A 243793-nucleotide genomic window follows, 5' to 3' on the forward strand; every position below is an offset into this window, starting at 1 on the left:
GAATATACTAAAAAACATTGAACTGTACACTTTAAATGGGTGAATTGTGTGGTGTGGGAATTATATCTCAATGAAGCTGTTTTTTTTTTGTTGTTTGTTTCTTTTAAAAAACCATGAGCCATGACAGGCTTAAAGCAATGCTTTGGGCAATGCTAAACACACAGACACACATATACACCTTTCCTGCCTCCTCCCCTTACCAACTCCATCCCTGGCTCATGAAAGCAGGACAGATCTAGGCATCCACTAGGCTGGCCTGAATGGAAAGAACAGACTTTCTTCAGCAAGAGAGATTGAAAATAAAAAAAGGAAATTTGGATTATTATTGTTTCCATTTGTGAGAAAATCCATTGTTTACCTCAGTCACCACACACATTTCTTTTTTTTTTTTTTTTTTTACCACACACATTTCTTAAATGCTGAATGCAAGAGTCTGTGAGTCCCCTCAGAAACATGAGTGATAGACAAAGTCTCACCCTATACACCTTTGTTCACACGGCTGATTGAGCAAGTGGCAGTGTGTCATTTACCTCCAGGGATGGACAATAAAGGATTTCAAAATGTTGGAAGTATGTTTTGAGTTTTATGAGAGAAGCTAGCATGTGAGTAGGGAGGACTTCTACAGATGCCATAGAACTACCTGGGTATGTGGAATTCCCTGGTGGTCCAGTGGTTGGGACTTCGTGCTGTCACTGCCGAGGGCACGGGTTCAATCCCTGGTCAAGGAACTAAGACCCCGTAAGCCTCACAGGGCGGCCAAAATAAATAAATAAATAAAAAGAACTACCTGGGTATGAAATGAAGAAAGTTAAGGAAGCAAAAGGAATCCTCAATATTTGATCTGCGTTAAAGGAAGGTACAATGGCCCTGTTCCCCCCTCATCCTCTTTGCCCCCTTTGGGATCCTAATTCCAGAAATAAGGAAGGTTAGCTGCTTTGGGGTACAGGAGGGTTTGTTTGTGTGTGGGGGGTGGTGTTTATGATGGTGTGTGTGAATACATGTTAATTCTGCACTTACCACTTCTGTCACAGCCTGCCTCAGGGAGGGAATGAAAATCACAGACTGCTCAAAATGGTCAAGTTAGGATAATTTAAAAAAAAGAATTCCTTGAATATTGACTGGACATTTGATAAGGAATTAGTGTTAAACATTTTTAAGAAGTGATAATGGTATCATGATTATATTTTTGAAAGAGTCCTTGTCTTTCTGAGATATATACTGGAATATTTATGAGTAAATATTCATCAATGAAACAAATATTATATTATAAAATATAACAATATTATATTTTGGATTTGCTTCAAGAATTTAGACGAAGAGGAAGTAGGTGGGTGTAAAGGATGAAACAAGACCGGCCAGGAACCATTAATTCTTGAAGTGAGTGCAACAAGTGAAGGGGTTCATTATAATGTTCTGTCTACTTTTATAAATGGTTGATGTTTTCCATGACAAAAAGATAAAAAACTTAGAAAAAATAGATTTTCACAAACATTCAGAGCAAAAGTTCTAAAGATGCTGAAAAGGGGGCATTTAGTAGAAATGAAACACTTGCCAAAAGAGTATTCTAACATTACAACAAAAGAACAGTTGCCAAACATGAATGGTAATGCTACTTTATAATCAAGTTCAAGTGGATGACAGTGTTCTAGCAGTGTCTACCTCTGTCGCCCATTTAGAAGGGAGTTGACCCAAATAGGAAGTAGCCCCTCTGAGGCTAGTTGGGAGTAGCAGGCTGACGCCAGGCAGTGCAGAGAGCACTGGCCTGGCGGCCTCTTGGACTGCACATGCTGCCAATCCAAGAGGAGTTTCCCAGCTGACAGCAGGAAGAAGGGATTTAAGAAAAGAAGAAAAACAACCTTTTTTTAGGCTGGAAATTATTCTGTTTGTTTTTTTTTTCTTTGACAGGAAGGACAAGAATTAAAGTTAAATTCTTGCCTACCTCAACAGCATAAATGTCCTCCCTCATAACGTTTTTATTCCTTCACTTCACATTCATGCAATTTGACCTTTCTATAGTGTGACACACATTGGGATTTCAGCTCACTTGCATGAAACTGATGAGGGCCTTGTATTAACTGGAATTTTGCTACATTTTCTGTTCAAGAGAAATTTTAGACTACTAACCAAAAAAGGGTATAGGAGGGTTTGTTATTTTTCTCAAAGAAATTCTGTACATTTTTTTACACCTAATTTGCATCCACAGTTATAGTGTTTTATTTATAACTATACTGTAGATCGGGGTCTCTTTCTATCAATAGTTTGGGCTCTGAAGGCCCAATGGTCTCAGCTGCAGCCACTCAGCTCTGCCAGTATAGTAGCCTTGGACAATACGTGAACTAATGGGTATGGCTGGGTTCCAATAAAACTTGATTTACAAAAACAGGTGGCGGGCCAGATTTGACCTGCATGCCATTATTCACTGACCCCTGATAAACTTTATCAATAATGGGCCTGTATTAGTTTCCTATCACCACTGTAACAAATTACCACAAACATAATGACTTAAAACAATACAGATTTATTATATTACGGTTCTGGAGGTCAGAAGTCTGAAATGGGTCTCTCTGGGCTAACATCGAGGTAGTAGGAGGGCTGTGTTCCTTCTGGAGTCTCTGAAGGAGTGTCCTTTTCCTTGCCTTTTCCAGTTTCTTTAGGCTGCTGGCATTCCTTGGTTCATGGCCCCTTCCTCCATCTTCAAAGCCAGCAATGGCCATCAGTCTTTCTCACGTCACGTCACTCTAAAACTTCTCTCTTCCACATTTAAGGATCTTTGTGATTACATTGAGCCCACCTGGATAATCTAAAATAATCTCATTTTAAGGTCTGCTGATTAAGCTACCTTAATTCCATCTCAGTCTTAAGTCTCTTTTGCCATGTAACATAGTGTATTTACAGATTCTGGGAATTAGAACATGGACATCTTTGGGGGAGTCACTATTTTCTCTATCACAGGGCCTAATAGGAAATAACCCATCGACTAATCACACTCTGGTTAGGTTTTTGCTCATTCTTGGCAGTTGGCTCATGTCATTGGCAAGGATGAGTGTACATCAGCAGAGGAAGAGTAACACTTCCAGTTTTAAAAACAGGACAGCTAGTTCACTGTGCTACAGAGGACTGTGTGTGCATCAGTGTGTATCAGGGCACACTGGGGAAGCAGTATGGGACACAACTGAGAGCATGGGCTCTGGAGTACAGTGATTCACATCCCTGCTCCAGCACTTACGAGACCTTGAATCAATTACTTTCCTTTTCTGTGGCATCAATTTCCCCATGGATCAAATGGGCATAACACTTAATTGTGCATATTAAATGAGATTAAATGGGAAGCAACCAGTACAATGCCTAGCCTATAATTTAATGCTATTTCTGCAGAACAATGGGATTCTACTTTGAGTCGAACCTTGTCCCTTTGAACACAATAAACACTTGGAGAAAGCATGCTATGGCCTAATTCCCCTGCAAGGCCAATTTTGGTTCTGCCCCCACTATAGCATTATAATTGGGTCCTAATTATGAAGTCCAAAGCAACAATCAGGACTCCCCTTGTGGTGCAGTGGTTAAGAATCTGCCTGCCAATGCAGGGGATATGGGTTCGATCCCTGGTCTGGGAAGATCCCACATGCCGCAGAGCAACTAAGCCCGGGCGCCACAACTACTGAGCCTGTGCTGTAGAGCCCGTGCTCCGCAACAAAGAGAAGCCACTGCAATGAGAAGCCCACGCACTGCAAGGAAGAGTAGCCCCCGCTCTCTGCAACTAGAGGAAGCCCACGTACAACAGCGAAGACCCAACACAACCAAAAATAAATTTAAAAAAATAAAGCAACATTCACAGGGCCTCGAAATAGCACTATACATAAGCACCTAGTTAATTAAAACGTTCTCAGGGTGATAGTATCTCAAAATATTTACTCTCAAATTACTCGGGCAGATCATCCACTGGGGACACGGCTGAGGGCTTGCCAAGTACAGCATTCATCATACGTTAAAAATAGATGTCAGAAGGCCATTCAATAAATGCAGCAGCTTTTATAGTCTTAAATGACATTAAATTGGTTTAGCCAGGGTATAGGATAAAGCTTGTTCAAATATAACAGCAGAATTATTCTCATTTTGAGAGTCAATCATGAGACGTTTTCAATAAAGTTTCAGCTATTTTGGTGCATAATACATGGCCTCTGCCAGTAAGGTATTTGTAAAAATCTCATTGGCATCTCAGTTATTTGTGTTTTAGCATTTTACAGAACCTGAAAAAAAAAAAAGGCAAAATTAATTGCCCAAGGCTAGCAAAAAAACAAAAAAACTAATGGCAAACCAGAGAAATGTTGGCTTGCAAACTGGCCCCAGACACAGAGGGCAAGGAGAGACCTAAGAGAGGCAGCCTGCTCCAGATTGGTAGGTGGCAAGTTTAATAATAAGCAAGGGAACTTAACCTACAAGGCTTGTCTTGGGCAGCCACAAGACAAGTAGATCTCCACAGCTGCCCACCAGAATCTTAAGTTTATAGAGGACTTAACTGGACTTAGTCACGTACACAATTCAGATGGTCTCCTCACCACATGGCTATCTCAAGGCTGTATCCTTGGGGCAACTTCTGGGAGCGGGGAAGGCAAGTGGACCACACATTCCAAGGGCAGGGGAGGGAGGGAGGGACTTCCAGCTGCCCAGATCCAGCTGGAGGGTCAACCACCGGTCGCATCTTCTCAATTACCTCCCCCAGTAAGAGAGGAATCCTAAATCCCATTTTGATGCCCCGACCACTAACATACTCACTTGTAGCATTAAGTGAAAATAAATCATTCCCTCATGGAGAACTTCCATAATCTCAGGAGAAATATTGACATCGCATCTGAGTCATTTTTCTGTGATCTGTCTGAATGTCAAAATCTGAAGCCCTCCGAGCTGCTCCAGTTGCACACCTAGTTTGTTTTTATCCCGAACAGCAGCTGGAATGAAGAGATCATTCTCAAATGCAAACAATTTGAACATTCAGATGGTTTTCATGGCAGTTCATATAGAAAGGAATTTTTTTCTTTGAAGAAAATTATTCCAACTACTCATAGCTTTCTCCTTCCTCATCCCTAGGGCTTCCCATGTTTTTTGAATTCTCCACTTCAGAGTAAATCGTTAAACTGAAGCTGACTCATGTACCCCATGATTAACTGTAACTTCTTTTCCTTTCTTCCTTCAGATCCTTTCCACAATGTGAATATTTCCTGTGGCAGCTAGCCGAAATTCCTCAGCCAGCCAAACTAAGTGAAAGATGATGACCAATTTTTAGTAAGTGAAAGGTCTTTGAAAGTAATTTCAGGATCTCCAGTGAACTTGGAGATAGGCTACTGTCTAATTATATTTTTAAAAATCTGCTTATAATAGCAATAAAATATGGACAGGGCACGAATGGATAAAGTGGTTGTTGATTGCTTCACCTAGCTATTTAAATCAGCATCAATGGTTTTGATGATTTGTTTATCAAGATAGATTTATAAAATATAATCAAAAGTTATCTTATGTCCAAGGAATGTATGTAATTTAACCAGATTCCAAAAGTTAAGCCCTTGGAAGAACTGGCCACAGGCATAAAAGGATGTCATTTCCATGCTGTGAACGTTGAATTTGTTCCTTCTTCATATTTACCACTATCATTTCATAACCATATCTTTGTCTTGTTTCTCTTAACTGACACATGAATTTAGAAGTATGCAACTCTCACAAGAAAAACACATTTTTTAATGATAATGCCCGTTGGTAGTGAGAACACGAAATGAGCCCCAGACACTTCTGATGGAAACTAGAACAGCCTCTCTGCTTTTTGGCAATAGTGTATTAAAAGCCTTAAAACTGTGCATCATCTTTGATCCAGGTATTCCATTTCTTGAAATTTATTCTAATAAAACCATCAGCAAGGCATGGGAAAATGTATACTTTTGTACAAAGAGGTGGTTCATCACAGATTGTTTATAATATCAAAAACTAAAAATAGTCCATCCCCAAACAGTTAAATACATTATAACATGTTCATATCATGTGATACATCTACCCAATAAAAATTATATTTTAAAAGAATTTGGTAAAATGATTTAAGATATAGTATTGAGTTAAAAAATAAATTACACACAAAATGTACAGGTCCCATAACTGCAGGGAATGCGGGAGTGGGTCTTAGGCATTGGCAGAAGCCCAGTTACCAGAAACAGGACATAAAGTTGAGGCTAAACTAGCAGCCACGGTGACAGGCTGAGTCCAAGAGAGATAGGCCACATTTCCTTAAATCTCTCCTGAAGATGTCAGAATTGTTCTCATTATACTCCCGAATTCTCGTTCCATTCTTTTTTTCCCCCCTCTAAACTTATTTATTTATTTAGGCTGCATTGGGTCTTTGTTGCTGCGCACGGGCTTTCTCTGGTTGTGGTGAGCGGGGGCTACTCTTCCTTGCGGTGCGCAGGCTTCTCTTATTGCGGAGCACGGGCTCTAGGTGCGTGGGCTTCCGTAGTTGCGGCGCACGGGCTCAGTAGTTGTGGCTCACAGGCTCTAGAGCGCAGGCTCGGTAGTTGTGGTGCACGGGCTTAGTTGGTCCACCGCATGTGGGATCTTCCCGGACCGGGGCTCGAACGCATATCTCCTGCATTGGCAGGAGGATTCTTAACCACTGCACCACGAGGGAAGCCCTTATTCCATTCTTATGTAGGCCAATTTATCATCTCTTTAGTGCTTCCTTCCAACCTCTGGCTTCAGGGCTTCCCTGCCACCTGCATAAGCTTATCAAAGGCCTTTCTCAAACAAAGACATTTCCTTCTTTTAGAGAACTTGGGTACCAGATGGAAAATATATTTTTGCTTGCCCCACTGCACATAGATACCTTTTGTGTCAAAACCTGCTAGAAACCCCTTAGAATGGCTAAAATGAAAGACAATTCTAAGTTTTGACAAGGCTGTACAGCAATTAGAACTCTAATAAGCTGCTAGTGGGAGTATAGAATGATAAAACAGTTTGGAAAAGTGACAGTTTCAATAAATTTTAACACACATGTATCTTTTGACTCAGCAATTCCACTGCTAGATATTTATTCAAGAGAAATGAAAAAACATACGTTCCCGGAAAGATCTGTACAAGAATGATCATAGCAGCCTTAATCATAACGGCCCAAACTTAAAACAGCCAGAGAATGGATGAACAAATTGAGGTACATCTATACGATAAAATACTACTCAGTATTCATAACATGGGTGAGTATTACATTATGCTGAGTGGAAAACAGATGGACACAAGAGTACGTATTGAACAATTCTATTTCTATGAAATCCTAGACTAGGAAAACTCATCTATGGTTATAGGCATAAGAAAGTGAGGTAAGATCAATTTTCTATATCTTTTGCTGGGTGGTGGCTACATGGGTGAATATAATAGGAAAAAACTCGTTTAGCTATGCACTTACAAACTATGTATTTTATTATATGTAAATTGTATCTCAATTTTTATAATCAGAAAAAGAACCACCCCAAAATATAACCTGCTAGGACACATTTGGACCTTAAAACGAGTCTTTAACCCCCATAGGGGAAAAGGTGGGAATTAATTTTTGGGTTTTGCTGTGTACCAGGCTCCGTGTGAGACCCTTAACATAAAATAAACAGGCTTCCCCCTGAAATACTAGGTAATTCCAGGAATCGAATGCAGTTCTGTGACATTTCTTATCAGGCCCTTTCAAGAGTAAGCATTTCAGGCATTTTAATGGCAGATGGAACTTTTAAGGAATTTTCATTTCTAAGTGGACTAATAGTTTTCCCAGTAGTTTATCTTGAAAATGATGGTAATACCCATCCAATTTACTACTACAGTAAAGAAAGTATTTCTACATAAATACCTGATGAATTTTATTTGTCCCAACAAGATTATATTTGTCAGTTGAAGGGTGTAAATTGGGATTGAAATGCTAAATTTACATATGACAACTGTAAGTGTTCCACCAACTTGAAAGCACACCAAACAAAATAATAAATTTTCCTTTGAACCACAACAAATCTTTTAATAGAATTTTATTTCAAGAATATAACAATCCAGGAAAATTCCAGATGTTCATTTTAGAAAGCAAAAATGAAGAATAGAACAGGAATAATCCAGAAAACAGAAGTTGCTCTTTGGGAGACCAAAAAATGAAGTGTTCAGGCAAAGAAAAATGGATTTAGGTTTTCTTAAGAGATGAACAGGGCTTCCCTGGTGGCGCAGTGGATGAGAGTCCGCCTGCCAATTCAGGGGACACGGGTTCGTGCCCCGGTCCGGGAAGATCCCACATGCCGCGGAGCGGCTGGGCCCGTGAGCCTGTGCGTACGGAGCCTGTGCTCCGCAACGGGAGAGGCCACAACAGTGAGAGGCCCACATACCGCAAAAAAAAAAAAAAAAAAAAAAAAGATAAACAGAAGATGAAAGGCTGCTGGTGAATAGAATCTATTATCACTGTACTTGTTGACTACGCGGATATGACCCTTGGCTCTTTAAATTAGTGCAAAAAGACATTTGTGATTTCAAGGAATTTACTTTTTACTGTCATTCCATATTTATATGATATCTTTTGGAAAGAAATTAAAAATTCTTTACTCTCAGCTGCCAGTACTTCTCTTTTGTCCATAAAAGGAAGTCTAAACTTTAAGCTTGCTATTTGAAGTGTTTTATAATCTGACCCAGAGTTATCTAACCTTTACCTCCTACTGCTTTTCTACGCTTGCACTTTGGTCTAGCCAACCCTATTTACTTGATGACTCCAGAGTGACTTACTGATTCTCACCTCCAAATTTTGCTCATGCGATTATTCTTGGTAGGGTGGAAGCAGAAGGAGCGTGAATTAAGTTATCATTCCATACTCAGTTACTAATTAGCCATGTTATCCAGTCATTAGCCATGTCTGTAATCTTGCGCAGGTCTCTCGATCTTCCCTAACATCAATTTTCTTATCTCTAATATAAGAGTACTATTATCTACCTCTATTTTGATATTTTAGTACTCTATTTTGAATATTAAATGAGATGGCTGATGTGACTGACACATCATACATAATAAACACTACTTCCCTATCAGGTTTCATCCTCACTTCTGCCTAGAATTCATCGCCATCTTGATGCTTTCCTAAATTCTATCCTTCCTTCAGAGTCCAACTGAAGTCCCACATCTGGAAAGCTTGTCAAACCACCCTTTACCACTCAATTGGCCCTTAATACCTTACTGTCCCACATTGCTGAAAACTTCCCAAATTTGATGAAATACATGAATATAAATATCCAGGAAGTTCAAGAAATTTCAAGTAAAATGAACTTAAAGAGACCCACACCAAGGCTAATTAGAACCAAACTTTTGAAAGAGAAAGGAAGAATTTTGAAAGCAGCAAGAGAGAAGTGACTTGTCACATACAAGGGATCCTCAATAAGATTATAAGCAGGTATCACATCAGAAACTTTGGAGGCTAGAAGGCAGTAGGCCAATATATTCAAAACGCTGAAAGAAAAAACGATCAACCAAGAATCCTATACCTGGCAAAGCTTTCCTTCAAAAGTAGGGGAGAAATTAAGACATTTCCATGTAAACAAAAGCTGAGGGAGTTTGTTACTACTAGACTTGCCCTGCAAGAAATACTCAAGGGAGTCCGGCAGAGTGAAATGAAAGGATACCGTGTAGTAACTCAAAGCTGTATGAAGAAATAAAGATCTCAATAAAGAAAAATACATGGGCGATTATAAAATCTAGTATTATTGTAACAGTGGTTTCTAACTCCACTTTTTTTTAACATGATTTAAGAGACTAATACATTTAAGAAAAAACAACTATTGGTCTAAAAATTAGTATTATTGCACTTTGGTTTGTAACTCCAAATTTTGTTTTCTATATAATTTAAGAAAGTAATTCATTTAAAAGAATTATTAATTTATGTTTTGGGGCACACAATGTATAAAGATGTAATTTTGTGACATCAACAACAAAAAGGGGTGGAAACAGCTGTAAAGGAGCAGAGTATTTTAATGTTATTGAAGTTAAGCTGGTATAAGTTCAAATTAGAGTGTTATAACTTTAGGATGTTACATGCTATTCCCGTAGTAAGTATGAAAAGTACCTATAGAGTATACACAAAAGAAAATGAGAAAGGAATTTCAGCATTTCACTACCCCAGAAAATCAGCTAAACACAAAAGAAGACAGTAATGCAGGAAATGAGGGAGGAAAAATCTATAAGGCATATAGAAAACAAATAGCAAAATGATAGAAGTCAGTCCGTCTTTATTAGTAATTACTTAAATGTAAATAGATTAAACTCTCCAATCAAAAGATAGAGATTGGCAGAATGGATAAAAACACATGATCCAACTATACACTGTTTACAAGAGACTCACTTTAAATCCAAAACCACAACTTGAAAGTGAAAGGATGGAAAAAAATATTTCATGGAAATGGTAACCAAAGGAGAGCAAGGGTGGCTATACCAATATCAGATAAAACAGACTTTAAATCAAAGTTTACAAGAGACAAAGAAGGACATTATATATTAATAAAAGTTTCAATACAGGAAGAAGATATAATAATTATAAACACACACCTGATGACAGATCAACAAAATATATGAAGCAAAAACTGACAGAAATGAAGGGGGAAATAGACAGTTCTACAGTAATGGTTGGGGACTTCAATACCCCACTCACAATAATGGACAGAACAACCAGACAGATGGTGAATAAGGGAACAGAGGACGTAAAGAACACAATAAACAAACTAGATCTAAAAGACACATACGGGGGCTTCCCTGTTGGCGCAGTGGTTAAGAATCCGCCTGCCAATGCAGGGGGCACAGGTTCGAGCCCTGGTCCGGGAAGATCCCACATGCCGCGGAGCAACTAAACCCGTGCACCACAACTACTGAGCCTGCGCTCTAGAGCCCATGAGCCACAACTGCTGAGCCTGTGCTCTAGAGCCCGTGCGCCACAACTACTGAAGCCCGTGCGCCTAGAGCCCGTGCTCTGCAACAACAGAAGCCACTGCAATGAGAAGCCCGTGCACCACAACAAAGAGTAGCCCCCACTCACCACGACTAGAGAAAGCCCATGTGCAGCAATGAAGACCCAATGCAGCCAAAAATAAAATAAAAATTAAAAAAACAAAGACACATATGGAACATTGTACCCAACAACAGCAGCATACACATTCTTTCCCAATGAACATGGCATATTTTCAAGGATAGACCATATGTTAGGACACAAATTACGTTTCGGACTTCCCTGGTGGCGCAGTGGTTAAGAATCCGCCTGCCAATGCAGGGGACACGGGTTCGAGCCCTGGTCGGGGAAGATCCCACATGCCGTGGAGCAACTAAGCCCGTGCACCACAGCCACTGAGCCTGAGCTCTAGAGCCTGCAAGCCACAACTACTGAGCCCACGTGCCCTAGAGCCCGTGCGCCACAACAAGAGAAGCCACCGCAATGAGAAGCCTGCGCACCACAACAAAAAGCTGCCCCCGCTCACCACAACTAGAGAACGCCCGCGCGCAGCAACAAAGACCCAACACAGACAAAAAAACAAACAAAAAACCTAAAACAACAAAAAAACCAAATTACGTTTCAATAGATTTTTCAAAATAGATATCATATGAAGTATTTTCCCCAACTCCAATGGGATGAAGTTAGAAATCAGTAACAGAAGTAAAACTTGAAAATTCACAAGTTTGTGGATATTAAACACACTCTTAAACAAGCAGTGGAAGACAGAAGAAATCACAAGGGAAAATAGAAAATACTTAGACAAATGAAAACAGACACACAACATACCAAAATTAATAGAATGCAGCAAAAGCACTGCTAAGGGGAAATTTAATTAGAAATGCTTACATTAAAAAATAAGGTTTTGTGCTCACTTCAGCAGCACATATACTAAAAAAATAAGATAACAAATCAACAACTAGCTTTACAATTTAAAGAGCTAGAAAAAGAAAAAGAACAAACTAAATCCAAAGCCAGCAGAAGGAAAGACATAATGAAGATTAGAGCAGAGAAAAATGAAATAGGGAATAGAAAAACAATAGAGAAAATCAATGAAACCAAAAGTTGGTTCTTTGTAAAGACCAACAAAATTGACAAACCTTTAGATAGACAGACTAAGAAAAAAGATTGAAATTGGAAATGAAAATGGGGACATGTAGTACTGATTCTACAGAAATAAAAACGATTATGATTACTGTGAACAATCAAATGCCAATACATTTGATAATGTAGAAGAAATGGATAAATTCCTAGAAACAAAAAACCTACCAAGACTAAATCACCAGGAAATAGAAAATCTGAATAGACATAAAACTAGTAAGGAGATTGAATAAATAATTTAAAAATCTCCTGACAAAGAAAAGCCCTGGACCTGATGGCGTCACTGGTGAATCCTACCAAACATTTAAAGAAGAACTAATACCAGTCCTTCTCAAACTTTTCCAGGAAATTGAAGAGGAGCACACACTTCCTAGCTCATTCTATGAGGCTGGCATTACCCTGATACTAAAGCCAGACAAAGACACTACAGGAAAAGAAAACTATAGGCCAGTATCCCTTATGAACAGTGATGCAAAAATCCTCAACCAGGTACCAGCAAACTGAATAGAGCAGCATATTAAAAGGATTATACACCACGACCTGGTGGAATTTTTTCCTGGAATGCAAGAAATGGTTTAACATACAGAAACTGATTAATGTAATACACCACGTTAATAGAATGAAGGAAGAAAACCACATGATTATTTCAATTGATGCAGAAAAAGCAATTGACAGATTTCAGCATTTTCCATGATAAACATATTCAACAAACTAGGAATAGAAGGAAACTACATAACAAAAGCCATGCATGAAAAACCCACATCAAACACCATACTCAATGATGAAAGACTCAAAACTTTTCCTCTAAGATTAGAAACAAGACAAGGATGCCCGCTTTCACCACTTCTATTCAACATAGTACTGGAAGTTCTAGCCAGAGCAGTTAGGCAAGAAAAAGAAATCAAAGGCATCCAAGTTGGAATGGAAGAAGTAAAATTATCTCTGTTATCAGATAATATCTAATATGTAGAAAACACTAAAGATTCCACACACACACACACACACAAAAACCTGTTAGAACTAATAAATGAATTGAGCAAAGTAGCAGGATACAAAGTCAACACACAAAAATCAGTTGCATTTCTGTATGACAATTAAGGACCTGTCAACTTACTATCAGTCGAATCCACCAAGGTTTGCCGGGGGCGGGGGGAGGTGGTGAGAAGAAAAAAGAAGAGGAATAGGGCAAATTCGTACCATATATTTCATGTAAAATCACATCTAATTTTAAATATAAAATTAGCTCCTGTGTGGTCATTATTGAAGGTTAAGGTTATATAATCCAGAATCCTGGTATAATCCTGAACCACATGTGATTTTTCAGGATCACCATGAACTAGACCTAGCTCCACATGGGGATTTTTGTTTCCAGTCCCATTTCCCTCTCATATCCATGACAGAAATGGATGGCATGACAGATATGGCCATTCACTGCCCTGCAAGATTATTTCTATAAAGGTTTCTAGTAGGGTTAACTAACAATTGTTTTTGGAAGTCTTAGTTAGAGATTGCTGTCACTGTGTCTACCTTGTTAGAAGGGTCAAGTACCCAGAAATGGGTCCTTTGATCCTGCAAGTAAAGGCCACAGACTCTAGCATGGTGTGTATCAGATCAGCTCAGTTCCAGTTTCTGGACCTGACAAGATCATTACTCAAGAAAATGATTTTATATCTGACTTACAGTGATCCAGTGATTGGACCAAGATGGTAGGCTGAACCCACATGCCAGTCTCCCCCCTTCCATCCTCAAAGCTGTTGAAATGACAGAAAAGATACACGCACACAGTTTTAAAAATGATTAATGCATGTCAGTGCTAGAGAATAGGACTCTCTAATCTGAAAGATTTCAAGCAAATGAGACCAAATAGAAAGCAGAACACAAGAATAAATTAGATATTTTAGAAATGAAAATTTTGGTTGTTAGAATTTTCTGCCCTGCATTTCCTGGTTACTCATAAGAAGTCTTGATAGGGGAAATAAAGGGTCCCAAGCCCTATGTTCCAAGCAACAGGTACCTCGCAGTTAAAAGCACAGAGAATAGCTCTTTATAGATGAAGATAAAGATCAAGTAGAATCATTACCAAAGTTTGGATTTGGAAACTGGCAGTTCTGAAAGAATGAGGCAGGTCTGACCAATTTGCTAGCCCAGCGGGAAACAAGATGTTACTTGTATAGTGCTTGAGTGGTTAGCAAATCACACCTTCCTAGCAATGAAAAAAAATCATGAGATTCCATACAGTCCAAACAAGACTTAAATTATGACAAATGCCAAAACTATATTGGAAGCCTTGAGAGAACCACCTGACTTTTTCATACAGTTAGCAGTCCCTAGGCTTTTCAAGTCTTAGCTGGAAATACTAGAAACAGAATTTTTTCTGGTGTTTTGAAGTTTGCCTACCAAAATCACAGAGTGATTCTGGTGCTTAAAAAAAAAAAAAAAAGTTTAAATGTGATCCTGTAAAACAAAGCAGCGTGTGATGAAATGATTTTAAATCTAGTAGATTCATTATCTGCCTGCAATATTTGGCATGATTACAATAAAGCTGGCTTAAAATGCAGGATCTATAAGAGAAATATGGAATGGTCAGGATTCAGAATTATCTAATTTCTTAATGAAGAATAAAAGGGCAGTTAGTTGGTTGAGAAACAGCAGTTCCTTTGAATTACAAATTAACTCAATATTAGCTTATTGTGGTTTTAGTGTATTTAATATTTCATCACAGTAGGAAGTCTACCAGGCTTGAGACCGGAAATCCGAATTCTAATTTTGGATCTGTTGCTACATACCTCATGACTTTGGACAAATCAGTTAATCTCTCAGAGCCTCAGTTTCCTCATCTGTAATATGGACTGGGCTAAAATATTCTCAAAGGTTTCCAGCCCTAAAATACTGTCGTCCTGTTTCTCCCCTCGCCCCCAGCCCTTTTTTTTTTTTTTTTTTTCTGCGGTACGCGGGCCTCTCACTGTTGTGGCCTCTCCCGTTGCGGAGCACAGGCTCCGGACGCGCAGGCTCAGCAGCCATGGCTTACGGGCCCAGCCACTCCGCGGCACATGGGATCTTCCCGGACTGGGGCACGAACCCATGTCCCCTGCATCAGCAGGCGGACTCCCAACCACTGCGCCACTAGGGAAGCCCCTACCCCAGCCCTTTTTGATCCCCATACCTCCCTCCTCTATTTCAGGCTCCTTAAGCTACTCCTGCTGCCTGTACTTTCCCAACTGCCCAGGGTTATTCTCTGTGACATCTGCCCATCCAAGACAACAGCACCTGCCCCTGGTTTCTTCCTCGGGGACACTAATCAAAAATTACTCTCATGTGTCCCAGAGCCATGCTACCTATGGATGTAAAGGAGTGAAATAATTCTGAGGATTTGAGCTACCGTGGCCAGGTCAAGGTGGGGGAAGGATCGAGCTCTGCTGCCTATCCCGCACTGCCGTAAGCCTCCTCTTTGAGAATTGAAGCTTGTGTGCTTGCTTCCAACGAGGGTCTATCTGTAAGGAGGGTCCTGGTGGTTTGAGAGACTAGGGAAGGCGGATGCTTGCCTTGCTTTGAATAAAATCAAAGAGAAGGACTTTCCCAACATGCATAAAAATCATTCTATCCAGCCGCTTCAAATTTTAATTTACATTTATGGGAATGAGACAAAGTATATGCAAATGCATGTATGTACATAATTATCCATTATATAGAGTATTATAATACATAATTTATACATCTCTACTTACAAAAGCAACTAAACACACAACATAAGTGGTTTCTTTTTTATTTTTGCCTATGGGGGTCTCAGCCAAAACCCTTCTGTATTTGTCTAATTCCCTCTCTTAGCTTTCTTCTCCCCACTGGGGGCTGGGAAGGGAATTTGCTGGGCAGTGAAGACACCGAGACATTAAGAATAAAAATTACTTCATAATCCCGTATATTGTCCCTCCTCCCAATTCTCATGAGTTGGTGGGCAGATTTATTCTATAACCCTGCTGCCCCGACACCCACCCTGATGTGACCCTGACGCAAGGTTACAAAAGCACCATGTGTGACTTTCTCAAGCTCTCCTGAAACAAAAATCTCCCTCCAAATACCGAATTACCCTGAGTATCCCTCTCCTGGCTGGATTGACATGGTGGTAGCTCTTGAAAATGTAAATGTCAGTGTGTACTTGTGCACGTGTGTGTGTTTATCATACAGCCTGAGTGATTGCATCTTAAATGCATTTTTTTAAGATTTTTTTTTGATGTGGACCATTTTTAAACTCTTTACTGAATTTGTTACAATATCGCTTCTGTTGTATGTTTTGGTTTTTTGGCCGCAAGGCATGTGGGATCTTAGCTCCCCAACCAGGGATCACACCCGCACCCCCTGCATTGAAAGGCGAAGTCTTAACCCCTGGACCGCCAGGGAGGTGCCTGCATCTTTTCTTTGAACACACTTAAGTGAGAGATGTCTCTGGCATGTAGGCTAAAACTTGATTTTCCATTTTAACCAAAACCCTATCTTTCTCCTGTCAGTATCTTGGCCCACGTGGTGTTCTTGTCAAGACAGAAATACTGAGTCGGAGAAAAACCAAAATCAAGGAAATTCTGCGTCGTCTCCTTTGGAACTCTGCCTCCCAACCCCCACCCCCGTGTCCAGACATTGCCGCGGGCTTCCCAGTTACCACCCTTTTTTCCCGCCACATTTCATTAATAATTGTACAAGTCAAACAATAGCCAATCTGGGAATTATGCACAAGTTCAAATGCTGGAACACGTTACCCTGTGTCGCCTGCCAAATCACAGTAAAATTTGGATCAATGAAGGTGCTGAAAGATTTTTCAAGTTTGTCCTGCCTTTCTTCCTGCTTTTGGGGCGGACTTCTAAAAGGAACTGGAGTTAGTGGTTCTAAGAGCACGTCAACAACAGCAGCATGAAACCTGTCTCCTTGTGTCTGTTTTTCATAGCGAAACCAGAGTCTGAAACCCAGAATCTGGGGGCAGGGAAGAAAAAAGGGGAGTGAGGCACAGAGTACACACCCCCCGAGATAATTGCATCAGAGTGAAAGAATGAGCACCACACCCCGGGCAGTCAGCTTTCTGGGCTCATTTAATCATGCTCTGTACACCTGTGCTATGAGGGCAGCGCAGCTGCAAAGACAAACGCTGTTGGGCTGAGAGGCCAATGTTCCTGTTCCCTCCTAGATTTATCTACTTCCAAATGTCCAAGATTAGCTGCAGAATTTTTGAGGAATGAAGTAAAGCAGCAGCAGGACTGGGTCTGCTGTGTGCTCTTCCAGAGTCAGTCTCGGGGCCAAAGCTTGTCTTCCATGCTCCTCCAACCTGTGCTCGGGCTTCCAACTGCCCACAGGACCTCAGCAACCCGTGGCCGTGGTGTCCTTCAGATCCTTTGTGCATGGGGTGAACTGCATAGACAGGGGTCTCCAGTGGCCTCCAGAAGCGCCTTCAGAACTCAGATTCAGCCCCTAAAAACAGCATCAGCTCTGCCCATACCTCCTCCTCCTGGGTTTCCTTGCTTCCAGTACTCCCAGTAGATATTACTAAGAGGCGAGAACGTGAACAGCTGCAGGAAGCAGAACATCATTCATTTCTTCATGACTGATTTCCCTGGAAATCCTGGAGAAGAAAGAGAAAGCAAGTCGACTGAAGGATTGCTTTAGGCTGAAGTCGGATTCTCATGAGAGTTCAGTCAGGGAGACCTTAGCAGACAATCTCAAAGGCCAGTTCAGACCTGAAATGCTTCAATTCCTTGTCTTCACACCTGATTGGGGTTTGGATGTGGATTGGGAGCAGGATGTAATAAACCAGGGTCATGCTGGGCGCCGTATGCAGGTGATGGAGCCTGGCTGCTGAACTCCTTGGGTTCAAAGGACATGGTTGGTTGCTCGTCTCTCCAGAGACTACGTATACCTCACAGCTGGAGGCAAAGGCTCAGCATTTGAACAGGAATCCTGGGCTGGTTCTCAAACCTACCAGAAGGACCCAGCTGTCTCTTCTCTCTAGGGCAGTTAAACAGAAGAGGGCCTGGGGCTGGCCTGGAGCCTCTGAAAGCAACTACCGGCAGTATCCCCTTCCCTCATGGGAGTCCCCTTCGATCTTCACACTCACCTGTTATATCTAACACACTCTGTCTCTTCTTTCAGTGGCTTTTTCTCTCTACAATAGGAAAAGCATGACATTAGTGGGTAAGGACACAATGATGAAGAGAACATGAACTTTGTACCCAAAGACCTCAAAGTCCAGACAGTAACAACCACTCTAAAGTGTGACAAGCCTATAATGGGGGTATGAACAAAGTGCTGTGGGAGCAGAGGAGGAAAATTACTGACTTGATTTGGAAAAGACATCATAGCAAGTCCCTCTCTTCCTACAAGCTCCTACTTATCCTTTGAGATTAATTCACCTGTTACCTCCTCAGTCTCTTCTGCCCTCTATCACTTTCTGAGGCTCCCTCAGCCCTATGCAGAATGAATCCAACCATGGTCCCGCAGCACACCTTTTTTTTGGAAATAATGTCTATCGAGTTATTTGAGTAGGAGGAAATTTCTGCAAGCTAGTTGAAGTGGGAGTTGGGCCCACCAGACGCCTGATGCATGCTGGCTAAGGAGCCTCCTGAGAGAGAAGCTAATCTTGGACACAAAGAACTTGAGCCAGTGGGAAACCTTGGTCCAAGAGCCAAAGGATGGGAAGCAATCCTGAGTACAACGTGATGTCTGTCATTCAGATTTCCCTACCTCCAGACTCCCAGTGGAAACTCACAGCTTCAGGAGCTGGAAGGCCATAAATAGAAGCTAGAAGAGTTGCTTCAGTAAGAAGCTTTAAAGGATTCAGATATCAGCTGCATGCTTTGGAAGCCTTCTAACAGACTGAAACACAAAGGGGAGACAGGCATTCTCCCCTTCACTGGACCACAGCTCTGGAACCACAGGAGCTCTGATAAGCCTGGCTGACCAGCAGTGGCACCTGGCAAAGACCTCAATGCCTAGAGTAGAGAGACAAGCACCCCATGAGACAAGATAGCTCCGTGGGGTAGCGTTTGCCAAATTGTGGGGCCTGATGTATTCGTGGGTCATGAAATTAATTTGGTGGGTCATGACCAGCAGTTTTTTGATAGGCTAGAATAGGATGAAAAGCAGCGTAGTTCCTCACAAGTAGTAAGTTTTACCTAAGTAGGTATATATGTATATGCCAGTGTGTGTGCATGTGTGTGAGTATCTGCAGCTATGTCCTGGGTCATTATGTAAAATATACCTCTTCCTGTGGGCCATGGTTTAAATCACAAGGGTTTGTCTGTAGAGCAGAAGTGGTATCTAATAGAGTAGTTATCTTCTGTTTAAGTTCTTGAAGATTCCCAGCTGTAGTCAAGTAGGGCTTGCAAGGGTTCATTATGGTAGCCACTAGCACATGTGGCTATTTAAATTAATTCAAATTAAAAGTAAAGATTCCGTTCTTGAGTCATACCAGCCACATTTCAGGCACTCGATAGATACCTGTGGCTAGTGGCTACTGTATTGGACAGTGCATATGTAGAACACTTCCAACATCTCAGAAAGTTCTCTTGGACAGCACTGGGCTTGCTCTAAACCTAGTGGATCAGAATTCTCTGGGATGGGCATGGAAACCTATATATTTTTAAAGTTCTACAGTGATTGTGAACCGCAGTCAAGGTTGATACCATTCTTGACCCCAGGCAGCAGAAAATACAAATATGGAGCTTGAGAAAGAGGTTAAGCTGGCAATTTTAGATCTGGAAGCCATCAGCGTGTGGACGGTAGTTGAAGCAAAAGGAATGGATGAGCTCACTCCTGGAGATTGGAAAGCAAGAAAAGAGGACCAAGCACAAAACCCTAAGATGGAAGGAAGAAAAACTAATGAAGGAGCCTAAGAAGTGGAGGTCAGAGAACTAAGAGGGAACATTAGGAAGCATGTTTTTAAATGCAACCAACAGAATATCCTTGCTCACAATAAGGAACCTAATTATGTCATGTAACAGGAACTTCGGAACTAGCATGGACTCCAAGCATAGTACATTAGGGCTCCAACTTCACTTCTCTGTAACTTGTCCAGAACAGTGTTGGCTTCCTCCTCAGGCGGGAGGGAAAAAGGCTGCAGAAGTTCTCAAGGAAAACATTCGTTTTTCAAGAGAACAGAACCACCATGATTGGCTTAGACTAATCATATTTTGGTTTGAATGAATATTGAGGTGTCCCTGTGACCGTGACAAAAGAAAAGCAATAGAAATGAGTATCAGAAAAGCCAAGGAAGAAAGTAGGGTGCCGAGTAGAACCACAGTGCTGCCTTGAGGTCAGTGTATACCTCGCGCATAGTGGAACGGAATGATTTTTAATAAAGCATATTGTTTGGTGGTTGATCCACTTATCCAAGTGGAACCAGCTCAAAATTCTAGCAGGTCACTCAAAAGCAAGAGATCAGGAAGCAAAGAGGATCATAGTAAAAGAGGACAAGGAAAAAAGAAGGGAAGGTCAACAGCAAGGAGAATCAAAAAATGCCTTGAGTTGCCGTTAACAACATAGAAGGCATCCCCCACCATAGCCAAGAAAAAAAAGTTAAAATAAATCAGCCAGGGAACATATATTCCAAAGACACAGAATTAAGAGCAACTGTAACTTGGGACTTAACGGTAAATTTAAAGAACTTCAGTGTTTTGTTGTACTTAGTGTTGTCAAGGCAACCCCATAGCCTTGAGAACTTTGGCAAAGTGCCCCTTGGCCAATGGAGAAACCATCTCTCAGAGGCCTCAGTTGGCCGTTGCCTATTGTGCAGATCCGTTCCTTGATGCTATTCTCAGAACAAATTTTCCAGCAGATGCTAAGTCAATGAAAACACACTGAGAATTGTAAGATAATTCTTTTCTATCTCTTTTCACCTGTACTCAGTTGAGAATACCAGCTCATAGCCGAGGCGATATATGATGGAGGCCAGGGGCTCCTCCACACGTATTTCATAAAGTACCTGTGGTGCCAGTTTTAGCATTGCAGCTGTAAATAACAAGACCCTAGAGTCGTAGGAAGTGATCTCATCCTCTGACACACATCCAAAGTTTACAGAAGGCTAGTGTGTCCTTATGGATCATTCTGTTACTGATGTTGCTGAGCTCACCAAAGCTCACGTGGTCCAGCTTGATTTCCTTAGGGCTCCTCTGTACATGCTCCCCGCCCTTCTCCATCTGGGAACTGCATACACTGTTTCCCAGGGACCAAAACCTGAGAACCATGCACTAGGAAATTTGGTAAGAAGAGGGGGAGCCACATCATCTCCACTGACATAATCAGGTAGTTTCGTTGTTGGGGAAATTTGACAGCAAAGCACACGGGAGGCATGAATTGAGAAAATTCTCCTTCTTAAAATCTGTCAACAGCTTTTCATGGTCTTTGAAATAAGGATCAGATTTCTAACCTGGCTTCCAAAGCCCGCCGGGTCTGCCAGCCCCTCCAGCACATTGCATGCTGCTTCCACTTCTCGCTGTCCTCTATCCTCTGGTTCCTTTTGCCAGAAGAGGCCCAGTTCCCTCTGTTTGGAATCTTCTCTACCTCACACCCAGTCTTGGTTTTTTGTTTTGTTGTTGTCCGTGCCCCACGGCAGGCGGGATCCTAGTTCCTGGACCAGGGATCTAACCCCAGCCCCTGCAGTGGAAGCGTGGAGTCTTAGCCACTGGACCGCCACAGAAGTCCCACACCCAGTCTTCATCTAGTTTATTCTTAATAATTCTCAAGGGCTTCCCTGGTGGCGCAGTGGTTGAGAGTCCGCCTGCCGATGCAGGGGACACGGGTTCGTGCCCCGGTCCGGGAGGATCCCACGTGCCGCGGAGCGGCTGGGCCCGCGCGTCCGGAGCCTGTACTCCGCAACGGGAGAGGCCGCAGCAGTGAGAGGCCCGCGTACAGCAAAAAAATAATAATAATCCTCAAAAGCTTAACTCAAACATCACTTCCTCAGAGTAGCCTCCCTCCCTTCCCAGATTAGATTGGGGTTCTCCACTATACCCTTTCCTACTATCTGTATTTTTCTCGTAGGGCATTTACTCAATCGTGTGATTAGTTACCTTGTGCGTTAGCACACTCAAAGTACTATGAGTGTGGTGACCATGCCTGTCTTGTTCACTACCCTCAGCTCTCAGCCCAGACCTGGTACATAGTACCTCAATAAATATCTTGCTAAGCGAATAACCGTGGGAGTGAATTGCCATTCCTTATACTGTTAGCGCTAAGGCGGGGTGATCTGTTATATATTGAAATAGAGCAAAAGTTTTTTCTTAGCTATTTTCTATCCTATTTCTCCCCTTTGTTCAAACACTTTTTAATAACAGTTTTATTGAGATACAATTCACTTACCATACAATTCATCCATTTAAAGCGTACAATTCGGTGGCTTTTGGTATATTCACAGCTGTGCACCCAACACCACAAACAATTTTAGAACATTTTCCTCACCCCAGAAGGAAACCCTGTAGCATTAGCAGTCACTCCTCATTGTCTCTCAGCCCTATGCAACCATTAATCTACTTTCTGTCTCTATAGAGTTGCCTGTTTCGGACATTTTATATAAATGAAATCCTACTACATGTGGCCTTTTGATGACTGGCTTCTTCAGTTAGCATAATGTTTCAAGGTTGTAGTGCATACTGATACTTCAGTTCGTTTTTATCGTCAGATAATATTCCCTTCTATGGATTTACCACACTTTATTCATCAGTTGATGGACATTTGGGTTGTTGCCACTCCTTTTTTTTTTTTCCAATACATTTATTTATTTATTTATGCCTGCGTTGGGTATCTGTTGCTGTTCGTGGGCTTCTCATTGCAGTGGCTTCTCTTGTTGCGGAGCATGGGCTCTAGGTTCATGGGCTTCAGTAGTTGTGGCACATGGGCTCAGTAGTTGTGGCTCACGGGATTAGTTGCTCTGTGGCATGTGGGGTCTCCCAGGACCAGGGCTCAAACCCGTGTCCCCTGCATTGGCAGGCAGATTCTTAACCACTGCGCCACCAGGGAAGTCACGGTTGTTTCCACTCTTTAGCTATTATGAGTAATGCTCCTGTAAACATTGATATACAAGTTTCTGTGTGGACATATGTTCTTATTTCTCTTGGTGCATACGCAGGAGTAGAATTTCTGGGTCACATGGGAACACTATGTGTGACCTTTTGAGGAATTGTCAAACTGATTTCTAAAGCAGCAACACCATTTTACATTCCCACCAGAAGTATATGAAAGTTCCAATTGCACCATATCCTCAAAGAACTTGTTAAGATCTGACTTTTTGGTTATAGCCATCCTCATAGGTGTGAAGTGGTATCTTATTGAGGTTTTGATTTGCATTTCCTTGAAAGATAACGATGTTGAGCATCTTTTCATGTACTTATCGGCCATTTGTGTATATTCTTTGGAGAGATGTCTGTTCAGATCCTTTACCCAATTTTAATTGGGTTATTTTTTTATTGTTGAGTTGTAAGAGTTCTTTATGTATTCTAGATGCAAATCTCTTATCAGATATATGACTTGCAAAATTTTTTTCCCATTTTGTGGGTTGTCTTTTCACTGTCTTGATGCTGTTTTTTGAAAAACAAAAGTCCAATTTTGATGGGACCAAAATGATCTACCTTTCCGTTTGTTGCATGTGTCCTCACATGGTGAAAGGGACAAACTGGCTGTCTGTAGCCTGTTTTATAAGCGCACTAATCCTAGGCATGAGGGCTTTGCCTTCATGACCTAATTGTCTCCCAGAAGCCCCACTTCCTAATACCATCACCTTGGGCATTAGGTTTTCAACATATGAATTTGAAGGGACACACATACTCAGACCATAGCAGCTGTCATTCTATTTAGTCCCCTCTAATACGGGTCAGTTCCTCAGCATTTGTGTCTTAAGATGTTGACATTTTAAAAGAATACAGACCTTTTTCTTTTTTTTAATAGAATGTTCCTTAGATTACAGTTATACCTTCCCATCCAGGATACTATAAGTGTTGTGTCCTTCTCAGGGTATCACATCCATCTGATGTCCATCTGACCCTCATTTGTGATGTCACTTCTGATCTCATAGTTGAGGTTTTACCCAATCCTGTTTAGTTACTAATATTCTAAAATTTTAACATGCATCTTTCCTCTATTCTAACTGTATATCTTCAAGATTTTTCTCTGTCAATAATTTGATATTTCATCTTGTGTCAATTCTTGTTGTTTCTAAGTAATTTATTCAACTTCTAATAATATTGTTCTGGTCCTCAAATTGTTTCCTTAACTTTGACATCTCTCTTTTTAGCCACATCTGCTGTTTTAGCGTTTCATCTTGGTTTTTTGTTTTATTTTCATTTTCTCATTCTCAGTGTTGCCAGCTGTCTGGACCTTCTGTTTCCTTTGACATGTACGAGTGAATTTTTACCCTCTTCTAACTTACCTAAAAGTCATTTATCTTCCTCATATAGCTCGAGTTTGAGGTCTAAATATGGTATTCTATATACTTTTCTCTATACTGATGATAAGGTCATGGGGTAGAGGTAGATGGCTCAGCTGGAGTTAGGTACTCCCTTTGTTGGGGGACATGAATTCTCTTTAAATAATTTCTTCTGTGTTTTGCACTAAGAGTTCAGACCTTATGCTTGGAGACATAACCAATTTTTAACATGTTGTATCCTTAGGCTTGGAATTATGCCCCCAATTTATTTTAACATCTTTATTGGAGTATAATTGCTTTACAATGCTGTGTTAGTTTCTGCTGTACAACAAAGTGAATCAGCTATATGTATACATATATCCCCATATCCCCTCCCTCTTGCGTCTCCCTCCCACCCTCCCTATCGCACCCCTCTAGGTGGTCACAAAGCACCGAGCTGATCTCCCTGTGCAATTATGCCCCCAATTTTGTATGAATCCGTAGTAAATGGCACACTCAAGATTTTCTTTTTTTTATCTCTGATGAAACACAGGTCTTTTTGTTGATTTTTCCTAGGGTTTCTTACTTTCTTCATCAATTCACTTCTGTGTAAACTGAGAGTTACTGCTGAGAATTTGGGTTTTTGTCGATCACTGTATTCTCGCCCTGTACCACTTCAGGTGGTTGTCAGTGGAGGTGGGAGTGAGGTTAAGAGCAGTGGTGTGGTGGTAAATGTTTGGCAACTGGCTCTCAGAAATAAAAATCCCTGATGTATAGTGTATGCCCATTTCCATAGTATAAATACTCCCACCATAGCCAATTTCAAGCTACCAATATGACATTACTGAATGTGGAATTGGAACACATAGCATTGTATAGCATAGCACATTATACAGTATTTCCACCATATATAAAAGGTACGATAGATGCAAATACCCTCAAGAGCATAAGTAATAATAAAATGAAGTAAAATAATTAGGAAGTGATGTTTTTGAGTATTTGTGAACTTTGTTTTAAATATAATTTACTTAATTGTAAGTTTGTATCATTATATAATTTAATTTTTTTAATTGAAAAAAATTTTTAAAGCATTTATTTATTTATTTTTGACTGCTTTGGGTCTTCGTTGCTGCCTGCAGGCTTTCTCTAGGTGCGGCGAGTGGGGGCTACTCTTTGTTGTGGTGCGTGGGCTTCTCATTGAGGTGGCTTCTCTTGTTGTGGAGCACGGGCTCTAGGCACGCGGGCTTCAGTAGTTGTGGCTCATGGGTTCAGTAGTTGGGGCTCACGGGCTCTAGAGCACAGGCTCAGTAGTTGTGGCACGTAGGCTTAGTTGCTCCGCAGCATGTGGAATCTTCCTGGACCAGGGCTCGAATCCGTATTCCCTGCATTAGCAGGTGGATTCTTAACCACTGTGCCACCAGGGAAGTCCCATATTATTTAATTTTTAAAATTTGCTCTGTGAACTTGCTGCAGTACATCACTGAGCCAGAATAAGAGCCCCAATTATCCATTTCTTCCTCTGACCACCATTTCTTTCTTTTCCTTTTTTTTTTTTTTTTTTTGGACAGCAGGTAATACCTCTTTTCTTCTATGATTGATTGCTCTTGGTAAATTTTTGCTATTTTGAAAAAATCCCTTTTTGTTCATATTAACGGAAAGAGATTCTATGATTGGTTTCATCCTGCCACCTTACTCTAGCTCTCTCTCACTAAAAGTTTCTTTGGGTCGTTTTAGGTTTCATGTATTATTTAGAAGAAGATAATAGCATCTTAGACAGTAGCCATAAGTCTTCCTCTAAGTACAGACACTACTAACTAGAGTTGGAAGAACAGTAAGTAAGCACTCTTTTGAGGAAAGTTAACAAAGAAACAATTGTAGAACTACACAATTTCAGATAGATAATATTTGAGGATAATAATAGAAATAATTCACTTTGAAGAAAGACTGATGTTCCAACACATGGCACATAGCTGGCCTCTTATACATTCCTTTGAAAGGAGACTTCAAAGGATCAGGTTTCTTGAGAGGTGTTTCAATGTACCGAAGAACTTAAGGGAGTTGCTCAAATATATAATGTATTTCATGTATGTGTGAGTGTGTGTGCATGTGTGTGTATATACACATATATAATTTTTTCAAAATTTCATTTCCAGGCATTAAGGGCATTTTAAAATGATTCCTTATTAAATGATTTCTTACTGAAACAAATCGTAGAATTCTAGTCAATATTTCCAATAATGCAGTTCTTCTTAGCTCTGGCTGGACATTAAAATCACCTGGGGAGATTTTTAAAAACACAGATGCCAGGATCCTACTCCAAAAAATTCTGGTTCAGTTGGTCTAGGGTTGGGCCATGGCATTTAGTATGTTTGAAAAGCTCCGCAGGTGATTCTAATTGGCAGCCAGGGTTGAGAATCCCTGTCATCATGTAACATTTAGTGTCATACTAATACTCTGGAGAATCTATTAAAGTAAATATATTAACCCCCTAAGATGGATGGTAATGAATAGGAAAATTTGTAAAGTTCCTGAAGATGTTTAAAGAAAAACAAGATAATAATCACAATGTTGTCCAGGTCTTTTTTGCTTGTGCCTCCGAATGGTATATAATTTTTTTTTTTTTTTTTTTGCCCCGGACGCGCAGGCCCAGTGGCCATGGCTCAGGGGCGCAGCCGCTCCGCAGCATGTGGGATCCTCCTGGACCGGGGCACGAACCCGAGTCCCCTGCATCGGCAGGCGGACTCTCAACCACTGCACCACCAGGGAAGCCCCGAATGGTATATAATTTAAAACAACTATGCAATGATTTATGGAGCAAAAGTTTATTAAATGCAATAATACCTTGAAGCTGAAGAGTAAAAAATATTATGTTTTCAGTTTTTCTTTTGGGAGGTCAGGATTGTCCATGATTGGGATATCAGCGTGTCCAGTTATTCATCAGGCTGAGAAAGATACAATGAGCCTTCTGTAATAAAATCCCATTGATGTGTTTTAGTTAAGATGGGAGCCGTAATATATCTTTTCTGAGGAAACTATTTCTCAGGAGCACAAATTAAAATCATAAATAAGATCTCTAAAAGATTTAAGCAAATAAACTTCCCCCAAGGGATTGGCTACAAGGGAATTAATTAGGCTTATCAGATGCCATAATTATCTAATCACTGAAACAGGGTCCCTGAGGATCTCTTCTACTTTCTAGCTTACGTTTAATTATCGCATGTATTTAAAATAATATAGATCTTGGACTACCCTGGTGGCGCAGTGGTTAAGAATCCGCCTGCCAATGCAGGGGACATGGGTTTGAGCCCTGGTCCGGGAAGATCCCACGTGCTGCAGAGCACCTAAGCCCGTGCGCCACAACTACTGGGCCTGTGCTCTAGATCCCACGAGCCACGGCTCCTGAAGCCCATGTGCCACAACTACTGAAGCCCGCGTGCCTAGAGCTGGTGCTCTGCAGCAAGAGAAGCCACCACAATGAGAAGCCTGTGCACTGCAATGAAGAGTAGCCTCCTCTCACCACAACTAGAGAAAGCCCGTGTGCAACAACAAAGACCCAACGCAGCCAAAAAGAAAGAAATAAATTTATAAGAAAATAATAATATAGATCTTTTTCTCTACGAATTAGGACCTTTTCAGTTGCAAATAACAAATCCAATGAAACTAAAGTTAAGGAGAAAAGGAATTTATTGGTCAAATAACTGAAAAGTCCAGAGGCTGACTTCAGGCAGGGCTTGATTTAGGGGCTCAAACGATGTCATCAGAAATTGGCCTTGCTCTTTCCACCTCTCTCTGTTTTCCCTCTAAGTACACTCCATTCTCAGGTGACTGTCTCCTCATGGTAGCAAGATAGCTGCCAGTAGCTCTAGGCTTTCATACAACTGTTCAGCAACCCCAGCAGAACACCCCTCCATCCCAAGAACTCCAACAAAGACCATGGAACTGAATTGTATTGGCTCAGATTGGCCAGACTTTGGTCATGTGCCTTTTCTTAAACCAGTCCCCATATCCAATTGGGTGCATTACTCTCACTGGCCAGGCTTGTGTCACATGTCCATCCCTGGTTGGTACTGGAGTGGGGTCAGCTGTATCTGAATTACAGGGCTGAGGGTGGGGTACAGGGTGGTTACCCAAGGAGAGTCAGATTGTTATCAGAGGATTTGGGGATGGACGCTGAGCAAAGAAAAACAGGCTTGCCACAATTTAGGAAAACCATTTCAAATTAAATTTCCCTGCCTCTCTTTCCTCCAATTTCTCATTTACCTGTAGCCAGTGAGGTTTTATGGTATCTTAGAAATTATCTCATTTTTCAAAAGTCAAACATATTATCGTATAGCATTTTTGTATAGTGAATAAACCATCTTCTGATAAGAGTTAGGCACTTAAGTAATAAATGCTGTAAGGGTTGTGCTATTAGTAAACTTCAATATAGTATTACTTTTTTTTTTTTTTTTTGCTTCAACCAGCACTATAAGTTATTTGGTATGAGAAATGCAAGTTTTTAAAGAATAAAGTGACATGGCTGAAGACACTGCTCTCTAAACACTCTAGCCACAGAGACAAAAAAGCCCTATGTCCAAGTTTCCCTTGAACCCAAAGCAGATGTCTTGAGATTATTTTCAAACTAAGAGAACCCCTTCTGAATGAAGATATGAAAATATACTCCTTCAGGAACACCATCAGCTTCCACAGTTCTGAAGTGGACTGTTAGAAGTGAGTTAGTGACCAGTATTGAAAAAGTTCATGGTTTGTGTTTTGGTAACCCAGGTTGTCATGGCAACCAACTGGTTCTGCATAAAGCCTGAAGCCAGCGGACTTGTAATGGAATACATTCCTCCGATGAGTCAAAGCCTTGTTGAAAAGGAAGCAAGCACACAGTTATGGAAATAAATTATAAACTCCTATGAACTGCTCAGGGTTGAAATAAGCAACTTTTTTTGGAATCACATTTCCCCCTCTTCCTACATATTTGTGGTGATAAGTAACTTGGCAATGCTTCATTTCTGATGGGACTGCCCATCACATCTTTGAGGAGAGGCATAGTAACATGTGACCTGCCTACCTCACAAGGTTTCAGTGAGGATCAGTTGAGAAAGTGTGTGTCAAGGGCTGTGAAAACTTCAGTGGACTGCGCTAAATGACTAGTGCAGTGGATTAAGAGTCCTTAACATTCAAAAGTGGAAGTTGCAGATATTATTTTAACCCACCCCTGAGCCGTTAGAGGTTACTTCCTATGACACACATACCAATATTTTGTTCAGTCTAAAAGCCCGAATGATGAAACTTCCGCTGTTCCCCAGGCATCCTACTCCACCAGAGGGCCAGAAGTTTTTGCCAATAGAATGTAGTGTTTAATAGCTTGGACTTCGGGGTCAGACAGACGTGGATTCATATCCCAGCTCTGCTGCTTTGTAGTTACGTGAACCTGGGCATTTACTTCGTCTTCGCATCTCAGATTCTCATCTGTGAAATGGGGGTAATGGTAGCTACTTTATAGAGCCGTGAGGAAGATTCAGTACAATAATGTTAATAAAATCCTCTAGCAATTTCTGGCACAGAATAAGAGGTGAATAAATGTCAGATATTGTCATTAGCTTTATTCCCATTGGGGCATGACCATCTTTACTTTCTTGCTAATCCTTCGATTAGTTGCTACCATATTAAATTCATTTTCCTACTTGATCTAGTCTGTTGCTTTCAAATGCTACTTCAATACTTCCTGCTACTTTAATCCCCACCTTTTGTTATCTCTTTGATTAGGATAAACCACTGACTGGTTTATTTTCAAAAAGTAAATTCCATAATAAAGATTGTTAGCATTTGTAGATACTTATTATCCACTATTATTATTAGCTCTGTTGGGCCCAATTCACCACCATCTTCTTATAGGACCTCATGGGCTCAAAACTGAGAATGTTCTTAAAGTATCAGTAGGATAGCCCGCTTCTGACGGGCTGTATAGTAGGGGTTAGCTATGACAGCCACACCCTTCCTCGCACCCTCACCTGGCAGGGAGCTGGGCTTGGGTGGTCCACAAAGCCATGTTGCACAACTTTGGCCATGAGTTTCATCCGCTATTTATCCATCACTTGAACAACCTTGTTACATTCCTGCAGTCTGAGCCTATCTGAGCTCTTCATCATTTTAGTGTTGTCAGCCTGAGCAGACCAATTTCTGCTTCTAGGAATGTTCCTTTGAAGAGCAGAAATTTCAACATACTCTCAAGTGCTCTTCAAACTCCAGAATTGCTGAGGCCCTTGAGCTGATTCTTCTAACAGACTCAGCAGAATGGTATTTGGAGCTGCAAATTTGCATAGGTCAGTTTTTCCAAGAAACGTGGTCCTTCTTTTGGATAATTAATTTGGAGAGGTTGGCATTTCCTTCCACCTGGCCACATTTGTTTTCTCCATCTTCTTGGAGACTGACCTTAAAAGAGTTTCTCTGGGGGCTTCCCTGGTGGCGCAGTGGTTGGGAGTCTGCCTGCCAATGCAAGGGACACGGGTTCGTGCCCCGGTCCGGGAAGATCCCACACGTCGCGGAGCGGCTGGGCCCGTGAGCCATGGCCGCTGAGCCTGCGCATCTGGAGCCTGTGCTCCGCAACGGGAGAGGCCACAACAGTGAGAGGCCCGCGTACCACAAAAAAAAAAAATAAATAAAAATAAAAAATAGTTTCTCTGGGGGCTACCCTGGTAGCGCAGTGGTTGAGAGTCCGCCTGCCGACGCAGGGGACATGGGTTCGTGCCCCGGTCCGGGAGGATCACACATGCCGCGGAGCGGCTGGGCCCGTGAGCCATGGCCGCTGAGCCTGCGCGTCCGGAGCCTGTGCTCCGCAACGGGAGAGGCCACAACAGTGAGAGGCCCACGTACCGCAAAAAAAAAAAAAAAAAAAAGATAGTTTCTCTGTCTCCATCCTTTCAGCATTTTTGTCTATGCTCTCCCAGCTTCTTCATTAATTTTAATACCAGGGTGATTTTTCTTTGCCATAAAAGGCTTTTAGCTTCTTTAATAGCTCTTTGACTCTTTCTGAACCTGCTTCCCCAGCACAGAGTAAGGTTTAACAAAAGGGTTTTTTTGTTTGTTTGTTTTTAAAACAAGCACACCATGTCCCTTAGTGACAAACAGTGTAAGACACTCTTGGCCTCTTCTTTTACCAGCAAACGTCAGTAGTTGGGGGTGGCTAACAGTAGTCAATTCCCAGAACAGATTTTTTCCTCCTTACTCGAGGACACCTTGAGAACCTCATGTTCAAGCCAGAAGTATTTTGGGTGGAAAGGAGATAGGACATCTGATACCTTTGTGTCTGGTAAAATCCTTCCCACCTAGCACTAGATTCTCATCTCTTCTTTGCAGTTGCTAATGGTGAAGATGCTAGTTCTACTACCCTCTCCTTGGTCTGCACTCTGAACCCAGACCACTTTCTTTGGAGCTGGGCATCTCTTTAGTTAGAACCACAATCTGAAGAGAAAATGCTTTTGATTAGAGAAGCAATTTTTAAAAAAGACTCCATGTGCTCCAAAATGATTTTATTCCATCCGACCAACTAGCCTGGTTTCTATTTTGAAAAGTGTTGGTTGTAAACATAAAAATGCAATAAACTTGCCACTTTTAAAACACCACAAACTCTAAGGCAATAATATATATATTTTTAAAATGTGATTATTTTACTATAAGCCAGGCTGCTTTTTTGTTTTGTTTTGTTTTTTTAAATTAATTAATTAATTTTTGGCTGTGTTGGGTCTTCCTTGCTGCGCACAGGCTTTCTCTAGTTGCGGTGAGCGGGGGCTACTCTTCATTGCTGTGCGCGGGCTTCTCATTGTGGTGGCGTCTCTTGTTGCGTAGCACAGGCTCGAGGCACGCAGGCTTCAGTAGTTGTGGCACATGGGCTCAATAGTTGTGGCTCGTGGGCTCTAGAGCGCAGGTTCAGTGGTTGTGGTGCACGGGCTTAGTTGCTCTGCGGCATGTGGGATCTTCCCGGACCGGGGATTGAACCTGTGTCCCCAGCGTTGGCAGGCAGATTCTTAACCATTGCACCACTAGGGAAGTCCCAAGGCAATAATATTTAGTGAGTGATTTATATGATATTGGTAAACTAGGGGTACCTAACTTCATTGGAGTGTGGTTTTCATTTTATTTTATTATTATTTTTTAAAATATTTACTTATTTACTTTGCTGCGCCATGTCTTAGTTGCGGCACGCGGGATCTTCAGTCTTCGTTGCGGCATGCAGGATCTTTTAGTTGTGGCACGCGGGATCTTTAGTTGCAGCATGCAGGATCTAGTTCCCTGACCAGGGATTGAACCTGAGCCTCCCGCATTGGGAGCACAGAGTCTTAGCCGCTGGACCACCAGGGAAGTCCCTGGAGTGTGGTTTTTATTTATTTGTTTAATAAATTTATTTATTTGTCTATTATATTTTTGGCTGTGTTGGGTCTTCGTTGCTGCGCGTGGGCTTTTCTCTAGTTGCGGTGAGTGGGAGCTACTCTTTGTTGTAGTGCATGGGCTTCTCATTGCGGTGGCTTCTCTTGTTGTGGAGCACGGGCCCTAGGTGCTTGGGCTTCAGTAGTTGTGGCACGTGGGCTTCAGTAGTTGTGGCTCGTGGGCTCTAGAGCGCAGGCTCAGTAGTTGTGGCGCACAGGCTTAGTTGCTCCGCGGCACGTGGGATCTTCCCGGACCAGGGATGAAACCCATGTCCCCTGCATTGGCAGGCGGATTCTTAACCGCTGCGCCACCAGGGAAGTCCCTGGAGTGTGGTTTTTAAATTGCTAAGTTATGAAGATTATTTAGCTCTAATTTCCTTGCTAACAGAGCTGAAATTTTAACGCAGAGAAGGGTTTCTCAACCTTGGCACTATTGACATTTGGGGCTGGATCATTCCTTGTTGGGGAGGTTGTCCTGTGCACTGTGGGGTGTTTAGCAGTATCCGTGGTCTCTCTCCACTAGATGCCAGTAGATTCCTCACTCCAGTGGTAATAATCAAAAATGTCTTTAGACATTGCCAAGTGTCCCCCGGGGGGGCACAATCACCCCTGGTTGAGACCACTGATGTAGAAGACCTGGTGGAATAGTTTTTCCCTTGCTTGCTTTTCTGGACTATGAAAATCTTAGAGGCCAATGAAAGATGAGAACACATTAGGTCTTGGAATGTGCTATTTTGATTCTATTATTATAAAATCCTTACCTTTTCTCAATTGAGATTTTGAGAAAAACAAATTTCCAAATATAGCTACAATATATAAACATAGGCCCTTGGCACGTCTCACCTCTCTGCTAATGGGTCAACAAGAACAACATTTTTCATGAGGTTTTCCAAGAGTTTGCAGGGCCCCTCTCTGGCCTAGTTCACTGAGGGCCAGGGTAACACTATGCACAGGCTTATTAGTTGAAATAGCGAGGGGAAAAGGAGAGTAATGTTTCCTGTGTACTGTTTTCCTTTTTAAGGCAGAATATGCAGTAGTCTAATGAGTGGCCATATCCAAGTTGGTTTTGCAAATTAGCAAGTTGGGTCTTTGCTGTCCAGTACCTGCTTCCAGACTCATCACGATTTCCACAGACCCTAAAGTGAAAGGAAAATGGTGGCCTTCCAGGCATTCTCTCTGCTCTAATAACTGCTCCTCTCTTTGCTCCAGGGAAGCAAATGTGAATTAGAATCACCCGGAGAGCTCTCCACCCAACACAGACCCACAGAATATCTCACCCACTCCCCACACCAACAGGGTCCCAGCTGGAAACAGGAGGCACACTCAATTAGGAGTTGAGGAGAGTTTAAGGAAGGGACCCTTTGCAGAGATACGGTCAGGGTTTAGGGAAATCCCGAAGGAGAGCTCCGTACGGCAGGGCAAGTAACGGCAGGAAGCCGGTACCAGTCCTCACGCAGAAAGGGCAATGAAGAGAGCAGTAACCAGAGGTCGGCAGTGGGAGCAGCCATCTTGTGGGAGCTATTTCTTCCACCACACAAATCAGCAAGTCAGGTTGACCTGGAGAATAAATCCCCCAACTTCACTCTCCCCCACCCTCCAACTTCCCGCCACTACCTCCCTTTGGCTGAAGCCAACCAGAAAAGGGAGGGCGAGGGAGCCTCGCGATGTAGTCCACACGGGCATGGAGCAGGGTCGGGGTGGATGGAGGATGGATCTGGGGAGCAGACAGAAGATATCCAGCCTGCACTGCCATCACAAGGAACATCAGAAGCCCTTAGAGTGGGCAAAGTTGTCATTTGAAAGTTCTCCCCAGTAATTCCTCTATATCCCCTGGGGTTGAGATCAGCTGCCTTAAAGCGTGATGGGCCTTTTCAAAGCTCTCTAATCTCCTCCAGAGGGTTCCATTGCTGAACCACCTGGAAGTAGACCCAACTTCTACAATCACCATTGCATTCCCTGCCTTTTCCATTGTTCTGATTTCTACACAGATCTGCAGGAAATCATCTGCCAATCTGTTTTCTCCTCACTTTAGTGTTCGCAACCACTTAAACTCCATGTTGTAATCTTGTATAAAGCAAACATTTCATTTTGCACTGGAGGTCAAGAGTAGTCCTAGGGTGCTTCCAGGACAGGATTTGGGGAGTGAGCCTTTCCGAGTGAGAAGCGGGCTGGGCAATGCTAGGAGTTGGGGCTGGGTAGACAAAGCCAAGACTAATGCTTTCACTGTCCATCTGCTTCCTAGGAAAGTGCAGGCATCATTAGCATGTGAGCAAACTTCGTGTAAGCTTCTGGGGGTTCTTTTGTTTTTGTTTTGGCTTTTTTTTTTTTTTGACACACGCACAGTCACACCGTCTTCTGGAAAAGCTGCCATTTCACATTACTAGCACTGCAAAACTGTGAAACCCTAGAGAACAGGAGAATTCCACTTCATATACCCATCTTAATTTGAAAAGTGTCTCCCAAAGCATCTTCATTATTTAGAAATATCAGTGACAATGTGGTTTCTTGCCAGCTAGTAAGACAGTTTTACAGGGCATGATTTATTACCTAATTTAAATACATCAGTCTTTCCACATAGCAAAATAAGTAAATCTCACAGAGAAAATGGATGTGGGGAACTAGTGTTTGTATCATCAAAACACAATAGAGAAGAACAACGGGGAGGGGTGTATGAATCACCCTTTAGTTCGCACTTACATTTACAAAGGTACTTATTTTGTGATGGTTATACCTAGGTAACTCATTAGTGTCCATTCATAAGTAAAGCATTTATTTGATGTGCATATTTGAACTTTACAACTATTGTATTATGTGTAAAGCAAGAAGCCAAGTTTACCCAACTTCAACACCTTCAATTTTCAAAGAATTGGAACTAACAAGTATAGAGAGACCATGGAGATATTGCAGGTTCAGTTCCGGACCGCCACAGTAAAGCGAGTCACATGCAATTTTTAGTTTCCCCAGTGCATATAAAAGTTATGTATACACTACTGTAGTCTATTAAGTGTACAATAGCATTATGTCTAAAAAAAATAATGTACGTACCTTAATTAAAAACACGTAGACGAGACTCCTTCTGTTGTCCCTTCAAATGTCAGCAGATGATGACTCTTGACCTCTGGGATCAAGTGCTATGACATTTGCAGTCATTTTAAGTTTGGGATTTTCGACATCAGCCCTAGAGACATTTTATTTCTTCTGCACCACTGCCACTGTAAGGAAACAGGAAACAGCAATGCCCGAGTTCAGAAGGTGGATTCCCTCAGGTGCAGACAATAGAGGTTGGCGGGGGTGGGGTGGGGGGATCACACCCTTCAGTCAGTGGAGGACTTTCTCTAAACCTGAGTAAATCTCCAGTAATCACTATTATAAAGCTGATTATAATTTTCTTTCAATGGAAACAACCTAAACAACAACTAAATGCAATGCCTGACCGTAGATTGCATCCTGTGCTAGAGGGGAAAAATGCTATAAAAGACATTATTGGGTCAACTGACAAAACTGAAACGCAAATGGTAAATTAAATAAAAATATTGTATCAACATTAAATTTCCTGATGTCGATAACTGTACTATGGTTATTTAAGAGAATATTCTTTTTCTTAGGAAATGTACACTGAACGTTTCTCCAAGTTTAAAATGATTTCCAAATAAAGAAAAAAAATGTAAGGCATATTTAAGAAGTTCATAGAACCTCTGTGGGGTGGGGGAACTAGGAACATTGCCCAAACCACCAGTGGTGTGCTGCAGCCAAGAGCAGGCTACTTCTCAGACAGACCCTGCAGCTCCCACAGATGGTAGTGGGGACTGGGTGCCCAAAATTCAGCCACTGCTGCCTCCAAAGAAGGTGCCAGAAATTGGGTTCCTCATATCACCTGCTCCTACACATTACTGGCTTTCAGATCCAAGTCTTACCCAGGTGCATCTGGTCGGGGGAAAGTCACTGAACTTTGGGAAAGCAAATGTATGATTTCAATCTTTAAAGAGTCAGCATCCAGGGAGGAAGATTTCCAAACATAAGGTGGGTGTTCAAAAGATGCCAGGTGGCCACAGATTACACAGATGTCGCCAGGAGAAAAAAGTTATCCTCTAATGAGAATGACTTTTGTGGAGTCACCTAGCCTGTGTCTGAGGAGACTTCCTTGTGCTCATCTAGCCACTTCCTTACAGAAGCAGCTGCCTAAGGCTGGCCCTGACACAGCAGCCAGAAATGCAGAGAGAGCTGAATGAGACATCACTACATATCCACCAAAATGGCTAAAGCATAAAAGGAAGGCTGACATACTAAGTGATGCTAAAGATATGGAAGGACTCTCTCACCTCTCTCACACTGTTGGTGAGAGTGTAAACAGGTAAAACCACCATGGAAAAGCAGAATCTATGTACACTCTATGACTGAGCACTCCTAGTATCTAACCAACAGCAATGAGTTCTTACGTCCACCAGAAGACAAGCACAAAGTATTCGTGGCATCGTTATTCATAATAGCCCCAAACTGGAAACAACACAAGTGTCCATCAGTAGTAAAATGGGTAAGTATTGCAACATGTGCAAAATGGAATACTACACAGCCATCAGGAAAAGAACGGACTACTCTTACACACAATAATATGGATGAATCTAGCCAAGAATGTTGAGAAATAGCAGACACGAAAAAGCACCTGATCCCATTTGCACGACGTTCAAGGACAGATAGACAAATATACGACAAAGTGTTAGAACAGCAGTTAACGTGAGGGTGAGAGATACTGAGAAGGGGCATGAGGGAGCCTTTTAGGGTAACCGAAGTGTTCTTTCTGTTGATCTGGGTGGAGATGTTATGGCCTAAGATCTGTGCACTTTACTGTGTGGAAGTTACATCTCAAGTTTTGAAGAAAAAAAGGCTAGAAAAATAGAATCACAGATTTTTAGAGCTTTAAGAGACCTTTCCTATTAAAAAAAAAGAAAGAATCTGAGGTGTCACGCTATGATCTGTGCCGGGTTCAGCTGTCGACACCATTTTCCTGACTCTGCCTCACCCCTTTCCATCCCTTCAGGAAAGTAGCTTTTTGCAATTAAGCCCTAGGAAACTAGCTGAAAATGGGTGTATGGAACAGTCCTGCATATTTGCACAGTGCTTTGCCATTCACAAAGAATAGGGAACCTCATTTGATCGTTGAAACAACCTTGGCAGGCAGGCAGGGGTGAGCGTTCATCTTCATTACCGCATGAAAGATCTGGAGCTTAGAGAGGTTAAAAGGTCATTTAGACTCAATGCTTCTGACTCCTAATCTAATGCTTTTCAGTGGTGTTCATAAGTGCTGATTACTATACCATAACTAAATACAGCAAGTCATCCTGGATTGGATCCTGGGAAGAAAAAAATGCTATAAGGGACATTATTGAAAATTTTTTCCTGTAATTTTTATTGGCGTATAGTTGATTTACAGTGTTGTGTTAGTTTCAGGTGTACAGCAAAGTGAATCAGTTATACATATACGTATACATATATCCACTCTTTTTTAGATTCTTTTCCCATATAGGTCACTGCAGAGTATTGAGTAGAGTTCCCTGTGCTCTACAGTAGGTCCTTATTATCTATTTTATACATACTAGTGTGTATATGTCAACCCCATCTCCCAATTTATCCCTCCCCCCCACCCCCTGGCAACCATAAGTTTGTTTTAAATTTAGTGAAATTTGAATACAGACTATATGTAGAGAATAATATTGTATCCACTACTTTTAAATTTCTTGATTTTGATAATTATATTGTAGTTTTGTTTTGTTTTGTTTTGTTTTGCGGCACGCGGGCCTCTCACTGTTGTGGCCTCTCCCATTGCGGGGCACAGGCTCCAGAAGCGCAGGCTCAGCGGCCATGGCTCACGGGCCCAGCCGCTCCGCAGCATGTGGGATCTTCCCGGACGGGGGCACGAACCGGTGTCCCCTGCATCGGCAGGCAGACTCTCAACCACTGTGCCACCAGGGAAGCCCCTATATTGTAGTTTTATAAGAAAGTTTATAAGAAGTGCATGTGGAAGTACTCAGGGTGAAAGGTCATCAACTGGTCAACAGCATGTCTACAACTTACCCTCAGATGGTTTTTTAAAACTCATATCTATATATCTATATCTAGAGCGAGCACAAGGGTGTCAAAATGTTAACAACACGTGAATATGTTATAGGGAAGAACAAAATCTGACTGCATGTTGGATCTGTTTCTTTTACTTTAACCTTTGTTTCCCATTGCTTTCGTTCACTAAAAGGATACTGTCTATACATAATGGCTGCCTCAGGGAACCCTGTCCCTCTGCCTGAATGTTAAACCGAAGTGCCTTTGTTCAGGGAAGCATCCTGTCCCTGTCCACCTGTGAACGGCTGCAAAAAGAAGAAATTAACACATCCCCACCCCGAGGGTGGCCATTCCAGGAGATATTGCAAGACTTAGGGCCTTTTTACTTTACTTCCTCACCTCCTCCGCCTCTCTGTTCTATAAAAGAAACTGGCATCCAGTCCCTGATAAGATGGTTCTTTTGAGACACTAGTCCGCCATCTTCTCCCTCTGCCGGCTTTCTGAATAAAGTCATATTCCTTGCCTCAGCACCTCGTCTCCCAATTTATTGGCCTGTCGTGCGGCGAGCAGAGCGAGCTTGGACTCGGTAACAAATGTAGGTGAATGGTGTATAAGGATCTGTTGTACTGTTCTTGCAACTTTTCTGGAGAAATGAAAATTTTTTTCTAAATTAAAAAAATCTTTAAAAATTCAAGAAAAAAATATGTCTTTCAGGTAAAATCAAGTTGTGCCTTCTGTTGTGCACACCCCATTAAACCACGGTCATCTTGGGCAGTGCAGAAGAAAATGACAAAATTGCACCCCTAACAGATTTATTCGTTGCTTCATTTCATCACCACACAAGCAAAATAGCCTTTCTCTGATTAAGTTAGCATAGTCTATGGGACCTCCCTGGCGGTCCAGTGGTTAAGACTCCATGCTTCCAACGCAGGGGACACAGGTTCCATCCCTGGTCCAGGAACTGAGGTCCCACATGCCATGTGGTGCGGCCAAAAAAAAAAAAAAAAACATAGTCTAGTGAACTTAATAGAAGCACTTGCTTTGCTGGGCACAGATGTAGTTTTCGTAGAATACCTTAGAATATTCTATTATAAATCCTTGAGGGAGGGGAAGAGTCTACAGCCTCCTGATCCTTGCTGCATTTGTTGATGACTCAGGGAAATTGCAAGCCCTCGGTACACTCAGGGACACTGAATCCCAGGAACAGGGGCTCCATGACCCAAGTGTGTCTTGGCAGCTCCAGAACTGCTGAACTTGAAAGGGAGCTTGGACCCTGTCCAGTACAGGACAATGGCTGGTGACCATGAAGCAACTGCACAGCCTAGAGAAGCCTCAATAATTGAGGTCAAATTTCCCTCCACCCCGGGTGTCCAAAACTGAATTTAAGTAAATAATAAAATGATGTTTTTATATTTGAATTTTTGAACTGAGAGTCATTGCGATTACATTAAGTAACATGTATTACAACGGAAGCTATGCTAAGCGCGTTATAATGACTATCTCATTTTGTCCCCACAACACCTCTATGATTTGGGTAAAATCATTCCTATTTTACAAATAGGGAAACTGAAGTTTAGAGGGGTTAATGACTACTTGCCTGAGGTTACACAGCAAGTAATCGGTGGAGCCAGCTGAACCCCCAGCAGCCTGACTCCAGGGCCTAGGCTTTTAGCCCCTCCATCATGCTTCCAGGTGGCTATTCATTACCCATAAGGCCAGTCCATTGCCGGTAGCAATTCCCACTTTTAACTCCCAGCTTGCAGAATAGGGCCTGTGATTTATTAAAGGAAGATGACACTCTGTGGTGTAACAGAAATGTAAGAAGACTATTCCAGCCCAAGAGAGCACAAGAAAATCATTAATTCCATCCCTTTCAATAGGCAGCCCAACTCTCCACACTGCAGATGACTAAAAGAAGAGCTAATGTGCCCAGGAGGGTGAGACTCTACTGCTAAATGTCCTGGCTGGTTATGCCCTCCTCTCCTACAAAGAGTGGGGTGCTTCCAAACGACACTGGTGTTCTCCACTCCCCCCATGGATGTGTAACTTAGGTAAGCCTGTCAAAGTCACACATTGCACCTCATCCAGGGCCTGAAAAGAGCTGGTCCCCCCCTAGAGGCAATTTGTGAAACATAATTAGTTGCAGATTCCTTCTGGAGCTGCTTAAGCTCCTTGATGTCTCAGATGTGTGGTCAGGATGGAGCTCTCCTTGGCAGCTGAGGGTCCTTCCGCCTCCAGCTGGAGAGGAGGTCCAAAGACAGAAACCAAGGACATCACTCAGATTGAGTTTGGCCTTCCCAAGACTTGGTGGGGTGGACTCAGATGCATGAATGGGGCTTTGGGGAGTCTACCCTTCCAAGAGACCCAAACCACACAGATCACAGCAATCCATTGAAAGTAATGTCTTCCTGTTGAGCTGACGGAGCATTAGTGATAGTCTCCATTTGACTCAATGGCACGCTGGGTGGGGAACTGATGCGAAGGGCCTTTTCTCTCAGTAAAGGGGCAACACGATAAGCAAAGAACATGTCCAGTAACCGAATGGGAAGGTTTCCCCAAGATAACATTTGCTTTGTGTTCAGAGAATCACATAAGCTTTGATTCTGCTACTGTACTGTTTCTAATTATATTTATTATCTCTTATTATCAAATCACAAAACTAGTATGGATAACTGCTATCTATAAATTTAATTCTTCCCCAAACCCTAAGACATGGCTGTCATATATCCCATTTTGCAGATACGTAACCAAGTTAACGTAAGCCTGAAAGGATTTTAATTTTAATCAAGGTCAAATCAAACTTAGAAGCAGAGAACATCCAACAACATGGGTGAATGTCATAGATATTGAACCGAATGAAAGAAGCCAGATAAGAAAGAACACATACTATATGATTCCACTTATATGATGTTCAAGAACAGGCAATACTAATCTATGGTGACAGAAATCAGAACAGTGGTTACTTCTGGGAGGGTGGTATTGACCTGAAAGGAGTGTAAGGGAGCCTTCAGGGATGCTGGAAACATTCTAGATCTTGATTTCAGTGGCAGTTGTATACAAATGTACAAATTCATCTAGCTGTGCTTTTATGATTTGAGCACTTTACTATGTTTAAATTATCTCCCCAGAAGCGTTCACAATTTATGACAAAGGAGTCAAGAACATACAATGGAGAAAGTATAGTTTCTTCAATAAACGGTGTTGGGAAACCTGGACGGCCACATGCAAAAGAATGAAACTGGACTCCTTTCTTACACCGTACACAAAAGTCAACTCAAAATGGATTACAAACTTGGACGTAAGACCTGAAACCATAAAACTCCTAGAAGAGGGCTTCCCTGGTGGCGCAGTGGTTGAGAGTCCGCCTGCCGATGCAGGGGACACAGGTTCGTGCCCCGGTCCGAGAAGATCCCACGTGCCGCAGAGCGGCTGGGCCCGTGAGCCATGGCCTCTGAGCCTGTGCGTCCGGAGCCTGTGCTCTGCAACGGGAGAGGCCACAACGGTGAGAGGCCCACGTACCACAAAAACAAAAAACTCCTAGAAGAAAACGTGGGGGGTAAGCTCCTTGACATTGGTCTTGGAAATGAGTTTTTGCATCTGACACTAAAGGCAAAGGCAACGGGCTTCCCTGGTGGCACAGTGGTTAAGAATCCGCCTGCCAATGCAGGGGACACGGGTTCGAGCCCTGATCCGGGAAGATCCCACATGCCGTGGAGCAACTAAGCCCATGCGCCACAGCTACTGAGCCTGTGCTCTAGAGCCCGTGAGCCACAACTACTGAGGCCGAGTGCCACAACTACTGAAGCCTGCGTGCCTAGAGCCCATGCTCTGCAACAAGAGAAGCCACCCAATGAGAAGCCCGCGCACCACAACGAAGAGTAGCCCCCACTCTCCACAACTAGAGAAAGCCTGCCCAAAGCAACAAAGACCCAGTGCAGGAATGGGAGAAAATATTTGCAAATCATGTATCTGATAAAGGGTTAAGCAAAGCCCTGAACTGACAATCAGCCTTTATTTAGACAGCTGCAGGCAGATAGTTTTTATACCAGTTACCATAAAAATTCAGTTAATCCATACTTGTCCTGTTTGTTGACTTCATAACATTGCCCTTAAAAAGAAAAGAACAGGGCTTCCCTGGTGGCACAGTGGTTGAGAATCTGCCTGCCAATGCAGGGGACACGGGTTCGAGCCCTGGTCTGGGAAGATCCCACGTGCCGCGGAGCAACTGGGCCCGTGATCCACAATTACTGAGCCTGCGCGTGCGATGAAGAGTGGCCTCCGCTTGTCACAACTAGAGAAAGTCCTTGCACAGAAATGAAGACCCAACACAGCCATAAATAAATAAATTAATTAATTTAAAAAAATTTGTATCTTAATAAATGTTTTTAAAAAAAAAGAAAAGAACAAAATCCAAAAAGTTTTCTAAAGCCTTGAAAAGTTTGCTTTAGTGGTTCCCAAGACTGTTGACTTGTAGACTTGGAACTGTCAGTGTTTATTATAGGAAGTTACATTTGTTAGAATATTTGTTCACTTGAAATTGCAGCCTCTGATTTCTATGAATGATCTTATTCAACCTCCCTTGATCACCTAGATCACCATGACTGTGAACTAATGCTAAATAATCTAATCACTCCAAAAAAGACTGTGTATTCCATGGAATTAAGAACATAGTTAAAGGCATTTCTCCTTGAAAGGACATTTAGAAGGCAAATGAAGTGACCAAATATATTCTCCTAAAACACACAAATCTTGAAGCTGAGGGGTGAGATAATTACTCCTGGGTTGCATGATTACCAAATATGAGAAACAGGCTGGAGCTCAGGCCTTCTGGTTCCTGACCTCATCATCTTTCCACAGTCTTGTGGCTCCTTGGATTTTTAAAAAAATTTTTATTGAAATATATTTGATTTACAATGTTGTGTTAGTTTCAGATGTATAGCAAAGTGATTCATATATATATATATATATATATATATATATATATATATACACACACATATATATTCTTTTTTTTAATATTCTCTTCCATTATAGGTTATTACAAGATATTGAGTTTAGTTCCCTGTGCTATACAGTAGGTCCTTGTTGGTTATCTTTTTTATATATAGTAGCATGTATATTTTAATCGCAAACTCCTAATTTATCCCTCCCCCACTTCCCCTTCAATAACCATAAATTTGTTTTTGATGTCTGAGTGTATTTCTGTTTTTTAAATAGGTTCATTTGTATCATTTTTTTTAGATTCCACGTATCAGTGATGTCATATATTTGTCTTTCTCTGTCTGGCTTACTTAGTATGATAATCTCTAGGTCCATCCATGTTGCTGCAAATGGCATTATTTCATTCTTTTTAATGGCTGAGTAATATTCCGTTGTGTATATATACCACATCTTCTTTATCCATTCATCTGTCAATGGACATTTAGGTTGCTTTTATGTCCTGGCTATTGTAAATAGTGCTGCAGTGAACGTTGGTGTGTGTGTATCTTTTCAAATTATGGTTTTCTCCCGATATATGCCCAGGAGTGGGATTGCAGGATCATAGGTTTGCTCTATTCTTAGCTTTTTAAGGAACCTCCATACTGCTCTCCATAGTGGCTGTACCAATTTACATTCCCACCAACAGTGCAAGCGGGTTCCCTTTTCTCCACACCCTCTCCAGCGTTTATTATTTGTAGACTTTTTTGATGATGGCCATTCTGACCGGTGTGAGGTGATACCTCATTGTAGTTTTGAGTTGCATTTCTCTAATAACTAGCAAGGTTGAGAATCTTTTCATGTGCCTGTTGGCCATCTGTATGTCTTCTTTGGAGAAATGTCTATTTAGATCTTCTGTCCATTTTTTTGCTTGGGTGGTTTGTTTTTTTGATACTGAGCTGTATGAGCTGTTTGTATATTTTGGAGATTAAGCCCTTGTCAATCCCATCATTTGCAAATATTTCCCCCCATTCTGTAGGTTGTCATTTCGTTTTGTTTATGGTTTCCTTTGCTGTGCAAAAGCTTTTAAGTTTAATTAGGTCCCGTTTGTTTATTTTTGTTTTTATTTCCATTACTCTAGAAGATGGATGCCAAAAAACATTGCAGCGATTTCTGTCAAAGAGTGTTCTGCCTATGTTTTCCTCTAAGAGTTTTGTAGTATCTGATGTTACATTTAGGTCTTTAATCCTTTTTTTTTTTTTTTTTTTTTTTTTTTTTTTGCGGTATGCGGGCCTCTCACTGTTGTGGCCTCTCCCGTTGTGGAGCACAGGCTCCGGACGCGCAGGCTCAGCGGCCATGGCTCACGGGCCCAGCCGCTCCGCGGCATGTGGGATCCTCCCGGACCGGGGCACGAACCCGTGTCCCCTGCATCGCAGGCGGACTCTCAACCACTGCGCCACCAGGGAAGCCCTTTAATCCATTTTGAGTTTGTTTCTGTGTGTGGTGTTAGAGAATGTTCTAATTTCATTCTTTTACACACAGCTGTCCAGCTTTCCCAACACCACTTGCTGAAGAGACTATTTCTCTCCATTGTGTACTCTTGCCTCCTTTGTCATAGATTAATTGACCGTAAGTGCGTGGGTTTACCTTTGGGCTTTCTCTCCTGTTCCTTAGATCTATATGTCTGTTTTTGTGCCAGTACCATACTGTATTGATTACTGTAGCTAAATCTATTTTATATTTAAAATGCAAATGTGCATGGAAAAAAGGTCTGCTTCAGTGTAATAAAATTAGATATTAACAGAAAAGCATGTCCCTCCCCCAAAAAGTTTCTCATGTGGAAGTTTAAAAACACATTTTTCATAATTTCTTGGGTTATCCCACTCCACCCCTGCTCCTACCCAAGACCCCTCCTCTGCAGCATATGTCATTCTTCAGTGTGCCTTTGCAAATGCTGGTCCCTCTTACAGGAATAGCCTTTTCACTCCTCCCTACCTGATGAATTTCTATGGCTCCTTTCATATCTAGTACAATTATCACTTCCTCAGCAAGCCTTCTCCCAAGCACCTCAGGCGGAATTCAGTCCCTCAGCTGGGTTTCCTGGTACCTCTCTGGCTAGTTATTTATTTATGCTTGTCTCTCCACTGAGCTGTGAGCAGCTTGTCAAAGGCAGGGTCTGTGTCATGTTCACTTTTCTGTCTCTAGTGCCCAGCATATTGTAAGTAATCAATAACGTTTGTTGTATGAATAAAATAACTTCTTGAGCTGCCATGTTAACGAAGAATACAATCCTAAAAACAAAACCAAAAAACCACAGAATCCTAAGTATGCCCACTGTGGAGGGGCCATTATGAACTCTACACATCCGGGGGTACCAGAGCCATCTGGAGAAGCACCATCAGATCCTCAGGGTCCAAAACTCCTGCCCACTCCGTCCTGCTCTGTGATGGCAGGTCGTTAAAGGAAGGCTTTCAGTTTCTTAGAGTAGAGCTTCAATGGGCCACATCAATCTTTTCTTTTTCTAATATTGACCATCTCCCAAAGCCGACTTTGTATGAATTGAAATACCATGTTCCATCAAAAACTACTCTTCTTGGAGGGTGGACGATAGAAATAAGGGAGAAGGGCTAGGAGGAGAAAATCCCAGCCTTTCTTACAGAACACTTTCCCTACACCTAACGTCCTTGGAGATTAACAGGCTCTCATCTGAAGGTCCTTGCTAGGTTTCTTTGGGGTGTTTTTGAATAATTTTTATTGGAGTATACTTGTTTTACAGTGTTGTGTTAGTTTCTACTGTACAGCAAAGTGAATCAGTTATACATATACATATATCCCCTCTTTTTTGGATTTCCTTCCCATTTATGTCACCATAGTGCATTAAGTTCCCTGAGCTATACAGTAGGTTCTCATTAGTTATATACTTTATACATAGTATCAATAGTGTATATATGTCAATCCCAATCTCCCAATTCCTTCCCACCCGCGTTGCTAGGTTTTTGAAAGTAGGAGCTACTGACATTTCACAACTGCAATTTGTCTGAAGATTTACAGTCTCCCATGCCCACCTTCCTGGCATTCAGAAAGCTCAAATGATTCCCATTCTCTGTAGCCCATAAGGCAGAGGCCGGGAAGGTGTTCTGATAGGAAACTCAGTGCCAGACCCCTCTGGAGTCAGGAGCCACAATGAGGAAATCAACCCAGGTGGTTTTTTAAAGTTCACAAAGATGAGAAAGGGTTCAGAAAACATGACCTTCAAGAAAGGAAAAAAGAGAACCAGACAGGTGTCTTTGCATAACATCATTTCAAATGACTGTGGAAAAGCCTCTGAAATAAACAGGTGTTGAGTTAAATGTCTGAGTCTTAAATATACTAAATTATTTTATCAGTCAAGATCCCGGCAGAAAACAACATGCAAACCGGGTAAGTCAAGACATGTTTAATAAAGGGTTTATTCATAAAGGATTGGGGACGCTGGTGGTCCAGTGGTTAAGACTCCATGCTTCCACTGCAGGGGGCATGGATTTGATCCCTGTTCTGGGAACTAAGATCCCACATGCCACGTGGTGCAGCCAGAAAAAAAAAAAAGAAGAAAAAGAAAAAAAAAAAAGGATTGGGAAAGCATTACAGAATTCCACAGGGAGGAATTCCGCAGGGAGTACTTACACTGACCCCACTCAGCCTCCATCTCTTGCTAGTGTCGTCCACTGGTTGGGCCCAAGAGGAAGCCAGAGAGCAAGGAGGTATATGGATGTAATGCATGCAGGTCAACCTCCTCGGCCACGGGATGGGGAAGGATGGAGAAAGCAGAGAGTGGGAACTAGATAATCAGCACCGCAATGAACACACATCTACTGGGACTCAATTCCTCATCTCCTTCTGCCCAAACCACCTGCTGATTTCCTATACATCTTACAACCCTTTATTTGTGTTTGCTGGCCAGTTTCTGGGTGTCAGTGCCTTTCATGTGCTTTGACCATTTGATGGTATCTCCCTAAGCTTGTCGATTGTGATAACCATAGGCCAGCGTGGCTTGGATGAGGAAGTGACGTTGGAGCCGAGAGAAGAAGGTATCTGTGCAAAGATCTAGGGGAGACCGTTCTATGCAGAAGGAAACAACATGTGCAAAGTTCAAAAGTTCTGTCCCTCTGAGACGGATGGGAGTTTGGAATGCCTGGGGGACAGAAAATGCATCCCAAGGTCCGGAGCTGAATGCTTAGTTACTTGTCAATTATTGGAATGATCAGACCCTTTATCCCGCTCGTAGGCACATGGAGTCTATCATCGGATGGACCTGTTTCATTTGTGAAGTGCAAAGCTTGACTGGGATGTTTCCGGAGCTCACCTCCTACTCTAAGATGGCGTGACTCTTCACTCAGGCTAAAATTGTAACTATCACAAACTCCTTGGGGAATTTTCTTGCATTGTTGCCTCTGTGTGCATACATGGAATCAGTTAATCACTAAACATTAGTGACATTAGTTTGTTTGAAAAATACTCGGTGGGCCTCTACTGTGTGTTCACTACGGGCCCAGTGTGGCTGACACTGTCAGTGCACCAACAGTAATATCTTCGGCACTCACCATCCCCTTGCACACTGACGGCTTTCTCCTGCAAGCGCCTGGCACTCTCCCGCAGGGGCTCTCTCCTGCCCTGGGAGCACACCCAGCCTGTGTGCAAGGAAGGCCAGAATGGCACTGAGTTGTCCCAGGAGCAGCCCTGGGCCATGATGAATGAATGACAGTGGGAGGGTCAATTCCCCAGCTTCTTCCCCCTCAGGTGGGACAACTCTGAGGTGTGTCGCATACATTCTTCTAGAGCTTCTCAGGGGTGTGAAGGCCCAGCTGTCCACAGAGGTAGCCTACTCTTGCATTGGCTTCTCTCCATTCCCTGTCTCACCTCCTCACTGCCTGACTGGTGCTTCTCCCAAATAAATGACTTGCACTTGAACCTTATTCTCAGATCAACTTCTGAGGGAGCCCCACCTAAGACAGCCAGTTACAGCGGGCGACACCAAGGAGTGTAAATATTTCCCCAAGCATAAAGAGCTCACCATGTAGTTACTAGTCTTTTTTTTTTTTAAACTAAGGAATTACTGGGTTTTCTAAACTAAATTTATTTATTTATGGCTGCATGAGGTCTTTGTTGCTGCGTGGGCTTTCTTTAGTTGCGTCGAGCGAGGCCTACTCTTGGTTGTGGTGCACAGGCTTCTCATTGAGGCGGCTTCTCTTGTTGCAGAGCACGGGCTCTAGGCACACGGGCTTCAACGGTTGTGGCACATGGGCTTAGTTGGTCCACAGCATGTGGGATCTTCCCAGACCAGGGCTCAAACCTGTGTCCCCTGCATTGGCAGGCGGATTCTTAACTACTGCGCCATCAGAGAAGCCCTGTAGTTACTAGTTTCTAAAAGTAGACATTGGAATTCCCTGGCGGTCCAGTGGTTAGGACTCCGCCTTTCGCTGCCAGGACCCGGGTTCCATCCCTGGCCGGGGAACTAAGATCCCGGAAGTCACGTGGCATGGCCAAAAATAAAATAAAAGTAAACGTTAAAGCCTTGAAATACGACTTTTGATCTAGCAGTCCAACTTCTAAGAATACATCTTATGAAAATTATAGTTGGACAGAAACTTGGACACCAAAATGTTCATCTCTCCTCAAAGCATTGAAAATAATAGATAAAATGAGAAGATGTAAAGGTCCTCTGGTGGGGAAGTGAATAAATAAATAATGGTGTATCCATACAACAAAACTATGCAGTCATTACAAACCACGTTGGAGGGCTTCCCTGGTGGCGCAGTGATTGAGAATCTGCCTGCCAATGCAGGGGACACGGGTTCGAGCCCTGGTCTGGGAGGATCCCCCATGCTGTGGAGCAACTAGGCCCTTGAGCCACAACTACTGAGCCTGCGCGTCTGGAGCCTGTGCTCCGCAGCAAGAGAGGCCACGATAGTGAGAGGCCCGCGCGCCGCGATGAAGACTGGCCCCCTCTTGCCACAACTAGAGAAAGCCCTCGCACAGAAACGAAGACCCAACACAGCCAAAAATAAATTAATAAATTAATGAACTCCTACCCCCAACATCTTAAAAAAAAACAAAAACACGTTGTAGAATAATACTTAACAACAAGGACATGGTTCATGAGGCGCAATTTTAAAAGAGTTACAAAACAATATCTCCAGTACATACAATTTTTGTTAATATATGTGCACAGGAAACAAATCCTAGAAAGCTGAAACACCAGAGGGTTAACAGTTGCTAGCAGCTTCTTGTCTCTGAGTTTATCTATATTTCCCAAAGTTTCTATAAATAACATGTGCTTTCTTACATAGTCTAAGACAGCATTTTGCAGTCTCAGCCCTCTTGACATTTTGGGCTGAATCATTGTTGTGGGTACTGTCCTGTGACAACCAAAAGTTATCTCCAGAAATTGCCAAGTGTCTCCTGGGAGCAAAAGCGTTCCTGGTTGAGAACCACTGGTCTAAGAGAATCTCAGATCAGAAAACAATGGTGGTAGTTAATGACCACGAAGTGAAATAAGATTATTCAAAAGTTGTTTCAGATTTGCATGAGTTTTTTTTTTTTTTTCCATTTTGAAGAAACCAATGTCATGTCAGCATTTAACCTAAAGTAATACTTCTTCCAGAAGATGGGGCCACTTCCTCAAATGTGTAAAAGAACAGCAAGTAAGAGGTTCCATGGCATCATCTGTTCAGTTTCTAAGAAGTTTAGACTCTAAAAAGTTGAAGTTTTGCCAGCCTCATGGGATGTTCGTTTCCCATCTGTCCTGACACTGGACGAAGAACGTGAGATAAACAGAGCCCCCTGAAATGTTCTGTATCAAAGACTTCCTAAGTAGTATTATGTTCCGTGATTAACTGTGACTCTACGTATGGCCACAGATGCAACAATACAAGAAAGTTCCCCAAGGGGTTTATGATAGTTATGAGTTAGCCTGAGTGGAGAAGTTTCCATCAAGACATGCTAATTGAGCACCTACTGTGTGCCAAGCACTGTTCTAAGGATCTGAGGATACAGAGGGGAACACGATGCTCAAGATGCCGACCCTGGAGGGATCCCCCATTCTAGGGAGGGGGGAAGATGATAAACACGGGCACACCTATGCCAACAAGCTAATTCTGAGAAGAGAACTAGATCCTGTGGAAGAGAGTTGCTGGGTGGCAGGGAGGGGAGAGGGTGCCTTTACCTGGTGCAGCCTATCTGAGCGAGTGCAGAGGTGGTGGCATGTGTGCAGAGATCTGGGCCTAGATTGGTGAAAGCCCGCCTCCAACGCCCTGAGCTGGGAATGAGTTGGAGTATTTGAGGGACAGAATGGGAAGCAGCTGGACCAGAGCAAACAGAAGGTGAGGGAAATGGGGGGAGTGGGAGGCCAGGTCAGGTGACTCCTTTGGAGGTCTTCACGGGAAGTTTGGGTTGCACTTTAATTGGGAAGGTGCTGGAGGGTGGGAAGCAGGGGAGGGACAGGATCTGGTTTCTGCTTGGGGAAGACCTCCTTGAGCCCCAGCTGGGAATGAACCGGAGCAGGACGAGAGGAGCCCTGGGAGCTCTGCTGTTTGACCTCCGCGGGAGTCCAGGTGAGCCCAACCAGGTTGGAGGGGCGGAGGTGAAGCGCTTGGATTTGGAAGTTGATTCGGGAGAAGAGTTGGCAGCCTGTGTGGGCCTGGCAGCCCCGGTGCCCTGAGCCAGCTATGGGCGAGCAGAGGCCCAAGTGTGGAGCTGGGGGCTTGGCAAAGCACTTGGGCTGCTTGAAGCCGAAGCTCCAGGGAATGAAGCAGTGACTGATGACAGACAGCAAGCATGCCAGGGCCTTGTAAACCCATTTTTATTTTCAAATAGGCTAACAGCCAGGAGGTAGGGCATTTTGTAACTTCCCTGGGACTCAGAGCCAAGTGGCGCCAGGAGCTGCTGGCTGTGGAAGCAGCACAGAGCAGAGACCAAAACATGGCCAGCTTCGGGGGAGATCCTCATATTCTTTCTTGAAGAATCCCTATTCGACGGCTGATGCCTGAAAGTCCACCATTTGCGATGTCTTTTGGGTTTAGGTTTTTAGTTCAGGACAAAATGCAAATTCCCTTCCAAAGGCAAAGCAGAAGGCAGTGATGGAGACTGGCCCCTAAGGAGCAGTGTGACCATGAACTTCAGCGCTGTCAGAAGTCAGATGGGGGCTTCCCTGGTGGTGCAGTGGTTAAGAATCTGCCTGCCAATGCAGGGGACATGGGTTCGAGCCCTGGTCTGGGAAGAACCCACATGCTGCAGAGCAACTGGGCCCGTGAGCCACAACTACTGAGCCTGCACGTCTAGAGCCTGTGCTCCACAAGAGAGGCCGCGATAGTGAGAGGCCCACGCACCACGATGAAGAGTGGCCCCCGCTTGCCACAACTAGAGAAAGCCCTCACACGGAAACAAAGACCCAACACAGCCAAAAATAAATAAATTTATTAAAAAAGAAAAAGAAGTCAGATGGGACAGAAGATTTGTTCTGGGTTAGAAACAGCCTTAGGGCTGTGGCACTGAAAGTCCTGACGGTGATGGTGACGGCTGCATGAGCCGGTTTGGATGGGGTGAGGGGAGCTCAGAGAGGAGCAAGCTGTCATTAAGGCCTGAAAGAGTTGGCAGGAGGGCAGGAAGGCAAATATGGCCACATTTCCTGAGGCCACTCTGGATTTCTGTGTCTGATCGGCAGTTTGGAAGGCCCTTACCTCTTCCTCCCATGGGCTGCTGATCCGGCAGACTTGGGGCAAAGCAGGAAGTGCTCTCAGGAGGATGAATCCTGAGGGGACCCTAACAGGAAGCTTTCCCAAGCTCCTCTGGGTGAATAACGCCAACACTGAATTCAAAAACCAACTTCCAGAGTGTTTACATGACTGAAATAGTTTCGACAGCTATTGAAAACTCAATCAAAGCCATTTTGATAGGCTGTTAGCCTATTTAAAAATAAAGTTTTCTCACTGAATTTTATCCAAGTAATCTTTGCTGATTTTTCTTCTCTTTTAATTCACTAACTTAAAAAAAACTCTCACCCTTGGAAGGCATTAAAATGAACATCATTGTCATTTCTGTCTCAATTACATTTTCTTCTACATTTCACTCTACCTGTCCAACTGCAGGATAAAGAAGCCCTGGGAATAGAGCTCAAAGAATCTAGATTTTTATTCTATTTATGTTTTCTTCCCTCCTTGTTCCCTGGCCTCTCAGTTTGATTCAGTCTTTCATTTAATAAATATTTATTGAATTCCTATTACGCACCAGCTACTGTAGGAGAGGCTGGAAAGGTAGAAAAGTTAGATATTTGGTCTCTGCCCTTGAGGACCTACTAACGGTGGGAAGAAGGTACAAGTAATTAAAAAGCAAAAAACAAGCACTATAATTAAGATATGCCCAGAGCACTTGAAAAGATATGTACTAAATTTTTATTTACACTTTAATTTACGAAGTAAATAAATCCTATGTTTATTGTCACCTATGTCATAATCTTTTTTGCTTAAAAGACAAAAGAATTCCGTTCACCGGAAAGCCAATTTTATCTATTTGTTGTGTTAGCGTGCCATCTAGTGGAAAATGTCTGGAATTATAACGCCAGCTCTTTTTCTATTTCTTATGTTAGAGTACCATCGTGTGGAGTTTTAATGTAATTGCAGAATGAATTTTTATTTTTATGTTACAGCGCTACCCAGTGGCTTTATCGTGTATTTGCAGAGGATATACTTTTCTTATTACTCAGTTAAGAGTGTCAGCACGTAGAGTTTTAATGTAATTGCACACAGATATGTTCTTCTTCTTATTCTGGTTAGAATGTCACTGGGTGGAATTTTCCTGCAATTGCAGATAAATTTTTCATATTTCTCAGGTTAGAGTGCCACCGAGTGGAATTATCGTGCAATTGCAGAACATGTTTTTCTTACTGCAGGTATCTTCCGCTTTCTGAAAGTTATTCTTACACCACTTTGCTTTTATGAAAGACCTACATTAGTACATAATTTTCAGTAAGCAAAAGAAACCTGAAGAGGATTTTTGCTTTTACCCACACACACACAAAAAAGGCATTACTGACTGTACTAATGTTGGTCTTTTGTTAAAGTGGCATAACTCTAACTTTTAGAAAGCGGGGATTGTCTTTGCTTTTCCCCATTTCTGCTTACAAAATGTTTCATAGGAACTTTACCTTCAGATAGCGGGGTGAACCTGTAATAGGGAAAGAAATACGTGTTCTGCACTTACATGATAATTCCACCAGGTGGCACCCCAGAACGCCATCTGGTGGAAATGCCATGTAATTGCAGAACAGTTTTATTGCTGAAGTTAGGGTGCCGCCCAGTAGAATTTTCCTGCAATTGCAGAACAGATATGTTTTCAATTTCTCATGTTAAAGTGTTACCTGGCAGGATTATCCAGCAGCTGCAGGAAAAAAAAGTTTTTATATTCTTGTGAAAGAGTGCCACCTAGTGGAATTTGTTCTTTGTTACAAAGTAGAGCAGTGGTCCTCCAACTTGGCATCCGAATCACCTGGAGAACTTTTTAAAACAAAAATTTCATGTCCCCATGCTCAGAGTTTCTTATTCAGGAGATCTGGGATAGGGTGTGGGGATTTGCATTTCTAACAAGTTTCCCAGTTTATGTTGATGCTATTTATCTGGGACGGCACTTTGAGAACCACTGAAATACCCACTCCTTAAATGTTAGTTTCACACATAACTGGGATTTTTTTTTCCTGTATAATTTCTAGAATTGTTTCAGTTCTGAAGATCTGTAGGGATTGGAAACCTTTGCTCTCCTGAGTCTTTCCAAGGAACTCAGGATACCTGTTGACTAAATCTACCAGTTGCTTTTGATACCAGTTTTTGCAAACTTATCTAAGCCACTTTACAATGTGGGATGAATTCTGTTTGTTTTCTGTATCCCCCAATCCTAATAGAATAGGCTCTCCCTACATATCTGTTGGATGAATGAACGAATTTAGGCCTTCAGCATTGCCAGGTTGTTAGGATAAATGTGGCAGCTTCCCACAAGTGAAGTAGGAAGACAGTTTGTCAATTTCCTTCTCCACAACTTCACTATTATATTACAATGAAAGAAGCTGCAGACAGAAATCTGTCAAAATCATTTATTCGTATGCAGGCACAAATCCTGCCCTACAGCCTGTTCCTAGAAGCAGGCAAGGGCCTGCTCTGTTTTTTGTTTTTTTTGCGGTACGCGGGCCTCTCACCGCTGTGGCCTCTCGCATCGCGGAGCACGGGCTCCGGACGCGCAGGCTCAGCGGCCATGGCTCACGGGCCCAGCCGTTCCGCGGCATGTGGGATCCTCCCGGACCGGGGCACGAACCCGTGTCCCCTGCATCAGCAGGTGGACTCCCAACCACTGCACCACCAGGGAAGCCCCCTGCTCTGTTTTTTAGGCACTATAACAAGCTCCTTCCTGACGTGTTGATCCATGGCAGAGCCAATGAGACAACAGAGTCTCCGTAAGAGGCGAACACAGGACCGCTAGTCCAAAGGTGTTAGCCCTCTGGCTTGTCAGACGCTTATCCTCCGTTCATGCAAGGGGTGGGTTCCTCATCATTTTAGCTAATCACATGTTTTGAACACCACTCATTTCACCAATTAAAAAGTATTCCTTACACTTTTTAGGTGAATTATTAAGCTCTGGTGCAGATGGAGATAGGATATTTGCAGGTCCTCTAAAACATGGAATCCTTATCAGGGTCCTTTGAATGTTAATGACCTAACCTGCAGCGTGGCTCCCTGATTAGGGTGATTCACAGGTTAACTGACTGCCCCTCCGGTAGAGGAGACTAAAGTTAATTTACAGACACATTTATAGCACTTCATTTATGCAGAATTCTGTGAAAGTAAATAGCACACAGTATAAATCCAGGAAACCTGGGGTTTTCTTCATGCATTTATTCACTTGCTCTTTATTAAAAGTCTAACATATGGGATTTTAGGCTAAAAGTCAGGAATTCTGAGTTCTGGTCTCAGCTCTGCCACCAACTAGCTGTGTGATCTCAGACAAATTCCTTAACCTCTCTGGGCTTTAGTTTGTTCATTTGCGAACAAGAAACCTGAACTAGCCATTACTAAAGCTACCTCCAGCTCTACAATGTCATGATTCCATTCTTTCAGAATGGACGCATTTGCAATTCCAGTTACCCTCCAGCCTTTCTTGGCCTCAGTGAGGATTAAACCCTGATATCCCAAAGCATCCGTTGTATGTAATGAATTAACTTCTCTCTTATACTCCTAGAATAGGAGTCATGTCCTCTCTCTGGCAGAATGGAGAAGATAGTCACTCCCATCATGTTCTGTGTTCTGGGGTCCAGATGAGGAACCTGGGGTGAGAATGACTTGCAAAGTCCTCTAAAGGTCATCCAGCACAGAACACCCAATGGGGTGCCACAGATGAGCTACAGGGATGCCAAGATACCAATCTGCTTGCCTTCAGTGGAGGCTGGAAGTCCCGCGGAGGCCCAGGTTGGTGTAAGAGCCGCCTGGCCCATTGATTCCACCGAGCTGCATAAGCAGCACTGTTTTCTCCCTGTGGTGCGACATGAGAAGTGTGGTAATCACGTCTCTGTCACACGGCGCTCGGAAATGTGCAGGTTAGGCCACGGGAATCATGGTCCTGACCCTAAGTGATGCCCGGCGGAGATATAAAACAGAGGCTGCCAAGCTGCTGAGGGGGAGGGCGGGCAAGTCAAGGGGACCTCTCCTCGCTCCCCGGGGTGCCGTGTTCCCAATCTTTTCTCACTGTAGCAGACATCTGTCCTGTTTCTGTACAAAACGTGGTGGCTCAACACACCAAACCTTTATTACTTCCCAGTTTCTGTGGCTTAGGAATCCAGAAGCAGCTGAGCCGGGGGTTTGGGGCTCAGGGTCTCTGGTGAGACTGTGGGCTGGGCTGCAGTCATCTGAGACGGGAGGAGCCGTTCCCAGCTCCCTGGCTTGGCTGCGGGCTCCACGTGGCCTTCCCCACAGGGCTGCTCGCCTGCGGCAGCCAGCTTCTCCCAGAGCCACTGTGACCCAACAGACGGGAAAAAGCCTAGTGCCTTTATGACCCAGTCTCAGCCGTGACAGATCACGGCTTCCGCTGTGTGCTGACGGTCATACAGGCCAACCCTGGGCCAGTATGCAGGAGCAGGGCTCGAGAGTGTGGCTGCCAGGAGGCGGCGCCACTGGGCCAGCCTGGGGGCCACCGCACCTGCCTCTGCCCTCTGCAGACTCGGGTGCTGCAGCCGCCAGGGGAGCCACGTGCGCGTCACGGTCGAGAAGCACGCCCTGCCCACTAGGCGTGTACCATCCTCTTGCGGGGAGGGAAATCTTGTTGCCCGCTGCTTTCTCCAATTCCTCTTGCTTGCCCCTCTGTCAATATTCTTCTCTCCAGAGAAGTCACCACGTTCTCCCCTTTCCAGCCAGACCTCCCAACCCAGGCGCCCCTGTCCCCCACTTCTCTCTCTCTTCCTTTTTTTCTTATCTTCCCTCCACTTTCTTTTTCTTTCTCTTTCTCTCTTGTGTATTCATTTTCCAGAAAGCCCAGGAGGATTTAATTTTCGAAATGATTACCAGGAACGAGCCCCAGAAATGATGAAAACAAAAGTACTGTGGCCCTTTGAGACTCGAGTTCTTCTCTCTGAAAATACACTCTTCTTTTAGAGCAGAGGCCTCAAAGCTGCCAAGACGAGCAAAGAGCTTTTCCCAGTGAAATATTTTATTTAAGGCATGGAGGCTCATTCGGGGGAAATGCTGAGATGCGGGAAACTTGCGTCGCCGTGGCGAGTAAGCACAGCTGATTACGTTCCCCGCCCGCCTCCAGGAAAGGATTCACAGGCACCCTTCTACGAGGTAGTCCTCCACTGGGCTCTGTTGCCGTTAGAAAAGTGCAAAATTCCTTTAAATCCAGGCACTCTGGAAACTTCGCAAAGCTGAGACTGATAAGTACTGCTCAGGCACAGGATTGAAAGCAGAGTTTGAGCTGCTCCCCTATCAAGCCGCATCAGCATCACCTGGGAGCTCTTAGGAGGGGCAAAGTCGGCCCGGCCCAGGAGACCCGGATGTGAAACCCGGGGGGCGGGACTACCAAGTCTATTGCAAGGAGCCCGCGAGGGAGTTTGGCGTGCGCTGAATTGGTAGAAGCACTGGTTTGAGAAAAGCATGGGTCGCAAGTACACATTGGGACCCTGCCATTAATGGAGGGGAAAAGCGGGGAGACACCAGCAGGTAAGACATAAAAAATAATGGGATGTGACGTGCTTAACTTTTCTAGGTATGAAAAGATACATGGGGCTGGAGTTCCCTTGCCTCTGACCGCCCCCCCCCCCCGCCCCCGCTTTCTGCTCCATCCCCCCTGCTCAGGCACCAGCACAGTAACGGGAACCAGTCCAGGTTGAGCCTGGGGGGTTGGGGGAGGAAGGGGTTATTTCGTTACCACATTTTGGAGCCAACAAGCTTTTAAACCAGAGAGCCGCTGGCTGTGAAGCAATGCTCGAGTGCGCCACTAGGGGTCGCCAGCAAGTTGCCTATCACAGCCCAATGCCAGCTTCTTTTTTTTTTTTAGTAGATCTTTATTGGAGTATAATTGCTTCACAATACTGTGTTTCTGTTGTACACCAAAGTGAATCAGCCATATGCATACATATGTCCCCATATCCCCTCCCTCTTGAGCCTCCCTCCCACCCTCCCTATCCCACCCCTCTAGGTCTTTGCAAAGCACCGAGCTGATCTCCCTGTGCTATGCGGCTGCTTCCCGCTGGCTATTTTACATTCCGTAGTGTATATATGTTGATGCTACTCTCACTTCGCCCCAGCTTCCCCCTACCACCCCGTGTCGTCAAGTCCATTCTCTATGTCTGCATCTTTATTCCTGCCCTGCAACTAGGTTCATCAGTACCATTTTTTTAAATTTAGATTCCATATATATGCGTTAGCATATGGTATTTGTTTTTCTCTTTCTGACTTACTTCTCTCTGTATGACAGACTCCCTACAAATAACTCAATTTCGTTTCTTTTTATGGCTAATATTGCCTTGTATATATGTGCCACATCTTCTTTATCCATTCATCTGTTGATGGACACTTAGGTTGCTTCCGTGTCCTGACTGTTGTAAATAGTGCTGCAGTGAACATTGTGGTACATGACTCTTTTTGAATTATGGTTTTCTCAGGATGTATCTCAGGGGTTGCTGGGTAGTATGGTAGTTCTATTTTTAGTTTTTTAAGGAATCTCCATACTGTTCCCCATAGTGGCTGTATCAATTTACATTCCCACCAACAGTGCAAAAGGGTTCCCTTTTCTCCACACCCTCTCCAGCACTTATTGTTTGTAGATTTTTTGATGATGACCATTCTGACCGGTGTGAGGTGATGCCTCCTTGTAGTTTTGATTTGCATTTCTCTAATAATTAGTGATGCTGAGCATCTTTTCATGTGCCTCTTGGCCACCTGTACGTCTTCCTTGGTGAAATGTCTACTTAGGTCTTCCGCCCATTTTTTAACCGGATTGTTTGTTTTTTTGATATTGAGCTAGCTCCGTGAGCTGTTTGTATATTTTGGAGATTAATCCTTTGTCTGTTGTTTCATTTGCAAATATTTTCTCCTATTCTGAGGGTTGTCTTTTGGCCTTGTTTATGGTTTCCTTTGCTGTGCAAAAGCAAAGGGAAGCCCTCTATGAGTTTTTTATAGTGTTTCGTCTTACATTTAAGTGTGTAATCCATTTGGAGTTTACCTTTGTGTATGATGTTAGGTAATGTTCTAATTTCATTCTTTTACAATGCCAGCTTTTTATAACAAATAGTTTTAAACACACTCTTTAAAATCCTGAAATGCAATTCATAGATAATAGTACCTAACTACACACATAATTTTTAGATTTTTTTAAAGACTATAATATAACGCAGAAATAAAAGCAAAGTAATGTGTTACAAACTAAGATGTATGCTTGGACAACTACATTAGAGCCACAATGAAGTGGTTGGATGCTTGCACCTGAACGTAGAATCACTGTGACTGTGGCAGCTGCGGGTGTAGACTGAAGTGGGGTGTTAAATCACTCACTTGAATACCAGTAGCAGCACTGCCACTGGCGATACGAGTTTTCTGTAGTTGTAAACAAGTCTTGAAAAACCTGGAACAGAACAAATTATAGACACAGTCTTTCCTCGGTTTACTTACTAAATACCTATGTATTACTGGAAGATTCATTCAAAAGCTGTTTTTTATTTCTCTGTAGAATGGAGGTAGGATCTAGGTCCAGATATTATATACAGGTTTTAGATGCAGGATTTCACCTACATAAATGTCCAGAGGAACGTTTGAAAGTCATGTGAGAAATAGAAAATGTTTCCATCGCACAGGGTGTCGGGAATCTAAGTTCAAGGGTATTCCCCCCCATCATTGTGACAACAAACCCCCAGCCGCAGAAGTGCCCATGGTAAGCCATAGGGAGCAGCTCGGCTCCCGTTGAGAATCACTTTGAAGGGAGGAGCAAAGGCAAGAGAGGAGAGACTAAGGAAGGCACATCTAGGCTCAGGATGGGCCAAGGACCATAGCCGTGTGGCAGATGCAGCGACCTGGGGGCCCACTTGGGCAAGGGTGTGCACGAGCTCTGTTGGCAGTCAGTGTGCCAGGGAAACGGCATTCACTTTTTGTCCAAGTCTCCCTTTTTAGCCCCTCTACCACCACCCTTGGAGTCAACAAAATATTTAAACATCTGGAAATCCTTTCTAAAAATAGATATAATGTTCTCTTTGGGCCCCAGGGGGCTTCCTGAAAATGGATTTAACGCTTCCTAATGGGCAAAGAGTATTATGAATCACATCCCTGAAATGTTTGCATATTTTTGGACCCAGCAATTTCATCTCGAGAAATTTGTCCTAAAAAAAAAATAATAATTTGGATGAGGTGATAGCTACAAATATACTCAAGCATAGTTTATGATTGTAAAAATGGAAAACCATCTAATTGTGCAACAATGACGAATTAGTGGAATAAATTTTAGCTACAGTGGAATATTAGGAATTAAAAATCAGGTTGTTAAAAATATTTACTCACAAAAAAAAAATATTTACTCACCCGTGGGAAGGGGTTACAAACTATTAGGTACCTTCTGACCTCATTCCTATAAATTTTTTCAATGTGTAGCAAAAGTATATTGCTGGGGGGTGATATACTGACACTAACAGCACTTTGTGTGGCCTTGTATGGTTGTAGAATATTTTTATTTTTTTTGATTTTGATTTATCTGTAGTTTCCAGAATTTCTACATGGAACACGTTTCTTCTGTAATAAGAAAAATGCTAGTTATAAAATGATGAGAAAGTACTTTAAGAAAGAATCCTATTATAGCTATTTGGTAAAGTCCCTAATTGCCCCTCCCTTGTGTGTGGTAAATCCCGATTTTCGTTTCTTAAAGGTTGGCAAGTTTCTTAAGATTGGCAAGCTTTATCGATGGTTAAGCCAGTTGTGCAGACAGTTGGCGAGGCCTGGTGGATTTTTTTAAAATGAATTTTTATTGTTGGAGTATAGTTGATTTACAATGCTGGGTTAGTTTCTGCTGTACAGCATAGTGAATCAGTTATACATATATCCACTCGTGTTTTAGATTATTTTCCCACATAGGCCATTACAGAGTATTGACTAGTTCTGTGCTATACAGTAGGTTCTTAATAGTTATCTATTTTATATATGGTAGTGTGTGTATGTCGATCTCAGTCTCCCAATTTATCCCCCCTTCCCGCCTTGATAACCTTAAGTTTGTTTTCTACATCTGTGACTCTATTTCTGTTTTGTAAATAGGTTCATTTGTACCATGGTTTTACATTCCACATATAGGCGATATCATATGCTATTTGTCTTTCTCTGTCTGACTTACTTAACTCAGTATGACAATTTCTAGGTCCATCCATGTGGCTGCAAATGGCATTATTTTGTTCTTTTTTTTTTTTTTTTTTTTTTTTTGCGGTACGCAGGTCTCTCAGTGTTGTGGCCTCTCCCGTTGCGGAGCACAGGCTCTGGATGCGCAGGCTCAGCTGCCATGGCTCACGGGCCCAGCCGCTCCGCGGCATGTGGGATCTTCCCGGACCGGGGCACGAACCCGTGTCCCCTGCGTCGGCAGGCGGACTCTCAACCACTGTGCCACCAGGGAAGCCTCGTGGCCTCTCCCTTTTTTATGGTTGGGAAATATTCCATTGTATATATGTACCACATCTTCTTTATCCATTCTTCTGTCGATGGACATTTAGGTTGCTTCCATGTCCTGGCTATTGTAAATTGTACTGCAGTGAACATTGGGGTGCACGTATCTTTTCGAATTATGGTTTTCTCAGGGTATATGCCCTAGAGTGGGATTGCTGGATCATATGGTAGTGCTAGTTTTAGTTTTTTAAGGAACCTCCGTACTGTTCTCCATAGTGGCTGCACCAATTTCCATTCCCACCAACAGTGTAGCGGGGTACCCTTTTCTCCACATCCTCTCCAGCATTTGTTATTTGTAGAGTTTTTAATGATGGCCATTCTGACTGGTGTGAGGTGATACCGCATTGTAGTTTTGATTTGCATTTCTCTAATAATAAGTGGTATTGAGCATCTTTCCATGTGCCCCTTGGCCATCTGTATGTCTTCTTTGGAGAAGTGTCTATTTACATGTTCTACCCATTTCTTTTTTTTTTAAGATTTTTTTGATGAGGACCATTTTTAAAGTCTTAATTCAGTTTGTCACAGTATTGCTTCTGTTTTATGTTTTTGTTTTTTGGCTGCAAGGCATGTGGGATCTTAGCTCCCTGACCAGGCATCAGACCCCTCACCCCCTGCACTGGAAGGCGAAGTCTTAACCACTGGACCGCCAGGGAAGTCCCCCGCCCACTTTTTGTTCGGGTTGTTTGGTTTTTTTTTTTAAAAATTTGAGGCGCATGAGCTGTTTGTATTTTGGAGATTAATCCCTTGTCAGCTGCTTCATTTGCAAATATTTTCTCCCATTCTGTGGGTTGTTTTTTCATTTTGTTTATGGTTTCCTTTGCTGTACAAAAGCTTTTAAGTTTAATTAGATCTCATTTGAGGCCTGGTGGATTTTCATGAGTGGCAAACCTGACCCAGAAAGAAGCTTTGAGCTGCAGGATGAGTTCAAAGGCCGCAGAACACCCCGATCACACCTGCCATTGGACATCTGCCTTTGTTTAGCCGCGTTGTTCAATTAATGACCTTTGGCTAAGTGCTACACCGACAGGGGCTCTTTCTGTTTATGTAGTAGCTCTTGTTGGTGGCCCTAGACAGTAGTTAACTATTGACTATAAAGATAGCAGTCACCTCTTAAACCTGCTGAGTGCCCAACCAAATTCTAGTAATAGTGCTTGTTATGGGTCAGGCACTGTCCCGAGTGCTTGACAAATACGAATCTACATAAGCTTCATAACAGCCCAATGAGATGAATATTGTCATTCCATTCTTTTCAAAGATGAGCATGTCCAGGCACTGAGAGATTAGGCAACTTGCCTCATGTCACACAGCTAGTAAGTGGTTGAGTCAGAATTTGAGACCAGATAGATTCCAGAGTCCAGATGCTATGTTGCCTCTCCACAAGCCTATTATTAGGTTTCCAAAGGCTGCTTCTGTTTGGAAATCAGCCACAGAAAATGACTGACAATAACTTAAGGTCACAGTAATCAGCCACGGTCTGCATGATGGGAGAACAAGGCCAGACTTAGAAGAAGGTGCCCTGTGATGCAGTCTGTGGTTTAGTGAAAGCCAACCCAGGGCGACGCAACCACAGATGGAAGAAAAGGTTTGCCCTGCTCTTGTCAGGCCATGCAGAATAGATCAAAGGCAGCACCACAGTTGAACTGCAGATCTGGTGGTCCCAGCATTTCATGCTGAAATTCTCTTCACCTTGAGCACACCCACATTTCAGTAGGGAAGAGTTTAGAATCCTTTTTTTTTTTTTTTTTTTTTTTTTTACATTTCTACATTGGCTATTAGAACGAAATGATCATACCTACCATTATTCACACATCTTACCATGTTTCAGGAAACCCATGCTTCCAAGAAAACACTATGGCGCCTCTTTCAATGAATTTCCCTTGGGGTCCTGTCATGGGTAGGTACATCTTATCTTCCATATGTACAAAATGCAAAGCTAAAGTTAAAATCCTTCTTTGGCTTTTCACTGTTCTTAGGACAAATGTCTAAATCCTCAGTGAGCCTAAAACGAGCAGGATGATCTACTGTCAATCTTGTTTCCATTTCTCCAAAGCACCTTTGACCTGGGAGTGCGCAGATCACATCTGAAAGGCTTTTCCTCAGCCTTTCCGGATCACCCCCAGTCCTCCATAACACTCTTTATAATGTACATGTGCACTATGTGTGTAATTTATCCCTTCAATATCCGTCCCCTTCTCCCCCAGACCCTAACTCCATGACAGCCATCATGTCCCTGTCACCTACAACTCCAGTGTCTGCTTTACAGGTGTTCAATATGTATTGTGAAATGAATGAGTATTCATAAATATTTGCAATTGCCTGACATAAGCAAGCCCTTCTGTAGCTTCTATGCCCTGGAGCAAATACCAAAAGGTGAAACGTGGATTTTCTTAAAACAACTAGAGAGAATCGTTCGACATGTAATCCCTGATGTCTGGCATCTATACTGCTCTTTTTGTAAGGAGAAATTTTCAAACATCTGCAAGAGTAGAGGGAAGAGTCCAAGGAACCCCTGTTCAGGCACCACCAGGTTAAACAATTATCAGCTCGTGGGCCATCTTGTTTCCGCCAGTGTGGCCACCACTGTCACTGGTTTATTTTAAAGCTACTCCCAAGCGTCGTATCATCTCAACTGTAAAAACTTGCGTGTGTATCTGTGACTCTTTATAAAATTACTTTAATAACATTTGCATGCCTAAGCAATTCTTTAATATCATTACATCCAGTCAGTGTTGAAATTGTCCAAGTTGTCTGATAATGTTTTTTTCCAGTTGCTTTTTCTGGAATGCAGCCGGGATCCACAGGTTGCATTTGGCTGATAAGTCTCTAAGTCTCGTAACATGTGACAATTTCTGCATCCACTTACTTTTTCTTTTATCTTGCCATTTAAAGACACTAGGCCGGGCTTCCCTGGTGGCGCAGTGGTTAAAAGTCCGCCTGCCCATGCAGGGGATACGGGTTCGTGCCCGGGTCCGGGAAGATCCCACATGCCACGGAGTGGCTGGGCCCGTGAGCCATGGCCGCTGAGCCTGCGCGTCCGGAGCCTGTGCTCCGCAACGGGAGAGGCCACAACAGTGAGAAGCCCGCGTACCGCAAAAAAAAAAAAAAAAAAAAAAAAAAAAAAAAGACACTAGGCCATCTCTTCCGTAATACTTCTTGACTTTTTTGATTTTACAGATTCCATCCTGTAAGCTGGTAGGAAGCCTGAAGGCTTGATGGGATTCCAGTGTGGTAGGAGGCAAGAACATGCCTCAGGCGAGGAGGCACCTGAGCGTCTCTTGGGGCAGGAGCGTGGGCTGCTGGTTGACCAGATGTTCTCAATTTGATCCTACTTTATAAAGTTCCCCAATGGCTAGATCCATCATCTCCTTGAGGGTTGCAAGATGGGGATATTAAAACTCTAGGATTCCTTCTTAATTAGTGAAAACTTTTCTATAAAGAACTTTCCGGGGGTGGGGGTGGTGGTCGGGAAGGATGGGGAGAAGGGATAGTCAGGGAGTTTGGGATTGACATGCACACACTGTTGTATTTAAAATGGATAACCAGTGGACCTACTGTATAGCACAGGGGACTCTGCTCAATGTTATGTGGCAGCCTGGATGGGAGGGGAGTTTGGGGGAGAATGGATACATGCATGTGTATGGCCGAGTCCCTTTGCTGTGCACCTGAAACTATCACAACATTGTTAATCGGCTATACTCCAATATAAACTAAAAAGTTAAAAAAAAACTTTCCTCTATCAGCTATTGGTTTACCTTGAAATTCAGTCTGTATAGGAGAGGGAGGATAAATCCTCAATTCTTTCCCTTTACCAGTTTTCAGGGTAATTACTATTGGGTGGCTCTTTGCTTCTAGGTCTTTCCAGTGGAGAGAGTTAGGATGTATATTTTTTAAGGGGAAAATACTCATGAGTTTATACTGTTATTTCCAATTCAAAATCAGTACCACTAACCTTCTTTTGCTTTCATTTTATATTTGTGTCTCTTTTGTTTCATGTTGAAAATCTTGGTTCTTAATGACGTCAACATAATTATATATTCATTTTATCGGTGTGTGTGTGTGTGTGTGTGTGTGTGTGTGTGTGTGGTCTCCAATAACAATGACACTGATAACAGAAAACAATTTAAGCCTTTTTTGGGCAGTTCTTTTTTGCTGGCTTTATTACTGTGTTGTTCAGGTCATTCCCTGGGGGGTTAGGTCCACAACTTCGTATATGGTTAAATTCATTTGTTGCATTTTGTCTCCATTTGTATTCCATTTTGTGTTATGCTTATGGAAAACATTTCTGTGGTTCGGAAGTCAGAAGAGCCCCTAGCCATAATCCTTCCGACAGGGAATTCCCTGGTGGTCTAGTGGTTAGGACTCTGTGCTTTCACTGCTGAGGGCCTGGATTCGATCCCTGTTCAGGGAACTAAGATTCCACAAGCCACGCAGCACGGCCAAAAAAATAAAAAAATAATCCTTCCCACAGCATGGAGCCTAGCACATCAAAAACACTCAAATATTCATTGACTTTTATGACTTGTATATATGATTTTTCTAAGTCATCCACTGGGGGGATGGCTCCCACCAAGAAAGCCCAAGGCGTGGTAAGGACCATGGTTTGCTCTAAAGTTCAGCTTGATTGAGAATTTTTAGGGTGCTTTGTAAAGGAAAGGTCAAAAGGCATATTTCAAGATCCCCAATGTAAATCCTCCGGCTTCACCCAGAGAAGCCGGTCATAAACTGGCCAGGCCGGAGTGCTGGAGAGAGAAGAGTCCTCATCTCCAGTTCTACCCAAGCTCTGAAACCCTCCTCTCTTCTTTTCCTTCTTCTTCTTCTTTTTTTTTTTTACATTATTATAGAGACTGTCAAAGTTTATTTTCCTTTAAGAAATGAAGTGGATCTTTTTTTATTGAGGTATAATTGACATACTATATTAGTTACAGGTGTACAACATAATGATTCAATATTTGTAGATATTGTGAAATTATCACAGTAAGTCTAGTTAACATCCATGACTATACATAATTACACATTTTTTGTCGTGATAACTTTTTAAGAGATCTATTCTCTTAGCAACTTTCACATATGCTCTATATTACATCCCATGACACTTATTTTATAATGAGGAAAAAATTAATCAATAGTCAACCTAAGAAAGAAATGGAAAATTTCATTTGAGCCAACCTGAGGATTATAACCTTGGAGACAGCCTCTCAGAGAGCTCAGAACTGTTCTGAAGAGGTTAGGGGGCAGGGAGGCCAGTATGTCTGTGATTTTAGAGAAGGGGTACGTGCAGTCAAACACACATCTTGGTAGAAGGTTACTGATGTTCATGAGGGAAGACAGATCTTAGTTAATGGTTTTAGTGCTTTTCCAAGTATGGGAAGATGCAAGAAACTGGGTTCATAAAATTTTCTCCTGAAAATATCGAACTACCTGAGGGCCAGTTCTGCCAGTTTTCCCAGAGCACAAAAATGCCTCATCTTGTTCTTCATCATGAATTCCTTTTAGGGTATATTTTAGGTCAGTGACTGCAGCGGCTCACAACTTGATTCTTGTAGAACTGGATGGTGGGCAACATTCTTTATTTTACAAACCCTTCCCTTTCGGTCTTAATTTAGACCAAGGTTTGGGAGGCATTTCATGACCAATTTGGCCCACAACACTAGGAATGCTCATTCCCAGGTAAGGCCAGGATTTCATTGATAGGACTCTCCATGTGCTATTAGTGGATTAGGCCCTGTTGACAGTAGCCCAAAGCCTCTGGACCGCCTGTCTTACTGGTCTGTTATGGTTCAGGAAATGGTTCCCTCTTGTTGCTTCTTCCCATAGCTAGAGTTACGCTATTACCATCATTGATCTTAAGAGAACTATATATCAATATTTGGTGAATCATTTCAAGTCACTTAGTCATTGTTATTTTTATCACAGGCTCAGTCACACATCTGGTAATGCAAGAAACAATCATTTTGTAAAATAGGCAGGATATAAACAATATAGCTAGTGACATTAATAAGGTCATATGTAAGTATTTAAGCTAAGAACTTCCATTAGCTGTGGCCCCGTATCTCCCCAGGTCATGTGGCCTGGTCTGTTCTGTACCCGTCGCTATCTTTAAGAGAAATGGTATATTGGCATTGTACATAAAGTTCACCAAAGATGTATGCACATCCAAGGTGAGTGGTGGGTCATCGTGATCCCTTACAGGATTGAGAAAGGAATGTTATCTTCAAAGGGGTTACATGGCTGGCGCTAGAAAAAGAAAAAATCATGTTTATGGTTGAGCAGGTGTTTCTGCCATTAGGGAGTTCAGGTTGATGCATAAGTGCAGATGCACAATGCACACGAGAGGGGAGGCAGGAGGCCCAAACGGGCAGAGTAAAAACAGTTTGTTTAAATTTTTCTTGTCTTGCCTTAAAATATGAATTTTATTTCATCAAATCCTAGCTCACAGCAGATAGGGAAGACTTACAACTGTCACATGATCTCTAAAAGAAAAGTTAGCGGCAGAACCATTTATAGAAACCAGGTGTTCTGTCTTTTGGCCTCCCCCAGGCATATTAATCTTCACCATCTTGTGTATTGAGCAAAGGCTTCAAAGTTGCGGCACCGGCAGGGCTGGACGCTCAGTAGGATTGGCCTTGCACGATCGTGCCTGGCTCAGCCGGGGTGCAAAATCCAAGAAGGTCCTTTTCCCGCGGGGCCTGGAGGTGTAGCCTCACTTTCCCACGTAGGCACCCTCAGGTCTCCGGCGCCTCACCTGCCGGCTGCTCGGTGATGGAAAGATCCCTCAGCCTCGCCCTCTGGCTCTGACACCCAATGGGCGGCCGCGGGCCTCAGGTGGGCGGGGCACGCCCTGGGAGCCGTTCTGGTTGGCCCGCGGCCCGGCGAAGCGCATGACGTCGTCTCCGTCGCGTCGTGCTGGCGTGTGGTGGTAACGTCCGCTCCGGGAACCTGAAGGAGACTTGGAGGCACCTGGGCCGCGCTGCTTGGGTCGTTGGGAGTCGCCGCTGCCGCCACTGCCCGCACTCCATGAGGAAGATGCTCGCCGCCGTCTCCCGCGTGTTGTCGGGCGTCGCCCAGAAGCCGGTGAGGTGGCGTGAGCGACCCGGGGTGGGGCGCGAGTGGGTCCGAGGCCGGAGGACGCCAGAGGGCAGGACGAGCGGGCTGAGTGGGCCGGGCGGGCCGGGCCTTGTGGAGCCGCGGGCCTTTGTCCTGCCTCCACGTCGTGCGCTCCGCTCCTGGCCGCGAGGGGAGCGGTGGCTTGGCCCTCGGGCGCCGACTGAGGGAGGGGGAGCTTTTCAAGGTCCGTGTGGAGGTCAGGCGCGGCTCCCGGTGCCGGCCTGGTCGGTGCGCTCTGGGAGGGCCCGTTCGTTTACCTCCGACAGAGAAGGGGGCTTTGGGATTCCTCGAGTCTCCAGCTGACCGCCTCTTCCCAGCCCACTCATTTTAAATCTTCCTCTTGACCGGGAATCCGGAGACAGAGTGGCTCCATTCACACTTCAGTTTCACCAGTTACTAGCCCTGTGACCTTGAGTAGGAGGTTTTTGTTTTTTCTTCAAGATCCCCGTGCTCAGTTTCCTCATCTCTAACATGGAGATGAGAGTACTTACCCCGTGGGGTTTTTTTTTTTTTTTTTTTTTTTAAATGAGGATGAGAGACGGTGAGGCTTAAACGAGTGACAAATATGTAAACCTTTCCCGGTAGCGCCTGGTACATAGTAGGTGCTACCTGTGTTAAACGTTGTTATTATCATTTAGGATCTCTGTTGCCTTATTGATTCTCTGTATGGAAGTTCTGTCCATTGATATGAGTGGGGTGTTAAAGGCTCCTACCAGTACTGTATTCCGGTCAATTTCTCCCTTTATGTCTGTTAGTATTTGTTTTATGTATTTGGGTGCTCCTATATTAGGTTCATATATGTTGACGGGTGTAAAATCATTACATAGTGTTCTTTATCTTTCTTTATGCTATTTGTTTTAAAGTCTATTTTGTCTGATATGAGTATTGCAACCCCCGCTTTCTTGTCATTTCCGTTTGCATTCCCTCACTTTCAATCTTTGTGTGTCCTTTGCCCTAAAGTGGGTGTCTTGTAGGCAACATATTTTAGGCTCTTGGTTTTTTTTAATCCAGTCTGCCACTCTCTTTTGATTGGAGCATTACTGACATTTAAGGTAATTATTGATACATATGTATTCATTGCCATTTTAAACCTTGTTTTCCAGTTTATTCTATGTTTTCTCTTTGTTCCTTTCTTTTTGTGGTTTGAGGATTTCCTTTTACTTTATGCTTGTGTTTTCTTTCTGGTTTTTGTGAATCTATTGTATGTTTTTCACTTGCGGTTGCTCGGTTTTTCAAGTATGTGAACCCCTTCCTGTATGTTTGCTTTAGACTGGTAGTCATATAGGCTCAAATGCATTCTAAAAAAACAAATGTACATTTTGTCACTCTCCTTCCCCACATCTTATGATTTTGATGTCTTTTTTTTTTTTTTTTTTGCGGTACGCAGGCCTCTCACTGTTGTGGCCTCTCCCGTTGCGGAGCACAGGCTCCGGACCCGCAGGCTCAGCGGCCATGGCTCACGGGCCCAGTCGTTCCGCGGCATATGGGATTTTCCTGGACCGGGGCACGAACCCGCGTCCCCTGCATCGGCAGGCGGACTCTCAACCACTGCGCCACCAGGGAAGGCCCCCCCCCCTTTTTTTTTTTTTTTGGCAGTACGCGGGCCTCTCACTGTTGTGGCCTCTCCCGTTGCAGAGCACGGGCACCGGACGCGCAGGCTCAGCGGCCATGGCTCACGGGCCCAGCCGCTCCGCGGCATGTCGGATCTTCCCGGACCGGGGCGAACCCGCGTCCCCTGCATCGGCAGGCAGACTCTCAACCACTGAGCCACCAGGGAAGCCCTTGATGTGCTTTTGATTACATCTTCATGTTTATCCTTCTGCTGTTCCTTGTGTTTATCATCACTTTCACAAATAGTTTTTTTTGTTTTGATCTGTATAGTGGCTAATTTAAGTGATTTACTTTCCAATTGTGACTTCCTCCTTCCTATATCTTCTTTTCTATATAGAGAAGAACTTGGGGTATTTCTTTTAGGGTAGGTTTAGTATTGCTGAATTCTTTTAGTTTTTGCGTGTCTGAGAAATTCTTTATTTCTTCTATTCTAAATGGTCATCTTGCTGGGTAGCGTATTCTAGGTTGCAGATGTTTCCCTTTCAAGGCTTGAATATATTTTGCCACTCCCTTCTGGCCTGCAGCATTTCTGTAGAGAAATCAGCCGATAGCCTTAGGGGGATTCCCTTGTAACTAACACTTTTTCACTTGCTGCCTTTAAAATCCTCTCTTTAACTTTTGCCATTTTATTATAATAAAATGTCTTGGTGTAGGTTTGTTTGGTTCATCTTGTTGGGACCCTCTGTGCTTCCTGTATCTGGATATCTGCTTCCTTCTTTAGGCTTGGGAAGTTTTCAGTCATAATTTCTTCAAGTACATTTTCAGTCCCCTTTTCTCTTTCTTCTCCTTCTGGAATCCCTATTATGCGTAGATTGGCACACTTTATATTATCCCATAGGTCTCTTATATTGCTTTCATTTTTTTTCACTTGCCTTTCTGTCTGCTGTTTTGATTGGGTAATTTCCACTATTCTACTTTCGAGGTCACTTATTCTTTCTTCTGCATTATTCATTCTGCTATTCATAGCCTTTAGCTCAGCTTTCATCTCAGCAAATGAAGTTTCTAATTTTTCTTGGCTCCTCTTTCTAGTTTATTTTTACAGTACCCTGCATTTCTGTCGATAGCCTTTCTTAAGTCCTTCAGTATTTTCATTATCTCCTTTTTGAACTCGGTATCTACTAGACTGAAACCCTAGTTTCATTGTTGGTTCCTTCAGGGGAATTTTCTTGGCCTTTTAACTGAGAGTAGTTCCTCTGCTTGTGCATTTTGCTTATATTTTTCTTACCCTCTGAATTTAGGAGAAACAATTATCTACTGTAGTCTTGGAGGGCTACTTATATGCAGGTGCCTCCCTGCGTAGTTTGTGTGGGTTGAATATTTTTTTGGCATGAGGGCTGTTTTTGGTTTGGATTCTTGCCGTCTCTTTGCTCTGCGTGTGCTGGTCGTTATCTCCTTGATAGGGGATGTGCAGGTGCGTGGCCCGCGTGTGCTCCCGGGGAGGGTGGGGGCAGTGGTGGGTGCCCAGTCACGGGACCCTTGGCAGCTGCAGTGGTCTGCATCCGCCTCTGGAGTCCGAGATGGCAGTGGCGGCTCGAGTCCGCCCCCCGGAGCTCGTGTAGGTGGTGCCCTGCTGCCTGAGAGTGCACGCCCGGAGAAAGAAGCTCCTATGGCGGTCCCACCTCTCTCTTCGGGCACCCCCCAACAATGGCCCCTTGCCTTTCTGGCGGGCCCAAGCTTCTTCCCGTATTCCCTCATTTATAGTGCACCGCACTCCAGCCCCCTCAGGCTGTCGTCTCCACGTAGCCAACTCCAGTCCTCTCCCTGGGTCTGACCTCCGAATCCCAAACCTCAGCACCCAGCCCTTGCCCAGCCCAGTGGAGGAGCTTCTCAAGCTGGGGAGTGCAAGGTCGTGGTACCAACCGTCTGTGTAGGTCTCTCTCCGCTTTGCTTTCCGCAGACCAGTTGCTGCACTCTCCTCCGAGGTTCCGCAGCTCCACCTCTGTCCTGGGTGATATCTCCACCAGTGAGGGGACTTCTCAGGGTGTGGAAACCTTTTCTTTTTCACAGCTCCCTCCCAGGGGCGCAGGTCCCGTCCTGATTGCCTTCTTTTTTTTCTTTTTTCTTTTGTCCTACCCAGTTATGTGGAGATTTTCTTGCCCTCTTGGGTGTCTGAGGTCTTCTGGCAGAGCTCAGTAGATGTTCTGTGAGAACCGTTCCACATGTAGATGTATTTTTGGTGTATTGATACTTGTGGGAGAAGGTGAGCTCCACGTCCTACTCCTCCACCATCTTGATCCGAATCTCCCTCACACTTTCTTGTTTTGTTTTATTTTTATTTATTTTATTTGTTTATTACTTTTGGCTGCGTTGGGTCTTCGTTGCTGCGCGTGGGCTTTCTCCAGTTGCAGTGAGTGGGGGCTACTCTTCGTTGTGGTGCGCGGGCTTCTCACTGTGGTGGCTTCTCTTGTTGCGGAGCACGGGCTCTAGGCGCACGGGCTTCAGTGGTTGTGGCACACGGGCTCAGTAGTTGTGGCTCGTGGGCTCTAGAGCACAGGCTCAGTAGTTGTGGCGCATGGGCTTAGTTTGTTGTGGCATGTGGGATCTTCCCGGGCCAGGGCTCAAACCCGTGTCCCCTGCACTGGCAGGCAGATTCCTAACCACTGTGCCACCGGGGAAGCCCCGAAGCTCAGGTTCTTGATGTCTCATCGCAGAAAGAATTCAGTGAGAGACAAAGTGATAGGTAAGAAGTGGATTTATTTAGAGAGAGACACACTCCACAGAGTGTGGGGCCATCTCAGAAGGTGAGAAAGGCCCCCCCCCACTTCTGATATGACTTTTAGCTTAACTTTCGCTTAATGTGGCTCCTTTCACCCATTGTATCAGTGAATCTTACTACTTTTGAGATTCATAGTAATGAAATGGGAGAAAGTATCTAAGTAGCTTTCTGACAGTCAAAATCTTTGACCTTACCTTCTTGCTCTTTATTATGTAGAACTGTCATTGTTTCTTGTTGGGAATTTAGGATGGAGAAAGAGAATTTTTCCTTTCCTTGGTTACTGTTGCTTGACTGGTTTGGTCGTTAGTTTACAGTCTCCAAAATGCAGTTTCTGTAGTTGTATCTGGAGATTTATTTTGCAAGACAAGATATATATATTTCTAGCCCCCCAAAACAATTTAACTGTCAAAAATAACATATCCATTTCATGATTGCCGAACATAACGTTTTGTTTGTCACCTCATACTTCTCAACTTTACTTCTTCCCAAATTTCTCAATTTTCTTCACTTATTCTTAGATGTATTGGACTCTCTCAATCTCTAACTTAACTGAAGCATTTGTCTCTAGCAGTTCAACTTTTTTTCTCCAGCAATGTCATGGTTTTTGTTGGCTTTATTGGATAATGGTATATTGATGGGTGAAGAGATCACTAGATAATAGCTTTCTGCCTGTTGGCTTGTACACTTAGCAGATCAACCTTATCCCTTCTCACCAAGATCAAGACCATTGCTACAGGTTGGATGGTAAGGTAACACACTGTATGAACATATCAAAAGTACTTTTTGTGGGGTCTGAAGAATGCTCTTCAAGTCTGCATGAGAAGAAGTCATATTGGTTTACGTATGCGTGACGTGGCAGAATGTGGCTAAAGTAGTACAGTCCTCCTAACTGATTAAATGTTTGTGGTCTAACCTGGACCTTAGCCATCACATAGAGTACTGTTGCTGTGAGCAGAGTGAAAAGGAAACATTTCTGGCAGCTTTTTACTCGTGCCCCTCCCCCCCACCAAACAGTGACAGCCACCTGAACATCAACAAGGGAGCACTGGGGATTTCCATGGCGGTTCAATGGTTAAGACTCTGTGATTCCAATGCAGGGGGTGCAGGTTTGATCCCTGGTTGGGGAACTAACATCCCACATGCTGTGCGGCGTGGCCAAAAAAAAAAAAAGAGGGAGCACTAGGATTCTTCGGTGGCCGTGCGGGTTTGAGGAGGCAGCTCGTGGGGGTGAGGTGCTTAAGGTGAGGTGACACAGACCTTGGAGCGAGATTTACTGGGTTTGTACCCCAGCCCCAACAGTTAAGTGCTCTATGGCTTTGGGCAACTCAGGTAGCATGAATCTCATCAGCACCGAGAGAAAAGCTTCACTGAAAACTCATTGCAGGTCCCACCCCCTCAACTCAAATGGCAACAGTGCAGTCAGAGGCCTGCCCCTCTAAGCCTCAGAATAGGAATTCTGTAGCAATAGGAATTGAGGTTAAAACTCAGATGCCACCAGCCTGCACACCAAATGGCATGAGTCAATGACACCAGCTCCGAGATCTGTTTTGAGCCTAAGCAATGGTCCAAGTTGCACATAGGTCACCTTGCTTGATCTAACAACAGGTCAACCTCAGAAAGAGGGATTTTTGTCAGAATTTCACCCACTGAAGAAACAGCTGGCTAATCTGGTTTTTTCCCAGTAATAAATGAGAAGCTTTTATTTTATTTTTAAAAAATTTTGAATTTTATTTATTTTTTTATACAGCAGGTTCTTATTAGTCATCAGTTTTATACACATCAGTGTATACCTGTGAATCCCAATCGCCCAATTCATCACACCACCATCCCCACCCCACCGCGGCTTTCCCCTGTTGGTGTCCATACGTTTGTTCTCTACATCTGTGTCTCAACTTCTGCCCTGCAAACTGGTTCATCTGTACCATTTTTCTAGGTTCCACATACATGCGTTATATACGATACTTGTTTTTCTCTTTCTGACTTACGTCACTCTGTATGACAGTCTCTAGATCCATCCACGTCTCAACAAATGACCCAATTTCATTCCTTTTTATGGCTGAGTATATTCCGTTGTATATATGTATCACAACTTCTTTATCCATTTGTCTGTTGATGGGCATTTAGGTTGCTTCCATGACCTGGCTATTGTAAATAGTGCTGCAATGAACACTGGGGTGCATGTGTGTTTTAGAATTATGGTTTCCTCTGGGTATACGCCCAGTAGTGGGATTGCTGGATCATATGGTAATTCTATTTTTAGTTTTTTTTTTTGCGGTGCGCGGGCCTCTCACTGTTGTGGCCTCTCCCGTTGCGGAGCACAGGCTCCGGACGCGCAGGCTCAGCGGCCATGGCTCACGGGACCAGCTGCTCCGCGGCATGTGGGATCTTCCCGGACTGGGGCACGAATCTGCGTCCCCTGCATCGGCAGGCGGACTCTCAACCACTGCACCACCAGGGAAGCCCTATTTTTAGTTTTTTAAGGATCCTCCATACTGTTCTCCATAGTGGCTGTATCAATTTACATTCCCACCAACAGTGCAAGAAGGATCCCCTTTTCTCCACACCCTCTCCAGCATTTGTTGTTTGTAGATTTTCTGATGATGCCCAATCTAACTGGTGTGAGGTGATACCTCATTGTAGTCCTGATTTGCCTTTCTCTAATTAGTGAGGTTGAGCAGCTTTTCATGTGCTTCTTGGCCATGTGTATGTCTTCTTTGGAGAAATGTCTATTTAGGTCTTCTGTCCATTTTTGGATTGGGTTGTTTGTTTCTTTAATATTGAGCTGCATGAGCTTTTTATATATTTTGGAGATTAATCCTTTGTCTGTTGATTCATTTGCAAATATTTTCTCCCATTCTGAGGGTTGTCTTTTCATCTTGTTTGTGGTTTCCTTTGCTGTGCAAAAGCTTTGAAGTTTCATTAGGTCCCATTTGTTTATTTTTGTTTTTATTTCCATTACTCTAGGAGGTGGGTCAGAAACGATCTTGCTATGATTTATGTCAGAGAGTGTTCTTCCTATGTTTTCCTCTAAGAGTTTTATAGTGTCCGGTCTTACATTTAGGTCTCTAATCCATTTTGAGTTTATTTTTGTGTATGGTGTTAGGGAGTGTTCTGATTTCATTCTTTTACATGTAGCAGTCCAGTTTTCCCAGCACCACTTATCGAAGAGACTGTCTTTTCTCCATTGTATATCCTTGCCTCCTTTGTCGTAGATTAGTTGACCATAGGTGTGTGGGTTTATCTCTGGGCTTTCTATCTTGTTCCATTGATCTATGTTTCTGTTTTTGTGCCAGTACCATATTGTCTTGATTACTGTAGCTTTGTAGTAGAGTCTGAAGTCAGGGAGTCTGATTCCGCCAGCTCCATTTTTTTCCCTCAAGACTGCTTTGGCTATTTGGGGTCTTTAGTGTCTCCATACAAATTTTAAGATTTTTTGTTCTAGCTCTGTAAAAAATGCCCTTGGTAATTTGATAGGGATTGCATTGAATATGTAGATTGCTTTGGGTAGTATAGTCATTTTCACAATATTGATTCTTCCAATCCAAGAACATGGTATATCTCTCCATCTGTTGGTGTCATTTTTAATTTCTTTCATCAGTGTCTTATAATTTTCTGCATACAGGTCTTTTGTCTCCCTAGGTAGGTTTATTCTTAGGTATTTTCGCCCTTTTGTTGCAATGGTAAATGGGAGTGTTTTCTTGATTTCACTTTCATATTTTTCATCATTAGTGTATAGGAATGCAAGAGATTGCTGTGCATTAATTTTGTATCCTCCTACTTTACCAAATTCATTGATTAGCTCTAGTAGTTTTCTGGTAGCATCTTTAGGATTCTCTATGTATGGTATCATGTCATCTGCAGACAGTGACAGTTTTACTTCTTCTTTTCCAATTTGTATTCGTTTTCTTTCTTTTTCTTCTCTGATTGCCGTGGCTAGGACTTCCAAAACTATGTTGAATAATGGTGGTGAGAGTGGACATCCTTGTCTTGTTCCTGATCTTAGAGGAAATGCTTTCAGTTTTTCACCATTGAGAATGATGTTTGCTGTGGGTTTGTTGTATATGGCCTTTATTATGTTGAGGTGGGTTCCCTCTATGCCCACTTTCTGGAGAGTTTTTTTTGTTTGTTTGTTTTTGTTTGTTTTTTTGCTGTGTATGATTCTTTTTTTTTTTTTCCCCCGGTACACGGGCCTCTCACTGCTGCGGCCTCTCCCGTTGCGGAGCACAGGCTCCGGACGCACAGGCTCAGTGGCCATGGCTCACGGGCCCAGCCGCTCCACGGCATGTGGGATCTTCCCGGACTGGGGCATGAACCCGTGTCCCCTGCATCGGCAGGTGGACTCTCAACCACTGTGCCACCAGGGAAGCCCTGTATGATCCTTTTAATGTGTTGTTGGATCCTGTTTGCTAGTATTTTGTTGAGGATCTTTGCATCTATATTCATCAGTGATATTTGTCAGTAATTTTCTTTTTTTGTAGTATCTTTGTCTGGTTTTGGTATCAGGGTGATGGTGGCCTCATAGAATGAGTTTTGGGAGTGTTCCTTCCTCGGCGATGTTTTCGAAGCATTTGAGAAGGATGGGTGTTAGCCCTTCTCTGAATGTTTGATAGAATTCACCTGTAAAGCCATCTGGTCCTGGACTTTTGTTTGTTGGAAGATTTTTAATCACAGTTTCAATTTCATTACTTGTGATTGGTCTGTTCATATTTTCTATTCCTTCCTGGTTCAGTCTTGGAAGGTTATACCTTTCTAAGAATTTGTCCATTTCTTCCAGGTTGTCCATTTTATTGGCATAGAGTTGCTTGTAGTAGTCTCTTAGGATGCTTTGTATTTCTGCAGTGTCTGTTGTAACTTCTCGTTTTTCATTTCTAATTTTATTGATTTGAGTCCTCTCCCTCTTTTTCTTGATGAGTCTGGCTAATGGTTTATCAGTGTTGTTTATCTTCTCAAAGAACCAGCTTTTAGTTTTATTGATCTTTGCAATTGTTTTCTTTGTTTCTATTTTATTTATTTCTGCTCTGATCTTTATAATTTCTTTCCTTCTGCTAACTTTGGGTTTTGTTTGTTCCTCTCTCTCTAGTTCCTGTAGGTGTAAGGTTAGATTGTTTGAGATTTTTTCTTGTTTCTTGAGGTAGGCTTGTATAGCTATAAACTTCCCTTTTAGAACTGCTTTTGCTGCATCCCATAGGTTTTGGATCACTGTGTTTTTCATTGTCATTTGTCTCTAGGTATTTTTTGACTTCCTGTTTGATTTCTTCAGTGATCTCTTGGTTTTTTAGTAACGTCTTGTTTAGCCTCCATGTGTTTGTGTTTTTTACGTTTTTTTCCCTGGAATTCATTTCTAGTCTCATAGTGTTGTGGTCAGAAAAGATGCTTGATATGATTTCAGTTTTCTTATATCTACTGAGGCTGGATTTGTGACCCAAGATGTGATCTATCCTGGAGAATGTTCCATGCACACTTGAGAAGAAAGTGTAATCTGCTATTTTTGGATGGAATGTCCTATAAATATCAGTTAAATCTATCTGGTGTATTGTGTCATTTAAAGCTTCTGTTTCCTTATTTATTTTCATTTTGGATGATCTGTCCATTGGTGTGAGGTGTTAAAAGTCCCCCACTGTTGTGTTCCTGTCAATTTCCTCTTTTATAGCTTTTGCAGTTGTTAGCAGTTGCCTTATGTATTGAGGTGCTCCTATGTTGGGTGCATGTATATTTATAATTGTTATATCTTTTTCTTGGATTGATCCCTTGATCATTATGTAGTGTCCTTCCTTGTCTCTTGTAATATAATTTTAAAGTCTATTTTATCTGATATGAGTATTGCTACTCCAGCTTTCTTTTGATTTCCATTTGCATGGAATATCTTTTTCCATCCTGTCACTTTCAGTCTGTATGTGTCCCTAGGTGTGAAGTGAGTCTCTTGTAGCCAGCATATATATGGGTCTTGTTTTTGTATCCATTCAGCAAGCCTGTGTCTCTTGGTGGGAGCATTTAATCCATTCACGTTCAAGGTAATTATTGGTATGTATGTTCCTATGACCATTTTCTTAATTGTTTTGGGTTTGTTTTTGTAGGTCCTTTTCTTCCCGTGTGTTTCCCACTTAGAGAAGTTCCTTTAGCATGTGTTGTAGAGCTTGTTTGGTGGTGCTGAATTCTCTTCGCTTTTGCTTGTCTGTAAAGCTTTTGATTTCTCCACGGAATCTGAATGAGATCCTTGCCGGGTAGAGTAATCTTGGTTGTAGGTTCTTCCCTTTCATCACTTTAAATATGTCATGCCACTCCCTTCTGGCTTGTAGCGCTTCTGCTGAGAAATCAGCTGTTAACCTTATGGGAGTTCCCTTGTATGTTATTTGTCGTTTTTCCCTTGCTGCTTTCAGTAATTTTTCTTTGTCTTTAATTTTTGCCAATTTGATTACTATGTGTCTCGGCGTGTTTCTCCTTGGGTTTATCCTGTATGGGACTCTCTGTGCTTCCTGGACTTGGGTGGCTATTTCCTTTCCCATGTTAGGGAAGTTTTCAACTATAATCTCTTCAAATATTTTCTCTGGTTCTTTCTCTCTCTTCTTCTGGGACCCTTATAATGTGAATGTTGTCGTGTTTCATGTTGTCCCAGAGGTCTCTTAGGCTGTCTTCATTTCTTTTCGTTCTTTTTTCTTTAGTCTGTTCCGCAGCCGTGAATTCCACCATTCTGTCTTCCAGGTCACTTATCCGTTCTTCTGCCTCAGTTATTCTGCTATTGATTCTTTCTAGTGTTGTCTTCATTTCAGTTATTGTATTGTTCATCTCTGTTTGTTTGTTCTGTAATTTTTCTAGGTCTTTGTTAAACACTTCTTGCATCTTCTCTGTGTTCGCCTGCATTCTTTTCCCAAGGTCCTGGATCATCTTCACTATCATTATTCTGAATTCTTTTTCTGGAAGGTTGCCTATCTCCACTTCAATTAGTTGTTTTTCTGGAGTTTTATGTTGTTCCTTCATCTGGTATATAGCCCTCTGCCTTTTCATCTTGTCTGTCCTTCTGTGGATGTGGTTTTTGTTCCACAGGCTGCAGGATTGTAGTTGTTCTTGCTTCTGCTGTCTGCCCTCTCGAGAAGCATTTATTATTTCAAAAAAAAAAGGAAGGGAGTTGTAGAGAACATCTTCCTTCTGGTGCTCTTCGAATCATAAAAGATCCCTCAAATCTTTTGTTTTTTTTAAGTCAGGGAATGCTAAGTATCTTTTCTTTTGTCTTGTACATTTCTCACTAAGGTGTCTATCTCATGCTTTGTGTAGTTTAAAATATTTTTCTTATAGTACCGTTTCATAGAGAAGTGATTTGCCTGAAATAGGAGTTGAATCATAGTTTTATTTGAAGAACTATTCTGAAAGTAAAGCATTAGCTTGCTCAACCTATGTGGTTATGACTAAGAATAGCATAAACATACCCCACAGATTATCTGGTCTCTTCAATTTGGCCATTAACTTCATTATATTTTCACTGTGATTTCTTTGAAAACAAAGTGACTATATAGACGGGTTTCTGCAGTTTGCCTTTAGATGGGGGTACCATCATGTTTCTTTGGCCAAAGCATGGATTCCTTTTGGAGGACAAGATCCCAACACAGTGAACAGAATGGAAGATAAGCCCATGAATGTGTTAGGGCTCTTAGAGTTCTAGGACTGCATCCTGATAACTGATTAATAAGAATAATAACTCAAAAATAACCGACAATAAAAAACACTGATATACTTGTATATTTTGATTTTTCAAGGCAAGCAGAGTGCTGGTGGCATCCCGTAATTTTGCAAATGATGCTACATTTGAAATTAAGGTAAGAGGTGTTTTTGCTTCGTGTTAAATTTTTTTCCACAGGTACACTTTGATATATAGTTTTACCTCTGCAGTAGAGCATTTTGATATTTATTGCTTTTCACCATTTTATTCCAAATGTTCTAGAATCGAAGATTCAGAGAAGTTAGCAAAAATTAGAATTTACTCCTTTTATGTAGCAGGTTTTTGGTACTTTGGAGCAGGAGAGCAAGCTAAAAAGATTGAAGACCTACTCTAAGACTTGAAATGTAGTTTGGTAACATGTTTGAATAAGAAGATTCTTAGAATGCTTCTTTGAAAGTTTGTCTTTGAACCTGTAACTCAGTTGACTTCTATGGGTTTTCAGTGAAAGTCATCTTAGAAAGACTTCCTTTCTCCAAAACCCCATCTCATTGCACAGTTTTATGAAGGAATCAGAAGCAATATGCAGCATTTCTGATGTGCTCGCCTGCTGGTTTTCAAGTTCAGTATTTGCTGGTTTTCGATTTAAATATTTCGAGTTAGATCTTAGAGTGGGTTGGCAGTGTTTACGTTGTAGTGACTGAGAGATAACTGTCTGATTCCATTTCAGAAATGTGATCTTCACCGGCTGGAAGAGGGCCCTCCTGTCACTACGGTGCTCACCAGGGAGGATGGGCTCAAATACTACAGGATGATGCAGACTGTTCGTCGAATGGAGTTAAAAGCAGATCAGCTATACAAACAGAAAATTATTCGTGGTTTCTGTCACTTGTGTGACGGTCAGGTGGGTGGTAGTTTTGTAATAAAACTGTGTTACTTAGGAATTGAAGTATGGCGTGTGTTTATTGGCTTTTACCCTGCTTTATCTGTCTGAAGGATTTGAGGCTGGTATTTTAGAACAAACATGAGAATGCTGAGACCTGCTAGGAAGCTTATGCTAAAGAATTGACTCATGTATCATATTGCTGACTTCCTGTGCCTTTATAGCATTATGATCACGTGTACTGAGTATACTTTTGGGGGAAGGGTTTTTGTTTTGTTTTTTGTTTTGTAGGTTTAGGCCAAGGTTTATGAAATCAAATGCCTACCAGGGACCAGTTAGGTAGAATACACGAGTGAAGGCTGCCAGCTGTATGAAGTATCGAGAAAGGTGACAGGGACTAGTGGTGAAGTGGAACAGACGGGGCCCACCCGCAGGGGTAGTCATAACTGGCTGGTAGTCCAGCCAGTTGGTGCCATGTGGAAATATGGGGCTAACGCTTCCTGTTGCTGATGTCTTCGAGAGAAGACAGACGTCTCTATTTTCATATGAAATTCCCCAATATTTTAATGTTCACTTTTGATTCAGGATGTTTTCAAATCACCATACAGGCTTAAAAGAAACGTATCTGTGCATTGCCAGTTTATGGCTCTGGCTTGGGCCTTACCCTCTACTCTCTTTCTGGTGAAAAGTAGAGGTACTTGCTGTTATTAATGAAGAGTTCTACTGGGCCAAATGTTTCATAATAGTCTAGGAAACCTTTTAACTAGAAATGGTGTACTGTACTGACTCATTGCCGCTTCTTCCTTGAATGCAGGAAGCTTGTTGTGTGGGCCTGGAGGCCGGCATAAACCCCACAGACCATCTGATCACAGCATATCGGGCTCACGGCTTTACGTTTACTCGTGGGCTTTCTGTCCGAGCAATTCTCGCAGAGCTTACAGGTTTGCTATTAATTTACAAAAAGGGGAAATTAAGTTTTCAGATCTTCTATTAAGATGCTAACCATTTATAAGTTAACATTGAAACCTTTTTGAGGGTTAAAAAAAAAAAAGCTGAAACCAAAAAAACCTCTCCCTTTTGGTGCTCTGGTACCTCTATTGTGCTTTTGAGTAAACTGACCATTTTTTGAGGTTGTCTGGCCTCTCAGGTAAAAGGTCAGCTCTATAAAATCAGAATAGTGTTTATCACTCAAGCATGCCAATAGAAATCTAGCAAAGAAAGTAAATTGAGTATAAGTATTTCATTGGGTAGAAATTCATTGGGTAGAATCTTCTCAACAGTCCCTTTGTCCCCCTTGACTCTTATGCGAGTGTAGGAGAAATCAGATGTTTGTAACTGGCCAAAAAAAAAAAAAAAAAAGTCTAGGGTACCACACTAACATCTGAAGAAAACTCAGTGATTAGAGAGCTGAAAAAGTTGGAAAGGTCAAGGACATGGGACTGGTCTGACCTTCATTATAAAAGGGCCAGGAGACAAGGAGGACTTGTCTAGGTATTTGCATAGAGGGACAGGTGCTTATGTAGTTGAATTGGTTTCTGAGTTCTAATGGTTGAGCCTCTACGTAAATACTCAGGGTGTGTTTTTGTTTGTTTTATACATTTGGTTTTTCATGTGTCATGTTTGTGTGGTGCCACTTCTAGGACGAAGAGGAGGTTGTGCTAAAGGAAAAGGAGGATCGATGCATATGTACGCCAAGAACTTCTACGGGGGCAATGGCATCGTGGGAGCTCAGGTAGTTGAGGACTAGGATTGTATGATTTTCTGGATTTGGCCCTGGTCCACACCTGTGCAATATTCTGTACCCCAGACAACTTCCCTCTGAAGTACTTGCGGGGCACGGTGTGCTTTAAATGACCTCTTGCTTCATACCCTATCATTTAATAAGTAGATTTGGACAGTGATTTAGGTACTTGTTATGTTTTATAAGTAAGCAAGAGCCTCTAGCAGTAGAACTATACCTTTGCCGTTTAATTGATATTTAATTGCTTTGTCACATCCTCTTGGCCACACCTCTCTCCCTGCTGTAGACAGTGCTGGCACTGGTACCAGACCAGGAGAAGCAGGTGGTCAGGATCTTAAGGGCCTAGTTTGAATCTAAAGCCAGCTTCTGTGGTTATGCCGTCCTCCTTGTTCTCATCAGTTAGTAAATAATGGACAGGGAACAGAAGATCGTATCTAGATTGTTAGGTTTACTGGGGTAGGGACAGTGTCATTTCTATCTCACATTCTGGTCAGGAGTTAACATTCAGAGCATTAACTTCTTCCCTCACGGATTTCTGTGGTTCCTTTCTTGGTTGTCCTTAATATTAGGTGCCCCTGGGAGCTGGGATTGCTCTGGCCTGTAAGTATAACGGGAAAGATGAAATCTGTTTGACTTTGTATGGTGATGGCGCTGCTAATCAGGTGAGTATGTGTCTCTTAACTTTGCAATAGTGATTACAGTGTTATGTCCAAAGTGTTGAATATTCATAGTTCAGTTTGTGGTGAAGTAGTATATCGCTTACTAGTTGAAATGGCCCTTTATCTGGCAAGCTAAAATTTGGTTTTGTGGCCACGTTAGAGATTTACATCCTGGCATTGTTTCACAAGCGCTTTATATAGGTGTACTCCTAAGAGTACGCTCACCTTTGCTCTACCTCAGTGCTCCACAGACTCTGTGGGGAAGGACTGATTTACATTTTTAATCCTTGGCAAACCAGTTCTTAAACCAGCACCGTAATGTACAGACTCATTCCCCTGAATGCCAAGGCACTGTCAGACTCCTCTCCTAGTTCCTGAGCCCCTGACTCTTCTTGCTCTTCTGTCGTGGTCTGAGTAATCACCGGTCCGTGGCTGACACCCTGCCAGGCCCTGCTCTGGATGCTGATTCTCAGACACCGGTTCAGTCTGGTCATCCAGAGGGTCTCGTAGAATTTATAATGAAGCACGCAACTAGGCAGCCGTAGTACATTCTTACATGTCCATTTTTCCCATTGTATTCTCCGCTGCTGCCTTGGCCCTACAGAAGCAAGTAGTAGTACTTGGTTTGTCACTTCCTTAGCGGCAAAAGAGGTGATGGGTTTGCTGCGCCGTGCCCTGCTCCCCCCCAAGCGCACACACTCCTTTGCTTCAGAAGCTTAGTTGTGGGTGAGGCGTTTCATCCTATGGAAGCTTTCTCTGCTGGGTAGAGCAGCAGCTGTCGTGGATGATGAAGTCTAGAGAAAAACAGCAAAATGAAACCACTTGAACTTTTATACATACTTCCAGGGTCAGATATTCGAAGCTTACAATATGGCGGCTTTGTGGAAATTGCCTTGTATTTTCATCTGTGAGAATAACCGCTATGGGATGGGAACATCTGTGGAGAGAGCAGCAGCCAGCACTGATTACTACAAGAGAGGCGACTTCATTCCTGGGCTGAGGGTAAGGACACCTGTTGTAGAGCTGGAGCTACACCCTCAGGGCCTGCAGGGCCCGGGCACTCTGTCAAGTGCCCTTGAAAAATCTCAGAGAGATCAAAGAATTCTGTTTTCTTAGTGGATGAACAGGTCATGTAAGATGAAAATGGTTTTAGGCAGTTGGATTTATGCTCTGCCCCTTTACTTTTTATTTTTAAAATTTTATTGAAGTATAGTTGATTTACAATGTTGTGTTTATTTAATCTTTCCCATTTATTAATAGGTAGACGGAATGGATATCCTGTGTGTCCGGGAGGCCACAAGGTTTGCAGCTGCCTATTGTAGATCTGGAAAGGTAAGATTTTTCTTGTAGGCCTCTAGGCTAGAGGTGTCTCATGACATTTATCTGTCTTAAAGTTAAAAGAATGCCCCCTGTGTCTATTGTAGCAATGTAGGAGTAGCTGCTAATTGAGGTGTAAAAGATAGAAGCTGGGTCCAGTTAAGCGAATCGGGTCCCTTCATAAATAACATGGTCTTGATAGCTCACATCTTGGGAAACATTCCATGTTTGCCCCATTTGGGGTAAATCTTTCCTTCCAGCGCTCCCTCAGGATTCTGCCGCTGTCTTCATTGTGACAATCCGTTTTGCCTTTTGGTTTGGTTAATTATGTGCTTCTAACTCTTCTCTCCCCCCCCCCCCCCGCCCCGCCATCAATCATAAGCCCCTTGAGTAAACAGACTGGGGACTCCTGCAGTGCCCTGCACAGAACTTTGCTTATGTAAAATAGGCATCCAGTATAAGTTTGTCTTTTGTAAATCAAATAATACGTTTAAATTATGTAGTCTTAGTCTTGCTGTTTGTTTCAGTCCTAAGAATCTTGACCCTTCCAGTTATAGCAGTGGAGGGAGAAGGGAACAGTGAGATTGGCCTAAAAAGAGGCTTACATGCCACCTGAGCTGCTGGAAAGATGTTCTTGGAAAGATGTTCTTCTCCCTAAATCAGTGTTTCACAGCCCAGAAAGGCCCCTGACGTTTACCCTTCAGTGACTGCCCTCATGTACGTGTTTGGGCAGTAGTGCAAATAAGATTGGGCTGGCAGTGATGAAAATGGAAGAGAGGGTGAAGAGAGGGTGAAGAGGGGAGGAAGCTGTAGAACGGTTGAACAGGAAAAGAATGAGGTGACTGAGATGGCAGGTTGGTGGCAGTGGGCTCACTGGTCTATATCAAGACTCTGAGAGTAGGGGTCCACGCCCTGGCTGGTGGGTATCATCATCCCCCTCTCTCCCAGTTCCTGAAAGAATATGTGGCGCCCAACAGTATGTGGAAGCAGGATAAGTAGTTTGTATGTGGAAACAGGATAAGTAGTTTGTAGTGTGTTGACTTTCTCAGCCTGACGAAAGCCTGATCTTGGAATTAGGGGAGGGTCTGGAAAAACCCCTTTATCACCATCCCCTTAGCCTAACCAGCCGTGCTTCCAAATGGCTACGGGATGATTAACAATCAATAGATGACAGTTATTGCGAGATGATAGGTCAGGTAATGTGCTAAGCACTTAGGCATTACCTTTTTTAATCGGCGCACCTCTGAGCTGGGTTAATTACTGTTTTGTAGATGAAGAAACTGAGGTATGTAGCTACTATACAGTACAGCCAGAACTGGAACCCAAGCACTTGGATTCCATCCCCCGCCCTCTTTTAACTACTACACCAAACTGTCCAAGGATCCTAGATCCACCCCATCCCCTCTGTTCAAAGTTGTTTTCTAAAAGGGGGCTGGTGGAGCATGATGAGCAAGCTACGTCGTGGTAGCCGGGCTCTCCCAGCTTTCTGGTAGTTACACAGTAGCTAGAGCTCTGTGAAGCAGGACTGGTTGCTGTCCCCTACGAAACACTGCATGAAGTGGGTGTGACGTAGAAAGTCACCTATCCAGCCTCTCTTCACGTGTGCTGGGAAGTGGAGAAGGACGAGAGGACTAGAGGTTTGCTTTTCATCTTACGTTGTTAAGGTTTAAGGTTTATATGTTAGTGTTTTTCTCTAGCCTTGATCAGAATGCTTATAGGTGATTTCCCCTGTGACTGGGGGGGAGGAGGGGGTGGGCAGAAAGACTAGCATATTTACCGTGAAGATAAATGCCATCCCTGCTTCCTGATAGGCTTTTCTTCGTTAATCTATGCTGTGCTTAAAGAATTATATATCAAATGCAATTCTGGTGAAAGAGAACTAACTCATTGACATTACATAAAGAATTGTCTGCCTTTTTGATTCAGAATATGCTGCGGGGGGCGGGTGGGGTGGCTCCTGTTAAAAATAAGGAGGATGGGGCTTCCCTGGTGGCACAGTGGTTGAGAGTCCGCCTGCCGGTACAGGGGACACGGGTTTGTGCCCCGGTCCGGGAGGATCCCACATGCCGCGGAGCGGCTGAGCCTGCGCGTCCAGAGCCCGTGTTCTGCAACGGGAGAGGCCCGCGTACCGCAAAAAAAAAAAAAAAAGGATGAAACACGCAATAAATAGGTAATAGAAATGAGAAGAGCTAATCAGTCAACTAAGAAGAAATTCTTAACTCAGATCTGATGAAGGTATTTGATCCTGAAAGGAGGTACATTTGAGGCTGTGGCCATTGTTTCACCTTACCTCCACTGGGTTCTGTTTTAGGGGCCCATACTGATGGAGCTGCAGACTTACCGTTACCATGGGCACAGCATGAGTGATCCTGGAGTCAGGTATGGTCATGGGAAAACTGAGTGTGGTGTCCGAAGTGGATGGGCTTAGATGAAAAAGCAAAGCATTTCAGTGTGTGTTTGCTTTTTGAAGCCAGACACCAGTTGGCTTCATGCATTGATTCAGTAGTTAGTCTGAGCCTGAAAGCCGTGCCTTCCAATAAATTGGTTCCAATATAGAAAGCATTCTGAAAATTCCTCTAGTGTGTACATGCTAGTTAGCATGAGCACCAGTAAGAAAACAATTGCAGAGAGGAATTGTTGCATAAAACAGGACTGATGGTAGATAGAGTAGTATACTTGGGGGCATTTACCTTTTGTAGGCATTACCCCAGATTCTCATGGCATATTTATTCCTCTTCTGGCTGGAATGGAGCATATGTTGAAATAAATCAGTCAAAAAAAAAAAAGGAGTTTTGTCACCTGGCAACTCTGGCATGTAATGCTGCAGTCCCGGAGTGTGGCACAATTAAGAGTAGATTTAGTCAAAGTAAGCCGTAATAAGTCTTTGAGTATAGAATGAAGGCCTAAGGGAAAATGTTATGAAGAGCAGCTTACGTGGAAGAAAGCACTTGGTGTAATCCTGTTCTTAAAAAAAATGGTGGTAGAGCCTTTCTTTGCTTTTAGTGTTATTTCAAGTGCTGTAGGACAAGGGTCAGTTGTACAATCAAGAATCAGAAAACCTCCTCTCCAGGTTTTTGCCAGCCACACTGCTCTGTGGTCTTAAGGGAGAAAAGGCAAGGCACGGTTTTTTTGTGCTTAGCCTTCTGCTGCCTCGAAGGTTATAGCTATCACCACAGAAAACCATCTCCCCTGCCTCCACCAGTACCTTCACGCCCTACCTCTAGATCAAAGTAGCAAGTTGTCAGAATGCCAGAGAAGCCAGGTGAATTGCCATTGTAGAGTTTTCTATAAAGACAGAGCAGCTCTTCCTTACAGAATATTAGGATGAGTTCTTGTATTTCGAAAGTATATAATTACTGACGTGCTCCCTCGTCTCAGAAACAGACTGCTGTGTTTCCTGGACTGTCTCTGCTGTGCCGGCGCTGTTCTTATCTACTTGTAACTCTGTTTCCCTCCCTCTAGTTACCGTACACGAGAAGAAATTCAGGAAGTTAGAAGTAAGAGCGACCCTATCATGCTTCTCAAGGATAGGATGGTGAACAGCAATCTGGCCAGTGTTGAAGAACTAAAGGTACAGTGACTCTTGATGGTTTAAAAGTCTGCCTTTGAAGGTTGGCTCTCCTTTTTGAGCAGTTTTTCTCTACACAAGAAGCTGCCACTCGGTAAACTAGGGAAGTACATGGGAAAGTACATATTGTATTCGGTTGGCCAAAAAGTTCGTTCGGGGTTTTCCGAGCCATGTTGTGGGAAAACCCCGAAGAACTTTTTATTTTTCACAGGACGTTAACCTCCTCCACCATCACAGTTCTTCTTTCCTAAAAATATACTGTAGATTTTTAATTCATAAATGTTCCCTCGCCAGGGTATATGTCTTAATGTTGGTATCTGTCCTCCAGAATTCCCCCTTCGTGGATCGTTGTGTCATGTTTAAACTAACATTTTCCATAATAATATGTATACTGCCGGTACTAGTAGAGAGTTAACAACTAGCAAGAGGTTCCCAGTAGAACAAGTTGGTACCTAAGCTGCTGTCTATTCAAAACATCTCTTGAACTGTAATCTGATTGATTTTTAGGAAATTGATGTTGACGTGAGAAAAGAAATTGAGGATGCTGCCCAGTTTGCTACAGCTGACCCTGAACCACCTTTGGAAGAACTCGGCTATCACATCTACTGCAGCGATCCGCCTTTTGAAGTCCGGGGTGCAAACCAGTGGATCAAGTTTAAGTCCATCAGTTAATGCGAGATGGTACACCTTCAGTGGGCTATTCGGCAGCCAACTGTAAGGAATGCTTTGGGGTCTCAACTTTGTTAAGGAGGAAAAAAAACCCATAGAAAGAAAGTGTAGATTTAGATAGATAGATAGATAGATAGTATAATTGCATGTGGTTTGTACAGTGTTGCATTAAAAGATACAACGTCTTTTAATGTTATATCTTAAGGATAGTATGGATCTTATTATAAAGGTTATTTTAGTTATTATGTACGTCTAAAATAGGTAATAAGAGTTGGCTTAACCCTCCTTCAAATTACTTCTTTAAAATAGTTCTATTTGGTTTAGTTGTATACTAGTTTAGCAACAAATACTTTTTTAGTTACTAAAAGGAGAAACAATTCCTTATATGCCTGTCCAACTCTGCCACCTTTTTGTGGGGCGATATCATTGTCCTGTCCCTCCCAGTGCCCAGCAGCTTACCTGGTGTACCCTAACGTGCACACACGCCCCCATTTGTGTGCATGTCGGTGCTGAAGCCTGTTCACACTGAACCATCATTTCTCCTTAATAAAACACAATATTTATTATAAGCAGGCAGGGGTGGAAGGACAATTCGATTTTTAAATAAGACTACTTCATTTTAAAGGCCAAATAAGTTAGTTTTCTCCATTTATACATTCAGTATCAATATGAAGCTATTTTCTTAATAGTTTTCTATTTACAGTCATATCAAACATTAAATACAAGGCATATTCTTATCAATTTTATCTTTTTTGAATTTTAAGTGCAATTCCAGTTAATAGTAATGTACGGAATGTGTGATCTAAAACAGTGATTCCCAGCCTTTTTGTTATTTTAAACACCTGTTGTTTCACCTTTCCAGCAGATATTTTTCCATTGAAGTAAATTAAAATTCATTTTTAAGGATTCCCTAATACTCTGGGATGTCAAGACCAGGTTTTACAGTCACTGTTTTCACAATACATACAAAGTTCTACTCACCTTGAAAGCATGTTGAGAAATAAAAGGTTAAAATTTTTTCCATAATCCTTTAAAACTTCAAGTGGTGTTTTCCTTGCGTAAGCGCAGCAGAATTCGTGTGTATGTTGTCAGCTCCCTGTGTCCCCTGGCCTAGCTCATTGATTAAGCCTCATCTTGGGTTGCCGGGGCCCCCTGAGCCTGTCTTCTGTACTGGGAGACTGCAGTCCAGAGCCTGCAGAGGAGACAGACCACCACTACGAAACAAACAGGAGTCGTCTTTAGAGAGTCGTAAGAGAAGACAACTTCAAAGCAACACGGCAGAATACTTCTTTAGGAGCCCTTATGGCAAAAGCTATAGTCTATCCTTCCAGACTTGTCTAGATTTGCTGTCTAGTCTTAAAAATGCAGTCCGTAACTTGAAAACTTACTTTAACTAAAACAGGAATATGTTCTCTTCACATATGGAGGTGACACTTGTGCCTCAGCAGGAGTGGGACGTGGCCTGAGAGGTACTGTACAGGAGTGCTGCTGCATCTGTGCAGAGCAGGCTATTTAAGATGACGTGGGGATGAGAAGGCAGGGTGCAAGTTAAAGAAAGAAGGGTTTGGGTGTAGCCCACTGGCATCTCATGTCTCGCTTCACTCCCAGCCAGGCCGGTCTCTTGACTTTTTCTACTGGGCCTTTAGCTTCTGCCCCCTCTCAGCTTTTCCCCAACTTTAACCTTGAAAAACTCCAGAGTTTGGAGTGAGGTTGGTAGTTTTTTTCCTGACTGAGCCATAGAAAAGGGAGTTAACGTTAATGAAGGGGGGAAAGTTACCAGCTTTTGTTTTCTACTGCTTTACTTAAAAGCCTAATTACAGGGGCTTCCCTGGTGGCACAGTGGTTGAGAGTCCACCTGCCGACGCGGGGGACGCGGGTTCGTGCCCCGGTCCGGGAAGATCCCACATGCCGCGGAGCGGCTGGGCCCGGGAGCCATGGCCGCTGAGCCTGCGCGTCCGGAGCCTGTGCTCCGCAACGGGAGAGGCCTCAACGGTGAGAGGCCCGCGTACCGCAAAAAGCCTAAATTACACCAAAAAAGTCATTTTCTGTTCCACAAAGTGTTTTGAAGCTATTCTTACCGTAGTCTTACCGTAGTCTAAGGTATCTTAGGTCTTCCTTAGTGATATCATTAAGAATATCAGAAAGTGTAACATTCTTCAAGAATCTGAAACAAAGATCAAATACATTAAGAGCTAAGCAGCTCTGTAATGATAGCACAGGAATGGTTTGTTTGGTTGTAAGTTTACCTTTTCAATTGTTTTCGTATCCGCTCCTTGCAGTTGCAACCAGTCGACAAGCTCTTTTTCTGTTCTCTGCCCATAAGACCGAGGAGGGGAGGCTGAGTTCTCTGTAATCTCTGTAATGATTAGAAAGTTATGTTGTATACTGATGTGTAACAGCAAAATTCTTCAAGTAACAAGTTGGATGAAATAAACTATTATTCCAGAATGTGATGTGAAAAGGAAATGGATTAAACCTGGCTCAGCTGCTCTGCTACACACTGTGCAACAGTCCATAGTCCTTGGAGTCACTTTCCAGAGATTAAAAATGTTCCTTACCTGTGATACCTCAAACTAATTATCTCCTACTTTAAATGTGTATTCCCATTTTTAAAATGCCTTTTCTAAGGAATCATATCCGCAACTGCACTGGAATTCAAATGAGGAAATAGGTTTTAATACTGAGATTAATACTGAGATTTTTGGCCTCAGCTTATCCATTCCCCATTCCAAGAGCCCTTTTGGGCACCAAACGCATAAGGCTGGTTGACTGAGGTATAATTTATGCCATAAACTACCCTTTTTAGGTATGCAGAGCTAAGAACTTTGACAAGCAGAGTCACGTAGCCACCACCACAATCAAGACAGAGAGATTTCTATCACGCCAGAACGTTCTCGTGGCCTTTTATCATCAATTCCACCCCCCCACCCAGTTCTATTTTCTGTCCCTGTAGTTTTGCCTTTAATAGAATTTTCTATAAATGTTCTACATTTATGGAATCATAATATGTAGCCTTTTGAATCTGGCTTCTCTCACTTGCATGATGCATTTGCGATTCATCTGGTTTTGAATGTACTGATAAGTTCCTATTTATTATTGACCAGTATTCCGGAATCTTACTGGAGTACTTACTGGTCTGATCGAGAATAACCTCAACTGTTTCAAGGCTGACTAGAATACCAGCCAGATTTTGAATGGTCTCACACACACATAAGTCAGAGCAAGTGGAAAATCACTCACCATTAGATTTGAATTGTAACTGCAGGTGATACAATTCTTGAGTTTTCTGTTCTAGGGTTTGCCGTAGAAGATTCTGGTACTCTCTCTCTTTTTGAACTAGGTGTTCCAGAAGTCTGGTTTAAAAAAAAAAAAAGCCATCCTCCAGAGAGAGCCTAATACCATTCAATTCAATTCAAACATTTGTTGAACAGAGGTTTAAAAAAAATAAAAAAGGCACAATCCCAGCGATCAGTCTAGTTTCTTCAAAGTTGTGTGATCAGGTTTCAGCCTGTACATGAGCACCTTTCTTGTGCTTCCTCCCCTTGTAAACAAAGACCAACGCTCAGGGCGTGGGTATATGTTGCCTCAGAATATGTATCATGAACCAAAAGATAACCTGATGGTGATCAGTAGAACTCAGCCAACTTGTCTCCCTAAGTCAGGTCAAGTCGCTGAAACTAGTGGTCAGGCCCTTCCCTCCTCACCGGAGAGTAAGCCAAGCAGACAGAAGCCCTGCTGCTGTTGGAACAGCTAGGGGGAAGGAGGAACTGCAGGAAAGACTCTTGCTGCTTGGAAGGTGAGAGGGACACTACTGCGAACACTTACCCAAGACTGCGCTAAACGCTTCACGGGGCTTGGTCTCACAGACACTACTCGGGACAGATGTGTTACCCTCGTCAGCACCACTCAGGGCCAAAGGTGCCTTCCTGCTGTGCCCAGCAACAGCTAAGGCATCTCCATCCTACAAGGGCAGGCGTGTCTGTAGGAGCTGTGTGTCTGTCAGCCATTCGCAGTCAGGTGCTGGCTGCTGTCTCATTACTAATTCTGAGATGGAAGATAACAATATTGACCCTGGAAAGGAATAACCTTTGAACCCATATATAACATTTTATGAATCTGGTGATTATAAACCTTACCAGAAACACATTTTAAAGAAGGGCTAAGTATTACTATCAACTTTCACATTTGTCATTTTTTCAAAACTTAAAGTTTTGCCACCACTACCAGTTAATTAAAACTGGGCCTTTCTAAAAAGAAATGATTAGATCTGCCTAAAATTAAACTTCAGAGATCCCTAGGGGTGTGTACAACTTTTCTTCCGAAATAGGTATGCCTGACACTGTTTGTCCCCATTAAATTTTAGCATTCCCAATGACCACTGGGCAACAAGGCATCATTTGGAACCAATACCAACTAGTTTGCTAAGCCCACTGATGACGTGGTTCCCCAGCGCAAATGGGAATCTTTTTGTTCATTTAACAAATATGTTTTGAACACCTACTATGTGCCTGGAAATAAACAAAAGAGCCCAACTCTTGTGGGAACCTCACGGCAGTGCCAGGGTCCGCTGTCGGGGAAGGCGGTTCACTAATGCCTGCCTGGGGATCACACAAGGGAGAGATTCAAAGAGGACAGGGCAGACTTCCTTGGGGTCAGGGTTATGGGATACCTGTCCATCGACGCAGTGCTAACTGACCCCCAACTCAGCTACTTCGGCAGGGGCGGGCTGCAGATGTCCCCCCGAGTTGCTGGACCCACACACCATGTCAGGGAACCCACCTCGGTAAAGAGACAGGGAAAAGTCTGAGATGCTGCTGCCTTTAGTATGGATTGTGGCAAGGCACTCTACTTCTCTGACTCCTAGCATTGAAAAAAAAGGGAGGCATCCTTCTAGTCCCCCAGTTGAAGCTGAGAATATCTCCTTGCGCAGTTCCTTGGGGGATAAAGATGCTTTTCTGAGACCTGGGTGAGGCACTCGACCACTGAGTTGACCGGCTGGTCCGGGTCATTGTCCCACCCCTGCCCACCTGTTGGTCTCCTGCCTGAGCTTGCTCAGCTGGAGGCTCAGATGCTGCTGGTGGAGCTGCTGGGGCTGGGCCTCCTGGGCAACTGCTGAAACGGGCCTGCTCCACCCACACGCCGCCTGCGCCTCGCTCCCGCGTGGGTCTGCCGGGGCATAGTCCTCTTCTGCCTCATCCGTGTCCTTATCCACCCCTTTGGTCCCTGAGACAGCCTCAAAGTGGGCTCGGAGCTCTGTGGAATCACGAAAGAAAAGGACCACGGTTCAACAAGGCCAGGGCTTGGTGTAGCTTATGTCCCGGGCCAGCAAACGTGGCTGTTCAGAGGCCGGCCAGGCCACTGCGACGCTCCATCAGGGGACTGCTGACTTTATAAAACGGAGGGGAGACTATTTCACTTAGCTCTGCAGTGAAAAGATGGTCCCCACCACTTCACAGATAAGGAAACAGACTTCAAGGTGTTTAGTTAGCCAAGGGCAGTTTTAAAAAGGGACAAGCGGGCTTCCACCCAGGCCCGTGCTTTTACTACAAACACTTTCCTGCTTGGACTGGGGAATAATGAAGTCCTGGGGTTTAACAAGCCACTCCCAGAAGCTGAGCCTGGGCAGAGTGCATTCAGGGGAGCAGGCAGAGGATGACAGGGAGGGAGCAAAGTAATGAGAGGAAGGGGCAATGTTAACCGAAGCGCCGCATAGCCTCCCTTCCTAGGAAGAAGGCACCGCGGAAGGAGAATCAACTTGGGTACTAAGCTGCTCTAACATTTCAAAAATAGAGCCTATAAAAAGCCAAAGATGTCTGTAGCTGCCACATGATGATTCTGAGAGAGGAGACTGAGCCGTTAAATCGTCAACCGACTAGGAGGCGTTGCTGAGCACACAAGACGATGCACTGTAGGAGCCAGGCCGTCAGGCTCAGTGCTCCTTTGAGATCCTGAGTTTAGTCTACCTGCGGTGCGTGCTCCTCAGTTATGCCTAGGGGCATGTAAAAATACATCACCAGGAGATGTTCTCAGAATCACAGAATCTTGGCCCTAAAGGGGTCTGTGACATCATTTACTTAATTGCAGGGACGGACATAGTCAAGATGGGAAAGGGAAAGCAACAATTGGTGAGTACAGAGGACCTGTCTGACCTTTTCCATAGCCACCTGAAGTTGACCTTGACCGAGAAGAGGGCCCTTACCTGGGATGAGGATGGTGACTGCAGCCTGCACCGCTCGACGGATGATGTTGTCCATCGCAAACATCCAGTGGGGCCTAATTAAGTGGTTCCTCAAATTTTTATTTACCTCCAAATCACAAAAATCCAGATTTCTGGTCCATTGTACTTTTAAGAAATAGTTCTTACTAATTCGAATTTGCTTCTACTCTGAGATAAAGGGTTAACCATGCTGCCCTGAGTTTCTGCCTGACTTATGTTTCTTCTGGACTGAGTCTTCCTTTAAGCTGACCCCAAGTCAGACGGGGGTCTAGGGGACAGGTACAGAGATCCGAGCTACCGCATGGGCCTCTTCATTGTTTATTCAACGAACATTTATGAAGCATCTATGAAACCTCAGGCTCTGTGCTGGGGACTTGAGACACAAAGCTAAGCCAGACACGATCTTGGGCCTGGAGCAACTCACCTGTTCGGGCAGACACATAAGCTTAAACCCCACACCTACCCAGCTGGCAGATGCCACTCGTTCCCAAATCCTACACTCCTGCTCTCCGTGGCCATAGTGCAATCAGACCAGTCACTTGTATACACATATTCAAGTGTTTAGAAAACTGCTGACACTCGGGATTCAGGCGTAAACAGGTGAGAAGAGATGGAGAGTACGGGAGATGATGGTAATCGAACTCCATGGTCTTGGCTGTGAGCCACTTGAGTGGGCTTCCTACCTTCTGGCATGTTCTCTAGGGCCAAATGGAGCACTTACAGCATCCTGAAATCCAAAGAGTACCAGATGAATCTGATTGATGGACGAGCTGTCAAAGTCCAGGTCCACCTTTAGCTTTGATATCGTGGATGCCGTCACCCTGTGGTCCGGGCAGCGGACCAAGTCTCTCAGGATCGCAATTATTTGCTTGATGTGGCCGACTGAGAGATGCAACTCTTCCGAACTCTGATCGCCAACCCCCACCCCCTAAAAAAAATCAGTCACTGAGTAATTCAGAGAGAGGGAGGGAAAATCCAAGAAGTACTGTGGGCAACTAGATTAACCAGACTGTCCATTTGCTAATGGAACTGGGGATTTCCCAGGCGAGACACGGTCTCTGGTCCTGGAATTTCCTCCATATCCTTCCTGTTAGAGGGTTATGTGGCCCCCTTCTCCTCTCTGGCCCGCAAACAACAGAACTAAGCCCCTCAAGGAATGGTCTGCCATCCTGTTTAACTCCTTGTAAACCACCTTCCACCCCCAACAGGCCTTGTCACAACGCACAGTTCATAGTGGGCAGTGGCCTCTTGCTAGAAGGACCTTTTCCCATCCAAAATGAGTTAATTCTCAAATATTTCCATCCGTAACCTTTCTTCCTAAAGCGGCTGTTCTCCCAGCTTCTGAGGGCAACTGGTGCAGCTGGGGGTTAACTGGGCTTTGTGCTGCCATTTGGCTTGTTTTCCACCAGGAGGCAGCACTGCCCCATCAGTGCCTGGTTTCACTGCAGTGTTCCGCAAATGCAAACTCAGGCTTCAATGAAGTCTTTTTTTTTTTTTTGGTATTTTCTTTTGTTTTGTTGGAAAAGGGAAGGACGTTGGGAAACACTTAGGGTGGTTCTTGTAACTGTGCAAATGTTCTAGGGTAGCAGGAACACCAGTCCCACTTGGACCTCTTCTGGGATGGGACCTGGCCTTGGGCGGAGGGGGTGGGATTGCAGCTCCCGCACTCGGCCTGTACCTGGGCCACGCACTCCTGCAGGTTGGAAGCCAGCTGGTTCTGCTCCCCCCAGAGGATTCTGTAGAGGACGGCACGGCGCTCGCTGTCCTTGCGCAGCAGGAAGAGGCCCGGGTCGCTGTCCTCCAGGGACGAGGCTGCGATCCGGTCCTCTGAGGCCGAGCTCTCATCAGGAACACTACGGACACACGCAGGCGACAATCCCCGCCTCCCAGGGACACCGTGGGGGAAGGGCTAAGAGGTGGCTCCGCCGCAGCCCCACCCTCAGGAAGAGGCACCAGTGTTAGGGGCGAGGGGAAAGACGGAGAAAGGAGGGAGGGGGAAGGAGGGGGTAAGAGGGAGAGAATAAGGGGTGACAGGGGAGGAGGAGGAAACAGGAGGGAAGAGGAAGCGACGAGGGGGAGGGGAAGAAGAGGAGAGGGGGAGGGGAAGGGACAGAGAGAGACCTCACTGCCCTCCTCTCTCTGTCAGTGGCCGCCCCGGCTGCCCTGCTGATCCTGCAGAAAGGAAGCGAAAGCCCTTCGCGGCCATCTGGTTTACACCTGGGAGGGACTCTGTCCCCCGAGTGGGGGGTGGCCGTACCTGAGCAGGTGTCTGAACCGGTGCGTGGGCGTCTGGGACTTCTGGAAGAACACGTCGGGCTGGGCATCGGAGTCTGGGGAGACCGAGCCATGCTCGCTGCTGCTGCTGCCGCCCATCAGCTCCCCCGCCAGGGGCAGGGGCAGCGTGGCGCGCCTGGGACCCTCTGTGCGGGGCAGCCGGGGATGGGGACGGTGAGCCCCAGGCAGCCCCTTGGGCCACGTGACGCACCCAGGGGCCTAAGCCCGCGCTGCTCTAACTGGGGGTGCAACCGATCACCCAGGGATCCTGGGGAGATGGAGGTTCTGCTTCAGCAGGTCCGGGATGGGCCCGAGACTCTGCATTCCTAACCAGCCCTTCGGACACGCTGAGACAGCGAGTCGCTCTCTGGGTGCAAGATGCTGAGGCACCCTGTCCCGGCTCCCGACCCCATCCACACCGGGACCACTCCTGTATCACTGCCCGGTAGGACCTACTGCCCCAGAAGGTGTTGCTTGCTTCGGTGGCCTGCAGGACAGACACCCTTTAACCAAGGTCGGGAGCAGCACAGGGTGACAGGCCAGGCTCCAAAAATGAAGCGCCAGGCTCTGCACCCGGGAGAGACACAAAACCCCAGCCAGGGTACCTCCCACCTCCCTCCCTGGCACAATCCCAAAGGAAAGGCTTTAACGGAGCACTGGGTATGTGAGGGTTCATCGCTGTCACCTGTGGGGCTCCCTGTGTCTCTGCGTCCCACACCTAATGCACCAGCCCCACCGCTCTTCACAAACACGGGCACCATGTGGGAAGCTCAGCGTTCGGGAGAGCCGTCACCCCTGCCATCCCAGCAGGCCTCACCTGCCGGCTTGAAAGCAATTCGGTTCTTCTTGCCCTTGCTCACCTGCCTTAAGAAACCCTCTTGGAGCAGTCCAGCAGCGGTGACACGTTTGTGGGGGTCAGGCTCAAAACAGGATAAAACGAAGGCTCTAGCTTCCGCTGAAAGGGTTTCTGGAATCTCAGGGTGAATCTTAAACATGCCCACCTGCAATGAAGGCAGAGGTGACCGATGAGACAGTGTGGTCTCGGGCAAATCCAGGTGTACATACCTTCCACACAAAGCTCCTGTATCTGCCATCCTAGGAGGGGCTGATGATGGATTCCAACAATGGCTTCAATGACTGGTATCCATGTCCTAGCCCCGGCTGGCCTCTGGGGACTGACTTTGCTTTGCCCAGTAGATTGTGGGGGAAGTGATACTGGTGGGGGGTTCAAAGCCTAGGCCTTAAGAGGCCTTGGGGCTTCTGCTCTAGTCCTCTTGGAGCTCTGAGATCACTACGCAGGGAGGACGTCCAGGATGAAGGGCCACGTGTGAGAGGCCCTCTGAGAGCATCGCGCCCTGGCCTCTCAGTCTCTACGCCTTCACAGCCCAAATCTCCAACCTCCAGCTGTAAACCACAGGCAGAGCAAACCTGGAGGCTGGTAACTCAGGGCCCACGCCCTCATCCCCACGGGGTGCAACTGGCTGAGGGAGGCGGCGCTGCCCTTTCCTGTTCAGGCTCCTGCTGCAATTTCTGCTTCAGCTCCACTGCTGGCCAGCTCATCATCGTCCTGCCGCAGGCTCTCTGTCCCTGCGCCCTGTGGGGGAGCAGGAGTTCGGGCTGAGTCGTCACATCTCACTGTGACACGGGAATGCTTCCACGAGTCCCGCTCATCCATCCTGCGTGACCGTTCCCATCAGGGACGGCTCTCCATTCATCTGAGGAGTTGTCATCTTTAAAGTTCACGGTCTTCTCCTCATCGTCTCCAAGCCCACCCAATGAGCCAGGAGTGGAAGCCATTCTGTCCTCCAGATGCACCCCATTCCCGGCTCCTCGGCGACCGTGGGGCTGGCGCGGCCTCCCCTGCCCGCTCAGTGAGACCGGGGCGCTGCCGAGAGCAAACCGCCAGCCTCCGACTTCACAGCCTGAAGTCCCTGCACCAGGGGCGCACCAACCGCTTCTCACACGCTGCTCCTCATGGGCAGGATGGAGAGTTTGGCATTGAGGGGAGGGGGGAGTGGGGCATTACTATCCACTGGGCACACGTGGCACTTAAACAGATGAATAATTTCTAGCGATCTGCTGTACAGTGCTGGACCTTGAGTCAACAATACTGTTAACGGTAAATCTCACGTCGTGTTCTTACCACAATAACACAACATTTTCAAAAAACGAGTTTTGGATTTTGAGAACACTAAACACTGGATAGAATTCAACCCACAAGATCTGAAATGCAGGGCACATTCCAGCTGGCACCCCTCGCCTGAGGGGTGGGGATCTAAGGGCACTAGGGGGGTCCAGAGACAAAAACTCAGGACAAGAACTCAGAGAGGAAGGGAGTAGCTTCTCCCCTGGCTCTCAAGAAGAAAAGTGCAAACGTGGGCACTACGTTTTTTTGTTTTTTCTTTTTTTAAATAAATTTATTTATTTTTGGCTGTGTTGGGTCTTCGCTGCTGCGCGTGGCTTTCTGTAGTTGCGGCGAGCGGGGGCTGCTCTTCGTTGCGGTGCGCGGGCTTCTCACTGCGGTGGCTTCTCTTGTTGCAGAGCACGGGTTCTAGGCACGCGGGCCTCAGTAGTTGTGGTTCGTGGGCTCTAGAGCACAGGCTCAGTAGTTGTGGCACGTGGGCTTCAGTAGTTGTGGCACGTGGGCTCTAGAGCGCAGGCTCAGTGGTTGTGGCGCACGGGCTTAGCTGCTCCGCGGCATGTGGGATCCTCCCGGACCAGGACTCGAACCCATGTCCCTTGCATTGGTAGGCAGATTCTTAACCATTGCGCCACCAGGGAAGCCCACCAGCTGCTATTTATTCCGAGGCCTGTAACTGAAGCTGCAGGAAGACCTTTGCCAGCCCCAGGTGGCTCCATCCTGGACAGACATGGAAAGGCTGGAAGGTCACTGCTGCCTGCCAGCCGCGGTGTTCAGGGTCTTGTTGGGATTGCAGGTGCCAGGAGACACTCGTCAACTTGAGATCTTGGCTTTAGGGCTATCTCACAGCTGCTGGGAGGGTGGGAAGCTCAGAGAACCTTCTGCAGGGGCTGGGCTGAGGAGTGCACCAAGGCATCAGAGCACAGGGCGTTCAGAACCCGCTGAGCAGGCTGCACCCAGCTCATGGGCAGAGCCCTGCACTCGGGCCTTTGAGCTCCTTCTGCCGAAGAGACTGAGCCAGAGGGCCTGGCAAGGATGCAGGCGGGGAGGCTGTGGGGCTGACAGGCCTGGGAGGCCACCAGGCTTGGTAGAGAAGCAGGAAGAAAGGCCTCTGGAATCACGTTCCATCAGGCTGCTTCCAGGTACTGTGACCTTGTCATCCGTAAGCAGTGGCCACTTAGCCTTCCGGGACCCTGCTCTCTTCCTTCTTATCTTTGGGGCAAACAAAAGTGCTCCGCGGAAGGTCAGTGCTGGTAACAACCTCTGAAGGCTACAGCTGCTCTTCAACTTCAAGCGTCCACGGAGCCAGAAGCCGCAGACCTGACCTTGGATACACTGGCTGTCCTCGCATCAGCTTCCCTTGGGCTCGCAAGCAAGCATGTCCCTTCCCAAGCGAGCGCGTCCAGTGTAAAGCCCCACCCATGGGGCCAGTCAACACACGGGTCACCCTTCCTGTCAGCTCTGGGAAGGCTTTTAAAAGGACAAAGGAGACAGCATCTGATACCCAAAGTTCCTCCTCTCCAAATGTAGACAGAAACCTGTCCTCCAAAGACACTCACCTAACGCGGCCCTTGAGCCTTACCCAGTGTAAGAGCACGTACAGATTAACTAAGAAGCTTAACTCCCTCAGTTGGAAAGAAAGAAAGAGATACCCCCCACCTTTCTTAGAGCATTCACTTTAGAAAACCTGTCATTCTAAGTTCTGTGTCTCTCTTCGAGATATATGTAAACCTTTTAAAAAGCCAAATAAGCCTCTTGCCAGAAATATCTTTCTCAAGGACCTGGGAGCCATCTCTTTGGAATGCCACCACCGAGGAAGGTAGCGCTCCGATTTCCGGGTTTCTGTGGGAAAGCAGGAGCCTAACTTCAGTGGAGTCTTTTGCTCCAGAACTACGTCCCGTCCTAAAGGTTTGAGAAGTTGATCTTTCCTTTGGGTAAAGCCAATTAGCTAACACAAGTGGTCACCCTAGTTGTCAGGGGAACCTCGGGCGAACTCCTGTCACCAGTGGTGCTGTCTAGTCCTTGCACCTGAGGACTAGTCAGCATTTCTCTTCAGAACACGGATGTAAAGGGTTGCATCTGCTTGGCTAGAGGAAAGGCCGAGTTCCGCTTTCCAGTCTCTTAGCGCTCCTCTCTTGTGCCTGTGACGCACATCACATTCTGATTTTATGCTTATTCAAAAACAAAACAAAACAAAACAACCTGTATGCTTTCTCTTCCACCTTTGTGGAGAGGTTTCTGGATTGGGAGATTTTTGATTTGAATTATCTCTCTCCAACACCAGCAACCTAAATCATCCAACATGTCTTACTTTGAACATGGCTGCCTGCGGTTCACCGAGCTCATGGGACGGAGGCCTGCTGCTGGCCATCTCAATGACAGTACAGCCCAGGGCCCAGATATCAGCGGGGGCACCGTACCCACGAGGTCGTCGATCAATGATCTCGGGCGCCATGTACTGCAGAATGCCTCCTGGGAAAAAATACAACAAAGATGGTGGGTACCATATTGTTTAGAAACTAAGTGGACCATTAGTAAACGAGCGTGTGAACTTTAACTCTCGTATTAATGACACACGGGGGCCGGTCTCATGCGTAAATGATGTCACTGCATCTCTTCTTTGACCAGACACATGCAACATGCCTTTCTTTAACACTAGTCAACGTTGACAGAGGATCACTCAGCCCCTCGAAGGAGAAACGGGCCCAATCTAATTCGATCAACACATATTAGTGCATGGCAGATACAGGAGGACCAGAATGTAAGAAATGTGGTGCCTGACCTTTAGACACTGCCCAGTGGAGGAGACGTGGTGACGAGGAGGGTGGCGACAAGGAGGGTGGTGACGAGGAGGGTGGCAGTGGTGATGGTGAATGTAGGAAGTGCTCTAACAGGTATACACAGAAGGCGCTGAGGACATGGACGGAAAAGTGCTTGATTCTGCCTGGTTTGAGTCAGGGGAAGCTCTAGCTGTGTCAATTTGGGTCTCTGAGAAATAATACCAAGTCAGAATTAGACATACAAGAGATTTACTGGGAGAAGCGGTATGACAGATAAAGGGGGAGGGAGCAGGCTGGGCAGGGGGAGCTGTCAGACTGCAGTGCAGGTCTGACCCCTGCGAAAGGAGCAGGAAGGAAGCATCCTGATGGCAGAGCACCTCTGAGACAGCTTTGGCCAGGCCGCCGGGGAGGCCCTGACCCAAAGCTGCCCACTGGAAGAGTGCCACACTGGTTCTAGTACCCCCACCACGCTCGGTCATTGGCCAGGAGCAGGCAGGGCAAAGCATGACCTTGCCATGAACACAGTGGCCAATCCAAACGGGTGGTGGCTGGGCTGCCAGCGAAGTAGACTCCTGCCAGGAGGCTCGAAGAGGTGGACAAAGGAACAGGAGAACTTCTGGGCAAGGTGAAGAGCTCGAGCCAAAGCCCGTGGGTGTGAAGTATAGAGTGGACCCAGGAGCGCTGTGCGTTCTGAAGGCTCTGGCTTTGGACTTTCTCCTGTGGATCACGAGCCACCAGGGGCTGCCACAGGGAAGGTGGTGATCGGGGGCGGGGGGGAAGAGGTTGTTGGAGAGATGGGGCGGGGAGGTCAATCAAGGGCGCTAAGAGTAAAATCTTGGGTTTCCCTTGAAGCTAATCCTGAGGCAAGAGGCGAGGGGAACGTGGAAGCAACGACAGCAGACGCTACGTGCTGGCAAGGAGGTCTATAATAAACAGCGAGCTCAGAAATTATATTGGCCGTGGTGTGAACAGGGAACACCGATGCACAGAGAAATTCCAATCTCTGCCTCAAGATCACAAAACCGAAGTAGGTTTCCTGAATCTTGATCAATGAAAATGAAGGGCTCATTGGTTAAAATAAGCTTGGAGACGCTACCTACTACATCCTTCTCCTCTTGAACATCCAACGCCTTACCAGCTTGTTTCTTTGCCATGAGCATTTTAAAGGCTCTAGGACAGCTCCGACCAACAGGACGTTCTGCAATAATGGAAATTTCTATTTCTATTCTTGAAATGTGGCTGGGGACACTGAAGAAATGAATGTAAATTAAAAAAATGTTTAAATTTTATTTCATTCTTCCTAATTTAAAGTTAAATATACATTAGGTTGTATCAGTGAGTGCAAGAAATCAGCAGGGCAAAAATGATGGCTTTGGTCTCCCGAGCTGAAAGCCTGGTGGGCAAGTGTTCAGTTGGCTGCAGGGTTGGGCGAGATGGAGGCTCGTAGCACTTGGTGCAGTGTCAGGAAATCTCAGAGCCCCAGGAGGGGAACTTTCAGTGACACCACATCCCCTACAGGCTCCTACTACAGTGAACAACAGAGAGAGAGGCCTTGGCAGGGAATGTGCCTTCTAACCAACTCATAATTCATTAACTTAGGAAAGACGTAACACTGTGCTGTTTATTAAGCTGTTATCTCTCAGCTCTGCTATGCTGGGTCTGGGACTGTGCAAACCACACTTCTGCCTTGTCTGCTGCTCCCTGGTGGGTTGGGAGGGGGTGGGGGAAGAGAGCATGCCTGTGCACAAGCGACAGGAAGGAGAGGTTGGTTAGCAAGCGTCACTTTGGACCCTCAGGTGGTTCCAGTAGCAGCGCTTGGCTCATTACCAGCTTTTTTGTCCCCCCCCATACTTCCAGAACCAGCCTCATCTTGCCCCCTCAGAGTTACGTGCTCCAGCCCAGTGGCATCCCGCAATGAAAGGTTTGAATCCCACCCTCCCCTTTGTTCCCTCAGGCCCTAGGGATGTAGGCTGCTTTCTGATAACTCAGTCCCAGGAAACGGTTCTTTCAACTAAATTCTCTCTGTAAAAATAACTGGGGTGATTTCAATGTTCCTGCCTGGATCCTGACTAATATAATCTCTAAAAGTTAATTCTTAAAAGAGCAAGAAAATAAACTTAGAAAGTTATGCAGCAGTAGAAAATAGCACTAAACCAAATTGCAATGGCTTACTGACCCTGACTGAACAACTGTCCTTAGTACAACTGTTTCACAATTGGAGCATTAGTCTGCTTAATGCTAAATTTGGAGATTTTCTTTATATGGAACCATAGTGAACATCACTCTTTCTAAAGGTAGGGACTTAGCAATGACATCCGTATTAGTTATTTACTGCTATATAATAAATTACCCCAAAGAAAAATGGAGCTGGAGGAATCAGGCTCCCTGACTTGAGACTATACTACAAAGCTACAGTAATCAAGACAGTATGGTACTGGCACAAAAACAGAAACACAGGTCAAGGGAACAGGATAGAAAGCCCAGAGATAAACCCACGCACCTATGGTCAACTAATCTATGACAAAGGAGGCGAGGATATACAATGGAGAAAAGACAGTCTCTTCAATAAGTGGTGCTGGGAAAACTGGACAGCTACATGTAAAAGAATGAAATTAGAACACTCCCTAACACCATCCACAAAAATAAACTCAAAACGTATTAAAGACTTAAATGTAAGGTCAGACACAATAAAGCTCTTAGAGGAAAACATAGGCAGAACACTCTTTGACATAAATCGCAACAAGATCTTTTTTGACCCATATCGTAATGAAAATAAAAACAAAAATAAACAAATGGGGTCTAACTAAACTTAAAAGCTTTTGCACAGCAAAGGAAACCATAAACAAAACAAAAAGACAACCCTCAGAATGGGAGAATATATTTGCAAATGAAGCGACCAACAAGGGATTAATCTCCAAAATATACAAACAGCTCAAGCAGCTCAATATCAAAAAAACAAACAACCCAATCAAAAAATGGGCATAAGATCTAAGTTGACATTTCTCCAAAGAAGACATACAGATGGCCAACAAACACATGAAAAGATGCTCAACATCACTAATCATTAGAGAAATGCAAATCAAAACTACAATGAGGTATCACCTCACACCGGTCAGAATGGCCATCATCAAGAAGTCTACAAACAATAAATGCTGGAGAGGGTGTGGAGACAAGGGAACCCTTTTGCACTGTTGGTAGGAATGTACATTGGTATAGCCACTATAGAGAACAGTATGGAGGTTCCTTAAAAAACTAAAAATAGAACTACCATATGACCCAGCAATCCCACTCCAGGCCATATACCCAGAGAAAACCATAATTCGAAAAGATTCATGCACCCCAATGTTCACTGCAGCACTATTTACAATAGCCAGGACATGGAAGTAACCTAAATGTCCATCAACAGAGGAATGGATAAAGAATATTTGGTACATATATACAATGGAATATTACTCAGCCATAAAAAAGAACAAAATAATGCCATTTGCAGCAACATGGATGGACGTAGAGATTGTCATACTGAGTGAAGTTAAGTCAGACAGAGAAAGACAAATATCATATGATATTGCTTACATGCAGAGTTTAAAATAAGGGTACAAATGAACCAAAACAGAAGTAGAGTCACAGATGTAGAAAACAAACTTATGGTTGCCAGGGGGTAAGGGGGAGAGGAATAAATTGGGAGATTGGGATCGACATATACACACTACTATATATAAAATAGATAACTAATAAGGATCTACTGTACAGCACAGGGAACTCTACTCAGTACTCTGTAATGGCCTATATGGGAAAAGAATCTAAAAAAAGAGTGGATATATGTATAACTGATTCACTTTGCTGTACAGGTGGAACTAACACAACATTGTAAATAAACTATACTCCAATAAAAAAAGTAACTTATTGCATGCTACGAAAAAAATTAATAAATTACCCCAAACGTTAGCAGTTTAAAACAACAGTTATGATCTCACACAGTTTCTAAAGATTGGAATGTAGGGCTGGTTGTGTAACAGCTGGGCCGGGTAGATCTGGCCCAGGGTCTTTCATTAGACTGCAGCCAAGGTGTTGGCTGGGGCTGCAGTCATCTGAAGGCTAGACTGGGGCTGGAGGATTCACTTCCAAGCTCACAGGGGGGTTGGGAAGAGCCTTTGTTTTCTCACCACATGGGATCCTCCATAAGGCTGCTTAAAATACGGCTTCCCCCAGAGTGTGTAATCCAAGAGAAAGCAAGAGGAAAGCCACACTGCCTTTTCTGACCTAGCCTCCAGGTCACACACCACCACTCTGTCCTAATCTATTCATTAGAAGCAAGTCACTAAGTCCGGGCAGTGTTCAACGGGAAGGGAATACAAACAAGGCTGTGAATACCAGGAGGTGAGGATCACTGGGGGCCATCTTGAAGGCTTCTGGCCACAACATGTGACTTTCAATTGGCACTCAATGGCTTACAAAGCAGCTCCATGTAGCACTGTCCATCTGACTCTCACAACTCCATAAGCACGGGCAGAAGAGGTATGATGTACTGTTGTTCCCATTTTACATATGGGGAAACTGAGGCTCAGAGAAGCTAGGGAATTCGTTCAAGCTAAAGCCCAGGTCTTCTGTCTTCAAAGCTGGAGCTACACACCATGACATCCCTGATCTAAGTAATGGATCCAGGAGAAGCACAACTGAAGAAAAAGCTGCCTGATTAAGAGCAGCTGACGCAAGAATTTCCAAAGCCATAATGTGACTTCCTTCCATATAACTTTCTTTCTGTATTAGGCCCAGGGCAGTAATAGCAAACTGGGTGCTCTATTTTATTTACTACTGTATTCACAGGGAAACCATCCAGTCACGACAAGCAGCCAACGATGAGAGACAGATCGCCACAACTATTTCCAAGAGTCAAGGGGCCATCCCGGGGCAGCGTGCATGTGGTGGGTGTACATCAGCTGCACCAAAGACTGGCTTCTGTGGAGAAAACCAAGTGAAGATGCCATGGGGGTGGGGGAGCAAATGAATGGAGAGATCCTGGAAATGTTGCTCGCCTTAAATCTGGCTCTCTTAGGGGTTTCCTATGGTCCCTCAGGTATCTACACGGGTGCAGTAGTGCAGAGTTCAGGACAAGGTGATCAGCAGACCCACAGGCATCAACCCAGTCCCCTTGGGACATGAAATCCATTGGGGGCTCCTGGACAACGGCCCAAGAAGGATTTTCAAATTATCAGCAAAGAAAAGACATGACATGGGACAATAATTTAGGAGTTTTGACTGAGGGGCCAAGATATGATCTGGATACCAAGACAAGGGGTGAGAGAGGGACCACAGATGCATGTTTCTATGGCGGTCTCAGATAACTGGTTACACAAGCCATGGGCCCCCAGCCCAGGGGCCTCCCACCCAGATCAAGGGTTAAAAGGGGTGCGAGAGCAGAGCCTGCGCTGGGAGGTGTACCCTCTCTCATTACAGGCGTTGGGGAGGAGCTGTCCCCAGAAGGGTGTGGGCCCATGGCGACTCAAGCAACTCAACATCCACCCAGGATAAGTGCACTTGAAAGGAGGCCACATGTTTGCACCTTCTACAGTCCCCTTGAGACAGTGTTAGAGCCCAAAGTTTCCAAATTTAATATTAATAAAGTAGCAAAAAGAGAAGTAAGGTGCAGCTTTCCATGCCCCCGGGGTCACCCCAGTTGCCCTGCCCAAGGGATGGGTCTGGAGGGAGGGGCCACCACTTCCTCCCAACCCAGAGCCTGTGAGGGCTCCTCACTGGGCCCACTCAGAGCTCCACATGTATGTGTCCCCTGCAAAGAAGCTGCACAGAGGACTGGTTCCCATGGGAGCAAAAGCAGCTGACAGCAGCAGAGCGAGGTGCAGCTTTCCATGCCCCCGGGGTCACCCCAGTTGCCCTGCCCAAGGGATGGGTCTGGAGGGAGGGGCCACCACTTCCTCCCAACCCAGAGCCTGTGAGGGCTCCTCACTGGGCCCACTCAGAGCTCCACATGTATGTGTCCCCTGCAAAGAAGCTGCACAGAGGACTGGTTCCCATGGGAGCAAAAGCAGCTGACAGCAGCAGAGCGGGGACCATATGGTCTGGGAATATCACCGCACCCTCTTGACAGCGGGTAAAAAAGGGACACCAGATGCAAAACCCGTTGTAGAAATATTGCTTTAGGCTCTTTTTCGTTTTTTGGGTTCTTTTGGCCATGCGGCTTGCGGGATCTTAGTTCTCCAACCAGGGATTGAACCCGGGCCCTTGGCAGTGAAAGTGCAGAGTCCTAACCACTGGACCACCAGAGAGTTCCCTGCTTTAGGGTCAGTCTGCCTGCCTGTCTGTCTATCTATCTATTTATTTATTTTTGGCTGGGTTGGGTCTTTGTTGCTGCGTGCGGGCTTTCTCTAGTTGCGGCGAGAGGGGAATACTCTTCGTTGAGGTGCGCGGGCTTCTCACTGCGGTGGCTTCTCTTGGTGCAGAGCACGGGCTCCAGGTGCGTGGGCTTCAGTAGTTGTGGCACGCAGGCTCAGTAGTTGTGGCGCACGGGCTTAGCTGCTCTGCGGCATGTGGGATCTTCCCAGACCAGGGCTCGAACCCGTGTCCCCTGCATTGGCAGGCGGATTCTTAACCACTACGCCACAGGGTCTTTTTAAAAGGGAATCCTGCCCAAAGACAGCCTTCCAGGCCTGGTTCCCTCAGTAGAAAAAGATGGAGGGGTAGTTATAATGTGCAGGGTAAGAGACCAGGGTGAGGAAGCAAGGTGGAGTCAGCCAAAGGAGAGGCCCCTGTCCCGGACATGGGAGTTATATTCAGAGGGGTCCGGCTGCAAAGAGTTAATAGCAACCATCAGCCAGACCCAGAGCACAGGAAGCCAGCTTAGCACAGTGCTAGTCAAGTGACACCTTCCTGCCCCTCTCCTCTCCTGTCCACATCTGGTGAGTAGGGAAAGAGGTGAGGGAGGGAGCAAAGACCGACACCCCGACCAGTGCGGATGGGGAGAGGAGTCCACCCTTTAAATAAGGACGAGCGTGTGGACGAGTACAGGCAGAGCCCGGAGATACTGCAGGTTCGGTTCTAGACCACCACAACAAAGCGAGTATGGCAATAAAATGAGTCAGGAGTTTTCCGGTTTCCTAGTGCATGTAAAAGTTATGTTCACACTATACTGTGGTCTATTAAGTGTGCAGTAGCATTATACCTAAAAAAACAACATACAGACCTAAATTAAATAATACTTTATTTCTAGGGACTTCCCTGGTGGCGCAGTGGATAAGACTCTGTGCTCCCAGTGCAGGGGGCCTGGGTTCGATCCCTAGTCAGGGAACTAGATCCCACGTGCATGCCGCAACTAAGAATTCACACGCCACAACTAAGGAGTCTGCGCGCCACAACGAAGGAGCAGGCAAGCCACAACTGAGCTGATGAGCTGCAACTAAGGAGCCCATGAGCCGCAATCAGGGAGCCCGCCTGCCACAACTAAGAGCCGGTACAACTAAATAAATAATACTTTATTGCTAAAAAGATGCTCACCATCATCTAACAACGCAGGATTGCCACAAACCAATTTGTAAAAAAAAAAAAAAAAAAAATGCAGTATCTGCGAAGCGCAACAAAGCAAGGCGCAAGTAAACAAGGCACGCCTGTATATCTGCCGGAACCCTTTCAATGACTGGATTCAGAATTCGTTTGCTTCTCAAAGTGCCATTAAGACTTTCTCTTTGTTTCTCCAAAGACGACATACAGATGGCCAACAAACACATGAAAAGATGCTCAACATCACTAATCATTAGAGAAATGCAAACCAAAACTACAATGAGGTATCACCTCACACCAGTCAGAATGGCCATCATCGAAAAGTCTACAAACAATAAATGCTGGAGAAGGTGTGGAGAAAAGGGAACCCTTTTCACTGTTGGTAGGAATGTAAATTGATACAGCCACTATGGAGAACAGTATGGAGTTTCCTTATGAAACTAAAAATAGAATTACCATATGACCCAGCAATCCCACTCCTGGGCATATACCCAGAGAAAACCATAATTCAAAAAGACACATGCACCCCAATGTTCATTGCAGCACTATTTACGGCAGCCAGGTCATGGAAGCAACCTAAATGTCCACTGACGGAGGAAGGGATAAAGAAGATGCGGTACATATATACAATGGAATATTACTCAGCCAGAAGAAGGAACAAAACTGCCATTTGCAGAGACATGCATGCAGCTAGAGACTGTCATACAGAGTGAGGTAAGTCAGACAGAGAAAAACAAATACCGTATATTAACGCATATATGAAGAATCTGAAAAAATTGGTATGGACGATCTTATTTACAAAGCAGAAATAGAGACACAGACATAGAGAACGTAATGATACCAAGGGGGAAAGGGGCGGGGTGGGATGAATTGGGAGATTGGGATTGACATATATACACTATTGGATACTATGTATAAAATAGATAACTAATGAGAACCTACTGTATAGCACAGGGAACTCTATTCAGTTCTGTGTGGTGACCTAAATGAGAAGGAAATCCGAAAAAGCGGGGATATATGTATATATATAGCTGATTCACTTTGCTGTACAGTACAAATGAATGCAACATCGTAAAGCAATTATAATCCAATAAAAATTTTAAAAAAAGAAATAGGGATTGATAAAATTAAAAAAAAATTCTCTTTGTTATCGAAGTGTGGCTGGAAGAGTCACGGGAAAGGACCATTGCCCTGAGCAGGCGTGGGAGACAAAAATAAAAATAAAAATTACACCTTTTGAGTCCGACAGGCTCAACATGTTAGTTACGCACATAAACCCGATTCTCTCAAAGGCTCCTGCCAGCTCGAATGACCAGTGACTTCTAAATGCAAATCGGTATTTAGTTCACTAATGCAGACTTCAGTTGCACTTGCTATGAGCCAGGTACTGGTTAAAGCACTTCATCAATATTAACTCATTTAGGGCTTCCCTGGTGGCGCAGTGGTTGAGAGTCCGCCTGCCGATGCAGGGGACATCCCGGTTCGTGCCCCGGTCCAGGAAGATCCCACATGCCGCGGAGCGGCTGGGCCCGTGAGCCATGGCCGCTGAGCCTGCGTGTCCGGAGCCTGCTCTGCAATGGAAGAGGCCACAGCAGTGAGAGGCCCGCGTACCGCAAAAAAAAAAAAAAAAAAAAAAAATATATATATATATATATATATATAAACTCATTTAATCCACATAAAAACCCTCTGAAGTGGGTATTATGAGCATCTGTTTTATATACTTATGAAGAAACGGAGAGGCAGAGAGCTTAAGTGACATGTCCAAGGTCACATGGCTAGCAAGTGGTTGAGCCAGAATTTGAACCAAGGCTGTTCACAGCCACACATCAGAACAGAGCTCCTGTCCCGAGTTCCATTCCTGGGTATCTACCGGAGAGGGATGGAAACATATCTCCACACAGAAGCTTGTATGTGAATGTTCACGGCGGTATCATTCACTATAGCCAAAAAGGGGAAACAATCCAAATGACCATTAACTGGTAGATGGATAAACAAAATGTGGTCTATCCACACAATGGAATACTATTCAGCCCGAAAAGGAATGAAGTACCGATATACACTATATAGAGCACAGGTGAACCTCAAAAAGATTATGTGAAGTGTGGGAAGCTGCATACAAGGGACCACATATTGTATCATTCAGTTTATAAGAAAACTCCAGAGCAGGAATATCTATACAGAGAGTAGGTCGTTGGTTGCTTGGGGCTGGGGGTGGGCATGGGGGTTGACTGCAAGGTGGCACCTTTTGGGAGTGACAGAAATGTTCAAAAATTGGATTGCGGCGATAGCTGCACAACTTGGAAAATTTACCAGAAACCATTGAAATGTGCATTTCAAATGGGTACATGTTATGATATGTGAGTTAAACCTCAATAAAGCTGCTGCAAAACCAAAAGCAAAGGGGGCTGACCCTGGCCATAATGGCCCTTCCTCCTGTTCTAGCTGGTTTACACCTATGGTGAAAAGCCTTCCGAGGAACACAGGAGGGGAGGACTTCGGGCCAGGAAGTTGTCTGAAGCCTTTGTCTCTCCTTCCAGGCCCCACTGTGTCCACCCGCACCCAGTCGGAGTGTGGCACCAGCAGCTGAGATTTCTTTACAGAACTGCTCTGTTTTGCAAAGAGTAATTATATGCAGGGGAATTTCCTACCCCAAATGACACCCCTTCTTTATTATCCCCCAAACACCCCTGTATTATTTTGCAATGCAAAATTCATGCCTCCTCAAGCCAATTACTTGGGAAAATGTGATACGCAATGATGAATTATACATGCGTTTTCTTTATGCTTTTTTTTTTCTCCTTGGGGATGGTAATTATGAGATAAATTGTTGGGGGTTTTATGTCTTGAAATAACTCCTTACCATATCAGAGCCCTTCTTGCTACATATTGCTAAGCTAATTGGTGGCTTCCAAAGAGAAGGACAGAAGTCATTTTTAATTAGGCTAGTAAAAATATATGCCAGTCATACATACATACTCACTGATACATACATGTTGAGATATATATATTTATATCAGAAACAATGAATGAAAATTCAATACACTCTTTGGGAGATTCCGGTGGGGTCCTTGGTGTAACAGTTCCCCATTTTGAGGTGCATGTATCTCCTTCGGTGTTACAACCGAGAAGTCATTTCTGATGCATAAAAGTTCTCTTTAGATAGAGAACGAGTCTCTACTGCGGGCGTCCAGTGGCTGACATGACAACTGTCTTGTTGAAGAAAAGTTTTCCAAAGCTGAGACATTATTCACCAAAAGTAGAGGCAAGTCTGTCCACTCTATAGTTTGGTGTTATAGGGATAGAAAACAATCATCTGTCTTTTATAACTTACATCGGAGCTATAATATGATAAGTGCTGTTTCGTAATTCCATCAAGCAAGATCTTTGTGATGCTTTCATTACACCCTAGGGGGAGCACAAACCTTTACTTAGTCAAAATCAGTACTTCTCTCCAAGGATCAAAGTTTCTGTTTTGCTTTTGAATGGGAATTACAAAAAGCCATAGGTGGCTTCTGAGCATCATTCTACTCGTTGGTCGTGTACATGGAAAGCTAGCTGGCAATTTTATTCCACTCTCTGAATCCAGTCCCTCTCAACACATACATGATTCCATCACCGACACATGGAAAAGAAAATTCAATTGCTCAAACCCACTTAGAATACCAAACCCATCTTAGAATACCCTAAAAGAATCAGCCTCTCTTGGAAACATAATCATATTAAAGCACGAGGTACCAGAACTCCCTAAAGTAACAGGCTATTTTTACAAAAGACCAATAAAATGTTCTAATAGGTTGCCTGAGGGGTACTGTTATTCAGAATTACCCGCGATTCTGAATAACGTGCTACTAACTTAGAAGAGATGCTGCCACTTTGCTGACTGGTTAGAAACCCTCGGAAAACCTCAAGCAGAGCGCAGCACCTACTCGACCTCGGAAGACAAGGAAGAAAGTAAGGCAATCTCGTTGCCACAAATAGCTAAGTGCATCACTATGACAGAGTTCAAACACTTTGAAGTTGGGGACAATACACCGTCCACTTCAACTACCAGTTGTCCACCGTGTACACAGGTGCTTGGTGAGTAACTTCCAAAGGACTGCAGTTGCAGCAAGCCTAACCCCAGGACGGCGACCCCACGCCAAGCTCTGTCTGCTTACCGGCAAAAGTCTCTGTACGTGGATTCACTCCTGCAAGACGTTTAGAGGTGCCGAAATCGGAGATTTTCACCACTCCACTATAGGTATTCACCAGAACGTTATCGCCCTTCAGAAAAGGAAGAACATCAAATGCTTAAAGAAAGATTTAAACAAACTAATGTAAAACAGACTTGGACCTTAAGAAATGGTCATGTGTCTCTAGGAAGACCAGACTCTGCTCAATCCTCTCCCCTCCGTGAGCTGGTCCACCTGCAGACACTCCAGCAGCTCATGTGATCTGAGATGCAAAGTAAAATCTCATTGGCTCAGACAAGCAAGTACCTTTATGTCTCTGTGCACAATCTGGCTTTCGTGGAGATACTTGAGGCCTTCCAGGATTTGCTTGGTGTAGAGCTTGATGGTGGGCTCCTTCATCGGCCCCCATTTTGATCGCAAAAGAGCCGAAAGGCTTCCTGGAAATGGACACAGTAAAAAAAAAAAAAAAAACTCATCAGGGCGATGAAGAGTCAATTATAAGGGTTCAGGGAAATAAAGTGAACTGACGTTTCTAACCTAATGTGAGCACTCGCGCCCACATCACTGTATCTGGGCTAAATGCAACACCTTTCCTCCCTCTCTGTTGCCTGTTTCCCAGATGCGCAAGCAGCATAGTCAGAGAAGGGACGGGGCGTGAACCAGCACATCAGCCTGCCCAGAGGTGTAGGGTGGAAAGGAACCCCTTGTGATCCCCGAAACTCAGCCAGGCCACCTTCGGGCTTAGCTCTGTTCAGCTACACAGAATCAGGAAGAGAGCGCGACAGCGCTCTCTGAACTCTGAAGGGCTGGCCTGACACTGCACATGCTGCACGAGCGTCTCAGCCATTGGGCTTGGGTCAAAGCCACGTTTTCTACCTCACCCTGAAATCAGAGGTGGACAGGAGCAGAGTGAGGGGCCCTTAAGGGAGACAGGGACCCGAATCAGAGGAGGCTGGGGCTCTCTGTCCTCACTGTGAGAAGCTCCTAATGCCAGGTCCCAGGGGCAGGATGGTCTTAACACCCACCCACCCACCCCCGACCCCAATTATACTATTGAACATTGAACTTTGGGGCCAGAAGAAAACCTCCCTTCACTGCCTTCTGACCCTGTGTTTCAGAGACTATTGTCCAGGCCCTCAGCATCAGATAGTCGCCCTTACACAGTGCTATGGGACCTTGCTAGGCCTCAGTTTCCCCATCTGTAAAAGGGAAGGTGCACATCTATCTCCAGCTCTGTGGTCATCCTCAAGACCTCACGTCTGGAACGCAAATCAGTATTTTCTGCTAGACTATGAGCAATCTGAGGGAAGAAGACACTGTACGTCATCAAAATCTAGCACATTGCCTGACTCTTAAGACATATAGTTAGGTTTTTAATGTAATGGCAGGCTCTTAGTAACTATGAGTTGAAAGAACGGATGAATACAGATTTCTAACTCAAGTGTTTATATTTGCATTCAGATTACTATTCATTTTACCATTATTTTCTTAAAATGAGCACTTACTGAGTTCTTGCTCTCTGCCTGGCACCTTTCTGAGAGCTTTACAAACATTATCTCACTTGCCCCAGCCAACAAGCCACTGAGATAGTGTCATTATGACTCCAATAATTATTACGATTCTAACTATGACAGTACTTAATAATAATCCAATTTTAAAATTCATTTATTCAGTCAGAAAACTGAGGTCACAGCTTGCAGATGGAGGGACCAGCTCAAACTAGATGGCTGGGGTCTTCCCTGGTGGCACAGTGGTTAAGACTCTGCGCTCCCAATGCAGGGGGCCCGGGTTCGATCTCTGGTCGGGGAACTAGATCCCACATGCATGCCTCAACTAAGAGTACGCATGCCACAACTAAGGAGCCTGCCTGCCGCAACTAAGACCCAGCACAGCCAAATAAATAAATAAATAAATATTAAAAACAAACAAACAAACAAACAAAAACCAAACTAGATGGCTGGCTCCAGACCTGAGGAACTCCCACCCTCGCACTCTACTGTCTGCCTTTGGGGATCTTGTGGATAAAGCACTGGTATTCAATTTCACTGTCAACATGTTATTTTGCAATGTCATTTAAAAACACCTCCGTTTCCTCTTCTCCAAAGCATATTTCAACTCCTAGACTGTGAAGGCCTCAAGGCCAGAGACTATGCTTTATTCATCTCTATGTCTCTAGTGCTCAGCCCAGCAGCTGGCACTCAGTAGATCCTCAATGAATATCTGATGATTGAATTACCAGACCAGGAATAGACTGTTTATGTGACACTGGAAAATCCGTATCCAACTCCTCTGGGAAACAAATGGTCTCCCACACCTCAAATGTCTGTCACTTTTTAACGGCAGGATGAATAACGATGTTCATATTATATTTTCATCAGTGATTTTCAGGGTATGAGACCAGAAGACCAGTGACTACTCACCCCCAGGCACCTGCTCCATAAATATCTTAATGTAGCCGTCCTCGGAAACAGAGTCCAGGTACTGAACAATATCGCGGTGCTCGAGGTTCTTGTGCGGGGCGATCTCCTCATGCAGCGGCTGAGAGTAACTGGTGAGAAAAACAAAGCCAGTGTCACCTGCCAAATCCCTGAGCTTGGGGTCCGTATATCACACCTCACCAGTACCTGCCCTGCTGCTGGCCATCCCTTCTTTGTGGGAATGTTCTCTCCCTTGGCTCCCATGAGACTATTCAGCTTCCCATCTGTAGAACAGGGGATAATAATACGAAGCACTCAGGGCTGCCGGGGGCCGAAGTGTGTCAAGTTTCTCAGGCACCCAGTGGAGTGCCTGGTGTGTGGCAAGTACCCAGTGAATGGCTGCTGCTGTTACTATGGCTATCGATAGGGCTTGAACTCTCCAACCATCCTTTGCCTCTCTCAACAGCCTCTCTTCCTCTGCTCCCCCATGAAGGGAGCTGTTCCAGAAGGTTCTGTCCTCAGCTGCCTTCTAGTCTCATTCCGCAGACTCATTCAAGACTACAGCAACAGCCACCTAATGGACCTCCCAGCCTCAGCCTCTGGCCTCTTCAGTCTATTCTCCCCTGGCCACCCTATTTCCCCTTCCTAAAACACACACCCCATCACATCACTTCCCATCCTAAAGTCCACATAAAGACCACATTGCTTAACATGGCACACAAGGACTTTCAAACTCAGGTCAGACTACATCTTTAAAAATGTTTGCCTCATCTCAAGAGCCGCCCCCCCCCCCCCCCACTGCCCTACATCCTACAGTCGAGTCACAACACACAATTTTTTCTTCTCTCGGTACACTCTGTGCTTAACAGCTCTGCTTCCCCTCAGCACAGAATGCTCTGGCCTCCTTTTCTGCCAGACGAACTCCTGCTCATCCCTCACAGGCCGGCTCAAAGATGATTTATCTTCTCAAACTTGCCACAACTCAACCAAGAAGAGCAATTCATTCCACTCCTATGCTCTACAAACACTCTGTGAACCTCTGTATTATGGCACTTGTCACTTGGCTCTACCAAACTGGGCACACCCTAACATTAGGACAGTATCCTACTTCCCTTTCAGTCTCCAGTGCCAGCCCAGAATCTGGCACAGAGAAGGTGCCCAATATCCTAACTTCAGCCTGTAAATTTAGGGAATGGGACAAAACAGTCTCTAAGGTCCCTTCCAGCTCTAAAATCCCAGGAACGACCATCAGCAGTGAAGAGCTGAAACGACTAACACAACCAATTGAAGGAGGTGGTTCAAGCCAGCAATTTTCCCCCAACAAACAACTGCAATGCCTTATCCATCATGAGAATAAGAGACAGAACACTGGAAGAGGAATTCAAGAGACTGGATCCTAGTCTTGTTTCTTCACGTCCTCGGAGAAGTCATTTAACCTTCTTAGCCTTGGAAGAAGTTGGATGAGTTCATTTCAGACCCTGCTTTATAATTCAAATGTCGTAACACACAATCCCATTAAAAATGAATAGATGAACAAGTGAACGGATGAACGAATGAATGACAAAGGGTCTTACAGCTGCTAGAAATAACTTGTAATCCATCGTTAATAATTCACTGACCACCTGGATGGAGGGCCGTTTGCACACAGCCATCAGTGTCCAGCCCTGAAGGCAACTCTGCAGATGTGGTCTGAGCACGCCGGTGGAGCACGGAGCTATTACTTCTTATACTGTGGCCATTACTGTATATGTAGCTTCTCTACAAAAACACGTGACAGTCAACACGTTCTTGTTTAGAATTAGGAGGGGTATGAATTCAAAAAGGAATAAACCTTTAGTTAGACTCTTAAAAAAGTGTAGGAGAAATAAATTGGTAGTACTTGTGGTTTAAAAAACAACAGTCCAAAATCTATGGGTGAGGTTGAAGGGTAGGGTATTAATAAAATAGTCTGTATAGCAAAAAACTAAAATTTTCTTGACCACATTTAATTTTCTGTAATGATACATCTGAATAAATAATAGCCATTTCAAATTGTTACAATGTGAATTAAAGCATTGAGTCATATTTTTAAATATTTGCAAACAAACACCTATGTAAAAATGTAAAACTTTATTTCCTCCTGATGGGTGGAAATAAAACTACAGTCTTCTTTTAAAACGTGACTCTGCAATCCACATGCCTCTAAGTGAAGTTGTTCCATTTTCTCCATCTATTTATAATATGCAGAGCACAAAAACAGATCACCCTTATTAGGAGAGAATTACAAATTTTTTTGATGACATAATGCTTTCATTATGCACCATCAGTGGTGGGCACGGGAGTTGGGGTATGGAGGTGGCAACTGTAGAAGGCGGAAGGCCTGCCCTGACTTGCCTGCTGTCTCTCTCTGGAATTTCTTTGATGGCTATTCGCACTTGATTGCTCAGATCTCTGCCGGCATACTCGATCCCATGTGTGCCCTTCCCCAGCACCACTCTCTCACCATTCGCATCGTGGTCATACTCATACTAAGGAAAAGCAACAAGATAAAAAAGCACACAGGTTGTGGTGGAGAAACCCTATAAAAGCCCACACATGGTCCTGCAATTTTTTAAAAATTTATGAATAACATTATTTGAGTACCAGGCAGGTCACATTTCTTGGGTTATATACTTTTCATTAAATAATTGCTTTTAAGGGGTAGAGTTGTCAGTTACTCATATATTCATAACATGATTTTATGAAATAGAACGCAAGAAATTTACAAATACGGCTCATATGTAACTTAGTGGGCTCACCTTTTGGAGAACTCCCCTCACTTTGATGCTGCAATTTAAAACTGCTTCTAAGCACGTCAAGTACCCCAAATAGGTGCCCTCTAACATGATCCCTTATCAACTTGCCAGGAAAGCAACCACCTTCTATAGCCCAGAAAAGAACTGAAGGTAAATAAAACTAAAATTGTCTTAATAGAAAGTACACATGCTGCCCCACTCCTGCTTTTAGAGGTACAGATCTAGCATTAAACACATACTGCAAAGTTCCACCTGTAATGAGTATTGCTCTTTTAATTCCCCCAATCTTATCATCAAAAATTGTACAGCTGCATTCCAGTTGGTTCTTCTCAATGATTAAAAGAAATGTAACTCTAGACTGAGCAATATTTATTTAAAGCAGAGGCAGCAAGGGATTCTTGCTGTTATTTTCTATGCCCCCTATACCTGCTTACAGAAGTGCACAGAACGCGTGTGCATGTGGACGTTTCCCTTCCCATCCACTTCCAGGGATGCTCACGACAATTAAGGTTACTAGTGGCTCTCATCACTGTCTGATTTAACCAGACATCCGCCTGCTTCATAACAGGCTTTTATCTCCCACCTTCAAAGTGCATCACTCAGTTCGTTTCTACAACTTTGATTCTAAGCTAAGAGTTCGAGTACCTGACTCAATTATTAAAATGAATCCCTTTGATATTTTCTGTAAGAAATCTCAAAAAATTAATTTCAGCCCACTTGAAAGTATAGCAAAATCTCACTAAATTACAAGGACCTGAATTAGTGGCAAGTCATAATAACTGCGCAAGATTTAAACATGTGCGTCGTGGTGTAGTCATCTGTGGACTACCACTGTGCTGTCCAAAAGAGCTTATGATGACCCTTTCTTAATATTAAGAAATTAATATTAATTTCTTCTTAACATTAATTTCTTCTTAATATTAATTTCTTCATATTATCATACTTAATATATTACATGCATTTAGTTATATCTAAATGACTTTAGATATAACTAAAGTCATTTTAGGCATAAATGAAAAAGTCTGCTTCTATTTGCCCAACTCTTTCTCTTGTAGTTTCACAAACATTATTAATTAGCATAGAAAAAGCTTTTCCACCAGTTGTACACAAAAGGGAACTCTAGTCTAGTCCATGTCAAATTTTTCTTACACATTCTGGTTGACAGGATGCCAAAGTAATGCGATTTTTCTATAGAGATGCATTAAATTTAATCTCTGACAGTCATGAATAGTGATGGCTAGCTCGTTCCTTAATGAGTATTTAAAAATATACACATAAAGAACTTTCACACAAAAAAAGGGACATTTTCTTAAAGCATCAAAGACACAATAAATAACTTTTTCCATGTTCTAGGTCTTCTGTGACTCACCTCTAAGGTATCCCCATCGGTCTCTCCCTCCAGCTTCACTGTACTGCCCACTCCATTGGTTGTCATCTCTCTGACCAAAGAGCAAAACCTAGAACACCAAATGTCACAAAGATGCCGCTAATTATGATCACTCCTATTCCTCTCCTCTAACTTGGCCTTACTACATTAAACTGTGATTAAATAAACCAAGCTTTTACAAGTTATGGAACAATCACTCCACTCCCTTGATTTGACATGGTAGTGTACTGGTTATCTAATCTAGTTCAAATACCCATATGATACTTGAATCCCCTCTATACAATATCACCACCAACTGGCTGGCTAATTGATGCGTGAACACCCCCAGTGACAGAGAACTCATTACCTCACAAGGCAGCTCATTCTTTGGCGAACTCAATGAGAAATGCCTCACTTATATTGAACTAAGACTTCTTTTATGTGGGTCTCATCCATAGACTGCTTAGAATTAGTCCCTTTCTACATAACTGCCCATTAGAAATGTACATAACTTTATTCTATCCCTATAAGTTTTTCCTTCTTGTCCCCTCAACGCTTCCCCCAGGACTTGTTTGTGAGTCACTTCACTAACTTGTAATTCTTCAAAGGTGTCCCTGTATTATTTGTCAAGTCTGGTCCCGGGACCAGTGTTCCAGGGGTGATCGAATTAGTGCTAAGGATAGTGGGACCATCACCTCCCAAGTTGCCAGCACTCTAGCTCTTAGTGAGAAATAAGGTCTTGTATAAGGGGAGAGGTGAGAAGGAAATGTGTAAGACGGCCTCATCGTTCTGTTGACATAGACTAAGCTTAATATCAACTATAACCCATAAATATTTCTCACAAAAGCTGCTGGGCCACATCAGCCACTCCCTAGACTTGTGTAGTTGTTTATTTGCATACAAGTGACTTGACTCATAAGATTTGTATTCAGTATTCTCTCTTAAGGTGGCAGGGAAGAATACTGCATACTTTAAGATAATTTCCAAAAAACACTAGGATGTTCTTTTCTCTAACCCATCCCACCTCTGCTTCTTCTAATTTTTGAAAGCTGGGACACGCAACAGTCAAGCTTCTTAGGAGACATGTGGTATGGACGCAACAGAATAACTAAAATTTAAAAGACAGTGTCAATTGTTGTTCAGAATGTGGAGCAACTGGAACTCTCATATGTTGCTGTTGGAAGTGTAAATTGATACAACTAGCTTGGTATCAACCAAAGCTGAATATAAACCTATCCCACAACCTACTAACTCCATTCCTAGGTACATACGGTGCAGAAATCAAAGAATATGTTCACCAAAAGGCATGCACAAGAGGGTTCATAGCAGTTTTATTCATAATGGCCCCAAACTGGAAACAATCCAAATGTTTGATAGAACAGATAAATCGTCATACACATTCACACAATGGAACACTACACAGCGAAAAAAAGAATGAACTAATACAACACGGCTGAATCTCATAGATATTATTTTAAGAGAAATAAGTGAGAAATAAAAGAGTACATACTTTATGAGTCTATTTATTTGAAGTTTAAGAACAGGCAAAACTAACCACTGGTGATAGAAATCAAAATAGTTACATTAGGAGCGGGTTTAATGACTGGGAAGGGGCACAAGGCACCTTCTGGGGTGCTGATATACTTAATACACTCGTCTGTATATTACACCTCAATTAAAAACTTATTTAAATGTATGGCAAGAAAAGGCACTGAGGACAGAATGAGAGTCAGAAGGTAAACTCTGTAGTAAAGGGATGTTCTGCTTCATATTTGGCAGCATTTCCCAACTCTAAAATTGAAGATTGTGGCCCAAGGGTGCCCTGGTCTGATATTCAGTCTGATTTCTAACTATGTGTGATAATGATTGTCTGAGACGCACTAAATTAAAATGTTCTCAAATTACATGATACAAACTCTCTCAACAAACTACGAATAAAGGAATCTTCCTCGACCTGATAAAGGTTATCCATGAAAAACCTACCAGTAACATCATGCTTAATGGTGTAAGACTAGACGCTTTCCTCCTGAGATCGGGAACAAGACAAGGATGTCTGCTCTCGCCACTTCTACTCAACATTATACTGTAGTCTAGTCAGGACAATTAGGCAAGAAAAAGAAAGAAAGACACCCGGTTTGCAAAGGGAGAACTATACCTATCTCTATCTGCAGATGACATGATCTTGTATATAGAACATCCTAAGGAATTCAATAAAAACTATTAGAACTAATAAATGAGTGCCAGTTTGCAGGCTCAATATACAAAAATCGAGTGTATTTCTACACACCAGCAATGAACAATCTGAAAATGCAATTAAGAAAACAACTCCACTTAGAACAGCAACCAAAAGAATAAAACACATATATATTTAACAAAAAAGTATAAGACTTGTACATTGAAACTCCAAAAATTGTTGAAAGACATTAAAGAAGACCTAAACAAATAGAAAGATATGTTCATGGGACGGGAGACTTAATATGGTAAGGATGGCAAAGCCTCTCAAATTGATCTGCAAATACAAAGCAATCCCTGCCAAAACCCTAGCGGCCTTTTCTGAAGAAACTGACTAGCTGATCCTAAGATTCACAGGGACATGGAAGCACCTGCAATAGTCAAAACAGTTATGAAAAACAAGAACCAAGTTGGAAGACTCACATTTCCTGATTTTACAGCTTAGTACAATACTACAGTTATCAAGAAAATGTGGTAATAGCATAAAGGATGGACATACAGCTCAATGGAATAGAAGTGAAAGTCCAGAAATAAATGCTTACATTTATGGTCAACTGATTTTCTAAAAAAGTGCCAAGACCATTCTATGAGAGAAAAAATAGTCTTTTCAACAAATGGTGCTGAGACAACCACATTTCCACATGCAGAAGAAGGAAGTTGGACCCTCTACCTCAGACCATTAAAAAAAAAAACCAACAAAACTCAAAATGGATCAGAGCCCTAAATATAAGAGCTAAAACTATAAAACTCTGAAGAAAAAAACACCAGAGAAAACCTTGGGTTAGGCAAAGCCTTCTTAGATATGACATCAAAAGCACAAGTGAGGGCTTCCCTGGTGGCGCAGTGGTTGAGAGTCCGCCTGCCGATGCAGGGGACACGGGTTCGTGCCCCGGTCTGGGAAGCTCCCACATGCCGCGGAGCGGCTGGGCCCGTGAGCCATGGCCGCTGAGGCTGCGCGTCTGGAGCCTGTGCTCCGCAACGGGAGAGGCCACAACAGTGAGAGGCCCGCGTACTGCAAAAAAAAAAAAAAAAAAAAAAAAAGGACGGACGGTAACAAGTATTGCGAGGACGTGGAGAAACTGGAACCCTCATACATGGCTGATGGGAATGCAAATTGGGAAAACAGTCTGGCCGTTCCTCAAAGTTAAATAAAGAATTATCCTAAGACCCAGTTATTTGGCTCCAAGAGAAATTAAAACATAAGTTCACACAAAAACTTGCATGTGAATGTTTATGGCAGCATTATTCACAATAGCCAGAAAGTGAAAACAAACCAAGTGCCTTTCAAATGATGGACAAATCAAATATATCCATACAATGGAATACTGTTCAGCCACAAAAAGGACTGAAATTCTGATACATGTTACAACATGGATGACACTTGAAAACATTATGATAAATGGAGGAAACGAGTCACAAAAGACCATATATTGTATGATTCTATATATATGAAATGTCAAGAACAGGCAAATTCGTAAAGACAGAAAGTAGATTCAGTGGTTGCAGAGGACTGGGATTGGGGGGGTGGGGTTAGGTTGAGAGAAAATGGGGAGTGACTGTTAAGGGATACTGTGTTTCTTTTGGGAGTGATGAAAATAATCTAAAATTACATTGTGGTGATGGCTGCAAAACTGTGAATATAATAAAAACAAAAAGATTGAGTTCTATACTTAAAAATGAGCAAATTGCATGGTATGTGAGTTATATCTCAATAAACCTGGAAAAATTTTCCGTAAGTTAAAACTTCAGGAAACGCAGTATAGCAATTAAATATCTTTCACGACAAAGACCCTTTAAAAGTGATTCACCATAATTAGACTGAAAATACCTGAATCAGATCAAAACTCACCTACTGCACTGGTCTTCGGTGGAAAAGTAGATTTGAAAGTCATCAGAATTATCATGGACGTAAAGAAAACAACACCGTTCATCAAACTTGGATATGCTGCAAAATTTCAAAACATAAGAATGCCTATTATATATAAATTTGGATATCAATTTAATTTTTTTGAGAAAAATCTAGGAACAGCTTTTCTTCCATCTTACAAATTTGAAACTTTCATTAATGTTTTAACAAATATCCCCCGTCCACCAAAGTGACTTCTATTTCTCTATGAAATTTAAATAGGAGGGGCATTTATCTTGCTGATGTTTGAGTTTGTATTCATCAACAGACTTTAATATGTATCAAGAACTTACTATATATTCAACGTTAAGCAAAGTGTATGGGCAGCAGGAATGGGAATAAAATATGGTTTCTGTCTTCAAGGGTTTATAAGGTCATTAAAAAGGTAGTTGTGAAATAATTTATTGTGATATCAAAGGAATTTCTAGACTTGAAAAATATTAGGACACAGTATTTGTGGCCACACAAGGGAAGTGGAAATAAACATGGCATTTTAGCTCAAGAAAGGCCTTTAAATGTTATCTGATCCATCCCCACCAAAGGCCTGGATCTGACTCTACAGCTCCTTGAACAGGCAATATTCAGTTTGCCTGGAATATCCAGTGCCAGAAAATCATCAGATTCCATCTCCTGATGGATTTCACTGCTACAAAGTTCTTTACCTGCACTGTGCCAAAGCCTACGCAATGGCCCTCATTTTGCCAGGTAGCACTATGCAAAAGGCTAGATTCTATGATGAGCCCTTCGAACAAATGAAGCCACTTTATCTTGCCCTTTCTAAGTCGTCTCTTCCTGAGATTACAGCTTCTTTGACCATTCCTTACATGTTATGGATTACATGACAAATTACGAGTTGAAACAGCAGAAGTACAGGGTGATTTAAAATGAATTAAAACTAGCTTATACATGAGTAACTTTTCAAAACCAATCTTTAAAGGAACTACCACAGTTAGTTGGATAGCCTTGGGAATGTTCAACACATGCTCTTCATGTCACATTGGTTCCAGGGTCTGATTCACCCCAGGCCCTTTGCACATCTCTGTTGATGGCTCAAATGGCAGCAAGAGGTATCTCTATGAGAAGGTACAAACAGAAGGTTCTTGACTACATGTTACCATACAACTTAGTTTCTGGGTAGTACATGTTTGAAAATGTTTAACACCTTCTGAATTATCTTATATTTTCTAAGCAGTATTATTCAAATATGCTACTCTGTTCTTAAATGATTTCTCTCCCTTTAAAAGTGATGTAAACATTACTCCAATTTAAACACTGATGTGTCTAGGAAAGGATCATGCTGCATCTGGGGGTAACAGGGATTCATTCATTGGCCTGTGGTCTGAGAATCAGAGAAAAGACATAAGAGTCCTAGTCCAAGCCCTTAATATGATGGAAACTATGAAGATACTGAGACCTGGAGAGGTTGAATGATTTGCTCAAGGTCAAACAGCAAAAGAGGGATTAGAACTCATATCTACTCCAGAGTTCCTCCCACCCTTGGGTGTGCTGGCAGGGTCGGACTCAGAGAGCAGCCACACAATTCAGGCCCAAATGGTCAGTGCTCCTGAACCAAATAGCAAGTGGCAGACCTCTCCTGGGAATACACCACCTTACTCACCTGCCAGTAACAATGCCCTTGGCTCCATTACTCTGCCCAGGAGATCCCAGCCAAGTATCATTACCAAGTAACTCCCAGCTTCAGTTCTGGGGGTCCCTGAGCACCTGAACATCATTGGCTCAAAGAAGAAACACTTTCTCTTTCTACACACATAACTTCTTGTTTTAAAAAAGTTTGAGGGGGCTTCCCTGGTGGCGCAGTGGTTGAGAGTCTGCCTGCCGATGCAGGGGACATGGGTTCGTGCCCCGGTCCGGGAGGATCCCACATGCCGCGGAGCGGCTGGGCCCGTGAGCCATGGCCGCTGGGCCTGCGCGTCCGGAGCCTGTGCTCCGAAACGGGAGAGGCCACAACAGTGAGAGGCCCGCATACAGCAAAAAAAAAAAAAAAAAAGGTTCAGACAAGAGAGTTTCGTCTGTTGGATACAAAAACAGCTACTCTGCTATAACAAGCTGAGAAGCCTTACTAGCAGCACGTGATGAACAAGCTCGGGCAGGGCAACAAGAGAGAAAATAGTCTGTTTTGGATTCTGCTAAAAATGAGAACACCACGTACTATAAATAAGTAGAAACAAAGTGATAAAAACAACATCATTATTTGTATTAAAACAATAATTACATCTTCTCTTATGTTCTTACCTTATTCCTCTAATGGAAGAGGCTGTAAAATTCCATTCATGAATTTGTTTCTGCAGGTATCAAGGACAAAAGTCAGTGGTTTGATGTTTTCCATGCAAAGAATCATTTTTGCTTTCATTCTATGGTCAATCGCTTCTGCTATTTTTTACTTTCAATAGAATTTAGCGGTTAAAGCAAGATATTTCGCATAACTTGGAACACCAGAAACATTTTCTAACCTATTGTAAAAATTCATTTGTATCTCTTATCCAGTTTAGAACAAATGATCTAAATATGAAATAGAAACAACAGGCATACAGTACATACACAGTGAGCAGCCTTTCACCTTCTGTCAACGTATCAAGAAAACTCTAAGATGAGTTTGGGAACAGCCCACCCAACTTGAATGACCCACAAAAATGTTTGGAGAGGCAAGAATGTGGCAGACACCAGTCAGTGTTCATCAATCTTCATTTCTTTTTCTCCCTGGGCACATAACTGGACTACATTTCCCAGCCTCCTGTGCAGTTAGGTGGGGTCATTTGATGGAGTTCTGACCAATGGGTTGTGAACAAGAGTGATGTGCTCCACCTGTGGGCTTGGCTCATTAGAAACCTCCACGGCAATCCTGTCCTCTACATTCTCTTTCCCCATCCACTACCAGATGGAATGCGGACCCTGCCAACCTGGACATGACATGAGATACAGATGAACTTTTATCATCATAGATAAACTGATATTTGGGGGATGTTTGTTTTAGCGTCTGGCCTACCAAGAACTAATACAAAGACTAACTGGGATTTCAATCTGTACAAGATGCACTTTAAAAATACATATATAACTCTGTCCTCTCCCTCCACCACCATCCCTTTCCCTTAAACTATGAACAAAGCTAAGCCTCACAAGGAGTGTCTGAATTCCCAGTTTTAGAAGGGCCATAGGCTACAATACCAATACATTACAACGACAGAGAATAATTTTAAATAAGAAAATACATTCGGTTAGCCTGAGGAATGCCATAAATGACCAGCTAAGCCTCCCAGAGAAGTGTGAGAGCCAAATAACTGAGCATATGGCTCAGGAGAACAGCCACAAGTGATTGGGTGACAAGTTTCCTGCCATCCTGGAGCAATGACAACAGGCACAGTTGGGAGGATCGTTCCCAATGGGAGAGGATCCATCCAGGCATGTTGATACAACACCTATTATGCACTAGGCAACATACCAGCAGGGACATGACAGAGAATGACAAAACCCCTGCCCTCATGGGGCTTACAATCGAGTGAGGGAAGATAGGTAATAAATCAAATAGTAAGTGAAGAGCATGGTGGAGGGTGAAAAGTGCTATGAACACAAATAACACAGCAAAGAGCATTAAGGTGGTGCAGGAAGTCATGAGTTTTCAAGCAGAAAGCTAAAGGGGGTGAGGGAGTGAGCCATGCAGATAACTGGGGGACCAGTTCCAGGCAGAGGAAACAGCAAGTGCAAAGGCCCTGAGGCAGCAGTGTGCTTTGCATGTTTGGGGACCAGCAAGGAGGGGAGTGAGATGGGAGTGGAGTGAGTGAAGGGGGAGTGGGAGAGAAGGTTAGGGAGATCACGCAGGCCTTTGGAGGCCATCATCAGGACTTTAAGCCTCCCCTCTGTGTGAGAATCACTGAGAGCTGTGAAAGATAAAAGTGGATGAAAACATGAAAGCTATCACATCAGACCCATCTTTATAGAAAGACTGAGTGTATTTCAGAGGAGGGATGTGTTCCAAGTCACTGAAAGAGGGTAGTGGTGGAGAACGGGAGTCTGCTTTGGATTCAGGTACAGAAATATCAATGAGGGCAGATTCGAGAGAGCCTGAAAGAGGCTGTATGTATATAGAAAGCTCAACCACACAAGTTTTCAAGTAGGTTTACTCTAGGGTACCTTTAGGGAACTTCTCGATTTGGGAGGAAGTTAACTTTACTGGTTAAGAAGTAAACCACATGGAGGGACTTCCCTGGCAGTCCAGTGGTTAAGACTCTGCACTTCCACTGCAGGGGGCACGGGTTTGATCCTTGGTCAGGGAACTAAGATCCTACATGCTGTGTGGTGAGGCCAAAAAAATTAATAAAATTAGATCTAAAAAATTTTTTTAAAAAAGAAGTAAACCACACGGAGCTCCCCTCCGCTTTCCCTTTACATCATAATCAATAGGCATTGGGTGGGGGTTCCTACTTCATAGGTCCTACAGATAAAAAAATACAGAAGTCGTGCATGGGCTTGCAGACCAGCTGGGGAGACACTTTGGAAAACGGATAAATAAGCGATAGGATGTACTTTGCACATTATGCAGACAACTGGGTAGCGAACAGACATTCAATGGAAGGACGGGAGGCGGGAAAGGGTGGTTAGAGATACCTCTGCAAAAGTTAGGACTTGGGTAATTGGAAGAACGAATTCCAGGGAGGAAGAAGGATGAGAACAAAAGTGCAGATGTGAACTCCTGCAGGGCCAGCTCAGGGAACTGTGAGATGACAGATGAAGGTCTGGCTGGGGCTGAGGGTCGGGGAGGGAGAAGAGAAGGAGGGAGAAGGAGGACAGGGTTATATAGGGGCTCGACACTTAATAAAAGACTTTGAGTTTTATCTGCAAAGTCACAGGATCCAATAATGATTGGGGACTATCAAGAGGGCCACTACAAGTGTCTTTTAAATCATTACTAAACTTTTAAGCTGAAATACGGCATACATTCAGAAAAGGCTACAGTGATCATCTCAATCAATTTCCACAAAATGAAAAGCCACTGTAACCAGCATCTAAACCAAGAGACAGAACATCAGCAGCAGCCCAGAAGACTCCCTCAGATCCCCTGTTCCCAGTCACTCCTGTCGACCCAAAGGCAACTGCTATTCTGACTTGTCCCACTGTGGGGAGTGTTGCCTGCTCTGGAATATCATACAAATGGAACCGTGAAGTCTGTGCTCTCCTGTGTCCGCAAGGGGAGTTTTTCATGAGCTATCTGGTGGTGTCCTGGCGGGTCAATCAGGAAAGCTGTGACTGTTCTCCTCCTGTCCCGAGCCTCCTGTAAGGCAGCATTCTAATCTTTCCTGAGAGGGGATATTTCACCAAATCATGATGAGGAAACAGATTCAAGATTTTAGCTTTCCACAGTGCCAGAAGCCCCCAGTAACAGTGCATTGGAAGCAGAGCCGAGGTGGACTCTGGAGAAATGGGCCGGGAAGTTAGAGGGAGGGGACTCCTTCAGGATCCCCTAGGTGCTGACTCAGCCTCTGCCCTCCTAACCCCCAGGATGCGGACTTTCAGGGAGGGGGGATTTTTGTGTTAAAAGCATAGACTTTTTTTTTTGGTTGCTGTTAAAAGCACAGACTTTTTGTGTGAGATGTTCCAGTCGCTAATATAAGCATAAAAGGCACCTCCCAAAGAGCTTTCCAAAACCAGCAGCCCTACCCGTATGGATAGCAATGGTGGCCACAGTGCACCTGTTGGTGACTTTGGGGCCCACGAGAACCTGAGGGAGAAACACTGCATTTGCGCCTGCTCTGTGCAGCCTCCCCGCATCGCTGTGCTGGGCGAGCTCGCACCAGCTTGGGAGGCCAGTTGTGCACATCTCTTCCTAACCCTGTGCTCGGTGACCTGATGTTGCTTGCGTGAAACTGGCCATGACGGGAGTATTTACACCACAGAAATCAGTAAACACTACATATCGGCCCTCTGCTCCCATATCCCCTGGAGAGCTGGTGGTTAAACACTGACCAGCGTACGTTTCTGAATCCCTGGCTGATGAAGCAGACCTTAATCTAATGTTACAGCGGCGCTGTCCGCAGGTGAACATGTGCCTGTGTGATTGCTTCCCACCACCACAGCACACCGGGAAGAACTGCAAGTCTGTGCAGAGAAGTTATCATTTCACTCCAGGCTAATCTGCTTGCTTCCACAACCTGCAGAATTTTTAAAATGTAAATGAAGGCAAAAGCAAAGCCTTCCTCTCAAAGAAAAAAAGGCAATTTATCTTTCTCTCAGACACTTGCTCTGACAACTACCAAGCACTGTGCAAAACATTTCCTCAGTCAAGGAAAACTAGCATTTGCTGCTTATATAGTTCTTTCTATTTCTTATTACAGACTATATACACAAAGTAACACATTTACAACTAGTGAGATACTATATGTACCGATGGAAATTCCCATTAAAGACCTGCAACCATTATAAATTTATAGAATTCCATGAGAACAAAACCATTTTGCTCTAAAAGTATGAAGAGTCACTTTAATAGGATCAGTTTTTTCCACAACTACTTGTCAAAATATGAGGTGTTCACACCAGTCAGAATGGCCATCATCAAAAAATCTACAAACAATAAATGCTGGAAAGGGTGTGGAGAAAAGGGAACTCTCTTGCACTGTTGGTGGGAATGTAAACTGATACAGCCACTATGGAGAACAGTATGGAGGTTCCTTATAAAACTAAAAACAGAACTACCATACGACCCAGCAATCCCACTACTGGGCATATACCCTGAGAAAACCATAATTCAAAAAGACACATGCATCCCAATGTTCACTGCAGCACTATTTACAGTAGCCAGGACATGGAAGCAACCTAAATGTCCATCAACAGAGGAATAGATAAAGAAGATTTGGTACATATACACAATGGAATATTACTCAGCCATAAAATGAACAAAATAATGCCATTTGCAGCAACATGGATGGACCTAGAGACTGTCATACTGAGTGAAGTAAGTCAGACAGAGAAAGACAAATATATGGTATTGCTTACATGTGGAATCTAAAAAAAAAAAAAAAGGCTACAAATGAACTTATCTACAAAACAGAAATAGAGTTACAGATGTAAAAAATAAACTTATGGTTACCGGGGGGTAAGGGGGGGAGGGATAAATTGGGAGATTGGGATTGACACATACCCACTACTATATATAAAATGGATAACTAATAAGGACCTACTATATAGCACAGGGAACTCTACTCAATACTTCATAATGGCCTATATGGGAAAAGAATCTAAAAAAGAGTGGATATATGTATAACAGATTCACTTTGCTGTACACCTGAAACTAACACAACATTGTAAATCAACTATACCCCAATAAAAATTTTAAAATGATGGGGCTTCCCTGGTGGCGCAGTGGTTGAGAGTCTGCCTGCCAATGCAGGGGACACAGGTTCGAGCCCTGGTCTGGGAAGATCCCACATGCTGCAGAGCAGCTGGGCCCTTGAGCCACAACTACTGAGCCTGCGTGTCTGGAGCCTGTGCTCCGCAACAAGAGAGGCCGAGATAGTGAGAGGCCCCTGCTCACTGCAACTAGAGAAAGCCCTCGCACAGAAACGAAGACCCAACACAGCCAAAAAAATAAATGTTTATATAAAAAAAGAAATATGAAAAAAACGAGATGACATAGATCAATTTAAAAAAATTTTTAAATGAGGTGTTTTGTTATATCTATCAATGGAATAGTGAGGTTACAGATCAGAATTTTGAAAATTCTCTTGCATCACAGTGGCATCAATGACACAAAGAATGTAAGCAAGGTTGGCCTCTAGTACAAGAATCTGAACACTGAGGACAGGGCGCTTCGTGGCAGTGGTACCTGGAGGGGGGAACATAAGTAGGGCTTTGGGGGGTGGGGCCTGCTGATGTTCTCTTCCCTGGGTTGCACTGGTTACTTAGATGTGTTCACTTGATAAAAAAATCCATCAAATTGTACATTTATGAGTTATGCACTTTTCTCTGTGTGTTATACTTAAAAGGTTAAAAAAAACAAAGAGGCAAATTTAATAGAAGATACATGCATGCTTCAAATGAGATATATCTGTATGAACATCATGTATGTATCTTATTCTAGCTCCTTCTATTTTGCTCAAATATTTAAAGCACACAGTGCAGGAAAAATACCCCAGCACATTACGGCAGCTCATCTTCACAAATGGCTACTGACTCTCTTATCAATGAGAAGAAGGTTGCTTCGCTGTTAAATATTAGACAAGGTTACTGGCTTACATTTGTGTTACAGACTTAATGTTTGTGTCTCCACAAATTCATATGTTGGAGCCCTAACCCCCAGTGTGATGGTATTTGGAGATGGTGGCCTTTGAGAGGTGATTAGGTTACCAGGGTGGAGCCCTCAAGATGGGATTAGTGCCCTATATAAGAAGAGACAGGAGAGAGTTCTCTATCTCTCTTTCCAGTATGTAAGAACAGGGCAAGAAGACCACCATCTGCAAACGAGAAAGAGGGTTCTCACCAGAACCTGACCATGCTGGCACCCTGATCTCAGACTTTCCAGCCTCCAGGACTGTGAGAAATAAATTTCTGTTGTTTGAGCCAGGGGTCCCCAAACCCTGGGCTGTGGACCAGTACCGGTCTGCAGCCTGTTAGGAATCCAGCTGCACAGCAGGAGATGAGCGGAGGGCGGGCGGGCGAGCGAGCGAGCGAGCGAAGCTTCATCTGCCGCTCCCCATCGCTCACATTACCGCCTGAATCATCCCCTCCGCCCCCCAGGTCTGTGGAAAAACTGCCTTCCATAAAACCGGTCCCCAGTGCCAAAAAGGTTGGGGACCACCGGTTTAAGCCACCCAGTCTGTGGTATTCTGTTACAGCAGCTCAAGCAGACTAAGGCAACTTGAAATATCATTCATGACTATATATTTTTCATATGTACCTGTATTGAAGTATAACTGATATAGAAAGAACTGCACCTATTTAATGTACATAATTTGATGAGCTTGGACATATGCCAACACTTGTGATACCATCACCGCAATCAAGGTACTAGATATATCCAACACCTCCCAAAGTGTCCTTGTGTCCCTTGGGTTTTGCTTTTATTTGTGTGTGTGGTAAGAACAAATATGATATTTACCCTCTTAACAAATGTGAAGTGCACAATCCCATACTGTTGACTATAGGCACTGTGCTGTACAGCAGCTCTCTATGACCTATTTATCTAGCATAACTGAAACTTTATACCCATTGAACAACGGAAAGCTGTTGTATCATGACTATTTCTGATAAAAATTTTCCAATATGATTCTGAACCTCTCCTTATTCTCTGATGTTGTATTTTATTTTTGAAGATATTGCTTATTTTTACCTGATTAAGACATAATTGCTCACACTCTTGTTTCCAGGGGGGAAAAAATCCTTCTTTGCCAAGTTGATGGCAGAACTCTCCCCACACTCCATGAAAACACAGACATAGCAAATAGACCTAATGTACTTGTCAAAGGTGCTACCTCTTTTTTATTACTACAAAATATTTTATTAAAGAAAAAATCTGATGAAGTACTTTAGACAAATACAGATGAAAATATAGCTGTTACCACAAAACATGAGGCCTGGCCCAGCATTTGCGTAATATCTTTAACGGGCAATGAAAATGTTTCCACTCCTATATCGCTGGTGTGAGTATAAATTAGAATGATACGAATTTGACAGTAGCTATCGAATTTCAAACATATGTAGTCTTGAAGCCAGCAGGTCCAATTCTGGGACTCTTTGCTCCTGAAACATCTACACGCGCGTGGTATGGTGTAACCACCAGGATGTGCAATGGCGTATTTACCATCAGCTAGAATGCAAAACTGAAACCTAAATGTGCATTAGCAGGAAAGTGGTAAAATAGATTATGGCTCATCCATACCCGGAAATGCACCACCATGATATGGGAGTATAGGGAATATCACATTTTAAAAACCGGGTGGATCAGTGTGTGCTATATGAAAAACTGTCCGTGAGGTATGGATCGTTTAAAAAGAGTAAGCTGCAAAATAACAAATCTCACCATATGATCTCATTAATGAAAATGCTTCTTCCCCCTATATATATGTATATTATATATATAATGGATATATGTATACACACATTATACATATATAACTGAGCTTAGAGAAAGGTATAGATGGACATCCATCAAATCATTGGTGATGGGAATACACACCAAGTTTGGGGGATTTGGAGGCACTTTCACTTTATTCCTTATCCACTTCCTTCACGGTTTAACTCATTTTTTTCCACAAGTTTATATTCATTCATATATAAATACATATATACACACACACACACGTATATATACACCTATGTATATACACACATAGCTATACGTATAATACAAATATATATATTTGGAAAACCCTGCTTCCTCTCCTCCATCTGTGATTACACTCTCTCATATAGTCCTGTAACTCAGAAGTTAGGCATGGGTGCCTGTTCTTTCAAGTACTACAGTATAGTTGACTCTCCTACTTGAAAACTGAATTTTTCATTAAATAGTACAAAATAAAGAGAGAGCTGTCTATGATTGTTTTCTTACCATTTCCATGGGTGAGACGTGCCACAGAGAAACTGTCCTCTCCTCAGCTTCACTGTTTATAGAGACATACGAAGGCTGGTAGACTTTGGTTGGTTCCATCACCAGAACCTAAAAGAACAGATTTCTGTAACGCGTGGGAACATGCCACATAGGTTATCTTGCCCAGTGAGGAAGTGGGAAGCTCTGGACTCCGCAGATCCTCTACGTGTACCTACTATGCAGCAACCCTGCTCTAGGACCGGTGGATACGGCGGCCCACAATCCCTTCCCTATGGGAGGTCTATGCTCTGATGGGGCAGATAGTATAACTAACAGATAAGGATATGCAGTAAGGTAACATACAGACCTCTGAAGAAAATAAGGCAGAATAATGGTGAGGAAGGGGTGGGGGACACTTCTTTAGACAGAGGGGCCAAGAAAGGCTTGCCTGAGGACGTCACAGAGAAGAAAGAGGAAGGCTACACTTTTTGAGAGAAATTAGGAAGTAAACTTGAGGATCCACAGGTAGGTACTCAAGTCTGCAAAAAATGCAAGAGGATGAAGAGTGAGATGACAGTCCATCAGTCATATTTTATTTTGCTGGGGGAGGGAGGGAGGGAGGGAGGGAGGGAAGGAAGGAAGGAGAGAAGGACGGAGAGATGAAGAGGAACGGGGTAAAAAAGGGGGAGAGAGATAGAGAGAGAATGAATTTCCAAAGCAAATAAAGCAACATATTTATTGCTAAGCTGGGGTAGAGATAACATGAGGGTCTGTTCCATTATTTTTTTTGTACCTTTCAGTAGGTTTGAAACATTTCATAATTCACAGAAGATTTAAAAACTTATTGCCCAGGCACAAAATCATTATCATAATCATTTCAAACAACATAATCTTTTATTCGATGTTTCATGAAATTCTGAACACTGAATGTTCACAAAATCTTATGACATAAGCACGAAACACAATTATCTGAAGTTCAGTTTCTGGGACGCTTAGATGTCTTACTCATGACTCCTTATAAGATGATCATAAAATTGAAACAAAAACTCAATGAAAAGCTAAAAGCGATTTTGCTTTTCAATGACGTTTTAAAAAGTAATTAGTGGCACTGGAGGCAAACCAAAGCTCAACAGGAAACAGCTGTGAATTCGAAAATTTTACTATTAGTGCTGCATTGTTGTGGAACCAAGTTTCTCCTCCTCAGCACTATGCACATTTTGGGCTGGATAATTTTGTGTTGGGGGCAGGAGACTGTCCTGTGCATTGTGGGAGGTTTAGTGGCATCCTTGGCCTCCACCCCACTAGATGCCAGTAGCAACACCTTTCCCACAGCTGTGACAACCAAAATGTCTCCAGACGTTGCCAAACGGCCTCTGGGGGACAAAAATCACTCCTAGTTGAGAACCACTATTTTAGAGGATATAGCCAGCTTTTTCTAGTGAGTTGATCTCTCGCTGGCTGATTCTACGTAAGACTGATGGATCTCTTAACATTTTCAATTACTCTAAGGGTTTCTTCCTTTAAGAGTATTCAATAATTAGATAGTACCAACCCCAGTTTCTTCTTTTTTAATCTAAAAAAAATGGATTTAGCATCTCTTACTGGAAATCTGAGTCCATTAGTAACTTCATTTGTTGCCTCAAAAATTATATCTAACCAGAAGTTCAGCCATTCTTGCCTGGGTGCATGTTCAATAATGGGTTTCTTGAAGCGCTGAATTAATAACAAGTTCTGAACTAATGATCGCAGGTACCTGGAAACATCATGAGCACCAATAAATTAGATTCCCAAAGAAACGGAATTCAATTCTACTTCCTTCAAAAGAAGTTTCCCAAGAGCCGTATTTCTTAAATTCATAGTGTGTAGCAAGTGCTTCTTAATAATTTGGCAGCCACATGCTTAATTAAAAGAAACCCAAAGGGGGCAAAATAAGCTTGTCCAACAAACATACAACAAGGCTCTTATGAACACTGGGCTAAACCTCAGTTTTGGTACATTGTGTTCAAAGCATAGAGACTGGAAAGCATTTGCTATCTTAATTAACAAGGGCAAGTGGTTTGAAGTTCAAAGCAACTGCAAAATGAAAAAATTTCAAACTCAGTGTCTTCTTTTCTAACCACCCTTTTTATTTTGTGGTAATTATAGATTTACATAGTTATAAGAAACAATACAGAGAGATCCCACGTGCCCTTGGTTTATCGCAATGGTAACATGTAAAATTCTAGAATAATATCACAATCAGGATACTGACACTGATACAGTCAAGACAGAAAATACTTCCATCCACAAGGATCCCTCAGGTTTCCCTTCTATAGCTACACCAACTTCCTTCCCACCCCCATCCCCTCTTTGACCTCTGGCAATCACTAATATTAAACTCAATGTACTTTCTTTTACAAAAAATTAGATCTGACCTGGTAGATTTTGAATTTATAAGGTCTTCCATCTCACCACACCTTTACTATCTTTAGGCAAACTGAACTCTTTGAAAACACAGTTGCCAGGCAGTGGTGGTCACATCCTCTCTGGTAGTGAATGGGGTTGGTGGGGAGGTGTTTCTGTTGATAGTATCAGAGTATTATTCTGCCCTTAGAGGATAAAGTCTGGAGCTATCCTGGGAAGGCAGATCAGCTAGGCTCTGACTGACTTGCTTGGGTACTGTGTAGTAAAGGATTAATTCAGCAGGACTGGGTTGTCCAAGTATACATTCCAAAGAAAGGTCTGGCCCTTGAGTGGCTTCTGAGAGATCACTTCTAAGCCCTTGGGATATCCTGCCTGATAAGAGTCTCTGTCTACCTGGGGCCTTGTGCCAGGCCAGCTAGTTTACGCTAACAGTCTGATTCATGGTGGGGACCTTGGGCCATGCTGTATCAGTGTGATCTCCAGAGAGGCTGGGGACTCAGTGACTAAGGTCAGCTACATGGGTGCTTCATGTCTACATAACTGACCCCCAATAAAAACCCTGGACACCAAGGCTTGGTGAGCTTCCCTGGTTGACAATAATTTGTACACGTTGTCACGTATCATTGCTGGAAGAAGTAAGCACTGTCCGTGACTCCACTGGGAGAGGACAACTGGAAGCTTATGCCTGGTCTCTCCTGAGTTCTGCCCTATATGCCTTTTGCCTTTGCTGCTTTTAATCTATATACTCTTACTGCAATAAACCATAACCATGAGTAGAACAGCTTTTCTGAGTTCTAGCAAATCGTGAACCTCAGGGTGGTCTTGAACCCACAACAAAAGGTACCAACACTGTAAATCAGTCCAGGTTCTGATGTAACAGGAATGTATTCAAGCCTCAGGTCTCCTCTCCAGAGTCAGCTCTGTCTGGCTCAGATGCAACAATGCACCTTAAAATTAGAATTCTGCAAACAGCAGCCACTCCAGGAGGGCTGGAAGCTCAGCCTGCCTCTGTGTTCTCTCAGCCTCAGAAAACTTTCAAGAGGTTAATAGGGTTTCGGGGTCAAATTTATGTCCTCCGGATGGGAAAGAAATACAGTCAAACGAGATAGGAACGCTGAGATTCCTACCCCTGAGAGTCCAGATTGGCCCACTGAGCTGAGAAATAGAAGGGGACAGACGAACACGGTTAAAAGTAAAAAATCTTAAATTATGTAAGTAATCCAGATGCATCTTACACAAATCAGAAAATAGAGTTAAAAAAGCAGGTTACAAACTTCTTAATCTGCTACCTCCCTGAGACAGCCACTGTCAATATGTTGGAGCAAATCCATGACTCATCATTTTTTCATTATACAAATATCTACTGAGAATCTATTATGAAACTATAGCAATCAATAATATAACCACAACTCTAATGGAGCTTAATGTCTATTGGGAAGTCAGCTATTGCCCAACCCTCCCAGACCCTCCTCTGAGTCACATATGAAACAGAGGTTTTTAATTAAAATGAGTCCATATAAAACAGTAGCTCTCAAAGTGTGGTCCCCAGACTAAGGTCAGCTTGTAATTTCTAAATGCAAATTCTCAGGTCCCACCCTAGACCCTTTGAACCAGAAATCCGAAGGGTTAGGCCCAGCAATCTGTGTTTTAATCAACACAGGTGGTTCTGATAATGTCCAAGTCTGAGCACTGATATAGAAAAATATACCCTGCCTGTGGCTTTTCTTATTCAATGATAAACCATGAACACATTTCCATGTCTCCAAGTAGTCTTTCCTGTACATTTTAATGGCTGTATAATGTGCTAACCTAGGGCCACTGCTGGGCCACCATTTTCTCGACCATATCTATAATTGGTGTTTCAGCTCCAGTTTTCATTTGTGATGAAAACCGTTTTCTTGGTGTACTTTTAGCTTTACTATCTGCTTTCTCACAAATGCACAATATGTACTGATACCCAAGAACGTTCTGCTCTTGAAGACCTATGTGGCCTGAAAAGATTAACAGGGCTGAGAGTTTTGTCTTGGAGACATAGCATGTAGGGATACATTCTGTGTGTGGGTGTCTGTCTGTCTGTCTTTCCCTCCCGTCACATAAAACCAAGCAAGGCCTCAAAAGTTGCTCTTTCTGCCCTAACTTTGCTTTAATGAACAAGTCAGAAGGAAAAACGTAGCAACTGTTATTATTTTTGGCATTCACACCTTTTCCTCCTGGGGGAAACCTTTCAGAACAAGATCAGATGTTGACATGGGTGATGAAAACACATAGACCTGACTCACCAGATGACTCACCAGATGACTCACCAGATTGGAGGTTTCAGTTTGAACAACCTCTCTGCTGCCTGGACAGCTTTCCCAACATCACTGGCCAACATGCTGACGTTGAAGAACTGACCCACATCCCAGGAATTGTTCATTTTCTCCAAGCTCCCTTTTCTTCCCAACAAACTGTTCAGCCGGACACCTTAAGAATTTGAATTTTAGATAAAGTTATGAAAAGTCTTTCTAGTTTCCACCATATTATGTAAACCTTTAGAAGAGAAAATGGGCATTTGGGCTACTGCCTCAGGTGTGCTATGATACAGTAACTGTTCCTTTTGAAATATAATGTTGGTCATTTGGACATAATTTTTAATGCTGAACTTGTGTTACCAAAGCATATCAACATCTGCAGTCATAAACAGCTTTACCTATTCTCCTTAGCTCCATGGAAGTTTCAAATTGCTGTCCAGCAACTATCAGCAGAACTGCAAGGTTGATTCCTGAATAAAGAGATGGCTGGAGCTCAAACCCTTTGCAATACCTGTAATTACAGAACCACCAAATTCCTATTATATCATTTTATTATGGTAGAGGGAAAAAGTGCAAATACTAGCACAAACCAACCTTCTCATGAAAATTTTTACTACTCTAATTTATTGTTTCACAGCTCTCCTCCAGCCGCCCATGTTTACTAACAGCCACATGTAGCAGTCAGACAGCTTCTTAAAAATGTCATAATAGGGACTTCCCTGGTGGTCTAGTGGGTAAGACTCCACGCTCCCAATGCGGGGGGCCCGGGTGTGATCCCTGGTTGGGGAACTAGATCCCGCATGCTGCAACTAAGAAGCCCACATCCTGCAACTAAAGATCTCGCGTGCCGCAATGAAGATACAGCACAGCCAAAATAAATACATACGTACGTAAATATTTTTTAAAATGTCATAATAGCAACACAGAAACTAACACTAGAGAGTTTTAAAATCTTTCTTCAGAGGGTTTAGGGTTTTAAAATAAAAGCCATGATCATCGTATAAAGTAAGGAAACTATATTAAAGGGTACAAAAGAAATTTAAAACCTATTATAATTCTACTCCCAAAAGTAGAACACAATTTGATGTCCACATATCATTTTTAAAGTTATACTCCATTTGCACATTGAGCATTTTTTATTTCATGGAAATCACAACAGGTATAGGCTTTTTCTCTGCAGGCAGTCTGTTTGCTTATATCATGAAATGGAATTATTTTTTCATGTATGAAGCAGTACTGCCAAAATTCTGGATTGCAAAGAGCAGTGGCATATAACGTGAGAGAAGGGGGCTTCCCTGGTGGCGCAATGGTTAAGAATCCACCAGCCAATACAGAGGACACAGGTTCGAGCCCTGGTCTGGGAAGATCCCACATGCCACAAAGCAACTAAGCCCGTGCGCCACAACTACTGAGCCTGTGCTCTAGAGGCCGTGAGCCACAACTACTGAAGCCTGCGCACCACAACTACTGAAGCCCACGGGCCTATAACCCATTCTCTGCAACAAGAGAAGCCACCGCAATGAGAAGCCCGCGCACCGCAACGAAGAGTAGTCCCTGCTTGCCACAACTAGAGAAAGCCCGTGTGCAACGAAGACCCAATGCAGCCAAAAATAAAATAAAATAAATAAATTTATTAAAAAAATAATAAAGTGAGAGAAGGGGCAGGGATCTATTACATTAGGATAAAAAACAAGATCCAAAACTGTGAATACCATTTTTATACCAAAAGGTTAACCATGCCATTTTTAATTCTCTTATTTATTCTTTTTTCTACGCATAAAAATTTTCTTTCTCTTCCATGAGTGAGTATGAACATCATGATCAGGAAAAAAAGAATTTGATCAATGAAGTAATGATGTAAAGATTTCTTTTTGTACACCAGGTCTGATTTTATCAGTCATGTGACAACAGGAGGATCAAACACCCACAAAACATAAAATTGTGGAAGGGAGAACTTATCAGTTAAATCTGACCATAAATCATAAAATCAGTTAAAATCTGATTTTATGAGCTTTGGGGCATGATACAAGTACCCTCAGAGGGACTAGAGGATATCAAGAAAGTCATTCCAACCCTAGTCAACAGAATTCCAATAAAATTGAAACCTCTCCCCCACTCCCCCGGGTATGTCTTGGGGATTTTAAATTCCATATCCTACTGTATTTGATTTTTCTTTTACTATGAAAAGTTATCTGGGAAGAGGGCAGAGAGGGTGACTTCTCTGTGCTTCTTATTCACAAATGAAACAGGCCCAGCTTGGGGACAGACAAGTCTTGAACTCAGAGTCGGGACTGCAGTCCCAGGTTTGTGTCTGACCAGCCCCGTGACCTTGAACCAGCCCCTGCCCCTCTGAGCTGCGTGTTGCACATCTCTGAGGGCAAGGTGACCCTCAAGGTCTCACCGGAGCCATCATGCCCTGACCAGAAGACTCCGCTTTATTTGCTCCTGTATCCACTGCCACGACCTTCTCAAGTGCATGCAAAAGGCTCCTCTGACTTCCTTGAAGGAGCCATTGGCAGTAATTTCCTGACCTGGAGGTTGAATTCTTGGCCACGATGCTGGGAACACAGCTTCCTATTTTGGCTGTACCAAACTTTAATTTCCCTTCCTTTCCCTTCCCTTCAACACCCTGAGTGATTTCTCTTGAGCATACAGTGCACGGGTGCTACTGGGGATTAACTAAGAATAAAACAAGGTCCCTGCCCTCTAAGAACCTATACCATGATGGAAGTGATAATATCTACACACAATTAGTGAAAATACTAATTTTTCATGAGTGTGGTAACCTAAAACCACACAAACCCAAGTCTAGAGGGACTCACAGAAGACAGAGAGGCTTGAGATGTGGCATGAAGATGGACAGAATTGTAACAATAGTGATTTAGAAAGGGAACCCCAGGCACAGAAAATGGCAGGAGAAGAGATGGGAGTTTGGGGAGCTCCTAAGGAACTTCAGTTTACTTGGACATATATCAGATAGTGGGAAACAGGGCTAGGGGCAGGTTGGAGAAAGTCTGCAAAGCGCCTAGAATGGGGATCTAAGAGTTTGAAGTTTTATTTAATAAGGAGTGGAGAGCCATTTTGGATCTTTGAGCTTTAGGAGGAGTAAGCTGTCAATCTATGAAGGACAGATTTTAGAGACACCAAGCAGAGAGCCTACTTGGGATACCGTTAGAACATTCCTGGCAAGAGACTAAAAAAAAAAATGGCGCCGATTTGGGGTGGTGGTGATGGGAAAGGATGGGTAGGGAGTGAGGGAAGGCTCACAGAAGGACTGGAATTGGGAACTGACTGTATGGGGAGAGAAGTGAGTCAAAGTTATCAAACATTAACCAAAAGCGTATGCTTAGAAGGCTAAAGAATGGTTGTAAGAAAGCAAGACAATGGAAGCCATCCCTTGTGGAGAGCAGGAACCGACTTCAGCCTTAGACATGTTGAGTCTTAAATACCAGCACCATCTTGAGGTATAACAGGTGGGCAAAGAGAGGGGTGATGTGGGGCCAAAGCTTAGGACAGAGGGTGGACTGGAGATCAACTAAAGGTTCCAAGGTGTGGGAGTGACTGGGATCACCAAGGGAAAGTAGAGACGGAGAGAAGAGGGAAGAGGACAAAGTCCAACGTGTATGGAAGGAAAACAAAGAGCAGGCGGGAGAGGGGGAGAGGAAGCAGTTAGAATTAAATGAGAATTAAATTAAATGAATTAAATGCAGCAGCGATACCGAGAGCTCTTGTGATGGAAAGGGATGGTATAGGCTGTTGGCTCTACCTTTACAATATATCCAGGTTCTGACACCTCATCGTTTTCGTCACCACTACCTGGTTCAAGTCCCCATCAGCTCTTCTCTGAATTTCTGCAGTAGTCTCCTAACTGTTCCTTGCTTCTGCCCTCACCCATGTGATACATTATTTAATAACCACAACGCCCTCCCATCCCACTATGCACACGCCTTTGCCACGTCTCCCACCCACAGGCTGGAGTCTATTTCTCCACCCCTTTGAATCTGGGCTGACCATGTGATTCGCTCTGACCAAGAACATGTGGCAGAACTGACCTTGTGTGAGTTCCTGAGCCTTCAGAGGCTTTCTGGCTTCCACATCCACTCTCTGAGAATGCTGCCCACCAGGTAAGAAAGCTGGTCTACCAGGATTAGAACTACCCGTTAGAGAATGGAGGCTCACCACCAACAGCCAGCACCAGCTGTCAAGTGTGTATGAGGCCATTTTGGACCTTCCAGCCCTGCTGATTCTCCAGGTGACTACAACTTTAGGAGTGAGCTCAGCACTTACAGAGTGGAACCACCAGAGGAACTGCCCGGGCAATCCACAGAATCACGAGAGATCATAAATCATTGTTTTAAGCCACTAAGTTTTGGAGATGCTTGGGGTTTTTTTTTTTTTTGGTTTGTTTTTTTGGCCAAGCTGTGCGGCTTGCAGGATCTTAGTTACCCGACCAGGGGCTGAACCCGGGGCTTCGGCTGTGAGAGTGCAGAGTTCTAACTACTGGACTGCCAGGGAATTCCCAGGAGATGCTTGTTATGCAGCAAATGATAGCTGACACAGCCCCTAAAATGTATTCCTAACAGTGAGAGTACTCTGGTTAAAATGCATGTCAGATCTTGTCACTCCTCTGCTCAGAATATTCCAGCACTGTATCATCTCACCCAGAGTAAAAGGGTCTTCTGCTCTCCCATTTCCTGCCACTCTCCCCCTTGCTCCTGCCTCACCATCCTTGAGCATTCTCAGCATGCTTTCTCCTCAGGGTCTTTGCCCTTGTTATCCCCTCCTTGTGGAACACAGTTATCTGCAAGGCTCATACCCTCGTCACCTCTACATTTTCATTCACCTTCACTGACCATCCTATATAAAACTGTAGACAACTCCCAGTCCTCCTTTCCTTCGTCCCTGATTAACTTTTCCCCCTCACCATCAGCTGACATCCTATATATTTTGCTGTATTTGTTTGTCTGACTTTCCTTACCAGCAATGCAAGGTCCATGAGGGCATGGATTCGTATCTCCTGTGTCTTTATCCCCACCATCCAGAAAGTTTCTGGCATGCAGTAAACCCTCAATAAACATTTCTTGAATAAGTGAATGAATAAGTAATGAACGGCTCACCGAGAAGATAATGCTACGACAATGGTGGAACAAGGCTCTGGAAGGAGTAGCTGGGAAGGAGTGTGAGCCTCCTCGCCCCGATAAATGAGTGTACTTGTGGAAAGAATGTCACCAGTAGAAAAGCCTGTTTCTAACGGTTTCCTTTTGGAAAAAGGAATCTGGAAATTCCCAGACCACATTTATGGCATTTTTTTTCACTGCCAGCAAACAGGCAGACACACATATGTAGGGAAAAGACCTGGATCCTTAGCCTGTGCAATTCTATTCTTTGCGAAGAGGCACATGCTACTGACTAGGGCTGAGGGTTTACCACTCAATGGCGTCGTCCCGGCTGGCATCATCTTTGCAGTCCGAATCCAAGAAGATGTCCTTGTGTATCCTCCCACAGAGGCAGAACATGTCGGGGGCCGGGTGGTCACAGCTCTGCAGAACCTGGAGCATGACCTGCAGAGCCTTCTCACGATCGCCTGTGCTGTTTCTTCTGAAAGATTCATGTGATAAGATGACAAATGTCTGAATCAAGACACGGGAGTATATATGCATTCATTCTGTGAAAGGCTGGTGCTTTAGCAGGAAAAAAAATCTAAATTATATTTCATTTTTCATATTTAAATGAAAGAACTGCTTAAGATCCACACCAGTAAGTCTCCTTCAATTCTACTGTGTCCTACCTGATCCTTCCTCTTTAAATTAGACCTAGACTGTAGATGAAAGTATATGCAGATCAATGTATTCGGAAAGACAGAAAAAAAAAATAATATGGCAGCCTCCTGTCGTCGGATGGGAGAGTAAGGATTTCAGAAGCTAAGCCTGAATCAGGAGGATGAGACAGTCTGACACAAGGTTCTTTTGGAGAAGCGGCAGGTCCCCAAATTCAGAAAGACAAGATAAATTTAGAAATGTATTCTGGCATTTCTTGACCTGAAATGCCTTGTCATCTTCAAACGGGGAAGGACTTTAGTAATTCCTCTTATACCCATCGGAATAAAGAATTATTTATATATTCATAAATCACAGTCTTCTTTATTATTCCATTATATGGTAAAATTTTCATTTTATGTACAGGAAATGGGTTCCTTAGACAGTTGTTAAAAGAATTTTTTGCCACAAAATAACTTGAGTTTGCGGCTGTGAAATATTAACAGTGTTCCTGTGAAGGTTTGGAAGCACAGGTCCATCAGAAGTGAGGACTGATTAAATCAACTATGGCTAATGATATTCATATTCATATTATAATATAAAATATTAAACGTTATAAAAAGAAATGAAACAACATCTATGTAATACTGCTGTGGAGAGATCTCCAGAATATCGTGTTAAGACAAGAAAGCAAGATGTTGAAAACTGTGCACAGAATGCTACCTTTTTATTAAGAAAAGGGGGGGATGTGAATAAATATATGCATCTGCTTTCATTTTTTCAAAATGGAAGATAAAACAAAAGGTAACAAAAATGGCTACCGATAGGTGGAGGGAAAAAACATGATGAAGGGGACAGGGACAGATAGAGGTTACACTTCTTGGAATTTGACTTTGAAACTATTGATACATAAGATTTTTACATAATTATAAAAGAAAATGAAATAATTTTAAAAATGTTGCCTAGAGACATTGTTTGCCAATGAACATACCGTCTGAATTTGCAGCTGGGGCAAAACAAAACAAATGAACCTGTGCATCCGGTTGATGGCTTTACCCACAAAAGAGAGAAACTAATTTATCACATGGCTTAAAAACATAGCAATTCGACTGTATTTTCCTAAGAGGATATATAACCTAAGGAAAAAAATATAAATGCAAAGAAATCTTAAAAAGTTTCCAGTAATCATACTGTTAGTGATAATACTAATACTGGTATTTTGAAAATGCTATATATTTACAGTATAGAAGACAACAAACAATGATGTTAATTTAATATCATGAGGAACCAGATTTTTCAGCCTAAGAGATACAAATACAAAATCACAGAAGTAAAAATCCTATAGTCCTCAATTTGAATTGGGACATCAGTATGAATTCATGAGGTGGTTTCCCCAGCACTGTCTACCAAAAAGGCCCAAAGTAATGACCAACTCAGTAGCAATGACAACCTCCAAGCCCTGACTGAGGTCTGTAAACAGTATCTCTCACTAAAGAAACCAGGACTCCTTGAAAGAATCATTGATTCCAGATATGTCTAAGATTATCCTGGTACATCTTAACACACAAAGAAGCAAAGAAGCTACTAAACTCATATCAAAGACTCAGGAGCCAACCGGAATCAGTTTTTGGCCAAAGAGGGGACAATTTGAGCGTTAAGAAGAACAAGAACTATAAAGCATTGAAACACATCAACTATCACTAAAATTATGAGTTCATAATGATCTTATAAAACCTCACTGGTCACTCCTGGAGGATGCTAACAAACGAATTCATTGTTTTTGAAAAGTGATCAAGGCAAAATTAAGCATATAGCTTCCTTTTCCCATACAAACTGTACACCAGGGTAACCAAGTCACTGATGAGTGAAAATTTCTCTTTATAAAGTATTTGTGCTAATAACTCAGGAATTAATTATAAAATTCAAATATCACTATTTTACAACCCCTAATGAAATAACGGATCTAGGCAATGATCACAAGGGCCACTAACATCACAAAAAAAGAGAAAAAACAGATAAAGTACACAATCAACTATTAAGTATTCTTTAAAAACAAATCAAACCAATCTAAATAGATATTTCTCCAAAGACATATGGATGGCCAAAAAGCACATGAAAAGATGCTCAACATCACTAATTATTAGAGAAATGCAAATCAAAACTACAATGAGGTATCACCTCACACGGGTGAGAATGGCCATCATCAAGAAGTCTACAAACAATAAATGTTGGAGAGGGTGTGGAGAAAAGGGAACCCTCCTACACTGTTGGTGGGAAAGTAAATTGGTACAGCCACTATGGAGAACAGTATGGAGGTTCCTTAAAAAACTAAAAGTAGAGTTATCCTATGATCCTGCAATCCCACTCCTGGGCATATACCCAGAGAAAGCCATAAGGCAAAAAGATACATGCACCCCAATGTTCACTGCAGCACTATTTACAATAGCCAAGATGTGGAAGCAACCTAAATGCCCACTGACAGAGGAATGGATAAAGAAGATGTGGTACATATATATGATGGAATATTACTCAGCCAGAAAAAGAAATAATGCCATTTGCAGCAACATGGATGGACCTAGAGATTATCATACTAAGTGAAGTAAGTCAGACAGAGAAAGACAAATATATGATATCGCTCATATGTGGAATCTAATTTTAAAAAATGATACAAACGAACTTATTTACAAGACAGAAACAGACTTACAGATCTTGAAATCAACCTTATGGTTACCAAAGGGGAAACATGGGGCAGGGAGGGATAAACAAGCATTTGGGATTAACAAACACACACTACTATATATAAGATAGATAACCAACAAGGACCTATTGTATAGCACAGGGCACTCTGCTCAATATTCTGTAGTAACCTATATGGGAAAAGAATCTGAAAAAGAATAGATATATGTATATGTATAACTGAATCACTTTGCTGTACACCTGAAACTAACACAATATTGTAAATCAACTATACTCCAATATAAAATAAAAATTAAATTAAAAAAATCAAACCAGAATCTGAAATAAGCCTCCAGATTTAACTACCAACTTACGGGGATTGGTGGGGGGAGGAATTTACTAAATTACACCACAGGGATGCGATCAGCAAAATCCAGAGATGTGGAAATTCTACAGGACAAATGGCTTCCCTAACAAATAAATTATAAGGAAAAGAAAAAATAAGAGAAGGAGAAAAGTTGATATGACTTAAGAGTCCTATCAACCAAACGCAATGTGTAGACTTTGTCTGGATCATGTCAAACCAAGCCACTGTTAAAAAAAAAAAAGAGAGACAGACACACACAATTTGGAAAATTTGAACACTGATATTAAGGAATTATTGTCAATTTTTACATATGATAACATAATCATGATTATGTTTTTGTTTTTTGCGGCACGCGGGCCTCTCACCGCTGCGGCCTCTCCCGTTGCGGAGCACAGGCTCCAGACGCGCAGGCCCAGCGGCCATGGCTCACGGGCCCAGCCGCTCCGCGGCATGTGGGATCTTCCCGGACCGGGGCACGAACCCGCGTCCCCTGCATCGGCAGGTGGACTCTCAACCACTGCGCCACCAGGGAAGCCCATGATTATGTTTTATAAAAGTCCTTAACCTTTAGGGACACATACCGAAATATCTAGAGTTGAAATGGCATGTCTTTGTTAACCCAGTGTTGCAGTAGAGGGAGTGGGTGCGAGTGAGCGGGAAACAAAACTGGCTTGTGATGATAATTACTGAAGTGGATATGGGATAAACGGGGGTTTGTTATATTATTCCTTACTTTTGAATGTATTTGAAATTTATATAATAAAAAAAGGAAAAGGTACTCATCCTGACTCAACAATTCTACTTCTGGAATCTATAATATAGAAATAATTATACACACACACACACACACACACACTCTCTCTCTCTCTCAAGAATTTCTGAACAAATGTTTATCATGGCATTGTTCGTAACAGTGAAAAACTGGAGACGATCCAAATGTCCATTAACATAAGAGTGGTAAAATATATTTTGTAACAACCAAACTATGGAATATCATGCAACCCTTGCAAAGAGGCAAATCTGTACGTAATTATATAGAAGAACGTTCACAATAGTTCATGGGGAAAAAAATGCTGAACTAAATGAATAGCATGATCCCACTCTTTGCAGTAAACTCTATTTACATATAAGTTTATGTGCACAGACAGAAGTCTGGAAGGATACACATTAAGTTGTTCAAAAAAATCACTGTTGAGATTTGTACAAGGTGTTCTTGTGTTTATTTTACTAATAACTATTCTAATAAAGGGATTATTCTTTTTAATTTCTGGGCAATTTTACAACAGGCTCTTTTTTGCTTTCTTTCCTGAGGACCTGTACCTGAAAAGACTACTACGTCATCCAAGAAGACAGATTAGTACCTAAAACAGCCTTTCTCAACTGCGGTCCTGCTAGAGAATCAAGCCCTAGAGAAAATTATTTGATTATCTGAGTGACTATTTTCTCCATTCTCCCAAGGATGGTACACAGCTAGCCCCATTAAGGATGAATAAGAGAGCTCATTCAGTTGATACAATGAAGGCCTTAGGGCATTAGGGCTTAATTCTCTTGCAGAACCCAACCTGGGCTGAGAAGGGCTAATCCAGACACTCGGCATCCTTCTGGAAGCCTGCAATAATTAAGCCTCTATTTCAACTCAGACTTTTTCTATTTTCTACCTTGGTCTTGTTCTAATACACTGGATCCTTCCTCTGGCCACAGAATCCAACTTTCCCAGCCTACGAACAAGACCTGTTGATAAACAGCTCACCCATGATGTTCTTTAATTTTTAAAAGTCAACAGCTACCAACTCAACTCAAATTTACTAAAGCATTTAAATAATTTCTAGAGTCTGTGGCGAGAAAATGAAGAAGATTAAAACTTTAATGAGGTACAAAATTTCTATACCTGTTATGAGCCAACTTTTGAGGTGCAAAATATTCAGAATTCTGAAAAGATGTACTTAACTCTTTTAAATGCTTAATTATTGATCTGAGTTCAGGTTTGTTTGGTTTTCTTTAGACCAATTACATCAAGATTTCCCTTGAATTTTTTTAACTTGAAACTTACCCTTGTTACTCAAAATAAAAGGTCTTTTGAGGATAAACAAAACAAAAAATCAAACATTTGCAAAGAGTGAAAAGCAAAGGATTTTCAGCTTAATAGCCACTTTGAGACAGGTGCTAAATAGCTAATCCCTTTAGTGGTTAATAATCAGTTTTCAGATCTGCTTATAATTTTCAGATCCCAAAGTATCCAAGAACAAGCCTATAGATAAATACTCCTGTGTGTAATTACTCCAGCCACATCCGTTTCTGATAATAAGGGCATTTCACACTTTAAGAGAGGAAGTTAACTAAGACAGTGGGGTCTCAACCTTGCCTGCGTATTAGAATGACCTGGGGAGCTTTAAAAACCTTGGTGTCCAGGCTGTACCTCAGACCAATTAATCTCCAGAGATGGGATTCAGGCATCAGTGTCTAATCCTGGACATTCTGATTCAGTAGGTCTGCATCATTGCTAAAACCACTGATCAATTCTCAGCCCTTCTCTTCTCTGACCTAGCAACAGCATTCGACAGTTGAGCACTCCATCCTCCTTGGACCACCTGCTTTATTCAGCTTGCAGGATACCATACTTTCCTGGTTTTCCTTCTACTTCAGTCTAATTTCCTGGTTCCTAGTCACCCCTCTGATCTTTCAACACTGGAGTGTCCCTAGACACAAGGCTTGGACTTTTCCTCTTCATGAGAAACTACATCAGATCCCTTGGTGATATCACCCAGTATCATGATTTTTCAAACCATCTATATTCTGATGACACCCGCATTTCTGTCTGCAGCCTAGAGTGCTCCCCTAAACTCCAGACTTACATATCCACTGCCTTCTCGGCATCTCGCTTGCATGTCTAATACCTCGAACTTAACATGTCCAAAATGAAACTCTTGACTGTCCCGTCAAACCTATTCTTCTCACAGTCTTTTCCATCTTATTAATAATGGCCAATCCATTCTTCCTATTATTCATGCCAAAAACTTTGGAGTCATGCTTCATTCCTCTAACACCCTTTATTCAACCAACAAAACCTGTTGGCTTTTATTTTAAACCATATCCAAAACTGGCCTATTCCTCATGAAATCCACAAGGACCACCGTGGTCCAAGTCACCACCATTTTCTGCGTCCACCCTTGCCCTTCTATAATCTATTTTCAACACAGCAGTCCAAGTGATCCTGCTAAACTCTAAGTCAGATCATGTCTCTCAAAACTCTCCACACAAATCATATATCTGATAAGAGGTTAACATCCCAAATATATAAAGAACCCATACAACTCAATAGCAAGAAAAAAGAACTTCAAAATCTGATTTAAAAATGGGCAGAGGATCTAACAAACATTTTTCCAAAGAAGGCATGCAGATAGCTAACAGGTACATGAAAAGATGCTCAACATCATTAGTCATCAGGGAAATGCAAAAACAATGTGATATTACCTCACACCTGTTAGAATGCCTATCATCAAAAAGACAAGAGACAACAGATATTAATGAGGATATGGAGAAAAGGGAAATCTTGTGTACTGTTGGTGGGAATATAAATTGGTACAGCCATTATGGAAAACAGTATGGAGGTTCCCCCAAAATTAAAAATAGAACTACCCTATGATCCAACAATTCCACTTCTGGGCATTTATCCAAAGGAAACAAAAATACTAATTCAAAAACATATCCACACCCCCATGTTCACTGCAGCATTATTTACAATAGCCAAGACATGGAAAAACCTAAGTGTCCATAGATAGATAAATTGGATAAAGAAAATGCAGTGATGTGTTTGTGTACACACACACACACACACACACGTTCACAATGAACTATTATTCAGCTACAAAAAAGAAAGGAATCTTGTCATTTACAACAAGGATGGACCTTGAGGGCATTATGCTAAGTGAAGTAAGCCGGATAGAATAGAGAAAGGAAAATACTGTATAATCTCACTTATACGTGGAAGCTAAAAACAAAAACAAAACTGAATTCACAGGTATAAAGAAAAGACTGGTGTGCCAGAGGGAGGGGGTGGGAGGTGGGCAAAATGGGTGAAGTGGGTCAAGAGTACAAACTTCCAATTATAAAATAAATAAGTCTTGGGGACGAAATGTACAGCATGATGATTATAATTAATAATACTGTGTTTGTACATTTGCAAATTGTTGAGAGATCGTAAAAGTTCTCATGAGAAAAAATTTTTTCAACTATGTGAGGTGATGTATGCCAACTAGAATTACAATATATACATATACTGAATCATTATGCTGTACACCTGAAACTAATATTAAATATTATATGCCAACTACACCTCAAAAAAAAAAAATCCCTCCAGTGGCTCCCATCTCAGAGCAAATGCCAATTCTCTTATAATGCACTACAAGGTTCAAGGTTCTATAAGATACGGTTTCCAGTTATTTCTCCAACCTCATCTCTCTTTTTTTTTTTTGCGGTACGCGGGCCTCTCACTGTTGTGGCCTCTCCCGTTGCGGAGCACAGGCTCTGGACATGCAGGCTCAGCGGCCATGGCTCACGGGCCCAGCCGCTCCGTGGCGTGTGGGATCTTCCCGGACTGGGGAACAAACCCGTGTCCCCTGCATCGGCAGGCGGACTCTCAACCACTGCGCCACCAGGGAAGCCCCCAACCTCATCTCTTAACATCCACCCCTCTCCCCCACCATCAGCTGCTCTGCTCCAGCTGCACAAGCCGCTCTGATGTTTCACGTGCTGATCCCTCTACCTGGAATGCTCTTCCCCCACGTTTACATGGTATGTTCCTTCAGCTCTTTATGATCTTTTCTCCAAGTTACTCTCTAGTAAGTGAGGTCATTTCTGAGCATTCAACTTATAATCGCAATCTCCCTGTCCCACTAGCCTTCCTTATCACCCTAACCCGTTTTAATAATTTTACTTATTTTTAAATTATCTCTCCGCATTTGAGAATATAAGCTCTAAGATGGGAGGATTTTGTTGTCTGGTCTGTTTTCTGCTGTGCCCCAGTGCGTAGAACTGGATCTGCTCAAAAAAAAAAAAAAGTCTATTAAATGAATGACAAACTGAGCAGGACTAAATGTACTGACATGGAATGATCTCCAAGCACTGATTGCTAAGTGAACAGAGAAAATAACAAAACATATCCTGTATGGTCTTGTATTTGAAAAACCCTGCAGTATGACATAGTTTAATAGTATGTAAACGCATACATAATTGTCTGAAAGGACATACACCAAACTGACAAGAGAGATTACTTCTGGAATATGAGTGGGATCAGAGATTAGAGTTACAAGGCACAACTACTTCAAATGTCTTTTTCTTCGATTTTTCACGAGAATATATTAACATATTCACATATTATTTACACAATAAAATGCACAGAGTAAAAACAGAATACTGGACTGGGAATCATATAAAGCTAGATTCTGGTTATTTTCACACAGGTACTACCCATCTGAATTTGGAGCAAGTTACTTGCCCTTTCTGTGCCCCAGTGCTTCACTTGGAAAGTATGTTTGACTTTGCTTACCTCACAAGGTTACTGTGAGCTACAGGTCTGCCAGAGCACTGATTTGTCACTAACCATCCTGTCTGCCTATCCATCTTTTCTATACTGTGTGTCTATGAGAGAAAGTTCATAGGGTGGGAGAGAGAGTTCCCAAGAAACCTTTCTTCTAAGCCAGCCCTAAGAATTAACAAGCAAAAGGTCTCATTAGGCCAGTGTCCTTCCTAAAACAAACTTTCTTAGGTTGCCCATCAAAAACCTTTTAAGAGACTTCCGCTTCCAATTAGGATGTAGAAGAATGTGAAAGGCCTTCAACTCCTTTGGTAACAATAAAAATCCAGACAATACAAAAATTATACTGAATGGAAGGAAGAATTTGCTTGACTAAATGAATTCTAGAGAAAAATGAACCTTTCAGAGGTGAGCAGAGAGCCGCGATAATTTCCATATTTGGGTGCCTTGTCTAGGTACTAACGAATGGAAGAGAGAGCCTTTCATAGAGAAACTTCACAAGGACAAGGAGAAAACCAGCCAAGCTTTGAACAGTATTATGGGTTGATGGGACGGAATGGGATCTGGAAGGGTCCTCAGGCAAACACAGATCACTTAGTATAATAATTCTCTTGCCTCACACCCACCCCCTGAATTTTGCCAAGGAAACCACAGTGAAGGAAAGGCTCAAAAGTAGAAGGATACAACACAAATTGTCACAGAACTCAGATTTGGGGCCCTGCGAAAACTGAATCTAAAGATTTCAGAAATATCAGCAAAAACCTCCTCTGCTCAAATATTGACAGGATCAAAAAGGCAGCAGAGGGGCAAGAGGTTGGGGTTTGGGCTAATCACAAGTAAACTAAGTCTAACTAAAAGGAGGGCCCAGGAGGATCTTCAAGACTGCGGAGGAGTAAGACGTGGAGATCACCTTCTCCCCCACAAATACTCAAACACATCGACATGTGCAACAACTCCTACAGAACACCTACTGAACGCTGGCAGAAGACCTCAGACCTCCCAAAAGGCAAGAAACTCCCTACGTACCTGGGTAGGGCAAAAGAAAAACGAATAAACAGAGACAGAAGAATAGGGCTGGTACCTGCACCAGTGGGAGGGAGCTGTGAAGGAGGAAAAGTTTCCACACACTAGGAAGCCCCTTCGCGGGCAGAGACTGTGGATGGCGGAGGGGGGGAGCTTCGGTGCCGCGGAGGACTGCACAGCAACAGGGGTGCGGAGGGCAAAGCGGGGAGATTCCGGCACAGAGGATCGGTGCCGACCGGCACTCACCAGCCCGAGAGGCTTGTCTGCTCATCCGCCGGGGCGGGCGGGGGCTGGGAGCTGAGGCTCGGGCTTTGGTCAGAGCGCAGGGAGAGGACTGGGGTTGGCGGCGTGAACACAGCCTGCAGGGGGTTAGTGCGCCACGGCTGGCCAGGAGGGAGTCCGGGAAAAAGTCTGGAGCTGCCGAAGAGGCAAGAGACTTTTTCTTGCCTTTGTTTCCTGGTGCACGAGGAGAGGGGATTAAGAGCGCTGCTTAAAGGAGCTCCAGAGACGGGCGCGAGCCGCGGCTATCAGTGCGGACCCCAGAGACAGGCATGAGATGCAAAGGCTGCTGCTGCCGCCGCCTGTGTGCAAGCACAGGTCACTGTCCACACCTCCCCTCCCGGGAGCCTGTGCAGCCCGCCACGGCCAGGGTCCCGGGATCCAGGGACAACTTCCCCGGGAGAACTCACGGCGCGCCTCAGGCTGGTGCAACGTCACGCCGGCCTCTGCCGCCGCAGGCTCGCCCCGCATCCGTACCCCTCCCTCCCCCCAGCCTGAGCGAGCCAGAGCCTCCGAATCCACTGCTGCTTTAACCCCGTCCTGTCTGAGCGAAGAACAGACGCCCCCAGGCGACCTACACGCAGAGGCGGGTCCAAATCCAAAGCTGAACCCCGGGAGCTGTGCGAACAAAGACAAAGGGAAATCTCGCCCACCAGCTGACTCAGGAGCAGCGGATTAAAGCTCCACAATCAACTTGATGTACCCTGCATCTGTGGAATACCTGAATAGACAACGAATCATCCCAAACTGAGGAGGTGGACTTTGGGAACAACGATATATATATATTTTTCCCTTCTTCTCTTTTTGTGAGTGTGTATGTGTATGATTCTGTGTGTGATTTTGTCTGTATAGCTTTGCTTTTACCATCTGTCCTAGGGTTCTGTCTTTTTTTTCACTTAAAATTTTTTTTCTTAATAATTATTTTTTATTTTAATAACTTTGTTTTATTTTATTTTATCTTCTTCTTTCTTCCTTTTTTTTCTCCCTTTAATTCTGAGCCATGTGGAGGACAGGCTCTTGGTGCTCCAGACAAGTGTCAGGGCTGTGCCACTGAGGTGGGAGAGCCGAGTTCAGGATACTGGTCCACAAGAGACCTCCCAGCTCCACGTAATATCAAACGGTGAAAATCTCCCAGAGATCTCCATCTAAACACCAAGACCCAGCTTCAAACAATGACCAGCAAGCTACAGTGCTGGACACCCTATGCCAAACAACTAGCAAGACAGGAACACAACCCCATCCATTAGCAGAGAGGCTGCCTAAAATCATAATAAGGCCACAGACACACCAAAACACACCACCAGATGTGGACCTGCCCAGCAGAAAGACAAGATCCAGCCTCATCCACCAGAACACAGGCACTAGTCCCCTCCACCAGGAAGCCTACACAACCCACTGAACCAACCTTAGCCACTGGGGACAGTCACCAAAAACAATGGGAACTACGAACCTGCAGACTGCGAAAAGGAGACCCCAAACACAGCAGTGAAGCAAAATGAGAAGACAGAGAAACACACGGCAGATGAAGGAACAATGCAAAAATCCACCAGACCTAACAAATGAAGAGGAAATAGGCAGTCTACCTGAAAAAGAAATCAGAATAATGAGTGTAAAGATGATCCAAAATCTTGGAAACAGAATGGAGAAAATACAAGAAACGTTTAACAAGGATCTAGAAGAACGAAAAAGCAAACAAACAGTGATGAACAACACAGTAAATGAAATTAAAAATTCTCTAGAAGGGATCAATAGTAGAATAACTGAGGCAGAAGAACGGATAAGTGACCTGGAAGATGAAATAGTGGAAATAACTACTGCAGAGCAGAATAAAGAAAAAAGAATGAAAAGAACTGAGGACAGTCTCAGAGACTTCTGGGACAACATTAAACGCACCAACATTCAAATTATAGGGGTCCCAGAAGAATAAGAGAAAAAGAAACGGACTGAGAAATATTTGAAGAGATTATAGTTGAAAACTTCCCTAATATGGGAAAGGAAATAGTTAATCAAGTCCAGGAAGCACAGAGTCCCATAGAAGATAAACCCAAGGAGAAACATGCCAAGACACATATTAATCAAACTATCAAAAATTAAATACAGGGCTTCCCTGGTGGCGCAGTGGTTGAGAGTCCGCCTGCCGATGCAGGGGACGTGGGTTCGTGCCCCGGTCCAGGAAGATCCCACATGCGCGGAGCGGCTGCGCCCCTGAGCCATGGCCACTGAGCCTGTGCGTCCGGAGCCTGTGCTCCGCAATGGGAGAGGCCACAGCAGTGAGAGGCCTGCGTACGGCAAAAAAAAAAAAAAAAAAAAAAATTAAATACAAAGAAAAAATATTAAAAGCAGCAAGGGAAAATCAACAAGTAACACATAAGGGAATCCCCGTAAGATTAACAGCTGATCTTTCAGCAGAAACTCTGCAAGCCAGAAAGGAGTGGCAGGACATATTTAAAGTGATGAAGGAGAAAAACCTGCAACCAAGATTACTCTACCCAGCAAGGATCTCATTCAGATTTGATGGAGAAATTAAAACCTTTACAGACAAGCAAAAGCTGAGAGAGTTCAGCACCACCAAACCACCTTTACAACAAATGCTAAAGGATCTTCTCTAGATAAGAAATGCAAGAGAAGGAAAAGACCTACAACAACAAACCCAAAACAATTAAGAAAATGGGAATAGGAACATACATATCAATAATTATTGTAAATGTAAATGGATTAAATGCTCCAACCAAAAGACATAGATTGGCTGAACGGATACAAAAACAAGACCCATATTTATGCTGTCTACAAGAGACCCACTTCAAACCCCAAAGTTAGCAGAAGTAAAGAAATCATAAAGATCAGATCAGAAATAAATGAAAAACAAATGAAGGAAATGATAGCAAAGATTAATAAAACTAAAAGCTGGTTCTTTGAGACAATAAACAAAATTGATAAACCATTAGCCAGACTTATCAAAAAAAAGGTAGAAGACTCAAATCAATAGAATTAGAAATGAAAAAGGAGAAGTAACAACTGACACTGTAGAAATACAAAGGATCATGAGAGATTACTACAAGCAACTATACGCCAATAAAATGGACAACCTGGAAGAAATGGACAAATTCTTAGAAATGTGCAACGTTCCAAGACTGAAGCAGGAATAAATAGAAAATATGAACAGACCAATCACAAGCACTGAAATTGAAACTGTGATTAAAAATCTTCCAACAAACAAAAGCCCAGGACCCGACGGCTTCACAGGCGAATTCTATGAAACATTTAGAGAAGCGCTAACACCTATCCTTCTCAAACTCTTTTAAAATATAGCAGAGGGAGGAACACTCCCACACTCATTCTACCAGGCCACCATCACTCTGATACCAAAACCAGACAAAGATGTCACAAAGAAAGAAAACTACAGGCCAATATCACTGATGAACATAGACACAAAAATTCTCAACAAAATACTAGCAAACAGAATCCAACAGCACATTAAAAGGATCATACACTATGATCAAGTGGGGTTTATCCCAGGAATGCAAGGATTCTTCAACATATGCAAATCAAACAACGTGATACACCATATTAACAAACTGAAGGAGAAAAACCATATGATCATCTCAATAGATGCAGAGAAAGCTTTTGACAAAATTCAGCGCCCATTTATGATAAAAACCCTTCAGAAAGTAGGCACAGAGGGAACTTTCCTCAACATAATAAAGGCCATATATGACAAACCCACAGCCAACACTGTCCTCAATGGTGAAAAACTGAAACCATTTCCACTAAGATCAGGAACAAGACAAGGTTACCCACTCTCACCAGTATTACTCAACATAGTTGTGCAAGTTTTAGCCACAGCAATCAGAGAAGAAAAGGAAATAAAAGGAATTCAAATTGGAAAAGAAGAAGTAAAGCTGTCACTGTTTGCAGATGACACGATACTACACATAGAGAATCCTAAAAATGCTACTAGAAAACTACTAGAGCTAATCAATGAATTTGGTAAAAGTAGCAGGATACAAAATTAATGCACAGAAATCTCTGGCATTCCTACACACTAATGATGAAAAATCTGAAAGTGAAATTAAGAAAACACTCCCATTTACCACTGCAACAAAAAGAACAAAGTATCTAGGAATAAACTTACCTAAGGAGACAAAAGACCTGTATGCAGAAAATTATGACACTGATGAAAGAAATTAAAGATGATACAAATAGATGGAGAGATATACCATGTTCTTGGATTGGAAGAATCAACACTGTGAAAATGACTCTACTACCCAAAGCAATCTACAGATTCAATGCAATCCCTGTCAAACTACCAATGGCATTTTTCACAGAACTAGAACAAAAAAAATTCACAATTTGTATGGAAACGCAAAAGACCCCGAATAGCCAAAGCAATCTTGAGAAAGAAAAACAGAGCTGGAGGAATCTGGCTCCCTGACTTCAGACTATACTACAGAGCTACAGTAATGAAGACAGCATGATACTGGCACAGAAACAGAAATATACATCAGTGGAAGAGGACAGAAAGCCCAGAGATAAACCCACACACATATGGTCACCTTATCTTTGATAAAGGAGGCAAGAACATACAATGGAGAAAAGACAGCCTCTTCAATAAGTGGTGCTGGGAAAACTGGACAGCTACATGTAAAAGAATGAAATTAGAACACTCCCTAACACCATGCACAAAAGTAAACTCAAAATGGATTAAAGACCTAAATGTAAGGCCAGACACCATCAAACTCTTAGAGGAAAACATAGGCAGAACACTATGACATAAATCACAGCAAGATCCTTTTGACCCACCTCCTAGAGAAATGGAAATAAAACCAAAAATAAACAAATGGGCCCTAATGAAACTTGAAAGCTTTTACACAGCAAAGGAAACCATAAACAAGACCAAAAGACAACCCTTAGAATGGGAGAAAATATTTGCAAATGAAGCAACTGACAAAGGATTAATCGCCAAAATTTACAAGCAGCTCATGCAGCTCAATATCAAAAAAACAACCCAATCCAAAAATGGGCAGAAGATCTAAATAGACATTTCTCCAAAGAAGATATACAGCTTGCCTACAGACACATGAAAGAATGCTCAACATCATTAATCATTAGAGAAATGCAAATCAAAACAACAATGAGATATCCTCTCACACTGGTCAGAATGGCCATCATCAAAAAAATCTACAAACAATAAATGCTGGAGAGGGTGTGGAGAAAAGGGAACCCTCTTGCACTGTTGGTGGGAATGTAAATTGATACAGCCACTATGGAGAACAGTATGGAGGTTCCTTAAAGAACTAAAAAGAGAACTACCATACGACCCAGCAATCCCACTACTGGGCATATACCCTGAGAAAAGCATAATTCAAAAAGAGTCATGTACCACAATGTTCACTGCAGCTCTATTTACAATAGTCAGGACATGGACGCAACCTAAATGTCCATCAACAGATGAATGGATAAAGAAGACGTGGCACATATATACAATGGAATATTACTCAGCCATAAAAAGGAATGAAACTGGGTTATTTGTAGTGAGGTGGATGGACCTAGAGTCTGTCCTACAGAGTGAAGTAAGTCAGAAAGAGAAAAACAAATATCGTATGCTAACACACATATATATGGAACCTAAGGAAAAAAATGGTCATGAAGAACTTAGGGGCAAGATGGGAATAAAGACGCAGACCTACTAGAGAATGGACTTGAGCATATGGGGAGGGGGAAGGGTAAGCTGGGACAAAGTGAGAGAGTGGCATGGACATATATGCACTACCAAACGTAAAATAGCTAGCTAGTGGGAAGCAGCCGCATAGCACAGGGAGGTCAGCTTGGTGCTCTGTGACCACCTAGAGGGGTGGGATAGGGAGGGTGGGAGGGAGGGAGGCGCAAGAGGGAAGAGATATGGGGACATATGATATATGTATAACTGATTCACTTTGTTATAAAGCAGAAACTAACACACCATTGTAAAGCAATTATACTCCAATAAAGATATTTAAAAAAAAGAAAAAAGGAGGGTCCATTCCCAACCCAGCTATCCTTTAGGAGAAATATGAAAAAAATCAGTCATACATGCTCATTGCCATACCTAAGAAAGGGCTCAGATATTCAGGATAACTAACAAAACAAATTGAAATTATACTTCAGTCTCCACTGTTCTTGTAGATAAAATGTCCAGAATACAGTAAAATTTTGAGATATGCATAGAGGCAAGAAAATGTGGCCCATGATCAACATAAAACAAGCAGAAGAACCAGATTCAGAAATGACTATTACTGAATTTAGCAGACAAGAACTTTAAAACTATTGTAAATATACTGTTTCTATAAATATAATGTATGTGTATGTGTATTTTGTAAGAGAAATGGATACTCTCAAAAAACAAATGAAAAGAAGTCCTAGAACTGAAAAATTCAAAAATACAAAAAAAAAATCACTGAGTGGGCATAACATCAGATTTGGACACTACAAAAGAAAGGATCAGTGAACTGAAATACAGGACAATCGAAATTATCCAAATGGGGCTGGATGGTGAGGCAAAGTGACTAAGAAAGGGCAAAAGAGAACTTCTGGAGATAAACCATTCTATATCTTGATTGTGGTGGTGTAACTTGGGTGTATCTATTTGGCCAAAGTCATAAAGTTGCGCACTTCAAATGGGTGCATTTTATTGTATGCATCAATAAGTTATACCTTAATAAAGTTGACTTAAAAATACATAGAAGGGCTTCCCTGGTGGCACAGTGGTTGAGAGTCCACATGCCAACACAGGGGACACGGGTTCGAATACTGGGCTGGGAAGATCCCACATGCCGCGGAGCAACTAAGCCCGCGTGCCACAACTACTGAGTCTGAGCTCTAGAGCCCATGAGCCACAACTACTGAAGCCCGTGCGCCTAGAGCCTGTGTTCCACAACAAGAGAAACCACCGCAATGAGAAGCCCACAAAGTCTGCGCACTGCAGAGAAGAGTGGCCCCCCCACTCGCTGCAATTAGAGAAAGCAAAGACGCAGAAACAAAGACCCAGTGCAGCCAAAAATAAATAAATAAAATAAATTTATATAAAAAATACATAGAAACTGAGTAGTGTTTCTGAAAGTTGTGTCCTGCAGGCCAAACACTGGTCTGTTTGCCCTGAGATACACTCCTCTTTACCCTGCTCTGCTCTCCATCACAGGGGTGCTGACTCCTCTAGGCTGCTTCCCAGGCTCCCAAGTCAGCTGATTACCAGCAATGAGCAGCCAGTAGGAGGCACTGGTGGACGAGTAGCTGGAGGAGGGGAGGAAGCCGGGGCACTTTCTCCCTCTTCTTGTGTTCCGTATGGTGGTTTTAGCAACCAGCTGCATCTCTTCTTTATACCTAGCTCCCAACATGCTGACTCACAATAGTTCCAGGTGATCCTGGCCCCTGGGTTCTGGTAAAATCACCTCTCGCCTGTGTCCCTCCAGCCAAGGGACAGATGGTAGCTGCTTCCTGCTGATGCTGATTTCTGAGCCACCTCAGTTCCCTGTTTGCCTTCACAGCTCTTCCAACACGTGTGTAACCAGTTTCCTGTATTATATTTCCTCTATTTCAAATACTTAGAGTAGTTTCTGTTTCCTGATTGGATATTGACAGATACACACTTGCTGCAAGAAAGCAGATGCCCTACTCCAGCCAGATGCCTCATATTTACATAAGGAGAAGGAACGGTTAGAGGCAATCTGTGTTTTAGTGTGAGCAATGCCCACAGCCAGAGAAACATATGAACCAGAAGGGTTGTTTTCATGCCCTACAAATAGGACCTAGTTATGTATCAGGGCAGAACCACTATTAAATCATCCCACCCTCGCTCCCACCATCCCAACCTTTCTCAGTTTCCTGGGACCACAAAATGGCATCTGTGAAGATTACTCTCCATAGTGTGGGCTGGCAGGCCCTGATGTGGAGCTGGGCATTTCTCAGGCTGGCTTTCCCATTCTCACAAAGGCAACAGGAGCCAAAGAGTGTTCCTGCCTGAACTTTGGTTCTGCTCTCTGATACGCTCCCAGGGATCTCCACACAGATGGAGCCAGTTAAACTCTATTCCTTATTTGCAAGTTGTAGTAGAGACTAGGATGTGTTCACTGAACCCCATCTACTTTTTTCCCCCCTGGGCACTCAGCCAGAGCACATTTCCCAACTTCCCTTGCAGGTAGGTTGGGCCGTGAGACTGGATTTTGGTCAATGAAATGTGCTAAGGAGTAACAAACATCACTTCCTGACCAGACTCATACAAATCTCCCTGGTACAGTCAAAAAGTGGAAACAACCCAAATGTCCATCAACTGATGAATGAATAAATAAAATGTGGTCCATCGGGACAATGGAATATTAGTCAGCCATAAAAAAGGAAGAAGTACTGACACAGGCTACAACATGGATGAACCTTGAAAACATTTTGCTAAGTGAAAGAAGCCAGTCACAAAAGATCACGTATTATATGATTCCATTTATATGAAGTGTCCAAAATAGGCAAATTCAGAGGCAGAAAATAGATGAGTGGTTTCCTAGGGCTAGGGAGTGAGGTGGGGGAATAGGGAGCAACTGCTAATGGATTGCCAAAATAGATTAGGGGCTTTTTAGGGCTGGGGAGAGAGGTTAGTGGAAAATGGGGGGGAGGGGTGGCTGGTAATAGGTTCACGGTTTGGGGGGCAGGGATGATGGAAATGCTCTAAAATTGATTATTGTGATGCTTATACAACTTTGAGAATATATTAAAAAGCACTGACTTGTACACTTTATAAATGGGTGAATTGTATGGTATGTGAATTATATCTCAATAAAGTTGTTACAAAACATCCCTGGCAATTCACCACGCTCTCTCTTGTCGTTTGTCTGAAAGGAGATCTCAGGAACTAAGAGAGGGAAGAACGTGAAGATGCAAAGAGACTAGATTATCAAGCAATCACCTCAAGAAGAGACTGCCCAACGAGGATACACCCACCTTGGAACGCTGCATAAGTGGGGAAAAAAACAACTTTATGTTAAGTCGCTGAAACTGTGACGCCATTTGTTATAGCAGTTACCCTACCCTGACTAATACCAAGTCAACAACACTAAAAAGGCACGGGTTTCCTCAGTGAGAAAGATCAACTCCCCACTGACTCTGCATCGAAACTTGCTTGACAGACACCTGGGATCCCCCACTACGAAGACTTCCATCACCACTGACCCTGACCTAGAGTATGCAGCCCTACAGTTTTCTGAATTCCCTGCTTTGGGCCCTGCCTTACTTCAATGGTTATCTTTGAATGGTGGTATTACCAGTAATTGTGTTTTTATATTTATCTGTATACACTGAATATGTATGATTTAGTTGTCTTTGTTTTTATGCATACAGAGAAAAAATACAGTAGATCTGCTTTCTACTACCAAATCCTTAACTGTAGCACCCAGGTACTCATTATATGGATCTCCTCCAACTATATGCCACAGCTGTGATCATTTAGCCATTTATTCTTTCATCCACTCAATAAAACTTACTGAGCACCTACTATGTGGTATGGGGTAGACAATGGCCTAGTATACCATGGCCCCTGCTCCCCTCTGGCTTACAATCTAGGGGGAGGGAATGGTAAATATTAAACATGTAAACACAGATAAGTGAGTGCTACGAAGGAAAAGAGCAAGTGCTGTGAGAATGAATAACAGCACCGTTTTTAGATGTGGTATTCTTTGCAATATCAAACTCTCTCAGAAAGGGACATTTAAACTAGACCTTGAAGTGCCATTTGGGACAACGTGGATAGACCTAGAGGGTGTTATGATAAGTGAAATAAGTCAGAGAAAGACAAATACTGTATGATTTCACTTGTATGTGGAATCTAAGAAAACAAATCAACAAACATAACCAAATAGATAGAGACTCACAGATACAGAGAACAAACAGGTGGTTTCCAGCGGGGAGGGGATGAGTGAAACAGGTGAGGGAGATTAAGAGGTACAAACTTCCAGTTCCAAACTAAACGAGTCATGGGGATGAAGTGTACAGCACGGGGAAGAGTCAATAACTCTGTAATATCTCTGTACGGTGACAGATGGTAACTAGATTTATCATGCTGACCATTTTGTAACATAGAGAAATACTGAATCACTATGTTGTGCACCTGAAATAACAGTGTCGTAGGGTCAGTTATACTTCAATTTAAAAAACATGTAGACGCTGGGTGGAAACGCATCAAAATGCTAATGGAGGTTATCTCTCGGGGCTGGGGATTATGGGTGATCGCTGTTCTTTATGCTTTTATGCATTTCTGGTTGTCTGCAATGCACATGTATTGCCTGTAAAATTAGAAAGAAGACAATAAATGTAAAAAATAAATAAAAGATAAAGGTCAATAAGCAAACAAACAAGACGCTGAAGAATACACAGACTCAGTTAGGTAACAATGAGCATTCCAGACCGAGGAAACAGCTTGTGCAAACACGCACAGGGGAGAACAGGGAGCTGCTCTTAAGAGCGGAAGGCAGGTGAGGATGGCTCTAGGGCAGTGAACTAGGAGGTGCAGGACGGGAGGCAAGGCAGGGCCACGCCTCCCCGTCAAGGGACTTCTACCCAGCAGAACTGAGAAGTCAGTCACTAAGTTCCACGTGTTACTCCAAATGGCTTTCCAGATCCTAGCTCTTCCCAAGAAGCCTTCCCCAAATACCATCACTGAAGATGACACAACACTGGGGGCTGGGATTCTCTGCTGGGAAATAGAAGGGAAATTAACATTTATCCAGCATCTCCTATGTCCCAGGAACTGTGATAAGTTTTTTTTTTACTTATGATAGTCTTATTTAATTCTTAAAACCATCTCATTAATTCCCATTAACCTCATTTCTTCCACAGTGGTTCAGTCCATGGTTTTGTGGGCTGTAAACAGCAGAATCGTTTTGAAATATTTCTCAAACCACTCCAAAGTTAAATGCTCTCTAGACAACCAACTCCTAGTCTGCTAAGAGCTATGGGCAACATATATACAATGGAATATTATGCAGCCAAAACAAAGAAAACAGACTCAGATTTCGAAAACAAAATGCAGGGGGAGGGATAAATTAGGAGTTTGCGATTAACACACACACACTACTATATATAAAATAGATAACTAATAGGGACCTACTGTATAGGACAGGGAATTCTACTCAATATTCTGGGATAACCTATATAAGAATCTGAAAAAGAATGAATATATGTATATGTATAACTGAATCACTTTGCTGTACACCTGAAACTAATACGACATCGTAAATCAACTATACTCCAATACCACTTTGAAAAAAGAGCTATGGGCAACATTTTGGCTAAATTATGAGTAGTTTTTCTTATTTACTTTAAATAGCCATAATTTCTACAGACTAAGCCAGTAAGTCACCTCACATTTGCTATGTTGACTCCTCTGCAATCTTCCCCCACTCCAGGGGTTATGATGTGATGATCTGATATATGTATGCATTGTGAAATGATTACCACAAGTTAGTTAACACATCCATCATCTCACATGGTTACTTTTTTGTGTGGTGGGAACACTTAAGATCTACACTCTTAGCAAATTTCAAGTATACAATACAGTATTACCAACTGTATAGTCACCATGCTGTACACTACTTTCCCAGAACTCATTCATCTTATAACTAAAGTTTGTACCCTTTGACCAACATCTCCCCATTTTTCCCTATCCACCAGCCCCTGGCAATCCCCATTCTACAATCTGGTTCTATAAGCTTGAAAATTTTAGATTCTGCATATAAATGAGATCATACAATATTTGTCTTCCTTTGTCTGGCTTATTTTACTTGGCATAATGTCCTCCAGGTACATTCATGTTTTTGCAAATGGCAGGATTTCCTTCTTTTTTACAGCTGACTAATATTTCATTGCACACACACCCACACACCCACACACACACACACCACATTTTCTTTAGCCATCTGTTGACCGACACTTTGGTTGTCTCCATACCTTGGCTACTGTGAATAATGCTGCAATGAACAGGGGACTGCAGGTATCTCTTCGAGATACTGATTTCATTTCCTTTGGATATATACCCAGAAGTGGGGTTGCTGGACCATATGGTAGTTCTATTTTTAATTTTTTGAAAAACCTCCACACTGTTTTTCATAGTGGCTGAACCAATTTACATTCCCACAAACAGTGTACAAGTGTTCCCCTTTCTCCACACTCTCACCAACACTTACCTGTGAGCTCTTTATATATTTTGAATATGAACTGCTTATCAGATATCTGATTTGCAAATATTTTCTCCCACTCAGTAGGTTGCCTTTTCATTTTGTTGATGGTTCTTTTGCTGTACAGAAGCATTTGAATCTGATGTAGTCTCAACTGTTGATTTTGCTTTTATTATTTATGTTGCTTTTGTTGCCTGTGCTTTTGATGTCACAGCCAAAAAAAAATCAGTGTCGAGGACAATGTCAATGAGTTTTTCCCTATGTTTTCTTCTAGAAGTTTTATGGTTTAATGTCTTAGATATAAATCTATAATCTATTTCAAGTTAATTTTTGCATATGGTATAAGATAGGATCCAATTTTATTCTTTTGCATGTGAATATCCAGTTTTGCCAACACCATTTATTGAAAAGACTATCTTTTCTCCGTTATGTATTCCTGGTGCCCTGTCAAAGATTAGTTGACTGTGTGTGTGTGGACTTATCTCTGGGCTCTCTATTCTTTCCACTGGTCTATGTGTCTGTATCATTTTGCCAGTATCATATCGTTTTGATTACTATAGCTTTGTAATACATATAGTTTGAAATCAGGAAGTATGATATAGCTTTGTTCTTCTTTCTCAAGACTGCTTTGGCTATTTGGGGGTCTTGTGAGGTTCTACATGAATTTTAGGATTTTTTTTCTGTTTCTGTGGAAAATGCACAGAATTTTGATAGACATTCTGTAATCTTTTTATATCACACTAGGTAACCTCCCCATTTGAATTAAGAAGTAAAAGGAGTGGATAAATGAAGAAGGAGCCGAACTTTTATTAACAGCCATCTAGCTGCCAGGGGCTGTGCAGGCCACCTGCATGTGGTGTATCTCATTTAATCCACACCATAGGGATCTCCAACCTGGTTTACAGATGAGCAAACTCAGGCTTAAGGAGTTTAGTTACCTTGTCAACATCATATTGCTGTTAAGTGATTCAAACATCAAAGCATATGCTCTTTTCACAACCAGAATGACTCCCTATAAAGCAGTGGTCTCACGCAAGGCTGATTTTGTCCCTAGGGGACAACTGGCAACGTCTGTAGACACTTCTGGTTGTCACAACTTGGGGGTCGGGTTGCTACTGGCACCTAGGGTGGAAAGACTGGGAGGTTGCTAAACTTCCTACAATACATAAGATGGCCTCCCAAACAGAGAATTACGCAGCTCTAGTTGGCACTAGTGCAAAGTTGAAAAAGCTGTTATAAAGTAATCAACTCTGAATTTTACTAAACACTATTCTTTTTTCTACAAATATTGTTTCTACTCAAACAAACCTTGTCTCATTCAAAATCATCACCTCAGAGGACCATTACTTATCCCAGCGATGTTTTCATGCTAACAGCACTTTTATCAACATTGCTTTATGAAATTTCTTCCTGTAAACTATCTTCCTTGGTGGGACATCTCTGTATTTTCCTAGTAGTTTTGATATGTGGAAATGGTCAAAAGTTTTCTCTTAAACTTGGTAAAAATACGGGTAACCAAGCTACACAGTAATAGTCACAGCCTCAGCCACAGCCAAACACCTGCTTCATGCCAGGATTACTCCCTGGAAAGCTTACTGCAAGGTAGATGTTAGTATCCCATCTTACGTATGAGGAAGGTATGGCTTCAGGAGATTTAGTGGCTTGACCATGGCCATAAGACTTAAGTATAGGAGCTGGAATTCAAACCCAAGTCTGTTTGCCTTCAAAGCCCACAGTAATGATACTGATTTCCTATATACCGTGTTAGCTGACTCTTAAAGCAATCCTGAAAGGAAAAAATCCCCCCCAATGATACAATGATATTCTGAATAATGGCAGCATTGTCCAAGGCAGAACACTGCAGCATGATTAATATGAAGAGAACAAGTTCACCTGTCTGTATAAGTTCAAGTATGTAATACATACACACGTGATTACATTTTGAAATCACACGTTAACATGAGTCACCCCTAACAAGCTCTCTCCTTCTTTAGCACAGAGCCCTTCCACTGACACACAACTAAGTCAGTAAATGAAGGAAGGACAAAAGAAAGGGAACTGAAGCAGGAATTTGACAGAAAAGGTAGATAACATAGGCTCAAAGAGGCCAGCGGGAAGGAAGGAGGACAGATGGAAGTGGTAAGTTCTTTGGATAAATATGTTTCAAAAGGAAAAATATGTATTATTGGCCAGGCCACTGCTCAGAAGATAATAAGATGGCCCACTTCTCAAAAAAAAAAAAAAAAGCAACTGGTCTTTTGGTATAAAAAGTGTTTATTATGAAAGTGGCTTCAATATTCAGCTACTGTCTGATGCTCTCAACATACATGAAAAAGTAGGACATACAACAGTATGGCCCTACAATTCCAAGAGGCCCATGGTGTATTTTAGTTGCCCATTGGGCAAACAAAATATAAGCTAAAGCTTTCTGGGAAGAGGTTCACTGATTATGCCATGACATGATTAAATTAGTGTACGTAGAGCACTGTGCTAAAATTGGGGAGCTCTGGTCCCAGAGCTCTTATTGACCAGCTATTTTATTTTGGGCCTTTGCCTTTCTTTCTTCCCCCTCTCTAAAATAAAGGATTTAGACTACATCAGGGGTCCCCAACCCCCAGGCCGTGGACCAATACCGGTCCTTGGCCTGGTAGGAACCGGGCCGCACAGCAGGAGGTGAGCGGTGGACGAATGAGTGGAGCTTCATCTGCCGCTCCCCACCGCTCACATTTCCGCCTGAACCGTCATCCTTCCCCACCGCCTCCCTGGTTCATTGAAAAACTGTCTTCCATGAAACCGGTCCCTGGTGCCAAAAAGGGTGGGGACCGCTGGACTACATGATTCCTTGTAAATTCACAGATTTTGTGCTTCTCCTCACTGCCAGGAAAACAATCACCACAAATATGTATCCTTCTTTTGCAACATGGTTTTAGGTAACTGAAGGCAAATAAACTATAAAAGTAGGGCTATGTAAACCAGACAAAGTATCACATTATACTGCTTCTCTGTGGAATCTAAGAAAAATGATACACATCAACTTATTTACAAAACACAAATAGACCCACAGACACAGAAAACAAATTTATGGTTCCCACAGGGAAAAGGTGGGGAGGGATAAATTAGGAGTTTGGGATTAACAGATACACAGTACTATATATAAAATAGATAAACAACAAGGACCTACTGAATAGCACAGGGAACTATACTCAATATTTTATAATAACCCATAATGGAAAAGAATCTGAAAAAGAATATATATATGGATATACATATATACATGTATATGTATATATATATACACATATATGTGTGCATATATATACATATATATATATGTAAAATCACTTTGCTGTACACCTGAAACTGACACAACATTGTAAACCAACTATAGTTCAATTAAAAAAAATAGAAAAAAAGTAGGGTGATGTCATCATTTTCCTACTCTTTACAAACATGTAATAAAAAATGGCTATTTAGATAAATATACGGCGAGATCACACAGTGAATATAAACAAAAGAAACCAAAAAAAAAGGAGGCTGGTGGTTACTGCAGAGACAACAAGCTCTCACCATCCCTCTACCTGAGCAATGACCTGGCTGGGCACCCCAGAGGCCAAGGATGAGCTGACTGCTGTAGGTTCTGTAACAAGCCTGCAGACCCTTTGGTGTGGGCTGGATTCAGTAACTTTCATCTAATATTCCCCCGCACACACACGTTTCTAGGGCCCACAGAGTATCTTCCTCTCTCCATCACTCCCCTTAACTCACTTACAGAGAGACACATCATATTCCAATAAATGTGTCACACATTCAGTTTCCCTTCCATTGCTGAGTAATTCAATGAGTTCAATTTTGCCAGGGCTGGCAGTCTGGACCCAAAGATGCAGGGAGTAGAATATGAGTACACTCCTGCTTTGAGACAGGTGAGTTTTGTTGTTTTTAAACCCAGGACTTTGATTCTGTTATTCTTCTTCCAGGCCATGCCTCTGCCTGCTGCCTGGATCCCTGGTCAGGATCTTCTGGCTGCATTAGCATATCTAATAAAATCCTGTCTGTAAAAGTAACAGCAACTAAAAACTGTTCATAAAGGTTCCATGCCATTGGGAGGCAAGCAATTTAACAGCTCAGTGGAAACTTGAAGTAGCTTTGAATGGGCTTCTAAGGCAGTGAAAGGGAACCTATCAGGAAAAGATGCCGACTCAAGGCAGCTTTCCTAATACAGGGAGCCCTTGCCTAATACAGGAAGGGTCAAATCATTCATTACTGTCAACTTTTAGTAACACTGATGGCCATCATTTGTTCCACTTCCTAAGAGTTAACTGTAATGCAGGAAAATTCATTATTTGCCCATCACTATATTCCCCTTTGCAGAAACACGGTATCTCCATAAACTTTCTCAAAACTGCACCTAACGTGAAATCCTACTGTGACTCTGACAGCTGGCCAAATTATACCTAAAGCAAAGATGTGAAATTCAGGATCGGATTCCATGTATAAATGAAGCAAATATTTCAATTCTACTGAAAATCCCTCGTTGGTTGGAGAAAATGAGGTTCTTGGCACTGAGGAGGCCAACTTCAATATACGTATTTGTGGTGACTGTTCTCCTGGCAGTGAAGAGAAGGACTGTCTAATAGGGAGCCAGCAGACTAGAAGGAAAAGACCCATCATCAGAAAGGTGGCTATCTGGCAAGCAATCCCAGCCATTCTGCTTCCAAATGGGAAACATGTACCCTCTAGGAATCACTTCATCCTGCCACACCCGGTTCTCTTAGATACTGCTTTTCCATTTCAAAATATGTTTTATTCTTTCATTACTTTGAGTGGATGGTAATCAGATAATTTCGTTCTGCTTGACAACCATTACCTCTGCTTGGTCCGGGAAAAGACTTGGTGATGAGCACTTTAAAAAGCCCTCTTAGTTTTAATTTAATGAACCATTTTTTAAAATAGCACTTAAAGTGTGCCAGGCATTCTTCCAGAAACTTCACCAGTGATAAGTCATTAATCCTTGTTAAGTCAAGGACCGACCAAGTATAATTTAAGTATAAATAAAAGCAGAACCCACTACTCTGGGGGAAGAGAGTTACAAAACTTTTTTTTTTCAGGCTTAAGGAAGATGCCCTTCCCAATGTTCCCTGCCTTGAGATGCTGAGTTTAAAGACTGCTGGGGAGAGAGAAGGCACATTTTCATAGAGACCACGAACCCCTCCGCCAAAAAGAATCCAAATCCCGACTACCACTATTTGCCGGTATCTAGTACAGCAGGACACAAGCACGTGCTACGTACCCAACAGAAATGTGTCCGTATGTGTGCAAAAATCATGCACAAGAATGCTCACAGCAGGACCGTTCTTAGTATCCCCAAACTGGAAACAACCTAAAGGTCTATCAGCAGTAAAATGGACAAATCACTTGTGGCATATCCACACAATGAAATATTCCACAGCAAGGAGAAAGAATGAACTAGTGACACATCCAACAGCATGGACGAATCTCAGAAACACAATGCTGAGTGAAGGAAGCCAGACACAAAACAGTACGTACTGTGTGATTCCATTTATACGAAGTTGAAGGACAGGAAAAACTCATCTATGGAGACAGAGGTTACAATATATGAATAACGGCTGCCTATGGAGGGGTGGGGACTACCTGCAGAGGGGCACAAAGGTACTTTCTTGGGGGGGTTGGAAATGTTGTATATTTTGATAGGGGTGTTGTTTACATGTGTAGATCTATTAAAACTCATCAATTTGTATAAAGATCTACGCATTTCACTGTCTGTGCATTTTACATACTTCAATATAAAAGAGAGATGTAGCCTCATATGCATTACAAGAAACCCGAAGCCATGGGCTTCTGTGTTGCTGCTGTCGGGCAGGTGCTGCCAGTGGCAGGTCCACAATCTATAGCTTAACCCAGCTGCTGAAGCAAAGAAAAGCCTCTGAGAAATCAGACCCCAAAGTCCTCTAGCTTGGGTTACCATCGACCCTCACTATATTCATTCCCTGAGGAAGATGTTGGCCATGGAAGGTTGATAAGAAGGTGCCAGAACTCTGGTTCTCAAGCCATGTTTGAATATCCTCCCAGAGTTTTTTGCCATGTGATTCAAACATGACCAATTCCTAGCCCCAGCAGAGGACAGGCCCAGTGGGAAGTGTATTTGGGCGTGGTTCTCACCATGTTCACCTAATGCCACCCCTCCTCCTGTATCTTACTGGGGAGGAAGAGTGACTATAGGACTAAGATATTTAGGCAGCTCAGATTTTGTGAAATTGGATGTGTCAGACTCCTAGTTATCCTCCAAATCCATAGTAGCCGAGTTTGAACGGGCACATGGCCACCCAGCTAGCGACTACATTTCCCAGCTTCCCTTACAGCTAGATAGGGATCATGTGACTATGTTCTCACCAATAGAATGTCAGTGGAAGTGGCATGTGCCAGTTCTACTTGCTCTAAAGGAAACTGCTTGCCCTGGGCTTCTACTCTTTACTCCTTTCATTAGGCTGGAACACAGAGTAGCAGTGACCTAGCTTCAACTAGAAGAGGACAACACTCCTGGGAATGAAAGAGCTACAAAATGGTCAGAAGCTAGGTCCCTGAACAACTCCCGGGGCAGTACTATGCCACTAGCCTGGTCCACTCACCTCTAGACTGCTATGTAAAAGAGAAATTTCAATCTGATTTAAATCACTGCATTTGGGGGCTCTTTACTACAGCATCTTAGCTGACACCCCTAGCAATAAGCTTTTGAGGTTCATGGTCTCCAGGCAGGAATTTCCAAGTCTCACATCCTCTACCTGGCCCAGTAATTTGTACTCCAAAGTTCAGATTATACTAGTACATAAAGACAGCACCCTCCTTCCCCATCATACAACGTTAACCCTGTTGTTAAACCTGCCCCCACCCACCCAGCCTACAAGACACTCTCAGCTCCTTACTTGTGTACACAAGGTCCTTTGAAGACACGGTCCCACCCTCCACACTCTGCTCACTGCGGACATTTACTTCACCTACATCTCATGTTCTGGATGTTCCCAGAAGGCAAAATGCACATGAAGAACGACCTGCTCACACTTCTGGCCAAGTGGAACGGCCTTTTCACCACTCCCATCCCACACTCTGTCCCGCCCATGAGGCAATTTTTTACTAAATCATAAAAACCCAGCCCCAGGGCTTCCCTGGTGGCATAGTGGTTAAGAGTCCTCCTGCCTATGCATGGGACACGGGTTCGATCCCTGGCCCGGGAAGATCCCACATGCCGCGGAGCAACTAAGCTCGTGTGCCACAGCTACTGAGCCTGCGCGCCTAGAGCCCGCAAGCCACAACTACTGAAGCCCGTGCGCCCAGAGCCTGCGCTCTGCAACAGGAGAAGCCACCGCAACGAGAAGCCCATGCACCGCAATGAAGAGTGGCTCCCGTTCACCACAACGAGAGAAGGCCCACACACAGCAACAAAGAGCCATTACAGCCAAAAATTTAAAAAACCAAATAAATTAATTAATTAAAAAAAAACAAACCCAGCCCCACCCAGGTGTCCGCTCCTCTGGTGAGATGGGGCTGGGAGATGCTCTCCTCAGCTCCTTGCCTGGGTGGCAAGTCAGGCTCTATGGCCAACAGAAATCCTCGTTTGAGGGTCCCACCGAGTTCCATGGTCAGAGTGTGGCAGCTGAGCAGAGCGGCTGCTTGGGACTACTGCTCGGGCGCTGCAGAAAGCCTTCCTGGAATCTGACATGTTATCACTTTGGGACCGTTAGCCAGCTGCTCCTGACGTGGCCACATGAAGGCTCAGACTGTCCTAGTCTCTGAACTGAAGAGAACCAACACTGTTAGCATGTCTCTCATCACCATGAATGCAAGGTATTTCAATGAAGAGTATCAGGAGGACATCTACAAATCCCAGACCGCTATGTGCAAGCTCTGAGGAATGCTGGAATAACCCAATGTATGTGGGTGACCGTTGGAGACAGCTGAGACAGAGCTACAAAAGGGCAGTGGCTGACACCCAACTCACAGCCCATGTTCTCCAGCCGCGTAGCTGACAGGGTCTTGGTGCTTCGGTCGGCTGTCAGGCCTGAGCTTCTGAGGTGGGAGAGCCGAATTCAGGACATTGGTCCACCAGAGACCTCCCGGCCCCATGTAATATCAATCGGCAAGAGCTCTCACAAATTTCTCCGTCTCAACCCTAAGACCCAGCTCCACTCAATGACCAGGGAGCTACAGTGCTGGACACCCCATGCCAAACAACTAGCAAGACAGGAACACAACCCCACTGATTAGCAGAGAGGCTGCCTAAAATCATAGTAAGTTCAGAGACACCCCAAAACACACCACCGGACGTGGTCCTACCCACCAGAAAGACAAGATCCAACCTCATACACCAGAAAACAGGCACCAGTCCCCTCCACCAGGAAGCCTACACAACCCACCGAACCAACCTTACACACTGGGGGCAGACACCAAAAACAACAGGAACTACGAACCTGGAGCCTGCAAAAAGGAGACCCCAAACACAGTAAGTTAAGCAAAATGAGAAGACAGAGAAATTCACAGATGAAGGAGCAAGATAAAAACCCACCAGACCTAACAAATGAAGAGGAAATAGGCAGTCTACCTGAAAAACAATTCAGAATAATGAGAGTAAAGATGATCCAAAATCTTGGAAATAGAATAGAGAAAATACAAGAAACGTTTAACAAGAACCTAGAAAAACTAAAGATGAAACAAACAGTGATGAACAACACAATAAATGAAATTAAAAATTCTCTAGAAGGGATCAACAGCAGAATAACTGAGGCAGAAGAACGGATAAGTGACCTGGAAGATGAAATAGTAGAAATAACTACTGCAGAGCAGAATAAAGAGAAAAGAATGAAAAGAATTGAGGACAGTCTCAGAGACGTCTGGGACAACATGAAACTCACCAACATTCGAATTATAGGGGTCCCAGAAGAATAAAAGAAAAAGAAAGGGTCTGAGAAAATATTTGAAGAGATTATAGTTGAAAACTTCCCTAATATGGGAAAGGAAACAGTCAATCAAGTCCAGGAAGCATAGAGTCCCATACAGGATAAAGGAGAGCATTTTAATCCATTTACATTTAAGGTAATTGTCAGTATGTTCCTATGACCATTTTCTTAATTGTTTTGGGTTTGTTATTGTAGGTCTTTTCCTTCTCTTGTGTTTCCTGCCTAGAGAACTTCCTTTAGCATTTGTTGTAAAGCTGGTTTAGTGGTGATGATCCAAGGAGAAACACGCCAGGACACATTAATCAACTATCAAAAATTAAATACAGGACTTCCCTGGTGGTGCAGTGGTTAAGAATCTGCCTGCCAACGCAGGGGACACGGGTTTGAGCCCTGGTCAGGGAAGATCCCACATGCCGCAGAGCAACTAACCCCCGTGTGCCACAACTACTGAGCCTGTGCTCTAGACCCTGCAAGCCACAACTACTGAGCCAGTGTGCTGCAACTACTGAAGCCCGCGTAGAGCCCGTGCTCCACAAGAGAAGCCACAAAAATGACAAGCCCGCGCATAGCGACAAAGTGTAGCCCCCGCTTGGCACAACTAGAGAAAGCCTGCACGCAGCAATGAAGACCCAATGCAGCCAAAAATAAAATTTAAATAATAATTAAATAAAAAGAAAAAATATTAAAAGCAGTAAGGGAAAAGCAACAAATAACATACAAGGAAATCCCCATAATGTTAACAGCTGATCTTTCAACAGAAACTCTGCAAGCCAGAAGGGAGTGGCAGAACATTCTTAAAGTGATGAAAGGGAAAAAACTACAACCAAGATAACTCTACCCAGCAAGGATCTCATTCAGATTTGACGGAGAAATTAAAACCTTTACAGACAAGCAAAAGTTTAGAGAATTCATCACCACTAAACCAGCTTTACAACAAATGCTAAAGGAAGTTCTCTAGGCAGGAAACACAAGAGAAGGAAAAGACCTACAATAACAAACCCAAAACAATTAAGAAAAAGGTCATAGGAACATACTGACAATTACCTTAAATGTAAATGGATTAAAATGCTCTAACCAAAAGACACGGACTGGTTGAATGGATACAAAAACAAGACCCGTATATATGCTGTCTACAAGAGACCCACTTCAGACCTAGGGACACATACAGACTGAAAGTGAGGGGATGGAAAAAGATATTCAATTCCAATGGAAATCAAAAGAAAGCTGGAGTAGCAATTCTCATATCAGACAAAACAGACTTTAAAGACTATTACAAGAGACAAAGAAGGACACTACATAATGATCAAGGGATCAATCCAAGAAGAAGATAAACAATTGTAAATATTGATGCACCCAACATAGGAGCACCTCAATACATAAGGCAAATGCTAACAGCCATAAAAGTGGAAACCAACAGGAACACAGTAATAGTAGGGAACTCTAACACCCCACTTTCACCAATGGACAGGTCATCCAAAATGAAAATAAATAAGGAAACACAAGCTTTAAATGATACATTAAACAAGATGGACTTAATTGATGTTTATAGGACATTCCATCCAAAAACAACAGAATACACTTTCTTCTCAAGTGCTCATGGAACATTCTCCAGGACAGACCATATCCTGGGTCACAAATCAAGCCTTGGTAAATTTAAGAAAATTGAAATCATATCAAGTATCTTTTCTGACCACAGTGCTATAAGACTAGATATCAATTACAGTAAAAAAAAAGTGTAAAAAACACAAACATACGGAGGCTAAAAAATACGCTACTAAATGAACAAGAGATCACTGAAGAAATCAAAGAGGAAATCAAAAAATGCCAAGAAACAAATGACAATGAAAACACGATGACCCAAAACCTATGGGAGGCAGCAAAAGCAGTTCTAAGAGGGAAGTTTATAGCAATACAATCCTACCTTAAGAAACAAGAAACATCTCAAATAAACAAGTAACCTTACACCTAAAGAAATCAGAGAAAGAAGAACAAAAGAAACCCAAAGTTAGCAGAAGGAAAGAAATCATAAAGATCAGATCAGAAATAAATGAAAAACAAATGAAGGAAACGATAGCAAAGATCAATAAAATTAAAAGCTGGTTCTTTGAGAAGATAAACAAAATTGACAAACCATTAGCCAGACTCATCAAGAAAAAAAGGGAGAAGACTCAAATCAAGAGAACTAGAAATGAAAAAGGAGAAGTAACAACTGACACTGCAGAAATACAAAGGATCATGAGAGATTACTACAAGCAACTATACACCAATAAAATGGACTACCTGGAATAAACGGACAAACTCTTAGAAAAGCACAACGTTCCGAGACTGAACCAGGAAGAATCAGAAAATACGAACAGACCAGTCAGAAGCACTGAAATTGAAACTGTGATTAAAAACCTTCCAACAAACAAAACCCCAGGACCCGATGGCTTCACAGGCGAATTCTATGAAACATTTAGAGAAGAGCTAACACCTATCCTTCTCAAACTCTTCCAAAATATAGCAGAGGGAGGAACACTGGCAAACTCATTCTATGAGGCCACCATCACCCTCATACCAAAACCAGACAATGATGTCACAAAAACTGAAAACTACAGGCCAATATCACTGATGAACATAGATGCAAATATCCTCAACAAAATACTAGCGAAGAGAATCCAACAGCACGTTAAAAGGATCAAACACCATGATCAAGTGGGTTTTATCCCAGGGATGCAAGGATTCTTCAATAAACGCAAATCCATCAACGTGATAAACCATGTTAACAAACTGGAGAAGAAAAACCATATGATCACCTCAATAGATGCAGAAAAAGCTTTTGACAAAATTCAACACCCACATACGATAAAACCCTCCAGAAAGTAGGCATAGAGGGAACATACCTCAACATAATAAAGGCCATATATGACAAACCCACAGCCAACATCGTTCTCAATGGTGAAAAACTGAAAACATTTCCACTGAGATCAGGAACAAGACAAGTTGCCCACTCTCACCACTATTATTCAGCATAGTTTTGGAAGTTTTGGCCACAGCAATCGGAGAAGAAAAAGAAATAAAAGGAATCCAAATTGGAAAGAAGAAGTAAAACTGTCACTGTTTGCAGATGACATGATATGATACACAGAGAATCCTAAAGATGCTACCAGAAAACTACTAGAGCTAATCAAGGAATTTGGTAATGTAGCAAGATACAAAATTAATGCACAGAAATCTCTTGCATTCTATACACTAATGATGAAAAATCTGAAAGAGAAATTAAGGAAACACTCCCATTTACCATTGCAAAAAATAAAATACCTAGGAATAAACCTACCTAAGGAGACAAAAGACCCATAGGGAGAAAATTATAAGACACTGATGAAAGAAATTAAAGATGATACAAACAGATGGAGAGATATACCATGTTCTTGGATTGGAATTACCAACACTGTGAAAATGACTTTACTACCCAAAGCAAACAACAGATTCAATGCAATCCCTATCAAACTACCAATGGCATTTTTCACAGAACTAGAACAAAAAATTTCACAATTTGTATGGAAACACAACAGACCCCGAATAGCCAAAGCAATCTTGAGAAGGAAAAATGGAGCTGGAGGAATCAGGCTCCTGGACTTCAGACTATACTACAAAGCTACAGTAATCAAGACAGTATGATACTGGCACAAAAACAGAAATACAGATCCATGGAACAGGACAGAAAGCTCAGAGATAAACCCCCACACACATGGTCACCTTATCTTTGACAAAGGAGGCAAGAATATACAAAGGAGAAAAGACAGCCTCTTAAATAAGTGGCATTGGGAAAACTGGACAGCTACATGTAAAAGAATGAAATTAGAACACTTACTAACACCATCCCCAAAAATAAACTCAAAATGGATTAAAGGCCTAAATGTAAGACCGGACACTATAAAACTCTTAGAGGAAAACATAGGCAGAACACTCTATGACATAAATCACAGCAAGATCCTTTTTGACCCACCTCCTAGAGAAAGGGAAATAATAACAAAAATAAACACATGGGACCTAATGAAACTTCAAAGCTTTCTGCACAGCAAAGGAAACCATAAACAAGACGAAAAGACAACCCTCAGAATGGGAGAAAATATTTGCAAATGAAGCAACTGACAAAGGATTAATCTCCAAAATATACAAGCAGCTCATGCAGCTCAATATCAAAAGAACAAACAACCCAATCCCAAAATGGGCAGAAGACCTAAATAGGTATTTCTTCAGAGAAGATATACAGATTGCCAACAAACACATGAAAAGATGCTCAACATCACTAATCATTAGAGAAATGCAAATCAAAACTACAATGAGGTACCACCTCACACGGGTCAGAATGGCCATTATCCAAAAGTCCACAAACAATAAATGCTGGAGAGGGTGTGGAGAAAAGGCAACCCTCTTGCACTGTTGGTGGGATGTAAACTGATACAGCCACTATGGAGAACAGTATGGAGGTTCGTTAAAAAACTAAAAATAGAACTACCATATGACCCTGCAATCCCGCTACTGGGCCTATACCCTGAGAAAACCATAATTCAAAAAGAGTCATGTACCACTATGTTCATGGCAGCACTATTTACAATAGCCAGGACATGGAAGCAATCTAAGTGTCCACTGACTGATGAATGGATAAAGAAGATGTGGCACATATATACAATGGAATATTACTCGGCCATAAAAGGAAACGAAATTGAGTTATATGTAGTGAGGTGGATGGACCTAGAGTCTGTCCTACAGAGTGAAGTAAGTCAGAAAGAGAAAAACAAATACCGTATGCTAACACATATATATGGAATCTAAAACAAAATGGTTCTGAAGAACCTAGGGTCAGGACAGGAATAAAGACGCAGACGTAGAGAATGGACTTGAGGACATGGGGAGGGGGAAGGGTAAGCTGGACGAAGTGAGAGATTGGCATGGACATATATACACGACCAAATGTAAAATAGATAGCTAGTGGGAAGCAGCCGCGTAGCACAGGGAGATCAGCTCGGTGCTTTGTGACCACCTAGAGGGATGGGATAGGGAGGGTGGGAGGGAGACGCAAGAGGGAGGGGATATGGGGATATGTGTATAACTATGGCTGATTCACTCTGTTATACAGCAGAAGCTAACGCACCACTGTAGAGCAATTATACTCCAATAAAGATGTTGGGGAAAAAAAAAACCCAGCCCCAAAGACCCCAGAGAAGCTTCTTTAAAACCCCAAAGCAAAATGCCTTCTTCCCTCTATTATGCTTTGATATTCATTAAGATATTTATCATTCTGAGCTGTATGTATTTAGTTACATGTTTGATCTCAGAGCTACAATATATGTTCCAAAGACAAAGTCCCTGAAGGTTAAGATCATGCCTTGTCCATTTTCTTAACTTTAGCATTCAGCTCATGATCTGGCTCATACTCAATGAGGGCTGAATGAAAGAAGGAGACAACTTAACAGCTGGCATATCTCAAAACTCTATACGCACATTATCACGCTTACCTATTCAGTGCAAATGCAGAGTGGAACTTAATGTTATGCTGGTCAGCCAAATCACACGTCGGCAGCATTTCCAGTGTTTCTACCAGCTTCACCATTGCATCATAGTCCTGTTGGCAAGAGGTCCCAAGGTGAGAAAGGCAGGAAACACAGCTCTTTGCAGGTTTTTCTGAACAGTTATGAACATGAGACCGCCTCAGCATTTAAATACAAGCCTTTCCCTACAGGCAACATTTAGTGACGTTAAAGCCCTTAAAAGGATAGCAGTGAGATTATAAATAACAAGGTGGATGAGAGAGAAGACAGAGAAAGAATCCCTGCTATCAGAGGTCACAAAAGGACTGAGGAAAGGAAGTTAGATTCAAAGACGATAAAACAAAACAAATGAGCCCAGCAGCCAGGAAAAGCTACCACGTTTTGAGTGTAGGAGAGTTAACACCAACAGGGCTGTGGGTTAAAGTGAACGGGACATAAACATGTACGAAATCTTACAGTTATTTGCCATGTAAAGGGGGGGAACACCCCAATCCTTCCTATTTTGTCAGAAACAATCACATTCATCTAAACCAGAATTTCTCAACCTTGGCACTACTGACATTTGGGGGCTGGATCATTCTTTATGGTGGGGGCTCTGCTGTGTATCGTGGGATGTTAAGTGGCATCTGTGGCCTTGACCCACTAGATGCCAGGAGCACTTCCCCCTCCCTCCTCGAGTTGTGACAACCAAATATGTCTCCAGATACTGCCACATGTCCCCCGCTTGAGAACCACAGCTCTAAACTGCAATAATTACCCAGGGAGAAATTGCTACTGTGTTTGTCTGAGCTGTGTCCCCTCCGAGCAGTGCCATCTGCTACCATTTCAGCCGGGCTTACAATCGTTCCGGGCCAACTCGCTGACAGCCAGCCACAGTTAGCAGATGAGGACTTCCCACTGAAATCTCACGTCTGTTTTGTGGCTTTACACCTCAATGCTGCTACCCAGGGATAGGGAAGGCAGAGTATTGCAAGAAGCTTCTGGCTCACCCTAGAGCCCGAGAGTCCCACCAACGGAAGGTTATAAAGAGGAGAGAGGCGTGAAAGCAAGGGCAGAAGGAAGTCAGCAACTCAACAGAAGAAAAACTTCAAAAAAGGTCATTCCCATTCTCTTGTTCCATGGGGCATAATTTAATCACCATAATTCCTAATAGCATCTCCTATTAAAATCAATTAGATGCATCTGTTTATCACCAGGGGCACAAGTTCCTTAAGTGGTTGACTCTGTTCTTGGTTCAGGTTGTAAATGGAAGCCTCTCTCGTTCAGATTTAAAGACCCGTGGCCAACAACCTCCAATATGGCTTTGCAGAATTCTGCAGATTATGTACATCGCCCTGTGTTCCTCCAAAGGAAAGGAAGGCAAGACATCCTTAGAAATGGCTCCACAGCATTAAACTTGGAGGGAGGAAACGACTGATTTCCTCCATGGTACCATATTCTACAAACCCTGTCTCAAGAACTCTCCAGAAGCCTCTGTCACCTGTCTTAGAATAAACCCCGGCATTCCCTGGGTCCTGGACTTGCCTCCGCTACTCCTGCTGTCCCTTCCACTAATAGGTAGTGGTAAACAAAGAAGGAAGTGACAAAGGCCTAGAGGAAGTAGCAGAGGAGTTAAGAGCAAAGAGGACAGAGCCGGTTGCCTCAGTTTGAATCTTGACTTTGCCAACTGCCCTGTGACCTTAGGCAAGTTACTTAACTTCTCTGTGCCTCATGTTCCTCATTTGTAAAATGGAGATAATCCAAGTGTACACCCCATAGGCTTATGAAGAGAATTAAGTGAATTAGGACTTGCAAAGGGCTTGGAACAACGCCTAACACAAAGTGCATATAAACTGTTTAGTTCTAATTCCTTTTATTAAGCAGTACTGTTTCTGAGATTTTGCTGGAATGGCCTTCTGATATGACAAAACCTTCTTCAATATTTCCACCACAACAGATATGTGAGGTGACTTATGACCTAGCCACATCCCTGTTTTGTCTGTAAGACAGTTACCTAACCATACGCCTAGTGTAAGAGTACTTCATATGAGAAATTCCTCATGTCAAGGAAGAAGTGTGATAGCCTCAGACAAGCATATTTCATACCTGGATATCACGATAGGACAGCAGTAAATTAATGACGATGTCTGAGGTCAGAACCTCGGTATTGTCCGTGCGGAGCTTGATGCGAGCCAGCTCCTTCGCCACTGCGTCACCCTGGTATTTCTCTCTGGCTCTCCGGATGTCATTTAACAAGGTTTCTTTGTAATAAGCACTGGAGAGGAAAACAAGAAAGCCTCCAGTCGCATCCATGTGCATCCAGGACTGTGTTGTCCTTAGCAGCTCAAACAAACTTAGTTCTCGTTGACAGGACTTAGGCTAACACATGGGGGTCTCGCCCAGACCTCAGACTCCCTGCATCCCCAAACAAGAGACACGTCCTACTTGTGAGTGACATTCTGCAAAAACTCACCACTAAACAGTAACAAAGAAATATCAGTTCATTATGACCTTGAAAATATTTTCAAACTTGACCCCATATGTATCTGGATGACCCACAGGACTTGCTACCCACCCCAGCCCATCCCCCTCTCTCTGGTATTTTCAAACACAAAGACGACAAGAAAGTACCTTACTTGAATAGTAACTTCCCCCATGATTAAGAGATTTTCACAAAGCTGAACAAAACTCCAAAGCCACGAAACAGAGTAAAATGAGAACTTCTTTAAAATGTTATCTATCAGGTGTCCCCAGCTAGTAATCACAAAGCTTTTTGCAGCTGGTCGAGAGCCAGAACCTGGATGTGTCCACGAGCAATCCAAGAAGCCGTGCCTGGACGCTTACGAGCAACCTCGGCCTTTTACCCCCTACTCCCCTTGTCATTTTTGACAGCCAGAGTCTTTTCTGTAAGCAAATATAAGACGTAAAACTTCCTTCATGTGGGTGTCTAGATAAAAATAGGGATGTATGACAACATTTCAAGCAGTTGAAATCCACACTGGAATGTCTCACCATAGCCCCTCAAAGAGCCAATGCTAGTATCTGGTATTTGGTTTAAAATCTTTAAAAATGACCGAATTTGGTATACAGAGGTCACCTTACAATGACCATAGATTGACTTAAATATGTTGTCTACACTCCAAGTAATTTTTTTTTATGGAGACTGGGCATTGCCAAGCTGTAATACTGTCAACCCATTAGGCAGCTGAAATGTTTTAACTGGAGACAGTAAAATTAGGCTGTTTCTTAAAAAGAATAGGTTCAGTAAGTAATACTCTTCAGAGAATGAAAAACAACACCTAACAAATGTCACTTTTAATAGTTATAAAACTATGTCAAAAAAAGTGTTTACTGTACACAGCCTGGTCCAATGCTTATAATAAGATCTCAATGAACATTTCAGGAATTAAGTGATGTCCCACAGAAAGTGCTCTGATAAAATTATCAGTGCATTGCTTTAATTTTTATTTCCTTATCTGTCTACTGCTTGTTACCCCAATGATGAGCAAATTCTACTAATGTTTAAAATTCTATGATTAATCAAATGAGTCAGTAAATTGGGTGACAGCCATTGTCCATTTGCTGGACTATAAAGGCATCAAAGCTATTGAAGTATTATTAGTTCAGCCTGACAAGTAAAAATGTATACTTTAGTTTAGACTTGTTTTCAAGGGTAATTCTGAAAAACAGTTTTAATAAACTAAGAAACCTAATAAGAATGTTAACTTGTAAGTAAGTGAACAAAACACTGAATTAAGTATGGCTTGGAGACATCATATATGTAATAAACATGCAGCCATTTCTGCCTCTGGTAACCAGGGAAGATGTTGCTAATCAATGTGGACTTAGAAATGGCTTCAGGGACTTCCCTGGTGGTGCAGTGGTTAATAATCCGCCTGCCAATGCAGGGGACACGGGTTCGAGCCCTGGTCTTGGAAGATCCCACACGCCGCGGATCAACTAAGCCTGCCCACCACAACTACTGAGCCCTCACACCACAACTACTGAAGCCTGTGTGCCTAGAGCCCAGGCTCCACAACAAGAGAAGCCACTGCAATGAGAAGCCCGCACACTGCAATGAAAAGTAGCCCCCGCTCGCCGCGACAAGAGAAAGCCCACGCACAGCAACAAAGACCCAATGCAGCCAAAAATAAATAAATAAATAAATTTTTTAAAAGATTAAAAAAAAAAAGAAATAGCTTCAAACCCCTTTTCCTCACAGGGCTCTGGGTAGCCTTCATCAATCTATCAAAGTTGGCATTTGAGCTGAAAATTTATCTGCCATCCCTGTTACAGATGTTTTAAACCATAAGCACCATTTACCCTCTCACTAACCCTTGCCAGGTATCCGGTAGTGCAAGGAGTGGAATCAACTAAAAGGTATTTCAAGTTGTCTGAAATTAAACCAAAAGAGTTGTTTTCCTCCTGAAACATACATGAAGTGAATGAGAAACAAACTTGAATAGACTTCTTGCAAAGACCTTGCTCATCTAGGAGACTCAAGCTAGCCTACTTCCTTGTCAGACCTGAAAAGATGATACTGAGAGAGTTCTCCCCCTGAGCTTCACTAAAATGTTCACTGTGCAATAAGACAATAGTTAGCAAGGGGGGACTGAAAGAGGCTTTCCAGGGATGTGCTGCAAAAGGTCTCCCATTTGCTTTCTGTGTTGGCATGTGGTCACATATGTCTGCGTTTCCAGTCTTCTTTTCCCATTACAATCTGTAGCAGAAACTCTGTGTCCAGAGGAGAGGTGACGGGATAGAAAAAGAGAACAGACTGTTAACAAGTGTGCACCTCACACCAACCCTACAGTAGTAACGCTCCACAGTTTGGGGAGCCACAATGCAAGCCACAGGGACGTGTGGTCCCTTACATTTCAAGTCAGTCCTGCCAGTGCTTCAGATTTTCATTTGTTTTGGAAGGACAAATCCTTCTTGAGATGTAACTTTCAGGAATAAATCTTTTAAATTGGCCACAGGCAAGAAAAAAAACCCAAAAACTGGATCCTTTGGTTAAGTAGAACAATTTTTCTGCCTTCAAGTTTTAGAACAGGGATGTTTTAAAGACTGGTTTCTTGAGCACTGACGCTCGAAGAGGTGAGCTAACTGTTCCAAGGCTACACTGTGAAGAATCGCCTGGGCTAGGATTCAAACCCAAACCTGTCAACTCTTGAATCACTACTGCACGCTTTCTCCGACATAAATCTACCAAGAACACGTCACAGGACACGCTGAGGTCAGGATGGCTTCAGCTTGACTCAGTACATCCCCACTTTTACAGCACAAGGACTTATGGTCGGAATGACTTTGCTGACGCATTTTAACAACCTTAACAGCTGATTGGTAGTAGGGAGGAAATCACGTTCAGAAATGACCTTGAAACACAGAATCTCAGAGTTGAAAGAGCATGAAAGAAAATCAGTGACTTAAGTTCCTTATTTTCTAGATGAGAAAACAGCTACAGAAAAGTTATTTGTCAAGGTCACATCGGGAGTTGGAGCCAAACACAAGCTCAACCCTGACCTCACCTCCAGTTTTATTCTCTTTCGGTTACACCTCAATGGCCCAACTTAGTGAGATAGTAAGGAACACTGGATTCAGGGATGACTTCAAAATAATTGGTCGGGGTTCCCCACTCTCTGGGCACTAAGGTCTCTTGAAGTTACGTCACCTCCATGGACGTGAAAGGAAAATTTTGGCAAAGCTCCCAGCGTTTTGACGGTTGATGGGAATTACCATGAGGTCACATGGATGTCCTTGAGGAGGCTAGTAAACCTGTCCACCAGGGGCACACACAGCGGACCCAGGATGGTGTCTCAGTTGGGCTGCATGTACTCCGAGGCACGTCTCTGGGCGTCACTCTCGCAGCAAAAATAATCAGCGCGTGGTGTCATCATGTACGGGATGAAATAATAATTTCCACTAGATGCCTGGGAAAAAGAAACAAAAATGTTTCATGAAATAATTGATGCAGAAGCACAGCTGTGGACTCGGGCAGGTGGAACCTTGGTGGGACAGGAAAGGAGAAAATGTCTGACGATGAACGACTTGCACCATATGACTATGAATCTATCATACGCAAAACAGGAAACCACTCAATTTCACAAGCTCTAACACGTGGACATACGACAAAAATTTGGTTTCAAATGCTGAACTGATCTGTATATGTTTCTGAACTTCATCAGCAAAGATTTTAGGGTTTTAAGTCTCAGAAATTACATCATTTCATTACATCTCCCCCCAAATCAGAGGGAAATTCAGCCCAATGATAACCAAGGATTACAATGTAAAGGCTTATTTTCTTTGTTTCAGCATAGGTGGAAAAGCCTTGTTATTTGATAATTTAACCACAGGTGAACTATTTATAAACTCCATTGAGTAAACACTGTTTTGCTGGAAGCAGATATTACTAAATACGATTAGTCTCAGAGATGTTTTGAAAAAAAAGGATCTGTTTAAAAATTTTTATATTGTCAAACAATACTCAAGTAAAACAGTATGTTTTTTCTACGGAATGTAATATGCTTCATAGTCAAATTGTAATCCTTTCTAAAGCATAAACACCACCTTTAAATAGCATTAAGCCCATGCTCAGTTTTTAGCAGATTTGGAGGACTAAAATATGTTTTTATATGACACTCTTCTATCATAGTCAATCTTTTGTCTATACTGTCATAAAAAGCAACTAGGTTAAAATTTCAGACTCTCTAATTCCTTTATCTTCACTAAGTTTTTAAAGAACTTACACGGTCCCAGAAATAATTCATGTGACTTCTTCCCTTTAATTTCTTCAACTAAGGGAGTTATCTAGGAATTTTGGCATAATGCAGACATAACCTTGGGAAGTACACTTTCACCAAGCATGAGAAGTCAAAGAAGCAACACAGTTTCATCTAAATTAAAAAGAAATTCATTCATCACAGAGACAACTGTCAGAATGCTACAATCTCAGATCAAACAGAAGTCTTGGGAAAACTTTCCACATTGGGGAACTAGCTTGGAACAAATACGTGACAGACATTTTAAAGTTTTCCTTTTGAATAAGATTTGCTTACACAAGGACAGGTGGCATTCTTATTTCTATCTAAATTCAAAATACAAATAATTGTCCTGCAATTCTCTCCCTCTTTTGTACCTTCTAGAGCATCTGTAGCCCTGTCACGACATGTCTTTAGGCCCTAAAATAATTCGTTAAGCAAAAATGACTAGTGATGCCCCACTCGACCATATTTGAGACTGTCAGCAAACCTTTTCTGTTAAAGGCCAGATGGTAAATATTTCTGGTTTTGTGGGCCATATAATTTCTACTGCAACTACTCAACTCTGCTGTTACAGCATGAAAGCAGCTGCAGACAACATGTAAACACATGAGCATGGCTATGTCCCAATAAAACTTTTATTTATGGGCACAAATTTGAATTTCATATTTTCACATGTCCTGAAGTATTCTTCATCTTCTGATTTTTTTCCAAGCACTTAAAACTGTAAAACCCAATGTGAGCTCACAGGTCATCCCAAAACAGATGGTGGGCCAACCCTTGTCTAACACTAAGCTTCCTGATGTTTCATGATTCCTGATAATAGGTTTGATGAGAGTACTTACCCTGCTGCAAAACAGCAGCTGGATACTGTCCCCGTGGACACCAGATATTGGGGTTAAACACCTCAAACTACAAATGTCAGTCTGTTACAAAGAGAAGTAGCAAAATTTTTGGTGTGTTGGTGATAACTGGGGAATGGGAGGAACAAAGACCCTTCCCCCTCTAGTAATATCTTCAAATTCTCAAAGACAGGTTCAAATTGCCCAGCAAAGTAAGGTTTTGGTAGGTTAGAGACAAATTTCTCCATCATCTATAACAAGAAAGCCATGTTGCTAAAGTTAATTAAATTAAATGCCATTTATACACTCAGAAGTTAAGCTGCTTGTTCTTCTACCTGAAATTGGTCGAGTTACGGTAAAAGATTTCCTAGTTCAGACTAAGAGGGAGAAGAGAGCTGTGTGAATCAGTGAAGTCCAGAAGGTAAAAAAAAAAAAAAATCCTTGAAGAAATAGAGTTTGCTATTTTCAAAGTTAGAGCTAGGGGGCTTCCCTGGTGGCGCAGTGGTTGGGAGACCGCCTGCCGATGCAGGGGACACGGGTTCGTGCCCCGGTCTGGGAAGATCCCACATGCCGCGGAGCAGCTGGGCCTGTGGGCCATGGCTGATGGGCCTGCGCGTCCGGAGCCTGTGCTCCACGATGGGAGAGGCCACAGCAGTGAGAGGCCCGTGTACCGCAAAAAAAAAAAAAAAAACATAAAAAAAGTTAGAGCTAGGCTGGAGGTATGTTGAGCTCCTCAGATCCCCTCCCCAGAAAAACAAACATAACTGTTAACACATATTTTTAAAAAACCATTTATAGTCTCTATAAGTTGCCTTAAGAACATACAGCAAATGGAGAAACATTTACTCGAGAAAATCGAGTAAATCTTGATAAGAAGACTGAGACTCTAGTATTTGAGCTATAACCTGCTCTTCCCCTGCCCTCGAGCCCAGAGTGACAATTCTACTCTGGATGGGTCTAGCCAAGAAGATGGGACCCCCCTCCCACCCTCAGCTTCAAGTCTCGGGTGGCAGTTTCTCCCTGGGAAGGCTAGGCCACCAGCATCCTCATTCGCCACAGCCCCGTCCTGTAGAAGCTCTATTCCAGGCAAGCGTGGTCAAGAGGACCAGGGCTCCATTTCTCCACCGCGTTCCCACTTGTATGGCAGAAGCTCTGTCTTAGGTGAAATAGGCCAAGAATACTGGACCCTGATCATCTATGTCCCAGCTCACATAGGGTAGAGGTTCCATGCCAAGAGAGGCAAGCTGAGAAGATCAGGGACTGCTACCCTTGCCCAGCACCCCGCTCAGAGCAGGGTATCACTCTGAGAGGGGCAGGCTGCTGCTCCCCGCTCCCCAGCTCTGGAGCAGTGGTGCAGAGGCTCTGCCTAGGGTAGAGGCATGCTGTAAGAACAGAGAGCTTTGCAGCTCTCCCTAAGGGGACTGACTTTATGTGAAACATAGCATGGGGAAGTTCAAACCTACAGGCACTGTCAAAGACAATGGAGATTTTTATGGCAAGAAATTAAGAGGAAGCTGGTAGCTCCATGATAGCAATGGGTGAAAGGTAGACAAGCTAGCAGTTTAACAAAGAGAAACAGGGGAAGAGAGAGTTATGAAAGGCTTCCTGTGGTCAGAGTGAACCTTAAAGACCAGCTTTAAAAACTACCCCTGCAAAGAAGCCCAATGTTAATGATATTAGACTGTGGAACATTTACGTCTCCGGTGATTGGCAAAAACAATAAAGCAATCAGCTAACAATTAGGGGAGACTAACAACTGGATGTAATATCAGTAGAGGAAAATCAGTCAGAAACTTAACAGGGAAACTGGGGAAAGATATAGTCAAAGAGAGCCCAGCTATAACCACTGTCATCCCCAGGTGGGGATAGGAGGGTGAGGGTAGCTGTGTGCATGTTCAAGGCTGCACCTTCTGAGGAGTGACATCAGAGGCTTCACACTGGAGGAAATAGGCTTCACTGAACTAGTCCAGCAAAGTCACTAAACAAATAAACCAGCAAACAGGAACAAGTTCCAGGCAGGAGGGAGAAAAGTCAGTATCCAGAGTTGCTACATTATCTAAAATGTCTGGTTTTCAGCAACAAAAAATACAAAACATGCAAAGAAACAGGACAGTGTGATCTGTATACAGGAGAAACAGCAGGCACCAAGTAACTGCCTTTGAAAGGACCCCCTGGGTCCTTTTGGACTTTGGAGACAAAGACTTGAAAACTGCTACTATAGATATGTTCAAAGAACTAAGGGAAACCATACTTAACAAATTAAAGGTATAACTACAATGCATCATCAAATATAGAATATCAATGAAGAATCAGGAATTACCAAAGAAGAAGCAAATGGAAATTCTGGACTTAAAAAGCATAATAACCAAAATTAAAAATCCACTGAAGGGGCCCCCAACAGGAAATTTAAGCGGAAGAAAGAATCAGTAAACTTGTAGACAGATCAATAGGGATTATGCAAACTGAAGAACAGAGAGAAAAAAGAATGAAGAAAAGTGAACAGAGCCTCAAAGAAATGTGGGACACCGTCAAGTGCACCAACAAACACAACTCACAATGGGAGTCCTGAAAGGAGAGGAAAGAAGCAGAAAAATACTGAAAGAAATCATTGCTGAAAACTTCACAAATTTGATTAAATGAATCTACATATCCAAGAAGTTAAATAAATTCCAAGTAGGATAAACTCAAAGAGATCCACACCCAGATACACTGTAGTCAAAATTATGAAAGACAAAGTCTTGAAAACAGCAAGAGAAACAAGTGTCTTACCGTGTACAAGGGCAACCCAATAAAAAAATCTGACTTTTCATTAGAAACAGTGAACACTAGAAGGCAGTAGGACGACATATTCAAAGTGATGAGAGAAAAAAAAGTGAACCAAAAATCTTATATCTAGCAAAACTATCTTTTAAAAATGAAGACGAGGGACTGCCCTGGCGGTCCAGTGGTTAAGACTCCGCACTCCCACTGCAAGGGGCACGGGTTTGATCCCTGGTTGGGGAAATAAGATCCTGCATGCCATGTGGTGCACCCTTAAAAATAAAAATCAATCTAAAAATAAAGGTGAATCTAATGTCACTCAAAGTATACAAAGTCTCTAGAGAAAATTTCAACACCCTAATAAAGGATGTGAAAGAAAATCTGAGGGGAAATAAAGACATTTTCAGGTAAACAAAAACTGAGATAATTTGTTCCTAGCAGACCTGTCTTACAAAAAATATTAAAGGAAGCTATTCAGGCTGAAAGCAAGTGACACCAGACAGTAATTTTAATTCACATGATAAAAACAAAGTATGCAGTATAGTTAGTTATACAGGTAATTGTAAGAGACAATATAGTTGCTAATTTCTTCTTTCTTAACTGGTTTGAAAGACAATTGCATAAGATGATGTATATAATCATATGTTGGGGCCTGTAACATATAGATATGTAATATATTTGACACTAGAAGTACAAAAGATGCAGGTGGAAACAAAGCTGTATTGGAATAAGGAAACAGCACCATTTGGTAACTTGAATCCACAGAAACGAATGAAAAGAATCAGAAATGGTAAACAAACAGGTTAGTGTAACTCTATAAGTACTTATTTTCCTTTCTTCTCTCAGCTTTGTTAAAAGATAATATTACACAGAGTAATAATTCTAACAAAAATACATACAAAGATTACAACTAAATAAACCTGAGTATCCATAAGAGGTAGGTAAGTTGAAGGTGCAGGAATCCAACCTATTTGGATAGAATTGTTACAGGTTTTAAAACTATTTCCAAAACAAATATTTCTGCTGAAATCTTGACAGTCTTCCTTTAGCAAACCTATTCTACCCAAATAGCACAAAAGTTAACTTTGCCCCAGTCCTGCTCTAATCCTCAATAATGAGGTGTGAAAAAATAAGATTTTGACAAATATATGCTCTGTGCTGTCACAGGTTATGGCTCAAGTGGGCAGAGCAGCAGTGGTGGAGGTTGGTGAAAGCCTGCCCACAGCTGGAGCGGATCTGATCCTCTGAGCAAACATTTAGTCTCAGTTTGAGAAAATAAGGAGAAAGAAAGGGAACGCATGAACTCTGAAAACAACTGAACAAGTTTAACAAACAGGACTGAGGAGACAGCAGGTATCTGGAGCCTTGGGAAAGTAAAAACACTTGCTTTGAGAAAATCTTTCATAAAGTGTATATAGAAGTTTAAGAAATTTTACAGAAGGAAATTGGGGCTCACGATTACATTTTAAAAAGCAATTCATAAACTTCCAAATGAAAGCACAGGCTCTTGAGTGCAGTACTTCTGTTCTTACAAAGAATAGGCCCAAACATCTTCAAATGATGGAACACATTCAGACTTTTGTTGGTGGGGGAGACGCAAAATTAAAAAGAAAAACATTGATTAGCATAACACATGTTCAATAGCAAACCAGGGTTGGATGTTTGTAATTGTTACATTTATAAATGGAAAATCTCAAGAATCCAGCTCATTAAAACAAATTTAACAAAGGCAGCTTAGTTTCCTACATAAAGGGGCGTTAGAACCAGTATGCTAGGCACATAACTATGTAAACCCTTAATCCAAACACTCTTTAAGTATTTCCGAAAGGATGATTCTGATACAGTAAGTGAAGTCAGAGAGCAGAGTAAAAGCCACTGGGCTCTGACACTATGAGGGTAGGGAGTAGAGGAACCTGCCCTCTGAAGTTTTTAGTTCTAAACTTAGCAACTGAGATTTCCCAAACTACTACCATCTACAAATATCACCACAATGAACAGTTCATCCCGTAGCATCACTAGGTTAAATAATAGGTATCTTTAAAAAAGCTCTCATTACAAAAGTGTGGTTATAAAAATGCCATAATTTTTAATGCCTGCCTAATATACCAACTGGTGAATATATATAATGTACTTCACCATTCTATTATTTAACTTTGTTTTGAAATTTTTCTTACTATACACTGAGATGAACACCTTTGCATAGGGCATAGGTGCATATTTACACTGTGGTCTTTTCCTAAGAAGAGCTTCCCAGGAGTGAGATTACTAGAGCAAGTTTAAGGTTCCTGTTATGTGTGGCCAAGTTGCTGCCAAAAAGGATGGAGCAATTTATACTCCCACTGGTAGTATATGAAGGCACTTCAATTTCACCACTGTCTCAGGAGAGCTAGTTAGTGGGGTTTTTTTTTTTCACATTTGCTAAGTTAGGTAAAAAAGAAGTAACTTATGATTATTGAAATAGGAAGTCAGTATCATATCAGCTCAAGCGGAGCAAGATAGTGGACAATGTGTACAGCCAAAGATTGAATGCCAACTCTGCTCCATACTAGATGACGACCTTGGAAAATGTACTTCTCCACCTAAACTTCAGTTTTCTCATGTTTAAAATGAAGACAATAATACTGTCAATTTCTTTAAGTCATAAAGGCTTAAAGACGGTCATGGCACATAGTGGACATCCAATAAAAGTACTAGCTATGCTAGATAGTTCTAGACCAGACCAGACCGGGAATTCTGAACCCGGAGCCCATTAATTCTTGGGGGTCTGTGAACTTGAATGAGAAAAAAAAATTCCACCCCTGTCATCACTTGCCTTTAATTAAAATGCAACACAGTCTTCGATCAGGAATGTAGGTAACCCATTCTTGTTTTAGCAGGACATGGGACTTTGTTACTAATAGAAATCACAGAATTTTTCTTGTCATATTACAGTTCCTACGGAGATCTCAAAATAACTTTTATACTTATCACTACTCCAAAATTATGACAGTTTTTAGACTTGCTGCTTCATTTTATTATTTGAGACATCAGTAAAGGAGGACATAGATTACAATATACAACTTTAAAAATATTTTTGATAACCATATTTCAGTATAAATATAGTCATACTGAAATATAGTTGGTCTCCTTTGTAATCCTTTGTATTTATTTAAGCACTTTAAGATACATTCTGAGAAGGGGTCCATAGGCTCCTCCAGATTGACAAAGGAGTCCCAGGCCCCCAAAATTTAAGAAACCCTGCTCTGGACTCCAAGCAGATGTTTCACATAGAACAGCCTACCTGTAGCCCTAAAACATCAGAGATTCTTCAGTGGGCTTCATATATGAACATTTCCATGATAATAGGGTGAGTCCCATCCATAAACAACTGTCTGGATTCTCCAGGACAGCCCAGGAGAGCAGAGCATGTTGGGGTCCCAACCTAATTGCCCATCAGGTTCAACCATGGCCACTAACCAAGAACACGTGGGACGCACCCCACAGCAGGCTCCTCTGCAGGCACCCTGTGCAGAAGGCCAGTGGCCCAGGAAGGCCAGCACAGAAACACAAGTGAAGGGGCCTCATTACACCAGCACTTAGTTTTGTTTATGGCTAGCAGCAGCTCACATAGTTGGTCAAAAACAGCACAAGTTTTAAAAATTAATTCTTTGGAGCAAATAAAATGTGTAAGAATTTATCCCAACCAACTCATGATGAGACTTTCAGCTTGACCTTCCAGGGAACATTTTAAAAGTAATGATACAAACATTTAATCAGTCAACAAATGGCTTACTCAAAAGAAGGGGGAAAAATCTAAGGCAGATGGAAGGTGGTTTAATACTACCCATGAGGTAAGCTGATTTCTGAGCACGTATGGAAGAATGCATACCTTGATTGCTGGCAGATTCAAGCTTTGGACCTTAAATCTTGTAATACAAATGGACTGCAAATCCTTAGTGAAAACTAGAATTTAAACAGCATAGAAAATTGTTCCCAAGAAAACTTAGGGAGCAAATGCGCAAACCTAAGACAATTAAAAAATTATTTAACGTAACCATGTCTGACAAAGTCAATTTAGTAAGGAAGAAAATCTAGGTCAGGTATCACTCTAAAACAAAATGATTACAAGGTACAATTCTTTGTCTAGTCAGTTAAAGGAGAATTTTTAAAAATCAGCATGCTTGCATATCAGGGAAATGCATTTTTTTAAGATCAATGCAAATAGCATTCTACATTGCTATCTTTCTATACTGGCCTGGTCATAAGAGGAACAAATGCATATACAGAAGCTGAGTAACAATTTCAGTTGGATAATCAGACTACTGTGCCACTGAAAGGTGAATGAAGACGCCCCTGCTGGGAACATGCCATGTAGCACCAGCTGAGCTATTCCAAGAGTCCACCTGCTTTGTTCAAATAACAGAATAGCTATCATAAAGTCAGAGAATTATTTCAGAGCTGGCACAAGTCACAGTAACCACCTTATTAATAAACAGCTCATTTTATAAGGGAGGAAACCGACTCCCAGCAAGGTTAACCAACTGGCCCACAGTTGACCACAGAGCCAGGCAAATCTCATGTCCTCCCCCTCCCTTCCTACACTTCTTTTCACTGTCAATCCAGCTTAATTGTGAAATATCGTTAAATAGACACGGACAAGACATACAAAACAAAATGCCCAACACCAACAGATGAGTGAATGGTGAAGTTTATGGTGTGTGAATTACGTCTTAAAGAAAATAAATGGGTATCATGGGACACTAAAGACTTATTCAGTTAGTAGGCAGAATTAAATATTTCTATCTCAGTTCTGACATTGGCCCTGTGAAATGTGACATTACTCCTGTGATATTCAAGAGGTACAGAGAAAGTTTTATGGTTCACACCTCCAGAGTACTCCAACTTATTTATTTATTCAGAGTACTCCAATTTAAAAGAGAACACAGACCACAGGCATGAAGGGGAAAAAAAGACAAAGACTTGAACAGAGAACTTAAGATGAGGTAGAAATAAAAAATAGCTATACAAATGAAATAAATATTCAAAGGGCAGAAATTTTTACATAAATCACATTCAGTGCGTAAAATAAAATTCTCCATCTACTATGAGAGCTAGCCTTCTTGTTTCAAATTGAGTCTTCATATTAAAAGTGGCAGAAATTCTGATTCTGAGTTCAGAAAACCCAAAGGATATGGAAAGTAGAAAAGAAACTTAACTGCCTTTTTACCAAAGTGTCCCTAAGCAATCGACATCATCCTTGGTAATTCTGGATCCCAAGCCAAAAAAAACTGAAGAACTGAGGAAGGCAAGAGGGAAGGACCAGGAGACATTCTGTTATTCTAAACTTGAGGCCTCAGTGTGCTTGTAAGCCAGGTAAAAGACTTCCAGTATTGTAGACAATACCCCCCAATACTGCCAATGTCTGTTTCTCAAAGAATTTTCACTTCACTGGGATCATAGAGGTAACTATTTTGATGGGAACAGTGAGCTTCTTTCAAATCTCACTGGCTTTCCAGAGGAAAAAACTACTTACCTAGTCCAGAGGTCAAGAACCAGATTAGTTTTTTAATAAGGTGTTTTTTAGTAACATGATCCTAGCTTGGAAATTTAACTCTGCTTTTAAAAAACCATCTCTGATCTCTAGCTTTAGGACATGACAAATGAAAGTAAGGTCTAGTTTACTTTGAACAATTTCTTCTACAAGTATTGGGTGGAAAACCTCATCTTCTGCTAGTAATTTTCCTGGGGAACAAGGAAGGTTTATGTCCCCATGCTTCCTCTCTGGTGAGGCTACACACAGCTTCCAAATAATTTCCCACCAATTCAAAGGAAAAAATTATTTCTGTGCATCTCAGCTTTCGAGGTACATGCTTAGTCTTGGGGTATATACGATTTACGTATTTCTCAAGTAAAATGATTATAAGCTGGTGGACACTCAGGCGTACACCCACATCCCCCCTTCAAGGAAGGACGTGCTGCCCCAGCTACCAGGAGCATTGTAGCTCTCACCCCTGCTGTCAGCCCCTTCTGGAACTGCCTCAGCTGCAGAGAGCACTTCACTCAACGTCACTCTCCTTCCAGTGACGGATGGATACAGGAGAATAAAGGCCTGGCCATCCCATCCCAACTCAGAACTACTCCAAAAGGTCATTCCAGCTCAGAGCTCCCCAGGGGGGATCGGCCAAGGCTGCCACTGAGCCTGCATCCCATTTGGATTTCTCTCTCTTCCCAGTCCTGCTTCCTGCCCTCCTCTCCCTCACAGGTGATCCCAAGGGCACTCCTCAATAAATCTGTTCACTAAACTCAGTCTCAGAGTCTACTTCCTGTAGGGAATCAACCTGCAAAATATAACGTAACTTTGAAAGTACGGTTATATTTACAAAGGAAAATTAAAACAAAGAATACCTGTGGACTATGTACAATAATAACAAACTACCAGGAAGTTCCAAGGTTTAATAGATAAAGTAGTCTCTTGGGGTTGGCTACATTTTCACTCTTGTTTTCATAAAGGCTATATTTTCACTCTTTGTTTTTGATTATTCATCATATAAATATGTCTTCTGAAGTGATAAAATGCTGAAAGGGTCTATCTTTGTTATCTCTAAAGCAGTAGAAGATAGCCTAAGAATGAAAATGGATGAAAATAATATATGAAGTCATTTTTATGGATCTCTGATCAAAAACTGAATTACATTTTAACTCAAATACTGAATTACGAAGCAAAATACGATGTGTTAAAGATTTCTGTGAAAGGTATTTCTTTTTAAAGTTTTTTAAAAAATATTTACTTATTAATTTATTTATTTTGGTTGTGCTGGGTCTTAGCTGCGGCAGGTGGGCTCCTTAGTTGCAACACATGGACTCTTTAGTTGTGGTATGTGAACTCTTAGTTGCAGCATGCATGTGGGATCTAGTTCCCTGACCAGGGATCGAACCTGGGCCCCCTGAATTGGGAGCATGGAATCTTAACCACTGCACCACGAGGGAAGTCCCGAAAGGTATTTTTTAAAAACAAATCTTGAAAAGGAAATTAAGAAAACAGTTTCATTTACAAAAATATCCAAAAGAATAAAATATCCAGGAATAAATTTAACTGAGAAGGTAAAAGACTTGTACACAGAAAGCTATAAAACATTGCTGAAAGAAATTAAAGGGGACCTAAATAAATGGAAAGACACCCTGTGTTTTTGGATTGGAAGACTTAATATTGTTAAGTCTTAAAGTGATAAACAGATACAACGCAATCCCTATCAAAATTCCAATGGCCTGTTTTGTAGAAATGGATAAGTTGATTCTCAAATTCATATGGAACTGCAAGTGGCCCCAGATGGCCAAAACTGTGTTGAAAAAGAAGAACAAAGTTGGGGGAATCAGATTTCCTAATTTCAAAATGTACTATAAAGGTACAGTAGTCAAAACAGCGTGGTACTGGCATAAAGGTAAACATACAAGTCAATGGAATAGAATTTCAAGTCCAGAAACAAACCCTTACATTTATGATCAGTTGGTTCTGACAAAGGTGCCAAGAAAATTCAATGGGGAAGGAATAGTCCTTTTTTTTTTTTTTTTTTTTTTTGTGTGGTATGCCGGCCTCTCACTGCTGTGGCCTCTCCCGTTGTGGAGCACAGGCTCTGGACGCGCAGGTTCAGCGGCCATGGCTCACGGGCCCAGCCGCTCCGTGGCATGTGGGATCTTCCCGGACCGGGGCACGAACCCGTGTCCCCTGCATCGGCAGGCAGACTCTCAACCACTGCACCACCAGGGAAGCCCAGGAATAGTCTTTTTAAGAAATGGTGCTGGGACATCTGGATAGCCACATGCAAAAGAAAGAAGCTGGACCCCTACCTCACACCAGACACAAAAATTACCTCAAAATGGGTCAGAGAAATAAATGTAAGAGCCAAAACTATAAAACTTTAAAAGGAAACATAAGAGTAAATTGTTCATGACCTTGGGTGAGGCTAAGAGTTCTTAGATACAACACCAAAAGCATGAGCCATAAAAGAAGTAATTGATAAAGTCTCTGATAAGAGCCTTGCTTCCAGAATACACAAAGAACTCTACAGCTCCACAGTAAGACTAAAAAATCCAAGTAAAAATAAGCAAAAGACTTGAATAGACATTTCACCAAAAAAAGACTAAGAATGGCTAATACGCACATGAGAAGATGCTCAACATCATTACCCACTAGGGAAATACAAAACGACAATAGGATACCACTCCATACTCACTAAAATTGATACAATAAAAAGACAGACAATACCAAGTATTGATGATGATGTGAAGAAGCCAGACCTCTCATTGCTGATGGAAATGTAAAACGGTACAGCCACCTTGAACATTATTTTGATAGTTTCTTACAAAGTCAAACATATATTTACTACATGATCCAGCAATTCCATTCCTAGGTATCTACCCAAGAGGAATGAAGACATATTTGCAACACAAAGACTTGTACTTGAATGTTTATAGCAACATTATGAATAATAACCAAAAAGTGGAGACAATCCAAATGTCCATCAACTGGGGAATATATAAATACAACGTGTAATATCCATACACTAGAGTACTTTTCAGCAATAAAAAAGAACTACTGATACTTGCTACATCATGGGTGAACCTCACAAACATCATGCTAAGTGAAAGAAACTAGATGCAAAAGACCACATTATTGTATCCTTCCGTTTCTATGAAAAGTCCTGAAAAGGTAAATCTATAACACATAAAGCAAATCAGTGGTTGCTTGGGGCTGGGATGGGAACAGGCGTTGTCTGGAAACAAGTATATTTTGGGGTGATGGAAATGCTCTAAAACTGGGTTGTAGTGATGGCTGCACAACTCTTAAAAATCACCGAATTGTGTGTACACAGGTGCATTTTACGGTATGTCAATTATACCTAAATAAAGAGTTTAAAAAACCCCCCTGGAACACGAGGCTATGAGCATCAGCTGAAAAAGAGGTGAGCACAAAAGGTGATACTGTGTTGCCAAAGTACAGAAGGGCCGAGAAGGGCTGCAGGTCTGGTCCAGCCCAAAGCCTAGAGATTGGCTTCCCATACTTCACATCCCTGCAAAGCAACTGCTCCTAGAAATGGCAGCAAATGTAGCCATCTGTGATGGCTACTTTTGTGTGTCAACTTGACCGGCCACAGGGTGCCCAGATTAAACATTATTTCTGGGTGTGTCTGTGAGGGTGCCTCTGAATGAGATTAGCATCTGGGTCAGTGGACTCAGTCAAGTAGACCGCCCTTCCCACTGTGGGTGGGCACCATCCAATCCACCGAGGCCTGACCAGGACACAAGGCAGAGGAAGGAGGAATTTGCCCTCTTCTTCCTGCCTAACTGCTTGATCTGGGACACCTCATCTCATCTTCTCTGATCTACACCATCGGCTCCCCTGGTTCTCAGGCCTTTGGACTTAAACCGAATTACACCACCGGCTTTCCTGGGTCTGCAGCCTGCAGATGGTAGACTGTTGGGCTTCTCAGCCTCCATAATTACATGAGGTAATTCCTCATAATAAATATCTCTAGCTCCCTCTTTCTGTATCTCCAATTGGCTCTGTTTCTCTAGAGCAGGGGTCCCCAACCCCTGGGCCGCGGACCGGTACCAGTCCATGGCCTGTTAGGAACCAGGCAGCCACGCAGGTGAGCGGCAGGCAAGCGAGTGACGCTTCGTCTGCCACTCCCCACTTCTCCCCACCGCTCCCCATCACTCGCATTACTGCCTGAACCATTACTCACATTACCACCTGAACCACCACCCCTGCCCCGGTCTGTGGAAAAACTGTCTTCCACGAAACCGGTCCCTGGTGCCAAAAAGGTTGGGGAACTGCTACTCTATAGAACCCTGGCTAATACACTATCCCTCTACCAAATGAAGCCGAGTTCCATTCAGTATCAGGCACAATTCTAGAAACATAAAATACTACCTGAAGACAGAGATCTCAAAGCATCTTGGTTTCCATATATTCATAAATCACTTCAAGCACCCAGCTGCATGCTCAGTGTGGCATTTAATCTGTACCTGACTCACAGGACTTTATAATTCACCAACTACAACTATGTTGTATCTCTCTTTCTTAAAGCTATCCAATTATCACAGACCCACAATTCATCAGATTCTCTCTCAAAACCTCTGGTGTTACACGATCCATACCCCTGCTTCCAAGCAGCATTACCTCCATCCATATGGAGGCGACAAGTGAACAAACTCTTCTTAAATGTCAGCTGATTTACTTTGACATTCTATTTCAATGTTTAATCACCATTACTTGTGAGATGTCCATTCTGCTGACCCCAACCTTTTTTCAGTTTGCCCTACTTCCATGACATCTGGAGTAGAAGTAACGGCTTCCCCGCTTCCTGAAAAGGGACAACATTTGAAAATGACCATGAACAATACCTCCTGAGGTTTGCTTCCCTTCAACTTTTCCTCTTAGGTGCTATTTTCAACTCTTCCAGTCACCTCGGGTCCTTTATTTTGTTCTCCTGAATGCTCTAAATTTTCATACCCCATCAAGCATGACAACCAGTCCTGGGCACAGAATTCTAAAGTAATGCCAAATACAGCAGGGAGATTCATTGCCAAATCGTTTAGAATAAGTTTGTTCCTAAAAAACAAACAAAACAAACAAAAGCCTAGGAGAATGATGCTGCGGTAGAATTACCAAGAATGTGAAGGAACTCCTGGGTGTTTAGACAAGGGAGAACATACCAGAAGGGAGGGCATGTAGTAGAATGGTAACAGAATGGCACTAAGTCTCCCCGAGAACAGGATTTCTAGACTCCGACACAACTAACAGTCAGGATGTAAAAATAAAGAGTTTTCTTCCTTGCACCTTGCCTGAATGTAGTTCTTGTTTTAAGGAATAACTGTTTCCTAGACATTCCTCGTATTAAACCCAAGTTACGTCTTTTCACTTGTACAACAAATATGGAACACGGACAACGAGTGCTGGAAGTTATCTCTGAACGAAACGCCAGAGTTCAACCTTTTCATTTTACTGCCGAGGGCACTGAGGATTGGGGTGGGGGATGGAATGACTCCCTGAAGTTACTAAGAGACAGAGCCGGGACTACACCCTGTGCCTCCCAGCCGCAGGCCCAATCTCCTTTGACTGGATTCCTGTCTCCAAGAAGGAGGTAATTTAAGAAATCAAGATCTAGAAAGAACAGGAAAGAGCCCATAAGTGGGCAGTATTAGCATGTAAATGGGACAAAATGAAGCGACAAATCTTCCCAGTTCTTTCCCCAAGAAAACCACCTTGATGCCTTATTTTCAGGTCAGCTTATTAAACCCACACTCCAGTGGTAATGACATAAACTGTATTTGTTTTCTTCCTAGAATTTCATCCTCGGGCTTGGGGGAGGAGAGTCAAGGCTTCCACCTCTGGCAGGGAGCCCTACCTGGGTCCTGGGGAAGTCTGGACCCCCGTGGGCTGCAGGGTGGGACCTTCTGTGGAGGGGGGGCGTCACGCCACGCTCCGGCTCCCCTGCGGAGAGCGCCTTCGGGAGACCTCTACCTCCTGGGCCCTTTTCTCCCTCTCCCTCTGGGAACTCCAACTGGAAAGAGGCAAGAGGCTCTGCCCTTCTAGAAGGGTCAGTGGCTGAGGGCCAAAGGAAAGGTAAGAAAGAACTGTCCTTAGTCTAGGTCACAATTTCTCGGAGGATGGGCAGGTTTTTTTGGGGGTGGGGGTATTCAAAGGTACAGGATAACCGTGGCACTATTTCCAAGGACATGATCTTATTTGGATGTTTATAGGGTGGGGGAGGGTTTCATGATACAAGTCAAACCAAAACGGTGTTATCACTATGTCACTGCAGGAACTTTTAAGTCAAATCAGGAGACTCAAGAACATAAATGGAAAGAAGTGGAACTCCATCCGCTTCTTCTCAGCTCGTGGCAGGGAACTTTGGGCTAGGCTCCAAACTTAACTCCGGTATAAGTTCATGTCTCTTTGTTGTGAGGGAAACTTTGGTGGGAAGTATGGAGGCACTGGCTCCAGCAGAAAGAATCCTGGTGGTCCATAGGAACACCGACCGAGCTCAGAAGACAGCCGGGTGGTTGCAGGCTCAAAGTCCTAGTGTGTAACGAAGAAAAAGTACACCTGCCTGACCTTGCCCTCTGCCCTGCACCCTGGGCCGCTGAGTGGGGCTGATCCAGCTGGCAGCTTGAGGGGTAGGGGTTTCTAGGTGTCCCCCTTAGAAACACAACCAACAGGTACAATTAGACATCACTTGGCTATCTGTGGGATTTTCAGGCAAGCATTTTATATGTTTACATTCACAAAGTTAAAAACCTGAAAATACAATACTTACTGTGTTTTTTTGAGTTACCATATCCTGAAAAGATAGGATCAATATAGCTTTTTTTCCAAAACAGTTAATTTCCATAAGCACTAGTAAGCACTTTGTCCCCATGCCATCAACTGGCACCCATTTTAGAGCAAGAGTTAATCATTGGAAACCTCCCCCTGTAAAAAGCTTCAAGAAGAATGGGCCTCTAAGAAATGTAAAATTCATGTTCTAAGGAAAATTTATCATGACTGGTTAGCTTTGGAATTCCTGGGGGACATATATGGTTATAAGGATTTTCCCATAGCAATGGCAATGCTTCTGTCCAAAGATATTTTGAGATTCAAGTTCAGGGCTCGGAATGCCCTGCACCTCGCCTTCTCAGTGACAGCAGTGAAGCTCATGGGCAGCCCATGGTAACCTTGGGCCTGGAACCATTTCCTGAGTCACCAGTGTGAAGGCTGCAGGCCGCACCCCGCCCAAGTCAGTCTTCCTACAGAAGGGGTGTTGCTGACAGGATTCCTGACATCTCACTATAGGTATTATATTTATATATATTCACTATAGGAATTTTCAAACTCAAACCCAATGACAACAGTTTTAGCCGGTTAACTTAGCATAATGGTTATGCAGTCCTTGACTGTATCATTTATGCGCTGCAAGCCATTTGCTGAAAAAAGAAAACATAATTGAACAGCTGTCCCCGTAAAATGTGTTTTATGTGTTCTGAGATTTCTATTTTCTGACAAGTGCAGATCGCTTCTTCTGGTGTCAGATATAACTGAGTACCCATTTCTGTTTTAGGAAGTATTCTTCCATATCATTAAAAATTAAAACTTATCTAGGTCATGGGACTTTCCAGAGGAGTTCACTAACGCACAAATGAGAAAAAAAATTTATTGAATTGGGGAAAAATACATTCTAGTTTCACGTTTCTCATCAAAATACAGCTTAATAATCTACCCTTTCACATCTTCTAATTCTAAATATTTCTAAGCGTAACCACTTTAGTGAGTATCAGTAAAAGAAAAAAATCTAAATATCTAAAGTAATTTAGATTGGTTTATAGCCTTTTGGGAAACTATTTTACAACGTAAAGAATAAGAGCAAAACAGTTTCTTCTTCCACTGTCACATGAATGACTCTTAAAATACAGCACTATGCTAGGATGAGAGAGGACACACCTATATAAGATGTATGTGATATATTAACACATAAAGGTTACACATCTGAGATAGGTAGTATTTCTACCAGGAAATAATCCCAAATTGTTACAGAACCCGGAAACATCTGGTTAATATCAGACCTTAAGAAACACAAACAAAAATGCCCAATTTGCCATCACAAAATTGTGTCATTTATATACTAGTGACTTCTAATGCTAAGGCAGCCGAACATTTAGAAATGACGTCCATGAAAGCTAACTCTGAACCACTGGTTCTCACCTCTGGCTGCACATTTGGGAGGTTAAAAAGAAATCCCCTAGAGATTGTGACATTAATTGATCTTGGTGTGGCCTGGGTACTGCGATATTTACAAACCCCCCAAATGATTCTAAAGTGCAGTCAAGGTTGAGTAACACTGCTGTAAACAAACTAATCTTTTATTCCTGAAATGATTTAACATAGACCAGGATTTCCTGACTAATGTTAAGATATTAAGCAATATTAATATTAGCTAAATTTTGTAACAACTCACATCTGACCTTCACATTTTACAAACGGGCATTTTTAAAAGTACTGTTATCCAAAAAAGCTTGTATCAAATTTGCAAAAATACATTTAAAAATTCTCAATAATTACTGAGCTGTGTATGAACACACAAGTTTTCAGGTTTGCATGGCTTTAAACTGGGGAGAAAAAATGACAGAATAAATACTGATTACATTCGTGCTAAACGTTTCTACCCATTTTGGTAACTGTTAAACAGCTTCCTATTATTATCCAAGTCGAGATTTTTTTTTTTTTAATGTGCAGGTTTGGATCAAATTGCCCAATAGAGGATTCAAAGTGTGTTTGCTTCAACAGAAACTAACAGGAGTTTGTGCCTTCACCTCCCCACTGAGCTTGGAAATATTCAAGTTGCCTGCAAACGCACATCTCTAGCACATACGCTCACACAGAAGCCAGGAAGCCACCTGTGTGAGCTAGAACCTGGGGGTGGGAAGGAAGGAACTGCACGAGCAAATCTTTCTTGTTTTTCTCCAACCTCCTCTGCTACATGTACATTTCAAATGAACACACAATACTGCTTTCCCAAAACAAAGTATTCAGGAGAAGGTGAATACTCTTTACCTTCAATGAAACAGCAGTGTCAGCATCGGTGTCGTGGTACAGGATCACATTATTGGCCATGTCAAAGCTTTCACGGACTCCAAGATGGTAGAAGAGGGAAGGCTGTCTGGAGACATCGCTCATGTCCACCACGGCAACATCTGAGATGAACAAGGAGGGGACAAGGTCGGGGGAGAGAGAGGTGATCTACTTAACCTACTTTGCGATGATCGCCAACGGGGAGCTGCTGCAATCTGTATTTCTATCATCAGCTTTTCAGGTAAAGCAGAAGTAAGGAATGATTTGATTAAAATTACCCCCATGAACTTCAGAAGAAAAGCTGAACAGGAATAAAAACTAAAAACCAAAAAACTCTTCCTTCTCCAAAGTGCTGAGAACATAGTCTCACTTAAAAATTGCTGGTGGATTTATTTTAAATGTTATTTTTATTAGGAAATTTATCATATCCAAAGAATGTATTTAGCTTATATATAAAGTATTAAGTATAATGAAATGAAAAACCATGCACCCACCATGCAGCCCAAGACACAAAGCGCTATCTGTACTGTCAGAGCTCCATATGCCTCCTCGTAATTACATCTCTCCCTCCTGCCCAGAGGACGCCTCCATCCTGATCTCTGCATTTATCAGTTCCCTGCATATATCTGTATATGCATATTATATATTATTATAATTATGAATTCCTAAACAGTATATTGTTTAGTTTTGTATGTCTTTGAACTTTATATAAATAGTATCATACTGTATATGTTCTTTGACTTGCTGGTTTTTGGTGTGAAACAACCAACTTGTATGTCTAGCTCTAAGTTCATGCATTTTCACTTGAGCACATGATTTCTTCTTTTCCTATTTCAAACTGTTGTAATGAACATTCCCGCACCACGCTCCTGGTTCATATGTCACCATCAACTGGACGGCACGGATCACATGCCCGTGGAGTTGGGTCCTAGAGAGACTTTGATCAAAAAGAGGTGGGATAGGGAGGGAGGGTGGGAGGGAGGGAGACACAAGAGGGAAGAGATATGCGAACATATGGATATGTATAACTGAGTCACTTTGTTATAAAGCAGAAACTAACACACCATTGTAAAGCAATTATACTCCAATGAAGATGTAAAAAAAAAAAAAAACAAAGCAGAGGGGCAACACAGAGCATCAATAAATAACAAACTTAAATTTGCCTAGTAGCATTGGACACCATTTCAAGTCATTTTCAAGAGAGTATCAGAGCTCCAAGTTTGACTGGACTTTGTCCACGATGTACAGCAGAAATTTGGGGAAACAGTGCCCAAACTTATGCTTGTGCTGCTCTGACCCCACAGGAAGTTACTGAAAATCCCAATGAAGCAGAACAGAGGCGAGGTGAATAGGGACGTGAAGAAACAAAAAGGCAGAGAGATGCTACATCAGCACCAGGCACCACTGGGAGGCCTGAGACCGAGCCTTGGCAAGTCCTGGGTGGGCCTTTTTATTCCCTAATTTATGGGTTGTCTGCTCTATGCCAGGCACTGTGCTTGGTGCCAGGGGCAGAAGTGTGAACAAGGCATAATCCCTTTCTTCAAAACCATGCTTGATACAACAGAGGCGACGGGAAGGAAGAAGTGGTTAGAATCAGGGTAAGGAAGGCTAAGATGAGGGGAACAGTGACAGAGGCACCCCTGGGGGGGGGGCACCGAACCCACACTCGGCTGGAGGGCAGTCAGGGAAGGCTGAAAGCATGTGACCCGTCTGGAGCCTGAGGGTCCATATGAGGCAGGAAAACTGGGGAGAGGATGGGCGGATAGAAAGGGAGGGAAAAAGCATTGTAGGAAGAGAAGGCAGCAAGTGCAAGCCAGTGGTCAGGGGCAAGTACATGTTGGGGCCACTGCAAATCATTTCACAGGACCAGAACACCTAAGAAGATGAACCTGGAAGAGTTAGTAGGTGCCAGACAGGTGAAGGCGTCTGAAGGCCATGTTAGGGGGGCTGGACACTAGCTTGAGACAATGAGAAACCTATGGAAGGGTGTGGGGTTTTCTTTGTTTTTTTTTATTTTCATTATGGAAAATTACAAACATATATGTAAAAGTAAACAGAATGGTATAATGGAACCCCTGTAGCCCCCACTTCCCTCAACAATTATCAACTCAGCCAGCCTTGTTTCATCTCTACTGCCAACCACACCATCCCCTTCCACATAATTTTGAGACAAATCCCCGGTATCATATAATTTCATCTCCAAATACTTCAGTATGTTTCGTTAAAAGAACTCAAAGAAAAAAAAAAACAACAAATAACCATAGCATCAATGTCTCATCATTATTTTAAAAAAAAAATCATGAAAGGCTTAAACAGGAGACTATCATATCCAAATTTACCCTTTAGAGGTTATTGCTCAAAAAAGGACAAATGTATATACTGAGGAAACGCTTTTTACAACCCAGCCTGGTTAATTTATCTCAAATGGATACCTGGTCCCCAGAGACATCTGCTCAGCGTCAAAACCACACTGCAGCTGAATAAATGAGACATTCTGCCCACATGAGTTTTCCCTGGACTCTATTACCTTCTCAAATGAAAAAGAATGTGTTTCCTACTGATGTTATTAGGAAACGGCAACACAGATGCTAATTCCAAGGCCCTGGGGACTTCTATAATTAGTTAACAAAGGACAGGAAGCAAATGGAGGAAGACAAAGGAGAGTGGTGGGAAGGGGCAGAGCAGGGATGAAGGACTGCAGCCTCCAATCATACAGACCATTTTCACAGGAAACCTGCAACTTGGTGGAGTAGCTTGTAGCCAAGTAGATTAAATTTTAATCTGGTGACATGAGTTCCTGCTTTCCTCTGCCCTCTCAATGTTCTGTGCTGAGACCTGTATGCTTGCCTCACCACGTCCACTAAGGAGCCCCTCCGTGGCTCCACCAAGGGTTGGGATGGAGATTTTTCTTGGTGTCTCATTAAAACAGGACAGACTGAAGCAAGATGGCTACTGAGTGACTCAGGGGGGGAAATGCTGGACGCGTGCTGGATTCCAGCCCTGAGGAGGACAGCACGGGACTTTATCACGCTACCTCAGAAAGGAAATCCTATTCCAAAGGCATGGTTGGGCAAAGCTTTGGCACAGTGAACTGCTAAGGAAAAAAGGGCAGAAACAAAGACATGTTTTCTGGAAAATGGGCAAGATAGTTTCACGTCATCTTACTTAATCTTTGCAACAACACTCTGAGTACTCCCCGATCCCGGGAGCGCGCGAGGGCCGCTGTGCCTGCACGCCCATATCAGGGGGATGATGGCCAGCACACGCTGAGGAAAGAGGCAGCAAGCATCCAAGCTAATAACAGCCACTGAGTTCCGGAAAAGGGGTGGAGGAGACCGACCTGAGCTTGTCTTCTCACAACAACACCAAAACCACAAGTAACTGCTGAACAACCACTGACAAAAAAGACTGGAAGCTACCAAAAGAGACTTTTTACACTCAAAGACAAAAAAGAAGCCACAGTGAGATGGTAGGAAGGGCACTTTCGGAACATAATCAAATCCCATACCCACCAGATGGACAACCCACAAACTGGATGATAATTGTATCGCAGAGGTCCTCCCATAAGAGTGAGAGTCCTGAGCCTCTGAGTGAGGTCTCAGAGACCTCTGGGACAACATTAAATGCACCAACATTTGCATCATAGGTGTCCCAGTAGGAATAGAGAGAGAGAAAGGGCCTGAGAAAATATTTGAAGAGATTATACCCGAAAACTTCCCTAACATGAGAAAGAAAACATTCAGCTTAAGTCCAGGAAGTGCAGAGAGTCCCATACAAGATAAACCAAGGAGGAACACACCGACACACATATTAATCAAACTGACAAAAATTAAAGACAAAGAAAAAATATTAAAAGCAAGAAGGGAAAAGTGGGCTTCCCTGGTGGCACAGTGGTTGAGAGCCCGCCTGCTGATGCAGGGGACACAGGTTCGTGCCCCAGTCTGGGAAGATCCCACATGCCGCGGAGCGGCTGGGCCCGTGAGCCATGGCCGCTGAGCCTGCGCATCCGGAGCCTGTGCTCCGCAACGGGAGAGGCCACAACAGTGAGAGGCCCACATACCGCAAAAAAAAAAAAAGAAAATTACAAATGGTAAAGCTCACCAATAAAGGCAAACATACTAAAGGTAGGAAATCATCCACATACAAATATGATATCAAAACCAGCAAGCATGAGAAGAGGAGAGTACAAATGCAGGATATTGGAAGTGCACTTGAAATTAAGAGACCAGCAACTTAAAACGATCTTGTACATATACACACTGCTATATCAAAACCTCATGGGAGGGACTTCCCTAGTGGTCCAGTTGGTAAGACTCCGCACTCCCAATGCAGGGGGCCAGGCCTCGATCCCTGGTCGGGGAACTAGATCCCACAGGCATGATGCAACGAAGAGTCCACATACCGCAACTAAAGACCCTGCATGCCACAAATAAGACCTGGCACAGCCTAAATAATTAAATAAATATTAAAAAAATAAACCTCGTGGGAACCACAAACCAAAAATCTACAATACATACACATACAAAAAAGAAAAAGCAATCTAAACACAATACTAAAGACAGACATCAAATCACAAGAGAACAAAAGACAAAGGGAAGAAAAAAAAAGACCTTGAAAAACAAATCCAAAACAATGAACAAAATGGCAGTAAGAACATTCCTATTGATAATTACCTTAACCGTAAATGGATGAAATGCTCCAACCAAAAGACACAGACTGGCTGAATGGATACAAAAACAAGACCCGTATATATGCTGTCTACAAGAGATCCACTTCAGATCTAGGGACACATACAGGCTGAAACTGAGGGAATGGAAAAAGGTATTCCATGCAAATGGAAATCAAAAGAAAGCTGGAGTAGCAATACTCATATCAGACAAAATAAACTTTAAAATAAAGAATGCTACAAGAGACAAAGAAAGACAATAAACAATGATCAAGGGATCAATCCAGGAAGATAACAACTGTAAATATATATGCACCCAACACAGGAGCACCTCAATATGTAAGGCAAATGCTAACAGCCATAAAGGAGAAATCAACAGTAACACAATAGTGGGGGACCTTTCACACCTCACTTACACCAATGGACAGATCATCCAGACAAAAAATCAACAAGGAAACACAGGCCTTAAACGATATGTTAGACCAGATGGATTTAACTGATATTTATAGAGCATTCCATCCAAAAGCAGGAGAATACCCTTTCTTCTCAAGCACACATGGAATATTCTCCAGGACAGATCACATGCTGGGCCACAAATCAAGCCTCAGTAAATTTAAGGAAACAGAAATCATATCAAGTATCTTTTCCGAGCACAATGCTTTGAAATTAGAAATCAATTACAGGACAAAAACTGTAAAAATACAACACATGGAGGCTAAACAATATGCCACTAAACAACCAATGGATCACTGAACAAATCAAAGAGGCATTCGAAAAATACCTAGAGACAAATGACAACGAGAACACAACAGTCCAAAACCTATGGGATGCAGCAAAAGCAGTTCGAAGAGGGAAGTTTACAGTGATACAAGCCTACCTTAGGAAACAAGAAAAATCTCAAATAAACGACCTAACCTTACACATAAAGCAACTGAAGAAAGAAGGAAAAACAAAACCCAAAGTTAGTAGAAGGAAAGAAATCATAAAGATCTGAGCAGAAATAAATGAAATAGAGATGAAGAAAACAACAGAAAAGATCAATGAAACTAAAATCTGGTTCTTTGAGAAGACAAACAAAATTGACAAACCTTTAGCCAGACTCATCAAGAAAAAACGAGAACTCAAATCAATAAAATTAGAAATGAAAAAGGAGAAGTTACAACTGACACCACAGAAATACAAAGGATCATAAGAGACTACTACAAACAACTATATGCCAATAAAATGGGTAACCTAGAAGAAACTGACAAATTCCTAGAAAGATACAACCTTCCAAGAATGAACCAGGAAGAAACAGAAAATATGAACAGACCAATCACAAGTACTGAAATTTAAACAGTGATTTAAAAGCTTCCAAAAGGGACTTCCCTGGTAGTCCAGCGGTATAGAATCCTCCTTCCAATGCAGGGCACGGGGATTTGATCCCTGGTCGGGGAACTAAGATCCCACATGCCGCAGGGCTACTAAGCCTGGGCACCACAACTACCGAGCTCGCACACCTCAACAACACACCCCACGTGCTGCAAACTACAACAGCCCACGTGCCGCAGCCCGTGTGCCGCAACTAGAGAGAGAAAACCTGCACTCCACAACGAGAGAAGCCCGCACTCCATAATGAAGAGCACACGCCACAACGAAAGATCCCGTATGCCTCAACTAAGACCCGACGCAGCCAAAAATAATAATAAAGAAAATAAAACAAACAAAAAAAAGCTTCCAACAAACAAAAGTCCAAGACCAGATGGCGTCACAGGTGAATTCTATCAAACATTTAGAGAAGAGTTAACTGCTATCCTTGCGAAACTCTTCCAAAAAACTGCAGAGAAAGGAACTCTGCTCATTCTATGAGGCAACCATCACCTGGATACCAAAACCAGACAAAGATACCACAAGAAAAAAAAATTACAGGCCAATATCACTGATGAACAGAGATGCAGAAATACTCAACAAAATACTACCAAACCAAGTCCAACAATACATTAAAAAGAGCATACATTATGACCAAGTGGGATTAATCCCAGGGATGCAAGCATTCCTCAATATCCTCAAATCAATCAGTGTGATACACCACATTAACAAACTGAAGAAAATACGGCTTCAAGATGGCAGAAGAGTAAGATGTGGAGATCACCGTCCTCCCCACAAATACATCAGAAATATATCTACGTGTGGAACAACTACTACAGAACACCTACTGAACACTGGCAGAAGACCTCAGACCTCCCAAAAGGCAAGAAACTCCCTACGTACCTGGGTAGGGCAAAAGAAAAACGAATAAACAGAGACAGAAGAATAGGGGTGGGACCTGCACCAGTGGGAGGGAGCTATTTAGGAGGAAAGGTTTCCACACACTAGGAAGGCCCTTCGCAGGTGGTGACTGTGGGTGGCGGAGGGGGAAGCTTTGGAGCCACGGAGGAGAGCACAGCAACAGGGGTGCAGAGGGCAAAGCAGGGAGATTCCCGCACGGAGGACTGGTGCCGACTGGCACTCACCAGCCCTGCTCACCTGCCGGGGCGGGCAGGGGCAGGGAGCTGAGCCTCGGGCTTTGGAGGTCGGATCCCAGGGAGAGGACTGGGGTTGGCGGCGTGAACACAGCCTGAAGGGGTTAGTGCGCCACAGCTAGCCAGGAGGGAGTCCGGGAAAATGTCTGGAGCTGCCGAAGAGGCAAGACACTTTTTCTTGCCTCTTTGTTTCCTGGTGTGCGAGGAGAGGGGATTAAGAGCGCTGCTTAAAGGAGCTCCAGAGACAGGCACAAGCCGTGGCTATGAGCGCCAACCCCAGAGACAGGCATGAGACGCTAAGGCTGCTGCTGCCGCCACCAAGAAGCCTGTGTGCGAGCACAGGTCACTCTCCACACCGTCCCTACCGGGGGCCTGTGCAGCCCGCCACTGCCAGGGTCCCGGGATCCACGGACAACTCTCCCGGGAGAACGCACGGCGCGCCTCAGGCTGGTGCAACGTCACGCAGGCCTCTGCTGCCACAGGCCCGCCCCGCACTCAGTGCCCCTCCCTCCCACCAGCCTGAGTAAGCCAGAGTCCCCGAAGCAGCTACTCCGTTAACCCCGTCCTGTCTGAGCAAAGAACAGATGCCCTCAGGCGACCTACATGCAGAGGCGGGGCCACATTCAAAGCTGAACCCCAGGAGCTGTGAGAACAAAGAAGAGAAAGGGAAATCTCTCCCAGCAGCCTCAGAAGCAGTGGATTAAATCTCCACAATCAACTTGATGTACCCTGCATCTGTGGAATACCTGAATAGACAATGAATCAACCCAAATTGAGGAGGTGGACTTTGGGAACAATGATATATATTTTTTTTTCCCTTTTTCTCTTTTTGTGAGTGTGTATATGTATGCTTCTGTGTGTGATTTTGCCTATATAGCTTTGTTTTTACCATTTGTCCTAGGGTTCTGTCAGTCCATTTTTGTTTGTTTTTTAGTATAGCTTTTAGCACTTGTTATCACTGGTGGATTTGTTTTTTGGTTTGGTTGCTCTCGTCTTTCTTTCCTTTTTAATTACTTAAAATTTTTTTTTACTAATTATTTTTTATTTTAATAACTTTATTTTATTTTACTTTATTTTATTTTACTTTATCTTCTTCTTTCGTTCTTTCATTTTTTTCCTCCCTTTTATTCTGAGCTGTGTGGAGAACAGGCTCTTGGTGCTCCAGCAAGGCGTCAAGGGCTGTGCCTCTGAGGTGGGAGAGGCAACTTCAGGACACTGGCCCATAAGAGACCTCCCAGCTCCATGTAATATCAAACGGTGAAAATCTCCCAGAGATCTCCATCTCAACACCAACACCCAGCTTCACTCAACGACCAGCAAGCTACAGTGCTGGACACCCTATGCCAAACAACTAGCAAGACAGGAACACAACCCCACCCATTAGCAGAGAGGCTGCCTAAAATCATAATAAGGCCACAGACACACCAAAACACACCACCAGACGTGGACCTGCCCAGCAGAAAGACAAGATCCAGCCTCATCCACCAGAACACAGGCACTAGTCCCCTCCACCAGGAAGCCTACACAACCCACTGAATCAAACTTACCCACTGGGGACACACACCAAAAACAACGGGAACTACGAACCTGCAGCCTGCGAAAGGAGACCCCAAACACAGTAAGATAAAAAAATGAGAAGACAGAAAAACACACAGCAGATGAAAGAGCAAGATAAAAACCCACCAGACCTAACAAATGAAGAGGAAATAGGCAATCTACCTGAAAAAGAATTCAGAATAATGATAGTAAGGATGATCCGAAATCTTGGAAATAGAATGGAGAAAATACAAGAAACGTTTAACAAGGACCTAGAAGAACTAAAGAGCAAACAAACAGTGATGAACAACACAGTAAATGAAATTAAAAATTCTCTAGAAGGGATCAATAGCAGAATAACTGAGGCAGAAGAACGGATAAGTGACCTGGAAGATAAAATAGTGGAAATAACTACTGCAGAGAAGAATAAAGAAAAAAGAATGAAAAGAATTGAGGACAGTCTCAGAGACGTCTGGGACAACATTAAACACACCAAAATTCGAATTATAGGGGTCCCAGAAGAAGAAGAGAAAAAGAAAGGGATTGAGAAAATATTTGAAGAGATTATAGTTGAAAACTTCCCTAATATGGGAAAGGAAATAGTTTATCAAGTCCAGGAAGCACAGAGAGTCCCATACAGGATAAATCCAAGGAGAAACACACCAAGACACATATTAATCAAACTATCAAAAATTAAATACAAAGAAAAAAATATTAAAAGCAGCAAGGGAAAAACAACAAATAACACACAAGAGAATCCCCATAAGATTAACAGCTGATCTTTCAGCAGAAACTCTGCAAGCCTGAAGGGAGTCGCAGGACATATTTAAAGTGATGAACGAGAAAAACCTACAACCAAGATTACTCTACCCAGCAAGGATCTCATTCAGATTTGACAGAGAAATTAAAACCTTTACAGACAAGCAAAAGCTAAGAGAACTCAGCACCACCAAACTGGCTTTACAACAAATGCTAAAGGAACTTCTCTAGGCAGGAAACACAAGAGAAGGAAAAGACCTACAATAACAAACCCAAAACAATTAAGAAAATGGGAATAGGAACATACATATCAATAATTACCTTAAATGTAAATGGATTAAATGCTCCAACCAAAAGACAAAGATTGGCTGAATGGATACAAAAACAAGACCCATATATATGCTATCTACAAGAGACCCACTTCAGACCTAGGGACAGATACAGACTGCAAGTGAGGGGATGGAAAAAGATATTCCATGCAAATGGAAACCAAAAGAAAGCTGGAGTAGCAATTCTCATATCAGACAAAATAGACTTTAAAACAAAGACTATTACAAGAGACAAAGATGGACATTACATAATGATTAAGGGATCAATCCAAGAAAAAGATATAACAATTATAAATTTTGATGCACCCAACACAGGAGCACCTCAATAAATAAGGCAAATGCTAACAGCCATAAAAGGGGATACTGACAGGAACACAAACACAGTAATGGACTTTAACACCCCACTTTCACCAACAGACAGACCATCCAAAATGGAAATAAATAAGGAAACACAAGCTTTAAATGATATATTAAACAAGATGGACTTAATTGATATTTATAGGACATTCCATCCAAAAACAACAGAATACACATTCTTCAAAAGTGCTCATGGAACATTCTCCACGACAGATCATATCGTGGGTAAGAAATCAAGCCTTGGTAAATTGAAGAAAATTGACATCGTATCAAGTATCTTTTCGGACCACAACGCTATGAGACTAGATATCAATTACATGAAAACATCTGTAAAAAATACAAACACATGGAGGCTAAACAATACACTACTTAATAACCAAGAGATCACTGAAGAAATCAAAGAGCGAATCAAAAAATACCTAGAAATGACAATGAAAACACAACGACCCAAAACCTATGGGATGCAGCAAAAGCAGTTCTAAGAGGGAAGTTTATAGCAATACAATCCTACCTTAAGAAACAAGAAACACCTCAAATAAACAACCTAATCTTACACCTAAAGCAATTAGAGAAAGAAGAACCAAAAAACCCCAAAGTTAGCAGAAGGAAAGAAATCATAAAGATCAGATCAGAAATAAATGAAAAAGAAATGAAGGAAATGATAGCAAAGATCAGTAAAACTAAAAGCTGGTTTTTGAGAAGATAAACAAAATTGATAAACCATTAGCTAGACTCAGCAAGAAAAAAGGAGAAAGCTCACATCAATAGAATTAGAAATAAAAAAGGAGAAGTAACAACTGACACTGTAGAAATACAAAGGATCATGAGAGATTACTATAAGCAACTATATGCCAATAAAATGGACAACCTGGAAGAAATGGACAAATTCTTAGAAATGAACAAACTTCCGAGACTGAACCAGGAAGAAACAGAAAATATGAACAGACCAAACACAACCACTGAAATTGAAACTGTGATTAAAAATCTTCCAACAAACAAAAGCCTAGGACCAGATGGCTTCGCAGGCGAATTCTATCAAACATTTATAGAAGAGCTAACACCTATCCTTCTCAAACTCTTCCAAAATGTAGCAGAGGGAGGAACACTCCCAGACTCCTTCTATGAGGCCACCATCACCCTCATACCAAAACCAAAGATGTCACAAAGAAAGAAAACTACAGGCCAATATCACTGATGAACATAGGTGCAAAAATCCTCAACAAAATACTAGCAAACAGTATCCAACAGCACATTAAAAGGATCATACACCCTGAACAAGTGGGGTTTACCCCAGGAATGCAAGGATTCTTCAATATATGCAAATCAATCAACGTGATACACCATATTAACAAACTGAAGGAGAAAAACCATATGATCATCTCAAAAGGTGCAGAGAAAGCTTTTGACGAAATTCAACACCCATTTATGATAAAAACCCCCAGAAAGTAGGCATAGAGGGAACTTTCCTCAACATAATAAAGGCCATATATGACAAACCCACAGCCAAGATCGTCCTCAGTGGTGAAAAACTGAAACCATTTCCACTAAGATCAGGAACAAGACAAGGCTGCCCACTCTCACCACTATTATTCAACATAGTTTTGGAAGTTTCAGCCACAGCAATCAGAGAAGAAAAAGAAATAAAAGGAATCCAAATCAGAAAAGAAAAAGTAAAGCTGTCACTGCAAATGACATGATACTATACATAGAGAATCCTAAAGATGCTACCAGAAAACTACTAGAGCTAATCAATGAATTTGGTAAAGTAGCAGGATACAAAATTAATGCACAGCAATCTCTTGCATTCCTATACACTAATGATGAAAAATCTGAAAGTGAAATCAAGAAAACACTCCCATTTACCATTGCAACAAAAAGAATAAAATATCTAGGTATAAACCTACCTAAGGAGACAAAAGACCTGTATGCAGAAAATTATAAGACACTGATCAAAGAAATTAAAGATGATACAAATAGATGGAGAGATATACCATGTTCTTGGACTGGAAGAATCAACATTGTGAAAATGACTCTACTACCCAAAGCAATCTACAAATTCAATGCAATCCCTATCAAACTACCACTGGCATTTTTCACAGAACTAGAACAAAAAGTTTCACAATTTGTATGGAAACACAAAAGACCCCGAATAGCCAAAGCAATCTTGAGAAAGAAAAACGGAGCTGGAGGAATCATGCTCCCTGACTTCACACTATACTACAAAGCTACACTAATCAAGACAGTATGGTACTCGCAAAAAAACAGAAAAATAGATCAATGGAACAGGATAGAAAGCCCAGAGATAAATCCACACACCTATGGTCAACTAATCTATGACAAAGGAGGCAAGGATATACAATGGAGAAAAGACAGTCTCTTCAATAAGTGGTGCTGGGAAAACTGGACAGCTACATGTAAAGGCATGAAATTAGAACATACTCTAACACCATACACAAAAATAAACAAAATGGATCAAAGACCTAAATGTACGGCTGGACACAAAACTCTTAGAGGAAAAGAGAGGCTGAACACTCTTTGACATAAATCTCAGCAATATGTTTTTTGATCCACCTCCTAGAGTACTGAAAATAAAAACAAAAATAAACAAATGGGACCGAATTAAACTTAAAGGCTTCTGTACAGGAAAGGAAACCATATTCAAAATGAAAAGACAACCCACAGAATGGGAGAAAGTATCTGCAAACAAAGCGACAGACAAGGGATTAATCTCCACAATATACAAACAGCTCATGCAACTCTATGTCAAAAAAAAAACCAATCAGAAAATGGGCAGAAGATCTAAATAGACATTTCTCCAAAGAAGATATACCGATGGCCAAAAACCACGTGAAAAGATGCTCAACATCACTAATTTTCAGAGAAATGCAAATCAGAACTACAGTAAGATATATCACCTCAGACTGGTCAGAGTGGCCATCATCAAAAGGTCTACAAACAATAAATGCTGGAGAGGGTGTGGAGAAAAGGGAACCCTCCTACATTGTTGGTAGGAATGTAAACTGGTAAAACCACTATGGAGAAGAGTATGGAGATCACTTAAAAACCTAAAAATAGAACTACCATATGATCCAGCAATCCCACTCCTGGGCATATATCTGGAGAAAACCGTAATTCAAAAAGATACACGCACCCCAATGTTCACTGCAGCACTATTTACAATGGTCAAGACATGGAAGCAACCTAAATGTCCACTAACAGACAAATGGATAAAGAAGATGTGGTAGTGGGCTCCCCTGGTGGCACAATGGTTAAGAATCCACCTGCCAATGCAGGGGACACGGGTTTGAGCCTTGGTCCTGGAAGATCCCACATGCCACAGAGCAACTAAGCCCGTGCTCCACAACTACTGAGCCTGCACTCTAGAGCCCGTGTGCCACAACTACTGAAGCCCTCATGCCTAGAGTCCGTGCTCCACAACAAGAGAATCCACCACAATGAGAAGCCCGCGCACCTCAACAAAGAGTAGCCCCTGCTCGTCGCAACTAGAGAAAGCCCTTGCACAGCAACGAAGACCCAATGCAGCCAAAAATTAAAAAGATGTGGTACGTATATACAATGGAATATTACCGAGCCATGAAAAATAATGAAATAATGCCATTTGAAGCAACATGGATGGACCTAGAGATCGTCATACTAAGTGAGGAAAGAGAAAGGCAAACAGCATGTGGTATCACTCATATGTGGAATCTAATTTTTAAAAATGATACAAATGAACTTTTTTACAAAACAGAAACAGACTCACAGATCTTGAAATCAAACTTACAGTTACAAAAGGGGACACATGGGGGAAATGATAAATTAAGAGATTGGGATTAACATATACACGCTACTATATCTATAAAATAGATAACCAACAAGGACCTACTGTATAGCACAGGAAACTCTACTCAATATTCTGTGATAACTGATGGGAGAAAAGAATCTGAAAAAGAATTGATATATGTATACGTATAACTGAATCACTTTGCTGTACACCTAAAATTAACACAACACTGTAAGTCAACTATACTTCAATAAAATTTTTTAAAAAACAGGACAGATTGATATTGCCACTCAAAAAAAAATTCCAAGTAACTCATGTTCAATTGTAAAAACACCTCAAACCCAAAGTTGGCCTTTTTGCCTGACATTTGTCACTTGGGCCAGCTGACTGAGTTTGCTTGCAGAATTTCTACCACAATATTTGACCAGCTTACTTTTAGAACTTTTAAGACACTAAGTTAGTAGATTATAAATGATAAATATGATAAAACGCCAGATTGGAATTTTTATTACATATTCAGAATTGAGTTTTTTTTCCCTAAAGGGACTATAAATTTCCTAAAAGCTTTAATCATCACAGCAGTCACTTGCTTTGCCGTTTACAAAACACTTCCATAGACATCTTGGTTGAAGTTTAGAACCACCCTGTGAGGCAGGCAGAATTGGTAACTGGCTCTACTTTGCAGGTGGGGAAATGAAGCAGAGAGAGTGTAACAGATTCGCCCAAGGTCACATAGCTAGGGCATGGCAGAGTCCTGTGCTCCCCAGGGCCCAGATGAGGCTTACTACTTATTGGACTCACTTTCTGAAATTGAGCCACCAGGGGGAGGGAGGGGCAAAACAGTTTATTTATCAATCTTAGGCAAACAGATCACAGAAAAAAAGGAAGAGGTCAAATTCAGATTTTCATTGACAAATGCACCCTGTGCTCTAATTACCTTCTAGTTCCCTCTGACGTAGGCCAGTCTCAGGGGAAAAGCCTGCATAAACTAAACCATCCTCCTTGACCGTGGACCCCACATACACCCTCTACCTATCCTGGCTGAACAAACCTTAAGAAGTGATATGCCATCAGGGACTGCAAAAAGCCAGGGTTAAAATCTATTCTTAGCAGGAAAGTATCTGAAATTTAAAAGCAAAGTGCCCTTCAGACAGACAATTTAAGAATCAGTTATAATGATCTCACTACATGTTTATATAAAACAAGAAAGACGGATGATATACAGGATTTTAGTTCATTAAAAACTTTTGAACATTATTTTATTGAAATGTCTTAAAAGGAGTTAAGTAAAACTTACTAAGTTTTACTTAGTAAGTAAAGTAAACTTTTACTTAGTAAGTAAGTAAACTTTCTACTGTGGTTTAAAAGTATCTGATTTCCGGGCTTCCCTGGTGGTGCAGTGGTTGAGGGTCCACCTGCCGGCACAGGGGACACAGGTTCGTGCCCCGGTCCGGGAAGATCCCACATGCCGCGGAGCGGCTGGGCCCGTGAGCCATGGCCGCTGAGCCTGCGTGCCGGAGCCTGTGCTCCGCAACGGGAGAGGCCACAACAGTGAGAGGCCTGCGTACCGCAAAAAAAAAAAAAAAAGAAAAAAAAAGTATCTGATTTCCAAAGCAAAGCATTCGTCAGAGAAACGATATGATGGCAAATGATTTACCATATAGTAATCCTGAGACTGTACTGGCTCATGCCAGTCCTTAAATATATTCCAGGTTATCTGTAAGCCTATCTTGCTCCCAGTGGAAAATAAGAAATAATGAATATAAGTAAGGTTGGCTGTGCGTAAATGAAAACAACTAGATTTTAGAACAATTTTCCTGCTACAGACATTATAAAAAAAAAAAATCTGATTGGATTTATGGCAACACTGGCCATCTAAAAGCTACCTAAAAACAACAGAGCCCAGATTTACTGGACAGGAGGCACCTCTAGTAACTCCTACCAGAATTTAGATCTTACTTCATCCACTGCTGCTCAATTCCAACATACTTGAGGGCAGGTCAATGGAAAGAATCTGTGAAGTGGAGGAGACAGCCTATGAATTCAGCGTCAGGAAGTCAACAAATCCTTACCAAGTGCCACATGGGATGGGTACTAGTCGCTTGGAGTATTAAGTTTCAACTGGGAGTGGGCTTGGGGGAGAGTGGGGACATCAGTAAACTACATCCTGTCCCCCATATTTTGCTTTCTAGTATCTTTTTTGGTAAGAATGACCTAAAAATAAATCATTTTTATACTTTATAAGTACGATTGAGATATGTCCATTTACCAGTTTTTTTCAAAAGAAAGATGCCATATGTAAGCAAACTATGTTTACTCACAGAGGTGAATGGATTCACTGGGCTTAATTTCAGACCACTCACAGTGAAATATCTGTGATATAAAGTATAGCATAATTTAAGTCACGTATATGTTGCTCTTCCAGCTAACAAGAGAAAACAAATGTGTAGCATTATACCGCAAACTAGGGTGCATTCATCGCTTCAAATGGTAACAGTATCGCCATCATCATCCGTGATGTCACACTTCACAGTTTTGCCTCCGGGTTCCCTGGGAGCCTTTGACTATACTACCTCATACTTTCACCTTCGGCAGCTTCCTTCAACTCTTTTATAAAGGGATCTGCTTTGACATGACTCTCTTTGGCAAACTTTTTGCGACATATTTCTTAAAGGCTTTTCGAAGCAGCAGCTAATGACCTCCTCTTCCAAAAGTTCTCTGTCATACATCACCTTCAAGATGTGGGCAGCTTTAGAGAAGGAGAACTTGATGTACTGCTACCGCACACCGTGATGAGGGTAATGCCGAGCTTTCCTGTTTATACTGGCAAAATTACAGGAAATTTCTTAATTCGTTCTCTTAATCGTCTCATTAAAATGACCGCCAGTCAACACAAGAGGACCCTTGGCTTTTACATCTACTTCAACGATACCCTCTTTCTTTTTAACAAAATCAACTGCTCCTTCAAGGTCATCACTAGGTGCCGGGCCTTTTGCTGAGTTTTCACCCATTCTGCGCTCTAAGCTTCCCAAGTGGTGTGCATCCCCACAGCCTGTGGAGGGCAACTGAGTTCATTTGGTGGTGGTGATGGTGGTGACTCGTTGCTAGATATGGGGCCATTTTTCTTTCTCTTTAACCCTTCTAATTTCCTTTTTTCCCCCCATGTACCCATTTCCTTTTTCTTAGGTGGTTCTTTGAGAATGAATATGCAGACCTTATGATCTGCATCAAGCATGCCTCGCTAGCCACAGGCTTTACAAAAATTACTTAGCAAGAACAAGTACTTTGGATGCAAGGTTTTCATTCTCAGGACAGAGAACACGTTTTTTAATGAACCCACCCACCAAGTCTTGAAACTTTAGCCTTGTGAGATCCAACGACAATCCAATGGTCATTCTAAACATCAAAATGGTCTTTGCTGCCAGCTCACAATCAATTGTGAGGGATACACTGGAGGCCAATCAAGCACCTTTATCATGTCAACCATCTCCTTTTGTTCCATTTATTCTATTTCTTTTGCCCCCCAACCTTAACAGTCACACAGAGTATCAGGTATGGACAGAACTGGTCTGATACAATGCAGCTGGCATTGAGGCTATTTTTGCTTACTGGTAAGCTTGGTAAGATGCAGAGATATTTTATTATATTCTGGTTACTACTGCTGCGTGAAAAAATCACCTCAAAATTTAATGGTACAAGTTTGAGTTCTGGTTCCAAGTTAAGATGGAATAAATACATCCCACCCTGTCTTCTCCACGAATGCATCTATAAAAACTAGACAGAGTGGATGGAATAGCTATTTTAGGAGTGTGAAAAGTAAGTGCTAGCAAGCAGCCTGGAGAAGACGACTAGATTTCAGAGAACCACCAAATCGACAGCCAGTTTCACATTTTCCCCCAGTCTCGCCCAGCCTGGCCTAAAGGCAGCCTGAAACCCAGAACTGGGTGTTAGGTGCGGACACAGAGAGCATCAGGAGAAACCCTCTAGAAAAAGGCAGGAAAGGGGCCTCCTAATGCTCAGACGGAGTGAGGGAATTCTCTACGTCTTCCTCTTCCTTGTCCTCTTGTACCCCCAGGCCCCCTGCAATCCCACAGTGGTGACAGCAGAGACAGTCAGTGGCAGAGCGGGCCCACAGGTGCCTGCAACTCCGAGAGGGGAATCTTTTGCTCTAGGTGAAGGAGCTGTGGTCCCAAGGGTGGTGGCGGTGAATCTCCATTGCTTTTTTTTTCTCCTTCTGAATGCCTGGCCTCAGACATGGGCCCAGTTGTGGGAAGTGTGAGGCCGAATGGAATAACTGGCCACAGGACTGAAAAGGCAGCCCCAGTTAACCAGAAATCACAAAGCTGAACAGCACTAAAAGGGCTTTGAAGTCAGAACTGACACCACAACTGAAACGGACCTTGGCAACTTGAAACAACTAGGCCGACTGCCTGCTAAAGCAAAAATATCAACAGACTCCATAGGATATAAACAAGGGCCAGAATCTCATAAAATAATATTCAAACTGCTCGGGATAGGCTCCTCAATTACTTGGCATTCAAAGACGCAGGAAAATGTCAACTCACATGAGAAAAGACAATGGACAGACTCCAATGACAAGATGACCCAGACATGAGAATTATCTGACAATGACTTTAAAGCAGTTATTATAAAAAGTCTCCAAGAAGTGAGGGTAAACACTCCTGAAAAGAATGGAAAAAATAGAAAGTCCTAACAACTAAAGAGCCAAATGAAACTTTTAGGAACGAAAATTTTAATAAGCAAAAGAAAAAACTCACTAGAGGGGCTCACAAGAAGAATGGAGATGATAGAGGGTCAGTGAAATTAAAGACGGTTCAATGGAAATGATCCAGTCTGAACAACAGAAAAAAGACAAAGGGTTTAGGCCCAAATGCAGAAAGATCTCCTAGGGACTTCCCTGGTGGCACAGTGGTTAGGAATCCGCCTGCCAATGCAGGGGACACGGGTTTGAGCCCAGGTCCGGGAAGATCCCACATGCCGCGGAGCAACTAAGCCCGTGCACCACAACTACTGAGCCTGTGCTCTAGAGCCCGTGCTCCACAAATGAGAGAAGCCACCGCAATGAGAGGCCCATGCACTGCAACGAAGGGCAGCCCCCGCTCGCCGCAACTAGAGAAAGCCGGCACACAGCAATGAATACCCAGTGCAGCCAAAAACAAATAAATAAATTTATTTAAATAAAAAAGAAAGATCTCCTAGAAATCAAGACCCTCTCCCAAAGACCCATAAACCAATAGGAAAAAAGGGGGGAGGGTTATAGATAGATAGCGCTCAGAAAAAAAGGGAAATATGCTCAACTTCGCTCAGAGTAAGAGAAATACAAACTAAAACTAATTGAGATACCATCCCTCAACCATCAGGTTAACAAGAGTCTAAAATATTGGCAACCTATTTTATTAGTGAGGCTGTAAAGAAAGATAATGGTATAATCCACAGATAGGAATCTGACACTGTTTACCAAAATGACAGGTGCATTTATTCTTTAATTCACAAATACCACTTTGGGCTACCTAATCACAAATACACCCATACATGTATTAAATGGCCCATGTATGAAGTTATTCATCGCAGCTTAGTAGCAAAAAACTATACATCCAGGTGTCCCGTAAAAAAGGTATTGGTAGAAAAAACAATGATACATCCACCCAATGAAGCTATAAAGAAGAATAAGGAAGATTCCCATATTCTGATTTGGAAAGGTGTCCTGGCTAAACTGTATTTGGTCTGGTACCTTTTGAGTAAGAAAGGGAGACAGACAGTACATATTTTCCGCTCTGTGGGCCACACAGTCTCCACCATTGTAGCCCCAAAGTGGCCACAGGAGAATGGATGCGTTCCAATAAAACTTTAGTTACAAAATAAAGGCAGCCAGCTTGCAGGTTGTAGCTTGCTGACGACGGACATAAAGAAACACTGAAAGGATAAATAAGAACTAAAAAAACTTAGAGGAAACAGCACAGATGGGATAAAACCAGAGAAATTGGACTTCAAAATTAAAAACTCATGCGTTAAAGAACAGCATCGAGAAAGTTAAAAGATATATCACCGAACGGGATGAAATATTTGCAAATCGTATATCTGACAAGGGATTATGTCTCCAGATTATATAAAGGATTCTTACAGCTCAACAAGATGTCAAATAGCCCAAGTGAAAAAAAGGACAAAGGATTTGAATAGACATTTCTGCAAAGATATACAAATGGTCAATAAACACATGAAAAGACACTCAACATCCTTTGCCATCAAGGAAATTCAAATCAAAACCAAAATGAGGGCTTCCCTGGTGGCGCAGTGGTTGAGAGTCCTCCTGCCGATGCAGGAGACACGAGTTCGTGCCCCGGTCCGGGAAGATCCCACATGCCGTGGAGCGGCTGGGTCCGTGAGCCATGGCCCCTGAGCCTGCGCATCCGGAGCCTGTGCTCCACAACCGGAGAGGCCACAACAGTGAGAGGCCCGCGTACCGCAAAAAAAAAAAAAAAAAAAAAAAAAAAAAAAAAAAAAAAAAAAAAACCAAAATGAGATAACACTTCAAACCTACTAGGATGGCTATAATTTAAAAAAGAGAGAAAATAACAAGTGTTGGTGAGGATGTGGTGAAACTGGAACGCTCACACACTGCTGATGGGAATGTAAAATGGTGCAGCTGCTTTGGAAAATTTTTCTGGAAAGGAGTTCCTCAAAAGGTTAAATATAAGGTGGATGCAACCCAAGTGTCCATCAATGGATGAATGGATAAACAAAATGCGGTCTATCCATACAGCAGAATATTATTCAGCCTTAAAAAGGAAGGAAATTCTGCCACATGCTACAACATGGATGAACTTTGAGGACATTATGCTAAATGAAAAAAGCCAGCCACACACACACCCAGAACACTGCACGATTCCACTTACAAAACGTACCTAGAGTAGTCAAACTCAGAGACAGAAAGTAGAACGGTGGTTACTGGCAGAGTGGGGAATCGCGGTTTAATGGGTACAGAGTTCTCGTTTTGTAAGATGAAAGAGTTCTGGAGACTGGTTACACAATATGAATGTACCACACTACTGAAAGGCACACTTAGAAACAGTTAAGATGGTAAATTTTATGATGTGTTTCTTTATCACAATAAAAAACTTTTAAGAGAACATTAGCGTTACCATATGACCCAGAAATCCCACTGCTAGGTGTACACCCAAGAGAAATGCAAACAAAAGTCCACAAAAAAAAAAAAAAAAAGTCCACACAAAAACTTGTAGCATTATTCACGACAGCCCAAACTGGAAATAACCCCATCAACGGAAGGACGGAAAAATCCAGTGTGGTGTATCCATACAACAAAATACTATTCAGCAATAAAAAAGTAATGAAGTACTGATGTATACCACAACATGGATGAATCTTGAAAACACATTAAGTGAAAGAAGACAGTCACAACGAACCAGCATTACACGATTCCATTTATATTGAATAAACAAATCTCTAGAGACAGATAGTTGTTACTCCTGGCCAGGCTGGCAAACAGAAGCGATCATACTCTGAGGTGCTGTCAGCATTCACTCGTCTTTTTTGATCCACGTGCTGGGTTACGTGGTGTGTACAGTTTGTGAAAAGTCACAGAGCAGTACACAAGACTGTACCCTTTCCTGTATATATGCTATACCTCAATTAGAAGGAAAAATCAAGAGCTCATCACAAAGCGGGGTTTTGTGCCTTCTCACCTCCTTTCTGCAGAGATGAAAGAGAGGCAGCCATGGTCCTGCCAGCTAGACTCCAAGTCCTGGGAGTACTCATCCAGGGGCAAGACCCATCTCCCGGATGTTTAAAGCAAGGTGTCAGGCTTGGTTTATCCAAAGTCACCTGTGTCAAACTGAATTTGAGATGAATCACAGCCCTCAATGTAAAAGCTAAAACTATAAAGCTTTCAGAAGAACATGTAGAAGAGGAGCCTCAAAACCACAACCTGGACGTAGGCAAAGATTTCTTAGACAGGACACAGAAGGCAAACTTAACAGGAAAAGGACCTAAATTAGATTTAATCAAAGTTAAAATTTTCTGCTCATCAAATGTCACAAGTAGATGAATAAGCAAGCCACAGTCTGGGAGCAAATGTTCACAAAATATACTTCCGACAAAGCACTTGAATCCGGAATACATAAAGAGCTCTTCTAATTCAATAATAAGATGACAACCCAACTAAACGGGTAAATGGCTTAAACAGACATCTCACAATGGAAGGTGTCTGCATGGCTAAACAGCACATGAAAAGGTGCTCAACATCACTGATCATCAGGGAAAGGTGACTTAAAACCATAATGAGAAACCACCACACCCCCCAACTAGCAGGGCCAAAACAGAAAAGCTCAGTAATACAAAGTGTTGGTGAGGGCAAGAAGCCACGGGAACCCTTGGTGCATCGGTGCTAGGAATATAAAATGGTACCACTTGGAAAAAAAAGTTTGGAAGTTTCTTAAATAGTTTAACATACACCTACCCTTTGATCCAGCCATTCCACTCCGAGGTATTTACCTGAGAGGAATAAAAAACATTTGCCATCAAAAAGACCTACATACAAATGTTCACAGTAGCTTGATTTATAATAGCCCCAAACTGGGAACAACCCAAACGTCCTTCAACAGGAGAATGGCTAAACCAACTGTGATATATTCACGCAATGGAATAGTACTTGACATTAAAAAGGAACAAGCTACTGATAACAGCAACAGTACGGATGAATCTCAAAAAAGTCACGCTGAGTGAAGGAAGCCCGACACTGAAGAGTACACACCGTCTGAGTCCATTTACATAAGACTCTAGAAAAGGCAAATCTAATCTAAGCGTAAGAGTCATTGCCCGGGGCCAGGAATGGGAGTAGAAAGGGGAATGAGTGGGAGGGGACATAGGCAACTTTCTGGGCAGATGGAAACTATACTGTGATAGGATTTGCTTACCTAGGTTTAGTCGTTTCTCAAAGTTGTACAACTAAGATTTGTGCATTTCAATGTATATACATTTTTACACTAACAATTTTGAAACGTATAATCAAGTACGGGGTGGGGAGTGGGGAGAGGTCAAGAAGAAATAAAGATGGCAGAATGTTAATAATTGTTGAAGCTGCGTAATGCACATGCTTGAAATTTTCCATAATAAAAAAATTGAAGAAAAAAACCCATCTACATCGAATGCTCCCGCTCTCCCCCTGCCCCTCCGTGTCCAGTTCCGCCTGGCCGCTGGGCTGCTCTCCCGCAGCCCCAGCTCCTGAGTGAACTCTGCTTCCTGCCAAGGTCTGCCGCTTGACTCCTTTCTGCTCTACAACTCCCCACCACCAACCAAGCTCCCATAACCGCCAGGCGTTTTTGCCAAGCCCTGTCACACCCAATAGCTCAAAACCTGTTCAAGGGACTGGCAAACAACAAGCTTTCCAGCTTGCTTTTCAAGAGTTCAGTCCTCTCCCGCCTACACTGTCTGACCGGGATTTAAACGGCACCTGTCTCAAAGCCTGACACTTAGAAGGCTTTAAAAGATAGTTTATGGCTTGTATTCCAAAAATACGTCTGTAAGTTGACGACTGGGAACTGAACATGCATTTTCCCGCATAACAAATAATATACAGCCAGTAATGCAGTGGTCCAGTCCACAAACATCTATCTACCCACTGTATGCACTCAAGGCTCCAACAGCAAGGCCTCAATTCAATGCTACAGGTGCAACGCTTCTCTCATCAGTCAGTTCACGTGACTAAAAGTTGAGGAAAGTTCCAGGCTCAATGCTGAGTCAGTAGCAGTACAAGTGGTTCAAAAGGAAGGAGGCTCAGGGAAGGGCCCCTCTGGGCAAGCCAGCAGCCACGTGCAGCACGGGTCCCTGGATGTACAGCCATTGTTGCCTGAGCCGGCTGGCAGGGAGAGAGGAAAAGTGGGAGAAGGCTTCTGACTTACAGCCCCATCTTTAATCTCCTACTGCACTTGCTTGAAATAAAATCACATTTATATTATAGAAAATAAACGTTATAGAACATGTGGACAAACAACAAGAACCAGTCTGCCCAGCACACAATCCAAACCACTGTTTCCATTCCAGTGTGGCCCGTGTGAGCTCTTCTACTCTCTTCTATTACATATGTACCACCCAGAAATGTGTCGTTAGGATGTACCGTATTTTTAATAAAATCACAATCGCAGTATGCCTGGCCACCATTTTCAACTTGGTTTCTACAGGAAACCACATTCTGATTTCCTCCTGAGGGCGCCCAACAAACTCTGCTTCATCTCGACAGGAGAAACCAAGTGTCATCTGTGTCCACTGAGAGTTATTCTAAAAAGGAGCTGGATACATATTCCTAGGAAACACCCAAAGTGTAGCAAAGAAAAGTGCATCTGGTTCCCTGCCATTGAAGAGTTCACTGTCTGGCAGAAGATCAACCATTAAATCAATAATTATTTAATCGCAATTGTGTTACTTGCTAGGAAAGAAAACCACAGTGTGCGTACAACTGATGGCGGGGGGCGGCAGAAGTTCGTGAAGGCTTCCGTGAAGACCTGAGATGCGAAGGCTGAGGGAGCTTTGGGCAGAGGAGGACTGCCAGGTGGTGGAGGGTGCCAGGATACGGTGGCTTCTAAGCAGATGACATGGACTGGAATGCACCGAGATTGGCCCAACCTTGAAAGACCAGTTACAAAGCTGCTGACAGTAAGCCGGGTGAGAGAAGCCAATGCTTGGACCAAGATGGTGGCAGGCATTTCTAGCAGAACGCACAGCACGCTATGTTAGTCAGGACGAGCTAGGCTGTGCTGACACATCAGACAAATCCCCCAAATTCCAGGGGCTTAACTGCCATCTTGAACACACAACCTTCAAGTTTGCCATGACAGAGGCACACTTCCCTGGTAGAGAGAAGGGAAGCAGGTTTGAGAACCATTTGGAAGCAACAGGCTGGATTTGGCCACGAGGGACAGGACGGAGTCAAGAATGACTCCTAGGCTTCTGACGTGAACTGCTAAATCGATGATTTCCCTCATCAAAGTTTACTTACATAAGGGAAGGCAATGTCTAACTATCGCCCTTACATTCTGCTGGAAATATTGATAGATTTGGCCAGTCTCCTGACCATGTATAGGTGGCACACCAAACGTGCATTCTACGACCACCACAGCCATGTGTCCACAGGACTGTCTTTCTTGGAACTTCGTGCATTTTCCAGAATGGTGAGGAAAGGGTATGCACCAAATTATTAGAAGTCTTAAGACGCCTTTAAGTCGTTCTCTCTCTCTCTTTTCTTTTCTAATATTTATTTATTTATTGGGCTGTGCCGGGTCTCAGCTGCGGCATGCGGGACCTTTTCAGTTGCAGCATGCGGGATCTAGTTCCCTGACCAGGGACTGAACCCGGTCCCCCTGCATTGGGAGTGTGGAATCTTAGCCACTGGACCACCGGGGAAGACCCTAAGTCTCTTTCTTAAGCAGGAGCCAATGCACCTGTGGATTAAGCCCATTAAAGTCAGCTGAGAGACACATTCAGGCATTTCTAGCAGAACGCACGGCATGCTATATTAGGATGAGCTAGGCGATGCTGCCACGTGAGACAAATCCCCCAAATCCCAGGGGCTTAACTGCCATCTTGAACACACAACCTTCAAGTTTGCCGTGACAGAGGCAAAGAGAGATGGAGGCGGCGTATCATCTAACTCTCAGTCGCTTTCAAAGTGACACTTGTTGATGCTGCTCACATTTCATTGGCCAGGACTCGTCAAAAGAACCCCAGCTAACTGCAAAGGAGATTAGGCAATGTGGAAGACTCGACGGAAGCCTGGTGGGCACGCTCTATGCCACACAACGCATCAAGCAAACGAAGAATCCATGAATAACATCATAGAAGGTGAAGCGAGACACGACCCACATGAAGGGCAGAGAATGGAACTAGAGCTGGCCTTATTTTAAACCATTATATATCCTTTTTTGTTGCAAAACTCCCAATCTTACTGTTGGATAAAAACTAACAGAATCACTCCAGTATCATTTAATACAAAAGGAAAAAATTACCTAGCCTCCAAAACCAGTGAAACCAGGGAAGAAGCTAGAATGTCTCCTCCCGTGGCTGGTATGAACCGGATGGCCCAAGCATTTCCATTCCATTTTCTTGGCCCACAGCAGCATAGTGAGGGGCCCCACGACTGGCATATATTTTTACCAGTGACAGTCCATTACATGAGATGACACATGACCTGACTTTCTCTTGGAAAGGCATGCCCTAGGAGACAACTTTCTAGCAGTTGGGCTATATTTTCATAACCCAAGTTGCACTCTCTTACCACTATAAAAACCACCCCCAGGGCTTCCCTGGTGGTGCAGTGGTTGAGAGTCCGCCTGCCGATGCAGGGGACACGGGTTCGTGCCCTGGTCCGGGAAGATCCCACATGCCGCGAAGCGGCTGGGCCCGTGAGCCGTGGCCGCTGAGCCTGCGCGTCCGGAGCCTGTGCTCCGCAACGGGAGAGGCCACAACATCAAGAGGCCCGCGTAACGCAAAAAAAAAAACAAACAAAAAAAAACCACCCCCAAGTCTTAGGAGCCTGACTAAATAAAAGCTTCTCTCTTGCTTATGCAAAATCCAAAGCGGATGATTCTGGTCCTACAGCTATCCTCAAAAGAGTGGTTTAGGGATCCAGGTACCTTCCATCATGTGCTACTGCCATCTTCTACAGCCAGCCTCCAAGGGCCCCACGGAGACCACAGAAAGGGATGAGAGAGCACGAGAAGATCTACAGATATGCCAACGCCTTGGCCCAAGGTGATAGACATGACTAATACTCACATTTCATTGGCCAGAACTAGTTATATGGCCCACACAGACTCAAAGGGTGCTGGAAAATGTAGTCCCTGCTTCCCAGCAACAAGGAGGAGCATCAATCTCCCGACCACCCAGCTACCTCTGCCACACTTTGCATCCTCCACATGACTCCTGCCAGAAAAGGGGAATCATCAGGACAGAGCGAAGTCAAGTAACTAACCTGGAGACTGATGTCTTGGTTTTTTAATCAATGTTCAGGAAATGCAAGGATTTCCTGTTGCAGGTGGCAATGCCTCCCAACGTTTGAAATCACTGTGAACATAGCTGAAGAAAAAAAATCAGAAGCAGGGCCCCCGAGTCAGGAAAGTAGCATGTGTGTGAGGTTCAGAGAGGAGGGAGGGCAGGCAGAGTCAGGCACATCAGGTATGGGAAGCTCACCTGAGTCCCAGGTCCTGATCAAAGGGGCCGTTCTTGTCACTGGAGCAGTTAATAGCTAACTCAATAACCACAATAAGTGTATTCAACTACAGCATCCTGGGAGAACAGTTTCTGTGGTCAAAATGTTTGGGAAAGCATGAGACAGAGTTACCCAGGTTTCCTTCCTGTAGGATGTCCGAGTTTTCCATATATTCACAAGCACTGAGAACCTCCAGGAGGGAGACACAGCATGCACCCGAGGAAGCAGAGGAGGCTGCTCTGTGCAAACACACCCAACACACACAGTACATTAGCTAAAGTCGTGACTATGAATTCTGTTCAAGGAGAGAAACGGGCACCTCAACGAAAGGTGCCAAGGCATATTCAGAAAAGGCGGTTTCTTCTAAAAAACAAAAAAAAGACAGACATGTTTCGTTCTCCAAATCCTAGAAGTAACCGAGTGATTGACCCTCACTTGCTGAATTTGATAGCTTTACTGAACAAGACTCTCATCTTTGAGGATGGATGCTGGATGTTAAAAACAAACAAACAAAAAACCCAAAAGAAACAAAAAACCAGGTCCTTCTATGGGCCAAAGGCACACAGAGATGAGCACCACCTCTGCTAAAAGTAAAAAGAACGTCCCTCAAAAAATTAAACCTTGAATTACCGTTTGACACAGTAATTCCACGTCCCGGTATACACCCAAAAATGTGAAAGCAGAGACTTGAACAGAAATTTATCCACCATGGTCATTACAGCATTATTCACCATAGCCTAAGACATCACGCTAAGTGAAATAAGTCAGTCACAGAAAGACAAATACTGTATGATTCCACTCATATGAGGCATCTAGAGTAGTCAAATTCACGGAGACAGAGGGTAGGACAGTGGGTAGCAGGGGCTGGGGAGTGAGGAGTGGCAAGTTATTAAGGGGTACAGAGATTCTGTTTGGGATGATGAAAAAGTTCTGGAAATGGATAGTGGGGATGACTGCACAGCAGTGCGACTGTACTTAATGACTCTGAAATCCACACTTAAAAAAGGTTTCAACAGCAAATTTTATATTACGTACACTTTACCATAATTTTTTTTTTAAAAAAAAGCCAACGAGATGCTCCTCAGCCCTCATGGCTTATGGCGGTTTTCTTTCACAACAGTGCCCACGTGCCCCCTTGCATGGGTTGATGGCTCTCCTGCAGCCCATCAAATCACCCAGGCACTGGTGGCACATAACCTCCTATTCAGACCCACAAAGGACCACATAAAACTGCACAAGGAGATGGAAAACACGATCCAACCCAGCCTTGACTCATTATGACAACAGGAGATGGGAAGTGCTTAAATTTCACATCTACGATTCCCCACCCCCACCCCCCCGCCCGAAACACACCTGGGACAGTTCAACAGTTCTTGGAGAGCAAGGTTGTAGAACTTTTGCAAAAAAGCCAAAGTGACAGATTTATATCTTTTTGGTGGAGACACCAAAAAGCTGTGAGTGGCAGAGATTAGGAAGCCGGGGTGGGGGCGTGGTGTCTGTTTAAATCCGTGAACCGACTTCTTGGAGTTTCGTATATTGTTTGTCAAACCTATGAAAAGAACTTACTAGTTATGATGATGTACTGAAAAACGATTTATTCAAGACCAGGCCAAGGTCAACCAAAGGAGGTACATACTGCAGCTGAAAATTCTAGGCAATCAGGACCCAGAACAAGAAAAGGTCATGTGCTCTTTGTGTAGCTCTGGAATTGAAAGCCCAAGATTTCTGCTTGAATGAATCTTCGCACCCAACCAGAAGGAAGGGGTCCTGGTAGTAGATGAAGGCTTGTTTTACACACACACACGCCAATTTTCAGAGTCGGCACCAGCAGGCAGGAGGCTACAGCTGTGCCTAATGGCCAAATGGACATTTAACCATTCAGAGAAGAGTCTGTTCATACTCCATTTTCAGCAGAGAATGAACAGAAGTCGAGAAAACTGAGTGGTTCCAGGTGAAATGGGCTCCTGAACAACTTTTCTAAAAAAGACGTTGCGCTGAAGAGTCTACTCTGAGCGGTCAGAAACATCCAGGGAGTGTTTTCAAAGGCCCAGCAGCCACTTGTTTAAACAAGCCCGCTCCCCCACCCCGCTCCCAGCTGGGGAGGATTTGCTCTGCAGAAAACAGATCCCGGCAAAGAATGGATGGTAATAAAGCTAGCTTACCATCTCATCAGCACGGTGTGGCCGCCGCCATTTACCTTCTCACAAGCTTTGGGGGTCAGGGCAGGCATGTTACTCCTGTTTGACCAGTGGAGAAACCAAGGCACAGGGTCTCCCAGGTGAACTACTGTCCCACAATGCTTGTGAGCATCACCCAAGTGCCAGAGGCTTGTCACATAGCTTCCAAAGGTTCGGTAAGGAAAACAGCCCGGCAACAATCAGTGCCACACCTGGAGGACCTCGTGCCAATCAAAAGTACTGATTTAAGGCTGGGTTCTTCTGGCACACTTATTACAGTGAGCTGAGTGTCCCGTTCTGGCAACGGAGGAGATCCTGAAGCCGGGAATGTTTGTGCGCTACAGGATAAAATATATCTGTCACACTGGTAGTAGAGCACAGCCCCACTGTCAATCTGTGTTAAGTGTGCAGAAGAACACCGGGGCATTTCTAAGAGACGCCCCCTCCCCCCATCCCCCATTGTAATAGACCATTACCCACCCTTGACTGAAAAATGGAATCATGTGGGAAGCATTCGACAAGCCTGAGGCCTCAGATTCTGATGTCATTCGTCTGGGATACAGTCTGGGCATTAGGAGTTTGAAAAGCTCCCACAGGTGATTCTAACGTGTAGCCAGGGTTGGGACCCACAGGAGTGAGAAACTAACAGGTGAATAACTAGTGGAGGGCGGGGAACTCAGCCTCGACTGGGTTATAGGCTGTTTCTTGGATCATCTGATGTTTAAGAAAACTGAATAAAGAACTAGGAATGCCAGGGGCCTCTGTTTTCTTACCTGTAAAGGGTACAAGGCTACCTACTCTGCCCTCCCCAAAACGTGGGGCGGTCTTGTTGAAAGAGTCAGCTGGTGCTAGGATGGGGAAGAAGAGCTGGTGCTTCGGTGGCGTGGGCGAAGATAAGGAAAACTAGGAGGGGTGGGGTGGGGGCGAAAGGGGACACCGCCTCACCTGCGTCGTAGAAGGCGTCGAGCACGGCTGTCTCCCCAAAGTCGAGCTCCCCGAAGGGCACGAAGGTGAGGTGGGCGCCCTCGGCCTCGCAGGCCCGCAGCAAGCACTGCCGCGCCCCCGCCTCGGGGCCGCCGGCCGCGCCACCCTGGGGGCTCTCGCTGCGCACGTACACGGCCCGCAGAGCCCGCCGCGGCCCGCCCCCGCCCTCGCCTCCAGCCCCCTCGCCCTCGGCCGCCCCCTCGGGCTCCAGCGGCCACGCCGGCCCCGCCGCGCCCTCGTCCCCCGGCGGCAGCGGGCACTGTGCGGACTCGGCCGCCACCCCGAGCTCCCCAGCCGGGGGAGCCCCGCCGCCGCTCTCCATGTGGCGTCCCTGCGCGCCCTTCCTTGTCCCACCTCCGCGCGAGTGGCCGGCGGCTGTGGCACCTGCTCCTGCGACGCGGGAAGGGTGCTGGGGAACCCAGCGCCCGCCGGTGGCCCCGCGACGGGCAGGCGACGGCGGGGCCCCTCGGCTACACGCAGAATCCCCAGCCCCGCAGCCCCTGAGCGCCCTTTGAAGGCTCGGGAAGGAGAGGCGGGGTCTTCGGACGTCAGGGCGAGCGGAGGGCGGGGGGAGGTCCGGGAAGGGCGGCGGGGCAGGAGCCCGCCGGGCGCCCCCTGCCGCCTCCCCCCGGGCAGCGCCCTAAGAAGGGCGGATTCACGAATTTCAGGGTTTTGCTGTTGTTGCCGTCCCTCCAGCCTTAGGAGTCCCATTTTTTCCCTCAAAACAATTTGAGGCTTTTCAAGGAGAGTAAAAGCTCTTTCAAAGCGCCAGCTGGATGTAAATCTTCAATTCCAAACTAAATACAGATGTAATGTTAACCCAGAATCGAGATAAGATGCTTATTTAAAATACCTCTGAGTTTGTACTTCTTGTCCCCAGTTGCCAAGAGCATGGCCCTCCTGAGCTCATGCCCTGGAGACCCGCTTGTCCTGACTTTCACTGTGACCTTGACGAAAACACCGTGATGCACCAGCATCAAATTTTGTTGGCCTGGAAAATAGACTCCAAGTAGCCTGCCTGCCGGATCGAAGAAATGCTGTGAACCCAAAGGGCTCTTTACTCTGGATCTTACCCGCCTCACGATTTTAGGCCCAAGTATTAAAAAGTAGTATTACCACTGCAGGTAGTACTTGTATATATTTAAAAGGTAGGATGCACTGGACGTTGTCACAAGGTTTTGGGGTTTTGGTGGTTTTCTTTTTTTTTCTTTTCTTTTTTTTTTTTTTTGTGGTATGCGGGCCTCTCACTGTTGTGGCCTCTCCCGTTGCAGAGCACAGGCTCCGGACGCGCAGGCTCAGCGGCCATGGCTCACGGGCCCAGCTGCTCTGCGGCATGTGGGATCTCCCCGGACCGTGGCACGAACCCGTGTCCCCTGCATCGGCAGGCGGACTCTCAACCACTGCGCCGCCAAGGAAGCCCGTTTTCATTTTTAATAATAGTTTTATTGAGATATAACTCACAAACCATCCAATTAACCCATTTAAATAGTTGTTAGTTTATCCGCGGAGTTGAGCAGCCATCATCATACTGTTTTAGAACATTTTCATCACCCCCCAGCAAACCCCAGTACTCATCAACAACAGTCTCTCTCCACCTCCCACAACACCCCTCAGCCCCAGGCAACCACCAATCTACTTACTGTCTCTATAGATTTGGCTGTTCTGGACATTTCCTATAAATGGAATCATACAATGTGTGGATAGAGGTTTTCATTTGTTCTGGGTGTATACCTAGAAATGGGATTTCTGGGTCATATGGCAACATTATGTTTAAGCTTTGGAGACGCTACCACTGCTTTCCAATGTGGCTCCACCATTTTATATTTCCACCAGCAGTGTACAAGCATGCCAACTTCTCCACACTCTCACCAACACTTGTTATTGTCTTTTTGATTATAGCCATCCTAGTGGGAGTGAAGTGATAGCTCACTGGGATTTTGATTTGCGTTTCTCTTAAAGACTAATGACGTTGAGCATTTTGTCGTGCGCTTATCCTCTATTTGCATCATTTCTTTGGAGAAAAGTCCATTCAGACCCTTTACCCTTTTAAAAACAGGATGTTTGTCTTTTTATTATTGAATTGCAAAAGCTCTTTATATATTACAGATACAAGGCCCTTATCAGATATGTGATTTGCAAATACTTTCTCCTCTTCTGTGGGCTATCTTTTTACTTTCTTGATGGTGTCCTTTACAGCATATCACAAGCTATTTTGACACAAGCAGGATAGGACTTACCTTATAAAACAACACTTTGCCTTCTCTTCATGTTTCAGCAATAATATAGTCCATCCCTCTACCTCACCCCCAAAAGAAAGCAGAAACCACCAGCATAAATCTTTGGAGAAATTCTAATTCCTGTCCTGGTAGAAATTAGCAATTTCACAAGTGATATCAATGTGCAACCTCTTTTGTAGCCAATGAATGGAAAATGGGCTCTGAGGAAATCTGAAAAAACACACAGGCCAGAATTAGGAAGAGGGAATCTAGAGAAAACTTCCAACACTTCTAAGATTTTTTTAAAAAGTACGATACTATAAAAGGACACATTTTCTTTGTAACCTTGTAATGCATAATAATAATTTTCCTAATATGCCTGTTCATCTGAGATTAGTTCAATGGCTGGCACAGCCTTCAGAAGGGCAGAGATGGCCACTTCACAATTGCTTGCCAATGTCTTGCTGTTGCCTGCACTTCAATCTTCCTATGTTTCTTCCAGCTCTGACTAGGCCCTGCTGACTAAGTGAGACTCATAGGAAGTGTGAATTCTCGCTTGAATAATATCTTTCTTTAAACACAACCCCTGCCGAGTAAAGAACCTGGCTAGCAGGTGCCTTCCTCACAGTTGGCATGCACAGCCCACCTTCTCATTGTTTCTAGTAATTCGCACACCTGAAACATGTCCCAGTCCCTTCTCCCAATGTCCTTCCTACCTCCCCTGCCCCAGCCCCACTGATGAGGAAATTGCAAAATGCTGGATTAGTCTTTTCCTTTTAGTTGAACAATTGTTTGTTCTTACCTGCGCCTTGCCCCTTACTAAGTGCACATCCTGGAAAACACTTTGCCCCAGTGCAGAGATGTCATTTGGACTGGCACAGGGAATTGAAGAATAGAGTAGAGGCACTGTAGCTAAAGAGTAAGATTAAATCTAGGTGTTCTTCTCATTTCCTCCATTTTATTTTAGGTTGTTTATTCATACCAGTTGTGGTCCCACTAGTTAGTTCTTTGACTCACACTGTAAATATTTTAGTTACCACTTGAGTGGCAATTTCATTACTTTTTTCCTAAGAAAATACAGTGTACCCAAGGGCCAAGCAAATAGTGACAAAAGGGAAACAACCAGGTTGCACAATAGTATATGTATTTGGAAAAACTCTAACATATGTAGTAATTCAACAAGGATTTCTTGAGCATCTATTGTGTGTCAGGCACTGTCCTTGGTGCAGAGGTTATCATAGTGAACAAGACAGCCAAAGTCCCTGCCATTATGTTATAAGTAGATAGACAGATATGTCTATAGACAGATATACCTGTGTATAGATGCTATGAATATTGTATGGACATAGATTATTATAATCTGCCATAAAGTACAAGAAAAACAAACAGGGTGGATGAAACTCATAAGAAGCATTAAGCATAGATTATATGTAAAATACTAGTTTATGAAATATAGGTGAAAATTTATTTTAAAAAATTATTTATTTTTGGCTGCATTGGGTCTTTGTTGCTGCACGCGGGCTTTCTCTAGTTGTGTTGAGTGGGGGCTACTCTCTGTTGTGGTGTGTGGGCTTCTCAGTGCGATGGCTTCTCTTGTTGCAGAGCACGGGCTCTAGGTGCGTGGGCTTCAGTAGTTGTGGTGCACGGGTTCAGTAGTTGTGGCTCGCGGGCTCTAGAGCGCAGGCTCAGTAGTTGTGGTGCACGGGCTTAGTTGCTCCGCGGCATGTGGATCTTCCCGGACCAGGGCTCGATCCCGTGTCCCCTGCATTGGCAGGCGGATTCTTAACCACTGCACCACCAGGGAAGTCCCCATAGCATGTTTTAATTATACACCATGAGTGAGCAAGTAGATTGTGAGAAAAAGGTGGACTTCATAAGATTTAGTTAAAATAGTAAGTTATTCCCCTCTATGACATGTTGTAGATGGAATAGATGATGGAACAAACAAGACTATCACTTACAAATAGATAGGAATGGAAAGACCAAGTCATTAGGTATGAGCCTGCAGTCTCTGAACTCACAGTTATGTCACCCCTAAATCAACCACCCATTCTGCTCTCACATTTGCCCTCTATCTTCTTGAAGGTATAGAATAGAGTTATAATAACTGTTTTAATATCCTTGTTTATGAATACTATTATCTGTTTTATTACTGGATCTTTTCCTGTTGGTTGATTTTTCTCCTCATTGTGGGTCATTTTTTTCCTGCTTCTTTGCATGCCTGGTAATTTTTTATTAGATGCCACACATTGTGAATTTTACCTTAATGAGTACTGTGTATTTTTGTATTCCTATAAATATTCTTGAGCTTTGTTCTGGGACACAGTTAAGTTATTTGGAAATAGTTTGATCCTTCTGAGGCTTCCTTTTAAGCTTTGTTTTAAATGGGATCAGAGCAGCCTTTAGGCTAGGGGTAATTAATCCCTACTACTGAGGCAATGCCTCTCTGAATATTCTACCCAATGTCTTGGGATTTATGAAGTTTTTCCATTCTGGCCAGTGGAAACAGAAACTATCTGGGCCCTGTGGGACCTCCAAGGATCGGTCCCTCTAATCCGTTCAGGTAGTTCTTTCCCCAGCCTTGAGTATTTTCTTTACACACGGGTGCTGGTCCGTACTCTACTGAAGATTCCCGATCTACACACCTCTGGAACTCTGTGCAGCCTTCTCCTCCCGAGTACTCAAACCATGGCCTCGTTGGCATTCCAGCTCCATAAGCTCAACTTCGAATGATAACTGGGCTCCCCTCGGCTTCCCTTTCTCTGTTCTATGGCCTGGAAACTCTCTCAGGCCCGTAAACTGGGAAATTGCAGGGCTCTATTTGTTTCCCCTTTCTCTGAGATCTCTGTCCTGTGTTGCGCTCCTTATATGATTTTTGCAACTTTTTCTGGAAAAGTCTAAAATTCTTTTAAGATGAGAAGACTTAAAAGTTTCAACATTAAAAAGAAAAGCATTTCTCCCTTCTCCACTCTAGGCCCGCTCCAGGCTGCCCACTTGCAGCAGG

General features: G+C 43.0%; 2 protein-coding genes across 2 annotated transcripts; one reads left to right on the forward strand and one right to left on the reverse strand.

Annotated features, from left to right (window-relative positions):
- Positions 1-68939: 68939 nt before the first annotated feature.
- On the forward strand, positions 68940-90157 carry PDHA1 (pyruvate dehydrogenase E1 subunit alpha 1). The gene is made up of 11 exons (XM_065900413.1): positions 68940-69135; positions 81244-81303; positions 81874-82047; positions 82841-82967; positions 83667-83758; positions 84337-84429; positions 85273-85428; positions 85687-85758; positions 88055-88122; positions 89206-89314; positions 89819-90157. The coding sequence occupies exons 1-11, from the start codon at positions 69079-69081 to the stop codon at positions 89981-89983; spliced, it is 1173 nt and encodes a 390-aa protein (XP_065756485.1). The 5' UTR covers positions 68940-69078; the 3' UTR covers positions 89984-90157.
- Positions 90158-91102: 945 nt separating this feature from the next.
- Positions 91103-238895, reverse strand: MAP3K15 (mitogen-activated protein kinase kinase kinase 15). Its single transcript, XM_065900522.1, is given in 30 exon segments — positions 91103-91185; positions 92065-92134; positions 92227-92336; positions 93221-93333; positions 95008-95063; positions 95124-95233; positions 96180-96285; positions 96919-97104; positions 97876-98050; positions 98455-98617; positions 99289-99472; positions 102923-103080; positions 115061-115166; positions 115382-115512; positions 117496-117623; positions 119866-119999; positions 121636-121723; positions 125714-125809; positions 128024-128073; positions 136323-136430; positions 137904-138054; positions 141008-141167; positions 141394-141506; positions 146423-146593; positions 183285-183391; positions 185403-185571; positions 189033-189226; positions 205956-205979; positions 208226-208365; positions 238535-238895. Coding segments are annotated over 30 exon segments (3945 nt in total).
- Between the last annotated feature and the right edge of the window lie 4898 nt (positions 238896-243793).

Source organism: Phocoena phocoena, chromosome X, assembly GCF_963924675.1.
Source record: "Phocoena phocoena chromosome X, mPhoPho1.1, whole genome shotgun sequence".
NCBI classification, from domain to species: Eukaryota; Metazoa; Chordata; class Mammalia; order Artiodactyla; family Phocoenidae; genus Phocoena; species Phocoena phocoena.

What these genes read in the sequence shown, in the direction of transcription:
- PDHA1 (XM_065900413.1), top strand. Translation starts at nt 69,079, where the DNA reads ATGAGGAAGATGCTCGCCGCCGTCTCCCGCGTGTTGTCGGGCGTCGCC. An exon ending in ATGCTACATTTGAAATTAAG is followed by an intron (nt 81,304 to 81,873) that starts GTAAGAGGTGTT and finishes ATTCCATTTCAG; the next exon opens with AAATGTGATCTTCACCGGCT. An exon ending in ACTTCATTCCTGGGCTGAGG is followed by an intron (nt 85,429 to 85,686) that starts GTAAGGACACCT and finishes ATTTATTAATAG; the next exon opens with GTAGACGGAATGGATATCCT.